The sequence below is a fragment of the Carya illinoinensis genome, chromosome 15 (assembly GCF_018687715.1).
Source record: "Carya illinoinensis cultivar Pawnee chromosome 15, C.illinoinensisPawnee_v1, whole genome shotgun sequence".
NCBI lineage: Eukaryota > Viridiplantae > Streptophyta > Magnoliopsida > Fagales > Juglandaceae > Carya > Carya illinoinensis.
Window position 1 is genome coordinate 42,473,228 of NC_056766.1, and position 288,358 is coordinate 42,761,585.

General features: G+C 35.6%; 14 protein-coding genes, 5 long non-coding RNA genes and 1 other non-coding gene across 37 annotated transcripts; 14 read left to right on the forward strand and 6 right to left on the reverse strand.

The window, feature by feature from the left end:
• Positions 1-3,907: 3,907 nt before the first annotated feature.
• LOC122296474 lies at positions 3,908-4,573 on the forward strand. The gene is made up of 2 exons (XM_043106226.1): positions 3,908-4,163; positions 4,263-4,573. Exons 1-2 carry the CDS (start codon positions 4,031-4,033, stop codon positions 4,499-4,501), a joined length of 372 nt encoding a protein of 123 aa, XP_042962160.1. The 5' UTR covers positions 3,908-4,030; the 3' UTR covers positions 4,502-4,573.
• Positions 4,574-5,259: 686 nt separating this feature from the next.
• LOC122296473 (F-box protein SKIP1-like) lies at positions 5,260-6,964 on the reverse strand. Its single transcript, XM_043106225.1, has 2 exons — positions 6,455-6,964; positions 5,260-6,075 (listed from the first exon to the last, which is right to left on the reverse strand). Exons 1-2 carry the CDS (start codon positions 6,940-6,942, stop codon positions 5,505-5,507), a joined length of 1,059 nt encoding a protein of 352 aa, XP_042962159.1. The 5' UTR covers positions 6,943-6,964; the 3' UTR covers positions 5,260-5,504.
• Positions 6,965-9,028: 2,064 nt separating this feature from the next.
• Positions 9,029-9,920, reverse strand: LOC122296475 (UPF0057 membrane protein At4g30660-like). The gene is made up of 2 exons (XM_043106227.1): positions 9,716-9,920; positions 9,029-9,403 (listed from the first exon to the last, which is right to left on the reverse strand). The coding sequence occupies exons 1-2, from the start codon at positions 9,803-9,805 to the stop codon at positions 9,266-9,268; spliced, it is 228 nt and encodes a 75-aa protein (XP_042962161.1). The 5' UTR covers positions 9,806-9,920; the 3' UTR covers positions 9,029-9,265.
• Positions 9,921-15,987: 6,067 nt separating this feature from the next.
• On the forward strand, positions 15,988-21,858 carry LOC122295699. Of its 2 annotated transcripts, none has more exons than XM_043104786.1 (3): positions 15,988-16,174; positions 16,459-16,820; positions 20,828-21,858. In XM_043104786.1, exons 1-3 carry the CDS (start codon positions 16,081-16,083, stop codon positions 21,587-21,589), a joined length of 1,218 nt encoding a protein of 405 aa, XP_042960720.1. In that variant the 5' UTR covers positions 15,988-16,080; the 3' UTR covers positions 21,590-21,858. The 2 variants fall into 2 exon arrangements, with proteins under 2 accessions (XP_042960720.1, XP_042960719.1); XM_043104785.1 differs by having other exon boundaries at positions 15,989-16,174; positions 16,441-16,820.
• A 1,365-nt stretch (positions 21,859-23,223) lies between these two features.
• On the reverse strand, positions 23,224-26,066 carry LOC122295700. Its single transcript, XM_043104787.1, has 4 exons — positions 25,152-26,066; positions 24,182-24,252; positions 23,699-24,092; positions 23,224-23,601 (listed from the first exon to the last, which is right to left on the reverse strand). The coding sequence occupies exons 1-4, from the start codon at positions 25,266-25,268 to the stop codon at positions 23,410-23,412; spliced, it is 774 nt and encodes a 257-aa protein (XP_042960721.1). The 5' UTR covers positions 25,269-26,066; the 3' UTR covers positions 23,224-23,409.
• A 2,067-nt stretch (positions 26,067-28,133) lies between these two features.
• LOC122296486 (nucleoid-associated protein At4g30620, chloroplastic-like) lies at positions 28,134-33,125 on the forward strand. 3 transcript variants are annotated; one of them, XM_043106245.1, is made up of 7 exons: positions 28,134-28,305; positions 29,453-29,601; positions 30,844-30,944; positions 31,039-31,078; positions 31,715-31,799; positions 32,690-32,746; positions 32,829-33,125. In XM_043106245.1, the coding sequence occupies exons 1-7, from the start codon at positions 28,215-28,217 to the stop codon at positions 32,849-32,851; spliced, it is 546 nt and encodes a 181-aa protein (XP_042962179.1). In that variant the 5' UTR covers positions 28,134-28,214; the 3' UTR covers positions 32,852-33,125. The 3 variants fall into 3 exon arrangements, with proteins under 3 accessions (XP_042962179.1, XP_042962177.1, XP_042962178.1); XM_043106243.1 differs by having other exon boundaries at positions 28,136-28,305; positions 31,728-31,799; XM_043106244.1 differs by lacking the exon at positions 28,134-28,305 and adding an exon at positions 28,326-28,467 and having other exon boundaries at positions 31,728-31,799.
• A 209-nt stretch (positions 33,126-33,334) lies between these two features.
• On the reverse strand, positions 33,335-39,165 carry LOC122296485 (serine carboxypeptidase 24-like). Its single transcript, XM_043106242.1, has 9 exons — positions 38,135-39,165; positions 36,063-36,170; positions 35,859-35,954; positions 35,663-35,755; positions 35,501-35,586; positions 35,017-35,417; positions 34,831-34,926; positions 33,871-33,976; positions 33,335-33,756 (listed from the first exon to the last, which is right to left on the reverse strand). Exons 1-9 carry the CDS (start codon positions 38,397-38,399, stop codon positions 33,610-33,612), a joined length of 1,398 nt encoding a protein of 465 aa, XP_042962176.1. The 5' UTR covers positions 38,400-39,165; the 3' UTR covers positions 33,335-33,609.
• A 15,294-nt stretch (positions 39,166-54,459) lies between these two features.
• LOC122295824 lies at positions 54,460-56,892 on the forward strand. The gene is made up of 2 exons (XR_006238286.1): positions 54,460-56,155; positions 56,434-56,892. It is a non-coding gene; the product is annotated as an uncharacterized LOC122295824 (long non-coding RNA).
• A 10,083-nt stretch (positions 56,893-66,975) lies between these two features.
• On the forward strand, positions 66,976-168,365 carry LOC122296279 (disease resistance protein RUN1-like). 4 transcript variants are annotated; one of them, XM_043105846.1, is made up of 7 exons: positions 67,206-67,347; positions 67,493-67,643; positions 68,175-69,279; positions 69,824-70,108; positions 70,199-71,245; positions 71,334-71,826; positions 72,391-72,962. In XM_043105846.1, exons 2-7 carry the CDS (start codon positions 67,576-67,578, stop codon positions 72,414-72,416), a joined length of 3,024 nt encoding a protein of 1,007 aa, XP_042961780.1. In that variant the 5' UTR covers positions 67,206-67,347; positions 67,493-67,575; the 3' UTR covers positions 72,417-72,962. The 4 variants fall into 4 exon arrangements, 3 of the variants coding, with proteins under 3 accessions (XP_042961778.1, XP_042961777.1, XP_042961780.1); XR_006238451.1 differs by lacking the exons at positions 69,824-70,108; positions 70,199-71,245; positions 71,334-71,826; positions 72,391-72,962 and adding exons at positions 165,127-165,426; positions 165,517-166,482; positions 166,563-167,054; positions 167,619-168,365 and having other exon boundaries at positions 66,976-67,643; XM_043105843.1 differs by having other exon boundaries at positions 66,981-67,643.
• On the forward strand, positions 93,495-97,233 carry LOC122296283 (disease resistance protein RUN1-like). Of its 2 annotated transcripts, XM_043105855.1 has the most exons (5): positions 93,495-94,185; positions 94,431-95,538; positions 95,747-96,025; positions 96,116-97,016; positions 97,096-97,233. In XM_043105855.1, exons 2-4 carry the CDS (start codon positions 94,771-94,773, stop codon positions 96,608-96,610), a joined length of 1,542 nt encoding a protein of 513 aa, XP_042961789.1. In that variant the 5' UTR covers positions 93,495-94,185; positions 94,431-94,770; the 3' UTR covers positions 96,611-97,016; positions 97,096-97,233. The 2 variants fall into 2 exon arrangements, with proteins under 2 accessions (XP_042961789.1, XP_042961790.1); XM_043105856.1 differs by lacking the exon at positions 93,495-94,185 and having other exon boundaries at positions 94,192-95,538.
• On the forward strand, positions 148,666-152,094 carry LOC122296284 (disease resistance protein TAO1-like). The gene is made up of 2 exons (XM_043105857.1): positions 148,666-148,776; positions 148,866-152,094. The coding sequence occupies exons 1-2, from the start codon at positions 148,708-148,710 to the stop codon at positions 149,883-149,885; spliced, it is 1,089 nt and encodes a 362-aa protein (XP_042961791.1). The 5' UTR covers positions 148,666-148,707; the 3' UTR covers positions 149,886-152,094.
• LOC122296289 lies at positions 152,708-170,888 on the reverse strand. Its single transcript, XR_006238455.1, has 2 exons — positions 170,821-170,888; positions 152,708-153,538 (listed from the first exon to the last, which is right to left on the reverse strand). It is a non-coding gene; the product is annotated as an uncharacterized LOC122296289 (long non-coding RNA).
• On the forward strand, positions 154,104-155,136 carry LOC122296286. Its single transcript, XR_006238452.1, has 2 exons — positions 154,104-154,341; positions 154,485-155,136. It is a non-coding gene; the product is annotated as an uncharacterized LOC122296286 (long non-coding RNA).
• LOC122296280 (disease resistance protein RUN1-like) lies at positions 161,932-239,812 on the forward strand. Of its 2 annotated transcripts, none has more exons than XM_043105848.1 (5): positions 161,932-162,508; positions 235,190-236,303; positions 236,930-237,229; positions 237,319-238,245; positions 238,326-239,812. In XM_043105848.1, the coding sequence occupies exons 1-5, from the start codon at positions 161,994-161,996 to the stop codon at positions 238,908-238,910; spliced, it is 3,441 nt and encodes a 1,146-aa protein (XP_042961782.1). In that variant the 5' UTR covers positions 161,932-161,993; the 3' UTR covers positions 238,911-239,812. The 2 variants fall into 2 exon arrangements, with proteins under 2 accessions (XP_042961782.1, XP_042961781.1); XM_043105847.1 differs by lacking the exon at positions 161,932-162,508 and adding an exon at positions 233,945-234,514.
• On the forward strand, positions 175,710-181,828 carry LOC122296287. Its single transcript, XR_006238453.1, has 4 exons — positions 175,710-178,139; positions 178,182-179,273; positions 179,369-180,887; positions 180,989-181,828. It is a non-coding gene; the product is annotated as an uncharacterized LOC122296287 (long non-coding RNA).
• Positions 184,070-199,181, forward strand: LOC122296281 (disease resistance protein RUN1-like). Of its 6 annotated transcripts, none has more exons than XM_043105853.1 (7): positions 184,070-184,825; positions 185,381-186,492; positions 187,052-187,336; positions 187,426-188,419; positions 188,500-188,998; positions 189,148-189,222; positions 198,507-199,181. In XM_043105853.1, the coding sequence occupies exons 2-5, from the start codon at positions 186,181-186,183 to the stop codon at positions 188,508-188,510; spliced, it is 1,602 nt and encodes a 533-aa protein (XP_042961787.1). In that variant the 5' UTR covers positions 184,070-184,825; positions 185,381-186,180; the 3' UTR covers positions 188,511-188,998; positions 189,148-189,222; positions 198,507-199,181. The 6 variants fall into 6 exon arrangements, with proteins under 6 accessions (XP_042961787.1, XP_042961786.1, XP_042961785.1 ...); XM_043105852.1 differs by lacking the exon at positions 198,507-199,181 and adding an exon at positions 189,350-189,806; XM_043105851.1 differs by lacking the exon at positions 198,507-199,181 and adding an exon at positions 189,361-189,806.
• On the forward strand, positions 217,495-218,441 carry LOC122296288. The gene is made up of 2 exons (XR_006238454.1): positions 217,495-217,617; positions 217,696-218,441. It is a non-coding gene; the product is annotated as an uncharacterized LOC122296288 (long non-coding RNA).
• Positions 239,813-241,096: 1,284 nt separating the features above from the next.
• On the forward strand, positions 241,097-241,749 carry LOC122296959 (disease resistance protein Roq1-like). The gene is made up of 2 exons (XM_043106754.1): positions 241,097-241,330; positions 241,603-241,749. The coding sequence occupies exons 1-2, from the start codon at positions 241,097-241,099 to the stop codon at positions 241,747-241,749; spliced, it is 381 nt and encodes a 126-aa protein (XP_042962688.1).
• Positions 241,750-255,846: 14,097 nt separating this feature from the next.
• LOC122298038 lies at positions 255,847-255,985 on the reverse strand. Its single transcript, XR_006239096.1, has one exon. It is a non-coding gene; the product is annotated as a small nucleolar RNA Z247 (small nucleolar RNA).
• Positions 255,986-263,518: 7,533 nt separating this feature from the next.
• On the forward strand, positions 263,519-268,648 carry LOC122295878 (disease resistance protein RPV1-like). 5 transcript variants are annotated; one of them, XR_006238303.1, is made up of 7 exons: positions 263,519-264,113; positions 264,643-265,747; positions 266,306-266,590; positions 266,681-267,682; positions 267,763-268,261; positions 268,408-268,482; positions 268,610-268,648. XR_006238303.1 is itself a non-coding variant. In XM_043105136.1 (6 exons), the coding sequence occupies exons 1-6, from the start codon at positions 263,605-263,607 to the stop codon at positions 268,416-268,418; spliced, it is 3,411 nt and encodes a 1,136-aa protein (XP_042961070.1). In that variant the 5' UTR covers positions 263,519-263,604; the 3' UTR covers positions 268,419-268,648. The 5 variants fall into 5 exon arrangements, 3 of the variants coding, with proteins under 3 accessions (XP_042961070.1, XP_042961071.1, XP_042961068.1); XR_006238304.1 differs by having other exon boundaries at positions 268,621-268,648; XM_043105136.1 differs by having other exon boundaries at positions 268,408-268,648.
• Positions 268,649-288,358: the final 19,710 nt, after the last annotated feature.

The following is a 288,358-nucleotide window of genomic DNA, read 5'->3' on the forward strand; positions in this document are numbered from 1 at the left end:
CCGACCCACGACACTCACCCACCTCGCTGACCCGAACTGCCCAAACTGCTGGCCCGAACTGCTGGCCCACCGAGTTGACCCGAGGTTATGGCCCACGAAGCTGACCCAAACCCAGCCCACGAAGCTGACCCAAACGGCTGACCCAAACGACCCTCGGGCTTGACCCACACAATGCAGACCGGGCCGAACTCAAACCACCCAACCGGATGCCCAACCCAACGACTCCGTACTACACCAACGATTGTATAACTGCAGAACGGCGTGGATCTGGAAGAACCAACAAGCCCGCTTGATCTTCAAGAATGGTTCCTCCTCGCACACGCACATCAAAAGCGGGAACGAAATGGTTTCAATATCATTTCTTCCGCTTTTTCATTCGGCTTTTTTTTTTTTTTTTAAATATTTTAATATTTTATTATTATTTTAATAACGGCCACGTCAGCGACTGCGTGCCGCTTACATTTGCCGTTTGCCTATAGAACTACTCTTTAAAAATACACTAATGCATTGATGGTTATCATTAACATATGATTTCCACGCAAGGACAGAGTTTTGAAACTTCCTCCAACCCATATATAAATCTACCATATATCCTTCTAACACGTGATAGGCACGTGCTTTTTTAACCAAGGACGCGACAAATTTTCAAATTAGACTTAAAAAAACAAAAATGAATAATGTTAGTGTGCTCTATGACTTTGTTAACTCATTTTGAGTATTTATATATTTTAATTTTTTATTATTTTTTATTTAATAGTTAAAAAAGTGAATATTAATATATTGATATATTTTTTAAAATATATTTAAAAAATATGAAAAAAAAAAAAAGAAAAGAAATTTAAAAATGACATTTAGCTTATAGGGCAGACCCAGCAGTGGGCGGTGACTGTTGAACGGCGGAGTAGCACAAGTCAAAAACAAAAATATGTGTTTATCACACATGCTCTCAATGGACATTTACCATTTCTAAAAGTGAACCCACATTGGAGAAAAATTCTTTCTAAATCTAACAAGGCGCGCATCATGCGGATTGAATACCAATTAATATAAGAAAGAAATATGTCGTATGAAGGTCATGAGGATGAGACTAAGCACGTTCTTTTCTGGTCTGTTTCGACAACTTGACTTTGTCACAACCTCAGTTAGCGTACGGACAACGAACGCCATCTTATTCGAACAGCGTGTGAGTATTTTCAAATGCTGTTGTATGTTTAATCCAAATATTATATATATATATATATATATATATATATATATGTCAAGCTATTGTTTGCTTTAGGCCTCTCCCATCTTCCAGTGTCTTTTTCCTTAGCACCAAAGTTCAAGTTCTCCATTGAACATTAGGCATCTTTTGTATACCAGAAACTTTGCTTTTTTTTTGTGTTTTGTTTTTTTCTCATTGAGATGAGAAGGATATTGTGTCTCTCAATAGTTGCCCTTCTCCTGTTCTGTCAAACTTTTCCAAGTTCTTCGGCTGCTCATCAAGAGAAAAGGGCTTTGAATCCCCTGGGCAGAGCTGTTGGGCGGCAGCATCTGCAACAGGAGGAGACACCCTTTACAGACGGTTCGTTTTACAACCGGAAGCTTGGAGTTTACATTAGAGAAAAGGGGTCAGTCGGAACACGTACTCCTCGTGTCAAGGGATCTTCAGCAGTTCGAAACCAGTTATCTTCTTTCCATGTTGCCTCTCTTCTTTGCTTCTCCCTTTGCCTTGGTTTATTCATGTAACAACTAGTTTATATTTCTTCTTCAAACATCTTTTAAGCTCTTTCCTCAAACACAGGAGATCATTGTTTAATTTGATTGCAAGCTATCATTAAAGTGTTCCTTGTTTCTGTTCTTTTTCTTGTCATGTTAATTCTATTTGATACTTTTTTTTGTTGCTTTTTCATAATGTGTGAAGTTGAATTCAGTTTGTAAAGTTTGCTGATGTTGTGTTATAAGATCTAAAGTACTGGGTTCTCTTGCAAGTATTTCCTTTTTACGCATATTTAAAAATTCAGGCCACCTACCAACCTTTCTATCCCCATCTCTAAAGAAAATATCAGAGTACAATTATTTTTATATATTTTTTATGTATTTTATTTATGTGATTAATTAAATTAATTATTTTATATTAAAAATAATAATATAACTAATCACATGAATATAATATGTAAAGAATACCTAAAAATAATTATACATAAAATTTTTTATATTTTCTTCAGAGATGGCATAGATAGAAAGGTTGGTATGTGGCCTGAATTTAAACGCCAAGTTCATGCCTATCCATTAACTCAGAATCTCTACCAATGAAATAACAAAAGCTCTGCTACTTGCACAGGTAATTTTGTGACATAGCAAAGCTTGTTTTTCCTCCTTCAGAAGACGTGGTTTGCTGTCCTTTCTATGAATAATGTATAGAATGCATGAGTCTCACTTACTATATTAAGTTATTGCATAATCTAGTTTACCAATAAATATGTCTTGGAAAAATGAAAGGAAATGAGAGAGAAGTGATACAGTTATAAAGAGATTACATAAAAGTAAATTCATTAGTTAGTAATTTTTATATGATACATAAGCATAAGATCTATTTTATAATAAAAGTAATTTTACAATATAACATATCACATTAAGTCACTCAGTTTGTAGATTTACTTATGAAAAATTTTTTGTAGTTAAAATATTAAAAATTTTATGTGCAATCACTTTTACATACTCTATTAATATTGCCAAGACACTACATCGTTAAACAACGACAAAAATTACAAAGTTCTTTGTCCATTAAGATTGAAGGGTTAAATTCCTTGTCTCACTCTTTTTTAATCAATCTTAGCTGTTATGATATTTTGTACTTAGGGTCCACTCCATTCAAATCCCAATCATCAAGAACAAAAAGAAAAAAGAAGATAAGAAGAGATTAAGTCAAAAGTGATTGATTAAGGTTCAGAAATATGAAAGTGACAAAAGATAAGTAAGACTCAACTACTTAAAAAAAGGATAGAGACTTCTATAAAATGAAAAAAAATTACAAATTTAGACACTTATAATTTGTCTACAACTCGGGGGATCCTCTCTCTCTGGAAGCAAAACATCTTCTTCAACCTCATTTTAGCCCTATTTTTCCATTGCATTGAGGGTTATTAGAGGCCATGAGAGACTATAATCATTAAACATATTGGATTTCGTGCCCAAACGACTCATAGAGGTACCTTTTTATGCAAACTACGTAAATATCTCTTTATTTATTATTTATTTTATAAATGAGCATATGAGTTCCATATCAATACCTGAGTCATCATTGTGAGCCATTCAACCATATTCTTAAGCTCCAACCATGTCGAAAAATTGCATCAACATAATGAATGATATAATTTGACAAAAATTGATATTTAGGGGTAAATGACTCAATTTGGGTTGCATAAGTATTATTTTACCAAATTGCTTGTATATTTAGAGATACAAATACTTTCGAGCATCATTCACTGATATATTTGGGAGTCTAAAAAGGCAGATCCAAACATGAAAGAAAATTGAAGTAAAAAAAATAAAAATAAAAATAAATCACTTTTTATAGCAGAGATTCGAATTGACGCACATGGGTATACAGTGCCATGCAATTGCTTTGGGATTTCTCTACGAATAAAACATATTCGATTACTATTTTTTTTTTTTTTTAAGCCGAAAGAAGATTTTAAATATTCCTTGGAATAAAAACCTCTTTATTCTTTTCTTTTTTTCATACAACCATTTCCTAAAAAGAAGCCCATCAATGGCCACCCAAAAAATGAGAAGAATAGAGAAGAGAAAAAGCGAAGAATCTCAATCTTTTCTTTTTCATCAGAAAATGCTTTCTCGTTCAAGTTAAGGAACCCAAAACCATGTCTTTTGGGACCTTTTTCTCATCAGGCTAGGCCACCCATGAACACTATAAATGATGAGCTTACTGCCTCTTAAGTCCTCATTCATTAGCAGCCTAAACTTCTTCCTCATTCCTTGACAGCCCCAGCACCTAAGATAGAGTTGGCAACAACAAAATCTAGAGCACATGAAGATAGCAGTACTTGTATGGCTTTTCTTCATTGTATCCCTTAAACTTCTTACGTATTCAGCATGCCAAAGCACTTTCACCCCAAAAGCAGAAGATAAGCCGTATTTGAGTCCCAGAAAACAGCTTAACTGTAAGCACTTGATAATCTCTGTTTTTCAGGTTGATCTGTGTAATAAAGTAACCAATGAAGACCAAAATTGGTCAGTAATTATATTGTTTTTCTATGCAGACTTGTATGATAGGAACAGAGAAGCAGGGGATCAAAGAAGAAATGAGGCAGTTCAAGCAGCACGTCCTCTAAGGGTTTCCCAAAAGGCAAAAGCAGTTTATGGTGGTGCCAATGACCTTAAGCACCCTCGTAATTCCCATAGTGGAGCAAACTCCATTTTAGTTCGACCCTGTTTGGGGTTTTCGGTGTTGCTTAGGCATGTTGTACTTGGATTGCTCCTTCTTGTTTTCTTCTTTTGAACTCCACGGATGTGATCATAAAGCTTCACTTGTGCCCTTCTTTTCCCAATGTTAAAGGACCAGCTTTCTCAATTCTTCAGATTATATTACAGTCCAAAAGACCTCTGTTTATCACTAAATTAACTTTAAGGTGATGATCTAATGAACTCAACAATGTCATAAGAAGTTTAGACCTTGAGATCTATAAACATGAAGCACTGCATGGAAAGAAGCCAAACCTAATAATTTCCTAGCTCAACCAAACTATAACTCCCCACCTATTAGCCCCCAATGTCTGCATGATCTAAATTTTGTCAATATGCCAATACCAATCAAATAATGCAGAGCTGATTTACTAAATATTGGCCCCATCAGATCAAAGAATAACAAAATCCAAAATAAAGAACAACTTTTCTCAAGCAGGAAATGAGACATGACACCAAGTAACGATTGTCAAGATTTCAATACACCTTAGCTTCTTGCTCTCTTTCTTCTTATATTACCCTTAGTTCCCTTGCTAAATTAAACACTGGTGGATTCCTTGGTCGGCAGCTTAGGCAAGCCTCCAATTATCCAAAAAAAGGAATATGGAATCCTTCCCCATCCATTTGGTAGCACAAATCCGCTATTATGCATAATTCAAAAGCTGTCACATCTTATGTTAAATGGTCACTAACACGTTTAAAAGAACAAAAGGAGGAGCTCAGATTCTAGATTGCTCTTGGCAGAAGCTAAGCAGCAGTGCTTTGAGAAGATAAATTAGAAGTAGCAAGTCTATGGAAACTTAATAGGCATGTCTTTGGTAAATACCGATTCACCATACAGGAGTAGATGAAAGTATGATCCTTGATACACAAATCCATTACAAATTAAACAGAACAAAACAATCACTACCAAAATCAACCGGGCATGAGTTAAATAGACATAAATGGTAACTTAGACTACAGAATCTTTGTCAAGAGCTCCATAGACCAGCATGGAGAAGCTGCTTTCTGTAAACCGATCAAATCACAATTTTGCCTGATCAAATTCGGAAAACATCTGTTTGAAACCTCTCATCATACAATCTCCAATGACCATACCTCTCTGTGTGAAAGACTGACCTTGGAATATAGAAATTTGGCTTTTTAATCTTCACATCCTTCAGACCCAATGATGCATTAGTGATATCCCGACCAGTCAAGTTCATACAACCAGACAAATCCAAGTACTTGAGGTTTGGACACCCTTCACATATCAAAGTAAGGCCCCTAGCAGACAACTTAGAGAACTGAATTTCAAGATGCTCCAAATGAGGCAAAGATTTTCCAATGGCGGCAGCTTCCGAGTCTCCATCTTGTGGACATGCATTTAGATACTCATTAGGGACAACTCCCATATGTTGGGAAGGATCCAACCAATTCATAAGGTTTCTCTTCAGAACTTTAAGGTTTGGGCAATTCCTTCCAATCAGTACCAACGATTCATGAGAGATCTCGTAGCAGTAGCTGATATCCAGTTCCCTAAGCTTGGTGCAATGGAAAGCTATATTAGCTATTGATCTATCAGTAACGTTCGGACAGCTCTTGATTGAAAGAACCTCAAGGTTTGGGCACCTGAACATGAAATACATGTCGAAATTCAATTTGTTTATTTATATTTTAATTAACCAACAGCAATCCAACAAGAGCAAACTTCTCAACGGAAATAACTATCTATAACTATACTAAGAAGCTACAACAGAAAAACTGATAAATCTGAACTCTGTATGAGAGGACGATGACTTCATTAACAAAAAGAAAAACAGGTGGTTTTTCCCCTGCTCTGTAACTTTCCCATTAAAAAACAACAAAGCCCAAAACTTGGAAAGGACAATTCCATAATTCAAGTACAAATTCAAAACAAAAACCCAACGAATCCATATAACAAGAGAACCAATAAAAGCATATATTCGCGAATGTTTATATATATATATGAGTGCGCTAATGAGTATACCTTTCAGCGACAAATAAGAGAGAAAGATCAGAGCAGTGGCGGGTGCGGATCTCAGAGAGGGATCCATCGCTCCAAACGATGATGGATTGGAGCATGGAATCCATCTTCCTCTCGAAATCGGGGGTCCACCAGCGAGCCGAATCGGCGGCCGAGTCGAAGTGGGGCTCAAGGTCGAAAGACGAGTGGAGACAAGGGTCTTTGCAGGCTTGGAACCAGGACTTGCAGACGAGCATGGTTCCACGCCATCGGTGCTCCAGGGTGAGACGGGAGAGGATGTTGGCGAGGCACTCATGGGTCAATTCCGTCCAGTCAGGACCGGGTCCGGTTCCTGAATCGGTCTCTGCTCCTACGTCCTCGGTGTCCATTTCGAGGGTGGTTGGTTGGTTGGTTCGAAAGTGTCTCGCATAGGTAGTTGCTTGTCTCGTGGATAGAGCATTAGAGCTTTTTAGTAGCCATCTCGCAACACACGTGTCGGCGGTGTCGCCCATTCATATTTCCTGTTAGCTGTTTTTGGCTCTCTCTCTCTCTCTCTCTCTCCCCCCCCCCCCCCCCTTCTCTCTCTCTCTCTCTCTCTCCCCTTCTCCTTGGTTTAAGACACGTGTGAAAAAAATGAAAACAAAGTTTCTTTATTTTATTTTTTTTTGTTTTGATATAGATGTAGGGGAGTTCGAACCTAGTTCGACCAGAGTCCCGACCTTATACCATCCGATCTAAAAGATCTTGATAAATGACAATAAAATTTTACGAGTCAGGAAACATGCTTAAACCTTCTCTAAAGAATAGTTTGTGAACATTTCATGTAGTGATAAATTTAAGACTAATCCTACGCATTATTGCAAGGTGTGTAAATTTCGTAAATTTATTTTAAAAAATGCATAGTTTATTATAAAAATATTGATTTTTTAATGTGAGTTTCACTAACACACTTTAGAATTGTATAAATCATTTCCTAATGATTCTACCTTCAAGTCATTACCCATCCTACGATTATGTCATTTCTGGAGGACATCATTACATGAACACGCTCCATGACAATATCCAGTTAATTGAAACAAGATCGATGAAAATCTCTCACAAATCACTACACCCTTTTCGACAATGCACATTCCATAACATACTCTTCAAGATTTTGTCCATTTCACAACAAAGTCCTTCTGAGCTAACAATGTTGGTTCAAGACCATTAATGTCATTCTCTTTCTCGTAACAACTACCAAGGCCAATACAATTTCCACGATATCAAATCTTGTAATGAAGATAGTATGAACCAGCCTAGGCAACATATTCAAGTACCAGCTCAAAGTATTAGGCAAATCTTATTGCATTTCCATCTCAATCTCTGTTGCTAACTGATTTTGTGTGGTGTCTTCTACTTCAAGATAAATAAAATCTCCCAGGCTCTCAGATTCAATTGCACAATTATGTCTTCTATAAATATAATATATATATATATATATATATATAGAGAGAGAGAGAGAGAGAGAGAGAGAGAGAGAGCAATTTGAATCGATTTAAACAATGTTCCCAAGTGTATCATTTTTCGTAGGTGAACATATGAATTGAAGCTAACAAAAACCTTCGTGTTAAAAAATTATTGCCCTGTTCTTATGAATGAACAATTATGAAGAAAAGCTAATGGGTTGCCATCATTTACATCTTGCAGAGCCACCATACACAAGTTTAACTGTAACCTCAACCAAGAACCACCAAAATGAAACAAATCAAAAATAAATTGGTAACATCTGAATCAAATGCAGATGTGTGCAAACACATGCAGGAGGTATGGTATGTATGCAGAGGCTCTTCTCGGCAAAAAGGTGTGAAACTAAGTAAAAATGGAGAGGCTTACATGTTAAAAGAGTTGAATATCATCAACTTAAAGTGTACACAAGATGAAAGGCGAAGAGATGAAGAGCGACCAGGCATGAGTTGGTGTTGCTTTCATGACAGTAGAGATCATGACGTTAAACAAAATGGTATATAAAGGGCAAATTAGCCCATGAACATAACATAGCAGACACAGATGGAAGCCAATACAGAACTCAATCTGCAAGAAATATAAAATCAAAGGTATTTCTATTCGTTCATTGAAGGTGGAAAAGAAAAGATAAAAAGGAACAAATTTTGGGGCAATAAATTTATTAAGTGAAACTTGAGAACACTTGGATGCTAAACATATAGTTAGGAACACAAAGAAAAGAGAACATAGGAGAGTGCTTTCGCTCTCTTTTCTTCTCCACCATTGTCTCAACCAAATAAAGAACTATTAACAAAAGCCAAGAGAAAATTGGAACGAATTGAGAGAGAGAGAGATATGCTCCTGTACCATGTCTTGGTAAAACCACAAAACATTGAACACTGTATTTAGCAATTTCAAGCAGCAGCAGTAGTTGAGCGTTGGAAATCAAATAATTTTGAATGGCAATTATTTATGAATGGCTTGACAGCAACTTTAATAACGCATGATCAATGGATTTGGGCAAATTTACTCCAAGTACATATACTTGAAATATGAAGAACATCGACCATCTAATTATTTCAAATCTAATCTGCATAAGGCTTAAAACAATATTAATTGCATCAAATCTAGTATTTTCCCTTCTTCATTCAAACCATATTAAACTTAAAAGTGAAATTTAAATCACTCTCTTCAAATACTTCCATCCAAGTGACCAAATAACATCTTCATTTCACTTAACTGAATCTAGTTTAAACAGCACGGGCCCTCAAAATACATAAGGAATGAATTGGATAGAAACGAAATCAACTCATGCATAAAGGCGGCGAAGGGCGAGCATGCGAGCGAGAGGGACTAGGCGGGGGCGTAGAGGGGACGCCTGTACTCGTCAAAGTACTGATCGCGATCCACAAACACGATGGCATAGAGAGCATAGATGATTCCAGGAATGTAACCTAGTATAGTCAGGAGCAAGCAAATGCAGAACTCAACCTGGAAAACCACAAACGGAGAGATTCATACTCTGTTTCATCGCAATGCATACAAGCAAAAACGAACATCAATAATATATTTTTTAATAGGCAAGCAAGAAATTTTATTGATTTCATCGGTGGATCATAGCGCATAGCAAAATTTCTTAAAACTTTTACAAAGATAGTAATCATGGAGCTCAGAAGAGAATAAAAAGAAAAGAATAGCTTCAATTACTCCTGAATTCCAGACAAAAAAAATAAAATTGTATTCAGTTCGTTGTCTTTTTAGTTTCTAAGAAACAGAGAGTGAGCGAGAGAGATAGAAAGATACGCTGCAACAACCGTGGCGGAAACAAACACCCACAGGAGGGAGCAAGATCGCGAGGAGTATCTCGCAGAAGATCTCACAGCGAGTCGGCATTTTCAACTGGTGTCCGTAAATACCAAGAGAAAAACAGAGTTCGTTCGGTTGCGATTTTGAGATATGAGATTAGCGGTGAGGAATCTTAATGGAGAAGGGAACAAAAGGGTCAAATAGGGGAGAGAGAGAGAAAGGGTTCCGGTCTTGTAAGGACTACCGACTTCTCTGCGACTGCGGAAGCAACGGCCAAAAACGGTAGTTGAGGATCATTCATTGACCTATCAAACTTTGACATCTCATCAAAACTTATTAATGAAATTTGGTTCACCAATATCTCTAACTAACAGCTCATACAAAAATAGTACTGCATACAACCAAAAAATAATTATATAAAAATAATTTTATAAATTAATATAATTTTACGTAATCTGTTATATTTATTTTATAATAAAAATAATTTTATCATTTGAATGAACTATATTAAATCACATCAATTTATAAAATTATTTTTATGTAATTCATTTATGACTATAGTATTTTCTTAAAAAATATAAAGAAAAAAATAATAATCTAATTTCAGAATTAACACGTTATTTTGCCATTCATCATAAATTAAATCTTGCGATATCAACAGTTTAAAATTGAATTTTCTATACTTTTTTTTAATAATGGAATAGATTTTATAAAATGTCAGCTTCAGGTTTATACAATTAGAACTTGTATATATTAGGACTGTTCATCTGGACCGGATTTTCGGATTCCGGTTTTACTGGATTCCGATTCCGGGTTTCGGTCCGGATTAAATCCGAGCCGAAACCCGGATTGCAAAACCCGTACCTATGCGGTCCGGACCCGGATATAAAATCCGGATTCCATATCCATAACCCGGTTAACCGGGTTTCTATATAAAGGACCAAAAAAAAAAACCCTAAGTTCCTTCGGTCCTTCCCCTCCCCCCCATTTTACGCTTCCTTCCCTCCCCTCCCCTCATCTGCTCTCTCTCTCTCTCTCTCTCTCTCTCTCTCTAGATATGAAACCGTAGTCACTGCCGCTGTGATGGTCTCAACCCCCCCTCTGTCTGTTCCGCCGTTTCTCCTCTCGGTAAGCCTCTCTCTCTCTCTCTCTCCATCTTTGAGCATTTCGGTAAGCCTAAGTTTTTGAAATTTTGATTTTTTTTTTTTTTTCTGTGCATTGGGTATTAGAGTAGAGTCAGCAATGGGAAATCGTGAGTATGGTTAGATTTGCATGTATATTTTTTTTTTATGGGTTTTTTAGGGTCAAATCTGTGCTAGCCATTTCTGTTCAAGTTCAGATCTGCAATAGATTTTTTTAGGGTTTTTTTTTCGTTGAGTACTTTGTTGATTTGGGTCTATTTTGTTTTCATTTCTTTGTGTTTTATGCCCAAATCTCTTCTGGGTATTTGGTATTTAGTGTTTGTGAATCACTGTCTGGTGTGGGTTTTCTGATTCCGAGGGTTGAAGGGTTTGATTGGTTTGTGGTCTCATTCTCTGTTGCATGTGTTTCTATTTTTGTTGTTGTTGGTTCATGTTGTTTGATTTTTGAAAGGGTTGAGATTGTATTTGCAGCTATGGGTGTAAATATGGAGACTGCACAGTTTTTCAAGCTTGATTTCGAGGAAAATGGCTCGATGGAGAGAGTGACCCTTTTTCTAAATTTGGTATTTTTCACCGTGGGAATAATTTTGTCAAATAGCATCTATCACTGTTGAATTTGCTATTTACTTCTAACTTATAAAATCTTCTCATAGGTAAGATTTAGAAGATTTAGATGGGATTGTTATTTTCTTTTCTTTTTTATTATTTATTTTGGAATGAAATGCAGAACCATATCACTTCTAAATCTCCAGATTACATGGATGGAGGATTGCAATTGTTTTATATCATCCTTAGTGATTTGAAATTAGTCTGTTCCAATCCTCAAAAGGACAAGTTTTCTGTTAAATAGGTTTTTATGGTCCTGAAAGAGTCGTAGTAGTGGTCTTTGCATGTTTTAGCCTTGAATTTTTGTCTAGGACTTGTTCTTGGGGATTTGTTTTTTCTTAACAGTTGTGACAGCGATTAACGTTGTGACGAATATTGTAGGGTACGTTATGTTTTCAGATTAAATAGCCCGAGAATTCTTCTTGTGGTTATACTCTGTTTTTCTAGTCAATTACATGACTTCTGATGATTTTGTAGTGTTACTGGTTCTGGCCTGGCTCATGAATTTAATGCCTCTTGAATGCAGGGTCCTCCAAGAAATCTGTTTATTGGTGGAAGTTTCATCCAAGCAGCTGTCCTATTTAAATTTATTCATTTTTCCCATGTTGTCGTAGGAGGAATGTTCTTACAAAATTTGTTCATGTTTGTTGTTATGTATTGGAGTTTAATTAAAGCAATGTATGTGTTTTGTAATGTTCTAAACAAATTAGTTCAAACAATGTAATATATAGTGGATTTTTTTTTCTTTTTAGGTTAATTAGTTGTTTCTAGCATTAGCTTATATGTATGTGTTAATTATATAATTAGTTGATATTTTTATCATCATGGACAATGATATAAAAACTATAAGCTTTTATGTAACAAAAAAATTTTGCATTTCAACAATATTTCTTGAAAAAATTGCAATAAATATTGGATTTTTGATAAACATATTTTCAACAAAAAAATAATAATAATAACAGAAAGGTTACAGTAATTTAAAAAAAAAAAAAAAAAACCCAGTTTTGATCCGGAACCCGGATTAATCTGGGTTTCGGACCGGGTCATAACCCCTGTATGACTGGGCCAGAACCCTATCCAGATTTTGAATCCGGATTCCGGATCGGGTATACCCGGATACCCAGTCCGAAACCCGGTTGAACACCCCTACTATATATAATTATTCTTATAAGTTAGAGGCCTACTTTTTATTTTAAAATAAGTCTAACTTATTATATTAAATTATATACTTAATTATTCTTTAATATTGTGGTAAATCTACGTATAAAAATTTAGGAGTGCAAGTTTGAGACAAATCTATTTCTCTATATATATATATATATATATTTTATAGAATTTGTTCAGAATTTGCATTAGGGGTGTACAAAAACTCTACACTGGCCGTGACCCACACAGACCGACTACCAAAAGTTGGAACCAGCCAAAATCGACAGGGAATCGATCGGCGAGCGGCGGCATTTTAACAAAATCAATTGGCATTGGTTCGATTGTGGTTTGAGGATGGTTCAAATTTCTGAATCGGCCGATGTCTTATAACATTATTTTTTTAAAAAAATTATATGTTTCTAAAACAATATCATTCTACTTAAGTTTAAGAGGAACAACGTCGTTTATGCCATTAGTTGTGTTTTAAATACAACTGAAACGGTGTCGTTTATCTATTACGTATGAAACAAAAAATAAGTGGAATGACGTTGTTGGATTTAAAATCAAACGACGTTGTTTTCAATTTGTATAGTCTTCTTCAATCTTTCTTCTTTCTTGATTTGTTTTTTGTCTCTCTCTCTCTCTCTCTCTCTCTCTCTCTCTCTCTCTCTCTCTCTCTCTCTCTCTCCTCTGCAACTCTCTCAGACAACCATCATCGCTAGGGGGAATTGAGAACCCACCGTGAACTGGTAGAGTCGATAATGTCGGTTTTTCTCCACCCCCATTGATCAGTTACGGTCGGTTGCTCTACCGTTTTCTCTCTTATTGGTCATTGTCGATTTTGCTCAAAAATCGCACTGAATGGATCGGTTTTCATTCCTAATTTGCATGCTCAGAATTTATTCAAAGACTTGAAGTTTCATTTATAAAAAAGAAAACAACCTAAAAAACTAAGATTCAAAATCCATGAATCTAACAAAATAGGTCTAACTTATTATATTAAATTATATATATAACTATTCTTTAATACATTTTTAGCAACAAAATGAACTTCATGTTTTTCGAGATTTATATTATGAAATCATCATTTGTCTTAAAAACTTAAATTGATAATAAGAGATAAATTTTATTATTTATTTTATATCTTAACATATGCTAAGCATAGAAAATTTTTTTGGCAAGTTATTTCTTATATGCCCAAGTATGTAGTTTTGCTTTTAGTAAATCTACATATAAATCTACGGAGTGCAAGTCAGAGACACGTCTGTTTTTATATATTATTTTTTTAATTAAATTGTCCTTTTTGTTAATAGGACTTTCTTAGAGATTTGATGTTTCACTTGCGAAAAAGAAAACAGCCAAATCAAAATCCATAAACCTTAAAAATTTTGAATTAAATGTTTAGCTTGTCAATTGACAATCACAATTCTCAAGTTCTAAACTACAAAGTTCAAAGCTAATTCTTTAACTTCACAAGTTCTAAAAGTTGAAATACTTTCTTGAGGATTCATTCTCTCATGCAAAACTTGGTAGCAAACCTTCCTATATTTGGAAAAGCATACTTGCATCAAGACATTTAATCGAAGAAGGTACATTGTGGAGAATTAGAAATGGAGAGCATGCTCAGATATGAAAAGACAAGCGGATTCCCCAACCTACTTCTTTTAGGATACAAAGTGCAATATGATTCCTCGATGAAGAAGAAAAATTGCAAACTCTCATTGACTTAGATACTAAACAATGGAGGTATTTACTGAATGAAGAAATTTTCTCAAGTGATGACGCTAAAATCATAAAGAAAATTCCTATTAGTCTTTGCAATAGTCTAGATAAGTTAATACGAAGAGGCAATACTAATGGACAATTCTCAGTGAGGGGTGTTTATCATATGCAAAAAGAAATGCAAGATCGTTCTAAAGGGCAGCCTCCTAGCAGCAACATACATAAAGAAATTTGGTTAAGGATATGGAGCTGAACATACCAAATGTAGACAAAATTTTCTTCTGGAGAGCATGTCTAGAAGCACTTCCTACAAACTTGAATCTCTAACAAAACGTTTGGGGTTAATGTTCAAAGAAAATATAGAAGAGTAGATAACTAAAAAAGCATTTATGTAAATTCTAAAAATTATAAGTGGAATGTTTGAGAATGAGAATATGAAAGAGAGATCAGTATTTGCAAGAAGATTATGACGGAAAAGGAATGATTTTGCCTTCAAAGTATAATTAACCCACCCAAACAGTATGGTGCAGCATTCAAAATAGATTTTGTAGGACTTGAAGGCAATACGTGTTGATAATTCTAGCAACTTAGGAACAACAAGATATCGGATACAGAGATGGGAACCTCCAGAAAGTCTCGAAACATGGTGGGATAAGATTGCTAACGTTTGTGCTCCCAAAAAGTTCAAGGGCCAAGAAAGGACCACTAGAAAAGGAGCAGAGCGGCCAACAACAACTGATGTCCTCATTCCTCCTCAAAAAGAAAACAAAAGAAGACCATATTCCTTGGCTGTGGAAGATAAAATGGAATGCAACAATTGATAGAAATTGGTATTGAGATCGTTACATGTGATTGGGAGGGAAGGGTATTGGTCACAATGAGAATGAATCGAAATTTCTTCCTTGAACCCTTGGTTGCAAAAACTTTTGGTACTCGTCAAGCAACAATAGTTGGTGTTGAATTGAGTTTAAGGAACATCATGCTCAAGGGAGATTCTCTTCAAATAATCCAAGTCATTAAAAAGGTTGAGGATTCTTGGACCAGAATAGGAATGCTTATCAATGATATCAGACATAAACTTTTAGGTTTTGATCATTGGACGTGGTTCATGTTTTAGCAACAAATGTCTTGCATATTTCTTGTGAGATTGTTGATGTGGAGACTAGTCTGTTTTTGTATTCATTCCTAATTATAAATGAGATTATCAATACAAACAATTTTAATTTAAAAAGGAAATTTTAAAATTTGAATTATACGAATCAAATCTTGCCTCTTTTTTTAATTTTTTTTATAGAAAAATTATATTATTTAAGTAATGTAAATGGTATGTTTAACATAGACTCAAAAAAGAATAACTTTTTTTTTTTTAAAATACTTCAATTTACAACACATGGCAACGTGTGGTTGGACTACACAAGCTCACAACTTCACAACCTGCGAACGTACGTACCCACACACAACCTATTTATAATTTATAAATATAATTTTAAAATAATATTATTTTATTAGTAAAAGTTTTCTATCGTTTCTGCTTTTTGTTTTGTAACAACTCTCCGTCCTTCCGAAAGTGGGACCCCAAAATGTTCAGTCCAGACCTTTTACGACTCCTTGACCCACGCGCATGTTTGGCGCGTTTATTTCGCACTTCATCATTATCTCCTACCCAGGCCATCTAGCCATACGGCAAAGGGAAGTGTAAAATCTCACAATAGCTCTCTCTGCGGTAATATTTTTTTGTTCAGTTCCATGGAGTTCAAGTTTCGAGCCGTTGATGGCCGACCTCAATTATATCCTTCCTCTTCTGCCGGCGTCGGACACTTCACCGAACAAGCATTGAGAGGTCCGTTAATATACATCATTTATATATTATATGGTTCTGTTTGGTTACTGAGAAATCAAATAGGCGAAAGGAAAACTTCCGAGTCTAATTTCTTATACTGTTCTGTTCAGCTTAGCTAATTTGGATGAGGTCTAGGTACTAAAAAACTGGGTTTTTTAAGACTGTAGTTCCATTTCGTTTCCCACATTTTCTCGGGATCCAAAAGCTCCGCTCATTCTCTTAAATATCGTTTCTCACTCGTTTTTGCGGTGACCCTTTATTCTCAGCTGGTATTTCAACCGCAGATCCGAATGAAAACCCGGAGCAAGTGCGAAACCCGAGTGACGTTCGAGAAGCAATCCAGCGGGAGCTCGAGAAGGTGCGGATTAGAGAAGAGATAATCATGGCGGAGATCGCTCGGCGCCAGATGCTGGAAGCGGAGGTGAGGAGGGAGCTGATGATGGAGCGAGAAATGGTCATGCGGAGGCTCATGGCCGAGGGCTTGTCAGTTGAACCGAGGCTGCCATCTCTGCTTCCCTTTGAGGGTTTGGCATTTCCTGGTCATAGCGGCGGATTTGATATGTTTACAGTGCAAGCATCTCGGGAAGTTATGGTTCCTGATTTTAAGAATTCGTTGGAGGTTAACAAGGATAAGTTAATCCTACTGGTCAGTTATCAATTATACATCACCTTACTGTTGTTTTTTGAGTGTCATAATTCTCTCTTGACGTTATTTTGCTTTTCATAGATATCTGATTTTTTTTATCCTTTCTGGGTTTGGTTTGGAGCCATATTGGTCTATGACTAAATGTTTAATCATTGTACTGATGATTATGTTTTTTCTACAAGCCTGCCCAAACTCATTAGGCATTGGTCTTATACCAGTTCTGTTACCACCTTCTTCTTATGGGAAACTAGAGCCTGATTCCCTGCATGGATATTATATCAAAGTAATTGAAATTGATGGTCTAATCCATACTGAAAGACACCATTTTGGATTGGTTATGGGGAAATATAGAATTGGAGAGAACTGTTTAATGGGAAGATTGTTGGAGAGATCTCTATCTTTGAGGGACGAGAGGAATTTGAAACCTGGATTCTAATAAAAATAAAAGTGCTGGAGGAGAATGAAAACCTTTATTCAATTTTTATACACCAGCTTGGGTGCTTTGTGTTTTAACCATTATTGAAAAAAGATGAAAACAAAGGCAAAATAAAGAATGCATCTTTGTATAGCTTTTCTCCCACCATTCTGAGGAAACCCCACCCAGATTGTTTTTGCTTGTTTTTTTGGTTGGGGGAAAGGCTATATGTAGGAAGGATGTAGGTATTAATGGTTTCCTTTCACGCATTTGTTATCAAAACACTAGTGGTTGGGAAAACAATCAGGCCTTTTTTCAACATAAACTCACCCATTCCATATTTTCTTTTTACTTTCACTTTCACTTTTGCATTTTGTTTTTGCTTGCTGTGTATGCATCTGGTGGCCATTCTACTTTTGGATCAGCACTTCAAAAGTCAGTCCTAAAGGGGCATCACAGTCATCAATTAGGTAGATTATATCCCTGGATCACTGCAGCTATGGAGGTTTGCTATGGCATTTTGTTACAGAGATGCTGCAGTTATGGAGGAGAAACGTAATTTGCATTGATGACTATGATGGCCCTTGGGTATTGATTTTTCATCTATTGGTTCAATTGGAGAAAGCTGCCTTGTGCATATGCAGCCAGCCGCAGTAGTGGCCTTGCTTTAAGATAAGCTCAACAATGACATTTGCTTGTCATACATAGGTGGTTTTGACTGAGTAATGATGACATTTACATTTACATGTATTTACCATTTAGGCTTGCTATTAGGGGTGAGCACCGACCCAATTGGAGTCGGAATCCCCTAAATCCGACTCCAACTCCAACTTTGTCGAAGTTTGAAGCCAAACTCCGACCCCGACTTGTGTAGGGTCTGGTCCGACTCTTACTTGTTGGAGCAAAGTCGGATTTGGGCTTTTTTAGCTTTTTTTAAGCTTTGTATTTATCCCATTTCGAGACTTTTTTATGGGCTTTCAAATTTCCTATACTAGACTATACTTATTTGCGGGCTTTCAAATTTCTATGCGTATTTATAACTTATTTATATGCTAGACTTATTTCTAGTGTCTAATTACATGTTATTATATTTTAGTAAATTAGTATTATATGTTATTAACTTATTATACTAGACTTATTAATTTATCAAAAAAAAATTATACTAGACTTATTAGTTATTTCTATACTAGTATCTAATTTATTTATATACTAGACTTATACCATAGTGTCTAGTTACATGTTATTATACATTAGTATTACATGTTATTATACTAGTGTCTTAACTTATTCACAACTTAATAATATACTAGACTTTCTAGTGTCTAATTACGAGTTGTTATTTCTTAGTAAATTAGTATTATGTGTTTTTAACTTATTATACTAGACTTATTTCAATACTAGTGCCTAACTTATTTCTATACTTGAGAATGTATGGCAATAATGCCATGATGTTTCTATATACTAAATTATTATTAATCTATTTATATTTTTTTGATAGTTTATTATTAATCTATTTATATTATAGTCTAAGTATATCATTTTATAATAAGTAGATCATACTAGTATATAATTGAATTTAACTATGTAAGTTCTAGTTATATAACTGTACCAGTATATATGATCAATATATAGATAAATACATATTTTTATAAGATATGTACAATATTGAAGTCGGATTCGGAGTTGGAGGGCAAAGTCAGAGTCGGTCAGACGACACCTTCAACTTCGACTGAAACATTAAAAAAAAATCCAACTCTGACTCTCTTTTGTCGGAGTCGGAGCCAGATTTAGAGTCGAATTTTCTGATTTTTGCTCAGCCCTACTTGCTGTGTATGCATCTGGTAGCAATTCTACTTTTGTATCAGCACTTCAAAAGTTAGTCCTAAAGGGGCATCACAGTCATCAATTAGGTAGATTAATTCCCTGGATCACTGCAGCCATGACAGTTTGTTACAAAATTTTGTAACACCCTGTCTCTCTAAGGCTTATAAAGCTAGAGGAACCGGATGTTACTAACCTTAAAGATGCATTTTTTACATCATGCATTAAAGATCGCAAAAATAAAGTCTTCACTAGATATTTTAATAAAAGAAATTTCTCAAAAATAAACATCTTGTTCAATAGCACTTGTTTAAAATATGGTAGTCTAACTTGTGCTAAGCATTGTGGAAACATAAATACCTTCATGTATAAAATCCCTTCATGTTTAAAATCCCTTCACGTTTCCACAATGCTTAGCACAAGTTAGACGACCATATTTTAAACAAGTGCTATTGAACAATTTGTTTATTTTTGTGAGATTTCTTTTATTAAATATCTAGTGAGGACTTTGATTATGGGGTCTTTTATGCTTGGTGCAAAGAATGTCTATTTTAAGGTTAGTAGCATATGGATTTTCTTGCTTTACAAGCCTTAGAGCGACGGGGTGTTACACATTTTGTTACAAAAATGCTGCAGTTATATAGGAGAAACTTAATCTAGATTGATGCCTCTGATGGTCCTTGGGTATGATTTTTCATCTGTTGGTTCAATTGGAGAAAGCTGCCTTGTGTGTAAATAACTCAACTGCTTGAAGGGTAGCCCGATAGAATCAAATGAAGTGATCTTAACTTTCAATCCCCCTCTTGCAGGTCCTCCTCCCCCTCATTCATGGCATAACTAGGGTTTTATTATAGTGATATACAGAATAAAAAAGTGTTCTTCACAAGCCATTTACATATGAATTTAATTAATGCCTAAAATTTAATATAAAGATTCAAATTGTGCATGAAGTAAATAAATGAAATGTAAGAATTTCTTCTGCCAAGGATTATGAATATATATTTTTGATTATTCTGACTAAGTTCAAAGGATCCTTATTGAAAATCTTAAGATTTTGTAAATATGATATTAGAATCATAATTGTTGGAGCCCAATTATCTACGAACTGCTTGAATCTTAGCCAAATTGTTAGAATATTAGTTATGAATAATTTCTGATAGAATTCCGCGATTTTCGCAAAGATCTTTTGATTTATGATTTGAATCCCCAACTCTGCCAAAACTGACAATTTCAAATCTTAAAACTTTTGAAGTGTGGCTTAATCATAGTAATGAACTTTGTTTAACCTTATGCTCATAGTTTTCCATTTTCTTAGTCCTAATATGGGCAAATGTGAATATTAAGCCCCAATTGTCTGCACTGGGACTCTGAATGTACTGTCAAACAAAACCTATATGCATGATCTCCTGATTGAAAACTGGCAATTTGGGCAGTACCCACATGTGACATGCCAATCTGCATGACCTATTAACTATTAAATAGACGAGATATAATAATACCAATTAGAATGAATTTTGTGGTTAAATATGCAAGAAGAATTGATGTAGCCATGGTAAAAACACGTAGTTAGCAATGTTCCCAAACTCTATAATGAAGGAATTCCCTGTATCACATCCATAAATTCTAGCCCTCTTTTTCCACTGTTCAAATCTGATTATGCATACCAGTTATTTTATTTCTTGCAAAGGTGTAGAGTACACGACTTATTATTGTGAGTAGCTATTGATATTGTATATACATGATTATTGGGTTACACACGAGTTCCTTGCAGGCTAAGCCCAACTCAAATCTTTCTGGAGCAAAGCAGAAAGCTGTGACCCCACCAGCAGGGAGCTCTAGTGAGCTCCAACCATATGGTTTGAAGAAAAGACCCAAGGAGGAGTGGAGTTGCGCCCTCTGTAAGGTCAGTGCCACAAACGAGAGAGGTTTCAACGATCACCTTCAAGGAAAGAAGCACAAGGCCAAAGAAACAGGGCTTAGAGCTAAGAGAATAGGCAAGATTGCTAGCTCAATACCACCGCCAAAGGAAACTTCAAAGCCTTCTCAGTTTACAGAGACCACAGATTTTGGAAGCTTGGGACTGGAAGCAAGAGTAGAAGGGGAATCGCTTCAACAGAATGAATTTAAAATCCAGATGACAGAAAATTTGAAGAAAAATGAGCAGGTTCCGGTGCTGAAAAAACGAATTGCAGAAAATTCTAAGAAGAGAAAGGGCACTGCACTAGCGGAGGGAGCTGAGAAAACAACAGAATATAAGAAGCAGAAGCAATTCAAGTTTTGGTGTGCAATGTGTCAAATTGGTGCCTACTCTCAAGTGGTGATGGACGCTCATGAAAAGGGAAAAAAACACAGGGCTCGGCTTCACAATCTTGGTAAAAAAGATGGAGTTGTTGCAACCACAATCTACAAGGCATCATCTGATGATACTCGGAAGGCAGTAGATACAGATCTGGTGGCCAAAGCAGCAAAGAAGTCAAATCCTACTCGAAAGACAGTCGTGATGACCAAAGAAGAAATTGAGAAGACCACATAAACTGTTGATGCAGATGCAGAAAACTCAGCTTCTCTCTCCAATGCAATTTAATTAGTGGAGATGGGGGGATACCAGATTTAGGTTACTATTTCTGTTTAGCTAGTGAACAACGTGACTATTTTCTATGACTAAGTTTAATCAGGTCGAGGACAGGTATCATTTGAAAAACTGGGAAGCTCCACTGATTAAAAGATTGACAGTTTCTCTGTTTACAATTCTGAAAAAGGAAATTGAAGAATCACAAGTAAAGAAAAGAGCTGAAATTATAACCCGAGTTATCACAGGGCCTTGGACGCACTACGAGTTGATTAGAGACATGTTCAACACGAAATTGTCATATAAGCATTCACTTAAAAGATAGATAAGTTTAGCTTTTAATGGTTGTGAAAGGATTGTTCTTCCCTGTCGAAACTTCCGATGAATATGCATTTTTAAATGTGCTCCTGGAAAATCTTGTTCCATGCTTAACATGAGCCCCCTTCGAAGCTGATGTAACTTGAGTTCTGTATGATTGATCATCTTCCCGACTGCTCTGTAACTCGCAAAAGAACTGTAGAAAAACCTATGTCCCCACGTATTATCCCAAAGGATGTGCAAATTAGATGTGGAAAGCACAGACAAACTGCTTAGTGGCCATTGCTTTCTTACCCGAAGGGTCAAAAAAAGATAACGTCAGTTTCATTTCCTGGCATCCACCTTCCACAATCTCCAACCCTTTAACAACAAACTATCCTAAAATCGTTAGCTTCCACGCAAGCTGACAAGCAATATCATTATTTACAAGAAAAAAAGGAAGAAAAACAACGTTGCTACCAACCTTGTTTCTCTACCAAGGAAAACAACAATAACCAGCTTGCTGGCCATTAGCCTTCCCTCCTTCCCAAGTAACATTAAGTACAACAATGACTTCCTTTGCCAGTATTCTCCTAACTTCTCCAATCGTTGGAAGGAATAGCAAACAACTCTATACATGTGCTCATTCTACTGAAGCTAAAAGCCAAACCAAAACCAATAATCAGCCAGTCCGGATTAGATGAAAGGAAATTGCTATTTTTTTAATCAAAAACATTTTATGTGTGATTGACTAATCAAACCATTTAAAATACTCTACATTAATCGGGATTAGTCCAAGTGGTGAAAGCTTTAGTTTTGGGGTATCCCTCATTTCAAAATCAAGATTTTACATCTTATGGGTGTAAGCAATCTTTTGAGGTCACACTCCTGATAAAAAGTCAGCAATTTAACCAATTTCGTGAAATGGCCTTGCCTTGGAGAGGTTCCCGACATTAAAAAATATATATAAATATATCTAAGATGAAAAGTAACATTTTTTTGGGACAAAATTCTAGTCTCTAGATTTTGATCTTGTTTCTTAGGAAGGGTAAGAGGTTATTTTCTGTCAACCATCAAGTGGGAAAGGAAAAATAGAAAAACACAACCACCACTACCCCACCTGCAATTCCATCCCTGCCATGCAGAACATGAGTATCATAATCGATACATGTTGATGAACAAAGGGTGTAAGCCGGCCACGTGCATTCCAAAATTATGGCAACCTTCCAAATTTACTTCCTAGTTTACTTCGCCAAAGCTTTTATATAAACTAAAGAATAGTTATATGTAAACACATATGATTCCTGATCATCAATTCCATTGTTTCATCTATATATTCTATCTATAAAACTATTTTTACTTTACAGTGGAGGAAAGAACCTCAAAACTTGCAAAAGAAATGAAAATTAAGAACATGAAAATGCAGGGCAACCATTTTTACCCCCCACCAATACATAGGATCTTCAATTGCAAATCGAATCATGACCTTAAACTCTTAAAGCCACCTGATCTTGCCATGAAATCTTCCTTTTCCCGGCTCGATTGGACCCATTTCCCATATTCCTACAAATTGATAACTTCGTATCATTGAGCTGCTCATCACTTCCACCCCTAAGTAAACTTTTCTTTGGCTCGTCCATTCCCGATGGCTCAGAATCTGACTGCAATTCCTCGTCTGTCTGCAAACAGGAAAATCAATAAAAAATATTAGCTCATAAAAAGAAAGCAAATGCAAGAACTTAAAGCTCATAGTTGAAATGGGTTATCAGACAATACCAAAATCTGGTTCAAGTCAAAAACTGGAGTAATGTGTCGCTTGGTAGCATCTTTTCCACTGTAGATCCTTTCCTTCTGTTTCATGTCAAATATTGGTGCAGAACCTGGCAAAGCAGCTTCCTTTCCACTGAAAGTTCTAGCCTTCTGGTTTAAGTCAAAGATTGGAGCAGGTTTCCGCAAGGTGGCTTCTGCTCCATTGTAAATCCTTTCCTTTCGGTTTAAAACAGGGGCTGGAACTGGGGGTCGTAATGCAGCTTCCATTTTACCGTTATTCTTTCCTTTTTGAGCACCAGTATGTCGGACATCAAACTTCTGTGGTAGCACAAAATCCTGCTTTGGCTGTGGGTTGGGAAGCTGGTTTGCAGTCAAGTATTTGTATCGTTTCCTCAAAAATCTGCAGTTAAAGATATACAAGATGGCCAAGTTACAAATTGCATCATAATAGATTTGTCCAAATCCATCAACAACTCGAAGATGTTATACCGGACTTCTGCTGAAAGGGTCAACTTTTTTTGTTTCATCATCTGCAATTTCTTCTTCATGGCCTCTGTTTCCTGAAATATACTTTAATATTATGCATACATCTTTGGGCAAATTGAATAAAATCAAAGCCATAAAGAGACTACATTACGGCTAGCCAATAACTCATAAACCAAACAAAGTAAATATAATCAGCAAGAGCGAAACGAAAATAAATGCATCGAAAAGATTTAATAAGGTCAAACTAAACGGAAATTTCCGATGAACTGGGAAGAAAATTAGGAGGTTAAGAGGAAAATTAAGCTTATAAACTTGATAAAATGACTCTGCGAACACACACAGAGACTAGCGAGAAGACAGAAAAAAAGATGATAAAGAGAACTAGTAAAGTTCAATAGACAAAAGTTTCTAGCCAGGGAAAGATACGATTAAACTCATGATTACTCGACACCGATAATATCTCCTCTATATGAATATATCCCCTACCAACCACCCCCCCCCCCCCCCCCCCCCCCCCCAAAACAAAAAAAAAAAACCCTTAATTGTATTAGCCACCGTTGATGGGTATTCATTATATTTGAAACAAAAAGTACCAAAGAAAACATCATATTTAAAATTTAATTTCCATTTCATCCTCTATCAGCTTTTTTCTCAGCAACCAACCACAGGGTAGGGTAAGAAAATTAATAAAATACAATAGAGAAGAAAACGGAGAAATTGAAATCGTTTTGGCTTCGTTTATTCAAGATCTTAGCTTTCCGGAAAACAAAAAGGAGAATATCAAATAAGACCCGAAATACTAATTTCTCTTCCATATAATCAGTTTTCTTAACAACCAAACACCACTGAGAACACAAATCAAGGAAACCAGAAAAATATGAACAAAACCCACCATAAAATCAAACAAAATATCAGATCCCATTAAACCCACAAAGGAAAGTTTAAATCCATGAATTCACACAAATGAAATTACCTTCTGTAGCTCTTCAAAGTCCTGCAAAAGACTCTGGTGCTTGAACCTGGTCCTTGAGTCCTCGTACACAGCATACGGAGAAGGCTTCATAACAACAGCCCCTTTCATTTTCTTCATCAGATCACACGAGCAGATCCCAATAGCCAAGAACCAACAAATACAGAAAGAGAGGAGAGGGGGAGAGAGAAACAGAGAGATGGGCAATAAAAAGAAAGAAAGAGATGGGTTAGAAATAATGAAAGAGTGGAGGCTATAGAGACGGAATGGAGAGAAAGAAAAAGGAAAGACAAATAAGAAAGAGAGATAGAGGGGAAGAGGTAAGAAGGTTCTTGCTTTCCCTGTTTTCTCTGTGAAATTCTGACCGAGACAAGAAGCCCAAAAAAGCCCACATAACTCGGTGAAAAATAATGTTCTTTTGAGAGACAGTGATGAAGATGGGAATTTTTTGGGGGGTTGCAGAAGGGTAATGTTGGCAACATGTTTTTATGAGAGAGAGTCTGTGAGATAGGTTCGGTTGGAGGACATTTGAAAACATCCATCTTCTCTTTCTCTCCTTTCTATTCTTTCTTTCTTTCTTTCTTTTTGGTTTTTCTTCCGCATAAGTTTTGGTCCAGATGGGCCATAAGAGAGAGTTGGGTGGTGTGGACTCTTCTTTGTTTTTTTGATAGGGAGGGAAGTGTTGCATCTGTGCTAGAGAGAGAGAGAGAGAGAGGGAGAGAGATGAGGAGGGTGGGTTGGCTGGGGTGCCGAAAAAAAGCAGTAGCAGCTAAATTGGATACATGGTGCTGTTATATGATCTGATGTGCTGTTGCAGTTTTGTTGTTGGTATTTCCTTAACTTTAGGCTTTGGGATGGGTTGGGTATGTGAAGGTTGTTGTGAATCTGTGATGGTGGTGTTTCTTCTGACCTGGGAAGGTGCCTTTCCTTCATTCTCACATTATTATACCAGGTCAATTGCGTGTGAATTTACTGTTATAACCATTTTGGTCTTTTGTTTTGTTGCTAAAGATGCTGATGCTGATGCTCAGAGATGCTGTTTTGTGCCTGCTGTGTCTCCTTCCTGTTTTCACACCCAATTAACTTTCCAGTCATTTGGCAGATTAAAGTTGGGAACAATACTCAAAACAGAGTTGTCCTTATCCAATTCCGTGAATGGTTTTGGCAGGGTATCTCAAAGACATTAATCTTCCTTCTAAGGGTATATTGGTAAGTTCATGTAACATCATCATCGTCATCCTATTCCCATTGAATATAGAATTCTCATCCAAACCTACCTTCTGGACTTCTTGTGACACCACCTTACCTTCCCCCCCTGCCTTCCTGCCTAGCCACTATTAAAGTTGTCCTTAATGCTTGGGGCCAACCAAGCTGATATTCTGCCACTTCATGAACCTTTGCTTATATTCCTCACAGAAGATTTGAGAGCCAATCAATCTACCAAAAATGGCCCCAGACTGGCCTTAGTGGTACGCACTGTTAAATTGCCGATTCCCACCATAGCAGGAGCTCTCATAAGTGCTGTATTGATACATAATAATAATGCCTTTGAGTAGTGGACACGACTGTGAGAGTAGAAATAAAAAAATGAAACTCAACATGAAAAAATACTACTTTTTGGCTGAACTCTCGGTAGAACCTCTACACAAAGCTGAGATAGAGAGAAACCATTAAATTCTTGCGCACAAATGTCTGAGTTAGCGGTTGGCTGTATTATCATTCTAGAGGAGAGGAAAGCTATAAATGCCTCTTAATATCAGTTGTCCTGCTGCTGAGATAAAAAGAAATATTTATATTGTTAACATTGACATGTGAGTGTAATATAGAAAAGAGGTGGACTTCGTTTTTATCCTTTTTAAGAAGGAATGCAGAGAAGATAACAACAAAAAAATTACTTTCAGATGAATGCTTGATCATACATCTATTTATAATATAAAGTAGTTGTTTGCTAGATCCTCCTAAGTACGTACTTACAGTATTTTATCATATAATAATTCTACTTAACTATCCAAAAGTTACTCTTCAGATGATCTTCTTGACGTGTCACTGTCATGTAATGCCATATGATTTATTAAAAAAAATAATTAAAAACACAAACACAAAAAAAGTAGAGAAATTAGGATTTTAATTTTTATCTTTTTTTTTAATACCTTTTAGTTTGAACATATGTAAATTTCAGATGGCCTAATGAGCACAATAGTAATACTCTCTCATCATATTAGAAGATGTCATAATACAAAACAAGAGTAAATCAAAAGTTGATTTAATCTCAAAGTTTTGAATATTGTTGTGGTGACTATTTCGATTAAGACACTGAAACGAAATATTTCGATATCGATACCATTTTAGGATTATCGATATATAGATAAATTAATTATATATGTATAAATTATATTTTAAAATAATACAAACGCAAGTCTTAAAAAGTTAAACATATATAAGAATTTTCATACGTGAGAATTTGAATAAAAATGACAAAAAAATCAAAATTTTTATATTAATTATAGAAATATCAAAACCAATCATATGGACCGAAATGCACCAAAATAGTTTGTACATTAAAAACTGGCCGGTATTAATTGAAACATATCTAAATGGCTAGTATTTCACCTGATTAAAACATTTACCTCCCTACATTAGTTATTGTTCCAGTACGATAAATTTCGGCCATAGAGTGCAATTGGATATTCAAAACATTGTTTAATCTTCAAAAGGTTCCCCCATCATAAGGAACAAAATTATCTTTGTAGAAGTTAATCAGTGCATACGTAATAACATAATCTACAGTATTAATTGATGTAGCAGTTTAAGCTGGTAGCTCAAACGTAACAAATACGTTCCTTCAAGAGGTCAAAGTCAAACCTGCCAAGTTTTATTCTGAACGAACTCTACGTGTTCATCTATAATTGGCCTGTTCTCTAGGCTATTAAACCATATGTGACAGTCAGTATCAACGTCCACTACAAAGCAAGAAGAAAAGGGCAAAAACCCAAAAAACCTTACATTATCCTCTTGAACAAAAACCCAAAAAAGCTCAAAACTTTCTCACAACGACAACGTTCATCTATGGCGTCGACGATTTCTCTGACCGGTCAGATGCCAAGCCTACGAGGAGTAAATGACAGGAGAAAGCCTTTCACTTCGTCGCACTCCCTCTGTAAATTCTCTCTTTCTCTGGCATCCTTATTGCCCGTTTGGCTGATGAGCGACTTGGGAAATTAGGGAACTATATTTCCAAATGTGAATATGCATATAGATACCAGTATTGGATTGGATTCGCGATTCTCTTCTGCAGTGTGGTCTATCTGGGGAAAATCATGTATTCCTCATCTGAGTTTGTTTTATGTAATTGTTTTTTATATCGCGCGCTTACGAGGTTGATTGCTGCATCGTATCAACTTGAGTCACTGAACTTGTGCATTTTTGCAGTTAATTACTTTTCTTTTTTATTTGATTTTGTATTAGAGTATTGGACAGAAATTCATTGTTTCTTGAAACGTTCTGCTGTCACACTAGTGATGTCTCTACAAAATTGCTTTTTTGACAATAGAAAATTAGAAAATACGATGACCCAAAAACCTTTAAAATGAGAAGACAGAATCTTTTAGCTGTGGAGGTATTTATTTATTTATTTATTTTTGGCGACGGTTTCACTACATATGGAACGCCAAGGAACAATACTGAACTGAATGCCAGAGAAGATGGCTAACTTAATCCTACATGCCTAACATTTACAGTGAATCACCCCCTCCTTTTAAAGAGAAGCCAACAAAGTGAGAACAGAAAAAAGATAAAAAGGAGATGGATTTGACAAATAGAAAACGTGTCTTGCTCATGTTATGGTCAATCGAAAATGTTGTTCATGTTATTGTTCATCTCTATGCTTGGAGGCTAGCTCGCAACGGCTTCAAGTTTCTAGTCTATATGATTTTAAGGATTTTTGCTCATTTTCTCTTCCTTGCTAATTGGGTGTATCCGTTTGTATACTCTGTATGTACTTGAATTGCACCCCTATGCAACTTCAGTAAAATATATGTACTCATGATAAAAACGTTACGTGAAAATATTGGTTCTGTCTTGAGTTTTTACTTCTTGTTTTTATTTTTATTTTCTATAGAATGTGGCTAGAATGCTATGCCAAATGGAATTTTGGTATTCATATTGTCTTTATTGATTCAATCTGTAATTTTGAGGCTTCCAGTTTGTTTTATACTTTTATAAGAACTTGCTTTTCAAACCATGTAATTGTATAATTGATGGTGGTAATAGAGTTGGTAACTTACCCTTGTCCTGCTCATTTACAGGTAACCTGACGTCAAATCCAAATTCAGTGGATCTGCAGATGTTATCTCAGGCTCGTCAAGGTAAATATGGGCATAAAGGTAGATCCTTCCGTGTCTATGGTCTATTTGGAGGGAAAAAGGACGAGAAGAGTGAAGATGCGCCTTCAAAGGTTAATGAACTTTGCTTTTAGGTCAAGAGTCTGTTGGCTGTAAAACATGACCACATTAAGTGAAATCATCATTGCAAAATTGCTGGCTTTCTTTTATGGCCTTGTGAAGTCGTTGAGAAACCTCAAACCAAATTACACGATTGTTCAGTGTAGTAAGAGGTTTTGCCAGTGCATGCCTGTGAAAAATTCAGAAAGGATATAACATTAGCATTTCCCAACCCTCATTTGAAGCTATGGTATGTAGGATGTCAGTCCTTAACAACTGGCATGTTGGGTGCTTGATGAGATGAAGCTTTATTTTCTGAAAGATTTTGGAGAAGCATAACATTATAAAGCTTTTATTTTAAATTTCATCACGATGTTACCATCTAACTTTTATGATGTTACCGTCCAACTTTTGCATGTGCGTATAAACATCCAGACATACATGTATGCATACAAAAGACGAGCTCTTTTTAAAATTTTAATCATGAGCTTATATAGCGGGCCTGAGTTATGATCTTCAGTTTTTTTTGTCCACGGCACTGATTTAAAGTTTCATACCCGAAAAAACTTATGGCAATAATATATGAGATCTGAAACCAAATGAAACAGACTTGTTTGAAGCATAGCTGGTTGGAACCTTATTCTTAGTTTGTGAGTTTTGTGATGGAGAGTTTAAAAATTGGATTTTTTAAGTCACAAGACCATGATGTGCCACAGTCTATTTCATTTTCTTTCTTTAAATATTGGAGCAAGGAGTTTCTTTCAAGCTTGAACTTCTTATACCATGCCATGCATCTTGGACTTTGACAAGAGATGGTTTCTATATCATGGTATTCATTCATAAAGCAATGACTCAGAGGAGTCTCAAGTTCTGTTGGTGATATTTCTTGGAGGGATAAAGTGTTTGATAATATAGTAATACTCAAGTCGAGTTGTATAAACTATTAGATGATGTAGTTTATAAGTGCCTTCGTTTACTTATAAAAAAAAAAGTGCCTCACTTATGAAAAAAAAAAAAAAAAAAATTGCCTTCGCAAAACAAGTTTCGAATGATAACTTGCACGCCATAATTTTTCCCTTGACAGTAAGAGGAATTGGCAAAAATAGGGTGGGAAAAGAAGTTGCTTGCAGCCTTATAATTAAATTTACAAGGACAATTAATTTTATTTGGTGTTGTATATTTTTGTTGTGTGATGATATGGAGCTGGACACACATCTGTGAACTGAGACTGATATTACTTTGGTAGTTGATTGTAGGCAGGAATTCTTGGAAACATGCAGAATCTTTTTGAGACTGTGAAGAAGGCACAAATGGTTGTCCAAGTTGAGGCAGTACGTGTGCAAAAGGAACTTGCTGCGTAGGGCTTATGTCTTACACCTACTGCATCTGAATTTCTACTGCTTCAGCATCTGAATATCACATTTTTTATTTTTTTATCATTTGTTTTGCAGGGCAGAGTTTGATGGTTATTGCGAAGGTGAGCTAATCAAGGTATCTCTCTCTCTCTCAGAGTGTGTTGTGCCGTGTGCATGCTAACACATGAGCACTTGCACATGAATGCTAATGGCTTCACGCCCATCTTATTTCAGTAAGGTCAATATATTGTTTTTCCAAAACCCTACTTGCCAAAAAAAGATCTTGCAAAACAGTACAAGATTGTTTGTGGTATATGGTTTTCAATGAGATTTGAGGACAAATTTCTCTCTTTCATGAGTAGAATCATTACAAAACAAAATCAGGACCATTGTGGAAGATAATAAGATCATGTAGACATTGTAGTTAGCTCCATTTGATATCCTTGTTATGATTCTGTACCTGATATTCCAATGTATTGAAACCAAAGTGTTGTGATTCAAAATTTCTCGTCTACCCTATGGAAGTCTTTGCTTGTCATGGATGTTTGGTTGCCCCTATGTGCTTGCTGCGGTATTTCAATAAAGGACTGCTCTTTCCATCTGAATGATTTTATGAAAATGCCTCAAATTGTTTGATTACCTTGTATATTTTTTTTTGATACATTGGAGGATTTAGGGGAGGGGGATCGAACCCATGACCTCACTTTTTTGATTACCTTGTATATTACCAGCCTTGATTTATTTCTTCAATGAACATCACAATAGTTCTTAGCTTATGTTTATAGGTAACACTCACTGGAAACCAGCAACCTGTTCGCACAGAGATCACCGAGGCTGCAATGGAATTAGGGTCAGAGGCAAGTTATTCAAATCACATTCATCTGATTTAATTTTTCTGTTGATTTTTTTAGGAATGGAAAATTACAAATAGATAAACACAAAATTGGCTCCAGCTTGGGGTTGAACTTGTGACTTCTGTAATTACAAAAAAACTTATAATTATTAACTTACCATTCTTCATTTGTCCCATTTGCTGGTTTGGGCTTGGCTCCTGAACACTAGGTGCTAATAAAAATAAAATTTTGTTTGAAGAAAGTTTTTGTTGGAATCTAGTTGTGTTTTCATTATCCTGTCCTTGTACCATGGGGGGAGGTTGATTGCAGTCATCGATTTCATTGTTCAACTCTTACAAATTTAGCATTTTGAGATTACTGGTGAAAACTTGGGGGTGCATGATGGAAACGTGGTACTTTTTTATTTTCTCCAAACCCGTCCTCCCTCCCTGTGGCTATTCTTGAGAAAGTTGAATTGTTGTCTATGCCCATATATATATCCTTTTTCCTTTAGAAAAACACTCAAGCTTATTTTACTTATCAAAAATTAAATTTGACGAAGATATTGACCCAAAAGTCATGGAGAATATTGTGAAACATGGAAGAAAGAGTTTTTTCCTTTTTATTTTTTTGGGGAGGGGTTTAGCGTTGCAGTAACTAAGAAATAACAGGCTAACCTGTTATTCAGTAATCCATCCATTATAAGTGGGCATTTTGGAAAGATAATTAGAAATGAGGGAAACGATTTAAGTAAATAGTTTTTAAGTCCAACTGGGCATAATCTTTGAAAATGGAGGAAATAGTTTTTAAGTAACCAATTGGTTTGGATTCAGTGATACTTATTACGGCACAGATGATTAATGTGAGGTAGGTATTACCATTTAATGCTTATATACTTCTTGTTTTATGTGCAGAAACTTTCGCTTTTAGTTACCGAGGCATACAAGGATGCCCACCAGAAAAGTGTGCAGGTGAGAATTTCCTATACAGAATCGAGAACCCTCTTCCATCTTAGCCATAGAATTAAAGTCTTAGCCGTTTTGATTTTCTCAGGCCATGAAGGAGAGGATGAGTGATCTTGCTCAGAGCTTGGGAATGCCTCCGGGTGCTGGCGAGGGATTAAAGTGATATTAGTTTCTTATCATACTGGTATTTGAGATGAACTTCAATTTTGGTACACGAACAGAACAGGAATCCTTGTATTAGGACATTCGCACTAACATTGTTCGTTTCAAATTGAAGAGTAGAGAGATATTTTGAAACCTGTGGTGCACCTAATTTTGCAGTAGATGAATTCCTACAAAATGTAAAGGATTCAGCTTTTCTTAATGTGGTTTACCAATTACCATAGATTTACTCTTGAAGTTATCATCCTTGTTTCCAGGAGCTAGCAATGAGATTTTTATGGCATGTAAAACTTTAATTTCTTATTTTGCTTTCAAGTAAGCCTCTGGGCATTAAGGATTGAAATTGGTTGCGAAATTGGCTTCATGGCAGTAGAAAATCATGGTTTAAAAACTGAAGGATCATGATTTTCTAGACCTTTTACGATCATTTCATTGTAGAATTCTTAATATCAATCTCATCTCTTGCTTGCATTAGAGAACTTATTAATGGTTTTGACAATATCAATCCAATTCCTGAACTTAAACAACAACCTGCATCCGTCTACACTCTTGAAATCATCAATACTGATTTGAATGAATGTTTTCTATCCTAGCCACTTTACCACCATTGTGTGGAATATCAAGCAATTTTAAACAATTACATTAATTAGCAGCTTTTCTCAAAGATAACCCAACTATCATTCGTTGTACTTTCCCCAGCAAAGATGTCAAGACGACTTCGGTAGTTCTTTCCCTGCCAAAAATGATCTGAAAAGAATGAATGCTCTCTTGGGTTGAAACAATGGAACTTCATGGCCAGCCCCTCTTACTGTAGCAAAGGTTAGCCCCCTGTAGACCTCTGTCCATCCTGCTACCTATAAAAGATTCATAATTGTCAAGTTATTTTTTCAAATATTTCTTCATGGATATCAATCTCTCTGTTTGAGGAACTTGGCCATTAATTTTGTTATGAAGTTGTTTTTGTTTACCTGACCACCTGAGTACCAAGGGTACCACCTTGATTTGATAGTTAGATTGAGATGGCTAAGAGAGAACCTAGTGGCAGTGACAGGAACCACTGAATCTGTGTCTCCACTGCATAAAAAATAGAAGCAACTTGCTCACATTTCAGATCAAGTTGGTAAAAACAAACATAAATTCTACCTAAAAAACTCTGGCCACAACTTTAAACAAACACCATATCCATATGGATATGAACCCGCGCTTGACTGAAATAACAGGAGTGAACCGACACACAAAAGGTTAAAAACTACAGTGAAAGCAGCACTGACTGTTAACTGCAGAACTACCTTTACCATCACTGCATTGGTAGATCTCATAGGTCAAAAAGAAAATGGAGTCGAGCGTTGATTGATAACTCTAGTCGACAACATTAAAGTCTTATCTATTACAGTCAAACACTCAACCCTTCAACTCAATTTGCTACAGGAGGTGGGTGTTGTTGTCATTATGTGATTAGACATTGTCAAAGGTAAATAGAGATCGTCGGTGTTTTTTATGTTAATCACAGTGGTATTTGTTCTCACGACTTTCGATTTATCAAATCCTCCGAACAAATTATAACCATGATCATTGATCAACATCTTCCAAAGTGAGACATTCAGATCAAAGAGATGACTAATGACCCTCAGCATTGCGTAAATAATTACAGTGTAAGCCTTTTGGACGAAAAAAAAAAACAACCACGCTCTGCTAAAGCGGGTGAAGTTATACGTACGAAAGGTGCAGAAATCCCATTTCAAGTGCACAAAACGTGAGAAAATTCCTTTTTGAGCTTCTACCCTTTAGACTAACTCACATGAGAGCATCGAATTCATCAAATTCATATTCAAAATTGGATAAAAAGTATAAATTTTTCATAAATTTAAAACCTTCGTATTTATAATAAGTGAGAACAACATAATAATTTGTTTACGAAGATATCTTACCTGAAAACCCAGATTCTTAGACCAGCTGCAATCAGTTCCTTGTATGTGGGTAACACAGAAGTTTCCGAGTCCTTCCAGTTTTTTATGAGAACATCACTGGACAAAACAAATTTATACTAAATCCATAGTTTTCTCTTGATTTCTGTAAGAAGTTGCAAAAAAATAGAAGAGGAGTGCATTGAAAACCTGCAAGCAGTCCATTTGTAAGGTATTCCTGTAATATTTGCATGCATTGCCTTCTGCACTTCTGGTCGGTTATAATATTTCTCAGCATAATTTTCAGTACATGGATCGTACCCAGAAACCCGTCGACGTAAAAGGGTATTTCTGAGCCTTAGATGCTTCGTGGTATTCTTAGGCAAAGCTATGCAAGATGGTGTATATATACTATATTGATCAATGTCTCCAAACTCATAATTCATGGCATAATATACTGCATCATCACATTGCTGAGACGCTTTTTCCTCCTTGAAATGGCAATACCTGAGAATCGATTTGTAGCTTGTGTCTGATATCATTGCATGGCTCCACCAAAACGTCACTGTTCCAATGCTGTCATAATAGTTATCTGTTACTGCATTTCCCACCTGCACATATAATTTCATTTAAACTTGGAATCCATTAAGGTTAGATTATTATATAATTTGTGTGAATTGTTTTATATACTTACCATGAAACCTTTAAGGTTGATGATGGGATGCGAGTTTGCTTTATTATAGTCAAAGATCTTCTTTGCCAACTGGGGAACATAATGCCCTATGAAAAGAGTACAGAACATTAGCTTCTAACAACTAATTAGACTTTATAAGAATGCACTCTTATATAAATATACCAGCATAGCTCTCCCCAGCAATGTAGAATTCTCTATATTTGTATTGTGGAAATCTTGACATCCATCTAATTACAAAGACTAGAGCATCCTGAGCTGTGTGACAGACATTGGGGCAACTGATCTTTGCATTCAATAAAGAAATAATTTCATGGTAATAAACAGCATCAATAATAATAATAATCATCATTTCTGGTACCTGTCCTTTTGTCTCCGGAATCTCTAAGGTCGGAGCTTGTATTTGAGTAAGAGAAACCAACACCAGCAGGCGATTCAAGAAACAATAGATTTGCTTCTGCGAGTATAAAAGGTAAACAAACTAATTGTTGTTAGAAAACAAATATATGAAGTGCTATATATGTATGAGGTAGCCATCGTCATTGTAGATAATAGTTCTAATTACCTGTATTCCATGAATACTTGTTGAGATAAAGAGATGAACCGGTTCTGTTAATCCTAAACGGCCCAATTTCCTCCGATGCTCCATATGCTACTGATGAACAACCTGGCCCTGCAGGTTTACACACAGTACATTCTCTGGTCAATCTTTTGAGAATTGAAACAAAGCTACCTGAAAGTTACATTAGTCCCATATTGACAAGTAATCACAAGTGTGGGCCCTAAACCTTTAAATTGTATATATCTGAAGTCTCTTAATTTCTAAGTTTTTATCTTTTCCAATCCTTCTTTCGGCAGTGACTAGAAGATCGAATATGTTTAAAGGATAAGCAAATAGTAGATCGAGGGGTTATTTTATCAAAAAAATTGAGATTGAATGATTTCATACGACACCAACCAAGCATTAATGCTGCCTTTTCTTTTTGGTGCAGATGGTGTTACGAGCTAGAATTATATAAGTTCAAGGTGCTGTGCTCTAAGTTATACAATGATTAATATCCCATCTTTTTCTAAAAAACATTTGCTAGGTGTACGTAAATAGATAACCAACACAACACCAGAAGCTAAACACCAGCAGAAAAAAACAAAAGCATGCATGCAGGTCAATAGCCAAGTTCACGGAAAGATTAGGTATGAATTTGACTGCATATATATATATAGTATCTGTAAAATAATCAACATTAGATAAACCTACCCATTTAATTAAATATGGCTATTGTGTATACTATGTGATATCTGCTCCCATTCTTTATGCACAGTTAATTATAAGTGATCCAGATATATAGTACCCTTTTGCTCTTTCTCTATTCTCGATCTTATGCTTTCGAAACTCATGTGTAACTTTTTGTTCTCTGTTTCTTAGGGTCCCAAAAAAAGAGAAAAGATGCTTAATAACCCCACATCATCATCATCACCGTTCGTGACTTCTGAATGCGCGTGCTTCAAAGATGGAAGTACATGGTGTGTGAATATGCATGAGACAGAGAGAGAGAGAGGCATGCATCTTTTGCTGGGACAATATGGAAAAGGAAAAATCAGAGCACTTTTTAAGTGAAAAAAGTTGGTTCACTTTGTAGTGGAGTTTGGTGTTTTCTTTCCCCACAACCACAAACTATATTCACAGACAAACAAAAGAAAATGAGGGAAAAATAACTGAGGTAAAGGAGCTGCTAGAAAGAGAGAATAAAAGTCTGGTTTTGAAGGAATAAACCCTATATACAGACACAGGGAGATCACGAGGACCCATGTGGGTGCATTTTTCTTTCTGCTCGTACATTGGTACCCTACCCAGCCAGTTGTTCTCACATACATATATGCCCACTTGATAGTGATGCATTGCTGGTGCATATTAGCCTTGTTTAGAGGTTGTTTGCTAATGTGCTCTGGTGGTAGATGGGTGTATTAATATTAGGGCTCCTAGTGAAGACCGCTTAGACTGGTATGTGAATAAGTTGTGGAATGACGGCAGAACACGTGGGGTTGTGACACGTGCAAGATAAGGGGACCTGGGTACATGGGTTAAGATCAACTCTTAATGGTGCATTTAATTATTGGGGGCCGGAAATAGTTACTTTGGTCAATCATTTTGGCATCAAAACGTAAACCAATATAAAATTTACTTTTACTTTTCATGAGTTGATGCTAAAATTATTGATACTCGTTGGAAGAGTTCATTGGTTTACTCAACTAATTTCCTGGGGAACTAATTACTTAACTAATTTCATTGATTCCCATAATAAATGCTACTGTCCTTGCATTCCCTACGATTTTTCCACATTGCATTTATTTTGTAAAAGAGTACTCATAACTGCCTTTAATGAAGGGTTTCCGCAAGCTTCGAATGGAGGGTGTACTGGAGTTCTACCAAATTCCCCAGAAGGCTAAAAAGTGAAAACAAAGACTTAGGACGTTCGTCTGTAATTTTTAGTTTTGACAAGTACTACCTAGGGATATTGTTTTCATTCCTAAGCGAGTGGTAATTCAACCAATTAAGTTCAAGATCAAGGTCAATTACTTGGAGAAGAAGGATTACAAGGTGGAAAAACAATCGGAGATATATAGAAGCTAAAGTTTTACCTCCATTGAGCCAAAGAACAAGGGGTTTCTTCTCAGGACAAGCTGTGGCTTCTGTCAACCAGTAGAAGAGAGCTCGGCCGTGTTGCTCGTTGACGGTAACGTATCCAGAAAATTGAGAAAATGTCACCTGTGGTTGTCCAGGCAGCTCTGAAATTCGATCTAGTTCTTGTTGTTTTGGGACAGCAGCAATGGCCGTGGTTGAGGAGAAGAAGAATAAGGACATGAAAAGAAAGGCTACACTTGGGAATGTGATTGGACCCTCCATAATGTGTGTAGCACTCTCTCTATCTCTCTCTCTTCTTCAAGTGAGATAAGAGAGACAGAGAGTTTCAATATATATCTAACTAGTTCATAGAACTGGCCGGGTGAAGATATTGATGCCTCAATTATAGGTTAGTAGGGTTGGCCTTCCATTCTTATGTTGCTGCATTACTACACAACTGCAAGTTGGGCTGCTCGGTGGACCTTCTCTCTCTCTCGGGATTGTGTGTGTGTGTGTGAGAGAGAGAGAGAGAGAGAGAGAGACTAGCTGGTCCTACAAGCTAGGCATGCAATTGATACCTGGATCAGAGCTTACTTAATAACACAGAAGCAACATCATAAATGCATCACAAGAGATCTCATTTCAGGGTTACAAATACAATGTACAAAGCCATGAGCTTTGACTCATTAAGAGGCGCCTTCTTAATGAGAGAGCTAGGTTCTTTTGTGTCAAAACTTGAATTTTCCCAGATTATTTCTCGAAACAGGGGAAATAAGAACAAAAAAAAACGTATGCCAGTTTGAGCATGACAGTAACTCATTTGAGAGGTTGTGTCAAACTTACCTATCTAGTTGAGTTTGGCTTGGGATTTGGTCAACCAAACTTATTTTCTCTCTCTCTCTCTCTCTCTCTCTCTCTCTCGCGCGTTCCTAAGCATAAAGAGAGAGATCAGAGAAAGGCTAGCTACAATAGGTGAATTTGATGTGGGGTTGCAGCTCTTGGACCTCTTCTCGGGCACTTAACTGTCTTTCCAGCTTTGGATAAAGGAATGAGACACGCGACCTTGGAGGCCCTCATGACCAAAGAGTTCCTATTAATATAGACATGAGTCCCTATCACTCACTTCTCGTGGGGGGTAAAATGCAGCAAGATTCATGAAATATATATATATATATATATATATATCTGGCACAGGCCAAAATCCATAGGGTTTTTTTAAAAGGTTGTTCGATCGGATTTCAACGACCAAGCCAAAGGAGTACTGCTTCAAACTGCTTGACATGGGTTGATCTCCCATGTGGTGGGTTGTTCAAAGAAAAACTTGTCTAAATTAGTGGATAGGGATCTGGTCCAGTAATACTATGGAGTTAAAGGGTTGGTCATCCTTCTACACAGATTGACCAGATTCTTAATGCATGCATGGACTTGCAAACAAAGTGGTTCACCAAATTTTACACTTTTTGACTTTTATTTCACATCAAACAACAACAACATTTTTCTTAATTTCAGTGCAATTATTTCATGATTAATAGTAATAATACTACTGCTTGCATTTCTATCCCTGAAAAAGAAAATCAGAAGAATGATGTGTATGCAAATGTATACACTTCAAAACCTGAGTACAGGGCAGGAACGCCCATATGCATATATGCATGCATGCAGTTTTAGTTTGTCAATGAACTCGAAGAGAATCATGCTTGGCCATAATTTGTTCAGGGGAGAAAAAAAATAAAATAAAAGCAAATATAGGGTTGGAACTGAAGAAGATCGATCTTATTAAGTGCAAAGGAGTTTGCCTAAGAGAAAAAGAGAAGAAAAAAATGATATGTATATGCATTGTTAAAAGGAAAATGATCATAGACATAAAACCATTTTTACAACATTTTATATACACCAGAATGTTCTAAATGAGGGGAATTTTTATAAAGTAACTTATAAAAATAACATAACTTTACGTAAATACACTCATTTTAAAACATGATTCTATAAAGGGTTGAAAAGAAATAGAAGAAGTCTGCCATTTTTGTGAATAAGTAAATGACTAATATTCAGTGGCCTCAAATGGAGGAGAGAAAAAATAGTTAACCTTGAATTAGTACTAAGAAATAATATTTACTTATCCAAACTATATAAATAAGATTTTAAATAAACGTAATTTGATGTGATATATTAAGTTGTAAAACTCGTAAAATATAAATGACATAAGAATTATATAAATTTTAAAATTATTTTTATAGGCTTAGCAAATGTAAAAAAGATAGAAAAAAATTAAAATATAGAATATTATAACTATAGGAAATTAAATATATATATATATATATATATAAACTTTAGTCAACAATTCAAAATTGATAAGATTCTCCCTCATCCCCTATATATATATATATATATATATATATATATATATTATAATGACCTAATGCATGACCTCCCTAGCTCTTCCTTTTTTATTTTTTTGTTGGCACGTTATTACGTTTATATATAGATCAAATTAGAGGTCCCAATTACTTTCTGATTAGGTAGCAAATCAATTAATAATAATATCTCCAAAAAGATCTACTACAAGAAAACTGTTTATTTACGGCTAGTTAATTCCTGCGAAACGACCATTTTCAACTAAAATTAGATGTAAATAGTCTTTTGGTTATAATAAATTGGTCACAAAAATCCGTTTTTCTTGTAATGAGAAAAAATACAAAAAAATTAAAGTGCTCATAATCATATGGTCTCTCATAAAAAAAAAAAAAAAAAAAAAAAAACACATAAAATGTTAGTACATATATATATAATGCTATCTATACTTACAATTTTTACTAACATATCAATATGTGTTAACTTGTCTGTTATTGATATATTGAATATTATTAAATTTAAAATTCAAGATTCAAATTAAAAATAAAATAAAATAAAATTTGTATTTTATTCAATACATTATATAATGTTGTGCATAAAATTATAAATAAATATAGCTAGCACTACTCATATATAAATTTACCATTAATATTAGAAGATAGTACGTACTCTTGCAGCTCTCACCAGCTAATAATTAATTAATTAAACTTTGTTTGTTTTGGTAAAACTCTTATATATTATATATTATAATAAATCAATGAGATCTCTCCCCCATGATTTCCGAAACAATATTATTATTGTATGTATGGATCCTTCATGAGTCCCATTTTTTTAAATTTTGTTTTGTTTTTAATTCCTTATATATATATATATGCGTAGGTAGCTGATCTCGAAGCTCATGCATGCATGCGGATGCAAGCGTGCAGAATCTGATCTAGATCAATATCATCTGTAGCATGATGATGAGGAACATCCCTGTCCTGCAGGACGAAGCTTCTCCTTCTTTCTTTATTATTCTAAACAAAATAAAAAGATGTTAAGTATTTATAATATAGTTTCCTTGATCTCCATGCACCAGTATTACTGAGCATATATGCATGCATTCAAATCATGTTGCCGTCATAGTCAAACTTCTTAATGTACGCAGAAAGAGATCATGCATTAATATAAATATATATTTCTATAATAATAAGTGTCTATCATATTGCTACATGAATGAACAGTAAATTTCTCATTCCATTTTTTTTTTAGTTGTGTAGTCTCTTTTTTAGCTCTCGTGTTGTGCTGCTGTGACCGTGTAAAAGTAGATGTTTTGGTCTTTTACTGCAGCTATGTCAGACAGTCGGCATGAACACGAAAATACTAAGGAAAAATAAGAGAGAAAACTGAACATGGAAATGAGGCCAAAAAACATAGCAAGGTATCACAGACAGATTAGACGAAAAAGAAGAGGAGTTTCGACAATCTCATTTTGCAGATAAAAAAAACACAAAAATAAAAAGAAGAGGAAGAAGAAAAGAAATGGTGCACAAGGAAGTAGAGAGAAAAAGAAATGAAGGAAAAGAAGAGAAGCAGCAGCAGTACACGGATTTGCAGAAAAATAGAAACCAAACAAGAAGATTAAAGTGCAAGGAGTTACCTAACGAAAATGGAGGAAGTAAGCTGCAGCAACACCGATTGCAAAATAAAAGAACACAATAAAAATGAAGAAGAAGAAGGAATGGATGGCGTGTAGGAGAAGAAAAAGAAATAAACAAGAAGAAGAGTAGTGTGTGGCAGGAGAAAGGAGGAGAAGAAAGAAAGTGAAAGAAGCCCTAAGGCAAGGCCGAAATGCACCATTTGGGGGGAGAGGGCTGGGCTAAAAACATAATTTAAAACCCAAGAGCTACACGGCTGAGCCCAAAACAGGATTTAAAACCCACTAAAAACAAGCCCACCTGAAAATAAAAAGGTTCAACAAAGAAAAATAGTACAATAAAAATAGTACAACTCAATATTAATAAAATAAAATATCTAAAGTCTAACAATAAAATAATTTAAAGTAAAGAGTAATTTAAATGTAAAACAATAATTAATATCAAGAAAGCACATTAAAATAAATTTTACAATTTAAAAATTATAAAATAATTCAACGATTAGTACGTTAAATTTAAAACAAGAGAATCATTAATTCTAATAATTTAAACAATCATTTAATAAAAAGTTTTCATTTAAAAAAAAAAAATTATTGTCGATTACTTATCATTCCGTATTCCATTCATCTCCGTTAGGTTTGCACTTAACACAAATAAGATATATTCAATTTCCTCCTAGAAAATACATAGTGTGGGTATTAATCTTACTTTTCTTCATTTCATTATCCGCCCATTTCTTTTCTTTTATTTTTTAATAATTCGTTTTAGTAGGACTGACAGGCCTACACTATTGTTTGTAGTGAATCAGTAGTTCTTCTGTTGGGGGCAATGGCTATTTCTGTGAAAAAAATCTAGTTACAAGTACAACTACGCACTAATATGTACACCAACCTAATGTGATTGGTCAAAAAGTAGATTTGATTGAAAACAGTGTTAATTTAACTTTTGAATATGAAGGAATCAGTAACGATATGCAGATTAGTACGCAACTTTGCTTATACGTAACAAAACTCATTTCAATAAGAGTAATGGCTCTCGTAGTAGCGTGTTGTACCATCGTTTCCTTCATATTTGGAGTTGTTGTTGAAAACAAGAAGGTAAAAAATAAATTATAAAAAAATCTATGTAATAAAAGGATTCACCATTCTATTGCTCTTAATTTGCTCTATTTGTTTTCTTAGATATTAACCGTTTCTGTACGCATAGAAAGTAATATACTTAGAACAATTTAAAATTTTAAGTAGCCCATCTAAAACTTTTATCACAAATGATTTATAGTATTTTTTTTTCCTTTTAAATTAATACTAATTGTTCATAAAATTTTTATGATAAAATAATTTCTGACATGTTAGATTATAGTTTAGATTATAAATTTCATAAATTAAAAAATATATCATGTCTAAATTAAAAAATGTATAATAGTTTTGAATCATAAACGAATCCTACAAATTTAACAAAAATATTTTAAATGTTGACATTTCTATATTCTTGATGATAATACATGACTTAATTTACAAGTCGATCATGCGTAGATAAATATGGATTTGATTGTATTCATGGTTAATCAAACTTGATTTCATATTTTATATTAATATTGACCATTTTAGGCTAATATATATTTCTATATAATAAATGTCACATTGTTTTATATATTCTTCTTCAACATATAAATTTATTCATCTATAACACTAATATTACATTAATGGAATGGAGGTTAATTCATTGGTAGTCATCTATTATTTTTTTTTCCTTATATTAACGGAATTAGTTTTTTCCTTTACATTTTACAGTTCAAGCAGTTAGTTAGGGTATTGTCTTATATCTGTTGTGAGAACATGAAGTTAAATAATTTATTAATTATATTTTTTTGTAAAAAATTTAAACTAGACAAATATCCCTTGCACGTTTGCTCTATTAGTAGTGTGTGTGTATATATATATATATATAAACAATGATCTGTGACAGGTTGAATGGGCCTGGCATTAATGTTGTATAGCTTATGTTATGAAGATGGGCATAACCCTCAGGCATATCAAGCTGCTCATCCTGTCCCAACGTCTACAGTACGGGCCATTGACCCATTTTTTTAAGGCCTTGAAAAAGAAAGCCTAATTTTTCTCAATGTCCACGTTCAAGAAGTATAAAAAGTGGGAAGAAGGGAGAGAATGGTCTCTCTGACCTCATCTTTTCGAAAACATATATATTTATTATAAAAAAGTGGCAAACCAAGAATCAAGTGCACCTAAAATCTTAAATTTTTCCTGTATTTTCCTTTCCTGTTTGGGTTTATATATAATTTTCATTGGACTCAACAAAGTTACAATTAGTGAACACAGTTAGAGCACTAGTAGTGAATTAGGCATTGTTAAATTTTGGCCAAACTTTAGCTAGTTTGCTTAAAAAACATCTACATCAAACTAACTAAATCTACAAGAAATTTGTCCATCATCTTCTTGGCTGGCTAAATATTTAGCCAGTCCAACTTGTTAGCCAAATTATTTTTTGGTCTTAAAATAATCTTTCCGCTTGTAGGAGGCCCAAGGCAATGTGTGCGAAGTTCCTTGTTTGGTGTATATAAGGCTGTGAGTATATATTTATCTAGGGTGGGGCTACTGTGCTGCCTAGCTCTTATCTCTGGGTGTGCCATTCAGTTCTATTTTTTTTTTAATTTTTTTATATTTTTTTAATATATTTAAATATTTTTTAAAAATAAAAAATATACCAATACACTTAAAATCATTTCCTTAGTCATTAAGTTAAAAAAACAATTATCCAACTGTATACTGTAGCAGTACAAGTGGGGCGACAAGCCATCTCTTTTCTATTTATTTATGTTTTGCCTTTAATTTGCTGATAATGGGCTACGGGAATACTATACTACTACTACCGGCAGCTCGGTATATCCAAACTTGGTGGTGTAGAGTGCAATATAGAAAAGGGAAGATAACACCAACAGAAGTAAATATGGGAAGATAACACCAGCAGAAGTAAATATTTACTTCTTTTTGGACTTTTCAAAATAAAACTTCACTTGTTCTTTTAATACAACGAAGGGATGTGTTTATTTTGATGTCATTAACAGTTTGGGAAGGCCACACATATGCTTGAAGTCAAAGTATATATATTATTGACAACAGTTAAAAAAGACTGTTAAAAAATTATATCTGTTGGAATAATATGCATGTTAGAAAATTAATGTGCACTTTTTAAATGAAGAATAAATATTCCAATTATTATTAGAATTAAAATAAATGAAAATGTCAAAATCAATATTTTAATAGACTAATAATAGATTTAGAGAGTTTGTTATTTAGTATTGTTGAAAAGTAGTTAGCTAAATTTGAAAAAGTGAATTTCCTAGTCAAAGACTCAAAATTTGGCCAAAGAATGGCTAGGCCACTACTAATATTCTAATAGGCGACCATTTTGCTAAACAAATAGTAAAATATTTTCTTGAATCCAAATATATTTTTAAAAGTTCCTACGTTTTACAAAAAAAAAAAAAAAAGGAAAAAAAAAGAGAAAAAACAAAACCTCATCTGAAAACTTTTTCTCATTTCATAAACTTTCACTAAAATCTTCTAGCCAAATAAGTATATACACACACATAAAAATAAAAATATAAAGTGGACAATAACCCAATCAACATTCAACTAAATTTTATATGCTTCATAAGAGGGTGCATTGCAAATTTTTTTCTTCATTCAGGACGGGCATGTGAAGACTATCATGGAATGTATATGTATCTTAAAGTATTGAGGAGATCATATAAAGAAAAGGGAAGGAAGGGGAGAGGAAGTGGCAAAGAAGAAATACAAAATAATAAAAAAAAAGATAAGAGATGTTGTGATATATGATGGAATAAGGGGGGAGAAAGGGGTTGGCTGGGAAGAAAAATGAAAATAGTAAAGAAGGGAGGGGAGGGGAGGGGGATGAAAGGAGGAAAGAGAAAGAAAAGACAACAAAATGGAAAGAGAGGGGAAGAGAAAAGAAAAGAGAAAGAAAGGAGGGGAAGGCCGGATAAAGGGTGAAAGATTGACAAAAGAAAAGATGAAAAATAAAGGAGGGGGGGAAGGCTGAGGAAAGATGGAAGAAAAGAGAAAGAAATGAAGGAGAGTAGCGTGAAAGAAGAGGAGAAATGGAGAGAAAGCAATCGAAGAAAAAAGAGAAGAGGAATAGGAAGAAAGAAATGGAAAAAAGAGAGATATGATTAAGTTAGAAAAAGCGACGAGACCTAACATTTAATTTAAGAAAAATTTAGTTCATAAAGTGTTTTCAGAAAATTAAGTTTTCAAATTGATGTATTTTGTTGTGGTATATCATATTGTAATATTATTTCAGATCTAATTTATTATATCTAGCCACATTCTTTTATAAGTTTTACTTTTATAATATGTCTTTATTGGAGATTGAAATTTGGGAATTTGTGAAATTTGAATTTAGGAAAAACATTTCGAATGACAATAATTATGGAATTAAGTGAACAAGTTAAGTAAGTACACTCTTCAAGGATTAGCATTTACGGTATGTTTGGATAATGAGATGAGATGATAAATTTTCAAAATTTCTTACAATTTCCTTCCCAAACAATATCATTTAAACAAAAATACTTTTTAATTTCAAATTTTTAACTTTTTATGTAATCATTACTTAATTGTTATCCACACACAAAAAAATATAACTTTTCCAAACATCAAACAAAATACAAAAATCAATACAACTTCTTCAATATTCAAAATAAAAATAATATTAAAAAACAAGAAAATCTATTTATAAGCCTTATTTTTTACATAACCAGCACACCGCTGATGTTGAAACTTTCTACATCAATTATGCTAAAAAATGATTGGTGTTTTGGTTTTTTAAAGTTATAATAGGCTTCACTATAAGTTAACACACTGTCTTATGTGTAGCAAAACTTTGAAAAAATTCTATTCATTCACTTTTTTTTAATTTTATAATATTTGTATTCAATGTTTTCTCTAACTCAAACCATTTTATTATTATTAATAAATCATTTTATTACTATTCACATAATTTTAAGATAATCTAAAGTGTCCAAACGAGCCATTACTTTCCATGATATTGTGATGTGATTATTTTAGCATCCATGCATAAGTTGATAAAATTGATCAGAGTTCATGGTGGAGTAATGAGTTATATTAGTTAGATAAATTGTTATTAAATATAAACTTTGAGTATGCATGAACTAATAAATTAATTTAATTGAAAGGAAATTTATTGTTAACGAAAAATCTTGATGAGCTCTTTAATATGAAAAAAAGAAAAAAAGAAATGTATATTTTGTAGTGAGTGCAGTCCAGCTAGTAATGAATATGACTCCACAATTAGAAGCTCACAAAAATTAAGAGCTTATTTAGATTCAGAGAGTGTCTCATTTCATCTCATCATTATAATTTTTTTTTTCAAATTTCTATATAAATATAATAAACAATTCAGCTTTTTTAAATCCAAATTCAACTTTATCAAATCCAAAAATGATAATAGTATTAACAAAAATAATATTTTAATAATATTTTATTTATTTTTAACTTTCATCTGAAACCATCTCATCTCATCTCTGAATCCAAGTTGCCACAAGTTTATTTCTCATCTTCTTAGGAAAGAAGTTGCCAACAAATTTCTGGCTTTTTCCTTTTTATTTTTTCAATTAACAGATTAATCCTAATTTACTGGCAAAAGTGGGATTGTAATTTACTTCCTTTTCATTCAAGATCCGATCACTCTCAATCTAATAGAAAGTTCGATCTCGATTTTCTGATATATTTAAAAATAAATTATGAAACAATTAGTGACCCGGTTGGATTGGTTACAAATTAAATTATTTTACATTATTTATAGATCATGGTTATATCTAATTATATGATATTTGTCAAGATATAAAATAAATAATAAAATTTATCTCTTCCTATTAGTTTAAACTTTTGGAGATAACTAATGATTTCACATGATATCAAAACAGAGGTTTTAAGTTTGAACCTTGACCCTATATTCTACCTAATTTAATTAAAGGGATCTGCTAGAGTCACAAAGGGATCCCACTCATCGATGTGGCATACTATCAGTGCCTTTCTTCCTGTGTGTTTCCCCTCCTGCCCTTTCCCTCTCTCTTTCTCCCCCCTTTCCCTGATTGTCAGCTCAGATCCCAACCACCACAAACGGTTAACAGATGACGACTGTTGACCACGCAAGCTCATTGTTAGATCATGGCCGGTGCGAGAAGAGGGCACGAGCGCAGGCATGGTGGGAGAGGGGGGGAAGGGGAGAGACTACAAGCTACTGTGAGCTTCACTCCGACAGTGCCGCTTGGACCATCAGCCTCTTCTGCCCACCATGAGGTGACCCTTGATCACCATGGCCGGTGTGGGGAGAGGGCGTGGGGGAGGGGTAGGCAGAAAAAACAGGGGGGAGATGATGAGCTGCTGTGAGCTCTATGTCAGCAGTGCTGCTTGGACTGTTGGCATCTTTTGCCCATCATGAAGTGATCCTTGACCACCATGGTTGGCGTGGGGAGGGGGCAAGGTGAAAGGGCAGGGGGTAGGCATGGGGGAGGGGGAGAAAAAAAGAGAAAAAAAAATAGAGGGACACGTGGCACACTATTAGTGTGTGGGATCCCTTTATGAGATCTTTTTGTGTATATAATGTTATCCTTAATTAAACATTCCACTTGTTGGGCCACTCATTGAGGGAGAGTTTGGCTCACACGTGATGGAGTATTAAGATATAAAATAAATAATAAATTATATTTCTTTCCATCAGTTTAAACTCTTGTGATAAGTGGTGATTTCAGATAATGATGAGATCATAAAAAGATGATAAATTATAGCTTTTTTTTTTTTTTTTTTTTTTTTTTTTTTTTTTTTATTAACAATCATATATATATATTATATAAATGCAGCTGATAGTTTATAAATCATGCACTAAAAAGAATAGTAATGTGAGAAAGTAAAATATAATTTATTTTTTATTTTTAAAAGAGTGACAATCATAATAAACCAGAGATTTTTTATATGTACCCAACAATTAAATATTTCATCTTTTGCACAAGTGAGTAATGATCTTTAGGTGCTGATCTAATAAATGGTTTTCCAAAGCTATGATATTGAGTAACAAAATTGGTGGGTATATATAAGCCTGCACACCGACCCAGCCGAATCAAATTTGGGTCCGACCCGACCCGACAAGCAGGAAATGGCGCGCCAATCCGATCCAATCTGACCCGTAGATTTTCGGGTCGGGTCGAACCCGTTGCTCTTCTATACTTTAGATCCTTCAGCTTCATTTGCAGACCCAAGGGTTTCAACCAGATTTCTCTTTGATTCCATTTCTCACAACCACCCCGATTCCATCAACCAACCAAACACACCCAGATTTCTCTCTGATTCCATTTCTCACAACCACTCCGATTCCATCAACCAACCCAACACACTCTTGCACCGTCTCGTGTTCGCCAGCAGCACCTTCTTCATGATCTGGCTCACTTTCGCAATCGGCAAGAACCGGTCCTGCTCCCATGGTGACAGCTCATTGGCCGACGCGTTTTCAGCTCTTTCATTGCCTCCTTCAGACTCGTTGTATCAGTAATACGTATGTGGTTTAAATGTGGAACCTCAAGCTACTGTGATGCCCCCAAATCCCCACGCACGGACACGGAAAAATCGAGACGTCCGGATGATGACATCATGGGTCACCACCCGATCGACGTGTGCCAAGTGTGTGTATAAGCAACGAATGTGCACGAGAAATACGCAGCGGATAGCAAAGTCAATAACTAAGTACTATAATTTTTCTTAGTTTAATACAAAGCTGTTTAAAACATACGTAATAAAATATTACAAAACACAAATATAGTTTTAAACCAAACAACAAAACTTCAACTTTAACTTGGAACCCTGGCGGAGCCGCATCCTCGGGCTCAACCTCCTCCTCTTCCTCGAACCTTGCACCAAAATTTACGGAACTAAAAATGGTGCTGCAGGTAAGTAAAATCCAAACGCCACTAGATAAAAACATATTAAACTCAACAATATGCATGAAAGAATGCAATGCACATGCCCTATAAAATCTTTTTTTTTTCCACGCACGCCAAAAACCCATTTGGTCCAAAAACATAACCATTAAAACCATTCCTCGCCATTATCCCAGATAATGGCCCAAAACTGCTACCACCATTTTTCCAAAAAATGGATCAAAAGCCTCAACACATCCTCGCCACCACGGAGTCGACACGACAGCGTTACCGTATCGTGTGATCTGGTCGTCGCTCTGCGACAAACCAGAGGATGTCACTCAGTATTATCCACTCTCGAGTGACCAGAGGAGCTCCACCGAGATAATAACCCATCTCGGCTTGGGCTCGTGAGACTCACACACCCGAAACCATTTACGCTAACAAAACATGATTTTCTCACTTAAAATCAAATGCACATAAAAGCAATATAAATGCAACTTCAAGGCATAAAACAACCAACCAATCCAAATCAACACATCAAGTAACTCCGTCCTCAATCCATCCGACCTCCGAACTCCTCGAACTCAGTCCGGAATCAGCCAACCAACAACAATTATTTATTGAATGAGCAAAATATATTTAAATCTAAAAGTAGGGTTTGGAAAATACTTACAGCTCTATATGGTATTTTTCGAAAGCTCGCGGCGTTGCAAACGGCGGAAGAAAAGTAACATAACAGTGTAATTTACACTATGGCTGTGGGTAATAAATTACCCATTTTCGAACGGGGACAAACCAAAGCTCGGGATTGATAGGGAATGACCTTGAGATATTTATGAAGTTAAGGGAAACGAGTTTTGGCCGTGGGTGTTGGTGGAAATGGCGGTCGAAGGCCAAAAAGGGACTGAACGGAGTTGAGCTCGTGGGAGCTGCTCCGGCAACGGATCGAGGCCGGAAATGTTTGGTTTAGGTCGGAAAGAGGTAGGGAAGAAGCTGTGAAGAGCTGGTGGCCGGAGGTGGTGCGACGGCGCTGGAATCGGTGAAAAACCGTATGGCTTGGAGGAGCTCGTGATGGCTAACGGTGGTTCGAATGGAGGTGAAACTTGGTGGGGATGTTCACTGGTGAGAGGGGAAGAAAACTGGGTGGGTGGTGTAGGCCACGCCGCCAGCGAGCGGCGGTTCTGGGCTGCGAAAGCTACCGATGATGGGGGAGAAAAACAGGCAGGTGCTGTGACTTCCAGGGGCTCGTGGCAGCTAACGGCTGGTCCGATGGCTCTGAAAATTGGTGGGATGATCTCTGGTGGGAGGGGAAGAGAATGGTGGGGGTGGTGTACAACACAGCCTCTGGACGGCGGCGCAATGGGCGGCCGAAGTGGCAGCGACGGTAAGGGGAAAAAGAAGGGGTAGCGCGCGGGAGAGAGGAAATGGGGATGAAAGAAGAAGAAAAAGAAAGAAAAGAAAGAAAAGGAAAAAGGGAAAAAGAAAAGGAGAAATGAAAAGAAATGAGGTCCAATCCTCACTCCGGAAACCAAAAACAGATCCGCCGAAAACGATTTTAAAACCGTAAAACGATTAAAATAAATTAAACACAATATCAAATAAATTAAAAACCAATTAAAATACATTAATTTGAAATAAATAACCAATATATTAATTAAATTAAAAATAAACCTTCAGTGAAAAGACACGTAAAAATGAGTTATCACAGCTACAACCAATGAATCATCATGAAGCCGAGTGGAATGGTCCAAAAATGTGATGTTGAGAAGATCAACATCTTTGACGGTGCACGAAATTACCAAGATAGAAGAAACTGTGGTCGGCGACTGTCTGAGGGAACCTTTCCATTGCCGAATCTTCCTGTTGGAAATTTTCCTTTAAAATCCAGTCCAGGGAACCCTCGCTCGTTCATTTTTTCTGAAATTTTGAAATCATCCAGATGCTCCAACAGCAGCTCTTGATGTCCAGGGGTGTGGCCGGAGTATGAGATTATGGGCTGATTTCTAGAGATGCTAGGGTTTGAGGATGAGGGAGAAATGGGGACGGTTTCGACGGGTTTGTCGGTTTTGATGTGTAATAAACCCATAAAGGGTTTGACCCGCTGAACTCAACTTTAGTCGGTTGGGCCCATATCGAATCTGTCGGATTAATCAGGCCAAGCCTTTTTCTGCACAAGCCTAGGTATATATATGCTAATTCAAAAAAGATTATTATATATATTACGCACCAATTTTTCATCATTTTATTATTTGTAAAAGTATTCTTATTATTTGTATATACCACGCTTTTCATACTATGACTTCTTCCATGACCTTGCAATTAGGGGCCTCTTCCTCTCTCTCTCTTCCTTATTTTCTTTCAACTCTCGATCGGCTTATGATGTGTTCTTGAGTTTTCGAGGTGAAGATGTTTGTCACAATTTTCTTTCTCATCTATATGAGGCTTTACATTGAAAAGGAATCAATACCTACATCGATGACAATCTTGAAAGTAGATAAAAGATTTCATCAGCACTCTTCAAAGCTATTGAGGCATCAAGGATTTCAATAATCATTATTTCTAAAAACTATGCATCATCCACATGATGGCGTTTAAATGAGTTGATAAAGATTCTTGAGTGTACGGAAACAAAATAGCAAATGGTTTTTTCAATGTTTTACATGGAATCCACTTCGTACCCACAACACAACAGGGATTCCTCAACCTTGGCCGTCGATTTCAAATTTGGTGGACGCTCTAGCCTGTTTGGGGCAGGATATTGCAAATAATTTGTTGAGAATAGCCAGTTTGCGGATCAGGCTTTCTTGTTTAGAAACTTATCATCAGCATTTGGTGTTTTTGGTGCAAATGACAGTTGACGTTCCATGTGCGAAGGCGGGGGGGAGACAGAGCCCTTGAATCAACAACGGCTTGGCATCCCAACCCATTTTCCCTGCAATTTTGAGAGTATTGCCTTGTAATGTTTGTCATTATTATTATTTTTTCTCTTGGTTTGACAGTTTACAGTATATGAATCATATCATCCCATTCTGATGTTACAAATTTCTTGTATGTCTTCCCAGTTAGGCAACCATTCATTTGACTAATGAACGAGGTTGTGCAGGGCAACTAAACTATCTAAGGCAGTAAGCACAGTCGTTGCTCAAGGTTTTGACTACTTTTTGCACTCATAGTTGCTCAAGGCTTGCCATGATCGTGGCCATTCCGCCTCATTACTACTCTGTTTTAAAGAAAAACAACAACAACAACAATAATAATAAAAAAAACTGAAGTACATCTGCTTTATTTTGAGTGGTTGTATTACTTGCAATGAAGAAATTGATATGCTGTTGCTGGAACATATTGACTTCAACATTCAACTCTCGTTTCCCTGTACAAGTTGTGGGGAACCACGTCCACAAGAATATGCCTACCACTTTTCAAGCTCAGCTAATTATTTGTATTTTTTTATGACTAGGTTCTATCGGCATCCGCCTCTCTACTTGAGATAGACGTTGAACTTGTTCTCCAATTATTTTCCATAGATGGTAATCAGAACTTCTTCCATGGCCTTCCAAGGAGCCTCTTCCTCTGCTTTCTCACTCAGCCCCCATGGGGTGTACTATGTATTCTTGAGCTTTAGAGGCCGGGAAGATATTCAAAATGGTTTTTCTACTGATCTATGTGACGCTTCGAATTGAAAGGGAATAACTTACCTAGACAATAAGCTTAGAAGGGGAGACGAGATTTCACAGCACTCTTGAAGTCATTAAAAAGTTAAGGATTTAAATTATTTTTCAAAAACTATCCAACATTCACATTTTTTAGTGTAACTAATATGGAGTTTAAGATGTTTCTCATTAAGTGATAAAATGTGGAATGTCTCAAAGGAACAAACAAAATTGAAGGTATATTGGTAGATATGCCTGAACAAGACATATACATATGAGTTTGAAGGTGTTTAAAAAGATGAACTTATCATTTTATTTTATCTCAATTTATTATTCCAACTTCTTCAAATCTCCAGATAAAATAGAATAAACAATTTAAAATTTTTAAATCCCAATATAAAATTAAGATTAAAAAATTATATTATAATAATATTTTATTTATTACTATTTAAAACATTTAAACTAATCTCATCTCACCTCTGTAATCAAACAAGGCAAAAAAGTCTTAGATTGTCTATAGACCATAAGGTGTTCTCGTAGATTTGGACAGTGAAATGAAAATTTTTGATTTTAGAAAAAAGATTTAAATATTATTTTTTAATATTATTATTATTTTAAGATTTGAAAAAGTTGATTTAAAATTTAAAAAATGATATTTATTTATTATATTTTATATATAAATTTAAAAATATTATAATAATGAGATCATCTTACTCCCAAATCTGGCACAAGTTTTATTTTTTTTTAATTTTTCACTCTCTTTTTCCCCCTTCTCCGACAGCTTCCTCTCCCTCTTATTTTCCCCCAACGTTTTCTCCCATTCTCATCTCAGATCTGAACCCCAAGATTTCCTCAACAATTTTCCTATTCCATTACCCACGTCCTCATTTCTCTCATCTCAGATCTGAACCCCAAGAGTCTCAACAGATGCTCTCCCTCATTTTTTCTCTCTCTGTGTTCTCAAATTAGTCTTATTGCTCCTCAAGTTGCCATAGCTAACCGCCACACACCAAGGCAGCAAGCCTTTGCCAGTCCAGCAACAAACTGAGCGCCGTTACCCACAGCTCCCTCAGCCACGATCAGATAGACGTCTTTAGCCACGGCACGGAGAAGTTCAGTAACGTCTCCCGCCACGGTAGCTAGGCTAGTAGCCTTTCCTGTCGTGACCCAAGTCACCACAGTCGCGATGCGAACCACCGTACCTACACCACACACACGACGTCAACTGCCAGAACTTACCACGTGAGACACTGTTCTGTTGGGTCGCTGTTGTGCCATGAACCACCATGAAAACAGGCCAGGCGCACGACCACCTCCACCAATTACCCCACGAAAAACGCACAAACCACCCAACCGACAACCAACAAACCACCACCGCCACCCTTGCTCCTTCACAATAGCCAACCGCCAGGAACCACGTAAAAACGAGCTCCTGTTTTTGCTCCTCTAAACAGAGCAGTGTGCCGTACAGACCACACGGGTCCTCTGGCCGACGCAAGCCTCGCCAGCCACAATACCCAACTCTACGGGCCACCACTCATAGAGCTTCGTCGTTGGAAGAACACGGCCGGTGCTCCACCTATAGCCACGGCCATCACCCCTCGGTTGTTCCCTTTGTAAAATTCTCTCTCTCTACATGGAACACTCTCTCTACCTCTTGGTCGCTCTCACTCTCTCTCTCCCTCTCCTAGTGCTCTGCCGCCGCTCGTTGCTTCTTTCACGGTGAGTCTATGACCCCATATCGCATGGCTTCTCTGGTGTTCCTCGGTTAGTCTCTGAAGTTGGATGGTATTTTTATTGAGCTATTCTATACTCAGTCGTCCAATATAGACGCCGTGCAGTCGGCTATGCCACATCAGCTACTACTTAAAAAAAAAAAAAAAATTGAAAACGGAAACGAAACATAAGCAGAGAAGCCTTCCTTCTCCGGCGTACACCCCTCAGCTTTTCCGTGCTTCTGCAAGATTAAACTCAAGAACTTTCCCACCCAGTACGCAACAATCCCTCTGGTCGCTCTAGAAAGCCAACCCGACTCCCATGATCGCTCCCTGGCCGCTTGCTTCACTCTGATAAGGGGAACAACCCGATCTTGCAGGTTGAGGTCTACGCAGGGCGGAGAGGTATCGCGTGTGGTTTGAATAGTAGGAAGCTGTTGGGGACGGTTGCAGTTGAGGTGGATCTCTACGCAGTAGAGACAAGGGCAAGTAATATTCACCTGGGTTGGGTCAGTATCTAAGGGAACAAAAAGGGCTCGTCGGCAGAGTTGTACTTGAGCGTTATGGCTGAACCCGATCCAAGATTTGTGTTCTAGTTCGATGGAGAGCCAGAGATCCGTCCTCAAGTTTTTCAGGTCCATGGGGATGTTCGGCAGCCTGTGTTTTCTTGCAAGTTCAATTTCAAGAACATGAATGATCGAAGTTTGCAATCTTTGTGAGTGTCGATCGTTATCGACATCATTAATATATATTTCCTTTTAATTTAGTTTTGTTTCCGAAAGAAAATAAAACCATCCATCCTCGATCTAAACCGCAATATTCTTTTTAGCATGGTCATCAAAGGGTGATGCACACTACAAATTAGGACTAAACCCAAAAGCTTTTTATTTCCCTTGCAACCAATGTCAATTGATTTCTTTTAGATCAATAACTCAGGTAGCTCTAGTTGAAATATGTACTAATCTTGCATTAACTGCTCCTAAATATGTGCAGGCCGTCGATCAGCGAAACCATCAGTACTCCAGGAAGTTGCTTAATGGGTTCTCATACTCAAAAGGACCAAACGGGAAGGTCTGGGATGGAGGAGAGGGAAAGTCTTGCAGCGTGAGTCTGTGTGAGCGAGAGGGAAGGTCTGGAATGGAGGAGAGGGAAGGTCTTGCAAACCCTGTGTGAGCGAGAGGGAAGGTCTAGAATGGAGGAGAGGGAAGGTCTTGCAGACCCTGTGTGAGCGAGAGGGAAGGTCTGGAGGAGAGGGAAGGTCTTGCGGCGTGGGTCCATGCGAGCGAGAGGGAAGGAATGGGTCCAATGGGATGGACGGAAGGGTATGCGTAGCGGGACAAATGAAAATTCAAAAACAAACGAAACGTTGCATTTTATTTTGCCAACTCAGCAGCCGTTTGCATGGCGCTTGAGATAGGCGACTGTATTAAACATTTTATATTTTTATTTTTAGTCTCTCTATATTTATTTTTATTTATTTTAATTTTTTATTTAATTTTATTCTTTCTATTGAATTCTTTTTTGACTTATCATCCACACAATATATATTTAATATGAAAAAAATTTAAAATTAAAAAATTACATATGATGTGAAAAATAATGAATAGAAATTCTCTTTTATTTTTTATTTTCCCAAATAGTGTATAAGATTCATGTTTATTACCAGGATACCCTCTAATCGTGGGCTGGACTTTGTTCACGTGGGCTTTGGAATTTAAGTTGATTCTATTCCTAAGTTCAGTAGTGTTTTTAAAATGGGCTTGACTCTTGTGTTGAACTAAATTTTATTATGGGCCTAATCTTCTAACAGAAAACTGTATGTTATTTTAGGTTGGACTGGGCTTAATATTTTAAGTTGAGTTATGCTAACCCAGAAACTTTATTTTTCTTAGAAAAAATAATTAAGGGATTTAAAGTATATTATCTAGTATTAAATTTTTATAGTTAGATTTGAGTAGTAAATAATTAGAGTTTAATATATCAAGACTTTGTATTGTTTTTAGTTAATTATTTTGGAATGGTTGGATTAAAACATTGGGATATATGTGTAATTGAGAATTGGAGCTTATAATATCTATATGGTGAGTTATGATTTCAAGTGACAAGAAGTAATTCTCTGTCTCATTCGAGATTGAGGCGTTACATATTTGGTAGGTTATAATATGGTTCTGGTTTTGTTTTTTAACAGAACTTAATAGTCATGGACTTCTCCAAGTGTAGATAGATATCTGGTGAAAATTTCAGATCTTTCAAATAATATTTAGTGAAATTAACTCTTGATTTTTGTACAAATTAAGTCGAGGTCAGTAAGAAAGTGTTCATTGATGCTCTGACCTTTGGAGTTTTCCAGAAAGGCTCTTGTTGAGATCACTAGAATCTAATACTCTTGAAGGATGCTCAAGCCTTGAGAACTTCTCGAAATCAAGTGTGAAATAAAAGGTTTACGTCACTTAGATCTGAAAGGCACTGGTATAAAAGAACTACCTTCATCCATTGCAACCCAACTATTGAATGTCACTCGCAATGGCACATGTATGGTTTTGGTTTTGGTTTTGCTATGAGTTTTGCACTATTTGTGGAATGTGGCAAAGGCAAGTATCACCCTATAAGACCTCTTTATCATTTTATTTTTTTTTATATTTTTTATTCTTTGTTTTTATACTCTTAAATATTTAAAATAAAAATTCACAACATCATTAAAAAACACTTGCAAGCCAACTAGCACCCATATTCACACGATTTTGAGCCTGTGAATTAAATAAAGTTGTATTCAAAGTTTCTAAGTAAGTTTACTTGCATCCCTTCACACGGTTTCAAATTCAAGTTCTATTGCGTAAAACAAACGTCCCATTAATTTTCTGTATGAACTCAAGACTTTTGAGATTTTCTAATAGTTGTCGAGAAGAAGTTGTCAACACCAAATAAGTTTCTTTGACCAACTGCTGAGATATTTATGGGGGAATTAGATGGAGACGCAGATGAGATATCGGGAAAATTGGGGAAGTCCACCTAGCTAGCCATGTGCATTGGCGTGTCCTATGGGTTAGTACTTCAATATTTGTGTTACATATTAATTTTCTCGATCCTTAATTAAGACCAAATTGATAAAGTTGACCCACTTAAACATCTTTTTGGGCAAGCCAATAATATATATATATATATATATATGTATATATATATATAAGCGAAATAACCACACACTTGTATTGGAAAGGAAAGAGATTATTGGATTTCGACATTGAAATGCGGAATATATTTTCTGATCTGATTGGTGGATACATAAGATTATGAGGATTCTTTTTTATTTGAGAAATTATAGTGCCATCGAAATCTTGTACATATATTTTTTACAGATTTTTTATTTTATTTTATATTTTTACTGAATAGTTAAGAAAGTGTTTTGAATGATTTTGTCATATTTTGTTTTCAAAAATGTTTAAAGCGGTTTAAAACATATATTTTTTTTTAAATTACTATTCTATTTTGGGTACTTCTTTATCAATTTCTGATCATGTGGGAACAACATCTGTTGAGGGAACTTTAGGTGGCATTATATTTTTTGGAAATTGGATTCCAGACTGGTTTAGCCTTTGCAAAGAGACCTTAAACAATATTTCATTTGTAATTGGCATTAATGGAATCTTGTGTTCGAATGAAATTAGAGGAATTGCCATATGTGTGGTTATTGTACCTTGGCCTGCGATCTCCTCATATACAACACCTGATATTGGTAATGGTGTTGAAATCATTGGTGATGCCTGATGGTGTTGTGTTTCAAAGAGTTATTGCTTTAAGAAGCTCAAATCATGATCATGAATACTTAAAATCTATATTCTTTAAAACTTGCAGAATCCATTTGATACACAAGCATGAAGAGAATGCAGAAGATCACCATCAAGATGTGCTCCTTGAAAATGTTAATGTTCATTAACTTCATTTGAATATATGGGATGAAAAAATTAAAAACTCAGTAGAATTACTTTTTAAAAGATAAATCGAATTGATATCCACAACAGAAGAGGCCTAAGTTGAATCACACGTAATCTAAAACCCCTTGGCTTTTCTTCACTAATCACTAATGGTCTCATCATAATGATAGGTAATTTTCTTTTGGTATTATCCATGTTTACAGCATTTGAGCATTACCACCTACTATTGCTCATTATATATAAGATTTGCTTATTTTTGGGGTTTTTATTTGTAGTGAATTTGTAAACGCAAATTAAGTTACAATGGTCTATTCATATATAGGAAAATTATTGGGCAAGCCAATAATGATTTTTAAAGAACATAGAGCCCATAAAACTTCTTATCCCCTGTAATTTTACTGACATGAATTCCAATTCAAAGCAACTTTGTATGTTAAAATTAGTATTTTAGATTATCTGTAAATAATAGTGAAATAATTTATGAATAATTTGTGAATAGAAGTCTACTGTTTGCAACCCTTCACACAATTTTAAATTCAAGTCCTACTGCATAAAACAAATGTCCAAATCTCACACTCATTAATTTTGTGTATGAACTCAAGACTATTGAGATTTTCAAGAAATTGTCGAGATGAAGTTGTCAATACGTATGGATTGAGAAGACTTTTGAACTCATAATAGCTAGCATGTGGCTGTTGTCAAAGAAGTTGTTGAGAAGTATCTCTTCATCTTTCTTTGACCCACTTCTGAGATATTTATGGGGGAATTAAATTGAGACGAAATTCAGATCAAATTGATCAAGTTAATTAAGATCTACTCAAATTAATATTGTTTCAAGAACATAAAACCCGTACAGCTTCTTATCCCCTGTAAAAAATAAATAAGAATTTAGTTTTTGTACGTGTTTATTAGCTAAATAGATTAACAGTACTAGTGGGCGAGGGTCGGCTTATTTTGAATCGAATGGGTGAATTTTATAAATATATATATATATATATAATTCCTTCAAGTGGCCACAGATGTTCATAAAATTAGTCACGTTCTTCGGACAATTATAAGCGAAATAACCACACACTTGTATTGGAAAGGAAAGAGATTCTTGGATTTTGACATTGAACCGCATTATATATTTTCTGATTTGATTGGTGGATACGTAAGATTATGATGATTTTTTTTAATTTGATTCATCTATCTTTTTTTTTTTTTTTTTTTTTTAAACTCCCGTTGCCCAACTCTAGAATAAGGAAAATGATAAAATTACTTCTTATTAACAACTTGTATACAACTATCTAATAAAATTATATTATTTTCAATTTAATTTGACTTTTCTTTTGATTTGATGTGTTCAAATATAATAAAAAAATATTATTATATTTAAAATTATTTATAAATTATGAATGGGTTGTTAGTCGATCACTACCTCTAGAATAAACGGAATAGAATGATTGAGGGATTAAAATGACAAATGGTAAAAGTAGAGGGGCAGAATTGAAAAATAAAAATTTACCCCGGCTAGCCGCTTTTAATATAGAATAGATATTGAAGACGCAACGCCCGCGGTATTGGCCGGATTCATGGGATTCACTATTTGTAAAAATGTTTCCTTCATCTATAAAAAGACACTTCATTTCATTTACTTATATATATATATATATATATATATATATATATATTTATATATATAATTCCTTCAAATGGCCACATATTGTCATAAAATTAGTCACGTTCTTCGGAAAAAACTTACTTAATGATTAAGGAAGTAATTTTAAGTGTATTGATGTATTTTTTTTATTTAATGATTAAAAAATATGAAAAAAATTAAAAAAAAAAAAATTGGACAGTACACCCAGTGGTATGCTCTAGGTGACAGAGTAGCCGCACCCTTGTTCTAATTCACCATTGTATTCAAAATTTATGGGTAAGTCTACTTGCATCCCTTCACACGGTTTCAAATTCAAATCCTATTCCCTAAAACAAATTTTCAGATTTACACTCATTAATTTTTTATATGAATTCAAGACTTTCGAGATTTTTTAAAATTATCGAGACAAAGTTGTTAATACAGATTGCGATACTTTTGAAAAGACTTTTGAAGTCTTCTTTCTCTAATCCACTTATGAGATTTTTACGGGAGAATGAAATTGAGATTGGTAAGGTTCTCTTTTTGCCGACGAAAATTTTTCACTTTTCCTTCGATCGGATGTACCCCAATAGGTGAAGGCCACCTGTCAAGTACAATGAGCTTCAACGTTAAGCCTAAGGAGGAGAGGAAAATTTTGGACATAATATATATTAAGCTCGTATGTATTTTAAGAATAAAAATTTTTATAAAAATAAATTTATAAATTAATGTAATATATTAAATCTATTTTATAATAGATATAATTTTATAATATAACTTTATAATTTATAAATTTAGTTTTATATAAGTTTTTGGTAAGTAAAGCATTTCTTATACTTTCAATCAATCATCTATGTACCGTTCATTTTATTTGAGTATATCCATTTCGAATAATAATAGTCTTATTATGTATTCTCTTACTACATTTTTATTACTCTTTTTTATTTCTTTTATTTTTTTATTTACTTAATAGTTTAGAAAGTGACTATTAATAAAATTTTATATTTTTAAAATTTTTTTAATGATTCAAAATGTTAAAAAAACAATTAAAAAAATAAAAATTTTAAATATGCTAAAATAATAAAGAAATAATAAGAAGGAAGTAAATTATCATCATCCACTTCGAATATCACCCTAAAGGTCAAAAGAATTTAAAAAAAAAAAAAAAAAAAAAAAAAAAAAAAAAAAAAAAAGCTACTACGAACCCAGAGTACATACGGGGCCGGATAACACAAAATGACGAGATCACCCACGGGGATAACACAAAAAACGGTAACTAAAACGAGAAATTAAAGGAGCATTAGTAGTAATTATTTAATAGTTAAGAAAGTATTTTTTAATAATTTTGTGATATTGTTCTTTTTAAAAATATTTAAAATGGTTTAAAATTTTTTTTTTTAAATTACTATTCTACTTTGGTTAATTATTTATCAGTTTTCAGATGTGAAAGAGCATTTGTATTAAAATACAATAAAATCGATTGCTGTGTGACCAAATTGATCATTTTATACAAATGTATGGTTTGATAAGTGATAATTTTGATATGAGAATTTTGAATTTTAAGATGAAATATTAAAATATTATATTTTAATATTATTATTGTTTTAGAATTTGAAAATTTTGAATTATTTATTATATTTTTATATGAGAATTTTAAAAAAATTATAATGATGAGATGAGAATTTTGATTTTGAGATAGAATTCTTGAGGGTCAAACCAAAACTAAAAGTTCTACAGTAATACAGTATGCTGATTAATAATTAGCTGGCATGCTGATTAATAAAATTTTCCTTTTTTTATTTGGTATTTGCAATGAAATTAAGAGGTATCATATGTTTAATGTGTAATGTTAAAATTGTTCATATATGAGCAACTCACTGTATTGATCTCAACTTTTGAGTTTAAGAACGCTTTGTATGCAAATATAATGTTTTAATTTTGGAGGTGATTGAGATAAACTTATTGCGACATTATGTGATTTAAAGATAAAAGGGTAACGTACGTCCAACCTCAGAAGCCATTTTCAGATGGCGATGGAATAAAAAGAATTATTAAAATTATGGATGCAAACTAAACCATAACTTGTGATCTTAGTCACGACTAGGAAATCACCATTCTTTCAAAAATTTTAAGTTGATAAGTAGATTTTATAATTTATATTTATTTAACACTCTCACTCACTTGTAGGCCGTCAAACTCTCTTTTAATGAATGAGTCCAACACGTAAAAATTTAATTAAATAAGTAAAATATAGAGTCAAAATTTAAATTCAAAATCTTTACTCTAATACTATATGAAAGTACCACTAATCTAAAAAATTTTAACTTAACAAAAGTAGTAGATTAATCATTTATATTTGTCTAAAAAATACTTGCATCTTTTTACACGGTTTCAAATTGAAGTTCTATTATGTAAAACAAACGTCCAGATCTCACGCTCATTAATTTTCTGCATAAATTCAAGACTTTTGAAATTTTTTAGCGTGGGAGAATAGAAGTTGTCGAGAAAAAATTGTCAGTAAAGATCATTGCGAAGACTTTTGAACTCATAATAGTTAGCATGGTTGTTGGCAAAGAAGTTGCCAGAGACGAATATGTGATAATGGGAAAATTGGTGAAAGTCCAACTAGCCATGTGCATCGGTGGGTCCTATGGTTTCATAATTCAATTGTGTACGCTCCATATTACACGGTTTCAAATTCAAGTCTTACTGCGTAAACAAAACGTCCAGATCTCACACGTATTAAGATTAATCTAATTAATTTTTTTGTATGAACTCAAGTAGTAAACTGTTTATGAAAAATAATGAATTAATTTGAGATGATTTAAGTAGCCAAACACAGTCTTAGTCTCATATGTCATATATCCATATGAATTTTGATCGACATGCATGCATATAAATCAACCGAGCACGTACTTTTGTTAGGATTTTAAAAAGAGTTTTGCTACATACAAGCACAATCGCCCACTAATCTGTATACTAATACTGATTTATTCATACTTAAGATTTAAATTAATACTGTTTTTAATAAAATCTACTTTTTGATCAATTACATCACATTGGTGCACAGATTAATGCACAATTGTGCTTGCAACTATATTTTTCCTTTTAAAAAACTTGACCTCCAAACGTCAATTACTCTTAGCTAATTACTGACAATTTGAAGGAAGTTGCCAATGATATATATGGTGAATTTGTATAAGCAATTCTAACTACATACATGCATTTCTTACCTCTTCATCATGGCCTTACTATTTCATGAAATGGCCACAGATGTTCTTTGGAAAAGAGATTCTTAGATTTCGAACCACAGAATAGATTTTCTGATCTGATTGGTGGGTACATAATCGATCTTATGAGGATTCTATTCTATTTGAGAAATGATAGAGAGCTACCGAAATTGTGTACACATATTTTGTATGGAATTTTTTTTTTTAATTTTTTTTAGTTAATGATTAAGAAAGTATTTTTTTTAATAATTTTGTGATTTTTTATTTTTAAAAATTTTTAAGAAATATACATATATATTTTAAATTTATACTAGTCGATACCAAATTTACACTCTTTCTATTTGGGGTACTTTTTATCAATTTCCCGACGTGGGAATAGCATCAGTGTTAAAATAGAGTAAAGTCAATTACAGTGGGACCAAATTGATCATTTTATTCAACTTTGAAGGTTGAAAGTTCTGCAATCGTATGCTGGGATGTATGGTCGATGTTGTTGCCAAGAACTTAATTGCAAAGAAGTTTCTACTTAATTTCTTTGACCCGCATGATCTCTATAATTAGTTATGCCTTTGTTTTCACAACTTCTCTTAATTCAATACATTTTATCTTATCTAATTATTATAATTTTTTTAAATTTTCATATAAAATAAAATAAATAATTTAATTTTTTCAAATTTTAAGAATAAAAAATAATATTAAAAAAAATATTCTAATAATATTTTATTTAATTTTCAATTTTAATTTCAATTCAGCTTATCTCTTTTTATTTAAAACAAACAAGTCCTAACAGTAGTAGTGGGCCAATGACGGCTTCTTTATGGGTTTTGAAAGCGTGGCTTCCATTTTCTTTTAATTATTGACCTGCTGGTTAGTGGCTAGCAAGCATGGTTGTTGCCATTTTGAATATAATTTTATAATATAACTTTATAATTTATAAATTTAGTTTTATATAAGTTTTTGGTAAGTAAAGCATTTCTTATACTTTCAATCGATCATCTATGTACGGTACCGTTCATTTTATTTGAGTATATCCAAGATTTTGAATAATAACAGGCTTATTACGTACTCTCTTAGTATTTTTTTTATTATTTTTTTATTTTATTAATAATTAAGAAAGTGACTATTAATGAAATTTTATATTTTTTTATTTTTTCTTAATGATTCAAAATGTTAAAAAATAATTTAAAAAATTAAAAATTTTAAATTTTAAATACACTAAAATAATAAAAAAATAATAAGAAGGAAGTAAATTATCATCATCCACTTCGAATATCACCGTATAATCTAGTTTGGTTAATTATTTATCAATTTTCAGATGTGAAAGAGCATCTGTATCATCCACGTCGTTGCCAATTTTCAGATGTGAAAGAGCATCCGTTGGTTATTTTTTTTTAACTTAATAATTAAAAAAGTGATTTTAAATATATTAATGTCTTTATAATAGAATTAAATTGAGACGAAGATATGACACCGGAAAATTGGTGGAGACCACCTATCCATGTGCATCGGTGTGTCCTATATATGGTTGAGTAATTCAATTGCGTTCCATATTTTCTCCCTCCTTAATTGAGACCAAATTGATCAAGTTAATTAGGACCTACTCAAACATCTTTTTGGGCAAGCCAATAATGATTTTTCAAGAACATAGTGCCCATAAAACTTCTTATACCCTGTAATTTTACTGACATGAATTCCAACTCAAAGCAATTTTGGATGTTAAGATTGGTATTTCAGATTATCTGTAAATAATAATGAAATAGTTTATGAATAGTTTGTGGATAGAAGTTTACTGTTTGCATTCCTTCACACGATTTCAAATTCAAGTCTTACTGCGTAAAACAAACGTCCAGATCTCACACCTATTAATTTTGTGTATGAATTCAAGACTTTTGAGATTTTCAAAAAATTGTCGAGATGAAGTTGTCAATACGGAGTGAGAAGACTTTTGAACTCAATATAGCTAGCATGTGGTTGTTGTCAAAGAAGTTGTCAAGAAGCTTCTCTTCATCTTTCTTTGACCCACTTCTGAGATATTTATAGGGGAATTAAATTGAGACGAAGATGTGTTCCATGTTAATTTTCTTGGTCCTTAATTCAGACCAAATTGATCAAGAAGACCTACTCAAATTAATGTTGTTTTAGGAACATAAAACCCATATAGCTTCTTATCCCCTGTAAAAATAAATAAGAATTTAGTTTTTGTGTTTATTAGCTAAATAGATTAACAGTACTAGTGGGCGAGTGTCGGCTTATTTTGAATCGAATGGGTGAATTTTATAAATATATATATATATATATTTATATATATAATTCCTTCAAATGGCTACAGATATTCATAAAATTAGTCACGTTCTTCGGACAATTGTAAGCGAAATGACCACACACACTTTTATTGGAAAGGAAAGAGATTCTTGGATTTCAACATTGAACCACAGTATATTTTCTGATCTGATTGGTGGATACATAAGATTATGATGATTCTTTTCTATTTGAAAAATGATAGTGCCATCGAAATCTTGTACAAGTTTTGTATCAAATTTTTTTTAAATTTTTTTACTTAATAGTGAAGAAAATATTTTTTTAATAATGTTTAAAAATATTTAAAGCGGTTAAAAAAATATTTGAAAATAAAAAATTTACTATTCGATATCTAATTTTCGGTGAAATTAGCACCACTTTTTCTATTAAAACAGAGTAAAGTCTATTGTTGTGGGACCAAATTGATCATTTTATACAACTTTGAAGGTTGAAAGTTCTGCAGTGGTGTGGTATGTTGATTAATTAGCTGGCATGCATGGTCGATGTTGTTGCTGAGAAGTTTCTCCTCTCTGATCCACCTTATCTCTATATAATTGGACCTCTTGCTAAATTGTAATTGCGCATACGTATTGAGAGCATGACTTCTTCTTCTATGGCCTTTCAATCAGAAGCTTCTTCATCTTCTTCATCTTCTTCATCCTCTTTGTCTTCTTCCACCCATCTATGGAATCACGATGTATTCTTGAGCTTTAGAGGTGAAGATGTTCGCTATGGCTTTATTTCCCATCTACACCAAGGTTTGAATCAAAGGGGAATCAAAACTTACATAGACAGCATTAATCTTGAAAGAGGGGAGGAAATTTCACCGGTACTTTGTAAAGCTATTGAAGAGTCAATAATTTCTATCATTGTACTATCTAAAAATTATGCAGAATCTAGATGGTGTTTAGACGAGCTATTGAAGATTCTTGATTGCAAGGAAACAATTGCTCTACCAATTTTTTACCACGTAGATCCATCGGAAGTACGGCATCAAAAAGGGATTTTCGGAGAATCCTTTGATAAACTTGGAGATAAACTTAAGGATAATGCAAAGATGCTGAAATGGAAGGTAGCTTTGAAAAGAGTAGCTGATTTGTCTGGTTTCACATTAGCGAAGTGCCGGTAAGCTTTGCCTATATGTACTTTCTTATGTGTATGCACATGCTCTATTTAAAATATTTATGAGGAAAATTGAGACAAATATTCCAGGATCTGACATTGGGGCACTAGTGAAGATAAAATACCATACAAAAGGAATTTTTTTTTTGATATTTATGCTTATTTTTTGCATTAAATAATTATATGCAAAACGTAGTTGAATTTTAGAAGTCCTTTGTGATTCTGGGATTTAATATCTACTACCACTACCACATTAGTTTCACATAACATTTAGTTTCAATTTGTTTTTAGATATAAAGACTCAAAAATTCTCTTAAATTATAAGTTTCAGATTAAGTTATTTGTTATGAAACAATGTTCAGATTAAGGAAGGAGCAAGACTTCCCTTTTACATCTTAATCTACAACTGTCACTTTGTCATGGAGAGAAAAAAAATGAAAAACACTATTATTTTAACTTAATTATATTCAATATGTCATCTATTGTGAAAAGTACTCTAACTATTTCGATTTTTCTTATCTTTAATACTTATAGGAAAGAGTCAGAATTTATCCTGGAAATCATTCAATGGGTGGATTTAAAAATGGTAAATCAAACACCTCTAAGTGTTGCCAAGTATCCAATTGGAATAGAGTCTCGTATACAAGATATTTATCAGCATTTAAGTATTGGAAATAAGGATATTATAAGCATTGTAGGGATATTTGGGACTGGTGGAATTGGGAAGACAACTATTTCAAAAGATATCTATAATCGGATTTCTTCTCAATTTGAAGGAAGTTGTTTCTTGGAAGAAGTTAGAGAAACTTCAAAACAATTAGGAGGTCTGATGAAGCTGCAAAATACCCTTCTTTACGATATTTTAGGAACAAGTTTGGATGTTCATGATAAGAACAGAGGCATCAATGTGATTCGGGATAGACTTCATTCTAAAAGGATTCTACTAATTCTTGATGACGTGGATGAGTTGGTCCAACTAGAAAATTTAGTTGGAGATCGTGATTGGTTTGGCTCAGGAAGTAGAATCATTATAACAACAAGAGATCAACACTTATTAGAAGTCTTTGAAGTTGATTTAAAGTACGAGGTGATGATTTTGGATGACAATGAAGCTCTTCAGCTCTTTAGTTTGCATGCTTTCAAGGAAAAAGAACCACTGAAGGATTTTATGGACATATCTAAACAAGTAACAAAATATGCTCAAGGTCTTCCACTAGCTTTAACAGTGCTAGGTTCGGATCTAAAAAGTCAAAGCATAAAACATTGGAAAAGTGCAATGGATAAATATAAAAACATTCCCCACAGTGATATTCAGAAAGTACTCTTAGTGAGTTATGCAGGTCTGCATGATGCTGATAAGGAAATATTCCTTGATATTGCATTTTTCTTCAAGGGAGAATCTTTGGAAAATGTCACGAAAATATTTGATTCTTGTGGTTTTTATCCGAATCATGGAATCGAGAGGCTTAAAGACAAGTGTCTTATTACTATTGAAGGGCAAAATAAACGTGTTGGGATGCATGACTTGCTACAAGCTATGGGACGAGAAATTGTTCGACAAGAATCACCCAAAAAACCTAGCAAACGTAGTAGACTATGGAATCACGAGGATATCCATAAAGTGTTGCAAGACAGTACGGTAAGAGTAAAAAATAATATCTTTAGTTTTACATTTATTTCCTTTTCCAAAAGTGAAACCTAGTGGATTTTTTTCTTTTTGGGTAAAATATAAATCATATGAATTTATACCTAAATGAATATATTTACACAAAAGTAGTACTCATATATAGTAGTACTCATATGGTAGTACTCAAATATATATATACAGCCTTTAAATTATCAATATGAATTTGTATATATATATATATATATAGAATTCTTTTCTTAATAATTACAATGAATCATTAAAAGTACCAAATTTTGTTGTCCTTTTTTCGTTCCAAATATCCTATATTTTCTAATTTCATGTCTACTGTCTCCTCAAGCTAGGTTTGTTTTATTGAAAGTTATAAGAGAGTATGTAAGTTGGTAAAAAGACAAATCTTTTATATTTTAGCATGCGTCTATTTAGTATTGGAGATTTCAGCAATCGATAAATAATACTTATTTTAAAATATCTTAAAGAAAAATAGTGTAATATTAATTGATAAGTAAAGAGTACTAACTTCGTGAACTTATATCAGGGGCTAAACAAAATTGAAGGCATACTATTACATTTACCTGAAGGCGATGAGGTGATAAGCTTGCATTCGGAAGCATTTCGAAATATGAAAAGCCTTAGAGTCTTTATAAATCGTACTGCACATTTTTCTTGTGCACCCAATTATCTCTCCAACAAATTAAGAGTCCTTGATTGGAATAACTATCCTTCACCATATTTGCCACCTAATTTTCAAGGGAAGAATCTCATTATTTTGAGAATGCAGCATAGCCTCATAAAGGAGTTAGGGAATAGATTTAAGCCCAAGGTACGTACACAATTATAATCATCAACAATTTTTTTTTTCTTTGAATAATGTAGTAAAGTCCATTAAACTTTTCCTCTTTTTCTTTTACAGAATTTGACAATTATGAAATTCGAAAATTGTGAATTCTTAGAAAAGATTCCGGATCTTTCAAGCCTCTTAAATTTGAAGGAATTGGCTGTCCAATTTTGTACAAGATTAGTTGAGGTGCATGATTCTGTTGGATCTTTGGAAAATCTTTCTACGTTGGATTTTTTTCATTGCTCTAAACTCCGAATCCTTCCAAGAAGCCTCAATTTGAGATCTTTATGCTACCTTGGTCTTCAGGATTGCACAAGCATTCGTTATCTTCCAGAAATCGACTGTAAAATGGAATCTTTAATTCAATTGAATCTACGTGACACCGCAATAGAAGAGCTACCTTTATCCATCGGCAACCTCATACGACTCGAGTCTTTATATTTAAGAGGCTGCAAAAACCTTATGCATCTCCCAATTGCTTGCATTCGGCTGCAACATTTACGTTGGCTCGAGATTGGTGGTAATTTTCCAAATCTTGTAAAGAAGATGAGGGATGATGGGCTGGGTAATTTTCCAAATCTTGTAAAGAGTATGAGGGATGATGGGCTATCCCTTATGGCTTTTGAGTCTACAAAAATGGAAGCGGAGATGTCATTACGTGAAGAACGACTCCATGAATTGGCGTCCCCAACGACTTCAAGCAATGGGAGCACTGGATTACAATTGTTGAATCTTCAAAATTGTTTCCAATCAGAAACAAATTTCTTTCCAATATCTAGTTTATTTACCATGTTGAACTCCTCTTCCAGTTTGCGTCATTTACATCTATCGTACCCTCATATTGTCTGCCTTCTCACGAGCATCAAAGATATTATGAGCCTCGAATCTCTTTCCTTATGCTATTATTGTAAACTTGAAGAAATACCAGAGCTTCCACCAAATATAAGAGAAATAGATGTTAGAGGATGCGAGACATTAGAAATATTTCGGGAAGTACTAAAAATATTGGAACTCAATGGAAGCCACATCAGATCGCTACGAAGAATTCATTTGAACAGCTGCTACAAAATGCATGAGAATATATGGAATGATAAAGTGCAAAATCCTTTATTGTGGAAGGTATGTATGTATGTATGTATGTGTGATCTCATTTTTAGTAGTATGTATGGCTTAAATTAAATTGATGATGATATTTGACATTTAACAGGGACTCTATGAATATGATGCTACTCTGTTTCCAGAAAATCAGTCTCCAAAGTGGTTGACTTTTTTTCATAACTTCTTAAAAGATAATGGAATAGTGAAGGAGCCAGATAATTATGTCAGACCAAGGGGAGAAGAAGAGTGGGTAATAGATATCGAGGGGCCACACAATTTGGAGGAGATAAACGGAATTTTACTGTATATCATAATATATTTTAAAGATGCTTCAGTGGATGGTACAATTGATCATACTAATGCTAAGATAACCAATAAGAGGTCAGATCATGTATGCCTTATTGAAGGGGTACAATTGGTTAATAAGGGTTCGTACCGCAGGGGAAATAGTACTGGATATGCTATATGGGTGGGGTACTCCAATTTACAATCTTTTAAACTTCCAGTTTTGGAAAATTTGCGAGTTCAATTCGATCTTCGATGTAAAGGGATGGTGCGGTTTTATAAAAGTTGCAGAGCTAAAGTGGTATACAAGAATGAAAGTAAGTCGCCCCTCTTCCTTTGATTTTCAAGTAATATTTTCTGACTCTTTGCCTATTATAATTTCCTCCTCTCTGCGCATTATATTTTTTCCCTTTCACTTTGTACATTTAATTTTGTTTCTGGGATGATGATTTTACTTATAGCCATTAATAGTCGATGCCATGGTGCTTCTTCGAAGCTTCACAATGTGTCGCTACCAAAATAACTTGCATCTCTATTCTATTTTTGAGACATTGCCCTATTTTAGGCCCCAAGAAAAACATAGCTTCATTTGGTATTCTTTTTTGCACTTCAAATTTGGTATTCTTCAAAGCCATATAATAGAAGAGCATGAAGAGAGTGAAAAATCATCTAGGTGTCCTGCGTGAAGATCATTGTTTAGGTGGAATCTTCAATTTTTGTTTTCTATTTCCCTGTTGTCCCAGCAAACAAACTGTGTATGGAGAGAAGCATGTGCATGAGAAGATTGAATCAAAGCAATGAATGTATGAAATGAATGAAGTTGGGATTGTACTTTTGCCTTTTGTCTGGTAATTTTCTTTTGGACTTTTCCCTATTTGCAGCATTGGAGCCTTACCACCCACACTGAGCTCCGTCCAGCATTTGACTGAGAACAAGTTTGTGAAGGACAACCCAACTATTGAATGTCACCTGCAATGCCACATGTATGGTTATGGTTTTGGTTTTGCTTTGAGTTTTGCACTATTTGTGTAATCTTTATGATTATTTTTGCCAATGATATATATGGACAATTTGCATAAGAAATTGTAACTACGTACATGCATTTCTTTCCAAATCATTATCAACTCTAAATGCTACTGTTACCTAAGACTATGAGGATTTTTTCTTTTTTTGGAGAAAGCAAACCAGGTATCGAGAATACGAATTGAGTACTCAAGATACAGAGCCACAATTTGGTATTGTATGTTATTCAAAATAATTTAACATTTTATTTTTGATGGTAAGTATGTAAAACACAAATAATTGTTACTATTGCTGCTACAATGACACTGAGCTCCATCCAGTATTTGACTGAGAACTATTTCAGGCAGTTTCAATAGCTTTAGTACTTTGTGCTAAGTTTGAATGTGACTTGTAATGCTAGTATATGTATGGTTGTGGTCTGAGTTTTGCAGCATTTGTGTAATCTGGCAAAGGCATTTAAATCTTAGATATCATTATTTTTGCTAATGATATGGTCATTTTAGTCTGTGGTAAAGTCCTTTCAATTTTTTTTTCTTTTTTTTGTATTTTTAACCAAATGTGACAACTATAACTTCAAAATTGGTATTCTTCTGAATTTGTGGTTATTGGGGCTATTTTAAGGAATGAAAAATGTGATGTCTTATTTTCTTTGAGTCTGGAAGGAATTTGAGCTGTTTGAAGTACATGATATATAGGCTTTGACTGCTTTGAATTTAGGTTTCTCAAGTTTGCTATTGGAAAGGGATAAAAAGTTACCGATTATCATATTTAATAGGATAATGAATATTTTTGTTCTTTATCAATTTCCAAATGTGGGAATAACATAGAATGATTTTCATGATCATCCTTTTCAACAAGCATCTGTGCTAAAATAGAGTAAAGTCAATTACTGTGGGATCAAATTGATCATTTTAAACAAATTGTCTCCCTAGATTTCCATGAGATTCTTACACAACCTGCTCATGGAAGTCCTATGAGATTGAAGTGAAAGTTCATCCATGTGTGCTCCCTAAGAATGTTGATGTCGAGATTGAAGATTCAGTGGCCTCAATGGATGGTATTCAAGTTTCTAAGAGGCACCGTGATGGTGATGATTATAGAATAGGCCTTCTTTAAGTTTGAGCATCAAGAATTCAGATTTAGGGGATATGCTACTCGATTAATCACAACTAAATGGATCAAAATAACTCCCAGTAGTACTCAAATCTGCTGGGTTAGCTACGAGTCCCCACACTCATGATGCCGCTAGTGGCAGTATAGAATGACACCCAAGACATCTGCTTTTTAGCTATACAAAATGTGCTCATTTTTCGTTTACTAACTAGTGTGACGAAGTTGTTCCACGAGGACTTCTTCAATGGCTTTCCATGGTGGCTCTCTGTTCCTCTTCCCTTACTTCTTTTCTTCTTTATGTCCTCAGTGTACTTAACGATGTATTCTTAAGTTATGTTCACAATTGGGGGATAAAATAATAGTTTTGACAGTCAAACATATTTTTGAAAGGTTCCACTAAAATCTTTGAACAAAACTACATATATATATATGTATATATATAGACATAAAGAGGACATTAATGAGCAAACCAACATTCAACTTAAATTTATATGCTTAAAAAAAAATTGCATTGCAAATTTTTTTTTTTCATTCAAGACGTGTGAAAGCCATCACAGAATGCATATGTATCTTTTAAGTAAGGAGAGAAAAAGTAAAAAGGAAAGAAAGGAAGGAAGAGGCATAGAAGTCAATCTGAAAATCGAAAGAAAGAGGGCCGGAGAAGTTTTGACGCTGGAAAAAGGGAAAGAGAAAAGAAAAGAGAGAAAGAGAGGAGAAGGGAAACTAGGAGAAAAGAGAAAAAGAAAGGAAAGGGGGAAAAAAAGAGAGGAAAGACATAAGAAAAGACTATTTTTCCCATCACTCCCCTTTAAAAGAGAAAGAAATGATTTCCATACGGTTAGTGAAATAATGTTTTACGTGATTAGTAACGGTTCTAATGATATTAATTAACACTTTTATGTTTAATAATGTCGTAATAAGTATAACTGTTAATATTTCTTCTCTTTTGAATTGATAGAAATGAATCTGAATTTATCCATAGAATCATTCAACCGGTGGATTCAAAAATAATAAATCAAACCTACTTTGAGCTTCCCAATCATCCAATTGGAGTGGTGTCTTGTATGCAGCATGTATATTCCCTTTTAAGTATCAGAAAGAATGATATTATACCTATGGTAGGGATCTTCGGAGCTGGTGGAATTGGAAAGACAACTATTACGAAAGTGGGACATAACATAATTTCTTTTAAATTTGAAGGTAGTTGTTTCTTGAAAAACATTAGAGAAACTTCGAAGAGCAAGTGTGGTCTGGTTCAACTGCAAGAGACTCTTCTGAATATTGGGTTTGTAATATTGGCCATGTATGTTGATAGAGGAATCAATGTGATAAAGAATAAACTTCGTTATAAAAGAGTTCTTCTAATTCTTGACGATGTGGATGATTGGAGACAGTTGAAAGCTTTGGCCGAAAATTGTGATTAGTTTGGTTCAGGAAGTAGATTCATTATAACAAGGGATCAAAATTTACTGAGTAATCATAAGGTTGATGCAACATATGAAGTGGAAAAATTGAACCATTATGAAGCTCTAAAGCTATTTGTAAGTGCATATATAAACACGCACGAACATCCGGCCTGGATGGGTATCAAAATGAGTATATATATGATACTGGCTATGCATTGAACTATTATAATTTTAGCAATTACCAAGCTATTATATAGAGAATTTAATGCTTAATTTACTATATTGTCTCACCAGAGAACAGACCAACTTGAAGGCATGCTGATAGATTTACCAAAAGAAAATTTGATATACTTGAGGTCAGAGGCATTGAAAAGATATAAACTCGAGGAAAAATATATTGTATTTACTTGATTAATACATTACAATTCAGCACTGTATATATATACAAGTGCACCCACAATTGGTGGGATTACAAAAGTAATTAAAAATATTGGATTACATTCAGAAAAGGAAACTACAGAAGCTAATTACATTGAAAGGAAAGTATATAAGCTAGTATTAAGGAAAGAAATAAAGCATGACGGTTGACACTTTGTCATCTTGGTCTGTCTTTCCATATCTGTAGTTGGCCTTCACTTGAGCCACTAATTAAGCCTCCATCATCTCCATTTAATCCTCCATTTGATGATGGTAATGAATCTGAATATTCTCTAACATCCACCTTCAAGCTGATGAGTGAGGGAGTCACTCTCAGCTTGTCTCGTAGCAACAAAAATCGTGCTGAAGTAAGCCCTTTTGTGAAAATGTCAGCTATTTGATCAAGAGTAGGAAGGTATTTGATAATGATATCCCTATTCACAACTTTCTTTCAAATGAAGTGATAACAAACTTCTATGTATTTTGTTCTTGCATGAAAAATTGGATTAGTTGCCAATGATAGTGCCCCTAGGTTGTCACACCAGAGAGTAGGAGCTGCATTTAGAGGCACTTGAAGTTATTTTAGAAGCACTCTGAGTCAATAGAACTCAGCTGTTACTGCAAGTGCTCTATACTCTGCCTCTGTGCTGGATTTGGACACTACACTTTGCTTCTTAGCACTCCAGCTAATGAGACATGAGCCAAGGTAGATAGCATAACCAGTAGTTGATCTCCTGCCATCTGGGCGCTCAACCCAATTTGAGTCACTGTATGCATTCAGAGTGAGTGACCCTTTGGTAAACAACAAGCCGTGATTGAGTGATCCCTTTAGGTATCTTAATACCCTTTTGCCTGTTGTCCAGTGAGTAGAGGTTGGAGTGTGCATAAACTGGCACAATTGATTTAGAGTGAAGCTAATGTATGGCCTTGTTAGAGTTAGGTACTGCAAGGCTCCAATAAGTTGTCTGTACTCAGTTGCATTTTCCAAAGGATCACCATTGTTTTGAGAGAGTTGAGAGCCTACTGGTAGTGGTGTCTTGGCTGGTTTTGCTTCAATCATTTTGAATCGAGAGAGCAAATCTATAGTATACTTTGACTGAGAAAGTAGCATACAAGTAGATAAATGTTGAGCATGAATTTCAAGGAAAAAATTTAGAGAGCCGAGATCCTTTATAGCGAAGTGTTGCTTGAGGCAGTGGATCAAATTTGTCAAAGCTGGAACATTATTGCCTGTGATGATGATGTCATCAACATAAACCAATAAAAACATGTGGATGTCAGCATGATGGAAAACAAAGAGTGAGTAGTCCACTTTAGATTCTTGGAAGCCAAATGCAAGTAGAGTTGTGGCCAGTTTGTTAAACCAGGCTTGAGGAGCCTGCTTAAGACCATATAAAGATTTGTGAAGTATGCAAACATGATGAGGATGCTTTTGGTCTTTAAATCCTGGTGGTTGTTCCATATATACTTCTTCTTCGAGTGTCCCATGCAGAAATGCATTGGAGACATCAAGTTGTTTCAAGTTCCAATTGTAGTGAACTGCAAGAGCCAAAACAGTTCGAATTGTAGAGGTCTTGACTACTGGACTAAAGGTTTCAGTGTAATCTATTCCATCTTCTTGCTCATATCCCTTGGCTACAAGTCTAGCCTTAAATCTGTCCAATGAACCATCTGCCTTTTGTTTGATTTTGAAGACCCATTTGTTGTGAATAACATTCTGGTTGGCAGGTCTTGGGCACAGAGTCCAGGTATGATTGGATACAAGAGCCTTGAACTCCTCTTCCATGGCTTGAGTCCAATGAGGTGGCTTGATGGCCTATGAGAAGAGGTATGGTGTTGGTGGTAGTGTAGTGGTGGAATTGGAGACATGCAGTGCCATAAGAGGATGTTTTGTGGCTTTGTAGACTTTGTAATCTGAAAATGTTTTGGCCTTCTTGGACCCATCCATTGATCTGGTGACCATGGGATGAGAAGGGACAGTAGGAACAGCAATGGGTTCTAAAATAGGTGCTGCAGGTGTTGTTGATCCTTCTACCTGAGGTGAATCAGGTAGAGTGGATGCAATGGAAATGACTGGTTCTTCAGCTTGAGTGTGGTGTTGAGGTGGAGATATTCCATCTTCTTCAAAGAGTGTCTCGGTTTGTGGTAAACCAGTGAGTGTATTTTCAAAGCCTTGTGTGGATGTAGTGTGATTTAAGGACAACATGACATCATTTAAAGGTAATGGACTTACTTGTAGAGAAGGCTCTTATACAGTGGACTTTGATAGAGATGGCTTCTAGTCTAGAGTAGGGAAGGAATGCTCATCAAAGACAACATTCCTGCTTATGAAAATTTTGCCAGTCATAGGATCAAGACATCTGTATCCTCTATAGTTTGAGCAGTAACCAATGAAGATGCACTTTTTGGACCTGTATATGAGTTTGTGAGTGTTGTATTGTTTGAGGAATGGATAACAAGTGCACCCAAAGACTTTGAGAAGAGAGTAGTTAGGGGCTTTATTGAGGAGCTTGCTGTAAGGACAAGCATTGTTGAGCACAGGAGTAGGCAGTCTGTTTATAAGAAAGACAGAGCTATTAAAAGCATCCACCCAATAAGTATTTGGGAGTTTGGACTGTGCTAGGAGAGCAAGGCCCATTTCAACTATGTGCCTATGTTTTCTTTCAGCAAGTCCATTTTGCTGAGCAGTATATGGACAAGAAATACGATGGTTTATTCCATTGGTGAGAATAAATTCTTTGAACTTGGTGGAGAGAAATTCACCTCCACCATCAGATTGAAAAGCCTTGATTTTCTTGTTGAACAGATTTTCTACCAGCCACTTTTTTTTTTTTTAAGAGGACGGTACCCCAATTTTATTAATTGCCCTTACTTTTGGCGGAGAAAAACCGTGGTTACAACCCGACACCTAGGGGTTACAAATACACAATAAGACCAAAACCCAGGCATCAAAAAACTAAAACAACCAAAAAATAAATAAACAATACAAGACAGACCAAAACACTACCCAAAGAGAGTCAAGAGCAAGTACCTGCAAGAAAGAGCACAAAAATCCAAAGGATAAATCAATTAGAGCTAAATAAGATATACCTGGGATAGCACTACATAGTTCGCAGATAAGGAAGACTAAGTCTATCCATGCGAAGAAGGCCCCGAAACTTGTTGGGCAAAAGATCATGAGCATCAAACCAATCCGCGTTAGAACCCCCAGCTCCCTGCTTGGCAAGAAAATCAGCCACAACATTGCCTGCTCAGAAAACATGTTTCATCGTATACTCCATACAAGAAAGATAGCCATGAAGTTCATCCCAGAAATCTTCTAAATACCAAATATTACATTTCCCTTTAGTGATCCAGTTGACAAGAAGTTGAGAATCAGACTCAATCTCTATGCAATAAAATCCAAGATGATGACAATGAAAAATCCCTTCCAACAAACTTCTCATCTCCATAAAATTATTGGAACCCTGACCAAGAAACACAGAATAAGCCCCAAGTAATTTACCATCTTTATCACGAATGACTCCTCCTACTCCAGCTGGGCCAGGATTATCCAAACTACTTCCGTCAATATTAAGCTTGACCCACCCTTGTTGAGGGTGAAACCACCTCACCACATGAACCTTTTTAGGACTAGGAGGTAAGATATGAATATCCAAACGATTTAAAATAGCCACATCCTTATTGGAAATCTTGGAAAATTTTAAAAACAAAGTCATAATCTTGCGGAGCCAAAGTTTAATAACATGCCAAATCGAATCAACTGTGTCATCCTTGGCCTCAAATCTAGCTTTGCAATGCCAATTCCAAAGTTTCCAAGAGATAATAGAAGGAAGAATGCCAAAATAGTTCTCAATTGGGAAGATTTACCAGCACGCCGGAACCAAGAATTGATTTGCTCTTTCCAAGTTTGAAAGGCACCCATATGCACACCTAGATTGATGGCAGCTAGATGCCAAATTTGTCTAGCAATATCACCAGAGCAAAGAACATGATTAAGGTCCTTTGTATGACCCTGAGAACAACAATTACATCTAGAAACCATTGGGATCCCAACTCTTTTGATCTGATCATCAACACTCAAACAGTTATAATACGCCTTCCACATCATAATAGAAATCTTCTTAGGAATATTAGTATGCCAAATCCAATGGGCTCAAGGTAGAGGAGGTGCGTGAACCCTAACACAATCCCGAGCACTTTTCCGAGCACTTTTAGTAGTAAACTTCCCAGCATCATCCTTCAATCAGATTAAGACATCCTCACCCTCTTTTCTTCTAGCCAAGAACTTATACAGTTCATTGGCTTTTTGTTGACCCACTAGCCGATCCAAGAGAGAATTATCACACTCATTATCATGACGACATTCTTTAATTTTCAATAAAGGGTTATCAATCACCGAATAAAGACTACAAAGGGGATCTCTCTCTGCCCACTTATCATACTAAAAAGAAATATTACCATCTCTAACACTCCATTTAGAATGATTTAAAACCTCTTGAATATTACTAGCCACAGATTTCCAGAAATGAGTCCCCTTTGTAGGCGCCACAAGGGATAAATGGGTGCCCCTAGCATACTTACCTTTGAAAAAATCAGCTCACAAAGATTGGCCCTTAATGAGGCGCCAAGCCAACTTCCAGTGTAAAGCCTTTTGAATATCCCCAAAATCCCTAATACCCAAACCCCCTTCTTCCGTAGGTTTACAAATATGATTCCAAGAGATCCATTTTCTTTTACCTTTACCATGAGATTCTCCCCAAAAGAAAGAACTCAAGAGCTTGTTTAAAGCCTTAAGAACAGTCTTAGGAAGCTGTAACACAACCAGAAGGTGAGTGGCCATACTCGAAAGGACGTGAAGAAGAAGAAGGTTCTACACTTGAATCTTACAAAACACTCAAATGTTTCAGATTTTGTCTTAAGAGGATAAATCCAAGTGAACCTAGAGAAATCTTCAATGAAGACAACATAGTACTTAAAGCCATTAGTAGAAAGAATAGGAGAGGTCCATAAATGAGAGTGTATTATTTCCAAAGGTTCATTGGTTACATTAACAGAAGCTGAAAAAGGAAGAATTTTTGCCTTAGCTAACTGACATGCCTCACATATTGTTGCATGTTTAGTAGTTTTAAGTACAAGAAGATGAGCATATTTTCTGATTCTGTCTAATGTAGAAGGTGCTGGATGTTCTAATCTATGATGCCAAACAATTACAATAGCAGAGAATCCAAGGAAGCTGGTAAATGTCTTGACAGGATTTGACTTGGAAAGTTTCATTGGATATGGACTATCTCTACTTTGTCCCTGCATAAGTCATGTCCTCCCTGTTAGGTTGTCCTTCACAAAGAAATGAGTGTCAACTAGTTTAAACCAACAACTGTTATCAACACAAAATCTTTGAATGGAAAGCAAGTTTGCAGCAACATTGGGACAATGAAGAACATTTTTAAATTTAAAGGAATTTTGAGAGTGAAATAAGGTTGAGGAGCCTATGTTTAGAATAGGTAAACCTGCACCATTTCCCACAGCCACTTCTTCATCTCCCTTGAAAGGTTCTTGAATGGTAAGGTTGTTCAGGTCTGCATTGATGTGGTTGTTTGCTCCATTGTCAACAAACCAAGGTTGTTCTTCAGATTCAGCAGAATTCATTCGAGCAGCCATTGCTGCTAGTTGTGTAGAAGGATGCCTCCCTTGATAGGAGTAGTTCATCCTATTGTAACAGTCCAGGGCTTGGTGTCCCATCTTTCCACATATTTGACAAGGAACTCTTTGGTTATTTTCATTTTCGGGTTTGAACCCTTCTGGTTTTCTTGACTGAAAATTCTGCCTTGGTGGTCCTGAGTTTCTTCCTTTGTAATTCGAGGATTAGGACTTGTGAGTGTAATGAGCAAAATTTCCAGAATCATTGCTCTGTTGAGTGTGTTGATTTCCAAGAAGAATTTCATAATTTAACAGTTCAGCTTGAAAGTCTTCAAAGGACATAAGTGACTCTCGGGTAGCAAAATTGAAGGAGGTTATAAAAGCTGTATAGTTGGGATTGAGTCCTCCCAAAACATAAGAAATTAGATCATCATTATCTATAGCCTTTCCTGCTGCAGTGAGTTGGTCAGCTAGAAGTTTAACTTGACTCAAGTATTGAATGCAGGTTTGTGAACCTTGACTCAAAGATTGAAGTTGCCTCTTTAGATAGGCAATTTTGGATCTAGATTGAGAGGCAAACCTAGGGGCCAATGAGTTCCACACTTGCCTAGAAGTGTGTAGGCCATAGACAGATTATAATACATTGTCAGATAAAGTGGTATTAAACCAACTAAGAAGATATTGATCCTTCTTCTGCATCAACAAAAATTTGGGATTGATCTCACTTCGTAAATTTCCTGAGTCATCAGAGAGAAATTTAGGTGGACATGCCTTAGTGCCATCAACTATCCCCATGAGATCATGGCTGCGTAGCACAGGTAGAAACTGTGAAACCTAGTTAAGATAGTTGTTGCTGTCAAGTTTGATAGAAATGAAGTGAGTGATACTTTGAAGGGATAGAGTGGAGGAGGAGGAAGATGAGGTAGAAAATTGACCAGAGTTGGAGATAGTGACATGAAGAAATGGATCGAGAAAAACAAGGTGTTAGCCCTCTAGGGGCTCTGATACCATGAAAAGATATAAACTTGAGGAAAAATATATTGTATTTACTTTATTAATACATAACAATTCAGCACTGTATATACATACAAGTGCACCCACAATTGGTGGGATTACAAAAGTAATTAAAAAGATTGGATTATATTCAGAAAAGGAAACTACAGAAGCTAATTACATTAAAAGGAAAGTATACATGCTAGTATCAAGGAAAGAAATAAAGCAGGATAGTTGACACTTTGTCATCTTGGTCTGTCTTTCCATATCTGTAGTTGGCCTTCACTTGAGCCACTAATTAAGCCTCCATCATCTCCATTTAATCCTCCATTTGATGATGGTAATGAATCTGAATATTCTCTAATAGCATTCACGGAGATGAAAAACCTAAGATATTTCATAAATCATTGCAAACATATTTGAAGTTAACTACATCTCCAATTTTGCTTTACAGAATTTCCAATTTTTGTGAATTTCCAATTTTTGAAGTTAAATTGTGATTGTCACAAATTAGTTGAGGTGGATCCCTTAATAAGCTTGAGCATCTCTCATTTATCCGTTGCACTAAGCTCACCAGTTCGCCAAGAAGCCTCAAGTTTAGACATCTAAAATGTCTTTCCACTGAAGGCTGCTTTAGACTTCAAAAGTTTCTTGAAATCGAGTTTGAAATGGAATGTTTAAGAAAGCTTAGCTTAGCATACACCGACATAAAAGAATTTCCTTTATCCATTGGGCAGCTCACTGGGCTTGGAGTATTAGATCTAATAGGCTGAAAAAATCTTGTGCATCTCCCGACTGGCATTCTTCGATTTGAACATTTGAAGACTCTTGTTCTCACTGGTTGTTCAAAACTTGTTTTTACTCCAAATATCTTGAAGGATGATTGTTGCTCAATAGACCTTCCAGCACTGAAAATCTTGTGTGTTGAGAATTGTCACCTGCATTAATGAATTGCAAGAAACTTCAAGAAATTCCTGCAGTACTGCCACCAAAAATACAAATCGTAGATGCAACTGGATGCATGTCATTGGAAAGTTTTCCAGACCTCTACTCAGCAGAACCTTCTAAGAGACATCGTGGTGATGATGATTTCGACTTGGAATTGGATTGTTATACACAACAGTAGAGACCTCAGTTGATTCACGACTATCAAAAAACCCCTGGCTTTTTCTTTTTGGTTTATCGCTGGTTGCAGCATTTGAGCCTTACCACCCACTATTGATGAATGCTATATCCAGCATTTGACAAAGAACAATCCAACTATTTCAGGCAATTTTAGTAGCTTTAGTACTTGTGACCCCTGCAATGCTACTATATGCATGGTTTTGGTTTTGGTTTTGTTCTGAGATTTGTAGTATTTGTGTAATCTGGCAAAGGCAAGGAAATATTTGCTGTATTTTAACTACATGCATTTCTTTCCAAATCATTAACAACTTTACTTACCTGCTTATATTTAAGCATCATACTATGACATTAATGCAAGCATCCTAGTCATGTAATTTTGGAACCATTTCCATTAATGCTGTTTTGTTCCAAATTATATAACTAGCTATAGCTAGTAATCTTCCAGCAAAAACGAAAATCAACAACAATCACAATATCGGACATGAAAGCATGTATGATCTAGAAACCAATTACAGTGACGATCTAAAAAAACTTATGGAGCTGAGTACATGGTACATGATGGTCCTCCCAATACAGTAGAGAAAATTATGTGTTGTAGTACTCCATTATTTGTTTCTCCACCTCTATGTTAATGTTCCATAATAATTTGACACTCCAGGATTTTCTGGAAATGAACATTCTATAGAAATTGAGAAAAGAAACTTTGAAGTTTAAATCATTTAGTCAAATAGATTAAACAAGTAAAAAATGACCATAATCATTATTATCTTTAAGCATATAATCTCCACTTTAATCTTTAGAAGATAGTCACAAATGGAGGTAAAATGGCTGTTAACAATCTTGTAATCACCATCTGTTTGATGACAGGCACTGCATCAAGTTCTTCGGTCATAAAGTGGCTTGTTGCACCGATCGATTTCACCCATGCATCAAAAGCCTGCCAACATAATCTAGCTAGTTAAACATTAATCAACAATTATGAAGGAAGCACAAATGATTGCAAACACTACATACTGCTGCAAATGCCTCTGTTTGGCCACAGCGAAGGGCCATATCATGAGTAAGAGGGTTCACATATGAACTGTTCATTTTCTTTGCCCTCATTGACTCACATAGTCCTTGCGCGTCTGTTAAGTTGCCACATTAATCTCCATTAATTTCAAAAGATACCAATACACCAAGAGAAACAAGTGCAGTTGTTGTGTTGGTAGCCATATGCTTACTGTCATTATTGAAACCGTTCCATGCTCTGAAAAACTAATAAGGTCATGATTGGTTCTAAAAAATGCAGAGAATATTTGAGAATTTTGAATTTAAAGAATAAAAAATAAAAAAATGCATAGAATATTTAAAAGGAAAAACATTTAAAATTCTCCAACTAAACATGGCCTTAGATTTGCCTAACAAAGTAATTAATAACATATGCAGAGCTAATATGTTCCCTTGGATATGGAAGTAGGCATCCATATTGGTTTTCTCCTTCGTTCGGCATCTGAAAACTAAAACATCCAATAAAATTTTTTATAAATTCTTTATTGTCACCACCTATCAGCACATTGCCGGCACATTTAATAAATTAAACACGTTTATCTAAATGCCACCACTAGAACATATTTGGCACATTATATAAAATTAACCTGCATTGACATAACCTGCATATATAAAATTAACTCATTAATAAGTTAACTCAATAGATTGCTTGAGAGAGAGAGAGAGAGAGAGAGAGAGAGAGAGAGAGAGAGAGAGAGAGAGAGACTCAATAGATTGTTCCAATAGTATAGAAGGTTCTCATCTTGAGTTTTTCATCTCCAATAAATGATTTTAAGCTCTGGACAGAGAAGAAAAAATAGCCATATCAAGTTGAAGATATAGTGTTGTGTGTTTTTTTTTTTTTTCAATCTCTTCCACTTTCCCCTGAGACTAATCTTGACTTGAAACTTGTCTTCAGGCGTACAAGCTGTGTCATCAGATTCATCTTGTGCATCATCTTCAGTGTTCTCATTAAAATTAAGTTCCATGTCAGTTTTCTCAATTTTAACTTCTGAATCATTTACAGAGCTATTAGTCAAGGGCCAGCTTCTATAGTTTTCCTTCTCATTCTCCCTATGTAAGTTTGACTTTGCTATTCTTGAAAGTCTTAAAAGATTCTATTAAACTCTCTTCTTTCCACTGAATGTCATCCATTGCATTAGAAAAATATCAAGTTGAAGATATAGTGTTGTGTTTTTTTTTTTTCAATCTCTTCCACTTTCCCCTGAGACTGATCTTGACTTGAAACTTGTCTTCAGGCGTACAAGCTGTGTCATCAGATTCATCTTGTGCATCATCTTCAGTGTTCTCATTAAAATTAAGTTCCATGTCAGTTTTCTCAATTTTAACTTCTGAATCATTCACAGAGCTATTAGTCAAGGGCCAGCTTCTATAGTTTTCCTTCTCATTCTCCCTATGTAAGTTTGACTTTGCTATTCTTGAAAGTCTTAAAAGATTCTATTAAACTCTCTTCTTTCCACTGAATGTCATCCATTGCATTAGAAAAATAATATCCGTCTCTGTACAAGACTCAAAGTCTCCTATTTATACATTTTATATTTCACTAAGGTACTGTATACAAAAGAATAAAATAAACATACACTACATGTGTAAAGAATGTAAATAAGTAATATTACAATCTAATACTCCCCCTCAAGATGGACTATATATATTTAATAGTCCCATCTTGCCAATGAGATGGTTAAACTGATTCAAGCCTAGAGACTTTGTCAAGACATCAGAAATTTGACAACCTGTTTTGACATGAAATAGCTTGATCACGCCAGCTTGCATCTGCTCCCTCACAAGATGACAATCTATCTCAATATGTTTTGTTCTTTCATGGTATAGCGGATTAGAAGCTATGTGAATAGCAGCTTGTGAATCACAGTACATTAAAGCTGGCTGTGAGCGTGAAATCCCAAAATCTGCTAACAAATTTTTCAGCCAAAGTATTTCACAAACCCCAGCTACCATTTCCCTATATTCTGACTCAGTCGAAGATCTGGAAATTGTTTGTTGCTTCTTTGACTTCCAACTAACCAAATTATCCGCCAAAAACACAGTGTAACCAGTGACAGATTTCCTGGTATCGGGGCATGCTGCCCAATCTGAATCTGTGTACACTTTGAGCTGGAAATCAGTGGAAGCGGATGAGAAAAATAATCCTAAGCCAACTGTGGCTTTGACATATTGAACCACCCTATTTGCTGCTGCCATATGTGGTACCCGAGGCTTATGCATGAACTGGCTTAATCTTTGCACTGAAAAAGCAATATCGGGTCTTGTAATGGTTAGGTAAATCAACCTACCAATTAATCTCCTAAATTGAGAAGGATCTTCTAACTCATCCCCACTTTCAGCATTCAAAATCAAATTTTGTTCCATGGGTGAAGATGCTGGTTTACAACCAGTCAAGCCACAATCTTCAATAATTTCCAAAGAATACTTTCTCTGACACGGATGAATTCCCTTAGCAGATCTGGCTGCTTCAAGGCCTAAGAAATATTTCAAAGGACCTAGGTCTTTCATCTTAAAATGACTATTCAGATATGACTTCAAGGCTTCTACAGCAGCAGTATCATTACTTGAGACTAAAATGTCATCTACATACACAAGAAGAAAGATAACTGAAGTACCCTCTTGCTTGCTGAAAAAAGAGTAGTCTGATCTTGATTGAGTAAACCCATTAAGCAACAAAGTCGATGAGAATTTTGCAAACCATTGCCTTGATGCTTGTTTCAAGCCGTACAAGGATTTCTTAAGTTTGCATACAAGTGTTGACTCCCCCGCAAACCATTGCCTTGATGCTTGTTTCAAGCCGTACAAGGATTTCTTAAGTTTGCATACAAGTGTTGACTCCCCCTTACTGTCAAAACCAGATGGCAATGACATGGAAACCTCTTCTTGAAGCTCACCATTCAAGAAGGCATTGTTTACATCCAGCTGGAAAATTGGCCACTGTTTGGCAGCAATGATTGAAAGAAAAATTCTCACAGTAGTGAGTTTGGCTACTGGACTAAAAGTCTCATAGTAGTCATGTCCTTCTAGCTGGGTGTAACCCTTGGCTACTAACCTAGCCTTATATCTTTCTACACTCCCGTCAGACTTCAGCTTCAACTTGTACACCCATTTACATCCAACTGGGTGTTTACCAAGGGGTAAAGGGACTAAATCCCAAGTGCCATTCTGCTCTAAAGCTGAAATTTCAGCTTGCATAGCTTTCCTCCATTCAGGATATTTGATAGCTTGAGAATAAGATTTAGGCTCAACAAGAATAAACGTAGAGAGAACAAAGGATTTATGAGATGGAGAAAGTTTATCATATGTCAAATACCTGCTGATTAGGTGAGAAATGTGGGAGGAAGGAAGACCAGCAACCTTGTGATCAGTGGGAGAAGGTGAATGCAAAGCAGCAACCTGTTGACAGTGATAGGAATGAAGGTATGAAGGAGGATGTCGAGTTCTAGATGACTTTCTAAGAGAAATTAATGAAGAATTTGAATTAATATTACTGATCTCAGTTTGTGAAGGAGCAGTAATATTAAAATCAGAATTAGGAGCAGGATTGGGTAGAGGACCAAGAGAAAAATCTGTAGCACAGGATGGTTTTGATGAAGAAGATTCGAAAGGAAATACTTCTTCATGGAATACTACATCTCTAGAGACATAGCAAGTCTGAGTTTCTAAGTTTAACAACTTGTAACCCTTAACACCAAAAAAATAACCTAGAAAAACAGACTTTATAGCTCTAGGAGAGAATTTAGAGCGAGCATGAGAGAGTGTTGAGCCAAAACATAAACATCCAAACACCCTAAGATGAGTATAAGATGGTGATTTGTGATACAAAAGCTCAAAATGAGTCTTATTCAAAAGAATAGGACTCGAAATTCTGTTAATCAAATAAACAGAAGTAAGGATGCTATCTCCCCAATAACAAAGAGGAAGTTTAGCATGAAAAAGAAGGGATCTTGCCACATTAAGAATATGTTGGTGTTTACGCTCCACAACAGAATTTTGTTGTGGAGTTGCAACAAAACTCAGTTGGTGAAACACTCCCTTGGAAGCAAAAAAAGATTTTAAAGCAAATTCAGGACCATTATCAGACCTAAGTGCTTTGATTTTGAGATTGAATTGTGTTTCAACATGAAGAAAGAAAGACTGTAGTAAAGATGCAACTTCAGACTTAGATTTCATTAGATATACCCACGTAGCCCAAGAAAATCATCTACTATGGTGAGAAAATATCTAAAACTATCATAAGTAGAAGAGGCCATTGGTCCCCAAATACCACAATGTATCAAATCAAATGATGCATTACATTTATGATGACCAATAGGAAAAGATAAACGTTTCTGTTTTGCAATTGGACAAGTGGTACAAGTATCAAATTTAGAATGCAAAACAGGAATAAACTGCCGTAAAGATTGCAATCTAGAAGAAGATGGATGACCTAATCTAAAGTGCCACAAGGCTACATTAGATTGAATGGAAAAAAAAAAAGATGTAGGAGTAGAAGATTCCCTGGAAATGATAGATGACTGAGGAAAAGTCAATCTATAGAGGCCATCTTGCATTTCACCCATCCCAATCATCTTCAAGGTTACTAGGTCCTGCAAGAAACAATGATGAGATTTAAGGATCAAACAACATTGTGATGTTTGAGTAATTTTACTGATTGACAGAAGATTGAACGTAAAACTAGGTACACATAAAACATTGGTGAGAATAAGAGAGGAACTTAAGGCAACATCACCAATATGCGTGACCTGAGCAAATGTACTATTAGGTAAGTTGACAGAATGAGAGACAATAACAGGCTTGCTGGTATAGAAACAAGGAGAATGAATCATGTGGTCTGATGCACCACAGTCAATTATCCAAGAATTCGAGTGAAATGAATCAACAGAGGCACAAACATAATTAGATTTACCTGAAAAATTAGGAATTAAAGCCATGTTTACTAAAGAAGGTGGAGAGGAAGCAGCTGGTTTGACTAGGGCTAGTAATTATTGACACTGATCCGCAGTAAGCGACAAGGAAGTCAAATCAGTGTTCTGAACAACATTGGTAGTGGCATTAACACCTTTAGTCTTATCTCAAAATTTATAGTTAGGAGGATATCCATGGATTTTGTAGCACCGGTCAACTGTATGGCCAGAAATGCCACAGTGACTACAGGTGACCTTGCTACATGTAGGCAGTTTAAAATTCCTAACTACAGTGTCTGGCTTAGTAGCTAAAGCAACAGACTCAACAGATACAGAAGGAGTATGCCTCTAACTAAGAAGCCTTTGGCATTCTTCTTGTATAACAAGACTAACAACTTTGTTAATAGATGGCAGAGGTTCCATCATTAAAATCTGACCTCTCACGGCATCAAATACATCAGTAAGCCCCATGAGAAATGTCATCACATAACTCTGGTGATGATATGCAGCAAAGGTCTTGGATGAATTACATGTACAACCTCGACAGATGCACATTGGTAGAGGTTGATAATTCAACAGTTCATCCCAAAGCACTTTCAATTCAGTGAAGTAAGTACTTACATCGCTTTGCTTCTGTCGTAGGGCAGAGATGGCAGTCTGCAACTCAAATACACGAGGTCCGTTCCCTTGAGAAAAACGCTCCTTCAATTTGAGCCACATCGCACGAGAAGTATCAATATAAATGACACTTTGAGCAATTTTAGGAGACAAGGAATTTAGGAGCCAGGAGAGGACAATAGTGTCACATTTGCTCCACGAAGAAAACAATGAATCAGTTTGAGCAGGAGGATGAAGAGATCCATCAATAAAACCTAACTTGTTTCTCACTTTCAAGGAAAGAAACGTAGATCGGCTCCAGGAATGGTAATTGCTTGTGTGAAGTTTCTCACTGACGAGAAGCACACTAGGATGATCCGCAATCGTTAGATAGAAAGGATTGCGAGGATCAGCTTCTACGTTGAGAACAGGAGGGGAAGAAGAGGATGAATCGGTCTCAGGCATGATTCTAGGGTTTATGATTGAGGAAAAAAAATCAAAATCAAGGAAATGAAATTGAAATCTAATTCACACAACAACAAGATCAGGAGCCAAACAAAAATAATCGAATGAAATCAAGAGATGAAATCTCATAGGAAGGACGTGAGAAACAGAGAAAATCGCGAAAGAAAAGAAAGACTGGAAACACGAAAGGGAAAGTAAGGGTAATTGCGGAAAAAATTCTACTGATACCATATTAAACTCTCTTCTTTCCACTGAATGTCATCCATTGCATTAGAAAAATAATATCCGTCTCTGTACAAGACTCAAAGTCTCCTATTTATACATTTTATATTTCACTAAGGTACTGTATACAAAAGAATAAAATAAACATACACTACACGTGTAAAGAATGTAAATAAGTAATATTACAGTCTAATAGATTCACACCTCTGGTAGCACCAGGACGATCTTTCTGCTTCTCATCAACCACTCTGCCATGAGCCTTGGTTTGAGCTCTGTGACCACTTGGCGTATCCTTAATCGATGTCTCACAGCCTCTTGATCCTAAAATAGAATTCTCATCATGCTTCAGAGCCCTTAATCAGTTTCTCACAGCCTCTTGATCCCAAAATAGAATTCTCCGTGCTCAGCCCTATGACCAACTTGTAAAATTATTCTTATTATTTGTATATACTGCTTACCTTCTATATAATAATTGGAGTTTGATCTTCAACAAATAGTACAAACCTCAATTAACAAATATCTAAAAACTCATCTGAAAAATGTTTCTCATTCCTAAACTTTCACTAAAATCTTCTAACCAAATATTTATACTCATAAATATTAAGAGGATAATTTTGATCAACCAACTTGAATTTAAATTTTATATCCTTCAAAAGAGATTGCATTGCATTTGTTTTCATTTAGGACGTGTGAAAATCATCATAGAATACATATGTATGATCTTAAAGTCAGGAGAGAACAAGAAAAGGTAAAGAAGGGGGAGGGAAAGACAAAGAAGAAAAAGAGAGGAAAAATAGTACAAAAGTTGTGAGGGTGGAAGAGAGGAAGAAAACATAAAAGAGAAAGAAATGAGGGGAAGGGCCAGGAAGAAAGTAGGAAAAAGAAAATACAAAAGACGAAGGAGGGGGAAAGAGAGAGAAAGAGAAAAGAAAAGAGAAAGAAATTAGGAGGGGAGGGGGAAAGAGAAAAGAAAAAACAAAAAATAAAGGAGGGGGAGTGGGATTGGGAGTGGGAGAAAGGAGGAAAAATAGAAGAATAGAGAGAAATGAATGAGAGTAATGTGGAAAAAGAGGAGAAATGGAAGGGGGGGGGGGGGGGAAATAGAGGAAAGAAAAAGAAAAGAGTAGGAAGTAAGAATGAGAAAAATGAAAGATATGATTAAGTTAGAAAAAGGGGATGAGATCTATAGTAGTGAATGTGCATGTTCGTACATCCATAGTAGTGAATAAAAAATAGATACAAAAAATAAAGATAGAGATGTAGACATACAAATTTAAGTGGTTCAGCACAGAATCTACGTCCAAGATTCGTTTGAAAGACAAATCCACTATAACATGAGTATTTTACATCACGATTTCTCATTTCTCTTTGTATAATGGAAGTTGGAGATCTTTTTCTGGAGAAAAATAGCCTAGAGCTCTTATTCTCAAGTTGAAGATGACCTTTTTGTATTCTTATCCTCCCCCTTGGTCTTTTGGAAGTACCATTTTTATTAAGCCCCTATTAGTGGTTGGTGGGGAATTCATCTTTATGTCACTTTACATGCATCGTGTGTTTGACTCGCTTTCTCCACCTTATCTCTTCTTTATCTCTCATTCTATTTTCTTTTCCTAGCTTTCTCCCTTTTTCTCTTCTCCCCTTTAGCTTCCCGACAATGATTTGGGCTTAGTGAGTCTTTGGGATGGGCCTAGAATATTTGCCCCCAACATAAATAAAATCGTATAATAGTGTTTATATATAGACACACACACGTGTGTGTGTGTGTGTGTTTTTTTTTTTTATATCTAATTAAGCATTGAAAATAAATATAGCATATTATCTCTCTTCATCTAAATTTTGGGATTAGCTTAAAGTTTGGATGTGGTAATGCAAGGAGTTGTAATATTATTGGACTCTTGTAAAGTCAATTAATAGTACGAATTAGATATAAAAAGGAAATAATTAAATATCAAACTTTCAATTGGATTTTAACACAATACCTACTCATTTCAATTGCAGCATCAATCCACTCAGGCCCTATGCCAATAATATTGATGGATCGAGGATGGATTGGCTTAATTAATAAGAGAATATATATAGTAATTAAATAATAAAGTTGCATGGAATTAGTTTATTTCCCATCTACACGGTTTTGAACCTTAATTAATTTCCACCGATTAGGATTATTTTAATTAAATTCTAGTTTGAACTTAAAGACTTTTTGAGTTTTTCTGACGTGGGAGCATTGAAAATTCATTCCATTAACTACGCCTGCTCCAACATCTTTCATTCTCCTCACGGCAATAATGACGAATCGTGGATGGATTATTAGCTTAAGAAGCGAATATATATATATATAGTAATTAAATAAAAGTTGCATGGAATTAGTTGGTTCAGTAAGTCCTAACAGGCCGAGCAGAAACTCAAGGAGTTGATCCGCAGGAAGTTACCAAGAAGTTTCTCATGTCATCTTTCTTTGAATACTTCTTCTAATGCAAGCTAGCTGGGGCGGCCCATCTTTCTATCATTTTCCAAGGAATGTGATCAACCAAATCATATTCTTATCATACTTTTATATCACTATATAAGATGTAGTATATTTATCATCATTAAATGATAAATAATCATAAGATAAGAGATCATCTTAGAGTAATAAATTGATGCAGAACACAGCACCAGCCAACGTGGCAACCAAATGAAGCCTTTCTCTGGACGAGTTTGAAGAAGTAGATTTTCGAATAAACACTAATAAGGCAGCAGATTTTAGCAGATCTTTTTCCATTTATATGCTTACTTTTCTTTGCCAGCAAATTAGTAAATTCTTTCTTGTTTTTTTTTTTACTTTCCATTTGAGAAGTTATTTCCTTAGAAGACTAGAAGTCTCCAGCTTTATGATGAGACAAGCACTGTAATGGGAAATATGATATATTTGATAATTCTCTGTTTTGAAGTCAAAGATTCCTCTGTTTTTTTTTTTTTTGCTTCCGCTACATCATAAATGTTCCAAATTTTATATAGTACTAAGATGAAAATAAGATGATAATATCGTGCGTAGAATTTTCTCCATATACTCGAAGCTAAAGAAGTTTCTCATTTTATATTAATGCATGGGGCCGGACCCGTCTTTCTATCTTTTTCTAACGAAATGTGACCAACTTGTAGAAGTATTCTTATTATTTGTATATGCCACTCATGAGCAGCTTTTCATACTATGCACTTCTTCCATGGCCTTGCAATTAGGATCAGCCTCTAATTCCTCTCTCTCTTCCTCTTTTTCTTTCAACTCTCGATCAGCTTATGATGTGTTCTTGAGTTTTTGAGGCGAAGATGTTCGTCACAATTTTCTTTCTCATCTATATGATGCGTTATGTCAAAAGGGAATATATACCTATATCGACAACTATCTTGAAAGAGGAGAGCAGATTTCATTGGCACTCTTCAAAGCTATCGAGGCGTCAAGGATTTCAATCATCATTCTTTCTGAACACTATGCATCATCCACATGGTGTTTAAATGAGTTAATCAAGATTCTCAAGTGTAAGAAAACAAAACAGCAAATGGTTCTTCCAGTGTTTTACAAAGTGGATCCATCAATAGTAAGGAAACAAAAGGAGAGTTACGGAGAAGCATTGGCCAACTATGAACACAAGTTCAATGATGACATGAGGGTGGAGAGGTGGAAGGCAGCACTAAAAGAAGTGGCAAATTTGTCTGGGCTCCATTTAGGGAAGGATGGGTACGTACTATTTCTACCACTCTTCGGCCTTTCAATTAAGATTTTCTAACGATTAACTTACATCCTCAAACACCTAATTCATAGATGCATATGCGTATGCATATATTTAGAACCACTTAGAATTATTAATGGTTAAGAGTTTAAACGTTTTGGTTGGAGGGTGAATATTAAATCACGCTTGTATGTTTACTAATATAAGAAGTACTATAACTACCATTAATAATTCTTCTCTTTTGAATTGATAGGAATGAAGCTGAATTCATCAAGAAAATCATTCAATGGGTGGACTCAATAATAATAAATCGTACAACCTTAGAAGTTGCCAAATACCCAATTGGAATAGAGTCTCGTGTACAATATATATCTTCCCTTTTATGTATGGAAAAGAAAGATATTGTACATAAGGTAGGAATCTTCGGAGTTGGTGGTATTGGAAAGACAACAATTGCGAAAGTAGTTTATAACAAGATTTCTTCTAAATTTGAAGGCAGTTGTTTCTAAAAAAATATCAGAGAAACTTCACAAAGAGAGGATGGTTTGGTCCAACTGCAAAAGAAACTTCTTTCTGACATCTTTGGAGCATATATGGGTTGTAATATTGACTTTGTTGACAGAGGAACCAATGTGATAAAGGAGAGGCTTCGCTCTAAAAGGATTCTTCTAATTCTTGATGATGTGGACGAGTGGGAACAGTTAAAAGTTTTGGCAGGAGATTGTGATTGGTTTGGTTTAGGAAGTAGAATCGTCATAACAACACGAGATCAACATTTATTGACTAATCATGAAGTTGAAGCAAGATATGAGTTGGAGAGACTCAATCACAATGAAGCTTTTAAGCTCTTTAGTTTGTGTGCCTTCAAAAAAGAGGAACCACCTAAAAATTATGTGGAACTGACAAAACGTATAATAGGTTATGCGGGGGGCCTTCCACTAGCTTTGGAACTGCTCGGTTCGGATCTACAGGGTAGAAGTATACAAGAATGGGAAAGTGCTTTAGATGAATACAAAAGAAGTCCTCACAAAAAGATTCAAAAAATACTTAGAATCAGTTTTGATAGTTTGCGTGAAAGTGAGAAGAATATTTTTCTTGACATTGCATGTGTCTTTAAGGGATATCACAAAGATCGTGTAATTAAAATATTAGATAGTCGTGGCTTTTGTCCAAATATTGGTGTAAAAAAGCTCATGGATAAGTGTCTTATAACCATTGATTATTGTGCCTGTTTTGAGATGCATGACTTGCTCCAAGATATGGGTAGAGAAATTGTTCGAGAAGAATCACCAAGAGAGCCTGGCAAACGTAGCAGATTATATTCTCATGAAGATATTCGTCATGTACTTGAAGAAGATATGGTAAGAATTACTTTGAAAATTGATTTTAGTTTACATATGTTTCTTCTACAAGAAATTCTAATTACTGCATTTATTTTTATTCCTTTCTTCTTTACAATTGAAATATATTCTTATTCATAAAAGACTATTAATATAATTCTACCAATTACCGAACTATGGAGAACTTAAGGCTTGAATTTTGTTGGCACATGCATCATCATCTAAACAGGGAACGAACCGAATTGAAGGAATGCTGATAGATTTACCTAAAGAAGATCAGTTGATATGCTTGAGTTCTGAGGTATTCAGGAGGATGACAAATCTGAAATATTTCATAAATTGTAATGCACGCTTCTCTGGGGGTCCTAATTATCTTTCTAACGAGTTAAAAGTGCTTGATTGGATGGGATATCCTTCACAATCATTGCCTGAGAATTTTCATGGACATAAACTGGTTGATCTTAGAATAAGTAATAGCCTCGTCAAGGATTTGGCACTGCGATTGAAGGTACAACCACTATTATAAATATTTCTTTCTCCTTTTAATTATGTTGTAAACATATTTGAAGTTAACTTGATCTCCAATTTTGCTTTACAGAATTTCCATAACTTGACCAGAATGGACTTCTCTTTTTGTGAATATCTGACAAAAATCCCCGATGTTTCAAGGATTCCAAATTTGGAGTGGTTGGATGTTGCTGATTGTCACAATTTAGTTGAGGTGCATGCTTCTGTTGGATCCCTTAATAAGCTTGAGCATCTCTCATTTGTCTTTTGCACCAAGCTCACCAGTTTGCCAAGAAGCCTCAAGTTTAGATATCTAAAATGTCTTTCCGCTCGAGATTGCTCAAGACTTCAAAATTTCCCTGAAATCGAGTTTGAAAGGGAATGTTTAAGGAATCTTAATTTAGCACGCACCGATATAAAAGAATTGCCTTTATCCATTGGGAACCTCACTGGTCTTGAAGAATTAGATCTAAGTGGCTGCAAAAATCTTCATCTCCCGACTGGCATTCTACGATTTCGACATCTGAAGACTCTGTCTCACTGGTTGTTCAAAACTTGTTTTTATTCCAAATATCTTGAAGGATGATTGTTGCTCAATAGACCTTTCGGAGCTGGGATTTTTACATCTTGAAGAGTGTCACCTGCCAGACTCAGATATCCTGATGAGCCTCAATCGGTATTTTACTCTGCAGCATTTAAATCTATCAGGGAGTGATATTATTAGGCTTCCAGAAAGCATTACCAAGTTTGTTGACTTGAGGATCCTTGAGTTAATGGATTGCAAGAAACTTGAAGAAATTCCTGCACTGCCACATAAAATAGAAATTGTAGATGCAAAAGGATGCATATCACTGGAAAGATTTCCAGATGGATTGAAAATACCGCACTTCTTTAGAAGTCCACAAAAAGACCGACTATGGATTAACTTGTCCGGATGCCACAAAATTCCTACGAATATAGAGAGGTTTTGGGAAAATACCTTACGGAGTGAGGTATCTATCTTGATCATTCGTCTCTTTCACTAATATTGGTTTTTTCGTTGAAATTTACTGAATTATTTTCGTTTTACAGGATCTCAGAAACCTTTCAGGCAGCATTATATTTCAGGGGAATAGGATTCCAGACTGGTTTAGCCATACGAAGCAAAATTCCAAAAATTGGACCCCATACCCATTAAGCCATCTTGAGGCGTCTTCATCAGAAAAGAGGAGTCAAGATTGGTTCAACGGTTTTAAGTGGAGTGCACATTGTAGTTCCTGTCGAATAACAATAAATGGGCTGAGATTTTTGGAAAATATAAGAGGATTTGCTATATGTGTCGTTCTCGAAAATCCATTCTGGATATTTATCCCGAAGGTCCTAATATTTGTTTCAAGATCGAAAGTGATGGTGTACAAGAGGAAATTGCAGAGACACGTCATGTTAATTTCATGGGTTCAGGTGAATATGTATGGCTGCATTACGCCATTTCAGAGAAAGGGGGATGGATTGATGCAGCCACATATGCTCGTCTGAAACCATTAAATCTACAAGTTAAAGTTTCTAGCGTACCTAGATCATTGTTCATCAAAAGCTCCGGAGTCCATCTGATATTCAAGAATGAAAAGGAAGGAAAAGATCATTCAGGTTTTCTGCCATTAATGGATGGTATTGGAGTTTCGAAGAGCCGGCGTGTCTATGATGACCGCTACTTGGCATCCACTTCGTACCAACAACCGAACAGCGGTTCCTCAACCTTGGCCATCAATTTTGAATTTCAAGAACACACTAGCGAGTTTGGAAGTGCAACTTACGAAGAATTTGCATCATGTTTTCTAGTTTAGGAACTGATCATCGCAACTTGGTGTTTTTGGGCGAATGACAGACGACGTTCCATGTGCGAAGGCTCGAATCTACAGCGGCGCCTTGGCATTCCAACCCATTTTCCCGACAGTTTTGTGCAGGGCAAGACAACCACCTATTTTAGATATGATCATCAGGTCGAGTTATTTGAGGAGAGTGTCTCTCTCTCTCTCTCTCTCTCTCTCTCTCTCTCTCTCTCTCTCTCTCATTAGCACCTTTGGGCAGATAAGCTGAAGTACAGATTTATAGAGTCGTCTGAAACAGGTGAAGTGCAAAATGGGGAGAATTTACGGCCAGTTTCAGCTTGAACGTAATTCCAATTTCAGTGAACCGGACATCTAAACCAATCAAATCACTTCCATCACTAAAAACACACTGGCTTTCCTGCAGTAAAGTAGTGCCTTGCAATGTTTTTTTAAATTTCTTTTGGTTTGATTGTTTGCAGTATATGAATCTTATCACCTCATTCTGATGTTACTAATTTCTTGTATGTCTTCCTAGTTATGCAACCATGCACACAGAGCTTTTTCAGCATTTGGCTAATGAAGGAGGTTGTGTAGGGCCACCAAACTATCTGAGGCACGGTCCCTAGCATGAGTTATCCCAAGTGCAAGTTTTTGAGAAGTTGCTTTTGTCTTTAGGGTCTTTTCGTATAGATTTTGTAAAGGCAAAAATTGGCTAGGATTAGATGACTAAATGATAAAGTTTATCTTATCATTATTTGATTAAATTTAGATGAATGATAAGGTTCATCTTATCATTATTTGATTAAATTTGGATGAATGTAAAATAAGTATTGATTTGTATCTAAACAATATTGAGTCTATCTAGAAGTCTTAGGTGTTGTTTAGATAAGTCTTTGAGGTTAAAATCGAGTTCTGGAAGATTGGTTTTTATCAAGAAGAAAGCTGAACAGAGTTTAAGTCAAAACAGAAGATATTATCGCGAAATGTTAGCAGTCCGTCGGGAACACGTCTTCGTGTCTGTTGCTAACCGTCAGCAGAGTCCTACTACGACTAGAACTCTTTTGAACAGAGTTTAGTCAATAACAGAAGATATTATCGCGAAATGTTAGCAGTCCGTCGGAACACGTTTTCGCGTCTGTTGCTAACCGTCAGCAGAGTCCTACTGCGACTAGAACTCTTTCCAGACTTTCTATTTAAAGGGATTCAGTTTTGTATCTTTTCAAGGACTTCAAGCCACGAATTCTACAGAGGATATTCTGTGTGTTTATGAGAGAAAATTCACTTGAGAATTTTCATGGGATTTTTCATATCTTCTTGAGTGTGATCATGCTTTGAGTGCGAAGCAACATCGATTGGATTTCAGCCTCTGGAGTTCCAGAAGGGAGGTCAACATTTGAAGATCGCCAGATGTTCTGGCTGCTACTGCGGTAGAAGACAAACGGGTCGTTTGTCTAGGCAAGTAAGAGAGTCGAATTGCAAAGGTTTTGTAATTGATTATTGCTTGTAATTGTTCTTCAAATAATAAGATTGACTTTCCTGGGTTTGGCTGCCCCGTAGGGTTTTACCTTTAAAGAGTTCTTTAAAGGGTTTCCCTTCGTAACCAATCGTTGTGTTTTGCAAGTTTGATTATTTATTTTAAAGTATTTAATTCGTTTCATAATCTTGACAATTGAGATCTAACCTATTTGTTCAAGAAAATTGGTAGACAATTTTGTGGTTTTACAGGGGTACGTTGGGAATTTCAATTGGCATCAGAGCGTGGTTCACTCATTCGAGTGTGATCCGTGCCCTTGTAGGTCATGTCGACGTCATTACACGTTCCACCATACTTCGATGGGGAAAACTATGCTTATTGGAAAGTTCGTATGAGGGCTTTTCTCAAGTCTTTAGATGAACGTGTATGGCATTTGGTTGAACGAGGATGGACTAAACCCGAGACATCTATAGATGCTTGGACAAAAGATGAAATTAGCAATTGCAATTTGAATAGCAAAGGACTTAACGCTATTTTCATGGCGGTATCCTCCGAAGAATTTTAAAGAATCTCCATGTGTGAGATTGCTAAAGAAGATTGGGATATTTTGGAGGTTACACATGAAGGCACAAGAATAGTAAAAAATTCGAAATTGCAAATGCTAACCTCAAAATTTGAAGAGATTAAAATGTTGGAAGACGAAAATTTTAATGATTTTTATGCTAAACTGAATGATATTGTGAATTCCAGGTTTAATCTCGGCGAGAAGGTGGAGGATTCAAGGATCGTGAGGAAGATTCTAAGATCTTTACCTGAAAGATTTCGACCCAAAGTTACCGCTATTGAAGAAAGTAAAGATCTTGATGCAATAAAGGTAGAAGAATTGGTGGGTTCTTTACAAACGTATGAATCTTCGCTTCCTCAAGCAAGAAAAGGTAAGTCTATTGCCTTAAAAACTATAGAAGAAAATCAAGATGATTTTTCTGATGAAGAAAATCTTAACAATAAGGATATAGATCTCATAGTAAGAAAGTTCAGAAAATTCATGTTTAATAAAAAGTATAGTGGAAAGGAAAAAAGAGGTAGAGAATTTTCTGCAAAGAAAAATTATTTTGAAAAATGGAATAAAGAAAAATCTGATAAAATAAAGTGTCATGAATGTTCTGGTTATGGTCATATAAGAATTGAATGTCCAAATTTCAAGAAAAGTAAAGGAAAAGCATTGAATGTCACACTTAGTGATAGTCCAGAATCTGAAACTTCAAGTTCATCATCTGATTATGACAATACTTTTGTGGCTTTTTCTACTGTTGTTAATGATTTTTCTGATATTGAGCTAACAAAATCTGAAAGTGATGATGGCAATAGTGATTCGGAGGTTGCTCTAGTTGTGGATGATCATGAGTTGAGTTTACAAGAAGCTTACAATGATGTGTGTGAAGAAGTGATCAAATTAAAGAAACTCAACAAGAAGCTGTACAAGAAATTCACTAATATGGAGAGTGAGAAAAATAACTTGTTTGAGGCATTCAAAATTTCTGATATTGAAATAGCAAGATTAAGGGATCAAAAAATTGCATTAGAAAAAGAGTTGGAAAAGGTTCAAGAAAAAACAGCAACACAAAAATTAGAAGAGATGTTGAGTATTCAAAAATCTAGTTGTGATCGCACGGGTTTGGGGTATATGACTTCTCAAGGTATGGAACTTAAAGACTCATCATCCGCTGCCACCTCATCAAAAGATATCATTTTTGTTAAAGGAAGTCAAGATGAGGAAACTCCAAAGAAGGCCGTGTCTACAACTCATGTTCCAAGAGCCTCACATGATAGATCAATGACAAAGAAGCCCAAACAAGGTAAGTCCAAAGGTAAGTTTATTCCTATTTGTCATTATTGTGGTGTTGTTGGTCATATAAGACCAAATTGCTTTAACTTGAATAAAGTGAAGAAAAATGGATGTGAAAGAAATCCAAAAAGGAAAGGAAATAGTTTAGAGAATCAAGTTTGTGATATGAGTCAACAAATCAATTTTCTAAATCTCAAAATTGGTGAAATAGCAGATTTTTGCTTTCAAAATAAAGAAAAGATCATACAAAGTGATGTTGATAAAAAGAATAGGCCAAAATTTAAAGCAAAATGGGTGGTCAAAGAGGATGCCATGTCTCGTTAATGGATAGGATTACTTGCATGTTCTTGCATCCGTTATATTATTGCATTAGCCTAGGACATGCATTTTATTTTTCTGTTTTGTTTTATATTTCTATTTTTCAGTTTTAAATAAGAAAAATATAATATAAAAAAAAAATTCTGGTTTGGTTCAAAACTTTTCCTTAAGGAAAGTGCATGCTTGATATGTCAAAGTTTGAGCATTTGTGTTCTCACTTAATAAATTCCTGAACCTATGCATCTCTCTACTTTGTGCAATTCACTTTGTGCATACTAACCCTATGGATTATCTTGGCAAAGTTCATTTTCAATGCACAGTGAGAAACTTATATGTATGTTTTTTTATAATTAAAGTTCACATCATTTAATGAGATGCTCATCAAAGAGAGAGTTCATACCTTGAATTGACTAATACTAGTTGAACCTAGTACATCAATAAAGAGCTCTCTTCTTGCCAAACACAAAGAGTGATCCATATAGAAAAAGTCGGTGTTAATTCATTGTGGAAAAAGACAAACACCCTACACGGATCTATCTCCTTAAGTCCTTATAGAAAGAATCGTTGCTCTAATCATTGTGGAAAAAGATGAGCAACAAAAATGGACTTAAAAAAGGGGATTGTGCAAACTAGTGTTTGGAGGAGATGCTCATGTATCTAGGCCCTAGCATAAAGTTTGACTTTTAAGGTGAAGCAACAAACTCTTGTGAGCATCTATAAGAAGCAATCTTTCATGAATAAAGGTATTCAAAATATATATATATACATTGAAGAAAGGAGTTCATAAAAATGCTATGTTATAAGTATACTCACTCACACACTCACATGAACTTTGACATTGATGATCTTATGAGGAGTGAATATCCATAGTGATTGTTGCAAATAAAAGGGTGTACTTTATTGAATTTGTTTTGTGAGTTACACTATGTTTGAACTAAGATGCATTTAGGCATGTTACTTGCCCTATTGCTTTTTATAAAATAAAAAATTAAAAATAAAATTTTTTTTGTTGTTTTCATTTTTACTAATCTCTATTTATTCTGGTTTCTATAAAATAAATACAGAAATAAAAATATGAAGTTTTTTTTTTTTGGTTTGTTTGAGATATGAGCCTAAATCTGTGTTTTTTGGTCACTTATGCTAGTGTTGCAATAGTCCCAGTGGGACTCTTTTTCCTCGGGCACGTGCCTAGGCACACGGCACTTATGTGCCTTATGTTTTTCCTCCTTGTGTCTCATACATGCGCCGATCTCCCACCCCCTTTCTCTCTTATTTTGCACGGCGCCCAGCTCTCTCACACATTTCTTCCTCTTTTGAGACCCAACCGAATCCTTCATTCACTCATATCACTAGTTAGACTTTTGAAATCCTGAAGATCATCCAGTTCTACTCATCTTTGCATCCTAATCAAGGTAAGGCTTATGTGTTTTTCGGTCTTCTGAAATTTCTAGGGTTGATATGTTTTTCAGCCGATTTATGAGGGGCTTTTCATTATATGTGATTGGGTTGCGTTGAAATCACTATGGTTGCTCAGTTGAGCATTTTGTTTGCATGTATTGAGGACGGTTTTTGAGTGGGTCCTTAGCCTTTGTCATTCGGTTTTCATGGAATGCCCACCAAGTGTTTGTTTTTTTGTCTCAACCAAGTTGTCTCAATCATTTGCTCATTGTTTAAACATGCATTCATGCTCACACATCATGTGCATTTAATCCATGAAAAATTGAGACACATGTGAGTTATTCATCATGTCTTTCTTAGTATCTTCATATTGACTCACATAAGATATTTATTCTATTTTGTGTCTTGTCAGATTAGTGACAAAAAGGGGGAGATAAACAAATTGGAATATCTTGATATTGTGAAATTTAGGGGGAGTTTGAGTAAGTGGGAGTTTAATGAATTTGCTGAAAATAAAAAGGGGAGCAGCAGAATATTGAGGGGGAGAACTAAGTATTGAACATGGTTATTGATGATGACTTTGCTGAAAATAAAAATGGGGAGCAGCAGAATATTGAGGGGGAGAACTAAGTATTGAACATGGTTATTGATGATGACTAGAACACTTTCTTTTTGTCGGTTTACATTACATCTAACCTTTGATTATTCTTGGGACTAGTTTCAAGGAATGTTCTATGTCATTTCTTATCATAACTGTATTAAGATATTTTTCACGAGATCTTGGTCTGCTGGTTGTGTTTGTCTTAGGTACACACTACATTCATCAAGTTGGTTTTGTGACCGATCCACCAAAGGGAAGATTGTATATGCAAGACATTCATCAAGTTGGTTTTGTCACCAATCCGCCAAAGGGGGAGATTGTAAAGGCAAAAATTGGCTAGGATTAGATGACTAAATGATAAAGTTTATCTTATCATTATTTGATTAAATTTAGATGAATGATAAGGTTCATCTTATCATTATTTGATTAAATTTGGATGAATGTAAAATAAGTATTGATTTGTATCTAAACAATATTGAGTCTATCTAGAAGTCTTAGGTGTTGTTTAGATAAGTCTTTGAGGTTAAAATCGAGTTCTGGAAGATTGGTTTTTATCAAGAAGAAAGCTGAACAGAGTTTAAGTCAAAACAGAAGATATTATCGCGAAATGTTAGCAGTCCGTCGGGAACACGTCTTCGTGTCTGTTGCTAACCGTCAGCAGAGTCCTACTACGACTAGAACTCTTTTGAATAGAGTTTAGTCAATAACAGAAGATATTATCGCGAAATGTTAGCAGTCCGTCGGAACACGTTTTCGCGTCTGTTGCTAACCGTCAGCAGAGTCCTACTGCGACTAGAACTCTTTCCAGACTTTCTATTTAAAGGGATTCAGTTTTGTATCTTTTCAAGGACTTCAAGCCACGAATTTTACAGAGGATATTCTGTGTGTTTATGAGAGAAAATTCACTTGAGAATTTTCATGGGATTTTTCATATCTTCTTGAGTGTGATCATGCTTTGAGTGCGAAGCAACATCGATTGGATTTCAGCCTCTGGAGTTCCAGAAGGGAGGTCAACATTTGAAGATCGCCAGATGTTCTGGCTGCTACTGCGGTAGAAGACAAACGAGTCGTTTGTCTAGGCAAGTAAGAGAGTCGAATTGCAAAGGTTTTGTAATTGATTATTGCTTGTAATTGTTCTTCAAATAATAAGATTGACTTTCCTGGGTTTGGCTGCCCCGTAGGGTTTTACCTTTAAAGAGTTCTTTAAAGGGTTTCCCTTCGTAACCAATCGTTGTGTTTTGCAAGTTTGATTATTTATTTTAAAGTATTTAATTCGTTTCATAATCTTGACAATTGAGATCTAACCTATTTGTTCAAGAAAATTGGTAGACAATTTTGTGGTTTTACAGGGGTACGTTGGGAATTTCAGATTTATTGCAGCCTTTTGCAGTAGTTTTGTAATCTGGAAAATCAACCTGTTACAACTTCCAATTTCATTTCTATCCAAAGATTTAGCGATTTGCTACTTTTTCCACTCTCAGTTGCACAAGGCTTGTTATGATCGTGGCCATTCCGCCTCAGTAGTACTCTGTTTTAAACTAAAATAATAATAATAATAAAAACTAAAGTACCACTGCTTTATTTTGGGTGGTTGTGTCACTTGCAATAAAGAAATTGACATGCTGTTGCTGGAAGATATTGACTTCAACATTCAACTCTCGTTTCCCCGTAGAAGTTGTTGGGAACCACGTCCTCAAGAATATGCCCACCACTTTTCTAGCTCAGCTAATTATTTGTATTTTTTTGTGATTAAGTTCTATCGGCATCCACCTCCCTACTTGATATAGACGTTGTTCTCCAATTTTTTCCCATAGATGGTAATCAGAACTTCTTCCATTGGCCTTCCAAGGAGCCTCTTCCTCTTCTTTCTCAGCCCCACCATGGGCGTACCATGTATTCTTAAGCTTTAGAGGCTGTGAAGATATTCAAAATGGTTTTACTGCTAATCTATATGGCGCTTTGAATTGAAAGGAAATAACTTACATAGACAACAAGCTTAGAAGGGGAGATGAGATTTCACCTGAACCTCTTGAAGTCATTGAAAATTCAAGGACTTCAATCATTGTATTGTCCAAAAACTATGCAACATTCACCTTGTTTAGTATAACTGATATGGAGTTTAAGATGTTTCTCATTGAGTAAGTGATAAAACTTGGAATGTCTCTGTTGAAGAATAATCCTATATTGCCTGTAGACAAAGTTTTGGGTATATTTATAAGGAATGAGCTATCTCTCGTGTAGAACCGGTTTAATGAGATGAGTTAGGCCCATGAATTTCTACATAGTATTAGAGCCTGCCATAGAATGAATAGGAGCCCACACTACTTACCTCGTGACAAGGACCAGGAAAAATACTAACCTGCACATGAGGAATGGTGCTGAAGAATAATCCTACATTGCCTGTGGAAAAGATCTTAGACTTGTTTATAAGGAATGAACAATCATCTCCTGTAGAATAGGTTTAATGAGATGAATTGGGCCCATAAATTTCTTCAGTCTCAACATAAAAAACAAAATTGAAGGTATATTGGGCTTGAACAAGACTTGATACATATATAAATGGGTTTATTTTCTCTTTTCCCTCTCTTTTTCCCGCCCTCCCCAACGGTTTCCTCTCCCTCTTCTTTTCCCCCAACGTTTTCTCCCATTCTCACACCATCTCAAATCTATACCCCAAAGATTTCCTCAACAATTTTCTTATTCTGTTACCCACGTTCTTATTTTTTGAGAGAAATGATATTTGCAGCCATAAAGTGCGCAAGCATAGTACAATCTCTTTGAAAAAAATGAGTAAATATGAGACTATTGAAGATGTGTCAAGTTTTTTTTTTTCTAAAGAGTGAATGGGTGTATATGAAGATGCCATTTATGGAGCCCAACATTGTCGTTTTCATTATATTTGTATTTCAGCAATGGCACTTTTGTAAATATTTGATTAATGACAAACTTCTAAATATGTATTTGTATGTAAGGCAAGTGTGCCTTTGTGAATCAATGAGTACAAGTCACTTTACCAAATTGAAGCCGCGATCTTGGAAAGAAACGGAAGGGGTTTTCAAACCCTAGTCTTACCAAGATCAAATTGGAGCTTGAGGAGATGATCAAATGTGTTTTATGGTGTGGTTTCGTTAGAGGATAATACGAGGAAGCCAATCCATATTTTGTGCAGTGATCAACAGTTGTAAGTGATTGTAAACTCAATTTTTGATGCATTCTTCAATAATAAAGACTTCTAGACTGTTCCTACCGTGGATGTAGACCATTAGAGTCGAACCACGTAATTTATTGTGCTGATTTCGCATTTCTTTTATTATTCTTGCTTTTATTTTGATCTTGCATGAGTATATACTATGATTTCGGGTTTCTTACTTGTTTAAAATAGAAAACTAAACCGATCATATTAATCATATATTTTCTTAGTGTTTTGGTTGTCTATTGTTCAATATTAATTGCATATTACAACCAGTTACGTTAATTTGGTTTTTTCAGTATTTGTCTGTGAGAGGTCTGAAATTATAATAAGTGGTATTAGAGCCAAGTTCGATGGGGACTACGAGGTTCGACATCGAAAATTTTGATGGAAAAAATGACTTTGGGCTATGGAGGATCAAGATGAAAGCCCTCATCACTCAACAGGGTCTCCAATAAGCTCTACTTGGAGAAAAGAAAACGGAATCTGTTGAAGAGAATGATAAGAAAGCAATCTTGAGGACGGCTCACAGCGCACTCATTCTTTCTCTTGGAGACAAATTTCTGAGGGAGGTATCCAACAAAGACTCCGCTGCTAGAATCTGGCTGAAATTAAAAAGCGTCTACATGACAAAATCTCTGGCCAACCGACTACACAAGAAAACAAAGCTCTACACATTCAAGATGTTCGCAGGTATATCGATTTCTGACCATCTCAATGTTTTTAATAAAATTATTTTAGATTTGGCTAATATTGATATTAAAATTGATGATGAAGATTAAGCAATTTTATTGTTGAGTTCTCTGGATAATTCTTATGCTAGTTTGAAAGAGTCCATAATGTATGGGAGGGAAACACTGACCTTAGATGAGGTTCAGGCCGTATTACACTCCAGAGAATTACAAGCCATGTCTGAAATAAAATCTGAAGCTTGGGAGGGCTTGACTATGAGGGGGAGAGTTGAAAAAAAAAAGGTCAAAAGGGAAAGAACTTTTAAGAGGGGTAGGTCTAAGTCTGAAGGGAAGCAATTAAAATGCTTCCTTTGTCTCAAAAGGGGCATTTCAAAAGAGATTTCCCTAATAAGAGATCTAACACAGGAAATGGGTCTAAGGAGGAGGGGGATGCCTCGATTGTGAGTGATTGTATGAGAGTGCTGAGGTTCTAAATATGTCCGAGGATGATTCAAGAAAAGAATGGATCCTTTATTCAGGATGTTCTTTTCACATGTGTCCTAATAAAACATGATTTGAAACTTTCACCAGTTTAGATGGGGGTTTGTGATCCTTGGCAACAATAAGTCTTGTAAAATCCAAGGAATAGGGTTGGTGAGACTAAGGTTGCATCATGGTATTGAAAGACTCTTAACTGAGGTTAGATATATACCTGAATTAAAAAGGAACCTAATCTCACTAGGTGTGTTAGACTAATCTGGGTACACTTTTAAATCTGAATTTGGATCTTTGAGGGTTGCTAAGGGTTCACTTATCGTGATGAAAGGAGTTATTAAAAATGGCTTGTATATCCTCATTGGGAAAACTGTTATAGGTGAGGTTTCTTCTATCCTAGAGAAGGGTGAGGATAGGGTTATTCTATGGCACAAAAGGTTAGGTCACGTGAGTCACAAAGCACTTTTAGAACTCCATAAACAGGGGTTGCTAGGTGAAAAAAAAAATTGAAAAATTTACCTTTTTGTGAGGATTGCATCCTTGGGAAAGCAATTAAGGTAAGCTTTAAAACAGCCACTCACACTACAAAACAAACCCTGGACTATGTGCACTCGAACCTTTGGGGTCCAACTCGGGTCAACTCACATGAAGGGTGAAGTTATTTCCTCTCTATAATTGATGACTATTCCAGAAAAGTGTGGTTATACATTCTTAAAAATAAGAGTGACACTTTTGAAAAATTCAAGGAATGGAAGAAATTGATAGAAACTCAAGTAGAAATGAAGGTTAAGAAATTAAGAACTGACAATGGGCTTGAGTATCTCTCAAGTGAATTCAATCAGTTCTGTCAGAAGGAGGGAATGGCTAGGCATAAAATAGTAAACCCTCAACAGAATGGTCTAGCCAAAAGGATGAATATGACCATATTGGAGAGGGTTAGATGCTTACTATCAAACTCGGGACTTCCTAAGTCTTTTTGGGATAAAGCTGCCACAACTGCAACCTATTTAATTAATAGGAATCCTTCTTCAGCCATAGAGTTTAAGACTCCTCAAGAAATGTGGACTGAAAAACCTTCTAGCTATGACCACTTGAGGGTGTTTGGGTGTGTTGTGTATGCTCACACCCAAACTGACAAACTAGAACCAAGGGCTATGAAATGTATCTTTGTAGGATATCCTGTGGGAGTAAAAGGGTACAAGTTATGGATTGATGAGCCAAGGATACAAAAATGTATCATTAGTAGAGAGACAGACGTGGGTTGCCGAATGAACTTCCATCCACATTTAACTTATATAGCTCCTAGTTTTTGGCCTAGTCTAACACACCTATTTTAAGACCAACTGCCTTGATCTTTTAATTGGCAACTACAAGCACAACATGACCTCTTCATCATGTTGCGATAGAGTTTTTGAGTCCATGAGTCTAAGCCCCACCCATGAAACCCAATGTTTAATAGAGCACCACAATGAGTTCTCCGATTCTAGCACCCCTTCCATCCTTGCCTTGCACCATCTCCACCAAAGCGTCCAAGTGATCATCGAAGGAAGTATGCCAATTAGCTGGCCACTTTGAGACAAACATCTAGCATGACAGTGCCAACATTCTACCCGATCTTTATAAATCGTAATGCAAGTTTTACTTGTGCACCCAATTATCTCTCCGACAAGTTAAATGTCCTTGATTAGTCTAAATATTTTTCACTGTCTTTGCTACGTGATTTTCAAGGGAAGAATCTCATTGTATTTAGGATGCGTGATAGCATCATAAAGGAGTTAGGGGACAGATTCAAGCTTAAGGTACGTACACTGATGATCATCAACAATGTTTTTTCTTTCAATTATGTAGTACACTCCATTCATTTTTTTTCCTTTTCTTTTACAGAATTTGACAGCTATGACTTTATATGATTGTAAATTCTTAAAAAAGATTCCAGATCTTTCAAGCATCTCAAATTTGAAGGCATTGATTGTCATTTATTGTACAAGACTAGTTGAGGTGCATGATTCCATTGGATGTTTGAAAAATCTTTCTAAGTTGAATTTTTGTAGATGCTATAAACTCCAAATCCTTCCAAGAAGCCTCAATTCGAGATCTTTAAGCTGTCTTGATTTTAGTGATTGCTTTAGCCTTCATTATCTTCCTGAAATCAAGTGTAAAATGGAATCTTTAATTGCATTGGATCTACATGGCACCACAATAGAAGAACTGCCTTTATCCATCGGGAACCTCGTTAGACTTGAGGATTCACATCTAAGGGATTGCAAAAACCTTATGCGTCTCCCAATTGCTTGCATTCGGTTGCAACATTTATGGCAACTTGACATTGGTGGTTGTCCAAAACTTGTAAAGAAGAAGAGGGATGATGGGCTATCCCTTCTGGCTATTGAGTCTACAAAAATGGAAGAGGAGATATCATTACGTGAAGAACGACTCTATGAATTGGCGCCTACAACGAATTCAAGCAATGGGAGCACTGCATTACAATTGTTAAATCCTCAAAGTTGTTTTCGATCATAAACAAATTTCTTTCCAATATCTAGTTTCTTTACCATGTTTAACTCATCCGCCAGTTTGAATCATTTAGATCTATCGAAGACAGAAATTGTTAGCCTTCCCACAAACACCAAAGAATTCATTACACTAGCTTGTCTTTTCTTGTGCGATTGTGAGAAAGTTGAAGAAATATTAGAGCTTTCCCCAAATATATGGTACGTAAATGTTAAGGGACGCAAGTCATTAGAAATATTTGGAGAAGTATTGGAATTCAATGGAAGCCACATCAGCTAAAATTGATTCAAATGGATGGCTGGGAAAAAATGCATGTGAATATATGGAATGATAAAGTGCAAAACCCTTTAATGTGGAAGGTATGTATCTATGTGTGATCTTATTTTTAATAGTATGCATGTATATATTGCTTAAATTAAATTGATAATGATGATGATGATATTGGTTTAACTGGGACTCTATGAAAATAATGCTACTTTGTTTTCAGAAAATTAGATTCCAAATTGGTTAAGTTATGTTCATGAGTTTTTAAAAAATAATGAAATGGTAAAGGGGCCTGATGATGATGTCCGACCAAGGAAAAAAAAGAGTGGATAATAGATATTGATGGGTCGCACTATTTGGAGGAGATAAACAAAATTGTATTATATCTCGTAATATTTTGTAAAGATGCTTCAGGCTGGCATAGAAATATTGGTGATGCTAAGATAACCAGTAACAGCTTAAATCATGTATGTTGTATTCAAGAAGGGGTACAATTGGTTAATATGGGTTGGTACAGATCAGAGGAAAATACGATTGGTTATGCTGTCTAGGTTTTGAACTTAAAGTTTTGGACAATTTGCGAGTTCAATTTGATCTGCATTATGCTTATCTTGGGAATGAAGTGTTTTATAAAAGTTACAGAGCCAAAGTGGTATACAAGAATGAAAGGAAAGCAAATAAAGAAAGAAAAATGGATGAAGTAAGTAAGTCGCCCCTGTTCCTTTGATTTTCAAGTAATATTTAATTTTCTCCTCTTTACGTATTATATTTTTTTCCCTTTCTTTCTAAATACCAAACAAACTATGTATGGAGAGACGCATGCACATGAGGAGATTGAATCAGAGCAATAAATGTATGGAATGAAGTTGGGACTATACTTTTGCCTTTTGACTGGTAATATTCTTTTGGGCTTTTTCCTGTTTGCAGCATTGGAGCCTTACCACCCACTATTGATGTTACAATAACACTGAGCTCCTCTAGCTTTTGGCTTTGGTTTTGCTCTGCGTTTTGCACTATTTGTGTAATCTTGCAAAGGCAAGTATTACCCTTAAAATCTCTTTATCATTATTTTTGCCAACGATATATATGGGCAATTTGTATAAGAAATTCTAACTACATACATGCATTTCTTTTCAAATCATTACCAACTCTACATGCAACTGTTACCTAAGACTATGATGATTCTTTCTATTTTCCAAGAAAGCAAACCAAGTATCGAGAATACGAATGTACTCAATTTGTATTAAAAGCTCTCACTTATGAAGGAGGAATACCGTGGTAACAAACTGAAAGCCAATGCCAACAACCATAAAGAAAACCATTCTAAACATGCCTATAACCAAAACCAAATGAGAAAGAAACTCAAGTCAACAACGTAAGTAAGGTAAGCCCAGCTTATCTAATTTGATGATAGCCCTCAAATGCCTAGGCATAGAAACTTCCCCCTCTAAACTACATGTAAATCCTTCCTCATCTCGACACGCCAAAAAATCAGCAGCTTGGTTTGCTTCTTGAAACTAATGTTGAATCAAGTAATTAATACCTTGTAATGCCTCCAAAACGTCCTACCAAAAATCCCAAAGATACCAGACAGAACAACTCCCAACAAGAACCCAATCCACCACTACTTGCGAATCACACTTGATTTCCAGAAAACGAAATCCCATAGCTTTACAAAGCACTACCCCCTCTCTAAGGGCTCTAAGTTCAGCCTCATTATTTGTTCCATTACCAAAATAGGCAGAAAAACCCTCCCAAAACAGAGCCACCACTATCCCAAATCACCGCTCCTCCACCACAAGTCCCCAGATTCCCTCGACAACTTCCGTCAACATTGAGCTTCAAATAACCAGATGATGGTTTGCACCATGAGACACACCTCACCCGTCAACCTTGGATGGGCAGCACGGGTAGGCCTAAATTTTGTAACAGCCTCTCATCCGAACATGAAAGAGAGTGCACTTTCATATAGTCCCTTGACAGAATGCCCAGCCATGTCTTGAGTGAGACCCAGGGGCCTTCAATAGACTCCACACCACCCTCCATCCTAGCTTTGCAATGTCTCTGCCAAAGCTTCCAAGTGATAAGACAAGGCAAAACACCAATGAGCATACCAAGTTGAGATTTCTTCTTAGCAAGAGCAAACCATTGAGACACACATCCCCACCAAGTTCGCATCGACAAAACCATAATGCCAAACTCTCTAGCTGCCCTTTGCCATAACTGAGTCGCACACTCTCCTAACCATAAAACATGATCAAGGGTCTCTACCTCTTTAGAAACACAACAATCACAGCTTGATGCCATGGAAATACCACAAGATTACACCCGAGAGTCCATTGGTAAGCACTGAAAATGTGCCTTTCATATACACAGGGAGATTTTCTTCGGCAACATTTTATGCCAGAACCACTGCAATTCCACATCCGCTCGAGCTCACTGTCGAGCTAACATCGAGCGTTCGAATCTGTCTGACTTCGCTTGAGCGGCCAATGCCTCTGCTCGAGTGGTGTGGACCAAACTCTATAGTACTCAACAATTCTCCCACTTGGAGACTGGTACACTCGTTGTATCGCCGTCCTCAAACATAATATCCTCCACCTCTACAACTCACTGCCCCTGTCTTCATGCTAGAAGACCAACTGAAGTTGCGCACAACTTCAGTTTCTCAAGTGTAACACCCTTTGTCAACATATCAGCAGGGTTCTTGCTTCCACAAATCTTCTCAAGTAACAACTATCCGTCATCTAACAATGATCGTATGAAGTGATACCTAATCTGAATGTGCTTGATCCTGTAATGAAATGCTGGATTCTTGGCAAGGAATATGGCACACTAACTATCACTATAGAGAGTGCCTTTCTGATTCTTTTTACCCAATTCCTCCAAGAAGCCCTGTAGCCATATCATCTCCTTTGCAGTCTCTGACATTGCAATATACTCAGCTTCTATAGTAGACAAAGAAACTGTTTTCTGTAGATTAGAACCCCATGACACTGCAGTACCACCAAGTGTATAAACAAAACCCGTGGTACTCTTTTTGCTATCAATATCTCTAGCTAGATCAGCATCAACATAGCCCTGCACCTCCAAGCTCTCTCCAGAGAAACACAAACAGGTTTCTGAGGAGCCCTTTATGTACCTCAAAATCCATTTCACTGCTTCCCAATGTTGCTTTCCTAGGTTACTCATGTATCTACTCACAACTCCCACTGCATGAGCAATATCCGGTCTTGTGCAAACCATAACATACATAAGTGAACCAATAGCTAAGGCATAAGGAACCTTACTCATGTAATCTTGTTCCTCCTCTGACTCAGGTGACTGATTCTTGCTGAGTCTGAAGTGACTGCCCAAAGGTGTGCCAACTGGTTTGGCCTTGTCCATATTGAACCTGCTGAGTACCTTTTTCACATACCCAGCCTGTGAGAGTCTCAACGTACCTCTAACTCTATCTATGACAATTCCCATGCCAAGGATTTGCTTTGCAACTCCCAAATCCTTCATTGCAAAGTGCTTTGACATCTGCTTCTTCAGATTATTGATCTCATCAATACTAGCCCCTGCAATAAGCATGTCATCCACATACAATAGCAAAATAATATAAGAATTGTCAAATTGCCTGACATAGCAACAGTGATCTGCCGAACATCTAATGTACCCTGCACTGTGCATGAAGTTATCAAATTTCTTGTACCACTGTCTAGGAGCTTGCTTCAGGCCATACAAGCTCTTCTTCAATCTGCAAACTGAACCTTCCTTTCCCTGTACCACAAACCCCTCAGGCCGGTGCATGTAGAAAAGCTGTCTTCACATCTAACTGCTCAAGAAATAAATCTTCAGTAGCAACCATAGCCAGTACCATCCTGATGGTTGTGATCTTCACCACAGGAGAAAAGATCTTAGAGTAATCAATACCCTGCTTCTACTGAAAGCCTTTTACAATAAGTCTGGCCTTGTACCTCTTACTGCCATCATGCTCAGTTTTCACCCGGTACACTCACTTATTGTGTAATGCCTTCTTCCCTGATAGAAGTTCTGTCAACTCCCATATCTGATTCCCTAACAGGGAATCCATCTCATCTTTCATGGCCAGCTCCCACTTGCTAGAATTTTCATCTTGCAAGGTTTCTTCGTAACTCTGTGGTTCTCCACCATCTGTCAACAGAATGTAATTCAAAGTAGGTGAGAAATGTTGTGGAGGACGTATAGTCCTAACTGACCTGCAAACTGTGACTGTAGGAGTGGACGGTTCTGAAACTGCCTGCGGAATAATAGGAATGGGTGCACTGGACCCACTCTCCCTGTCACTCACATCTCTACACTGCACTGTAACCTCTAGTAGGTCATCCAATCTTACAAACTCGGACTCCTGAGGAGCTACTACAGAAGGTGTACTAGACTTATCCTTGTACATAATTTTCTCATTGAAAATCATATTTCTACTTCTTATGATCTTCAGACCCTGATCATCCCATAAACGATAGCCAAATGCCTCGTCTCCATAGCCAATGAAATAACATTTATTTGACTTAGCCTCAAGTTTACTACGAGCATCAGAATCAATAAGCATATAAGAAAGACAACCAAAAGTTTTAAGGTGAGAAAATTTGACCTCTTTCCCGCTCCAAACCTCCTCAGGCAATCCACAATCTAGTGGAACTGATGGCCCTTTGTTTATCAAGTAAATGGCAGTGCTGACTGCATCTCCCCAGAAAGTGGGTGGTAGTCCAGCCTGCAACCTCATGCTTCTAGCATGCTCATTAATGGTTCTGTTCATACGCTCAGTAACTCCATTTTGCTGTGGTGTCCCAGGAATGGTCTTCTCCATTCTGATACCCAGAGCTGCACAATACTCCTTGAACCCACCATGAACATACTCACCACCATTGTCAGACCTCAAACATTTCAGTTTCAAGCCTGTCTCTGTCTCAACCATGGCTTTCCAAATTTTGAATACATTAAATACATCAGATTTATGCTTCAAAAAATAAACCCATACCTTCCTACTATGGTCATCAATGAACGTGACATAGTAGCAAGAACCTCCAAGAGATGCCACTGGGGAAGGACCCCACACATCTGTGTGCACAAGATCCAGTCTTCCTGTCTTAGGCGTCCTGCCACTTTTCAAGAAGCTGACATTCTTTTGTTTCCCCATAACACAACTCTCACACATACTGAGATCAATTGACTTCAGTTCTGGTAGCTTGCCTCTAGACAGAAGTTCTTTCATACCCTTCTGACTCATATGGCCAATGCCACAAATCTGCTGTGCTCTCTGCAACGGTAGTAGCAATAGTGTCAATCAAAATAGTAGTCATATATAGTGTACCAATTTTCTTACCTCGAGCCAGTACCAATGCCCCTTTTGTGACCTTCTAGGTGCTATCTGAGAATACCACTGAATGACCACACTCATCTAGTTGCCCAACAGAAATGAGGTTCTTCTTCAACTCAGGAATGTGCCTGACCTTTTGCAAGGTCCATTTGTTCTTGCCAGAGAGTGCAATATCAATGTCTCCCATCCCCACTACGTTCAAAGCCTCTCCATCAGCCAAATACACCTTCCCAAAATCACCTGCAACATAGTTCCGCATTAGCTCCCGGTGGGAAGATGTATGGAAGGAAGCTCCTGAATCCAGTATCCAGTCATCAACTGGACTATGAACTACAAGCAATAGTGCATCCTGTACTTCTTCAGTTACCACATTAGCACTACCATTCTCGGTCTTCTTAGGGTTTTTGCAGTTCTTCTTTATGTGGCCAGCTTTGCCACTATTCCAGCAAGTTGCCTGCTGACTAGGCCTCGACTTGCTCTTGCCCCTGTACTTTGATTTTGATCTTCCTCTATTTGAGTTCATGTCGTATGATCTCCTTTGAGAATCAACATTTAGAGCTGAACTCAAACCCGAGGTCTCGCCTGAATCTTTCATGCGCACCTCCTCAACCAAAATCAAATCACGAATATCATCATATTTCAATTTAGATTTACCAGCAGACTTACTTACAGTCATTCTCATGGCTTCCCAACTATTTGGCAGTGAAGCCAATAGTATCAATGCACGTATCTCATCATCAAATTCAATTTCAACAAACGACAATTGATTTGTGATAGTATTAAAATCATTCAGATGTTGTGCAACAGACGTGCCATCTGCTATCTTCAAATTGAATAACTTTTTCATCAAATGTACCTTGTTATTTGCTGACGACTTTTCATGCATACTTGAAAAAGCCGCCATGAGATCCGCAGTCGTCTTCTCCTTGATGACGTTGTGTGCAATGGATCTCGACAGGGTTAATTGAATAACCCCCAGAACCTGTCGATCTAACAGGTTCCAATTTGCATCATCCATCTTTTCCGGTTGTTGTCCCAATAGTGGAAGATGAAGTTTCTTCCCATAGAGGTAGTCCTCTATCTGCATCTTCCAGTATCCAAAATCCGTGCCATCAAACTTCTCGATCCCCGAAGCCTTCAATTCATCTTCAGCCATCGTTTTTTCTCAGACCCGAACCTTGGCTCTTGATACCAATTGTTGTGAAAAATGATTACAATAAATTGAAAAGAATATGGAACGAGAAAAACAATCACACACGACACAAGATTTACATGGTTCGGCAAATTGCCTACGTCCACGGGAGCTGCATAGGATTTTATTATTGAGGAATATCACACTACAATGATGGATCAATCACTGTACGTCCACAGTGTCTCTACGGTATGGCCATATGATATAATAATCATATATATAGTCAAACGGCGAAAAAACCCTAAAAATGCATGTTCGCTCGAGCGGCGTGTCGAGCGCGCGTTGAGCGAACTTCCTTCCCGCATCCACTCAAGCTCACTGTCGAGCTAACATCGAGCGTTCGAATCTGTCTGACTTCGCTCGAGCGGCCAATGCCTCTGCTCGAGCGGTGTGGACCAGACTCCACTGTACTCAACAAGTAGAATGTGACTAATTTTGGAACCAAACAGTGAGTGACCCAGATGGGTTGGACAAGGTACTAAAAGCAAGAATCTAATTAAACCCAAATGGGTTGATGAAGATTCTCAAGTCCAGAGAAATGAAACAACAAATAGTTCTACCAGTGTTTTACAAAATGGATCCATCGATAGTGCGGAAACAAAAGGAAAATTATGGAGAGGCATTGGCCAACTACAAAAGCATTTAATTTGCATTCTCATTTAATTATTAACCTTGCTGCATGGCTAGCATATGCTTGCAGGTTGTTGCCAAGAAGTCGCCGACAAGTTTCTCTTCTTTTTCTAACCCACTTCAAAGACATTTGTCGGGAAATTAAATCAAGAGAAAGATCTAACATCCGGAAGATTGGTGACAAAGACCTAATTAGATGCCACTTTAAGGAAGTTGCCGATTAAGAAATTTTGTTCTATCTTTTCCTTTAACACATTTGGTTTATATACCAAAAATATATCCAAGTCATGCATGTCATCAACATATTTATAAACAATTATGATTTTAGTTCTTAGGAGATATTTTATAAAAACTTCATGTTAAGTATATTTACGTTATGATGAGTTTTTTACTGAGTCTTCTACTCATTTTAGTTTATTTTATATTTTTAAATCATCTCAGGTTAAAATATTTATGAAGGTTGAGCTGCAGGACATGACTTGGTTTAGGGAGGCGTGATAGTGAACTAAATCATGTACAGAGATTTTAAGTTATTATTTTTATAGCATAGATTTTGAGAAATGTTAATAAATGATTTTGTGCACTCTCTTATAATCTCAATATTTTTAAATAAAGAACACTTTTATAGGATCTTTGCATCTGGTGCTTCTTTAAGAAAGAGTCATTATTGGCACATGGTGACGATTCAGGCCTTAATCGGTATGGTTTGGAGTCCTCGATGGCAGTCTGGAGCGGTGGTGCGATGCTCGTCCATATTTGTATAGATAGAGACAGAGATAGACATATTTGTATAGATAGAGACAGAGATAGACATAGCAGTGAATATAAAATAAATATAACAAATATAGATAGAGGCAGAGATAGACATATTTGTATGGTTCGGCACAGTACTTATTTCCAATGGTCGTTTGGAGGGAAATCCACTATATAATATGAGTATTTTATATTCTCTTCTCATTTCTTTTAGTATAATGGAGGTCGGAGACCTCTTATCTAGAGAAAATATCCTAAAGCTCTTATTCTCAGATTGAAAATGACCTCTCTATGTTCTTGTCCTCCCCCTTGGTCGTCTAGAAGTGCCCTTTTCATTAAACCCTTGTCAGTGGTTGGTGAGGAACTCAACTTTATGTTGCTTCACCTACCCTGTGTGTTTGACTCGCTTTCTCCCCTTTTTTCCTTTTTTTCTCTTTCCTGTCATCTTCTTTTTTTCCCTCTAACACTTGTTTTCCCTTTTCTCTTCTTCCTATCTCCTTCTATTATCTTTTCCTAGCCTTCTCCCTTTTCTATTCTCCCCCTTAGCTTCCTAATGATATTTGGCCTTAGTGAGTCTTGGGATGGGTCTAGAATATTTACCCCCGACGTAAATGAACTCGTATAATCGTGTGTATACACACACACACACACACACACACACACACACACACACACACACATATATATATATATATATCAAACGATGCAGAATCAAGTGAAGATAGAGAGAAAATGAGCGCAAAGATAAATGACAACAATTAAACATGAACAGAGTATCTTTGGAGTCTCAGACTTCCAATGCATGAAATGCGAAATATGAAATAAGAAAATATTGAATCAAATATTATTAATTGAAAGTAAATATTTAAAGCAAAGACTTACAAGGTTGAAATAAAGAAAAAAGAAGAGAAGGAAGGTGAATTTGGGCTTGCAAGTAAGTAGGAAGCAGTTCTTGTTGAAGGTGAGTTCGACTAGAAAGTTTTGCATTCCCCTGAAAATGAAGCGTCCTTTTATAGATGAAGGAAGCGCTTTTACAAACAGTGAATCCCATAAATCACATAAGTGCTTTTACTATTCACTTGTCATAAGCATGCATCCGTCGAAAGTAGTTTTGTCTTCTTCCGCCGAAAGTGAAATATTCTTTCTGCACCCAAAGCACCGAAAGTAACTCTGTCTTTTTGTGCTTTCTTCTTGTGCCGCAAGTAAATTATAATGAGTAAACCATATTTCTGTCCCCAAAAAGTTGATACTCCGAGGTTGAGAAGAGGACAAATGGTCAGGCATGATTCAATTATTTCTCAGTCGAGGGGGATAGTCTTTTGAGTCATGACCGAAAATCATGTAAGGATTAGAGGCTGCTGAGTCTGCTGACGAGGCTTCTGATTCCTTATCCGAACCATCACTGTTGGAGTTGTCTTCCATGGACTTCTTCAATAGTTCAAGTAAATCTTTCTTCTTCAATCTGTCAAAGGGAGACTTTTGCTTTGAAGAAGAGGCTGAATCTTGAGAAGCTGTAGAATTCTTCTTCTTGGCTGAAGACGACTCTTTCTTCTGCTTTGATGAAGAACTCCTTGATTCCGAACCTGAAGCTTGATCACTTGATCCTGGGATGGTTGGATATGTAATCAAAGCCTGCTTTGGGGTAGGGGAAGGAAATTCTTGTTTATCCTTAAGGTCAGGAACAACAAGAGGAAAATCAGTTGAAATTATTGAAATAATGTCATTTGTGTGGGGAAATTTATCCCACCATTTGACAAAATATTGGCGAAGTAAGATGTCTTCTTTTTTGGTATACTGCCATCTACAAATCCAGGGGGTTTTGTATTTGGCACAGAAATGAAGTAAGGCAAGGAGTTTGGTCTCTCTTCCTTTCATCTTAGGTATACAAGAAATGGTAAAATGTTTGATAGCTTGCTGAAGACTATCAGGAAATAATTTAGTAATAGGGCCAAAGAAATGCCACCATTTCTGAAACTATAGAGGAAATGAATGCTTGCACTTCTTGTCGAAGTTGAAGAACCAAGAGTGCTACATGTTGGGGGTTTGAACTAAAGGAAACTTTAACCAGGCTTCAATATAATCGTAATAATTATATTGAGTTTCAGTTCTCTTAATGGTTTTGAAAGTAGAAGGGTGGGTTTCCCATTCTTCTTCGGTCATAACAGAAATAATGAAACAATTATGAAAAATGATCTTTGAGGGATCAATTTTACAATGAATTGGTTTAATAAAGATGGAACCGGTGTTAACCAAGATTCTGAGATAAAATGAGAGGTTCTTTTTCAGATCATCTGGGATCCGATGAAAACCTCAAGGGAAATAATCTTGAGCAATTTGGAAGGGATCTATGTTTACCGATTTCTCAATGTAAAACAAATTCTCAAACCAAGCTTTTTTGAAATATTCTGCCTTATTGGCAGAGGGAAATCTGGGTGTTGTCGAAGCCAAAGGGTTTGCATACGGATCATATGGCATGGCTAGGGTGGAAGCAAATGAACTAGGGGAAATAGGTCTAGGAACTTGTCCTAGACTGGTAAATCTGTTGGCTATCTCCAGTAGGGAAGAAGCCAAAGTAGATGCAAATCCCGGAGGCATAAGCATTGGATAAACAGATGTTGGTGATGGTGAAGTAACCGGTAGGACAGGTTTCTTCTTCTTACTCATGTTTTCTGCAAGAATTCACGGGTAAGAAAATCAGGAATAGAATTATCAGATCCTTTGATAAATTCAATATCATAATCAAAAACACCTAAAATAGCTTGCCATCATGCGAAAATCTGTTTTGATGCAATGTTTTTTAACATCTTGTTCTAAAACAGTTTTAGCAGTTTTGTAATCAATGCGTAAAAGAAAGTGTTGGTTAAGTAAATCACTTTGAAATTTTGAAATACATAGTACTACAGATAAAATATCTTTTTTAATAGTATTATAGTTATGCTGTGCATGATTCTAGGTTCCAGAGTGGAAGCGAACAATCTGTTCAGAAGAACCCGGTGAAACCACTTGTTTCAGGATGCCGCCATAGCCTATGTCTGAGGCGTCAGTTTCGACAATCTTGAAGCTGTTTGAAGTAGGAATGCCAAGACACGGAAGAGTTTTGACATGTGTCTTGATTTGTTTGACAACATTGGTGTGAACATCTGTCCATGGGGAAGGATTAGAACGCAATCTCGCAAAAAGAGGGCGACATTGTTTTCTCATATCCTTGTAGAAATCTGAAATATAATTCAAAGAACCAAGAAATCTTTGAAGTTGATTTTTGTCAAGGATGACATCAGGAAATTTGTCAGCAAATTCAATGGCTCTCTGGATGGGCCTGATTTTGCCTTCAAAGATGTCATAACCAAGGAATCTGATCTTGGTTTGAAATAGTTTAATCTTTTTTGCAGAAACAACTAGTCCATTTCTTTTGACGATCTCAAGAAACGTTTTAAGATGTTTCCAGTGCTCATCAATAGATTTGGAGAATACAAGAACATCATCTATGTAGACGATGGTGAAATCAGTGAATGATAGAAAGATACCATTCATAATATTTTGAAATTCACTAGGAGCGTTCTTCAGTCCAAATGGCATGACGTTCTACTCATAGTGACCGAATGGAGTAGTGAAAGCAGTCTTGTATCTGTCTGACTCCCTAATTTGGATCTGCCAAAATCCAGACTTAAGGTCAAACTTGGAGAAAATAACTACATCACTTAACCTATGAACCAAGTCATTCTTGTTAGGGATGGGATACCTAATCCACTCTATCACCTTGTTCAATGGTTTGTAATTAATAACTAAACGGGGTGTAACTCGCTCAATCTCAGCATTTTTCTGGACATAAAAAGCAGCACATGACCAGGGTGACTTACTATGCCTGATGATATTCTTAGCAAGAAGATCCTAGATTTCATTTTTACAAAACTCCAGAGTTTCTCTATTCATTTGAATAGGTCTTGCTTTGGTTGGAATCAAATTTTCTGAGAAATCTTTGATATAAGGTAAAGAAACAACATGTTTCTTCCTATGCCAGAAAGCATTAGGAAGTTCCGAGCAGACTTCATAAATCAAAGTTTTTTGAAAATCTTCAATTTTTGATCTAAGCAAGGAATCATGCAAATTATCAGAAACACGTTTGAACTTGATTTCTTGTTTAAGAAAATCTAAATGTTTTCTTTTTGTGGAAAGCCAAAACACAGATCTTCTAGCAGTATCGCGTTCAAACTTAGAAGCAAACTTAAACTTAACTTTCTATGCAAAGGGGTCGGTAGTGATCCCATCGGCCTTAGAAAGGAATGGATAAATCATGTTAAGAAAAGGCATACCAAGAATAACATCATGGGTCAAATTCTTAACAAGCACAGAAGGAATTTTAAAACAAACATTGTCCTGGCAGACATGAGCTGTGTTTAACTCATAACGAATCTTCATTTTAGATCAGTTTGCCGAGAATAAATTCTCTTCGGACTTTTCGAAATAGGAGGTAGGAACTAGGCCTTCTCGGATACAATTAAGATCCGCTCCTGAATCGATTAATGCAATAGCAGAGAATTTGTATTCATGATTGACAATAATCTATACCAAACAAAACCATTTTTGCATAATAGAACGGTGAATCAAGCAAATATCCTTAGTCAGACTGGAGGGTTCAACATGGTCTTACTGGTTTGATTCTTCACCAGAAGGACTGTCATGATCAAATTCTTTATCCAACTTTAAATATGCTAAATCCTGTTTAAAAGAAGCATTCTCAGATTTGAGAGTCTTGATCTCTTCTCTGAGTTCAGTAATCTCTTTTTTAACAAGAGTTACCTCATGCTGCAAACCCTTTAATGAAATATCTTTGGGTTTTTGTTTTTGAAAGCGTCCCAAAGTTTCTTCAAAAGAAATCTTGCCCTTAGAGAACGATGGCTCTTTACGAGTCATTGTCTCTTTAAGCTTCTTGAGATATTTCTCTTTTAGCTCAGGGTCTTGAATCTGTGAGATGATAGAGAGGAGCATGTTTTCATGTTCCTGCTCTTTACTCAAAACAGGTTCTTGTTCTCTTCTACCGTCTAAAACATTGATTGTTTTGACTTTAGAAATACAACAAGAATCATTACAACCAAGCTTAATATTTGGTGAGTTAGAATGATCAGAGTCCGAGTGGTAATCTGAGCCACTAGAACTAAATTCATCCTCATCCGAAGATGTAGGAGATCTATGTTCAAGTAATTGAAACAGATCTTCTTGATCAACGGCATTGATATTTAACTCATTAAGCTTTTTCTTAAAACTTTGTGGCTTCTTTGTACACTTATTCGCATAGTGTCCAGGTTGGCCACAATTAAAACACGTTCCCTTTGCAAGGGCTTTTAAAACCTTTTTCTGAAATGGTTTCTTTCTTGAAACCGGTTTTGAAACAGGTTTTTTATAAAACTCCTCATGAGATCTGTTATAGTTCTTGCGAGATTTTGAAAACTTTTTAGAACTCTTTCTATGCTGCACGGATGGAGCAATAGGAGGAAGGCCAAATTGTTCGCAAAAGTTTCCCATCTCGTATTTGGCTTTCTTTCTATCCTTCATCTGTTGAGCAATCATCCTTTGATCATTGCACATACTAATACCAAGTTTCTGAATAATACTTACAATGTCACCATAAGTATAATTATCATAATTCAGATAACCCGTAATATCAGTAAGTGAGTCCTTTACCTTAATGGCGAATAAACGAGGCAATCCATCAATGAACTTCTCTTTCCAGTAAGGTTTTTGGGAATCATCCCTAAGCATAACACGAGACATAAAAACATCTTTATACCAACGATAATCAGACATTTTATTGCATCGTAAATTATTCAAATAATTAGAAATTCTATTTGTGATGTTGGAAGGGGTTCCAACAAAATGTTTAACTATGGTATAAATCAGGGTATTGACACTATCAGGGGTTCCTTGGGTCCCTTCCCTTTGGTTCCCTTCAGTATCTATAACGGGTAAACCATCTTCATCCTTTTTTATGGCTGAATGAATGGTTTCCCTTACTTCAGCAGTGAGATGTTTATCCCACCAAACACGAAGCATCCCTGAAAATCCACTGGTCAGGATATCAACAATCTCAGTCTGGCTAAGTTTGTTGTTATAATAAGCAACGGCAACCATAGACATACGATTCAGAGTATTGAGGATTTCTTGCTCAGAGAATCCATCAATATTCCATTCATACATTTGGTCAGCAGATACGGAAAATTGAGATTGAAAACCTCTTTCTTCGTACTGTAAATCAGGAGTGGGTCTAGAATACCAGTTTTTCGTGAGACCTATTGGTTTTATGTCTCTCGAATATATCCTGGCAAGGTTTTTCAACTTGAAGACCCTGAAATTTATTTTCAAGTAAATCAATTTTCTAAACTAAGGAATTATCAAACAAAGAAACATCATCATCAGAATCATTCCTAGTATGCACAGAAAAGGAATCATTGAAATTAACCCCTGGGTTGTTTCTGTCTATAGTTGAAACAAAGGGTTTTTCTTGCTTAACTATAGCAAGCATTTGATCAATTTTAGCCAAAGTACTGGTCTCTCCAAAATGGATCTTTGACCTGTCTTCTGGCAGAATAATTAAAGGTTTTTCAACCATTTTCAAACTTGTTGAAGTAGGTTTTTCAAAAACAAGTTTTTCAACTTTATCCTCTATACGGTCGAGTTGTTGACCTATTATATGGAGGGTCTGGTTGACGAAGTTGTTTTGTTCTATGATCTTTTTTGTTTCAGCTAAAACATTTTCATTCAGACCTGGATCCGAGATTTTAAAAGGTGAAGCTTTTACTTTTTTCCCTTTGACTGAAACAAGGATGATTTCTAAAGGAGAGTGGCTGGTTTTCACAACTTTCCTGCCTTCTTCTTTAGTAAAGCTTGATTTTAAAACATTTAAATACTGTTTTGAATTATCCTTCTTTGAAACATAATGATTTTCAAGAAAATTAAAGAATAAGATGTGCTTGTTATCCTTATACATCTTTTCTTCCATTCTTTTCGAATATTCTGTTTCTAAGAAATTGAGTAAATCCTATGATAAGTTTTTCACTTATCATGGTTTTCTTTAGACATAAAATCAGCATGTAAATTAATCATATCAATAATGAGTAAATCAGAATCTAAATCATCAAGTGCTTTATCCAATACCATTAAACTGGAATGGATAGGAGCAACCATATCCGAAGCTGTAGGAGATGTTGACTCGGCATCATCTTCTACTTGTACTTCTTCCTTTACGGATTTACCATTGGATTTAAGATCATCTCTGGTTGAATAATAAGCAGAAGTAATCTGGGACTTAGTTGAAATTCCTTCCAACTTTATGTCTTGGTCTGAGGGTCCTCCTTTTGAGTGAAGTTCCCTGATCATAATTGGACGAGCAGGATTATCACGATCCTTCAAGTATCTTTCGAGATTTTTATCTCGTAGATCTTGGTCCGAGCTAAATGACGACCTAGATCCAGCAAAAGAATTTCTTCTTTCTTTGATCGAAGGTTGGTCAAAAGCAATCTTTACAGTACCATCAAGATACTGTTGGATATACTTAAGGTTTCAGTTTTGGGCTGGTACTTCCATGAAAGGAAGTTCCTGCTTGAGTACCCATTCATCCGGAAGACTTACATCTTTCCAGAATAGCATCTTGGGTGTCATGATGTTGGAGTTCATTGTTGAACTATACATCAAAAGAGTTTCATTTTTTGGAGACTTAATCTTAGCCTTTGGCTCAAGGCTAGTGCTTAAGACTCTGTAATAGATGCGGTAAACTAAGGACATTGGTCTGCTACCTTCAACCATATCAAAACCAGATGTTTGGACATTTAAAGTTAAAATAGACAAAACATTTTTATCAAATAAATCAACAGTTAAATCTGGATAGCAGTTAAAATGAACAGGTCCATCAATCAGAGAAGTTTGAACTACTACTAGAACACTATCATTGAATTGCTTAAATCTGCCATCACGTAAACATAAAAGAACACAAGCATCAATACCTTTTCTTACTAAAGGTACAATGGCTACTTGAACAGAAGCAATATGCATAAATTTAAAACCTTTCTCTTGAAAAGATTTTATCATTTTCTTTTGAAAGAGAACACATTGTTCATATTTTAAGTCCAAATTAGGTCCAAATTACTAAAGATTTTACCCCACACATGGTTCATAGGTTAAGTGATGCAGTTATTTTCTCCAAGTTTGACCTTAAGTCCAGATTTTGGCAGATCCAAATTAGGGAGTCAGACAGATACAAGACTGTTGTCACTACTCCATTCGGTCACTATGAGTGGAACGTCATGCCATTTGGACTGAAGAACGCTCCTAGTGAATTTCAAAATATTATGAATGATATCTTTCTATCATTCACTGATTTCACCATCGTCTACATAGATGATGTTCTTGTATTCTCCAAATCTATTGATGAGCACTGGAAACATCTTAAAACGTTTCTTGAGATCATCAAAAGAAATGGACTAGTTGTTTCTGCAAAAAAGATTAAACTATTTCAAACCAAGATCAGATTCCTTGGTTATGACATCTTTGAAGGCAAAATCAAGCCCATCCAGAGAGCCATTGAATTTGCTGACAAATTTCCTGATGTCATCCTTGACAAAAATCTACTTCAAATATTTCTTGGTTCTTTGAATTATATTTCAGATTTCTACAAGGATATGAGAAAACAATGTCGCCCTCTTTTTGCGAGATTGCGCTCTAATCCTTCCCCGTGGACAGATGTTCACACCAATGTTGTCAAACAAATCAAGACACATGTCAAAACTCTTCCGTGTCTTGGCATTCCTACTTCAAACAACTTCAAGATTGTTGAAACTGACGCCTCAGACACAGGCTATGGCGGCATCCTGAAACAAGTCGTTTCACCGAGTTCTTCTGAACAGATTGTTCGCTTCCACTCCGGAACCTGGAATCATGCACAGCATAACTATAGTACTATTAAAAAAGATATTTTATCTGTAGTACTATGTATTTCAAAATTTCAAAGTAATTTACTTAACCAACACTTTCTTTTACGCATTGATTGCAAAACTGCTAAAACTGTTTTAGAACAAGATGTTAAAAAACATTGCATCAAAACAGATTTTCGCACGATGGCAAGCTATTTTAGGTGTTTTTGATTATGATATTGAATTTATCAAAGGATCTGATAATTCTATTCCTGATTTTCTTACCCATGAATTCTTGCAGAAAACATGAGTAAGAAGAAGAAACCTGTCCTACCGGTTACTTCACCATCACCAACATCTGTTTATCCAATGCTTATGCCTCCGGCATCTGCATCTACTTTGGCTTCTTCCCCACTGGAGATAGCCAACAGATTTACCATTCTAGGACAAGTTCCTAGACCTATTCCCCCCAGTTCATTTGCTTCCACCCTAGCCATGCCATGCGATCCGTATGCAAACCCTTTGGCTTCGGCAGCACCCAGATTTCCCTCTGCCAATAAGACAGAATATTTCAAAAAAGCTTGGTTCGAGAATTTGTTTTACATTGAGAAATCGGTAAAAACAGATCCCTTCCAAATTGCTCAAGATTATTTCCCTCGAGGTTTTCATTGGATCCCAGATGATCTGAAAAAGAACCTCTCATTTTATCTCGGAATCTTGGTTAACACGAGTTCCATCTTTATTAAACCAATTCATTGTAAAATCGATCCCTCAAAGCTCATTTTTTATAATTGTTTCATTATTTCTGTTATGACCGAAGAAGAATGGGAAACCCACCCTTCTACTTTAAAAACCATTAAGGGAACTGAAACTCAATATAATTATTACGATTATATTGAAGCCTGGTTAAAGTTTCCTTTAGTTCGAACCCCCAACATGCAGCACTCTTGGTTCTTCAACTTCGACAAGAAGTGCAAGCATTCATTTCCTCTGTGGTTTCAGAATTGGTGGCATTTCTTTGGCCCCATTACTGAATTATTTCCTGATAGTCTTCAGCAAGCTATCAAACATTTTATCATTTCCAGTATACCTAAGATGAAAGGAAGAGAGACCAAACTCCCTCCCTTACTTCATTTTTGTGCCAAATACAAAACCCCCTGGATTTTTAGATGGCAGTATACCAAAAAAGAAGACATCTTACTTCGCCAATATTTTTGTCAAATGGTGGGATAAATTTCCCCACACAAATGACATTATTTCAAGAATTTCAACTGATTTTCCTCTTGTTGTTCCTCACCTTAAGGATAAACAAGAATTTCCTTCCCCTACCCCAAAGCAGGCTTTGATTACATATCCAACCATTCCAGGATCAAGTGATCAAGCTTCAGGTTCGGAATCAAGGAGTTCTTCATCAAAGCAGAAGAAAGAGTCATCTTCAGCCAAGAAGAAGAATTCTACAGCTTCTCAAGATTCAGCCTCTTCTTCAAAGCAAAAGTCTCCCTTTGACAGATTGAAGAAGAAAGATTTACTTGAACTGTTGAAGAAGTCCATGGAAGACAACTCCAACAGTGATTGTTCGGATAAGGAATCAGAAGCCTCGTCAGCAGACTCAGTAGCCTCTGATCCTTACATGATTTTCGGTCATGACTCCGAAGACTATCCCCCTCGACTGAGAAATAATTGAATCATGCCCGACCATTTGTCCTCTTCTCAACCTCGGAGTATCAACTTTTTGGGGACGAAAAGATGGTTTACTCATTATAATTTACTTTCGGCACAAGAAGACAGCACAAAAAGACAGAGTTACTTTCGGTGCTTTGGGTGCAGAAAGAATATTTCACTTTCGGCGGAAGAAGACAAAACCACTTTCACTGTTCATCCCGTGATTTATGGGATTCATTGTTTGTAAAAGTGCTTCCTTCATCTATAAAAGGACGCTTCATTTTCAGGGGAAGGTAGAACTTTCTAGCCGAACTCACCTTCTGCAAGAACTGCTTTCTACTTACTTGCAAGCCCAAATTCACCTTCCTTCTCTTCTTTTTTCTTTATTTCAACCTTGTAAGTCTTTGCTTTAAATATTTACTTTCAATTAATAATATTTGAAAGTTTTGATTCAATATTTTCTTATTTCATATTTCGCATTTCATGCATTGGAAGTCTGAGACTCCAAAGATACTCTGTTTATGTTCTATTGTTGTCATTTATCTTTGCGCACATTTTCTCTCTATCTTCACTTGATTCCGCATTATATATGTGTGTACACACACATAAATGAACTCTTTTAAATTCAATTAATAGTACTAAGAATTAGATATAAAAAGGAAATAATTAAATATCAAACTTTCAATTGGATTTGACACAATACCCACTCATTTCAATTGCATCAATCCACTCAGGCCCCACGCCAATAATATTGATGGATCGAGGATGGATTGGCTTAATAAGAGAATATATATATATATATATAGTAATTAAATAATAAAGTTGCATGGAATTAGTTTATGTCCAAAGTAAAATGCACCCATCTACACGGTTTTGAACTTTAATTAAATTCTAGTATCAACTTTAGACTTTTGAGTTTTTCTGACGTGGGAGCATTGAAAATTCATTCCATTAACTACGCCTGCTCCAACATCTTTCGTTCTCCTCACAGCAATAATGACGAATCGAGGATGGATTATTAGCTTAAGAAGCGAATATATAGTAATTAAATAAATTTGCATGGAATTAGTTGGTTTAGTAAGTCAATTGCTGTGGCACCAATTAATTGATCATTTTAAACAATTTTGAAAGTTTTAAAGTTGTATCTTTATGGGATATTCTTCTGTCCTTTTACAACAAAGTCATCATCTAATGAAAATCAATGGACCAATTTGAACATCTTTTTTTTTTTTTTTTTTTTTTGAAAAAGTATCAACTTGCTTTGAGACCAAATTGATCACTTTAAGGATAGTAATGGGCCAACTAAATCAATCTTTCAATTGGATTTGATACAATATTCCCATTTCAAGCAGGTAAGCTGCATCAATCCAGGCCCAGGGAATAATTAATGCTCCCATTGTATTTACAATACCTCTTTTCCATGACCTGCTGTCTCACTAGATTTCCATGACATTTCATACTCAACCTTAGATTTCCATGACATTTCATACACAACCTGCTCACACTACAACAGATTGGCCTTTTCCCGGCGTTGTAACATCGCCGGCAAATAGACATAAATCCCCGCTATAGTTATATTCCAGCGATTACCTAATCGCCGCCTATTCGCCGGTATTATTCTTCCACTTTACATATAGCACGGCGAATAAAGAAAATCGCCGTGAAAAAATGAATATTTAGCAGCGATTTTGTATCGCTGGCATATACTTTCAATACCGTCAAATTCTATTCCAGCGATTCGTAAATCGCTGCAAAATTAATTAGCAGCGCTTCCATAGTCGCTGCCATATACTGTCCATGGTTACAAAACATATGGCAGCGATACATACATCGCTGGAAATTGGGTTTGCAGCGCTTTTGTAATCGCTGCCAAATACGTAACCATTTCCAAAATCATATGGCAGCGATAGAAAAATCGCTGCCAAAGAGTAAGGCAGCGGTTTTTTAATCGCTGCTATATAGTTTTCCTGTTTCAAAAATATATGGCAGCGATTATAAAATGGATGCCATATGATTTTGCAGCGCTGACGTAATCGCTGCCATATGCGTTTCAATTTCCAAAATCATATGGCAGCGATAGGAAAATCGCTGCCAAATTATATAGCAGCGGTTCTTTAATCGCTGTTATATACATTGCCTGGTTCAAAACTATATCCCAGCGATCCCAAAATCGCTGCTATATGATATGACAGCGCTGTCTTAATCGCTGCTAAATCCATTTTTACTTTTCAAATTATATGGCAGCGATAAAAAATTCGCTGCTATATGATATGGCAACGGTTTGTTAATCACTGCTATATAGTTTTCTATTTCAATAGCATATGGCAGCGAGATAAAACTCGCTGCCATATGATTTGCCAGCGACTAAAAATCACTGCAATAGGATTTTCTGAAATGGGAATCTATCGTATTAAATGGTTTTTTAAAATTATTGACGGCGATTAAAAAATCGCTGGAGAAACCTGAAAATTGAATTTTATATAACCTAGTAACCCAATATTCTTAATGGGTTACTAGGTCTCATTTATACTTTCTCCATTCATCCAATAGCACCTGATATACATGATCATTTAATTTTCCATACTTAAACAAAAATTTCGCTAACCATTTCTATTCAATTCAAAATTTACTCATATGCATCAAATGAATTGACCAACAATCATATAATATCTTGTTACATTGGGTGGTGCATTATACGAGTCATATCAATTACAAACTGAGCTACTAATTACTCAAAAGATAAATATCACTAGTATAAGTTATTTCTAGATGACTCTACTCTCACTAAAACCAACAACTACCAGTAAAACATCTCATATTAGTTCAGGACTTTTCACCAACAGTCCCATCCAATTTTCACAATATGACTTTTACAAAGAAAGGTGGTGAACACCAAGATAACGCCGCTCCCACAGCTGTCAGCCCATAAAGGTGGTTGGCCATATCACCTGAAAATAACATGAGATATCCACAAGGGTTCAGAAATTGACAACAGTCCCATCAGAAATTGAGATAGTTTAAGAAAATATAAATGCAGTGGATTTAGTATTAATCATAGAGGCACAAGGTAAACTAACTAATTATGGCATGCTGTTGAAAGTGTATTAATTCTTGTATTTAATGAGATTTATTTGTTGTTAATGGTGAGACTAATAACTTACTAACATTTGTACATATAAATCTTACTGTCGTGGCGATTCAAGACTTGGACAGAAAGTGGCAAAAAAGTCAGAAGCCATAGAGTGCCCTTCATCTCATCCTATAATAAGCGGTTTGAGGAAGAATCTCGGCCAAATAAGAAAATGATCCTAGCATTTGGATGACCAAGAAAAACCCTATTTTCATGTTGTTCTTTCCGATAGCTCGCTGCAGCATGCAATTACTAATTGATATGGGGGTTTCTATTGTATGCTAATATATATATTTACTCGGTTGTAATGTCGTAATTGCATGTACACTACAAGTTTCTCTAGTTTTTGTTTTGGATCACATTAAGGAAAAAGCAAAAATCCTTAAATCATGTACCTTAGCCAACTATTTTTTCCAAAACTTTTTATTCCCATCAATTCACCATCTTGCATGTGCCAGGTACAAAATGGGCGCAGCCGTACCACGAGTTGCTTAATATTCAAGCAGCCATGGATGGATGGATCTATGGTGCATGTGCAATATGCTCGAAGAAGCATGAGAATTTTAGCTACAACTACGTCCTGGGGACTCAATTTATACAATCTCGACCAAAAAATGATGAAACAAGACTCAATTTAAACAATCTCGGCCAAAAATCTGATGAAACAAGACTCAATTTAAATAAGCAAAATGTGTATTTATTTTGTTAACTCACTCAAGGGCAGAATCGTTGAAGAAAGGCATGAGCATGGAGATAGCAATGGTTGTCAAAATAACCCTGATTGTGTCCTGCTTAGGCAAACCATTTCCGTAAATTATTCCATACATGATGAATTAATTGAGTGAGTTAAATGACCAATCAGTTTGAAATCTGAACCAAATATTTAAGCAAAACTGTGGGCAAAGTTCAGGCCTTATATCTAACCTAGAGTATCTGCCAACCTTGATGGGTCGATTCCCAACATCCCATGACAATCTGGAAAATCACAATCCAGCTATTTTAGATTGGTTCTTAGAATAAATTAACCATTTTATGGAGGAGTCTCATATTGTGTATCAAGTAAAGCTTCAATATGCATGCAGCAGTTATACTAACTTTGGCTGGGGGGGAAAAACATTCGCAAGATGACTCACATACCAATATGTTAAGTCAGCAGCAAAATCAGCACTCAGCAATTAAGTTGAGATATTGGCATGACCATCTTTTTGTCCCATTCCATTATGACAGGTGCACCACAACCAAAACTTAAGTTATACTACTGTAGTGAGGGTACTGTAACAGAACTTATTCACTTCTTGTATGCAATCAGTGTTAATGAAGCTTACCATCATTATTTGGGACATGTCGAAGAGCTTCATCATTCAGTCCCAATGCCCAGACTTTAAAACTGTAAAACACCAACAAAGTAAGTATTCATTGCCTAAATAGTTGATACATGAGACTCATCCAACGATCATTATCTGAAAGAACTAAACACTTGGCACGATACAACCTACAGCACACGCTTGAAACCTAAGGAAAAGTGTATAACCTGCTATGATTATAAATCTGATTCCACGGGGCTTCCTTAAATACTCTGCCACATTCTCATATTCTAGATAAGCATTAACTGTACTTAAATATAAACACACGTTTTTTGCAGCCACATATTTAAAAAAGTTGTTCCAAGGCAACCTCTTGCCCCTATTTTGAATGAAGCCATTCAGATCCATAAACATGTTTTAGTAGTAAAACATACAATGATAAATAACAATAAAAGCGACATTAGAATTGGTTATAATGATTACCTTCACTCCATTCCCCATGTGCATAATGCATGGTAATTCAAACCAAATAAACAAGTTAGTCTAGTATCTAAAATATAGGGCGCTCATAACTAATTTTCAGGTCTGGTTTCTGTTAATATGTGGATATGTCCGAAGGAGACGGGATTAAGTTGACAAGTGACTTTAATGAGTACCATCTTAGCGATGGTGCTAGTAAATCTCTAACTGTCGTGGAATAGGTTTATTTTACTTTAAATAAACCTACAGCACTTGTTGGGTTTCTTCAGTCCTAAGATGGAGAAAGAAGCAAGATATTTGTGAAATAATAGAGGGGAAAAGACCTAAAACCTCTCTAATGCACAAATGGTTGATCTCTGTTGAATATCATTAACAGAGAGTATGGGAAAACCAGTGGCAACCTCAAGACATATAAATGCATACTTCCCTTCTTGTACATAATTTTGAATTTCAATTCTCTTTCATCTTGCAATGCCTTGTTGTTGCAAATGAAACATCCTCCTTTTGACCAAAACCCTATGGAAGCTACTAGTTCTGTTATTTAAGATAATATCTAATATAACTTACATTTATATATAACTGTATGATATACTTGAAGACAATAAATGAGATCTAGAAACATAATAGTATCAGCTGGGAGCTAAAAATGCAAATACAGAAATACCATTCCAGCTTATCTGATTCATTTGGAACTCTCTCCTCCAAACTCTGTTCAGTTTTGATTAAGTCTGAAATGGAAGATTGTACGCGTCCTCCTTGCTTCTCATCTCAACCTCTACGTGAATAGAACTGGGTCTCATTACAAAACAGGTAGAGATCAATGAACAACTCCAAAATGCACATAAACTTTATGGTAACAAGCCCAACGAACTTAGAAAAAGTAACTTTTCGTTTTCCCCCATTTACATGAAGAAACATACAACCAAACCCACTTACCATGCAGCATTTCCAACAGCTTCCCTCACACTTTCAAGCTTTTACAAAAGTGTTACTCCCTTTTTTTCATCATTTTGTTGGAACCATATGATGCAAGGTGTCAGCCTCGTAAAAAACAGATCTAATTTGTTCCAATTTCCCCTGCGAAATGTAGCAATAAAACACCACCACTTCAAACCTCAAAAGTTGAAACCCACAAACTGCACTAAGCAAAAATTAGGTGTTAAAAATTCAGAGGACAGAAATCATACCTCCATAACTCAAACTGTCAATTCCTTTCAGGTTATATTTATATAGATATAGTAATATCTATATATATTGAGATGGATATATTTATATAGATATATATATATATCTATATATATATATATATATGTATTGCCCAGTTGTGATATTGTCTAACAAAAAACCACCCAATCCAGTACAAAAAACCAAGGAGCATGTCACCCCCCTTATGGGTCAGGGGAATCGTTACACTGAGTCTGTCGATACGACTCAGTGAATGAAGGATGATCCTTAAAGAACTCCTGAAGCAATCTATCAGTCTGCATCTGATGCGCCCTAAGAGCCCGCATCTCTGATCTCATTTCATCCAGCTGACTCTTATACGCTTCAGCATCTTTCTTATGTTGTTCAGAGTCTTTCTTGTGTCTTTCAATCTCAGACAGGTAGCATTGCATCTTAAGTTGGTCACGTTGTCTACTTGACTCGGGAATGACCATCTCCCCGAGTCCTCGCGCATATCCAGGTCGATGGCCAAGGACCTCCCTGAAGACAGTCGCAGCTGCCTCATCATTACGTTGCTCTGGTTCTAGGCCATCCAACCTACCTGTCATCTCCTTCTGCACATGCACAGAACAACGATTATTAACATAAGTTCTTCCTAACATATTACTCATTTATTATTGTCAAAAATAAACATTGTAGGGAGATGGACTGTATGTAATCTACTCACGTATGTTTCTTCTGTAGCATCTGTCACAAACTTGTTCTTCTTCTTCGACCAGCACGTCTCTTTATAGAAGTCAACCAAATTTCCATTCTCAGCGCGCTACAGAAGATGAGCAACACGTATAAGAAGTTTTTCGAGGTAGAAACATAAGTTTATTGTTTAACAATGTGCATGGAATTACAAATAGCACATCGTGTTAATCAACCAGTACCCAACTTTGTGGTAATTATATCACAAAAATGCAAAGGAAAATGGATTCACATGTAGAGGAACGTTTTTATAGAAAATATGGGTTTGGAATGCGATCAAGATTATTAAAATGAACATGGTCAGTTGGGAGGCATTCTCATACCTTTTGCTCAAGGATTCGGACGAATGATTTACGTCCTGATGTGTGATTAATTGCCTGCTTCTTCCTGTTCTCCCGATTTTGAGATGAAATTTTCTGCAATGCACACGTTTTTTGGTTAGCTATGTTGAACAGCCACTATATTTGCCTCTTTAGACATACTAATGGAAGGATTTATTACAGAAATTTGAGTTGGTTAATATATACCTTAAATGCATCACTGCCCCACCTTCCACACAACTTGACCCATACAAGAGGGTCCACCAAGCTTGTCCCACTAGCTAACACCTCTTCATGGCTTTCAAATGATTGGTAAATCTTGTGCAAATCGTGATGGAAGGAGTTGAAGCGCTTACGAAGTGCCTTTGTCACCGTCAATCTGTGGTTTTCCCGTTCCCAGTCGAGCACGAAGTCAGACTACAATTCAGAGCAAACTAGTATTAATATTACGATTATGAGACATATAAACCACTTCAAACTCATCATATGATATCGAATTGATATCACTTACCCGAACACGATCAATGAGCTCCTCTTTCATGGCTTCTGGGACATCGGTCCAGCGCGCATAACTCATGTCACAATATTGTTTAACAATCCAGGATACTCGTGTCGTGAACATAGAAGCATGCTCACACCACGGGGCAGTCTCACCATCATTTATCTTTAAAAGTATTTTCCCGTACTTTCTCACCTTCTCAAACTTGATGCATCTAGCGGGCCCGCGAAATCGTTTTCTTTGTTGCTGCGTTACTTCAGGTTCTGTGGGGGCATCCGCAACTGTATTGAAAAACTCACTAGATTAGTATATGTAATGTCAAAGAAACATAATTATAACAATCACCTGCTATTTTGTCAATGCATTCAATATATATCGAAAAAGTCAATATACCAGTTTGTGGTATACTGGCGTCCTCCAATCTCGCGTCTTCTCTAGGAGGTGATTGTTCGCGCACTGGTGAGGCTTCCCGAGTAGGCGCTGGTGTGGGAATTGGGTTGGTAGATGGTGGGGGACTTGGGGGCTGTGTGGAGTCATCCGACGAGGATTGATTACACTCCTCCTGGCTGTGATATGAGGCAATTTTCGTTCCCCTTGGTCGGTTGTGGCGAGCCGAGTACGGTACATGGCGCCTAGCCCGAATACCTCGCAGCCTCCCTCCGCCTCTAGAACTGGGTCCGGCTCGGTCACCTGCGTGTGTATTATTACAAAATAATTTTAACAAACGTTAGGTCCATTCCGTGAAAAAATCTGAAAGTAATACGAGAGTGGTTCGAAATAAGATCAATTATCTACACTAACCCTTGCGTTAGTGTAGATAATTGATCTGAAAGTAATCAAGTATGTTAGTAGACTAACCCTTGCGTTATGATACACATATAATTACAAAGGCCATGAAGAGAAAGGTATAAATTATATACCTTGATAATTAATAGCGCTCCTCATGCCGCCAGCTTGAAGATGGGATTGCATGATAAATTGGTCTAGTAGGAGAAAGCAATTCCGACCAAAACTTGTCTGTGCAGTGGTTTTCCCTTAATGCAACGTAGTATTATTTTCCCCTCACCTGAATAAGCATAATCATAGAAACACACATCATAAGTCAAACAATTTTAGAGCAAATAAGAATATAAAAACATCGAAGTGATATTCTACATATTAGTTCAGTCAAAGAAATCAAAAAGTATACTTAATGTGGATAAAAAAAAACGACTAATCACAAAAGGTATTGAATACTTAATGTCACAGAATCTGTGGTACCAACCTTAATGCAAAGAAGTTCCTGGCATATTTTATTAATCTGACCCAACATCATCGTCTGTGGATAGGTCCTCCTCATCTGAATATTCCCCCTCACTACACGCATCTTCAGAGCCAGAATTCATCATGTCATCATTAATAAAGTCTGATGAATCTATGCATTTACCATCCACATGCATGACTTCCCGTGCATCAATATGGCTAGGTGGTATATCAAGCCGATCCAGTGGAGTTGACACTGGATCAGAGTTATCACACTGCACTGGTTCATAATAATATGATGACTCATTTTCTTGATCGGCCTCATGGGTACTTGATTCGCCATCATTAATATCTGTGTTACTCCTCGACATGGACGGAATGTTGTATACATTCCTATTTGTATAGTTCTGCACAACACCCCAATTCCCTTTCACCCTTAAATCTCTTATGTAGAAACATTGATCAGCCTGACTTGCCAACACGAACGGTTCATCCTTATACCAAATTCTGCTCAAGTTGACACTAATCATATGGTCGTCCACCCGTACCCCTCGTTTTCGATCACCAACGTCATACCAATCACATTCAAATAGGTACACCTGACGCACTCCATGTAGCGTAACTCTATGATATTTTTAAGACAACCGTAAAAGTCTGCATTATTTGTGGCCTCGTCCCCAGTTACCAAAACCCCAGAATTTTGTGTACGCCGGCGAAGTTCACGACCCTTCGTATGAAACCGCTTTCCATTTATTATGCATGCATCATATGATGCAACCCAACGGTCAGGCCCCGCAAGCCAACGCATACAGATCAGCTGACACATCAAGTGGGTTCTTGGTACGATGTTCCTGGATCTATAGCAATATTGTTGAAGATTTACAAGTTTTTATTATTTTTCATAATTCCAAAACATGTCAAATAAATTTATGATGTCAACATAGATAAGTATGGAGGAGAACTTACACAGTGCTTGAACCAAGTTGCAAACTTGGTTTGATGCGTGCTCACGATGCTGTTTGGGTGTTGCACCCTACATTTCTCATAGTGTTCCCTGAATTTGGAGCACATAATCGCAACACAGTTTCAACAAGCGTTATGGGCATGCATATATAAAAACTTGTTAAGTTTGAGATGGAAGTAGATTTTGATCTAAAAGAGATTGATGCTTACTGTATATAGGGTCCAATCTCCGGACAATTGTTGAGCACATACCATATGGCTGCCTTAAAGAGTTTATCTTCTAATTGCACATTGGAAGCTATACCCAAAGGACGAACTTTCTTGTTAAAAACTCGGAATCCATCTATAGTTTCCTCTTCATCAGCATCAATGTTGCGGTCTGCTCGATTGAACTTCGTCTCAACATCTTGGAGGTATATGGAGCAAAATGTCAGGCATTCAGTGTGAATGTAGGCCTCGGCTATTGAACCTTCTGGTCGGGCCTTATTCTTAACATACCGCTTGAATTTGCCTAGATATCTCTCAAATGGGTACATCCACCTATATTGTACTGGACCTCCAAGTATAGCCTCATGGGGCAAATGGACAGCTAGATGGACCATGACATCGAAAAAGGAGGGAGGGAATATCATCTCCAGTTTGCATAAAATGGTGACTATATCAGTTTGGAGCTGGGATAGGCGATTCACATCCAGTGTGCGAGCGCACAACTCTTTGAAGAAAGTGCTAAGTTCAGTCAAAGTCAAGGCAATGTCACTTCTTAAAAACCCCCCTGCAGCAATTGGGAGTAGTCTTTGAAGGAAAACATGACAGTCGTGGCTTTTCAACCCAGTGATTTTGCTATCACGTGTAGAAACACAGTTCGAGATATTGGAAGAGAACCCGTCTGGAAATTTGATATCGCGTAGCCACTCACATAACTTCTTCCTTTCATCTCCATGTAATGTGTACAGTGCATGCGGCATTGTTACATGATCACCTTCACGCCTCAAATGTAATTCTTTTCTATAGCCCAATAACTCCAGGTCACGCCTTGAATTGATATTATCCTTAGTTTTTCCTGAACTGTTCATTAAAGTGAAAAAGACATTCTCGGCAATATTCTTCTCAATATGCATAACATCTAAATTATGCCGAAGTCGAAGTGTTGACCAGTAAGGTAACGTGTAGAATATGCTGCACTTTGTCCAATTCAGCTCTTCGGCAGTACGTTTTCTCTTCCTAAGAGATTTGCCAAACGTCACGTCCCCAATCATCTGCAATTGAGTTAGAATATCGTATCCTCCCAAATCCCTTAGTGGCATGCGATGATCTTCTTTACTGTTGAACAACCCTTTCCTCCTTCTCCACATGTGATCTGGCTGTAAGAAACGTCGGTGTCCCATATAACAATGTTTTCGGCCATATTTCAACCAATTGGAGTCCGTGTCAGCATTACAAGATGGACAAGCTAATTTTCCCTTTGTTGACCAGCCAGAGAGATTCCCGTAGGCAGGAAAGTCATTGATTGTCCACAACAATGCAGCATGCAGCGTAAACGTCTCCTTACTTGAGGCATCATATGTGGGTACCCCATATTCCCAGAGTTCAAGCAACTCATCCAGCAACGGTTGCAAGTAAACATCGATCTCATTCCCTGGTGACCTTGGCCCTGGAATAATCAGAGATGTTATAAAGAATTGGTCTTTCATGCATGACCATGGCGGCAAGTTATACGGGACAAGGATCACAGGCCAAATGCTATGAGGTTTAGCCAAGTTGTTGAAGGGAGTGAAGCCGTCACTTGCTAGTCCGAGCCTAACATTACGAGGATCCGCAGCGAACCAACTATGATGTTCATCAAATTTCTTCCAAGACTCAGAGTCAGCCGGATGTCTCATACTACTATCTTCTATTGCCCGATGCTCTTTATGCCATCTCATATCACCTGCTATCTTCGCAGACATAAAAAGACGCTGCAATCTCGGTTTCAACGGAAAATGGCGCAACACTTTTTGAGGTATGACGCGTGATCCGTGTGTATTTGGCATCCACCTCGAAGCCTTACATACAGGGCATTCATTAAGCATGGCATAATCCTTCTAGAATAAGATGCAGTCGTTGGGGCACGCATGGATTTTATGGTAATTGAAACCCAACCCGCGCTCCAAAGACTTTGACTCCTCATATGATTGTGGTAAGAGCGTATCAGGAAAGGAAGACCGCAACAGATCAAGGAGCATGTCAAATGATCTAATTGACCATCCACCGATTGATTTGATGTGTAATAACTTCACAATGAAAGACAACTTTGTAAATGTTGTACACCCGTCGAAAAGAGGACGTCGGGCATCCTCCAGTAGCTTGTCAAAAGACGTTGCTGGTGAATCTTCAGGAATTGGTGGCCTATTTGATGATCCAGTGTTCTCTTGTGGCACATCAACAAAGGTGCCTGCACGCATGTCATCCAACATCTGCTGCATGTCATCAATGTAATCATCTTCGGGTATATCCTCATTCGAGATATCGTCGTCACTGACGTATTGTGTTGTATCCTCCTCCCCATGAAATATCCATTGTGTGTAATTTGGATTGATCCCTTTCATGAACAAATGGGTTTCCACCTCAAATATAGGAAGCCACAGATTGTTAAGGCATGTACGGCAAGGACACCGAATGCGATCCCGTCCACTTGCATGAATTTGGGCTTGTGTCAGGAAATTTTTAACCTCTTCGGCGTATGCAGGTGATAATAGTCTATCGGGCTCATTCATCCAACTTTTGTCCATCTAAAAAAAGTGGGTGAGGAATAGAGTTAGACAAACAGAGCCCATGATTACCAGGTAGTTGATGAAGTCACGTTTGACAAACATGGAAAAATGAAGGCAAAATATATGACCTTTGGGAACATCATGCAATTGCATGACGGGTATAGTACATGAAATTTGTGAATGAAGAAATGTAGAATTCATCCTTCATATGTCTAGTTTGTGGTATCTGTTGAAAGCCTTGCTCATATGAGAAAGGTGTGTATGTTACAAGTATCATAGAGTCCACAGTTGAGTTAGTGGAATGAGTGAGGAAATTTGAGTTGTACATTAGACATCAAGTAATAAGAGAAGCCTCTGATCACATGGTATCACAATCTTGATTGAGTGATTATATTTAGTTACCAATTGGATCCCTAAACGAACAGCATTTCCAAATCCCTATATCTATTCACATCAGTTCACTCAAGGTCTTAAGTAATTACTGCCACTAATGCTGCAACTTTCCTTCTGTTTTTAATGGAAATTAATTAATGAATGATCAAGTTGACAACCCTTTAATTAATTTCATCTAAAATTAATTTAAAGTGGATTATTATTAGAACCAAAATGATTATAAAAATAAATTTATAATCATATTAATATATGTTAAATGTCACAAATTATTTTTAAGACCACAAATTTATAGCAATTTGTAAATTTATTTATTTAGAATTATAACATTTTTATAATTATATGCTCAAATTATAGTTGACGTTTTAACAAAAAAAAAAAAAAACCCCCAATCTGGTCAACCCTTTAATTTCTTCTTGAGTTAGCTGGTCAATAACTCTTCCTTAAATGCAAATGTCAAACTGCTCATGTGGCCCTTGGCCTGCCTCTCTTATCGGCACTAAAGGAAGGCTAGAGCCTAATGGTAGAGGCAAAACCCAAAGATTTGAAGTATTGGCAGAGAGAGATCCAGAGGCCTGTACAAAAAGGGACATGACTCTTGCTTAAGGGTGACCTTCCTTAAAATCTAGATTTGTTGGGTTTCTCGTATAGGGTCGGTGGCCATCGATCCTTAAATCATCAATTTATTTATTTTTCTAATTCAGTTTAACTAATCTATTTCATATAGATAAACAAAAGTATATTGAGTCTTTTGTTTATTAATATAAATAAATAAAATAAAATCTATATTTCCATTCAATTAAATTTTTATAACAAAAGACTCAATTTTGTTATCTGAGATCCCAAAACGAGTAAAAAGATAAATTAACTTTAAACAATCTAAAATACTAGGATATGATGTTCTATTCTTTTAATTTTTAAAAGTAAATTTGAATAATTCTATATAAAACACACACTAGTTATAACATATATATAACTAATATGTGATATTATAATCAACATATAAATAATCAGATCCCACATTGTACAAAGAATTCATAGGAGAAAAACAAGCTGTTTTAAACAGGCCATATATATAAGTGTAAACATAGAATTGGTCGTTAATGTTTTAGCTCTATATGTAAGAGTCAAAATACTGTTTTAAACATGGAAGACAAACAATACAAAAATAGTATTGAAATTTTGGATTATTCGCTTTATACATGGTAGTCTTTAAAACCAAAAAGTCCATACCAAGTCCACTGGTTTATGCATCTAGGAATTCAGCGATCTAAGTTCTTGTACTTTTCTGCCACTCACAGCAAATCAAGACAGAAAGTAGGCCAAAAATACAAAATCATAGTTACCTATTTAGCAACAACAGTCGCGGCAGGATGTGCGTGATGTTAGACAGGCTATTGCTGCACAATGGCAATCTGCTGCAAATTCAAACCAAATGCAAATTGAAACACACAATTATTTCCAAGAAAGAGACAGGGCCTAAGCAACCAATTATTAAAACAATATTAGTAGTAAAACATATTATACTGCAGGTGTTTCGCAGTTGTTAAAAGTTAAGAAGTGTTATGACAGGTGATCCCTAATCTCAGAAAAAACTGATGTGGGAAGTTTTACATTAAGTTCATTGCCTGCTTAATATTCTCAAAGAATTAAAAACAGATGATTATATAAGTACAAAAGAAATCAGGACAGAATTTATGGTCACCACACCCCCCCCCCCAGAAAAAAAAAAAAAAAAAAAAAAAAAAAAAAGGAAACCATAAAAATAACATGCTTGTACTCACTGTTTGTAAATTAGCAATCTTTTTGACAAATCTTTTTTTTTTTTTTTTTTTGATAAGAGGAAACATATTAAGGATCTGAAAGAATCTTTTTGTGACCTTCAAAGACATATCATCCTTCCTATGGCAACAAAACTAGTTTTCTTGACTAGTTTGCAGGCAATGGTTGCTCATGGAGACCTTGGAGCGGAACTGCCAATCGAGGAAGTTCCTTTATTACAGGTGAATTGATGTTAGCGATATGCATCACATCTTTTTTCTCTAAACTTATTCATAAAGTTGCTCGACATAAATAGCTTTGATGTATGATCTATTTTTTTGGTGTGGGTATAAAATGTTTGGGAAGAATAGATTTAACAATCATATGCATGTTCAATTAAACAAGTTAAAGGAAGAACCCCCATACATCTTGATCCAAAAATGGAGTTGTCAGATTTGCACTTTTACTTTAGTTTATAATAAGTATATAAGAGAATAAAAATTAACTTTTTTTTATACTTTATTTAATACATATTTAATACATGTGCACTAAATTTTAGCAAAGAGATTTACTTTAGCCCGGTAGTTTTTTACTCAAAACTCGTGAAATGTTGATACTGTAACTATTTACAGTATTACAAACTGCCATAGAGTACTTAAAGCAAGCGATATCTGCAAGTAATAAATGTGTAACCTACTCTTAACAAAAAAACACAAAAAATGCTATGCCATATTCGCCTATTTGATAAAAACTAAACTGTGGCTTCTAAATGCATGATGCAAAAGTGAGTACTCTTTTGCTGATCTAAGTTCTTATAAATGATTCAAAGACTCTTCTACATCATATTAGTGATCATGAACATAGAGCAATCAAAAGGGTAATTTGTCATCCGTTTTCCAAAACTCATATGGCATCCAAAAATGTCTAGCTGGAAAAAACTCTGTTGAACATTTTCTAGCTAACTAACACATAGGTCTTTTATGTTTTTTGATAGATATTATGGATTTTATTCATAGTAAATAGGCATAGCCCAAGTACACGGGTAGTATACAAGAGAATAAACCTAAGTACAATCTAAAGCAGAAACAGAACTAAAGAAAAACATTACAAATGTTGATATCCCTTAAAAGATAACTCGCCCAAAAGTTTAAAGTGTTGAGGGAAGAGATAACCCTGATTTGTATGGAATATGCACACTAAAATCATGTAGAGGAGTTCTCTTATACTATCTCTTTTATACTTCAAAAATTAAAATCACATACCTATTTAAGTGAAAAAAAGAATACTTAACACAATACAAATTAAAAACTGTCTGAAGGCTAGGGAAAATGATCACCACAAACCAACAACATCAAACCAGCCCCACAGGGTACTATAACAGAAACAAACCAATAAAACACAAATCATCCATGCAACAAATAAAGTATAAACCATACAAAGGAACAGATGAGAACTCAGAAATGTCAGGGACCGAAAAGTAAGAAACTGGAGAAGCACAGATTTCAAATAAAAACCCTAAGCAACTCGCTGCATAGGCCAAAAACTAAGAAACAGTTCAATTTAGTAATTTTCCATAGTGATAAAATCAGATAAACTAAATACCAGAGAACAGCCCAGCAGCATTTAATTTAAAATCACTAAAGCCAGTTATATCTATCTTGGCAGGTCGGCTACCATTTGCATCATTATTGAACTGCAATTGGGGGTTTCAGAATGGAATATTGTTTCCATTTTACATTCAAGTCCAAATTTTAAAACTATAGTTCAATTAGGAAGCAAAAAATCAGTTGTCTAATACCGAACGAAAAGGATGGGGCTAAAAAATTATAACTTGAAGACAACGTGGGTGTGTGGTGAGAAGCAGAGAAGGAGAAGGTGCTTACCAGTGGTCGGCAACTCAGAACTCCAACAACTTCACAAGCCGTGCAGCACCAACTTTCCCATTCAATCTTCGGTGGAGATAGAGAAGGGGAAACAACTGAATGCCCTAGGATTACAAAATCAGAGGGTTTTCACGAGTGAGAGAGAGAGAGATAGTGTGTGAGACAGAGAGAGAGAGAGAGAGAGAGAGAGACGAAGAATGGAACCTGAAGCTTTCAGCCGTATGGACTCTGGTTCAACCTCCGTGGGAAGAAAATGGCGTGGGGGTGGTGTGGCTAAATCGCTGGAGATTTCCTTCGGCTGAAATAGGTAAGCATATGGCGTCGGTGGTCTTTTGGAGAAGGACAGAACGTATAGAGGCTGTGGAGAACGAAGGAGCAGGCCGTAGGGAATCGGGGGGTGGGTTTTGGTGGTTGCAGGGGGGGACGCGGGATGAGGATGAAAAATAAGACTTCGTGCCCAAAGATAAAGGTAAAGTGACGTAGTTTAGGCGATGGGAAAAGTATATTGTAATATAGCAGCGATTTTATAATCGTTGCAATAGTTATTATAAGCCCCGGCTAGTAAATGGTTTTATTAGATCATGAATTTCGCGGGGATTTTTAACTCGCCGGCAAAACATACTTTTGCCAACGAAATATTTTTCAGCGATTATTAAATCGCCGGAATATCCCCGATTTCTTGTAGTGTCATGGAAATCCTGTGAGATTGAATTGAAAGTTCATCCATGTGTGCTCCCTAAGAATGTTGATGTCGAGATTGAAGATTCAATAGCCTCAATAAATGCGATTCAAGTTTCTAAGAGACACCGTGATGGTGATGATTACGTACAGCTTGGAATCCAATTCGAACCCACAACAAAAGAGGCCTTCTTCAACTTGCTTTGAGACCAAATAGATCACTTTAATTAAGGATATCAATGGGCCAACTAAATCAAATAGATCACTTTAATTAAGGATATCAATGGGCCAACTAAATCAATCTTTCAATTGGATTTGACACAATGTTACCTACTCGTTGCAATTAATTGAGTACTGACACTCATGACCTTTCCTTCGTTCTTTTTAATCACATCGATGACCGTGACTACAACCACTCAACTTTGGTCGGTATTGGATATGGGAAATGTATTGGAAAGGAAAGAGATTCATGGATTTTGACATTGAACCGCATTATATATTTTCTGATTTGATTGGTGGATTCATAAGATTATGATAATTCTTTTCTATTTGAGAAATGATAATTCCATCAAAATCTTGTACACCTTTTTATTGAATTTTTTAAAAAAAATTGTACTTAATAGTTAAGAAAATATTTTTTTAATAATGTTTAAAAATATTTAAAGTGGTTTATAAAATATTTGAAAATAAAAAATTTACTATTCAATATCAAATTTTCTATGAAATTAGCACCACTCTTTCTATTAAAACATAATAAAGTCGATTGCGGTGGAACCAAATTGATCATTTTATACAACTTTGAAGGTTGAAAGTTCTGCAGTGGTGCGGTATGATGATTAATTAGCTGGCATGCTTAGTTGACGTTGTTGCTGAGAAGTTTCTCCTTTCTTTGACCCACCGTATCTCTATATAATTGGACCTCTTGTTAAATTGTAATCGTGCATACGTACTGAGAGCGTGACTTCTTCTTCTATGGCCTTTCAATCAGGAGCTTCTTACTTTTCTTCATCCTCTTTGTCTTCTTCCTCCTGTCTATGGAATCACGATGTATTCTTGAGCTTTAGAGGTGAAGATGTTCGCTATGGCTTTGTTTCTCATCTACACCAAGCTTTGGATCAAAGGGGAATCAATACTTGCATCGACAACAGTCTTGAAAGGGGAGAGGAAATCTCGCCAGCACTTTTTAAAGCTATTGAAGGGTCAATGATATCTATCATTGTACTCTCTAAAAACTATGGTGAATCCTTGATATTGCATTTTTCTTCAAGGGAGAATCTTTGGAAAATGTCATGAAATTATTTGATTCTGGTGGTTTTTATCCAAATCATGGAATCGAGAGGCTTAAAGACAAGTGTCTTATTACTATTGAAGGGCATAATAAAGGTGTTGGGATGCATGATTTGCTACAAGCTATGTGATAAGAAATTGTTCGATGAGAATCACCCAAAAAACCTAGCAACCGTAGTAGACTATGGAATCACGAGGATCTCCGTAAAGTGTTGCAACACAATACGGTGAGAGTAAAAGATAATATCTTTAGTTTTACATTTATTTCCTTTTCCAAAAGTGAAACCTAGTGGATTTTTTTCTTTTTGGATAAAATATAAATCGTATGAATTTATACCTAAATGAATATATATACACAAAAGTAGTCATACAAACTGACATAATTTAATATGGTTCATCAAATGGATATGGTAGTACTCATATACATATATATATATAGCCTTTAAATTATCAATATGAATTTGTATATATATATATATGTAGAATTCTTTTCTTAATAATTACAATGAATCATTAAAAGTACCAAATTTTGTTGTCCTTTTTGTGTTCCAAATTTCTTATATTTTCTAATTTCATGTCTACTGTCTCCTCAAGCTAGTTTGTTTTATTGAAAGTTATAAGAGAGTATGTAAGTTGGTAAAAAGACAAATCTTTTATATTTTAGCATGCGTCTATTTAGTATTGGAGATTTCAGCAATCGATAAATAATACTTATTTTTAAAATATCTTAAAGAAAAATAGTGTAATATTAATTGATAAGTAAAGAGTACTAACTTCGTGCACTTATATCAGGGGCTAAACAAAATTGAAGGCATACTATTAGATTTACCTGAAGGCGATAAATCTAAGGCATACTATGAGGTGATAAGCTTGCATTCGGTAGCATTTCAAAATATGGAAAGCCTTAGAGTCTTTATAAATCGTACTGCACGTTTTTCTTGTGCACCCAATTATCTCTCCACAAATTAAGAGTCCTTGATTGGAATAACGATCCTTCACCATACTTACCACCTAATTTTCAAGGGATGAATCTCATTATTTTGAGAATGCGGCATAGCCTCATAAAGGAGTTAGGGGATAGATTCAAGCCCAAGGTACGTACACAATTATAATCATCAACAACTTTTTTTTCTTTGAATTATGTAGTAAAGTCTGTTAAAATTTTCCTCTTTTTCTTTTACAGAATTTGACAATTATGAAATTGGAAAATTGTGAATTCTTAGAAAAGATTCCGGATCTTTCAAGCCTCTCAAATTTGAAGGAATTGGCTGTCCTATTTTGTACAAGATTAGTTGAGGTGCATGATTCCGTTGGATGTTTGGAAAATCTTTCTATGTTGGATTTTTTTCATTGCTCTAAACTCCGAATCTTTCCAAGAAGCCTCAATTTGAGATCTTTATGCTATCTTGGTCTTCAGGATTGCCCAAGCATTCGTTATCTTCCTGAAATCGAGTGTAAAATGGAATCTTTAATTGAATTGAATCTATGTGACACCGCAATAGAAGAGCTACTTTTATCCATCAGGAACCTCATACGACTCGAGTCTTTATATTTAAGAGGCTGCAAAAACCTTATGCATCTCCCAATTGCTTGCATTGGGCTGCAACATTTACGTTGGCTAGAGATTGGTGGTAATTGTCCAGATTTTGTACAGAAGATGATAGATGATGGGCTATCCCTTGTGGCTATTGAGTATACAAAAATGGAAGAGGAGATATCATTACTTGAAGAACGACTCCATAAATTGGTGTCTCCAACAAATTCAAGCAATGGGAGCACTGGATTACAATTGTTGAATCTTCAAAATTGTTTCCAATTAGAAACAAATTTCTTTCCAATATCTAGTTTATTTACCATATTTAACTCCTCCGCCAGTTTGCGTCATTTATATCTATCTTCCACTTATCTTGTTTGCCGTCTCACGAGCATCAAAGATATTATGAGCCTCGAATCTCTTTCCTTGAGCTATTGTTGTAAACTTGAAGAAATACCAGAGCTTCCACCAAATATAAGAGAAGTATATGTTAGGGGATGCAAGTTATTAGAAATATTTTGGGAAGTATTAAAAATATTGGAACTCAATGGAAGCCACATCAAATCGCTACGAAGAACTGATTTGGACCGCTGCTACAAAATGCTTGAAAATATATGGAATGATAGAGTGCAAATTCCTTTATTGTGGAAGGTATGTATGTATGTGTGATCTCATTTTTTAGTAGTATGTATGGCTTAAATTAAATTGATGATGATATTTGAGATTTAACAGGGAGTCTATGAATATGATGTTACTTTGTCTCCGAAAAATCAAATTCAAGAGTGGTTGAGTAATATTAACGAGTTTTTAAAAGATAATGGAATGGTGAAGGGGCCAAATGATTATGTTAGACCAAGGGGAGAAGAAGAGTGGGTAATAGATATCGAGGGGCTACACAATTTGGGGGAGATAAACGGAATTATACTATATATCGTAATACTTTTTAAAGATGCTTCAGTGGATGGTACAATTGATCATACTAATGCTAAGATAACCAGTAAGAGGTCAGATCATGTATGCTGTATTGAAGGGGTACAATTGGTTGATAAAGGTTGGTACCACAAGGGAAATAGGATTGGATATGCTGTATGGGTGGGGTACTCCAATTTACAATCTTTTAAACTACCGATTTTGAAAAATTTGCTAGTTCAATTTGATCTTCGGTGTAAAGGGATGGTGCGGTTTTATAAAAGTTGCAAAGCCAAAGTGGTATACAAGAATGAAAGTAAGTCGCCCTTTTTCCTTTGATTTTCAAGTAATATTTTTTGACTCTCTACCTATTATAATTTCCTCCTCTCTATGTATTATATTTTTTTCCCTTTCACTTTGTACATTTAATTTTGTTTCTGGGATGATGATTTTGTTTCACTTACAGGCATTTCATAGTCGATGCCATGGTGCTTCTTCGAAGATTCACAATGTATTGCTACGAAAAACATAGCTTCATTTGGTATGTACATTTAATTTTACTTGAATCTCTGTGTTGTTTTTGAGACATTGCCCTGTTTTAGGCCCCAATAAAAACATAGCTTCACTTGGTATTCTTTTTTGCACTTCAAATTTGGTATTCTTCAAAGCCAGATAATAGAAGAGCATGAAGAGAGAGTGAAAAATCATCCACGTGTGCTGCATGAAGATGGATGTTTCGGTGGAATCTTCAAATTTTGTTTTCTATTCCCTAGTTTTATCAACAACCAAACTGTGGATGGGGAGACGGATGAACATGAGGAGATTGAATTAGAGCAATGAATGCATTGGATGAATAAAGTTAGAACTATACGTTTGCCTTTTGTTCCAAAGGTTGAACTGTACTAGTTTTTAGGTAAATATTGCTATGCTATCATGGTCTTGTTCCATTTTATAGTTTTTCTGCGTTTTAGCATTCTAGGCACAAATTCATCACCAATGATAAATGATTTTGATGTTCGAAGTTCGTAGTAGGCATATTCCAAGGTTTCATTTTGTCTTTGGATTGTGTATTTTGTAGACTTTGTGTGATTTGGAAATTCAAAAGGCTGCAACTTCCACTTTGAACACCATTGAGTTTCAAGGTTTATAGGGAATTTGAAATTAATGGGATCCTGTGTTAGAGTGACATTAGAAGAATTGCCATATGTGTGGTTAGTCATGTTCTTTGGAAAAAATAACCACACTGGTACTGGAAAGAAAAGAGATTCATGGATTTCAACATTGAACAACATAAACTTGCACGGTTTTGGAATACAAAGTTACCGATTATCATATTTAACAGGACGACGAATATTTTTGTTCTTTTTAATTAAATAAACTTGCATCGTATTGGAATTTTAGACTTTGGGTACTTCTTTATCAATTTCCAGACATGGGAAGAGCATAGAATGATTTTCATAATCATCTGTTTCAACAAGCATGTGTGCTAAAACAGAGTAAAGTCAATTGTTGTGGATCAAATTGATCATTTTAAACAAATTGTCTAACTGGATTTCTAGGAGATTTCTTACACAACCTGCTCATGGAAATCCTGTGAGATTGAAAGTTCCCTAAGAATGTTGATGTTGAGATTGACGATTCAGTGGCCTCAATCGATGGTATTCAAGTTTCTAAGAGGCACCGTGACGGTGATGATTACAACTTGGAATCCAATTGGTACCCACAAAAGAGGAGGCCTTTTCCAAGTTTGAGCATCAAGAATTCAGATTTAGATGATACACTACTCGATTAATCACAACTAAATGGATCAAAATCACTCCCAGTACTAAAATCTGCTGGGTTAGCTACGAGTACTCAAATCTCTCAGCACCAAGAATGACACACTGATTTTGTGATAGAATTGCTGGTGCTGCGTGTGATTTTATTCCATTTAGTTTTCTTTGGAAGGAAGTTGCTCATTTTTCGTTTACTAGCTAGTGTGACCAAGTTGTTCCACGAGGACTTCTTCAATGGCTTTCCATGGTGGCTCTCTCTCTTTTTCTTCCCCTACTTCTGTTCTTTAGGTCCTTAGTGGACTTAACGATGTATTCTTAAGTTATGTTCACAATTGGGGGATAAAATAACAGTTTTGACAGTCCAAAACTACATATATATGTATAACATGCATCAGATTGTAAAAAAATAAAAATAAAATAAATTTAATACAACGTACACTGTTCTATGTGGACAGTCTAGTTATGACTTCGAGTACTGCATGTGCAACATGTTATACGGCCATAATATATTTTCAACTGTAAGGTTGGGGTACAAAATGGTACTGAGTGAAGATAACCTGATGCAAGGCTAGCAATATTTATTGCTTGACTAATAATGGAGAAGATCTCGTCATAGATAAGCTGTGATCACATAGCTCCATCTGAACTTCCATCATAACTATGAATCTTCTTTGTTCCAAACAATCATGATTTATCTTCTTCGAATTCGTTACTTTTAAAAATAAAAGCTTTGAAGTTTACATGTTCATTTTTAAATTTTTCTACATGTCATTACAAATACAAAATTGTGGCCCAGAAAACAAAATATAAAACTGTGAGAAGCTATGTTGTTTGAATGAAATGAAAAACAGAATATACATACAATTTGTACACATTACAAAGGGATATAGGCCTAAATTCAGACACTTTTGAGGGGGATTTTTTTTTTGGAATGAGGGAAATAAGAGTATTATTAATTTCAGCAAGGTCACCCTTGGAATTAAGCACAAACAAAACAAATTTGCAAACTTGTGATCCAACTGTTGACCAGTGTGTTTGGTAGAAGGCAGCAGGGTAACCATCTGGTCCAGGTGAGCTTAAGCCTTTCATCTGAAAAAGGGCCTTCTCCACCTCCTTATATGTATAAGGTTTGGTCAGCATAGAATTCATTTCACCAGTAACACGAGGAGCCAAATCAACAAGACAGGCCTCAATGTTTGATGGCTGAGAGCATGTAAAAGCTGCTTGAAGTATGTTTGGAAGAGAGAGCTAATGCCTTCCCTCGAATCCACCTCCTGGTTCTGATCATCCAGCAGTCTTTTGATAGTGTTGGTGTTTTAACTTTGATTTTCACATTGGTGAAAGAATTTTGTGTTCCTATCCCCTTCTTTGAACCACATTTGTTTAGTTCTTTGCTGCCATTTCAGATTCTCTGCTTCCAAAAGTCCATCCAACTCTCTTTCCAATTGCTTAATGTTCTCAGTCAAGAGGCCTATGTTTCTAGTTTGCAATGCATCTAGGTGAGACAACTTGGCATTAATCTCTCTTTTAGAGATCCCCATCTTCCTTCTGCTCCATTGTATTAGCTTTTCCTTGCAATGCTTCAGTCCTTCTGTAGTAAGATTGTTTGTTGCTAGCCAACCTAGGCTTATTCCATACCTCCTCCACAATCTAATTTACTGGCAAAAGCAGGATTGTAATTTGTATATATTTAAAGAAAAGTATAAAAGAGTTGACATAGGAGCATTCAATCATATCTACTGATATATGTTTTATAGGGTAAAAGACAGGAAAGATATAGCAGTAGACGTATCTTCTCAGTCATATTCTTCAAAAAGCATCTAAATTAGTGGTCCATAATCATGTTCCTTTTGCAAAAAATAAAAAATAAAATTAATACAAAGTACACTGCTCTATGTGGACAGTCTAGTTATGACTTCAGGTACTGCATGTGCAACATGTTATATGGCCATAATATATTTTCAACTGTAAGGTTGGCGTACAAAATGGTACTGAGAGAAGATAACCTGAATATATAGCTCCATTTGAATATATAGAGTTGCTCATTTTGAAACCAAGAAGTATCCAACTATATATATTTTCATGAGACCCTACAAAGGTAAGATGGTGAAACTAATTATGAATCTTCCATCATAATTTAGTAACATGTGTACAATTGTAGAAAAACAAAGTGAAAAATAAAGAAAATAAAAGACATGTAGAAAAACTGAAACAGAGAAAGCCAAAAGACTGTTCTGAATCTGATGCAAGACGATGTCGTTTGGTGCAAACCATTTTAACCCTTAGTATGCAACGCGGCAGCAACAACATATTGGACTGCACCGTTTCAATTGAAGTGGATTGAAGCACAACGTTTTTACTTTTTTCTTCTAGAATTATTGTTATTCACATTAGGGGTTTTATAAGTGAAGGGGAGGGAAGAGAATAGCATCTGGAAAATGGTAAGCCTTTGAATATTGTTCTTTTGGGAGGTCTGGGTTCCTCGAATACCCAGTTTATCTGTAGCAATCGCTGAATGAATGAAGTTATTTCCATTTTCATTTCATAGATCTGCTCTTACCATTTTCATTATCATGTATTACAGGTTCCATTTACAAAAGGGAATCTAACAAAGACAGAGCTTGAAACAAAGCGGTGGAACAGAGGTCTGGAAACTTGGAGCCAGCAGTCGGCACAATGTAACGCGGCATGACACAACGACAGAGACAAGGAGTTTTCAAGCTTGAGAGTTGAGGGTGGCTCCAGGTTGGAGAGAAGAAGAGAGAAATAGAGCAGGACATCGAACAGTATTGGGGGCTAGATCTCATGGCGGATCTTCCTGTGTTGGTGACGCCAGCACTATTTGCAGTAATCTGAAGTGGAATTGGAAACTGGATCTGTTGTAGACGGTGGTTGGTAGCTTGATGTATGAACCCAATCAACTTGGACCGGACTTGAGACGCCTCAAGCTAAATTGTTTTCTCTTTTTCTATTGAGTCATTAAGTTGTCCTAGTGGGCCAGGCTTCTTTTGTTGGTTATAAAAACTGGCCATGGCCTTCTTTTGTTGTTGGCATGTTGTTAGTCTCTATTCTAGACTGAGTAATATATGTATGGGGAGGAGGGTCTGGAAGTGATTATCTAAAGGCTTATTAAGAATTCACTTGTATTCTTGGAGGTTAAGTCTCTTAGAAATGCCCTGTTATCCTTTTACAGTAATTGAATTAAAATCAATTTATACATTTCTGTTACACTTTCTGAATCCACAAGGGTTACTTCTCCATTCATCATTAGAACCATAATAAGTGGTATCTAGAGCCACCGATTTTTATGACTGAGTTGAGTAATGCAGAACTAGAAATTTGTTTCAAGAATTATTATCAAGCACTCTATGATCAAACATTTAGAGAGCCTGGAGAACTCTTCTAGTAGTGAAGTCTATGTATGGTAAAAACTTAAAGATCTTGGTGGAACCCTCCTACACCATTTACTACAAGAAGCTAAATATTGAATACGCATATCGAAGAAATATATATCCATTGGAGCAACAAAAATTGAGGCACGGAGAGGTTACCTTGACATAGATGAAGATAATTGAAGATGGGTATCTCTTTCTTGATACGAGGAGTGAAGAGTTCGGCTCAAAAAAATTAAACGAAGAGGAGGAAGTAGCTACGGATTCAATAGAAGAAACAAGCGAAATTCCATAACCTCTTCTTCAAACTACATAGGACTTCAATGAAATTTTCAACAAAAATGAAGTGGAGGATGTAAAAATGCAATCGAGGTGGAAGAGATTGTTTTGATACCCATAGGATTTTACCCCAACAAAATTTCCCTTTTTCCTCCCCATGCCAAATCCCTAATTCCTAACCCTAGAATAATCCTTCCCAAGAGTAAGAAACATACCTGCCACAATCACATTCACAAACCTCATCAAATCCTCAAATCCCATATTTATAATCATTTTCTCCTTTATCACAAAATAAGTCACAAAGATTTGATCCCATTCATCCCATTATATGCACCATTTTCTCTCGCTGAGAACCTCCTTGGTCACCAAGCCCTCATCTTGCTCAACGACCTCACACTCGCTCTGGGTCAAATCAGTTATTGGGTGGTGGATTTTTTACCCAAGCATTCGCACTCCTTCTCAAACCCGCAGAGCATGGAATGACGTAGCGGAAGCCTCCTCTCACTCTCTACTCAAGGTTGATTGAAGAGCTTTTATTGTGTGAAATTTGCCACCTTGGATGTATGGTGTGTGGCACTAGCCGAGGCTTGAGAGTTTGCTTTCTTAGCATCAAGACACCTGTGTTGTGGTGTTCTTAGAGACAATAAGGATTAAGGACACTACAATAAGTGGCCATTCGATAATCCATATATGTCTATCCTTCTATGCGACTCTCCCAGATCTGGAAGATCTACATTTTCATTCTGCTTTTTGTTTCAGGAAGTTTCTATAGATCTATCGATCATGGATTTCATGAAGGTTTTTTATCAAACTATTCAAGAAACAAAGAGAGAGGTTAACTTGAAGGAATTCAAGGTTCCTAAGATGGAACAAAAGGTACTAGATGCGACGGATAATGAACCTTGGGGTCCTCGTGGCACCGTGTTAGTAGAGATAGCACAAGCTACAAAGAAATTTATTGAATTTTATATGGTTATGTGTATTTTGCGAACAAGATTGGCCGAGTCTGGCAAGGATTGGCACCATGTGTAGAAGGCATTGGTTGTCATAGAGTATTTGGTAGCACATGGATCTGATCGTGCAGTTGATGACATTATAAAGCATACTTTCCAAATCTAATCACTCTCAAGTTTTGAATATGTTGAGCCAAACGGGAAGGATATGGGAATAAATGTGAGGAAGAAGGTGGAAAACGTTGTGGCCCTTTTGAATAATAAGGAAAAAAATACAAGAAGTTAGAAATAAAGCCGCTACAAACTGTGATAAGTACTTTGGACTCTCTTCCATTGGAATTACATATAAGTCAAGTTCAGCCACATCTAGTAGTGGCGGCTGTGGAAGTGCTGCCAAAGATAGTGATAGGGGGACGCCATTCAAGTTCACTCTCGGACAAGGAAAATTTATTAAAGATAGGGGAACCATAGCAGACTGCATGACGACTACGGCAAAATCAAGAAAGAGCTGATGTTGGTTGAAGAAGGACAAAAATGAAAAATGAGAAAGTAAAATATAAATTATTATTTTTTTTAAAAAAAAAAGAGACAATCATCAAACCAAAATAAACCAGAGGCCTTTAGGTTCTCCAATCGATGGATTTCTGGCCAAAGCTTTGATACTGAGTAGCAAAGTTGGTGGGTAGGAATTTACCAAGAAGATTCTCATCATCGTGTTTTGAATCCTTTTTATAATGCTAGGGGCCAGTCTTTCTATCCTTTTCTAGAAAATTTGACCAATTGGGGGTCGAGTAAAAATTTGAAAATCTGACTTGGAATCAGGCTCCGCTTCAACTGTGCTCTGGCTTCCCTTCAACTTTGACAAAATGGAGTCGGAGTTGGATTTCTTCTTTAATTTTTTTAGTCAGGGTCGGAGTCAGAGCTGTCGCTGGACCGACTCCGACTTTATGCCCTGCACCATACATAATTAAGTATAGGAATAAGTTAGATACTAGTATTTAAACAAGTATAGTATAATAAGTTTATAAAAAATAAACTTATTAATGTAATATATTAAATCTATTTTATAATAGATATAATTTTATAATATAACTTTATAATTTATAAATTTAGTTTTATATAAGTTTTTGGTAAGTAAAGCATTTCTTATACTTTCAATCAATCATCTATGTACCGTTCATTTTATTTGTGTATATCCATTTCCAATAATAATAGTCTTATTGTGTATTCTCTTACTACATTTTTATTACTTTTTTTTAATATATTTTTTTATATTTTTATTTACTTAATAGTTTAGGAAGTGACTATTAATAAAATTTTATATATTTTTTAGTTTTTTTAATGATTCAAAATGTTAAAAAAATAATTAAAAAAATAAAAATTTTAAATATACTAAAATAATAAAAAAATAATAAGAAGGAAGTAAATTATCATCATCCGCTTCGAATATCACCGTAAAGGTCAAAAGAATTAAAAAAAAAAAAACGAATATAATTGGATGGTTAAAAATATTTTTTAATAATTTTGTGATATTGTTATTTTTAAAAATATTTAAAACGGTTTACAAAATATTTTTTTTTTTAAAATTACTATTCTACTTTGGTTAATTATTTATCAATTTTCAGATGTGAAAGAGCATCTGTATTAAAATACAATAAAATCGATTACTGTGTGACCAAATTGATCATTTTATACAAATGTATGGTTTGGTAAGTGAGAATTTTGAGATGAGAATTTTGAGTTTTAAGATGAAATATTAAAATATTATATTTTAATATTATTATTTTTTAGGATTTGAAAAAGTTGAATTATTTATTATATTTTTGTATGAGAATTTAAAAAAATAATAATGATGAGATGAGGATTTTGAGTTTGAGATAGAATTCTTGAGGGCCAAACCGAAAAAAGTTCTACAGTGATACGGTATGCTGATTAATAATTAGCTGGCATGCTAATTAATAAAATTTTCCTTCTTTTATTTGGTATTTGCAATGAAATTAAGAGGTATCATATGTTTAATGTGTAATGTTAAAATTGTTCATATATGAGCAACTCACTGTATTCATCTCAACTTTTGAGTTTAAGAACGCTTTGTATGCAAATATAATGTTTTAATTTTGGAGGTGATTGAGATAAACTTATTCCGACATTCTGTGATTTAAAGATAAAGGGTAACGTACGTCCAACCCCAGAAGCCATTTTCAGATGGCGATGGAATAAAAAGAATTATTAAAATTATGGATGCAAACTAAACCATAACTTGTGATCTTAGTCACGACTACGAAGTCACCATTCGTTCAAAAATTTTAAGTTGATAAGTAGATTTTATAATTTATATTTATTTAACACTCTTACTCACTTGTAGGCTGTCAAACTCTGTCTCAATGAATGAGTCTAACACGAAAAAATTTAATTAAATAGGTAAAATGTAAAGTCAGAATTTAAACTCAAAATCTTTACTCTGATACCATATGAAAGTACCACTAGTCTAAAAAATTTTAACTTAACAAAAGTGGTAGATTAATCATTTATATTTGTCTGAAAAATACTTGCATCTTTTTACACGGTTTCAAATTCAAGTCTTATTGTGTAAAACAAACGTCCAAATCTCACACCTATTATTTTTCTGTATGAACTCAAGACTTTTGAGATTTTTTTAGCGTGGGAGAATAGAAGTTGTCAAGAAAAAATTATCAGTAAAGATCATTGAGAAGACTTTTGAACTCATAATAGTTAGCATGGTTGTTGGCAAAGAAGTTGCCAGAGACGAATATGTGATAATGGGAAAATTGGTGAAAGTCCAACCAATTTATACTGGTTGGTCCTATGGTTTCATAATTCAATTGTGTACGCTCCATATTACACGGTTTCAAATTCAAGTCTTACTGCGTAAACAAAATGTCCAGATCTCACACGTATTAGGATTAATCTAATTAATTTTTTTTGTATGAACTCAAGTAGTAAACTGTTTATGAAAAATAGTGAATTAATTTGAGATGATTTAAGTAGCCAAACACAGTTTTAATCTCAAATGTCATATATCCATATGAATATTGATCGACATGCATGCATATAAATCAACCGAGCAGCTACTTTTTTTTAAATTTATACTAGTCGATACCGAATTTACACTCTTTCTATTTGGGGTACTTTTCATCAATTTCCCGACGTGGGAATAGCATCAGTGTTAAAATAGAGTAAAGTCAATTTCTGTGAGACCAAATTGATCATTTTATTCAACTTTGAAGGTTGAAAGTTCTGCAATAGTATGCTGGGATGTATGGTCGATGTTGTTGCCAAGAACTTAATTGCAAAGAAGTTTCTACTTAATTTCTATCTTTGACCTGCATGATCTCTATAATTAGTTAGGCCCTTTGTTTTCACAACTTCTCTTAATTCAATGCATTTTATCTTATCTAATCATTATAATTTTTTAAAATTTTTATACAAAATAAAATAAACAATTTAATTTTTTCAAATTTTAAAATAAAAATAATATTAAAAAATATTCTAATAATCTTTTATTCAATTTTTAATTTTAATTTCAATTCAACTCATCTCATCTCATTTAAAACAAACGAGTCCTAACAGTAATAGTGGGCTAATGACGGCTTCTTTATGGGTTTTGATAGCGTGGCTTCCATTTTCTTTTAATTATTGACCTGCTGGCTAGTGGCTAGCAACCATGGTTGTTGCCATTTTGAATATAATTTTATAATATAACTTTAAATTTAGTTTTATATAAGTTTTTGGTAAGTAAAGCATTTCTTATACTTTCAATCGATCATCTATGTAATGTACCGTTCATTTTATTTGAGTATATCCATGATTTTGAATAATAACAGGCTTATTACGTACTCTCTTAGTACTTTTTTAATATTTTTTTATTTTTTTATTTATTTAATAGTTAAGAAATTGATTATTAATGAAATTTTATATTTTTTTATTTTTTCTTAATGATTCAAAATGTTAAAAAATAATTTAAAAAATTAAAAATTAAAAATTTTAAATACACTAAAATAATAAAAAAATAATAAGAAGGAAGTAAATTGTCATCATCCACTTCGAATATCACCGTATAATCTAGTTTGGTTAATTATTTATCAATTTTCAGATGTGAAAGAGCATCTGTATCATCCACGTTGTTGCCAATTTTCAGATGTGAAAGAGCATCCGTTGGTTATTTTTTTTTAACTTAATAATTAAAAAAGTGATTTTAAATATATTAATGTCTTTATAATAGAATTAAATTGAGACGAAGATATGACACCCGAAAATTGGTGGAGACCACTTATCCATGTGCATCGGTGTGTCCTATATATGGTTGAGTAATTCAATTGCGTTCCATATTTTCTCCCTCCTTAATTGAGACCAAATTGATCAAGTTAATTAGGACCTACTCAAACATCTTTTTGGGCAAGCCAATAATGATTTTTCAAGAACATAGTGCCCATAAAACTTCTTATACCCTGTAATTTTACTGACATGAATTCCAACTCAAAGCAATTTTGGATGTTAAGATTGGTATTTCAGATTATCTGTAAATAATAATGAAATAGTTTATGAATAGTTTGTGGATAGAAGTCTACTGTTTGCATTCCTTCACACGATTTCAAATTCAAGTCTTACTGCGTAAAACAAACGTCCAGATCTCACACCTATTAATTTTGTGTATGAATTCAAGACTTTTGAGATTTTCAAAAAATTGTCGAGATGAAGTTGTCAATACGGAGTGAGAAGACTTTTGAACTCAATATAGCTAGCATGTGGTTGTTGTCAAAGAAGTTGTCAAGAAGCTTCTCTTCATCTTTCTTTGACCCACTTCTGAGATATTTATAGGGGAATTAAATTGAGACGAAGATGTGTTCCATGTTAATTTTCTTGGTCCTTAATTCAGACCAAATTGATCAAGTTAATTAAGACCTACTCAAATTAATGTTGTTTCAAGAACATAAACCCACAGCTTCTTATCCCTTGTAAAAATAAATAAGAATTTAGTTTTTTGTGTTTATTAGCTAAATAGATTAAAAGTACTAGTGGGCGAGTGTCGGCTTATTTTGAATCGAATGGGTGAATTTTATAAATATATATATTTATATATAATTCCTTCAAATGGCCATAGATGTTCATAAAATTAGTCACGTTCTTCGAGCAATTATAAGCGAAATAACCACACACACTTGTATTGGAAAGGAAAGAGATTCTTGGATTTTGACATTGAACCGCATAATTTAGCACTACTCTTTCTATTAAAAAAGAGTAAAGTCAATTACTATGGGACCAAATTGATCATTTTATAAACTTTGAAGGTTGAAAATTCTGCAGTCGTATGTTGATTAATTAGCCGGCATGCAGGGTCCACGTTGTTGCCAAGAAGTAGTTGCCAACAATTAAGTTCCTCCTTTCTCTTACCCAATCTCTATAATTGGATCTCTTGCTAAACTGTAATCGCGCATACGTACTGAGAGCATGACTTCTTCTATGGCCTTTCAATTAGGAGCTTCTTCCTCTTCTTCATTCTCTTCGTCTTCTTCCAACCGTCCATGGAATCATGATGTATTTTTGAGCTTTAGAGGTGAAGATGTTCGCTGTGGCTTTATTTCCCATCTAAATCATGCTTTGCGTCAAGATGGAATCAATACTTATATGGACAACACTGATCTTGAAATGGGAGAGGAAATTTCACCAGCACTTTTCAAAGCTATTGAAGGGTCAATGATTTCTGTCATTGTACTATCTAAAAACTATACAGAATCTAGATGGTGCTTAGACGAGCTATTGAAGATTCTTGATTGCAAGGAAATAATTGTTCTACCAATTTTTTACTACGTAGATCCATCGGAAGTACGACATCAAAAAGGGATTTTTGGAGAATCCTTTGATAAACTTGGAGATAAGCTCAAGGATAAAGCAAAGATGTTAAAATGGAAGGTAGCTTTGAAAAAAGTAGCCGATTTATCTGGTTTCTCATTAGCGAACTTCAGGTAAGCTTTGCCTATATGTACTTTCTCATCATGTGTATGCGTATATGATGCTATATATATTTGAGATATTTACGGGAAAAATTGAGACACCCAGGATCTGACATGGCGGTGAAGATAAATTAAAATACAATAAGAAAAGTATTTTATATTTGTGATTATTTTTAGCATTGAATAAATATATGCAAAACATGGTCAAATTTTAGAAATCATTTCTATTTTGGGATTTATTATCTACTACCAGTACTACCACATGATTAGTTTCACATAAGGTTATTGGAGAAAAAGAAGAGCAAGAAATAAATAAAAATACATCTTTTTTTATTTCTTTTTGCCGTTTGTGTCTTTTGATGAATATATGAAATAAATATATAGAGGAAAATATGAAATTTCATCCATCAAATAACTGATGAATGATAGTTGGAAAAAAAAAATAATCAAGAAAAAGGGTGGGAATTGTTTATTATTTGGGTTATATAAAGAATAAGATTTGGCAATCCTTTAAATAAGTAGTGGTTTTTAGTTTCAATTTGTTTCTAGATATAAAGACTCATAAATACTCTTTAAGTAATTATAAGTTCCAGATTCAAGAATGGAAAAAGAAAAAAAAAAAAAAAGAGTTAACAGTTTGTTAATACATACAAAAGAATGAAAATGTAAGTCTAAAATGACAGAAGGGCACGGTAAATTAATTCACAATCTAATATTGAAACATTTAGATTTAAGGAAGGAGAATGGCTACTCTTTGACATCGATCGTAACCTACTGCATGCTATCACTCTGTCATGCAGAAAAAAAGGAAAAAGAATATATACTTTAACTCAATCATATTCATGAGATGTCATTTACCTGTGCAAAATCTAAATTTTTCTTCTATTTTTTATTGATAGGGATTAGTTAGAATTGATCCAAAATATCATTCAGTGGGTGAACAAAAGAAAAGTACTAAACCAAACAACTTCAAGCGTTGCTGTGTATCCAATTGGGATAGAGTCTCGTATACGAGACATTGATCAACATTTACGTATCGAAATGAATGATATTATACTCATGGTAGGGATATTTGGAACCGGTGGAATTGGTAAGACAACTATTGCAAACGATATTTATAACAAGATTCGTTTTGAATTTGAAGGAAGTTGTTTTTTGAGAAATATTAGAGAAACTTCAAAACAAGTGGGAGGTCGGGTTCAGCTGCAAAATGAACTTCTTTTCGAGATGTTAGGAACAAAATCAAATATTAATGATGTTGAGAAAGGAGTCGAAGTGATTCGGGATAGACTTCACTCTAAAAAGGTTCTATTAGTTCTTGATGATGTGGATGAGTTGGTCCAACTAAAAAAACTAGCTGGAGATCGTGCTTGGTTTGGTTCGGGAAGTAGAATTCTCATAACAAAAAGAGATCAAAACTTATTAGAAATCTTTGAAGTTGATTCAAAGTACGAGGTGATGATTTTGGATGATAATGAAGCTCTTCAGCTCTTTAGCTTGCATGCTTTCAAGGGAAAAGAACCACCAGAGGATTTTATGGACATATCTAAACAAGTAACAAAATATGCTCAAGGTCTTCCACTAGCTTTAACAGTGCTAGGTTCGGATCTAAAAAGTCAAAGTATACATCAATGCGAGAGTGCATTGAATAAATATAAAAACATTCCCCACGGTGATATTCAAAAAGTACTCTTAGTGAGTTATGAAGGTCTGCATGATACTGATAAGGAAATATTCCTTGATATTGCATTTTTCTTCAAAGGAGAATCTTTGGAAAATATCACGAAAATATTTGAGTCTTGTGGTTTCTACCCGGATCATGGAATCAAGAGGCTTAAAGACAAGTGTCTTATTACTACTACTATTGAATGGGGTAATGAACGTGTTGGGATGCATGACTTGCTGCAAGATATGGGACGAGAAATTATTCGACTAGAATCACCCAAAGAACCTAGCAAACGTAGCAGACTGTGGTTTCACAAGGATATCCGTGAAGTGTTGGAGGACAGTACGGTAAGAGTAAAAAAGAATATCTTGGGTTTTACATTTATTTCCTTTTCCAAAAGTGAAACCTAGTGGATTTTTTTTTTCTTTTTGGGTAAAATGTAAATTGTATGAATTTATACCTAAAGGAATATATATACACAAAAGTAATCCCACAAATTAACATAGATTAATCTGGTTTATCAAATGGATATAGTTGTACTCATATATATATATATATATATATATTTATATCCTTTAAATTATCAGTATGAATTTGTAGATATATATATAGAATTCGTTTATTAATAATTAAAATGTTTCAATAAAAGTACCAAATATAGAAGTCCTTCTTTCATTCCAAATATCTTATATTTTCTAATTTCATGTCTATTTTCTCCTCAAGCTAGCGTTTGTTTTATTGAAAGTTAAGGAGAGTAGGTAAAATTTAAATTGGTAAAAAGACAAATCTTTTATATTTTAGCACGTGTCTATTTAGTATTTGAGATTTTAGCAATCGATAGATACTACTTATTTTTAAAATATCTTAAAGAAAAAAAGTGTGTACTATTAATTGATATGTATATACTATTTTTCATAAAATATCTTTAAGCAACTTCATGCACTTGTATCTACACTTATATCAGGGGCCAAACAAAATTGAAGGCATAGTGTTAGATTTACCTAAAGATGAGGAGGAGATAAGGTTGCATCCGAAAGCATTTCTACACATGAAAAGACTTAGAGTCTTTATAAATCGTAATGCACGTTTTTCTTGTGGATCCAATTATCTCTCTGACAATTATCTCTCCGAAGAGTTAAGAGTCCTTGATTGGAATAACTATCCTTCACCATATTTGCCACGTAATTTCCAAGGGAAGAAACTCATTGTCTTTAGGATGCAGCATAGCCTCATCAAAAAGTTAGGGGATGGATTCAAGCCCAAGGTACACAAACAATTATAATCCTCAATGATGTTTTTTTTCTTTGAACTATTTAGTAAAGTCCATTAAACTTTTCCTCTTTTTCTTTTACAGAATTTGACGAGTATAACTTTCGAAGATTGTAAATTCTTAAAAAAGATTCCGGATCTTTCAATCCTCTCAAATTTGAAGGAATTGGCCATCCAATTTTATACAAGATTAGTTGAGGTGCATGATTCCATTGGATCTTTGGAAAATCTTTCTATGTTGGAGTTTTTTCATTGCTCTAAACTCCAAATCCTTCCAAGAAGCCTCAACTTGAGATCTTTATGCTATCTTGGTCTTCAGGATTGCCCAAGCATTCGTTATCTTCCTGAAATCGAGTGTAAAATGGAATCTTTAATTGAATTGAATCTACGTGACACCGCAATAGAAGAGCTACCTTTATCCATCGGGAACCTCGTACGACTTGAGTCTTTATATTTAAGAGGCTGCAAAAACCTTATGCGTCTCCCAATTGCTTGCATTCAGCTACAACATTTACGTTGGCTCGAGATTGATGGTAATTTTCCAAATCTTGTAAAGAAGATGAGGGATGATGGGCTATCCCTTATGACTATTGAGTCTACAAAAATGGAAGAAGAGATGTCATTACGTGAAGAACGACTCCATGAATTGGCGTCTCCAACGAATTCAAGCAATGGGAGCACTGCATTACAATTGTTGAATCTTCAAAATTGTTTCCAATCAGAAACACATTTCTATCCAATATCTAGTTTATTTACCATGTTTAACTCCTCTGCCAGTTTGTGTCAATTATATCCATTGCCGACTGATATTGTTTGCGTTCTCACGAGCATCAAAGATATTATGAGCCTTGAATCTCTTTCCTTGAGCTATTGTTGTAAACTTGAAGAAATACCAGAGCTTCCACCAAATATAAGAGAAGTAGATGTTAGGGGATGCAAGTCAATTGAAATGTTTCGGGAAGAATTAAAAATATTGGAACTCAATGGAAGCTGCTACAAATTGCATGAGAATAGATGGAATGATAAAGTGCAAGATCCTTTATTGTGGAAGGTATGTATGTATGTGTGATCTCATTTTTAGTAGTATGTATGGCTTAAATTAAATTGATGATGATATTTGACGTTTAACAGGGAGTCTATGAATATGATGCTACTTTGTTTCTGGAAAATCAGATTCCAAAGTGGTTGAGTTATACTCATGAGTTTTTAAAAGGTAATGGAATGGTGAAGGGGCCAGATAATTATGTCAAACCAAGGGGAGAAGAAGATTGGGTGATAAATATTAAGGGGCCGCACAATTTGGAGGAGATAAATGGAATTGTACTGTATATCACAATATTTTTAAAGATGCTTCAGTGGATGGTACAATTGATCATACTAATGCTAAGATAACCAGTAAGAGGTTAGATCATGTATGCTGTATTGAAGGGGTACAATTGGTTAATAAGGGTTGGTACCGCAAGGGAAATAGGACTGGACTAGCTGTATGGATGGGGTACTCCAATTTAAAATCTTTTAAACTACCGGTTTTGAAAAATTTGCAAGTTCAATTTGATCTTCGTTGTAAAGGGATGGTGTGGTTTTTTAAAAATTGCACAGCCAGAGTGGTATACAAGAATGAAAGTAAGTCGCCCCTCTTCCTTTGATTTTCAAGTATTATTTTCTGACTCTGCCTATTATAATTTCCTCCTCTCTGCGTATTATATTTTTTCCATTTCACTTTGTACATTTAATTTTGTTTCTGGAATGATGATTTTACTTATAGCCATGTCATAGTCGATGCCATGGTGCTTCTTTGAAGCTTCACAATGTGTCGCTTCCAAAATAACTTGCATCTCTGTGCTGTTTTTGAGACATTGCCCTGTTTTGGGCCCCAATAAAAACTTAGCTTCATTTGGTATTCTTTTTTGCACTTCAATTTTGGTATTCTTCAAAGCCATATAATAGAAGAGCATGAAGAGAGTGAAAAATCATCCAGGTGTCCTGCGTGAAGATGGTTGTTTAGGCGGAATCTTCCATTTTTTTTTTTCTATTTCCCTGTTGTCTCAGCAAACAAACTGTGTATGGAGAGAAGCATGCGCATGAGGAGATTGAATCAAAGCAATGAATGTACGAAATGAATGAAGTTGAGACTATACTTTTGCCTTTTGTCTAGTAATTTTCTTTTGGGCTTTTCCCTGTTTGCAGCATTGGAGCCTATTGATACAAAAGCATGAAGAGAGAGTGGAAAATCATCCATGTGTGCTGCATGAAGATGGATGTTTCCATGGAATCTTCAAATTTTGTTTTCTATTCCCCTGTTTTATCAGCAACCAAACTGTGGATGGGGAGACGGATGGGCATGAGGAGATTGAATAGGAGCAATGAATGTATTGGATGAATAAAGTTAGAATTGTACTTTTGCCTTTTGTTCCAAAGGTTGAACTGTACTAGTTTTTAGGTAAATAGTGCTCTGCTATCAGGGTCTTGTTCCATTTTATAGTTTTTCTGCGTTTTAGCATTCTAGGCACAAATTCGTCATCAATGATAAATGATGTTGAGGTTGGAAGTTCGTAGTAGGCATATTCCAAGGTTTCATTGTCTTTGGATTGTGTATTTTGTAGAATTTGTGTGATTTGGAAATTTCGAAGGCTGCAAGTTCCACTTTGAACACCATTGAGTTTCAAGGTTTATAGGGAATTTGAAATTAATGGGATCCTGCGTTGGAGTGAGATTAGAAGAATCGCCATATGTAAGGTTAGTCATGTTCTTTGGAAAAAATAACCACACTGGTACTGGAAAGGAAAGAGATTCATGGATTTCAATATTGAACAACATAAACTTGCACGGTATTGGAATACAAAGTTACCGATTATCATATTTAAGAGGATGATGAATATTTTTGTTCTTTTTTAATTAAATAAACTTGTATCGTATTGGAATTTTAGACTTTGGGTACTTCTTTATCAATTTCCAGACGTGGGAAGAGCATAGAATGATTTTCATGATCATCTTTTTCAACAAGCATGTGTGCTAAAACAGAGTAAAGTCAATTGCTGTGGGATCAAATTGGTCATTTTAAACAAATTGTCTAACTGGATTTCCATGAGATTTCTTACACAACCTGTTCATGGAAATCTTGTGAGATTGAAAGTTCCCTAAGAATGTTGATGTCGATATTGAAGATTTAGTGGCCTCAATGGATGGTATTCAAGTTTCTAAGAGGCACCGTGATGGTGATGATTACAACTTGGAATCCAATTGGTACCCACAATAAAAGAGGCCTTTTTCAAGTTTGTGTTGGGAATTTGGACCTCACAAATTTACCCCCTAGGATCTATCCTTTGCAAGAATAACAACAAAAATAGAGAAAAATAACAACACAAGAAATTTACGTGGAAGCTCCAAAACAGGAGAAAAAACTACCAGACCCAAAGAAGAAAATTTGCTATGTGAAAAGTTGTTACAATCACACAATTTTTCTTCTCATCCCAAACACACCCACAAAGTTACCCCACTAGCAAAACTTTAACTTAACACCTCTTTCCCTTTTACAAAAGGGACAACAGAGAAATTTAACTAAAGTCAAAAGTTACTAGATAAGCTTTCAATTGGTGCACTTAAACTAAAAGGCTAAGCCTCTTATTTATAACTTGGCCTAATGCTTCTTTATTTACATCACATCGGTGTGGGACTAAAAAGGAGCAATAAGTCAACAGTTTGAGCATCAAGAATTCAGATTTAGATGATATACTACTCGATTAATCACAACTAAATGGATCAAAATCACTCCCAGTACTAAAATCTGCTGGGTTAGCTACGAGTACTCAAATCTCTCAGCACCAAGAATGACACACTGATTTTGTCATAGAATTGCTGGTGCTGCGTGTGATTTTATTCCATTTAGTTTTCTTTGGACGGAAATTGCTCATTTTTCGTTTTCTAACTAGTGTGACCAAGTTGTTCCACGAGGACTTCTTCAATGGCTTTCCATGGTGGCTCTCTCTCTCTCTCTCTCTCTCTTCCCCTACTTCTTTTGTTCTTTAGGTCCTCAGTGGACTTAACGGTGTATTCTTAAGTTATGTTCACAATTGGGGGATAAAATAACAGTTTTGACAGTCCAAAACTACATATATATATATATATATATATGTATAACATGCATCAGATTGTAAAAAAATAAAAATAAAATAAAATTAATACAACGTACATTGTTCTATGTGGACAGTCTAGTTAAGACTTCAGGTACTGCATGTGCAACATGTTATATGGCCATAATATATTTTCAACTGTATGGTTGGCGTACAAAATGGTACTGAGAGAAGACAACCTGATGCAAGGCTAGCAATACTTATTGCTCGATTAATAATGGAGAAGATCTCGTCATAGATAAGCTATGATCACATAGCTCCATCTGAAGTTCCATCATAACCATGAATCTTCTTTGTTCCAAATACTCATGATTTATCTTCTTCGAATTCATGTTACTTTTAAAAATAAAAGCTTTGAAGTTTACAAGTTCATTGTTTAATTTTTCTACATGTCATTACAAATACAAAACTGTGGCCCAGAAAACCAAATATAAAATTGTGAGAAACTATGTTGTTTAAATGAAATGAAAAACAGAATATACATACAGTTTGTACACATTACAAAGGGATATAGGCCTAAATTCAGACACTTTTGACGGGGATTTCTTTTTTGGAATGAGGGAAATAAAAGTATTATTAATTTCAGTGAGGTCACCCTTGGAATTAAGCACAAACAAAATAGATTTGCAAACCTGTGATCCAACTGTTGACTAGTGTGTTTGGTAGAAGGCAGCAGGGTAACCATCTGGTCCAGGTGAGCTTAAGCCATTCATCTAAAAAGGGGCCTCCTCCACCTCCTTATAGGTATAAGGTTTGGCCAGCATAGAATTCATTTCACCAGTAACACGAGGAGCCAAATCAACAAGACAGGCCTCAATGTTTAATGGCTGAGAGCATGTAAAAAGCGGCTTGAAATGTTTGGAAGAGAGAGTTAATGCCTTCCCTCGAATCCACCTCCTGGTTCTGATCATCCAACAGTCTTTTGAGTGTTGGTCTTTTTCCTTTGGTTTGCACATTGGTGAAAGAATTTTGTGTTCCTATCCCCTTCTTTTAACCACCTTTGTTTAGCTCTTTGCTGCCATTTCAGATTCTTTGCTTCCAAAAGTCCATCCAACTCTCTTTTCAATTGCTTAATGTTCTCAGTCAAGAGGCCTGCGTTTCTAGTTTGCAATGCATCTAGCTGTGACAACTTGTCATTAATCTCTCTTTTAGAGTTCCCCATCTTCCTTCTACTCCATTGTAGTAGCTTTTCCTTGCAATGCTTCAGTCCTTCTGTAGTAAGATTGTTTGTTACTAGCCAACCTAGGCTTATTCCATACCTCCTCCACAATCTTATGACAGTCTTCATCGAGAGACCAACTGGCCTCAAATCTGAAAGGCTTATTAGTCCTAGGCATGTTCTTGATCTGTTCCTCCATAGAAACAAGTATAGGACAATGGTCTAAGCTCAGTGCTGTGTGTTGAGAGCCACCCAAGTGGTCTAATTTGCACATGCACCGTAAGGTGCTTTGGCTTATTAGGCCACCCATTTTCCCTTGACAATGTTAGGCACCTCCCACAGACAACTCATCCCATAATTTTAGCAGCAATTTGCTGCACCGAATTTGGCAACCGTTTGAGGAGAACTCCTCCTATAAATAGGAGAGAGTTCAGTTGCAGAAAGATCATCCTCACTGCGGTGAGAGATCAAGGGCAGTGGGTGAGGAAAGGAAGAGGGACGTGAGAGAGAGAAATAGAATTTTGTAGATTTTCTGAAAATCTTGTACAAATTCTATAAAAGAGGCTCCAGTGGACGTAAGCAATTTGCTGAACCACTTTAAAATTGTTTTGTGTGATTTTCGGACAGGTTAAAGGCTCAACAATTGGTATCAGAGCTCTGGTTCGATCTGTCCAAAAATTCAAGTTGCTCAAAATCAATTTTTGATCACACCACAATGTTCCTCTCATCAAGACGGATCCGTAGCCGCAAACGGCGTCGAAAACGGATGTCGGAGGAGCCCGTACGCGCCCCTGGAAGTCGGAGAGTGCGATGCATGCGCCTCAATCGCACTGGAGGAAGAAGACGAAGTGGGATACACGCGCCACGCGCCCCCACGCGCGGCTGGAGGAAGAAGACGCGTGGAACACACGTCCTCACGCGCCCCCACGCGCCCTACAGAGGCTCGGCGCGTGAACGCCACGCGCCTCACGCGCTCCCCACGTGCAGAAGCTACTGTGGCGCGTGTTGCACACGCGCCAGACGCGCCTCAGACGCCCTACTGCGGCGCGTGTGGTACACGCGCCAGAGAGATCTGGACCGTCCAATTTTCAGATCTTTGTTGGGCTAGATCTAAGCCATCCGGAGTCCGATTTCAACGATCAAATAGTATTTTCCAACTATTTGGATTATTCCGGACTCATCCGTATGGTTAGAATATTGAGATTCGCTATCGGTACTGTCGATCTGAACTATCGAAGTGTTGCAGATCATTTTGGGCTAGATCTACGCCAGTTGGAGTTCCATCGCGATGATCAAATAGTGGTGGCAAACTATTTGGATCATTCCGGACTCATCTGTACGGTGGGAATGTTGAGATTCGCCATCGGTACAGTCAATCTGAACTGTCGAGGTGTTGCAGATCATTTTGGGTTTGATCATAGCCAGTTGGAGTTCTATCGCGATGATCAAATAGTGGTGGTAAACTATTTGGATCATTCCGGACTCATCGGTACGGTGGGAATGTTGAGATTCGCCATCAGTACATTTGATCTGAACCGTCCACGTGTTGCAGATCAGTTGTGGGCTTGATCGTAGCCAGTTGGAGTCATGATGGACTCATTGGTTTTGGGCTTAATTTAAGCCAATTGGGATCGTGAAATTTGATGGAGCAAATTTTAGATCATTGGACAATGCTGATTAACTTGTTATATCAGCAGGTTTTGGCAGTCATACAACTCATGGAGCATATTGTTATTAAGAGGAGAACCGAATCGGATCTTGTTGTGGCTTTCTTTGAAAAGCCAGTTGCAAATAACAAAGTGCAGATGAAGCTTTGGTGTGGTAGTGTGGATACGTACAGTCTAAGGAGGTTCTGTCTAGGAGATTGGAAATTTTAAGTGTGTCCATTGTGACCCTCCAATCTTTCCTGGGAACTGACTTAGTGAGGTACTATTCATTTCTACGGTAAATTCATTAAAGCAATGTCAGGAAGTAAGGTTTCAAATCTTGTCAGATTTGAGGTGGAGAAACGGTTCAATTTCAGATAAGGCAGAAGGTACTATTGTTGCCCAATAGCATTTGGCGTTGTGGTCAAAAGGTTGGGAGGTCATGAGAATGGCTATGAGTAATTCTGCAAAGAAGTCAAAGTTGAAGTTTCTCAATGTAAGAGATCTTATCCTGGATGAGGAAGTGCGCAGAAGAGATTCTGGCAAGATTTCGAGTTGTTGGTCCTGAATGTTGATTGTAAGGACAGAGGCAAGTCAAGATCTAGACAACAGATGACTCGCTAGAAACTGTGGCAAGACAGGCCACAAGAGACTGCTAAAATCAGGAGAAAATTGAGAATGATGCTGTGAATATGGTGACTGAAGAAATACATGGCGTTGCATTTCTTGCAGTGCACAATGCTGTTAAAGACAGCCTGAAGACAGCAGTCATTCAGTAGTGTTTTCTCAAAGGCGTTGAAGGGCAAATCAATCCCTGAAGTCAACAGTGATACTAGCGACTGGTGAAACGGCTAGTACAAGGAGCAGTTTCGGCAAGTGGCTCCAAGTCAGTAAATGGAGATACTGGTATTGATGCTAATGTTGTGTCTCTCTCCATGAAAAAAAGAGACATGTATATCCTCATGGCATGAGTTGCCATGATAGAGGATGTGTTAATGTTAGCAGGTCCACAAGTTTACACACAGGCATTGGTTTGGCATTAATGCAGGGTGTGTGGTGGAAATTCATGTCGATGGCTGATGAACTTCCAGGAGAGCCAAACGTGGAAGTTACACCATAGTTTTCAGCAAGGTTATTTTCGACATGGGCCGAAGTGAAATGCTTGGAATTAGTTTATTCTGAGTGGATATGCTTTTATGGTGAAGCATGATAGCGGGAGCTATGAAGATCTTCATTGAGGTGGAGCTTGGCTATGGGACCAGTCAAAGTCACAAGGTGGAGATTGTTGCTATTGTTGCTAATAGCATTTGGTGTTGGAAGGTCACGAATGATTAATTGGTCTTGGCTCGTGGTAATTGTCGTGTGAATTAGATGAGAAAGTAAAAGGAATCCAGTTTTACTTTTCTAAAGAAATCTCCCTAGACCACGACATGAAGTACATGTGTGAGAGATGGGAACAAAACGTCAGATGTTCTAGGGATATCTACACCTAAAAGAACTGCCAAGACGATCAGACCTCCATGGTGGTTACTACCTTAAAATGTATCCTGCTGAATGAAGGTAGTGAACTACGGTATGAAGAAAAATCTTGCAAGAAGGGAGATTATGCAAGTCGGAGACTGCACACAAGATGGGCACATGCGACTGAAGATAGAAGCAGGATGAAGGGTTAGTCACCCAGATCAGAGATGAGACCTCAGCAACAAGTTCTCTGATATGTGTCAAGGTCTGTGCGAGACCATTGATTCCCAGTGCAGTGGGAGATGTGTTGCCCTATGTAGATGTGTTGATTAAGGGCATTGTACGTGATGAACTAAAGTTATGCATCACTTTAGTTAGTCTTCTAAGTTGAAGACATGAGCTGTAAAATTGTATAAGGGATCATGCTGGAGATAGAGCTCGGCATGTTGAGAACCAGTCTCCAAGTTGGAGATTGGTGTGATTGTAGGATTATGGAGCCTGGTTTGAAAGCTGTAAAGGCACCAAGCAGATTATTCACTCGGATGTGGCTAGAGCGAAGCAGATTATTCGCTCGGATGAGCCTAGAGCGAAGCTCAGTTTGCTCAAGGTGTACATGAGTGCGGACTCATGGACTCGAGCAAAAGAAGAATCCTAGAGAGTTGAGATTGTGCAATTGAGCACTGGTAAATCTCCTCTGAAGAAAATCCCTTGCAAGCTCCGTGGATGTAGACGATGCTGATGCATGTGAAGATGCATTTGGAAAAGCATTTGGACATCCATTTGAAGACGTACCTGCAGATGCATTGGAGCGTATTCGATAGCAGAAGTCTCTCATGTCAAAGAAAAAGGTGTATTCATTTGAAGAATGAATCAGTTTGCAAGCAGCCTGGTATGGTACACTTGGGTGGAGGGGGTGATTGTTGAGAGCCACCCAAGTGGTCTAATTTGCACATGCACCGTAAGGTGCTTTGGCTTATTAGGCCACCCATTTTCCCTTGACAATGTTAGGCGCCTCCCACAGACAACTCATCCCATAATTTTAGCAGCAATTTGCTGCACCGAATTTGGCAACCGTTTGAGGAGAACTCCTCCTATAAATAGGAGAGAGTTCAGTTGCAGAAAGATCATCCTCACTGCGGTGAGAGATCAAGGGCAGTGGGTGAGGAAAGGAAGAGGGACGTGATAGAGAGAAATAGAATTTTGTAGATTTTCTGAAAATCTTGTACAAATTCTATAAAAGAGGCTCCAGTGGACGTAAGCAATTTGCTGAACCACTTTAAAATTGTTTTGTGTGATTTTCGGACAGGTTAGAGGCTCAACACTGTGAGGGTATGGACTTGGTGTTTTGGGAACAGATTCAGCCAAGTGGTGTTACGAAAAGCACAGTCCAGCCTCTCCTTTGTAAAACCTGCTCCATGTCTGCCATTGGACCATGTATACCTATTACCAACAAAACCATGATTCTAATATGACTCCACGTTAACATGAGCTCACAAGAATTAAGTTGCCAAGTAAGTTTCTCATCCAAGGAAGGATCACCAACAAGTTTCTAACTTTTTCCTTGTTTTACCAGTCATTAACCCTAATTTACTGGCGAAAGCAAGATTGTAATTTGTATATATTTAAAGAAAAGTATAAAAGAGTTGACATAGGAGCATTCAATCATATCTACTGATATATGTTTTATAGGGTAAAAGACAGGAAAGATATAGATATATCAGTAGACGTATCTTTTCAGTCATATTCTTCAAAAAGCATTCTAGATTAGTGGTCCAATATTTATGACTTAGGTACTGCATGTGCAATATGTTATATGGCCATAATATATTTTCAACTGTAAGGTTGGCGTACAAAATGGTACTGAGAGAAGATAACCTGAATAGTGAATATATAGCTCCATCTGAATATATAGAGTTGCTCATTTTGAAACCAAGAAGTATCCAACTAATTATGAATCTTCCGTCATAACTATGAATCTTCTTTGTTCCAGATACTCATGTTTTATCTTCCCATCAAAACAGGACAGTCTTATGTATAACTTATGGAGCTGAGTACATGGTACATGATCGTCCTCCCAATACTGTAGAGGAAATTGAGAAAAGAACCTTTGAATTTTAAATCATTTAGTCAAATATCTTAAACAAGTAAATAATGACCACAATCATTACTAGCTTTAAGCATATAATCACCACTTAAAGCTTTAGCTAGAATATAGTCACGTATGGAGGTAAAATGGCTGTTAACAATCTTGCAATCACCATCTGTTCAATGACAGGCCCTGCATCAAAAGCCTGCCAACATAATCTAGCTAGTTAAACATTAATCAACAATTATGAAGGAAGCACAAATGATTGCAAACACTACATACTGATGCAAATGCCTCTGTTTGGCCACAGCAAAGGGCCATATCATGAGTAAGAGGGTTCACATCTGAACCATTCATTTTCTTTGCCCTCATTGACTCACATAGTCCTTGCGCGTCCATTACGTTGCCACATTAATCTCCATTAATTTCAAAAGATACCAATACACCAAGACAAACAAGTGCAGTTTTTGTCATTATTGAAACCCTTCCATGCTCTGAAAAACTAATTATAAGGTCATGTACGTGTTTGGTTCTAAAAAATGCAGAGAATATTTGAGAATTTTGAATTTAAAAAATAAAAACTCATAGAATATTTAAAAGGAAAAACATTTAAAATTCTCCAACCAAACACGGCCTTAGATTGGCCTAATTAACAAAGTAATTAATATGATGATGAATAGATTTTTTTATTTCAATATCTCCAAAATTGCAATCTTAAGCCTATATTCCCTAAGCGGCTGCATTGGCATAACCTGCATATATAAAATTAACTCATTAATAAGTTAACTCAATAGATTCATTATATTGCTTACCAACCCAAAAATAGCCATATCAAGTTGAAGATACAGTGTTGTGTTTTATTTTCAATCTCTTCCACTTTCCCCTGAGGCTTATCTTGACTTGAAAACTTGTCTTCAGGCGCACAAGATGAATCTGATTAAGCTGTGTCATCAGATTCATCTTGTGCATCATCTTCAGTGTTCTCATCATTAAAAACAAGTTCCATGTCAGTGTTCTCAATTTTAACTTCTGAATCATTATTAGAGCTATTAGGCAAGGGCCTTCTATAGTTTTCCTTCCCATTCTCCCTATGTAAGTTTGACTTTGCTATTCTTGAAGAAAGTCTCAAAAGATTCAGTACACCTCTGGTAGCACTAGGACGATCTTTCTGCTTCTCATCAACCACCATGCCATGAGCCTTGGTTTGAGCTCTGCGGCCACTTGGCGTACCCTTAATCGGTGTCTCACAGCCTGTTGATCCTAAAATGGAATTCTTCGTGCTCGCCCCTGTGACCAACTTGTAAAATTATTCTTATTATTTGTATATACTTCTTATCATCTATATAATAATTGGAGTTTGATCTTCAAAAAATCATACAAACCTCGATAAAAAAATATCTAAAACCTCATCTGAAAAATGTTTCTCATTCCTAGGGGTGTAACCAGTTCGGGTAGAGAAATCGGGGTCTCACAGCCTTAGATTGGTGATGCATGACTCGATACAAGAAATGGGTAGAGAAATTGTTTGTCAAGAATCTCCCAAAGAGCCCGGCAGACGTAGTAGGTTATGGTTTCATGAAAATGTTCGCTATGTACTAGAAGAAAATGCAATAAGAGTTAGATAATAACTCTTTTCTTAAAAAAAGAAAAAAATAAGTTTAATTTTGTTTCCTTTCCACAAGAGAAGCTTACTAGAAAAATCTACTTCTTGTGTATATATCTATATACATTCATTCTTGTATATATATACTGACATTTTGTAAGTAGTCTTACTCTAGTACCTGCCAATAATAAAAACAATATTCCCTTTGTGAAAATAGGAAAAGGAAAAGAAAAAAAAAAAAATACAAACCATTTAACTTTATGTATCTGAAAATAAAAAAAACAATAGTTCTAGCACATGATGGAAGGATGGAGAACTTAAATGTTTTTATTTTGTTAGCTTTTATTTTGTCTTACTAGGGAACAAACAAAATTGAAGGCATATAGGTGAAGTTGCCTAAACGAGACTTGATACACTGAGTTCCAAAGCCTTCACGAAGTTGAAAAGACTCCGGATCTTTATAAATCGTAATGCATGTTTTTCTGGAGGGCCTAATTATCTCTGTAACGAGTTAAGATAGCTTGATTGGCCTGAATATCCCTTGCAAGCTTTGCCGTCTAATTTTCATGGAAAGAGACTCTGTTTTTAGGATCAGTAATAGCCTTTTCAAAGAATTGAAGGAGGTATTACTTATCAAAAAAAAAAAAAAAAAGGAATTGAAGGAGGTATTCAAGGTACAAGTAATCTTATTATCAACGTTCTAATCCTCTTAATTTTGATGTAAACCACTTTGAAGATAATTTATTCCCCTTTCTATTTACAGAATTTCCAAAACATGAAGATCATGGAATTATCTGACTGTAAGTTCCTAACAAAAATTCCTGATATTTCAAGGATCCCAAGTCTTGAGAAATTAACTCTTTCTCGTTGTGAAAGTTTAGTTGAGGTTCATGATTCTGTTGGCTAACTGAATAAGCTTACCCATTTGTCATTTTCCAAGTGCTCTAACCTAATCACTTTACCAAGAAGCATCAAGTTGAGATCTCTAGAATGGCTTGACATTAGAGATTGCTTAAGCCTTCAGAACTTTCCTGAAATTGAGTGTGAAATGGATTGTTTGAGTTCCATTTCATTAGCCTACACTGCTATAAAAGAATTGCCTTCATCCATTGGATACATCACTGGCCTTGAAGATTTATGTCTAGATGGGTGCAAAAATCTTTTGAATCTACCAAGTTCCCATCTTCAGTAGCAAAATCTAAGGTCTCTTTCTTTCAAGGATCTTTTCCCAGTGAAGGTGGGGAATAAAAGACAATCCATACCCTCTTTTGTGTCCACAGAGGATTCAGAAATTTTATCAGGTGTAGAACTACTCTCTTTGCAAACTCCAAAGAATTCAAGCGTTTATAATGATAATTGTTGCTCAACAGTGTTTCCGTCATTGCAATTTTTGAATCTTGGGAAGTGTGTCCTATCAGAATCGAATTTGTTTAAGCTATTTAACTGCTCTTCCACATTACAAGTTTTAGATTTCTCGGGAACTGATATTGTGAGCCTTCCTGCAAGCATAAAAAGATTTATTGCATTGAAGCGCCTTATATTGCAAGATTGCAAGCAACTTCAAGAAATTGTAGAACTTCCACCATTTATCAAGGAGGTATATGCTAGTGGGTGCATGTCATTGGAAAATTTTCCTGATGCATCAAAGAAATTTCAATTCAATGCATGCAACTTAAAAGCACTTGAATGGATTGACTTGTGTGGATGCCATAAAATGCTTGTAAACATAGGGAATCATGTGGCAGATCCTTTATTGGGTAAATATGTCTCTCTCTTTCTCTCTCTCTCTCAAACATTTTCATGTGCCCCTTGGTGTGTAGGTTGTACTGCTGAAGTTGATATTTTTTAACAGGGTCAATTAAAGGAACTTTTAGGCGGCATTATACTTCCAGGAAATAAGATCCCGGACTGGTTCAGCCAACGTAAATTGACTTCAAATATTAATTCGTGTGAAATGGATATTAATGGACTTTGGTACATGGATGAGGTCGTGGGAATTGTTCTATGTGCAATTATTGGACCCAATATTTTGATTGGCCGGGAAAAGCCCCTTCATCTTATTGGTGTTAAGATCAATGATAATGAAGTCGAAGAAAGAGCGGTTGATTTAATGGGATCAGATCATTTATGGCTAGAGTATGTCATTTTAGAATCTTTTAAGCCAAAGGAGGACAATATGCAAGTAAATTTCTATAGTTATTTAGATGAACCGGTGTTCTTCAAAAGTTGTGGAGTCCATCTAGTGCACAAACATGAAGAGAATGTGAAAGATCATGATCCAGCTCTACTCCATGAGAATGTTGATGTGCATTTGGATGTACCCAATGAAGAGATTGAAAATTCTGAGTCGGTGTCAGTCGATGGTATTCAACTTTCTAAGAGGCGTCGGGAGGATTGAGATGATAGCATCAGGGAGTCCATTCTGTACCCTCAACACGAGAGAGAGAAGAGAAGGAAGAGGGGGGGATGGGGGGTTTTTCTTCTTCTTCTTCTTCTTCTTTATTTTTTTATTTTTTTAACAGGGTTCTCAAAACTTAACAGTTATGGAATTCGATAATTGTAAATCCCAGATCTTTCCAGGAATCCAAATTTAAATGAACTGACTCTTTGTGGTTGTCAAAATTTAGTGGAGGTTCATAATTCTTTTGGATTCCTTAATAAGCTTAATTGTTTGCGTTTGGATGGATGTTGTAGCCTTAAGATCAGTTTTCCAAGAAGCCTCAATTTGAAATCTCTCGAATGGCTTGACCCTGAAGGATGCTCAAGCCTATAAAACTTTCCCGAAGTTGAATGTGAAATGGAAATATTACATGAATTATATCCAAAAGACACTGCCATAAAGATCTAAAAGACCTCAGTGGGCTTCGCATTTTGAATTTAGTAGGCTGTAAAGATCTGATGCATTTACCAAGCAGCATGTTTCAGTTGAAGCACCTAAGGGAACTTTATGCCTATGGTTGTTCAAATCTTCCTCCATCTTCCTCAATAGTTTTTCCAGCATTGGAAGTTTTCTATCTTAAAAACTCTGCCATTTCTCTATGACACTTAAGTGTAATTCCACATTGCAAGAATTATATCTTTTAGGGACTGATATTGTTAGCCTTCCAACAAGCGTAAGAACATTTGATGCTTTGAATATCCTGATCTTGGAGGATTGCAAGAAACTTAAAGGAATCCTAGAATTCCCACCAAATATAAAAAAGGTATATACTAGTGGATGCATATCATTGGAGATTTTTCCAGAAGTGTCGAAAAGACTTGTATTCAATACAAGCAACTTGTGAGATCTGTGTTGGATTGACTTGTCAGGATGTCACAAAATGCTTGTGAATGTAGCAGAGAATTCTGTGCCAAGTTCTTCATTTGTTGATGTAAAGACTTTGATATATCTCTCTCTCTCTGTGTCTCTCTGATCTCTCTCTCCATTGTATAAATTTGCTCATGTCGAAAATTTGTTATATTTATTTGGCAGGGACATCTTAAGAACTGTGGCATTATATTTTCGGGAAATAGGATTCCAGACTGGTTCAGCCATAGTAAGATCAGACTTCAAATAGTAAATAATGTAAAATAGATGTTAGTTTTGATGGGATCGGTACTAGAATTGCTTTATGTGCTGTTATTGGGCAAAATCCGACTATCTCTCGGGAAAGATCCCTTCATCATGATCATGTCGAAAGTGATTTCCATGTTGTGTTCCGCACTCTTAGTTCACTGCATGGAATCCAAAAGTGTTGCAGAGAGAGAATGGTTCAAGAAAGAATAGTTTCTTCAATGTGTCATGTATGGTTAGAGTACTACGATAGAGAATATGTTGGGATGAAGATGGATGATTTGATAGTACTCGAGTATCCTCCTGCTGTAGATTCAGTGATCCTTAAAAGTTATGGAGTTCATCTGGTACATGACAAGCATGATGAGAGAATTCAACATCATCCAAGTGTGCTCCATGAGGAAGATGATGATGATGTCAATTTGAATGTATATACCTGATCATGAGAAATTGGAAATTCAAGAGATTTGATTGATGCTATTCGACTTTCGAAGAGGCCCTGTTGTTACTTTCGAAGAGGCCCCGTTGTGATGAGGATGACGACGACGACGACAATGATGATTACAACTTTAAATATACCTGGAATTCACAACAAAAGAGGTGTTCTTCAACCTCGGGTGTCAAAGAAACAAAGGAAGATTTGGATTTAGAGCTTCGACTTGGGTGGCTTAATTAGGGGTACTCATCAATGGTTAGTTGGATGACTACTCATGGATCATGGATGGTGGTGCTGGTGGTTGTGATTTTCACTCTTGCTTGTTCGGCACTGTGGATTACTGTCTATATATGATTGTATGGGACTTTGGAAAAAAAATTGTAGTATGAAATAGATGTAATCCAAACTTTGGGCACTCATTTTTAGCTCTCTATTACACGGTTTGACAGAGAGAATGAGATGTTCAAGAAAGAGACCCAGCTAGAGGAAGAAACCATTGCCTCTATCTTTGCCTTCCTTTTCTTGTCTTTTCTACCCCATTTTTGCTCCCTTCCCCTTGCGTTGGTGGCTCTGTTCCCTATCCTATCAGAGTACTTTTTGCAAACATCTAATAAGTCAGGTTCTTTGCCTTCAACATCTTGGATTATAATGTTTTGCTTTTTGCATTTTAATGTAACAATTAGAGTTCAATTCTAAAATTAGTATATGAGTTTTCACATTATAATAATTTTAGGTCTCAATTTCTATAAAATTGATATTTAGATTTTCAAAAACTCATAATTTTTTGTTTTTTTTTTTTTTTGGAAACAAGACAAATGCCATTTCATTGATCAGTTAGAATGGCTTTCGGCCAATACAAAGTGACTAATACACTGAGCTATAGAATCAACATCTAGTAACTCAGAAGGTTGGTACAGAGCTTCTCTAGCAAGTGGATGTGCCACTCGATTTGCTGCCCTTTTAACATGCTGTAACCTCCATGAAAAACTCCCAAGTACCCTTCGAGCCATCAGTTTGTGTCTGGTGTAGAACAGCATTAACCACATTCAAAGAGTCCCCTTCCCAGATGACATTCTGCAAATTAAGGTCCTTACAAAGGGTAGCAGCTTCTAGCTGACCCCGTTTTTTATCAGAAATAACTTCAGCACTCAAACAAAACTCTCCTCTCCTTAAAGAGATCACGTATCGACCATTGATGTGAAGATCTTCAGTTTCCTCGTCAGTAAAGGAAATACAATTATCATCCATTATGGACCTTGTCCCACCCAAACTCAACTTCCTCTCGCGGTAGCCGGGAAGAAGACTTCAACTTTCTTTGTTACTATGTTTTTTAACTGCAAAACATTGCGTGCTAATTACAAATGTTGTCAAAGAAAAGAAAAAGAAAGGTAGTAATCGGTTCACTCCGGTCGGTACATAGGGGAATTTTTGGACTAGACCGAAAATTTCGGCCCACCTTTTTCTTGGCCGAGATTAGACTGATTATCCCTTAGACTAGACTAGACCGTTTGTTATTCCTCTAGTTGGTCCATTCAGTCTAATTTTGTTTTATTAGCTAAATAGATTAACACTAGTGGGCAAGGGGCGACTTCTTTTTGGCTGTTTAATTGACAGTGTGGCTTCCATTCACCGGCGAATATGACAAATTGGATATAATGGGTGAGTTTTATAATATATATATATATATATATAGTTTCCTTCCATTCATCTCTTTGAATTAATTAGTCCCCATATATAATCCTTAATTCATCTCATTTTGGTTAGTTTGTTTTCACAACTCTTCTTAATTCATCATATTTCATTTTATCTAATCATTACAATTTTTCTAAATTTCTATACAAAATCAAATAAGCAATTTAACTTTTTCAAATTTTAAAATAAAAATAATATTAAAAAAATATATTCTAATAATCTTTTATTCAATTTTTAATTTTTATTTCAACGTACTTCATCTCATCTGATCTATAAAAACAAATAATGCCTAACAGTACTAGTGGGCCAATGATGGCTTCTTTATGGGTTTTGATAGAGTGGCTTCCATTTTCTTTTAATTATTGACCTGCTGGCTAATGGCTAGCAAGCATGATTGTTGCCAAGAAGTTGCCGAGAAGTTTCTCTTCTCTTTGACCCACTTCGGATATATTTATGTATGGAAAAATTAAATTGAGACGAAGTTACGAGATATATAGCAATGTGCATCAGTGTGTCCTATGAATTTTGATCGACATGCACGTAATTACCGAGAAGTTTTTACATAATTTCATGATGTTTTTTCTTCCTTCTATTCTAATTAATCTCCCAAATAATTTTTAGAAACTACCATACGTGCACTTTCTGGAAGTATTTTAGAAATAACGATATATTATATATTTATTATTAATAATATTTTGGTATTTTACACCTTCTAAAACAGAAAATTCCAAACTCCCAAGTATAATGATATTGAATAGAAACAATGTGAACTTGTTTATGTAAAGTAGGGGAAGGGGAGCTCAGCATGTGGGGACTCGAACCCACATTATACGTCGTATGATTGACCTGCTGGCTGGCAAGCATGCTTGTTGCCAGGAAGTTGCCGAGAAGTGACCCACTTTTGAGATATTTATTTATGGGGAAATTAAAGTGAGATGAAGATCTGACGTCGTCGCGAAAATTGGTGAAGCCCACCTAGCCATGTGCTTCGGTGTGTCCTATGAATTCTGATCGACATGCACAGAATTGCCGAGAAGGTTTTACATAATTTCATGATGCTATGTAGACTTTGGCCGATTCCTCCTTACTGATTTCCTGAAGTGAAGATTTAACACGTTTCCATCTCTCCTTTCTTTACCCACATCTCTATGATTGCACTTCTGTTGTGATCATTTATCACACATGAGGAGAAGACCATGACTTCTTCCATGGCCTTACAAGGAGCTTTTTTCCCGCTCTCTTCTGCTTCAACTTCTTCCATCCATATGCAGAATCAACACTTACATAGATGATGAGCTTGAAAGAGGACATGAAATTTTGCAAGCACTTTTCCAAGCTATCGAAGGATCAATGATTTCTATGGTTGTACTCTCTAAAAACTATGCAAAATCAAGATGGTGTTTGAATGAATTGTTGAAGATCCTTGAGTGTAGGGGTACAATAAAACAAATTGTTCTACCACTATTTTATGAAGTAGATCCATCAGATGTAAGACATCAAAAAAATAGTTTTGGAAAAGCATTCGCAAAACTTAAAAACAGGTCCAAGGACAAGGTAGAAGTCCAGAAGTGGGAGGCAGCATTAGAAGAACTAGCCAATATGTCGGGGTTGGAATTAAAGAATTACAGGTATTTCTGATTTCTTTTACTATATATGTATGTATGTACGTATGTGTGTGTGCGTGTGTGTTTGTCTATATGATGTTAAAGCAAATTTTATGAAGAAAACTAAGATAATTACGGCGTTGATAAACATATAACCATATTAATTTCACCTAAAATTTATTGGAGAAACCATGAAAAATTCAAATCTAAATCTACGAATAGAGGAATATATGGAGTTTCTTCCATAAAATAACTGAATGATAGTTAGAAAAAAAAATAATTAAGAAAAAGTACTATGAGAATCCTTTATTATTTTGATTCTATATATATATATATAAAGACTCACAAATTCTCTTAGATTATAAGTTTTAGATTAAGTTTGCTATGAAATAATATTCAGATTAAGGAAGTAGCAAGACTACTCTTGTACATTGTAATCTATAGCTATCACTTTGTCATGGAGACAAAAAAAAAAAAAATGAAAAACACTATATATTTTAATTTAATTATATTCATATGTCATCTATTGTGAACAGTACTCTTAACTATTTCTATTTGTCTTCACTTTAATATTGATAGGAAAGAGTCAGAATTTATCCAGGAAATCACTCAATGGGTGGACTTAAGAATGGTAAGTCAAACACCTCTAAGTGTTGCCAAGTATCTAATTGGGATAGAATCTCGAATACGACATATTTATCGGCATTTAAGTATTGGAAAAAATGATATTATAAGCATTTTAGGGATATTAGGGACGGGTGGAATTGGGAAGACAACTATTTCAAAAGATATCTATAACCGAATTTCTTCTCAATTTGAAGGAAGTTGTTTCTTGGAAGAAGTTAGAGAAACTTCAAAACAATCAGGAGGTCTAATTAAGCTGCAAAATACCATTCTTTACGATATCTTAAGAACAAGTTTGGATGTTCATGATAAGAACAGAGGCATCAATGTGATTCGGGATAGACTTCGTTCTAAAAGGATTCTACTAATTCTTGATGATGTGGATGACTTGGTCCAACTAGAAAATTTAGTTGGAGATCGTGATTGGTTTGGCTCAGGAAGTAGAATCATTATAACGACAAGAGATCAACACTTATTAGAAGTCTTTGAAGTTGATTCAAAGTGCGAGGTGATGATTTTGGATGACAATGAAGCTCTTCAGCTCTTTAGTTTGCATGCTTTCAAGGAAAAAGAACCATAGAAGGATTTTGTGGACATATCTAAACAAGTAACAAAATGTGCTCAAGGTCTTCCACTAGCTTTAACAGTGCTAGGTTCGGATCTAAAAAGTCAAAGTATACAACAATGGAAAAGTGCAATGGATAAATATAAAAACATTCCCCACAGCGATATTTAAAAAGTACTCTTAGTGAGTTATGCAGGTCTGCATGATGCATGATGCTGATAAGGAAATATTCCTTGATATTGCATTTTTCGTCAAAGGAGAATCTTTGGAAAATGTCACGAAAATATTTGATTTTTGTGGTTTTTATCCGAATCATGGAATCGAGAGGCTTAAAGACAAGTGTCTTATTACTATTGAAGGGCATAATAAACGTGTTGGGATGCATGACTTGCTACAATCTATGGGACGAGAAATTGTTCGACAAGAATCACCCAAAAAACCTAGCAAACGTAGTAGACTATGGAATCACGAGGATATCCATAAAGTGTTGCAAGACAGTACGGTAAGAGTAAAAAATAATATCTTTAGTCTTACATTTATTTCATTTTCCTAAAGTGAAACCTAGTGGATTTTTTTCTTTTTGGGTAAAATATAAATCGTATGAATATATACCTAAATGAATATATATACACAAAAATAGTCTCACAAACTGATGTAGTTTAATCTGTTTCATCAAATGGATATAGTAGTACTCATATATATATATATATATCCTTTAAATTATCAATATGAATTTGTATATATATATAGAATTCTTTTATTAATAATTACAATGAGTCATTAAAAGTACCAAATTTTGTTGTCCTTTTTTCATTCCAAATATCCTATATTTTCTAATTTAATGTCTAAAGTCTCCTCAAGCTAGCGTTTGTTTTATTGAAAGTTATAAGAGAGTACGTAAGTAGGTAAAAAGACCAATCTTTTATATTTTAGCATGCGTCTATTTATTGTTGGGGATTTCAACAATCGATAAATAATACTTATTTTTAAAATATCTTAAAGAAAAATAGTGTAATATTAATTGATAAGTAAAGAGTACTAACATTGTGCACTTATATCAGGGGCCAAACAAAATTGAAGGCATACTATTAGATTTACTCAAAGGTGATGAGGTGATCAGCTTGCATTCGGAAGCATTTCGAAATATGGAAAGCCTTAGAGTCTTTGTAAATCATAATGCACATTTTTCTTGTGCACCCAATTATTTCTCTAAGAAATTAAGTGTCCTTGATTGGAATAACTATCCTTCACCATATTTGCCACCTAATTTTCAAGGGAAGAATCTCATTATTTTGAGAATGCGGCATAGCCTCATAAAGGAGTTAGGGGATGGATTCAAGCCCAAGGTATGTACACAATTATAATCATCAACATATTTTTTTTCTTTGAATTATGTAGTAAAGTCCATTAAACTTTTCCTCTTTTTCTTTTACAGAATTTGACGATTATGAAATTCGAAAATTGTGAATTCTTAGAAAAGATTCCAGATGTTTCAAGCCTCTCAAATTTGAAGGAATTGCCTGTCCAATTTTGTACAAGATTAGTTGAGGTGCATGATTCCGTTGGATCTTTGGAAAATCTTTCTATGTTGGATTTTTTTCATTGCTCTACACTCCGAATCCTTCCAAGTAGCCTCAATTTGAGATCTTTATGCTATCTTGGTCTTCAGGATTGCCCAAGCATTCGTTATCTTCCTGAAATCGAGTGTAAAATGGAATCTTTAATTGAATTGAATCTACATGACACCGCAATAGAAGAGCTACCTTTATCCATCGAGAACCTCATACGACTCGAATCTTTATATTTAAGAGGCTGCAAAAACCTTATGCGTCTCCCAATTGCTTGCATTCGGCTGCAACATTTACGTTGGCTCGAGATTGGTGGTAATTGTCCAAATTTTGAACAGAAGATGATGGATGATGGGCTATCCCTTCTGGCTATTGAGTCTACAAAAATGGAAGAGGAGATGTCATTACGTGAAGAACGACTCCATGAATTGGAGTCTCCAACGAATTCAAGCAATGGGAGCACTGGATTACAATTGTTGAATCTTCAAAATTGTTTCCAATCAGAAACAAATTTCTTTCCAATATCTAGTTTATTTACCATGTTTAACTCCTTTGCCAGTTTGCGTCATTTATATCTATCGTCCACGTATATTGTTTGCCTTCTCACGAGCATCAAAGATATTATGAGCCTCGAATCTCTTTCCTTGAGCTATTGTTGTAAACTTGAAGAAATACTAGAGCTTCTACCAAATATAACAGAAGTAGATGTTAGGGGATGCAAGTCAGTAGAAATATTTTGGGAAGTATTAAAAATATTAGAACTCAATGGAAGCCATGTCAGATCGCTACGAAGAACTGATTTGGACAAAATGCATGAGAATATATGGAATGATAGAGTGCAAAATCCTTTTATTGTGGAAGGTATGTATGTATGTGTGATCTCATTTTTAATAGTATGTATGGCTTAAATTAAATTGATGATGATATTTGACGTTTAACAGGGAGTCTATGAATATGAAGATGATGCTACTTTGTTTCTGGAAAATCAGATTCCAGAGTGGTTCAGTAATATTCACGAGTTTTTAAAAGATAATGGAATTGTGAAGGGGCTAGATAATTATGTCAGACCAAGGGGAGAAGAAGAGTGGGTAATGGATATCGAGGGGCCACACAATTTGGAGGAGATAAACGGAATTGTACTGTATATCATAATACTTTTTAAAGATGTTTCAATGGATGGGACAATTGATCATGGTAATGCTAAGATAACCAGTAAGAGGTCAGATCATGTATGCCGTATTGAAGGGGTACAATTGGTTAATAAGGATTGGTACCGCAAGGGAAATAGGACTGGACACGCTGTATGGGTGGGGTACTCCTATTTAAAATCTTTTAAACTACCAGTTTTGGACAATTTGCGAGTTCAATTTAATTTTCGTTGTAAAGGGATGGTGCGGTTTTATAAAAGTTGTAGAGCCAAAGTGGTATACAAGAATGAAAGTAAGTCACCCCTCTTCCTTTGATTTTCAAGGAATATTTTCTGACTCTCTGCCAATTATAATTTCCTCTTCTCTGCGTATTATATTTTTTCCCTTTCACTTTGTACATTTAATTTTGTTTCTGGGATGATGATTTTGTTTCACTTATAGCCATTTCATAGTCGATGCCATGGTGCTTCTTCGAAGCTTCACAATGTATTGCCACCAAAAACATAGCTTCATTTGGTATGTACATTTAATTTTACTTGCATCTCTATGCTGTTTTTGGGACATTGCCCTGTTTTAGGCCCCAATAAAAACATAGCTTAATTTGGTATTATTTTTGGCACTTCAAATTTGGTATTCTTCAAAGCCATATAATAGAAAAGCATGAAGAGAGAGTGAAAAATCATCCACGTGTGCTGCATGAAGATGGATGTTTCGGTGGAATCTTCAAATTTTGTTTTCTGTTCCCCTGTTTTATCAACAACCAAACTGTAGATGGGGAGATGGATAAACATGAGGAGATTGAATCGGAGCAATGAATGCATTGGCTGAATAAAGTTAGAACTGTACTTTTGTCTTTTGTTCCAAAGGTTGAAGTGTACTAGTTTTTAGGTAAATATTGCTCTGCTATCATGGTCTTGCTCCATTTTATAGTTTTTCTGCGTTTTAGCATTCTAGGCACAAATTCATTACCAATGATAAATGATGTTGATGTTGGAAGTTCGTAGTAGGCATATTCCAAGGTTTCATTTTGTCTTTAGATTGTGTATTTTGTAGACTTTGTGTGATTTGGAAATTCAGAAGGCTGCAACTTCCACTTTGAATACCATTGAGTTTCAACGTTTATAGGGAATTTGAAATTAATGGGATCCTGTGTTAGAGTGAGATTAGAATAATTGCCATATGTGTGGTTAGTCATGTTCTTTGGAAAAAATAACCACACTGGTACTGGAAAGGAAAGAGATTCATGGATTTCAACATTGAACAACATAAACTTGCACGGTTTTGGAATACAAAGTTACCGATTATCATATTTAATTAAATAAACTTGCATCGTATTGGAATTTTAGACTTTGGGTACTTTATCAATTTCCAGACGTGGGAAGAGCATAGAATGATTTTCATGATCATCTTTTTCAACAAGCATGTGTGCTAAAACAGAAGTCCATTGCTGTGGGATCAAATTGGTCATTTTAAACAAATTGATTTCTTACACAACCTGCTCATGGAAATCTTGTGAGATAGAAAGTTCCCTAAGAATGTTGATGTCGATATTGAAGATTCAGTGGCCTCAATGGATGGTATTCAAGTTTCTAAGAGGCACCGTGATGGTGATGATTACAACTTAGAATCCAATTGGTACCCACAACAGAAGAGGCCTTTTACAAGTTTGAGCATCAAGAATTCAGATTTAGATGAATTCAGAATTCAGATTCACAACTAAATGGATCAAAATCACTTCCAGTAGTAAAATTTGCTAGGTTAGCTACGAGTACTCTGTTGCCTAGATGACTAACACAAGAGGGGGGTGAATTGAGTTGTATTAAAAAAAATAACAATTATAAATCAAATATATAATATAAAATATAAACAAAATATTAAATAGCAATAAATATAAAGAGTAAGGGCAAGAGAGAAGCAAACTCAGTATGTTAACGAGGTTCGGCCCCACCGCCTACGTCCTCGCCTCAAGCTACCCCTTGAGGATTCCCGAATTCACTATTCAATCTCCTTCAGGTGGAGATAGAAACCTATTACACCTTTGAACAACACCGCTACAAAGGATCCGTGTAGAACACCCTCTACACTTGCAATCACCTTACACGTAGTGATTCAACTATTCCCCGTGTAGAATACTTTCTACACGCACAAGGGTTATACACATCATTTTTCTGATACAAGAGCTGATAGTGGGTAGGTTATCAGAAAACACTCCTCAATGAGTGAAATAAGAACAATACAGCGCAAACTATATCTCTCAAAATGAACAAGGATTAATGCTCAATGCTTAGAGAAGAGAGAATGAAAACTTTGAATGAATGTTGTATGCTCTTGGTGTTGTAAATGTGAAGCTCTCAAATGATCTATTTATAGGCATATGAGACTTCATATTCAAATTTAAAAAGATTCACATGTCAAAAATAACATCATTCACTTTTTCAAAAAATTCAAATAGAAGGTTCTTCTTTTTCAATTGTCAAAGACAACATCATTCACTTTTTCAAAAAATTCAAATAAAAGGTTCTTTTTTTTCAATTGTCAAAGACAACATCATTCACATTTTCAAAAAAAAATCAAACCTAATATTTTACTTTTGGCATATGACAAAATGAGCACATTTTCCTTTTCAAAAAATTCAAACCTAATCTTTTACTTTTTGCATATGACAAAATGAGCACACTTTACTTTTCAAATTTTTCAAACAAAATCATCTACCTTTTGTATAAGTCTAAAAAAGCATCAATCACTTTTGAAAATATTCAAATAAAACATGCACATGTGAAAGATGACAATCAATCATCTTTAATATTTTCAAAGTTCAACCCTTTAATCAAGGCATGCACATGCAAAAGATGACAATCAATCATCTTTCAAAATTTTCAAATTTAATTTTCAAAAATATTCATGCACATGTGGAAAATGTATTTTAATGCTTTATGATAAAATATTAATTTTGAGCATTAATCCTAATTTCAAATTTTGAAGAGATTTACAACATTACTCTATAACTTTAATGTGAACTTGTTCCCTTCTTGCTCATGCTTGTTTCCTTGATGTGCTTGACTCCATTGTGTAGACAACTTGAGCTTGAGACTTCTTTATTCTTTGAATTCATTTGTTATCATCAAAATTCATGTGTAGATATATAATTACACAAAACTTGAAACCTTAGATTCAACAATCTCCCCCTTTTTGATGATGACAAATACTTGATAGAACCTGAAGTCTGTATTGATACTTAAGCTCCCCCTGAGAATGTGCGTTAGTTTTTCAAGCAAAAGTATAAATATAATTCCAAGCATATATAACAAGTTTAGCAATTCAAACAATATTAATGTTCTAGTCTAACACTTCTCCCCCTTTTGGCATCATTAAAAAGGATCCGCAACAAATAAATGGACCTGAAGAAAACGGTGCGTTAGTAGACACTGTAGATAGTTAAAAAATAAAAATAAATTTCATCCGTCCGTGACCCGACAAGTGCGGCTGGAAATTTGAAAAAATCGCCTGATGCTGTTGACAAACGAGATTGAAGGCTCCGAGTTTCTAAAAAAATGTCATTTTCACCGATCGGGAAAAAATACATTGCTCTTTGACTTGGATGATAGCTTGTCTTATTCTTTATGCTATCTCTATAAAATCAGTCCTGAAGTTCATCCAATCTGCATCAAGTTTTCTTTTCATCTCTATAACTCATCTGCATTCCTTCAACATTCTCGTTTTAAGCCTTCTATTCTTTTCTTAATGGCTCATTCTTCTAACATTTCCCTAGATCCATCCATGAGGCATTCTGCATCTCAACCTCCTGTCCTTTCTACAGCTGCCATTGGTGCCATGTTGTAGCAGGAAAATAATAATCTGACTAATAAGTCAGATTCTGATGCTATTTATGACTTGGTGAGTCTTGGGACTCGCTACTGTTCCTCTATTGTTGCTTTTTCTCAGCGGCTACAAGCTAAAAATCATGAAGTTGAAAAGCTCAAAGAACAAATTGTTGTACTTCAACGAATTGTTCAAGAGTCTCACACAAGGGAAGGAATCATTCGACAGAAGAATAAACAGTTGAAATCTTTATTAGATTCTTCATTCCGCTTGCCGGTTCCCATGGATAAGAATGACATGATATTGTATGAAGAGAATGAGCATCTTAAACATGAGGCTAAGAATCTCAAGTTTATGTAAAAGTATTTAAAAAATCTATCTCTATTTTTATTGACTCTAGTCTATCTTTTAAGAGATATTCATAGCATGCATCATACCTATTTCTCTTCTGATCATACATAATCTATCTTCTGGTAAAGGCTTTGTGAAAATATCTGCTAACTGATCGTGTGTGTTTGTGAATTCTAGTACTATATCGCCTTTCTGCACATGATCTCGAAGAAAATGATATCTTATTTCAATATGCTTAGTTCTAGAATGTTGTATTGGGTTCTTTGAAAGATTTATAGCACTTGTATTATCACATTTGATTGGAATGTGATTATACATGAGTTTAAAATCTTCAAGTTGTTGCTTCATGTAGAGAACTTGAGCACAACAACTACCCGCAGTAACATATTCTGCCTCAGCAGTAGATAGTGCAACAAAATTTTGTTTTTTACTAAACCAGGAAACTAGTGCATGACCTAAGAAATGACATGCTCCACTAGTACTTTTTCGATCTATTTTACAGCCAGCATAATCTGCATCTGTGTAACTGATTAGATCGAAAGATGTGTGCTTAGGGTACCATAACCCTAGGTTAATTGTATCACTAAGATATCTAAGAATGCGCTTAACTGCAATTAAATGTGATTCTTTTGGAGATGATTGAAAGCGTGCACATAAGCACACACTAAACATAATATCTGGTCTACTGGCTATTAAATATAATAAGCTACCAATCATACCTCGATATATTTTCGAGTCAAATGACTTACCGGATTCATCTTTATCAAGTTTAGTTGATGGGCTCATTGGTGTTCCAATTTCCTTAGCATTTTCCATCCCAAACTTCTTCAGTAATTCCTTAATATATTTTGATTGATTGATGAATGTCCCATTTTTTGCTTGCTTAATTTGCAATCCGAGAAAGAATGTAAGTTCTCCCATCATGCTCATCTCAAATTCTTCCTGCATAGTCTTAGCAAAAACTTGACACATATTTTCATTAGTAGCACCGAATATTATATCATCAACATAAATCTGAATCAAAAGAATATCATCATTTTCATATTTAATGAAAAGAGTTGTGTCGATTTTTCCTTTTGAAAAACCTTTTTCAATCAAGAAACCACTGAGTCTCTCGTACCAAGCTCTAGGAGCTTGTTTAAGTCCATATAGTGCTTTTGTGAGTTTGAAAACATGATTTGGGGAAATATGATTTTCAAAACATAGAGGTTGCTCAACATATACCTCTTCATTTATAAAACCATTTAAGAAAGCACTTTTAACATCCATTTGAAAAAGTTTGAAATCTTTATAACAAGCATATGCAAGTAGCATTCGAATAGCTTCTAATCTTGCGACAGGTGCATATGTCTCATCATAATCGATTCCTTCTTCTTGATTAAAACCTTGGGCTACAAGTCGAGCCTTATTTCTAGTAATGACTCCGGACTCATCTTTCTTGTTTCTAAAAACCCATTTTGTTCCAATAATAGTATGATTTTTGGGTCTAGGAACAAGTGTCCAAACATCATTCCTTTGAAATTGATTCAACTCTTCTTGCATAGCTAGAATCCAAGATTCATCAAGAAGTGCATCATCAATATTTTTGGGTTCAATTTGAGATAGAAAAGCAGTATGATTGCAAATATTTCTAAGAGATGATCGAGTACTTACACCTTGTGAAGGTTCTCCAAAAATTTGTTCCACTGGATGATCTTTCACAAATTTCCACTGTTTGGTTGCATCTTGTATTAAATTTTGATGATCTTTCCTGATGGCTCCATGTTGAACTTCCTCTAGTGTTTTCTCTTTGTTGAGATTGAGACTTTCTGTGTTATTTATACCTTCTGTTTCTTCATCAATAGATTTCTTGGAGAGTGGAGAATTAGATTCATCAAATACTACATGCATAGATTCTTGTACAGTCAAAGTCTTTTTATTGAATACTCTATAAGCTTTACTATTAGTAGAATACCCGAGAAAGATACATTCATCAGATTTTGCATCAAACTTGCCTAAATTATCCCTGTCATTCAAAATAAAACATTTGCATCCAAATACATGAAAGTAACCAATGTTGGGCCTTTTCTCATTCCAAAACTCATAGGGGGTTTTATCTAACTTAGACCTTAACATAACTCTATTTATAACATAAAATGCAGTACTTACCGCTTCGGCCCAAAAATAACTAGGCAAATTGTTCTCATTGAGTATTGTTCTTGCCATCTCTTGAAGAGATCTATTTTTCCTCTCTACTACCTCATTTTGTTGAGGAGTTCGAGGAGCAGAACAATTATGCACAAAACCGTTTTCATCACAAAATGTTTCAATATTTTTATTAACAAACTCTTTTCCCCTATCACTTCGGATACTTGAAATAGTATATCCCTTTTTCATTTTGAATTCTCTTGCATAACTTGGTAAAGGCATTATATGCCTCATCTTTATGAGCAAGAAAGATGACCCAAGTATATCTAGAGAAATCATCAACAATAACAAATGCATAATATTTTCCTCCTAGACTTGCAACTCTATTTGGTCCAAAAAGATCCATGTGTATCAGTTGCAATGGTCTAGTAGTGGAAATATATTTCTTAGTTTTAAAAGAAGTTTTTGTTTGTTTACCAAATTGACATGCATCACAAATTTTGTCTTTAAGAAAATTTGTTTTTGGTAAACCTCTCACAAGATCATTTTTTGAAAATTTGGAGATAAGTTCCATATTGGCATGACCTAATCTTCTATGCCATAGCCAACTAGTTTTATTTTGAACTGAAAAGCAAATAGCATCTTGTGAGGTAATTTCTTCAAAATCGATTGTATAAACATTATTGTTTCTAAAAGCAATAAAACAAATATTACAATCATGATCATTCAAAATAATGCATTTATCCATTTTGAAAGTAACTGTAAATCCTTTATCACATAATTGACTTATACTCAAAAGATTATGTTTTAAACCTTCAACAAGTAGAACATCTTCAATTATGAGAGAAGATTCATTACCAATTTTACCTATTCCCACGATCTTCCCTTTCGAGTTGTCTCCAAATGTCACGTGTCCTTCTTCTTTAGATTTAAGATCAAAAAACTTAGTCTTGTCTCCCGTCATGTGTCTTGAACATCCACTATCTAAAAACCACTTATTTTTACTTGTGGATGACTTCATGCATACCTATAAAAACAATTAAAATGATTTTTCTTGGTACCCAAGTTCTTTGGGTCCTTTATTTATTAGTATTAGAAGAAATAAGATTTTTAGGTACCCATATGGCCCTAATAGTCATTGTATGATTTCTTCTAATATGACAAGTATGATAATTATGACCATTTCTATTACAAAAATTACAAATAGCATGTGACATATATGAAAAACTTGAATGATCATAATAATATCCTTTTTTGACAAAATTATTTTTATGAAAAGAATTTTGAATATTAGTCTTTGATGTAGAATGATTATCAAAGAAATTTTTATAAGGTTTGTATTTTTGTTTTGGCATATATCCTAAACCTGCCTTGTCAAAAACACATCTTTGACTACCAAGAAGTTTTTCAAAATTTCTTTTTCCATTCGTAAACTTTTCAACAATATTTTCTAAATCGGTTTTCTTCTTATTCAATTCAAGATTTTCATCTTTCAAAATGATACTTTCTTTTCTTAAAATTTCAATTTCGTTTGTTAAAGAAGAATTTTTCTTTTTCAAAGTAGTATACTTGATACCCAATTTTTCAAATTCCTCATAAATCTCTTCTAAAACATTTTGCAATTCTTCATATGAAGGATTTTCAATATTATCAAGATTTGTTACCTCAATGTCATCTTTAGCCATAAGACAAAGATTTGCTGATTCTTCATTGCTTGCTTCACTATCTGAGCTACTTGAATCATCATCCCATGTAGCTTTCATTGCTTTCTTGCCCTTGTTTCGATCCTTCTTTAGCAGAGGATAATCTGGCTTGATATGACCAGGTTTATTGCATTTATAACAAATTAAAGTGTCATTTTTACCTGAATCTTTCTTGGAAAACTTTTTGAAGGATTTCCTCGGAGGAGTTCTATTTTTCTTCAAAAACCTCTGAATTCTTCTTGTTATCATCACAACTTCTTCATCTTTATCGTCATTTTCCTCATCTTCATCACTTTCACTTTCATGAGGAACAACTTTAAGTGCTAAGCTCTTCTTTGGCTTTCCTTCTTCTTCTCCTCTTTTCAATGTGTACTCATGGGTGATAAGTGACCCGATGAGTTCATTGACTTCGAGCTTCTTGAGGTCTCTAGCTTCAAGAATCGCTGTAACTTTTGATTCCCAACGTTTTGGTAAAGAGTTAAAAATTTTTCTTACTATCTCCACCTTGAAATAAACTTTGCCAAGAGCTGTCAAACTGTTTATGATGTTAGTAAACGAGTGTGCATACTAGAAATAGATTCATCATCATTCATCTTAAACATTTCATATTCATGAGTAAGAATATAAATTTTTGATTCCTTGACTTGCGAAGTTCCTTCATAAGTTACTTCCAAGTTATCCTAAATTTCCTTTACCGTAGCGCAATTCATTATTCTATTAAACTCATTTCCATTAAGAGCATTATATAATAAATTCATAGCAGTTAAATTCAAAGTGTAAAGTCTATCGTCTTCATGATCAAACTCTTCTTCTTCCTTTTTGACCTTTACTCCATCAACCACTTTTGTTGGAATATAAGGTCCATTTATAATACATTTCCAGATTTCTCTACCTTGAGTTTGAAGAAATATTCTCATTCTAACTTTCCAGAATGAGTAATTATCTCCACAAAAGAGTGGAGGTCGACTACTAGATTGACCTTCACCAAATGAAGCTGCAATGTTAGCCATAAGATCTTAACTCAAAAGATAGTTAATCTTATAATAGAGCTCTTAGCTCTGATACCATACTCAAATCTCTCAGCACCAAGAATGGCACATTGATTTTGTCATAGAATTGTTGGTGCTGCGTGTGATTTTATTCCATTTAGTTTTCTTTGGAAGGAAGTTGCTTTTTTTTCATTTACTAACTAGTGTGACCAAGTTGTTCCATGAGGACTTCTTCAATGGGTTTCCATGGTGGCTCTCTCTTTCTCTTGGATTTGGCATTTGAAAACTCAAAAATCCAATAAAAATTTCTATAAATTCCTTCCTGTCACCACCTTTTAGAAATTTAGTAACATGGGTACAATTGTAGAAAAACAAAGTGAAAATTAAAGAAAATATGACATGTAGAAAAATCGAAACACAGAAACCCAAAAGACTGTTAGTATGCAATGCCGCAGCAACAGAATATTGGACTGCACCTTTTCAATTGCAGTGGATTGAAGCACAAGGTTTTACTTTTCTTCTAGAATTATTGTTATTTGTTTTATTTCCTTTATTGCAATTATGTTATTTCAGGACACGTCAGTGTCTACTAGAGCATTAGTTTGTTATTCACATTAGGGGAAGGGGGTATATAAATGAAGGGGAGGGAAGAGAATAGCATTTGGAAAATTGTAAGCCTTTGAATATTGTTCTTTTGGGTGGTCTGGGTTCCTTGAATACCCAGTTTATCTGTAGCAATCACTGAATGAATGAAGTTATTTCCATTTTCATTTCATAGATCTGATCTTACCATTTTCATTATATATTACAGGCTCCATTTACAAAAGGGAATCTAACAAAGACACAGCTTGAAACAAAGTGGTGGAACAGAGGTCTGGAACCTTAGAGCCAGCAGTCGGCACAATGTAACGCAGAATGACACAACAGCAGAGACAAGGAGTTTTCAAGCTTGAGAGTTTAGGGTGGCTCCAGGTTGGAGAGAAGAAGAGGGAAATAGAGCAGGACATCGAAGAGTAGTGGGGGCCTCACGGCAGATCTTGCTGTGTTGGTGATGTCAGCACTATCTGCAGTAATCTGAGGTGTAATTGGAAACTGGATCTGTTGTAGACGGTGGTTGGCAGCTCGATGTATGAACCAATCAACTTGGACCGGACTTGAGACGCCTCAAGCTAAATTAGTTTCTTTTTTTCTATCGAGTCATTAAGTTGTCCTAGTGGGCCATGGGCTTATTTTGTTGATTGTAAAATCTTGCCCATAGCCTTCTTTTGTTGTTGGCATGTTGTTAGTCTCTGTTCTAGATTGAGTAGCATATGTATGGGGAGGAGGGTCTGGAAGTGATTATCTGAAGGCTTATTAAGAATTCTCTTGTATTCTCGGAGGTTAAGGCCTCGTTTGTTTTCAGAGATGAGATGAGATAAGTTGAGATAAGTTAAATAAAATATTATTAGAATAGATTATTTTTGTATTGAGATTTGAAAAAGTTGTATTGGGATTTGAAAAAGTTGAATTATTTATTTTAATTCGTATGAGGATTTGAAAAAGTTGTAATGATTATAATGAGATGAGATGAGATGTGAGTTTTGTGAAAGTGAACAAGGCCTAAGTCTCCTCGAAATGCCCTGTTATCCTTTTACAGTAATTGAATTAAAATCAGTTTATCTATTTCTGTTACACTTTCTGAATCCACAATGGTTACTTCTCCATTCATTATTAGAAGCATAATAAGTGGTATCTAGAGCCACTGATTCTTATGGCTGAGTTGAGTAATGCATAACTACAATTTTGTTTCAAGAATTATTATCAAGCACTCTATGATCAAACATTTAGAGAGCCTGGAGAACGGGTTCTAGTAGTAAAGTCTGTATATGGTAGAAACTTAAAGATCTTGGTGGAACCCTCCTACACCATTTACTATATGAAGCTAAACATTGAATACGCATATGGAAGAAACATATATCCATTGGAGCAACAAAACTTAAGGCACGGAGAGGTTACATTGACATAGACGAAGATAATTGAAGATGTGTATCTCTTTCTTGATATGAGGAGTGAAGAGTTCAGCGAAAAAAAATTAAACGAAGAGGACGAAGTAGCTAGGGATTCAATAGAAGAAACAAGCGAAATTCCATAACCTCATCTTGAAACTGCATAGGACTTCAATGAAATTTTCAACAAAAATGAAGTGGAGGACATAAAAATGCAATCGAGGTGGAAGAGATTGTTAGGATGGCCACAGGATTTTACCTCAACAAAATTCCCCTTTTTCCTCTCCATGCCAAATCCCTAATTCCTAACCCTAGAATAATCCTTCCCAAGAGTAAGAAACATACCTGCCACATTCACATTCACAAACCTCATCAAATCCTCAAATCCTATATTTATAATCATTTTCTTCTTCATCACAAAACTAGTCACAAAGATTTGATCCCATTCATCCCATTATATGCACCCTCTTCTCTCCCGAGAACCTCCCTAGTCACCGAGCCCTCGTCTTGCTCAACGACCTCACACTTGCTCTTGATCGAATTAGTAATTGGGTGGTGGATTTTTTACCCAGGCATTTGCACTTCTTCTCAAATCCGCAGAGCATGGAATGACATAGGGGAAGCCTCCTCTCACTCTCTGCTCAAGGTTGATTTGAGAGCTTTTAATGTATGAAATTTGCAGCCTTGGATGTTTGGTGTGTGGCACTAGTCGAGGCTTGAGATTTTGCTTGCTTGGCATCAAGACACCTGTGTTGTGGTGTTCTTAGAGATAATCAGGATTAAGGACACCACAAATAAGTGGCCATTCGATAATCCATATACGTTTATCCTTCTGTGCGACTCTCCCAGATCTAGAAGATCTACATTTTCATTCTGCTTTTTGTTTCAGGAAGTTTTTGTAGATCTGTCGATCACGGATTTCACAAAGGGTTTTTATCAAACTATTCAAGAAACAAAGAGGTAGGTGAACTTGAAGGTCTTGAAGGTTCCTAAGATGCAATGGATAATGAACCTTGGGGTCCTCATGGCACCATGTTAATAGAGATAGCATAGGCTACAAAGAAATTTACTGAATTTTATATGGTTATGTCTGTTTTGTGGACAAGATTGGCTGAGTCTGGCAAGGACTAGCACCATCTGTAGAAGGCATTGGTTGTCATAGAGTATTTGGTAGCACATGGATCTGAACGTGCAATTGATGACATTATAAAACATATTTTCCAAATCTCTTCACTCTCAAGTTTTGAATATGTTGAGCCAAATGAGAAGGATATGGGAATAAATGTGAGGAAGAACGTGGAAAACATTGTGGCCCTTTCCATAATAAGGAAAAAATACAAGAAGTTAGAAATAAAGCTGCTGCAAACTGTGATAAGTACTTTGGACTTTCTTCCATAATAAGTAAAAAATACAAGAAGTTAGAAATAAAGCCGCTGCAAACTGTGATAAGTACTTTGGACTTTCTTCCCTTGGAATTATATACAAGTTAGGTTCAGCCACATCTAGCAGTGGTGGCTATGGAAGTGCCACCAAAGATGGCGATAGGGGGACGCCGTTCAAGTTCACTCTCGGACAAGGAGAAGTTATTAAAGAATGGGATCAAGGTATCAAAACCATGAAGAAAGGTGAAAATGCCATTTTCACAATTCCTCCCAAGCTAGCTTATGGTGAGTATGGTTCTTCTCCCACCATTCCTCCTAATGCAACCTTGCTTTTGGATGTTGAATTGCTGTCTTAAACTAGTGTCAAGGGCATATGTAAGGACGGTGGGATATTTAAGAAAATTTTGAAGGAATTAGAGGGGTATGATCATCCAAATGATGGAGCTGTTATTAAAGTGAAATTGATTGGTGAATTGCAAGATGGTACAGTATCTTTTATGAAAGGCAATGATGATGGAAAAGAGTTGTTTGGGTTCAAGATAGATGATGAGCAAGTTATTGAATGGCTTGATAGAGCTGTGATGACAATGATGAAGGGTGACACGGAGCTATTTATAATTTCTAGATGCGAACTTAGCGAGAGCGAGAGCGATAAAACCATCTTCTAGGGTTTGGGCTGAGAGGTGCGGCAGCTGCCGATGGCCATGGTAGGCGGCCATCCAGGAGCTTCTGGGAGTGGAGGCGGAACCTCTGAACCCCTCAGGGAGCTCGTTTTTGCGGTGGGCGGAGGTAGAGAGGGAGGAGATAGAGCTAAGACGAGTCACACAGGGGGTGGGCGGTCCTTTGCTCAAGCTCTTCAAAGACCGATTCCGGCTGTTAAATTCAAGATCCCGATGAGGAAACCAGAATTGATCAATGGTGAGCTGGGTTTTGTGTTTTCGGATGTGGAAATGACACGGGTTGCTGAAGAGCTAAAATTTGCTCTGGTTCTTAAATTCTTTTCGAAGAGACCTTCCATAGATGTGCTGAGATTACAAATCATAAAAATGTGGGGCTTTTCCGAAGTTCCGATGATAAGTTTCATGGATGAACTCCATGTGCTGTTACACCTAGCCAATGAAAAAGATTACCTACATGCCTGGGCGAGGGAGGGAAGATTTGTGGCGGGATGCACCTTCAGATTATTCAACTGGACAACTGATTTCGACGTAAATAAGGAACCTTCCATAGCTCCTCAATGGATCTACCTTCCAGGTCTGCCTCGACATCTTTATAGAATGGATATTTTGTAGATTATGGCCTCTCGTTTTGGCAGGTTTCTGGGAACGGATAATTTGACTTTATATAGGACGAGGGCGACAGGGGCAAGAATGTGTGTTGAAGTGGACCTACAAGAAGAACCAGTGACTGGATTTCTGCTAGTAACTAGTAAAACACAGAAATGGCAGCGTGTAGTATATGAGAAAAAGGATACTACTGTAAAAAATGCTTTAGACAGGGGCACACAAAAGTGGTTTGTAGAACTGGAGAGCCTATTAACAAAACCATGGGCAGAAGGGAAGGAAAGAAAGTTTCGGAAAAGGAAGGAGAGGAGATGGCCTGGAAGGAGGTGGGACAGAAACAAAGAAATGTAGTGTTGGGGGAAGAGGTAACGGTGGAACCCATGCCAAACTCACAACAGGGTGGGGCTGAAGGAGAGGGACTTGTAAGGCTGTTAGTGGAAGGGGGAGAGGGACATGAGACTAGAGGTATACAGGAAGGTGGAGAGGGGTACGAAAATGATGGAGTGCAGGATACTGACAACAACATGACAATTGTGGAAGTGGAGGGAGAGGACAACTCCTTAGAAGAATACATGAAATTAGTGGAACAAGTGGAAGAAGGGGAAGGTCAAAAGATGGGAAACAACTTTGATCTAAATACCGAAACAGTGGTGGTGGAGGACTTCGAAAGTGATAAGGAAGAGGATGTAGTGATCTACAGAAATAGCTTTGCAATTTTGTCAGAAGATGAAATAGAAATTTTAAAGGAAACTCAAAAGGACTATCGCTCAGACCCAGGGACAATGCAACAAAGCGAACAGGGTATACAAAACTCAGAAGACATGCTTGTGAGGAAATCTAGAAGGGCTAAAGCCCAACCAAAAAAACTAAACTTATGATTGAGAAAATTATAGTGTGGAACATTAGGGGGTTAGGCACATCGAAAAGAAGACTAAGGAAGATGGTAAGGAAATATGAGGTATCGGTCTTAGTTGTATCGGAGCCTTTCCAGGAGGACTCAAAGCTTCAAAAATGGGCGGTAAGTCTGCAGTTCCCAATTTCTGCTCTAATGCAGAAGCAGGAGGAAAGATGTGGGTTTGCTGGAAGGATGGAATAAATTTAGAAATACTGGATGTACACAAGCAGTCAATAACGGCAGTAACTTCAGAACCGGGGAGTAATTTATTGACTACTTTTGTTTATGCAAAATGCTCCCAAGCTGAACGTAGAGAATTATGGGACCATCTGAAAGGTTTGTCGAATAACACCGAAGCCTAGGTGGTGTTGGGGGATTTTAATATAAATCGTTATGACACGGAAAGAGTTGGGGGTAGGCCTAGACCCCCTTCGGCTATGGATGAGTTTAACGAGTGTATCAACTGCTGCAGTCTAATGGATCTGCCATTAGTTGGGAGACAACTATCTTGGTGCAATGGGCAATAAGGATTATCAAGAAGTTGGGCAAAGCTTGACCGCATACTAATAAATGCTAATTTTGGCCATTTGCATGGGCAAGCCTCTGCAAGATTACTAAGCAGAAGAACCTCAGACCATTCACCGATCTTATTAAATCTTTTGTCGGAGGATGGAAGGTATGGACCGGCGCCTTTCCGTTTTCAGAATATGTGGATTTCACATTATGGATTCCTAGAGATGGTACATAATTCTTGGAATGAACCGATGAGGTGGGAGTTAGGTTTACTCAAACTAGCTGGGAAGTTAAAAAGGCTAAAACAAAAATTGAGGCATTGGAATAGAGAGGTTTTTGGCCGAGTAGATGCAATAATCAAAGAACTAGAAGAGAGGGAAGAAACCTATGAGGAGGCACTAAAGATAAAATACTCGGAGGAAATTGAGCAAGAGTTTCTTATCACTAAGGCGGAATTGGAACTTTGGTATAAAAGGGAAGACACAAGACTAGCCCAACAAGCAAAAAGAATTTGGTTAGAGAAAGGCGATAAGAACACAAAGTATTTTCATGCAATAATGGCTCAACGTAAAAGGAATGCATGTGTCAAAAGCATGAACTTGCCAGATGGGTCAGTCTTGGGAACAATGGAATTAGTTCATGAGGGGGCAGTCAAGCACTTTGAGGATTTCCTTTCAAAAGAAGAAGACATAGAACTACCCTGCCTGAATGATTTGATCCAACCTGCTGTGTTAGAAAGCATGATACAAAAACTGAGAATAGAACCAACAGAGAAGGATTTATTTGAAGCCTTTGCAACCATAAGTGCTGATAGCAGCCCAGGACCTGATGGTTTCGGATCCGCCTTCTACGTATCTTGTTGGAACATTATCAAGGAAGACATAAAGGATGCTGTGAAAGAATTCTACTCAGGTCAGACCTTCCCAAGTTCTTATTCCGCATCTTTTTTAGTTCTTATCCCAAAAATTAAAAATCCCCAGAGTTATGATAGCTTCCGTCCCATAAGCTTGTGTAACGTGATTTACAAAGTGTTCTCCAAAATTTTAGTGGATAAACTGTCCTTAGCACTCAGTGAAGAAATATTGCCGGAACAAGGGGCTTTTGTGAAAGGAAGAAACATCTTGGAAAACATCACACTCACGCAGGAGATGGTAAAACTACTACACCGAAAGGCTAGAGGAGGAAATATTTTGATGAAAATAGACATGAGTAAGGCGTATGATAGGGTGGATTGGAGATTCTTGGATCACACTCTAAGATCATTTGGCTTACCGGATTTCTTTTGTAGGCTGGTTAAAAATTGCGTGACATCGCCGTCGTTCTCTATCATGATGAACGGAACTTACAAAGGTTATTTCAAGGCAAAAAGGGGGTTACGTCAGGGGGACCCCCTATCCCCGTTTTTGTTTATCATCATGGAAGAGGTATTTTCAAGAGTGCTCAAGAGAAGGTGATGGAGAAGAAGATCTTGACTTTCTCCCAGCCTAGCGGAACTCCTCCAATGACACACTTACTATTCGCTGATGACATTATGGTATATGCAAATGCGAGCAAGGGATCCACACACGCCTTAATGGAGGTGATCAAGACTTATGAAAATTGGTCTGGACAGAGGGTTAATCATGAAAAATCAGCAATCTACTTCTCTAAGCAACTGAAAAGAAGAAGGAGGGGAGAGATCTTGGTAGAAATAGGTTTCAAGGAGGGACATTTCCCTTTCCAATATTTGGGGGTACCAATTGTCGAGGGTAAATTGAAGACCAGACATTTTGACTCAATGATTTTGAATATTGAGAAGAAACTTTCAGGCTGGAAAAGTAGACTGCTATCACAAGGGGGAAGATTAATTCTTATGAGACATGTTCTTTCCAGCATGCCCCTTTATTTACTCTCAGCACTACATATGCCAAAATTAGCAATTCGAAAGGTGCATAGCCTCTTTGCAAATTTTTTCTGGGGAGAACATGAGGGTAAGAGTAAAAGAAAATGGAGGGCATGGAGGAAGCTTTGTGGCCTAGAGGATGAGGGTGGTATAGGTATGATAGATGTCGAGGATGTGCAAAAATCTTTATTCATGAAATTTGGATGGAATATTCTAACCCAACAGTCACTATGGGCTAGTTTTTTTTTTTTTTTTTTTGGTTTCATTTGAACATAAATTGTAATAGTTGCCTTTTACGTAAAAACGCTGCTCTGCTAGGGTTTCATCGCCTTCCGTAACGCCTTCACATACGCTGCATGGCGGCCGTTGATGGCCCGCCCCCCATGGCAGGTCCTCTTCGGTCGTTCGCCGATCTTGTCTCGACAGTGCCACAACCACTGCCTGAGATGGTTGTCCCTTTCCGGCAACCGAAATATGTGGATGGAGAAGTGTTTTTCACTTTCTCATCCGAGGAACTTGGCAAAACTGCAGAACCTTTTAGGTTCTCTATGGTAGTGAAATTCTTACGCCAAAGACCCTCTCTCGATACCATCCGGGCTTTCATTAGGAGCCGTTGGGGTCTGTCTTCCATGCTGGTCGTCTCGGCCATGCAACGTCCCAGGAATATCTTCATACGCATGACCAATGAAGCCGATTTTCACAAAGCCTTGTCGAGGGAGTCGTGTGACATTGAGGGGGTCCCTTATCGTCCCTTTGCTTGGTCTCCAGAATTTGATGAGGATTGTGAGCCACCGTCTGTTCCAGTGTGGATTTTTTTGCTGGGCCTTCTGCCCAACTTCTATCATGCTTCTCTCTTGAATATTCTCACGGCACCGATAGGGAAGTACATCCGGCGTGATAATCCCACGACCTGTGCTACTCGTACAGATGGGGCTCAGGTTTGCTTAGAAATTGATGCTTCACATGAGCCCTTGTCCCACTTTTGGATTGGTATTCCTGGGATGCAAAAAAGCCATAGGCAGGAGATCATCTATGAGACTTTTCCGGCATATTGTTCGACGTGTCGATGCCAAGGCCACAACCAACGGACTTGCAGGTATGCCAATGAGCAAAAACAAAAAGTGAAAGGGGGGAAGATATGGGTGAAGAAACTGGACAAACCGATTGATAAGGGGGAGAACGTGGCTGGAAGCTTACCGCTTGAACCTTTAGTGCATAAGTCTGATAACCCCGAAACGAATTTGGAACCTTTTGTTGGTGTAGTCATAACTGAAAAGGGAGAATCAAGCAAAGAAACATCTCGGGAGGAGACAGTTCAGCCGGTTGTTTCTGATGGTAACATCTTGCTGGAAGTGGTTAACTATGAAAGCCTCCATGGCTCAGGGGGTTATGGTCAGGTGCAAGTGTCTCTTGAGAAGGAGTCTGGGTTTGAGGTTGGTGCTAATTTGATTGGAGAATCCTTGTCTATAGCCATTCAAGAGGCTGCACCGATTGTTGTTATATCTGATGAAATACCGTCGGAAAGGATTGAAGAGGTAGGTGTTGCAAGCCAAGGGCCTATGTGCAGGTCCACGCTCGGGTTGAATGAAGAAGTTAAGGTCATTGGGTCTAGCGTGAATCCACTTCATCCGAGTGCTGAATTGAACATGGGTTGTTCCAAAGTTTTGTTTTCCATGGGCGATAAACTTGTGGCTTCTTTAATGGGCCCTGCGTCTGGGCTTAATAATAAGTTAACATTGGAACCGATTGTTATTGAAGAGATTGAAGATGCAAGTGAAGAAGAAATAATCCATGAGGAGTGCATAAGAGTTGATGAGCAAGATATGAGCATTGCCACTCATTCAGATTGTGAAAGTGAGCGGGATAAGCTGAAAGGAGACATGAACAAAGATTATTGCTCGGACTCGGAAGGCCCTAATAATATGGATGGTAAGTTTTCAAAAAGATGCTCTACTAGGGTGGTCACTCGCCCTTCTAAATTGAATTTATGAATAGTCCAATTATTTTTTGGAATATTAGAGGTCTTGGCACATCTATCATGCATTTGAAGAAACTTATTAAAAAATTTAGGCCTAATATTCTTGCTTTGGCTGAACCTTTTGTGATGGCAGATGAGATTCCTAAGTTGTTGGGGCGTGTTAAATATGAGTCTTTCCTCACTAATGAAGCACAACATGGGAAAATTTGGTTACTTTGGAAGTCTGCAGTTTCTGTCCAGTGTTTGGCTGTGTCAAATCAATTTGTGTCAGTTAAAGTAGAAGAGAATGGGCACATTTATGTTCTTACCATTGTGTATGCTAAGTGCACTCAAGTAGAGCGGAAGATGTTATGGGAGGACCTGGAAGTCTTTGGGTGTGGTAATCTTCCTTGGCTCATATGTGGAGATTTCAACATTATCAAAAATGACTCGGAAAGAAGAGGCGGTCATCCTCGTCCTTTTGCAGCTATGGAAGATTTCAACTTGTGCATTCATAACAACGGTTGGTTGGACATGCGCTCTAAAGGCCCAAGCATGACTTGGTGTAATGGTCGCGGCGGTTTGGCTCGTAGTTGGGCAAGGTTAGATAGATGTTTCATTGATTCTAATTTTCTTCATTATTTTCCTAATGTGTTTTTTCAGGTCTTGGCTCGTACTACTTCCGATCACTCTCCGTTGGTAATTCAAATGGGTGAGGATCCTTTTAGGTATGGTCCTAGTCCTTTTCGGTTTCAGTTTATGTGGATTGATCATAGTGATTTTTTAGCCTTGTGGAGAGAGTGTGGAGATCAGAGGGGTATGGTCATGGCCTTGTGAATCTTTCTATTAAATTGAAAAGGGTCAAGATTGCTCTAAGGGAATGGAACAGGAATGTGTTTGGAAGGACTGAGGTTATCATTAACCAATTAGAGCACCGTATTGAAAATTTGAAAGTTCAGCTTCAAACTTGTTTTAATCAAGAGGATGAAAATGCTCTTTTGAGAACTAAAATGGATCTGTCTATTTGGCTTGATAGAGAAGATACTCGTCTTGCTCATTTAGCTAAAAAAAGTTGGTTGAAAGACGGGGATCAAAATTCTAAATTTTACCATGCTTATCTAAATGCTAAAAATCATACGAGGATTAAGGAGATGCGTTTGGTTGATGGTACTTGTTTAAATTCCCCTTCTGACATTCATAAAGCTATTGTGGATTATTTTAATAATTTCTTAGGGATGGGGCCTCCTCGTGATATGCCCAATCTTAGTGAGTTATTTGATCCTATGATTACTATTGATGAGAATAGGGTTCTTTGTAGAGCTCCTTCCCTCCAAGAAATTAAGGACGCTCTCTTCAGTATTCCTATTGACAGTAGTCCAGGTCCAGATGGTTTTGGCTCGGGTTTTTATAGAGTTTGCTGGGACTTGGTTAAAGATGATCTGTTGGGTGCTATCTCTGATTTTTTCACTGTAAGTCTCTTCCCAGATTCTATACTGCATCTTTCATTGTGTTAATTCCTAAGGTGGATAAACCTTCTGGGTTCGATAAATTCCGGCCTATTAGTCTATGCTCCGTGATCTATAAGATTTATGCTAAAATTATTGTAAGCCGTCTTACGGATTTACTTAATAAGATGATCTCTCAGGAGCAAGGGGCGTTCATCCCTGGGCGTAGTATTTTTGAGAACATTAGTCTTACACAAGAGATGGTTCATTCTATTCATAGAAATGCTAATGGAGGGAATGTTTTGATTAAACTTGATATGTCTAAGGCTTACGACCGTGTTGATTGGAATTTTATTTTACATGTCTTGGATGCCTTTGGTTTCTCTTCTGAGTTTTGTATGTTGATTAAGGCTTGCATTACCACTCCTTGGTATTCTGTTATGATGAATGGCACTTCCTTGGGCTTCTTTAAAGGGGAGCGTGGCTTGAGACAAGGTGACCCGCTATCTCCCTATTTATTTCTCATTATGCAAGAGGTATTATCTCGCCTTCTTAAGGCTTCTTTTGGGAATGGTAAAATTGGGCATTTTAGTCAGGCTCGTGGTACCCCCCTTATTTGTCATCTTATGTATGCGGATGACATTGTCATTTTTAGTAATGGTGGTAAGAATTCCATGAGGAGTTTGATGGAGGTTTTGCATATTTATGAATCTTGGTCGGGGCAAGTCCTTAGTAGAGAAAAAAGTAATATTTTTTTCTCTAAAAGAATCTCTCTTAATAGAAAATCTTCTGTTCTTCATATTACTGGTTTTTCTGAAGGCTCTTTTCCTTTCAAATATTTGGGGGTTCCAGTTGTGGATGGTAGGCTGAAAGTTAGTGATTTTGGTGATTTGCTTGGTAAGATAAAAAGGAAGATTGCGGGTTGGAAGATGAAAATGCTTTCTGTAGGTGGTCGTACTATTTTGCTTCGACATGTTTTATCGAGTATGGCTACCCATCTTTTAGCTGTTTTACATGTTCCTAAAACTGTGATTAATGTTTTGAACAGGCTCCTGAGTTCTTTCTTTTGGGGTGATTCTGATGGCAAAGGTAAAAGAAAATGGATTGCTTGGCATAATATTTGTAGACCTATTGAGGAAAGTGGCTTGGGGATACGGGATTTTGGTGATATTCAAAAAGCCTTACATATGAAACTGGCCTGGCGACTGGTTACAGGACAATCCTTATGGGCGGATTTCTTTAGAGGCAAGTATGTTAGAGGTAATCATCTCTCTCTTTTGGAGCCTAATAAGGGTACCCGGCTTTGGAAATCTATTGTTAGAAGTATTCCTGCTGTTTTAAACAACTCTAAATGGCTTGTTAGGGACGGTAATATTTCTTTTTGGCATGATAATTGGGTTGAAGGTGGCCCTCTCAGCAATCTTTATCCAGTTATTGAACAGCCCTTGTTGAAAATTAAGGATTGTCGCCTTGACAATGGCTGGGATGTTCCTCTCATGGAGCAGCTTGTGGGTTCACAAAAAGCTGCTGACTTGTGTAATTTTTTGGCTAGGAGGAAAGAGGGTCAGGATGTTCTAATCTGGTTAAATGACAAGGCCGGTAATTTTACTACAAAAGTGCTTGGGATTGTATCCGTGTTAAGGCGTCTCCTTTAGATTGGGCTGATTGGATTTGGCATAAAAATATACCAAAGAAAGTTTCTATTATGATGTGGAAGGCCCATCACAATTGTTTGAGCGTTGATGCGAAGATTAAGAATGTCGGCGTTCCTTTAGCGTCGAAATGTCATTGTTGCTCTAGGGGTCGTATTGAGGATTTGAATCATGTTCTTTGTACTGGTGAGGTTGCTCGACAGGTTTGGCGTATGGCCGCGATTCAGTTAGGTGTGCACATGGGTGTTTTTTAGACCTGGCATGAACAAGTTAATTTTTGGTTCCGTCGTGCGAATAAGTCTTCTCAAGTTAGAATCATTTTTGGGATCCTCCCTTCCATTGTTTCGTGGAAACTTTGGGAATGGCGTTGTAAAGCCCGGTATGATGGTAAAGTTTCTAATGTTGAGGCGGTTTGGCAAGCTATTACATTTTGGCTTCGCAGGATTATGCATTTGTTTATGAGAGTTTCTAAAATCTCGACGCATGATATTGCTATATTAAACAGACTTGAGATTCCGATCTTAGCCCCTAAACCTAAGCAAGTGCGTGTGGTGAGTTGGTCTCGGCCTCTTTATGATTGGGTTAAGCTTAATACGGATGGTAGTAGCTTAGGTAACCCGGGGTTGGCTGGTGCTGGAGGTGTTATTCGTGATCATTGTGGCAAGCTTTGTATGGCTTATTCTATTTCTTTAGGCCAAGGTTCTAATAACTTTGCTGAGCTGCATGGGGTGTTGGAAGGCATTCGTAGGTGCTATCATCTTGGGTATTTACGTGTTGAGATTGAGACGGATTCTCAATTGATTGTAAATTGGATTACTAATGGGAATTGTAATGTTTGGTATTTAGAGGATTTTTGGGAGGAATTACAAGAGCATCTTAGGGGCATGGATTTTTGCATTCGCCATATCTTTCGGGAAGGAAATGTTGCCGCGGATTTTCTTGCTAAGAGAGGAGCTAGGTGTTTAAATAGAAACTGGATTGAAGATAGAGATATGCCTGATCAACTCAGAAGGCTTCTTCGGATGGACAGACTCGGGCTTCCCTATCTTCGCATTTCGTAGGCTTGGCTTTGTTTTTTTGGGAGGTTTTGTGGGGTCTCTTGGGCGGTATGGAGTTTTGCATGCAACATGTTTCTCGTGAAGAATTGGTCTCCCCTACTTGCGCATTTCGTAGTCCTGGTACGTCTTCTTTGTTTTGTTCTTGCAAATTTTATGTTGAATTCTCGTTTTGCAGGTGCTTTGGCTTGGGTCTTGTTTTTTTCTGTTGTTTACGTTTAGTTGGCTAGTTTTTAGGCCTGTTAGAGTTGGTCTCTTTGTTGTTTTGTCTTTTGGATTGGTTTGTTTGGACACTTGGTTTTGGGTCTTTCTCCTAGCGTTTATCTTGTAAGCCCCCAAGTGTCATGATGTTACCACGGTATTCCTCCGCCATAAGTGAGGGCTCATTAATAAATTTGGGACGGGGCTGCTATGTGGGTGGCTGCCGGCTCTTTTTATTTTTTTAAAATTAAAAAAAAAAGAAAAAAAAAAGAAGGAAGTCTAGAGCACAAGCTAGTATCGATGTTCTGGAGGAAAGTAAAGGAGGGACTTAAAGATATTCTGGGTAAAACAAGGTGGAAGGTACGGGAAGGTAATATCTCACTTTGGTTTGATAACGTCCTATCTGGGGGACCTCTTTCTGAAACGGTGGCACAAATAGAAGAGCCAAACACGAGACTGAAAGACATTCTAGATAAGAACAGATGGGAAGATGAGAGAGTAGAAATATTGTTGGGTAGTCAGACAACAAATGAAGTATTAGAGCTAGTTCGAAAATTAAAAAATGGCAAGGATATTCTAGTGTGGTTACTGGAGAAAAGTGGAACTTTTTCCACAAAATCAGCCTGGAATGAAGTGAGACAAAAGAGGCCGAAGTTCGAATGGGCTAAATGGGTTTGGCACAAACTACTCCCTAAAAAGATAGCTATATGTGTTTGGAGGGCAGCCTTTAATTGCCTAAGTGTAGATGAACAAATACATAATATTGGAATACCAATTGCCTCGCTTGCAACTGCTGCAAGGAACGAAAGATTGAAGACTTAGAACACTTACTCGGCAAAGGAGAATTAGCAATAAGCATCTGGAAAAAGGCATCAGTTGAGATGGGAGTCACATTCCATACACAACAGAGTTGGAAAGAAAGAGTACAAATTTGGTTTAACAGGGCATCACGCAAAACCCAGCTTGGCTTTTTACTGGGATTAACTCCTTCCTTAGTAATCTGGAAGCTATGGAATTGGCGCTGTGCAGCTAGGATGGAGGGGAAAACTGAAAGCATCTTGGAGGTATGGGACTCAATTAAATACTAGATAGGGTCGATAGCCAATAGAATCAACAATGTCCAAAAATTGACCAACTGGGATGCCAACTTGATAAGAAATATAGGGATGCGAACACTAGCAGTAAAGAAGAAAAAGGTGATGGTTATTAGATGGAGGAAGCCGAAACCTGGTAGACTAAAGCTAAACGTGGATGAAAGCAACCTCGGCAACCCAGGACCTGCTGGTGGGGGTGGAATCCTGAGGGACAATGGGGGAAAATTACTTTTTGGTTTCTCAAAACACTTTGGGACCGTTTCAAGCATGGAAGCTGAGCTAAGGGGTGTTCTGGAAGGGGTTGAACAATGTCATCAAATGGGATACACAGCAGTAGACATTGAATGTGATTCTTTAGTAGTCGTAAATTGGTTCCGAAACAACAAATGTACAGCTTGGTACCTCTGGACTACTGGGAACATCTGCAGTCTCTATTACAGAACTTTGATTTTACAATTTCACACCAATACAGAGAAGGTAATCAAGTGGCAGATTCTTTGGCTAGAAGGGGTGCTATGGGTGAGTCCAGCTTATTCTCTGAATGGTCGCAGCTCCCAAGGATGACAAGAGGACTGGTGAGATTAGATACTATAGGGACAGCATACATTACATGCAAATGATAGCGTATATGTTTTTTTGGGATAGCCTTTGGTAGGTCTGTTAGTTTTCTTTTTTGTGTAAAGGTTTCCCTCCGCCACAAGTGAGGGTGTCAATATAGTTCTTGGAGGTGCCGCCCTCCTTTTATTTAAAAAAAAAAATGATGAAGGGTGACACTCAAGTACAATTTCACTCTAATCAAATCCATTTGTTGGTAGTCCATTAGACACAATAAGTTTTATATGATAGAGATAACTCCAAGATGGAACACATCTAGTAGTGGGTCCCACAAGACATGCTTCCAACACCCATTTCTTCTACTGCATACTCATGCAATAGCCAACTGGTTTTTGCCACACTTACTGCTACTATGGTTCATGTTCTGCTATTCGGTGGAAGTGATTTATAGGAGCACGATAAAAGGCCTTGAAGGGAGTAAAAAGTAAGATTTACATACCAAGCTTAGGAAGAATTGCAAATCAATTCCTACGTGGTGGTTTATTGTCATATTTATGTTGAACATTGTTCTTATAATGTATGCTTGCATGCATTACAATGATTCACCTCAATTGCCTTGGTAGGTTGTCCTACTAGCTTGTGGCACTGCCAATTTCTTCACTCTCCCAATTGGTATCATTGTTGCCACCATAAACGAGATGCCAAGGTTGAATATTATAACAGAGTATATTATTGGGAACTATTGGGAACATATACACAAAGTGTTCCGTTGCTAACGTGTGCTTCAAGGTGTATGAATACATCAGCATGACTCAAGCTCTAACCCTTCTAGCAGTCTTTAAACTTGGACATTACATGAAGATTCCACCAAGATCGATGTTCATGACCCATGTGAAAGGAACTTTACTAGCAGTAATTGTATACACAGGAAACTTGGTTAACCAAGAGTGAATCACTACTCAAAACCTTGAGGACAAGGTTTTTTTTTTTTTTTTTTTTTTTTTTGAGGAGTGAACAATGTTATGAACCCAATCAACTTGGACTAAGCTAGAAGGGCCTCAAGCTAAATTATTTTCTTTTGTAATATTAAGTTACTAAGTTCTCCTAGTGGTCCATGGCCTTCTTTTGTTGTTTGTAGAAACTGGCCCATGATCTTCTTTTGTCGTTGGCCTTGTTATCCTTATACAATAATTCAATTACAATCAATTCATCCATTTCTATTACATTTTTTGAATCCAAAAGGATTACTTCTCCATTCACTATTAGAACCATAACAGACTGCAAGACGACTACGAAAAAATAAAGAAAGAGCTGCAGTTGGTTGAAGAAGGACAAAAATGAAAAATGAAAAAGTAAAATAAAAATTATTTAAAAAAAAGAGAGACAATCATCAAACCAAAATAAACCAGAGACTTTTAGGCTCTCCAATCGATGGTTTTCTGGCCGAAGCTCTGATATTGAGTAGCAAAGTTGGCAGGTAGGAAGTTACCAAGAAGATTCTCATCATTGTTTTTTGAATCCTTTTTATAATGCTAGGGACCCGTCTTTCTATATTTTTCTAGGGAATTTGACCAATTAGGGTTCTATATTGAACTTATATAGTTAAATTCAATAATATACTAGTATAAACTAATTATTATAAAATAATATACTTATACTATAATATAAATAAACTAATGATAGTTTAGTATACCTATATATCATAGTATTATTACCATACATAATTAAGTATAGGAATAAGTTAGACACTAGTATTTATATAAGTCTAGTATACTAAGTTAATAACACATATACTAATTTAAGAAAGTATAATAATATGTAATTAGACACTATACTATAAGTCTTGTATAGAAATAAATTAGACACTAGTATAGAGATAATTAATAAGTCTAGTATAATAAGCTAATAACACATAATACCGATTTACTAAAATCTAATATCTTGAGGTTGCATTGCATTTTTTTTTTCCCATTTAGGACGTGTGAAAGTCATCATAGAATACATATATATCTTAATGTAAGGTGAGAATAATCAAAGGGAAAGAAGGGGGAGGAAGAGGCAAAGAAGAAAAAGAGAGAAAAAATAGCAGATAAGTTGTGAGGGTGGAAGAAAGGGAGAAGAAAACATAAAAGAGAGAGAATGGAGGGGAAGAGCTAGGAAAAAAGAGGAAAATGAAAATACAAAAGACGAAGGAGGGGAAAGAGAGAGAGAGAAATGAGGGAAAGGGGAAAGAAAGTGGGAAAGAGAAGAAAAGATAAAAAAATAAAGGAGAATGAGAAAGGAGGAAAAATTGAAGACATGAGAAAGAAATGAAGGTGAGTAACTTAAATGAGAAATGAAGGGGAAAAATAATGGAGGAAAGAAAAATAGAAGAATAGGAATTAATAATGGGAAAAAAGAGAGGGAACTAGGATTAAGTTAAAAAAAAAAAAGGGATGGGATCTACAACATTGAAGGTATTTGTTTGTATATCCATAATAGTAAATAGAAAATTTATGTAATTCGGCATAGAACTTATATGAATAGAAAATATCGTCCATTGTTATTTTTAATTTTTTTTCCTTCATCACTATGGATCATGACTAATTCAATTTGCAAGAAAAATATTTTATTCTAAAAGAAACACTAGTATGCCGGCTGGAGCATATCGTTCCATGTGACCGTTGCCCTTTTTTTTAATACTTAATGATTAATTAAATGATTTTAAATGTATTAATATATATTTTTTAATTTAATAATTTAAAAATTAATTAAAAAATGTAAAACAAATTAAAAAAAACATCGTCCAGTGGTATGCTCAAGGCAGAATAGTAGCCGCACCTTGTTCTAATTCATAAGCTAGGGAGGCTAGTATCGTAAAGACTTTTGAACTCATAACAGTATCCAGAAGTTTCTCTTATTTCTCTTACCCACTTCTGATATATTAATTATGGAAAAGTATAGTTGCAAGCATAATTGTGTACTAATCTGTGTACTAATATAATGTGATTGGTCAAAAAGTAAATTTTATTAAAAACAGTGTTAATTTAAATTTTAAGTATGAATAAATCAGTATTGGTACATAGATTAGTGTGCGACCGTGTTTGTATGTAGTAAAACTCATTAATTATTGCAGTGTCCACAGACTTCTAAAATTATTGCTTCCCTATCAAGTGGATTGGTAAGGTTCTCTCTTTGCCGACGAAATTTTTTGACTTTTCCTTCAATCGGATGTCCCCCAATAGGTGAAGGCCACCTGTCAAGTACAATGAGCTTAAACGTTCAACTTATGGAGGAGAGGAAAATTTTGGACATAATAATCCTTTAATTTTAATGTCACGTATTCATTTTTAAAAAATTAAGTAAATATAAAATATATATTAAGCTCCTATGTATTTTAAGAATAAAAAATTTTATTAAAATAAATTTATAAATTAATATAATATATTAAATCTATTTTAAATAATAGATATAATTTTATAATATAACTTTATAATTTATAAATTTAGTTTTATATTAGTTTTTGATCGAGTATATCCATTTCGAATAATAATAGGCTTATTATGTATTCTCTTAATTAGTATTTTTTTTTTATTTTCTTTATTTTTTTAATTTTTTTATTTACTTAATAGTTAAAAAAGTGACTATTAATGAAATTTTATATCTTTTTTTTATTTTTTTTAATGATTCAAAATGTTAAAAAAAATAATTATAAAAAATTATAAAAATAAAAATTTTAAATACACTAAAACAATAAAGAAATAATAAGAAGGAAGTAAGTTATCATCATCCACTTCGAATATCACCGTATCATCTAGTTCACCGTAAAGGTAAAAAGAAAAATTAAAAAAAAAAAACGAATATAATTGGATGGTTAATATTTTTCCAAACGAATATAATTGGATTGATTACAATTCGGCTAAGTTGTAATTTTTGTTTAGGCGGAATCTTCAATTTTTGTTTTCTATTTCCCTGTTGTCTCAGCAAACAAACTGTGTATGGAGAGAAGCATGCGCATGAGGAGATTGAATCAAAGCAATGAAAGTATGAAATGAACGAAGTTGGGACTATACTTTTGCCTATTGTCTGGTAATTTTCTTTTGGGTTTTTCCCTATTTCCAGCATTGAAGCCTATTGATACAAAAGCATGAAGAGAGAGTGAAAAATCATTCAGGTGTGCTCCATGAAGATGGATGTTTTAGTGGAATCTTCAAATTTTGTTTCTGTTCCCATGTTTTATCAGCAACCAAACTGTGGATGGGGAGACGGATGAGCATGAGGAGATTGAATCAGAGCAATGAATGTATTGGATGAATAAAGAAAGAACTGTACTTTTGCCTTTTGTTCCAAAGGTTGAACTGTACTAGTTTTTAGGTAAACAGTGCTCTGCTATCAGGGTCTTGTTCCATTTTATAATTTTTCTGCATTTTAGCATTCTAGGCACAAATTCATCATAAGTTATAGATGATGTTGAGGTTGGAAGTTCGTGGTAGGCATATTCCTAGGTTTCATTGTCTTTGGATTGTGTATTTTGTAGAATTTGTGTGATTTGGAAATTCCAAAGGCTGCAACCTCCACTTTGAACAGCATTGAGTTTCAACGTTTATAGGGAATTTGAAATTAATGGGATCCTGTGTTAGAGTGAGATTAGAAGAATCGCTATATGTGTGGTTAGTCATGTTCTTTGGAAAAAATTACCACACTGGTACTGGAAAGGAAAGAGATTCATGGATTTCAACATTGAACAACATAAACTTGCACGGTATTGGTATACAAAGTTAGTGATTATCATATTTAAGAGGATGATGAATATTTTTGTTCTTTTTTAATTAAATAAACTTGCACCGTATTGGAATTTTAGACTTTGGGTACTTTATCAATTTCCAGACGTGGGAAGAGCATAGAATGATTTTCATGATCATCTTTTTCAACAAGCATGTGTGCTAAAACAGAGTAAAGTCAATTGCTGTGGGATCAAATTGGTCATTTTAAACAAATTGTCTCACTGGATTTCCATGAGATTTCTTGCACAACCTGCTCATGGAAATCCTGTGAGATTGAAGTGAAAGTTCATCCATGTGTGCTCCCTAAGAATGTTGATGTCGAGATTGAAGATTCAGTGGCCTCAATGGATGGTATTCAAGTTTCTAAGAGGCACTGTGATGGTGATGATTACAACTTGGAATCCAATTGGTACCCATAACAGAAGAGGCCTTGTTCAAGTTTGAGCATCAAGAATTCAAATTTAGAGGATATGCTACTCGATTAATCACAACTAAATGGATCAAAATCACTCCCAGCAGTACTAAAATTTGCTGGGTTAGCTACGAGTCCCCCCACTCATGATGTCGCTCATGACAGTAAAGAATGACACTGATTTTGTCATAGAATTGCTGGTTGTTTTAAGGTTCTGTGGGTGACGTATTCCAAGACATCTGCTTTTTTGCTTTGCAAAAGGTGCTGCGTGTGATTTATTCCAATTAGTTTTCATTGGAAGGAAGTTGCTTATTTTTCCCATCGCTCCCCCTCAAAAGAGAAAGAAATGATTTCTATACGGTTAGTGAAGTAATGGTTCTAATGATATTAATTAACGTTTTTATGTTTAATAATGTCGTAATAGGTATAACCGTTAATAATTCTATTCAAAAATAATAAATCAAACATACTTTGAGGTTGCCAATCATCCAATTGGAGTGGTGTCTCGTATGCAGCATATTGCCTTTTAAGCATCCAAAAGAATGATAGTATTGGTGGAAGTGGAAAGACAACTATTACGAAAGCAGTACATAACATAAAGACTCTTCTTTCTGATATCCTAGGAGCATCTTGGGTTTGTAATATTAGCCATGTCGACAGAGGATCAATGTGTTAAAGAATAAACTTGGTTATAAAAGAATTTTTCTAATTCTTGATGATGTGGATGATTGGGACAGTTGAAAGCTTTGGCCGGAAATTGTGATTGGTTTGGTTCAGGAAGTAGATTCATTATAACAAGGGATCAAAATTTACTGAGTAATCATAAGGTTGATGCAACATATGAAGTGAAGAAATTGAGCCATTATGAAGCTTTGAAGCTATTTGTAAGTGCATATATTTGAATTTTTGTAAGTACAGAATTTTCAATTTTTGTGAATTTCTGACAAAAATCCCCAATCTTTCTACAATTCCAAATTTAGAGCGGTTGGATGTTGCTGATTGTCACAAATTAGATGAGGTCCATGCTTCTGTTGGATCCCTTAATAAGCTTGAGCATCACTCATTTTGAAGCTTGAGCATCCTGTAACGGCTCAAATCATGGCTGTGGTATGCCGATGTAGCATCTTTTGGGCTAAAGGTTTTGGACAATTTGCGAGTTCAATTTTATCACCCATTATAATCCAGGGAGGGGTACCGTTTTATGAATGGAGACCACAATGGCCATTGAATACCTTCTGCAAAACCCACAAAACCATGCGTAATTTAGGTAACCACTTATTGTGGCACATCGTGATAACCAGACCTGGTGAATAGAAGGGATTAATTACACCCTCCAAAAGTATGTTGACACCTCTGCATCCCAAGTAAAGAAAAATCATCTAGGCGTCCTGCGTGAAGATGGTTGTTTAGGCAGAATCTTCAATTTTTATTTTCTATTCTCCTGTTGTCTCAGCAAACAAACCGTGTATGGAGAGACTTATGCGCATGAGAAGATTGAATCAGAGCAATGAATGTATGGAATGAAGGAAGTTGGGACTGTATTTTGCCTTTTGTCTGGTAATTTTCTTTTGGGCTTTTCCCTGTTTGCTGAGACAACAGGGAAAAGTTTGTGCAGGGCAACCCAACTATTGAATGTCAATGTCACCTGCAATGCCACATGTATGGTTTTGGTTTTGGTTTTGGTCTGAGTTTAGCACTATTTGTGTAATTTTACGAAGGCAAGTATTACCCTTTAGATATCTTTATCATTATTTTTGCCAATGATATATATTTCATAAATCATAATGAACGCTTCTCTAGGGCTCCTAATTATCTTTCTAATGAGTTAAGAGTATTTAATTGGATGAAATGTTCTTCACAATTATAATCATTGCAGGCACAACAATTTTTTCAAATATATTTGAAGTTAACTTTACGATCTCCAATTTTGCATTACAGAATTTCCAGAAATTGACCAGAATGGACTTCTCTGATTGTACAAACTTAGTTGAGGCTCATGTTTCTGTTGGGTCCCTCAATAAGCTTGAGCATCTCTCATTTCTCCGTTGCACTAAGCTCATTAGTTTGCCAAGAAGCCTCAAGTTTTCCTAAAATTTTGAAATGGAATGTTTAAGGAAGCTTAGTTTAGCATACACCGATATAAAAGAATTCCCTTCATCCATTGGGCACCTCTATGGGCTTGAAGAATTAGATCTAAGTGGCTGCAAAAATCTTGTGCATCTCGCGACTGGCATTCTTCAAATTTGACATCTGAAGACTTTTCTTCTCACTGGTTGTTCAAAACTTGTTTTTATTCCAAATATCTTGAAGGATGATTGTTGCTCAATAGACCTTCCGGCACAGAAAAACTTGTGTCTTCAAAATCTTCAGCTGCCAGACCCAGATATCCGGATGAGACTCAATCGCTATTTTACTCTGCAGCGTTTAAATCTATCGAGGAGTGATATTATTTGGTTTCCTGAAAGCATGAACAAGTTTGATTAGTTGAGGACCCTTGAGTTAAAGAATTGCAAGAAACTTCAAGAAATTCCTGCACTTTCACCAAAAATACAAATCGTAGATGCAACTGGATCCATGTCATTTGAGTGTGTTAAGGCCAACTTCCATTTGTAATCCTTTCTTCTGCAGGGTGTTAAGGCCAAGTTCTTCCAATTGCTTTTCTATCCAAAGATTTAGAAAGTTGCTACTTTTTCAACTCATAGACTGAAAATGGACGCTGGTCTACTCTGTTTGTTTTGAATCAGGCGCCTTCAATAACATCATTATTTTTAAATTTTTTTAATATCAAAACTGAAGTAAAACTGTTTTCACAGAAATCAAGAAACAAGTGACATGTTACGAAGGCTCCAAATCATTTCCACTTCACTCACTTAAAGTGATAGTATTCATTTAGTGTAACACATTGGGTGTTTTCAACATTTCTCTAACCAATTTAATACATCTTAAAAACAAAATGATCAAAATACATAAGATTTCATAATAAATGAATGAGAACCATCTATTTTAAGTACAATGAAGATGATCCTGATTGCATCATTTGGATTATAGTGCTTGTATGTGTTCCTGTTCATCCCATTCTTGTATGTCTTGACAGTTACGCAACCACGTACACAGAGCACGTTCAGCATTACAGTAATGAAGGAGGTTGTGGAGGGCAACCAAGCCATCTGACGCACAATCACTAGCATGAGTTGTCCCAATTTCGTATAGATTAAATGCAGCCTTCTGCAGTAGTTTTGTAATCTGGAAAGGCAACTTCCACTTGTAATCCTTTCTTCTGCAGAGTGTTAAGGCCAAGTTCTTCCAATTGCATTTCTATCGAAAGATTTAGCAAGTTGCTACTTTTTCCACTCATAGACTCAGTTGCTCAAAGGCTTGTCATGGTCGTGGCCATGCCGGCTCAGTAGTACTCCAGGGCCACTGAAAATGGACGCTGGTCTACTCTGTTTGTTTTGAATTAGGTGATAAGAGAAGGTGTAGTCTGCTTTATTTTAAACAATAATAATAATCAACTTAAAAGCAGGTTTTACAAGTACTGACATGTTATGGAGGCTCCAAATCATTTCCACTTCACTTACTTAAAGTGATGGTATTCATTTTAGTGTAACACATTGGGTATTTTGAACATTTCTCTAGCCGATTTAATCCATATTAAAAACAAAATTATCAAAATACATAAGGTTTCACAATATATAAAATGAATGAGAACCATCTATTTTAAGTACAATGAAGATGATCCTGATTGCATCGTTTGGATTAATAGTGGTTGTGTTCCTGTTCAGGCCATCATCTCTAAGACACCGTAATTTCCTATATGGGATAAGACACCGTAAAGAAGTACTTGACAAATCCAACTTTCATGCGCCTAAGATGTTGCTGGAACGCATATTGACTTCAATTAATATTCAATTAATCATCTTAGTGATGTGATATAAATCTTCTCAATTCCGTTAATTAAGAAACAAAAGCCCAATTTATTTGCTCAATGATTTTCTTGTAATGTTTTTTCCACAAATTTTAGGTAATTAGATAAGTTGATGGAAAATTTTTTATTGCTCATTATATATAAGATTTGCTTATTTTTGGGGTTTTTATCTATAGTGAATTAGTAAACGCAAATTTACAATGGTCTATTTGTATATGACTATAATTTTATAAGTACATCACATCACATCATTATGGAGTGAATGGTTTTTTAAAAAAAAATAAATAAATTATAATTTGTTTTTATACTCTTAAATATTTTAAAAACAAAATTTAAAAACACTTCCTTCATCACTAAATAAAGAAAAAAAAAATCAATCGGTAGCCACATCAGCGACTTTTGTCGATAGATAAAGTATTATCCTATTACAAATAATATAAGATTTTATTTTGTTTTATTTATTTATTTATTTTTTTTCGATAGAAGAGAAGAGAGAAATGAGGGAGGGTAGTGTGGAAGAAGGGGAGAAATGGAGAGGAAGAATAATGGGGGAAAAAAGAGAGATAGGATTAATTAGAGAAAGCGATGAGATTTAACATTTAATTTAAGAACAATTTAGTTCATAAAGAGTTTTCATAAAATTAAGTTGCCAAACAGATGTATTTTATTGTAAAATATCAGATTATAATATTATTTCAGATTTAATTTATTATATCTAGCCACATTCTTTTATAAGTTTTACTTTTATAACAAGTCTTTATAATATTTCACAAACTGACGTGGAGCCTTGGAGGTTGAAATTTGGAAATTTGTGAAATTTGAATTTAAGAAAAACATTTCTAATGAGAATAATTAAGGAATTAAGTGAACAAGTTAAGTAAGTACACTATGCAAGGATTAACATTTACAACGTATTTGAGTAATGAGATGAGATGAAAAATTATCAAGATTTCTCACAATTTCGTTTGCAAACATCATTCAAACAAAAAACACTTTTCGTTTTCAAGTTTTTAACTTTTTTATCTAATCATTCCTTAATTATTATCCACTCAAAAAAATACAACTTTTCCAAACATCAAACAAAACATAAAAATCAATACAATTTCTTCAGCTTTCAAAACAAAAGTAATATTAAAAAACAAGAAAATCTATTTATAAGCCTTATTTTTTACACACCCACCACACAACTGATGTTGAAACTTTCTACATCAACTATACTGAAAAATTATTGTTGTTTTGGTTTTTTAAAGTTATAATAAGTTTCACTATAAGTAGTAAGTTAACAAAAAAATTTATTTTAAATTTTATAATATTTGTATACATAAGTTCTCTAACTCAAACCATTTTATTACTATTCATAAATCATTTTATTATCATTCACATGATTCTGAGATAATCTAAAGTGTCATTACTTTCCATGATGTTGTGATGTGATTAGTTTAATTAGCATCCATGCATAAGTTGATAAAATTGATCAGAGTGCATGGTAGAGTATTGAGTTATATTAGTTTGATAAATTGGTATTAAATATAAATTAACTTTGATTATGCATGAACTAATAAATTAATTTAATTAAAAGGAAATTTATGGTTAACGGAAAATCTTGATGAGCTCTTTAATATGAAAAAAAAAGAAAAAAGAGAAAGAAACATATTTTTGTAATGAGTGCAGTCCAGCTAGTAATGATCATCTATGACTCTACAATTAGAAGCTCACAAGAATTAAGTTGCCAACAAGTTTATTTGTGATCATCTTTCTGAGGAAGGAAGTTGCCTACAAGTTTCTTAATTACTTTTTCCTCTCTCTCTTTATTTTTTAACAGATTAACCCTAATTTACTGACAAACGCAGGATTGTAATTTACTTCCTTTTCATTCAACATCTTATCACTCTCAATCTAAGAGAAAGTTCGATCTCGATTTTATGATATATTTGAAAATACAATTAGTGACCCTGCTGGATTCGTTACAAATTAAATTATTTTAAATTAACTATAAAACATGGTTATATCTAATTACATGATATTTATTAAAATATAAAATAAATAATAAAACTACCTCTTCTTATCAATTTAAAATGATTTTAAATGAGTGGGGGCATTAACAGGCTCTTGAAGTGCTTTCAGTGATAATGGACGCTGCACTTATGAGTGCAGCACTAGCTTTTTGACCACAAGGTCACATGGCCACATGCTAGCTTTCACAAGACAAGACCACATGGCCACACATGGGTATGGACCCATCACTAACAGGCCGCGCAGAAAGTCAAGGAGTCGATCCACAGGAAGTTACCAAGAAGTTTCTCATGTCGTCTTTCTTTGAATCCTCAAGCTAGCTGGGGCCCCGTCTTTCTATCATTTTCCAAGGAATGTGATCAATGCTATAAGTTATAATCTTATTATACTTTTATCTCACTAAGATGTCTTACATTTATCATATTTAAATAATAAATAATCATCAGATAAAAGATCATCTAATTATAATAAATGTTTCATATTTTATATAGTATTAAGATGAAAATAAGATGATAACATCGTGTATATGATTTTTTCCATATACCTGAAGTTACCAAGAAGTTTCTCATTTTATAATAATGCATGGAGCCGGACCCATCTTTCTATCTTTTTCTAACGAAATGTGACCAACTTGTAAAACTATTCTTATTATTTGTATATGCTACTCATGAGCAGCTTTTCGTGCTATGTACTTCTTCCATGGCCTTGCAATTAGGATCAGCCTCTAATTCCTGTCTCTCTTCCTCTGTTTCTTTCACCTTCCGATGGGCATACCATGTGTTCTTGAGTTTTCGAGGTGAAGATGTTCGTCACAAGTTTCTTTCTCATCTATATAATGCATTGCTCAAGTAAGACTGATCTTGTATAGTCTTGGAGTTCTATATAAATGTGGCATAGGGTGCCTATGCCATATGCAATCTTGTGAACATGTCTCACTCTCTTATGACTCTTGTGAATAAGTCTAACAAATTTAAAAATTAATAACATAATTTTTAATGTTATGAATAGTTTGAAACATCCCTCTGATATTCTGATAACACGTTTTTGAGATCTGCATATTGAAACTGAAATGTTTTATATTTGCATTCTGAACTCTTTGAAAAGGCTCATGTTTACATACTGGTATATGTTCTTTAGTTACTGAGTTGTTCATAAGTCACTCCTTATCTCCATAATATTTTTCAGATAATTTTGATGATTCAGACCAGAATCAAGATTAAGAAGCATGGACGAGATTATTTAAATATAGTGGATTAAGTACAAAATGATGCTGTGGTTATAGGAGAATGTTATTGAGTAAATTTGTCGTGCTCTAACCACGTGGTATGTTGAGAGGTTGACATTTATATTAAGAATTTGTATTGTTTTTAGTTAATTATTTTGGAATGGTTGGATTAAAACATTGGGATATATGTGTAATTGAGGAATGGAGCTTATAATATCTATATGGTGATTTGTGATTTTAAGTGATAAGAAGTAATTCTCTGTCTCATTTGAGATTGAGGCATTACATATTTGGTAGGTTATAATATGGTTCTGGTTTTGTTTTTTAACAGAACTTAATAGTCATGGACTTCTCCAAGTGTAGATAGATACCTGGTGAAAATTTCGGATCTTTCAAATAATATTTAGTAAAATTAACTCTAGATTTTTGTACAAATTAAGTCAAGGTCAGTCAGAGAGTGTTCATTGATGCTCTAACCTCTGGAGTTTTCCAGAAAGGCTCTTGTTGATATCACTAGAATCTAATACTCTTAAAGGATGCTCAAGCCTTGTGAACTTCTCGAAATCAAGTGTGAAATAAAAGGTTTACGTCACTTAGATCTGAAAGGCACTGGTATAAAAGAACTACCTTCAACCATTGCAACCCAACTACTGAATGTCACTCGCAAAGGCACATGTATGGTTTTGGTTTTGCTAAGAGTTTTGCACTATTTGTGGAATGTGGCAAAGGCAAGTATCACCCTGTAAGACCTCTTTATCATTTCAATTTTTAAAATTTTTTTTATTCATTGTTTTTATACTCTTAAATATTTAAAATAAAAATTCATAACATCATTAAAAAAACACTTGCAAGCCAACTAGCACCCATATTCACACGATTTTGAGCCTGTGAATTAATTAAAGTTGTATAACTTGTATTCAAAGTTTCTAAGTAAGTCTACTTGCATCCCTTCACACGGTTTCAAATTCAAGTTCTATTGCGTAAAACAAATGTCCCATTAATTTTCTGTATGAACTCAAGACTTTTGAGATTTTCTAATAGTTGTCGAGAAGAAGTTGTCAACACCAAATAAGTTTCTTTGACCAACTGCTGAGATATTTATGGGGGAATTAGATGGAGACGCAGATGAGATATCGGGAAAACTGGGGAAGTCCACCTAGCTAGCCATGTGCATTGGCGTGTCCTATGGGTTAGTACTTCAATATTTGTGTTACATATTAATTTTCTCGGTCCTTAATTAAGACCAAATTGATAAAGTTGACCCACTCAAACATCTTTTTGGGCAAGCCAATAATATATATATATATATGTATATATATAAGCGAAATAACCACACACTTGTATTGGAAAGGAAAGAGATTCTTGGATTTCGACATTGAAACGCGGAATATATTTTCTGATCTGATTGGTGGATACATAAGATTATGAGGATTCTTTTTTATTTGAGAAATTATAGTGCCATCGAAATCTTGTACATATATTTTTTACAGATTTTTTATTTTATTTTATATTTTTACTGAATAGTTAAGAAAGTGTTTTGAATGATTTTGTCATATTTTGTTTTCAAAAATGTTTAAAGCGGTTTAAAACATATATTTTTTTTTAAATTACTATTCTATTTTGGGTACTTCTTTATCAATTTCTGATCATGTGGGAACAACATCTGTTGAGGGAACTTTAGGTGGCATTATATTTTTTGGAAATTGGATTCCAGACTGGTTTAGCCTTTGCAAAGAGACCTTAAACAATATTTCATTTGTAATTGGCATTAATGGAATCTTGTGTTCGAATGAAATTAGAGGAATTGCCATATGTGTGGTTATTGTACCTTGGCCTGCGATCTCCTCATATACAACACCTGATATTGGTAATGGTGTTGAAATCATTGGTGATGCCTGATGGTGTTGTGTTTCAAAGAGTTATTGCTTTAAGAAGCTCAAATCATGATCATGAATACTTAAAATCTATATTCTTTAAAACTTGCAGAATCCATTTGATACACAAGCATGAAGAGAATGCAGAAGATCACCATCAAGATGTGCTCCTTGAAAATGTTAATGTTCATTAACTTCATTTGAATATATGGGATGAAAAAATTAAAAACTCAGTAGAATTACTTTTTAAAAGATAAATCGAATTGATATCCACAACAGAAGAGGCCTAAGTTGAATCACACGTAATCTAAAACCCCTTGGCTTTTCTTCACTAATCACTAATGGTCTCATCATAATGATAGGTAATTTTCTTTTGGTATTATCCATGTTTACAGCATTTGAGCATTACCACCTACTATTGCTCATTATATATAAGATTTGCTTATTTTTGGGGTTTTTATTTGTAGTGAATTTGTAAACGCAAATTAAGTTACAATGGTCTATTCATATATAGGAAAATTATTGGGCAAGCCAATAATGATTTTTAAAGAACATAGAGCCCATAAAACTTCTTATCCCCTGTAATTTTACTGACATGAATTCCAATTCAAAGCAACTTTGTATGTTAAAATTAGTATTTTAGATTATCTGTAAATAATAGTGAAATAATTTATGAATAATTTGTGAATAGAAGTCTACTGTTTGCAACCCTTCACACAATTTTAAATTCAAGTCCTACTGCATAAAACAAATGTCCAAATCTCACACTCATTAATTTTGTGTATGAACTCAAGACTTTTGAGATTTTCAAGAAATTGTCGAGATGAAGTTGTCAATACGTATGGATTGAGGAGACTTTTGAACTCATAATAGCTAGCATGTGGCTGTTGTCAAAGAAGTTGTTGAGAAGTTTCTCTTCATCTTTCTTTGACCCACTTCTCAGATATTTATGGGGGAATTAAATTGAGACGAAATTCAGACCAAATTGATCAAGTTAATTAAGATCTACTCAAATTAATATTGTTTCAAGAACATAAAACCCGTACAGCTTCTTATCCCCTGTAAAAAATAAATAAGAATTTAGTTTTTGTACATGTTTATTAGCTAAATAGATTAACAGTACTAGTGGGCGAGTGTCGGCTTATTTTGAATCGAATGGGTGAATTTTATAAATATATATATATATATATATATATATATATAATTCCTTCAAGTGGCCACAGATGTTCATAAAATTAGTCACGTTCTTCGGACAATTATAAGCGAAATAACCACACACTTGTATCGGAAAGGAAAGAGATTCTTGGATTTTGACATTGAACCACATTATATATTTTCTGATTTGATTGGTGGATACGTAAGATTATGATGATTCTTTTTAATTTGATTCATCTATCTTTTTTTTTTTTTTTTGTTTTTTAAACTCCCGTTGCCCAACTCTAGAATAAGGAAAATGATAAAATTACTTCTTATTAAGTATACAACTATCTAATAAAATTATATTATTTTCAATTTAATTTGACTTTTCTTTTGATTTGATGTGTTCAAATATAATAAAAAAATATTATTATATTTAAAATTATTTATAAATTATGAATGGGTTGTTAGTCTATCACTATCTCTAGAATAAACGGAATAGAATGATTGAGGGATTAAAATGACAAATGGTAAAAGTAGAGGGGCAGAATTGAAAAATAAAAATTTACCCCGGCTAGCCGCTTTTAATATAGAATAGATATTGAAGAGGCAACGCCCGCGGTATTGGCCGGATTCATGGGATTCACTATTTGTAAAAACGTTTCCTTCATCTATAAAAAGACACTTCATTTCATTTACTTATATATATATATATATATATATATATTTATATATATAATTCCTTCAAATGGCCACATATTGTCATAAAATTAGTTACGTTCTTCGGAAAAAACTTACTTAATGATTAAGGAAGTAATTTTAAGTGTATTGATGTATTTTTTTATTTAATGATTAAAAAATATGAAAAAAAATTAAAAAAAAAAAATTGGACAGTACACCCAGTGATATGCTCTAGGTGACAGAGTAGCCGCACCCTTATTCTAATTCACCCTTGTATTCAAAATTTATGGGTAAGTCTACTTGCATCCCTTCACACGGTTTTAAATTCAAGTCCTATCCCTAAAACAAATATAGGTGAAGGCTACCTGTCAAGTACAATGAGCTTCAACGTTAAGCCTAAGGAGGAGAGGAAAATTTTGGACATAATATATATTAAGCTCGTATGTATTTTAAGAATAAAAATTTTTATAAAAATAAATTTATAAATTAATGTAATATATTAAATCTATTTTATAATAGATATAATTTTATAATATAACTTTATAATTTATAAATTTAGTTTTATATAAGTTTTTGGTAAGTAAAGCATTTCTTATACTTTCAATCAATCATCTATGTACCGTTCATTTTATTTGAGTATATCCATTTCGAATAATAATAGTCTTATTGTGTATTCTCTTACTACATTTTTATTACTTTTTTTTTCTATATTTTTTATATTTTTATTTACTTAATAGTTTAGGAAGTGACTATTAATAAAATTTTATATTTTTTTTAGTTTTTTTAATGATTCAAAATGTTAAAAAAATAATTAAAAAAATAAAAATTTTAAATATACTAAAATAATAAAGAAATAATAAGAAGGAAGTAAATTATCATCATCCACTTCGAATATCACCCTATCATCTAGTTCACCGTAAAGGTCAAAAGAATTTAAAAAAAAAAATATATATATATATATATATAATTGGATGGTTAAAAATATTTTTTAATAATTTTGTGATATTGTTATTTTTTAAAATATTTAAAACGGTTTAAAAATTATTTTTTTAAAAAAATTACTATTCTACTTTGGTTAATTATTTATCAATTTTCAGATGTGAAAGAGCATCTGTATTAAAATACAGTAAAATCGATTGTTGTGTGACCAAATTAATTATTTTATACAAATGTATGGTTTGGTAAGTGAGAATTTTGAGTTTTAAGATGAAATATATTTTAATATTATTATGTTTTTGGGATTTGAAAAAGTTAAGCAAAATTTAAATTATTTATTATATTTTATATGAGAATTTAAAAAAATTATAATGATGAGATGAGAATTTTGAGTTTGAGATAAAATTCTTGAGGGCCAAACCAAAACTAAAAGTTCTACAGTGATACGGTATGCTGATTAATAATTAGCTGGCATACTGATTAATAAAATTTTCCTTTTTTTATTTGGTATTTGCAATGAAATTAAGAGGTATCATATGTTTAATGTGTAATGTTAAAATTGTTCATATATGAGCAACTCACTATATTCATCTCAACTTTTGAGTTTAAGTACGCTTTGTATGCAAATATAATGTTTTAATTTTGGAGGTGATTGAGATAAACTTATTCCGACATTCTGTGATTTAAAGATAAAGGGTAACGTACGTCCAACCTCAGAAGCCATTTTCAGATGGCGATGGAATAAAAAGAATTATTAAAATTATGGATGCAAACTAAACCATAACTTGTGATCTTAGTCACGACTACGAAATCACCATTCGTTCAAAAATTTTAAGTTGACAAGTAGATTTTATAATTTATATTTATTTAGACTCTCACTCACTTGTAGGCCGTCAAACTCTTTTTTAATAAATGAGTCTAACACGTAAAAATTTAATTAAATAGGTAAAATATAAAGTCAGAATTTAAACTCAAAATCTTTACTCTAATACCATATAAAAGTACCACTAATCTAAAAAATATTTGCATCCTTTTACACGGTTTTAAATTCAAGTCTTATTGTATAAAACAAACGTCCAGATCTCACGTTCATTAATTTTCTGCATAAATTCAAGACTTTTGAAATTTTTTGGCATGAAAGAATAGAAGTTGTCGAGAAAAAGTTGTCAGTAAAGATCATTGAGAAGACTTTTGAACTCATAATAGCTAGCATGGTTGTTGGCAAAGAAGTTGTCAGAGAAGTTTCTCTTGATCCCACCTCTGAGACATTTATGTGTCGGGGGAATTAAATTGAGACGAATATGTGATAATGGGAAAATTGATGAGAGTCCAACTAGCCATGTGCATCAGTGGGTCCTATGGTTTCATAATTCAATTGTGTACGCTCCATATTACACGGTTTCAAATTCAAGTCTTACTGCGTAAACAAAACGTCCAGATCTCACACGTATTAGGATTAATCTAATTAATTATTTTTGTATGAACTCAAGTAGTAAACTGTTTATGAAAAATAGTGAATTAATTTGAGATGATTTAAGTAGCCAAACACAGTTTTAATCTCAAATGTCATATATCCATATGAATATTGATCGACATGCATGCATATAAATCAACCGAGCAGCTACTTTTTTTTTAAATTTATACTAGTCGATACCGAATTTACACTCTTTCTATTTGGGGTACTTTTTATCAATTTCCCGACGTGGGAATAGCATCAGTGTTAAAATAGAGTAAAGTCAATTTCTGTGGGACCAAATTGATCATTTTATTCAACTTTAAAGGTTGAAAGTTCTGCAATAGTATGCTGGGATGTATGGTCGATGTTGTTGCCAAGAACTTGCAGAGAAGTTTCTCCTTAATTTCTTTGACCCGCATGATCTCTATAATTAGTTAGGCCCTTTGTTTTTTCAACTTCTCTTAATTCAATGCATTTTATCTTATCTAATCATTATAATTTTTCTAAATTTTCATACAAAATAAAATAAATAATTTAATTTTTTTAAATTTTAAAATAAAAATAATATTAAAAAAATATTCTAATAATCTTTTATTCAATTTTTAATTTTAATTTCTATTCAACTCATCTCATCTTATTTAAAACAAACGAGTCCTAACAGTAGTAGTGGGCCAATGACGGCTTCTTTATGGGTTTTGATAGCGTGGCTTCCATTTTCTTTTAATTATTGACCTGCTGGCTAGTGGCTAGCAAGCATGGTTGTTGCCAATTTTGAATATAATTTTGTAATATAACTTTATAATTTATAAATTTAGTTTTATATAAGTTTTTGGTAAGCAAAGCATTTCTTATACTTTCAATCGATCATCTATGTAATGTACCGTTCATTTTATTTGAGTATATCCATTTTGAATAATAACAGGCTTATTACGTAACTTTTTTTATTATTTTTTTTTAATTTTTTTTATTTATTTAATAGTTAAGAAAGTGACTATTAATAAAATTTTATATTTTTTTTTATTTTTCTTAATGATTCAAAATGTTAAAAAAATAATTTAAAAATTAAAAATTTTAAATTTTAAATACACTAAAATAATAAAATAAGAATTGAGATATTTATGGGGGAATTAAATTGAGACGAATATGTGTTCCATGTTAATTTTCTTGGTCCTTAATTCAGACCAAATTGATCAAGTTAATTAAGACCTACTCAGATTAATGTTGTTTCAAGAACATAAACCCTTGTAAAAATAAATAAGAATTTAGTTTTTTGTGTTTATTAGCTAAATAGATTAAAAGTACTAGTGGGCAAGTGTCGGCTTATTTTGAATCGAATGGGTGAATTTTATAAATATATATTTATATATAATTCCTTCAAATGGCCACAAATGTTCATAAAATTGGTCACGTTCTTCGGACAATTATAAGCGAAATAACCACACACACTTGTATTGGAAAGGAAAGAGATTCTTAGATTTCGACATTGAACCGCATAATATATTTTCTGATCTGATTGGTGGATACATAAGATTATGATGATTCTTTTCTATTTGAGAAATGATAGTGTCATCGAAATCTTTTACACATATTTTGCATCGATTTTTTTTTTAATTTTTTTACTTAATAGTTAAGAAAATATTTTTTAATAATTTTGTGATATTTTTATTTTTAAAAATGTTTAAAGTGGTTTAAAAAATATTTGAAGAAAAAAACTTACTATTCGATACCAAATTTTCGATGAAATTAGCACTACTCTTTCTATTAAAAAGAGTAAAGTCAATTTCTGTGACCAAATTGATCATTTTATACAACTTTGAAGATTGAAAGTTCTACAGTCGTATGTTGATTAATTAGCTGGCATGCATGGTCCACGGTGTTGCCAAGAAGTAGTTGCCAACAATTAAATTCCTCCTTTCTCTTACCCACTTTATCTCTATAATTGGATCTCTTGCTAAATTGTAATCGCACATACGTACAGAGAACATGACTTCTTCTATGGCTTTTCAATCAAGAGCTTCTTCCTCTTCTTCATTCTCTTCGTCTTCTTTCAACTGTCCATGGAATCATGATGTATTCTTGAGCTTTAGAGGTGAGGATGTTCGCCGTGGCTTTATTTCCCATCTAAATCATGCTTTGCGTCAAAATGGAATCAATATTTACATGGACAACACTAATCTTGAAAGGGGAGAGGAAATTTCACCAGCACTTTTCAAAGCTATTGAAGGGTCAATGATTTCTATCATTATACTATCTAAAAACTATACAGAATCTAGATGGTGCTTAGACGAGCTATTGAAGATTCTTGATTGCAAAGAAACAATTGTTCTACCAATTTTTTACTACGTAGATCCATCGGAAGTACGGCATCAAAAAGGGATTTTTGGAGAATCCTTTGATAAACTTGGAGATAAGCTCAAGGATAAAGCAAATATGCTAAAATGGAAGGTAGCTTTGAAAAAAGTAGCCGATTTGTCTGGCTTCTCATTAGCGAACTTCAGGTAATTAGCTTTGCCCATATATACTTTCTCATCATGTGTATGCGTATATGATGCTATATATATTTGAGATATTTACGGGGTGAAGATAAATTAAAATACAAAAAGAAAAGTATTTTATATTTGTGATTATTTTTGGCATTGAATAAATATATAGAAGAATATATGAAATTTCATCCATCAAATAACTAACTGATGAACGATAGTTGGAAAAAAATAATTAAGAAAAAGGCCGAGGTGGGAATTGTTTATTATTTGGGTTATATAAAGAATAAGATTTGGGAATCGCTTAAATAAGTAGTGGTTTTTTAATTTCAATTTATTTCTAGATATAAAGACTCACAAATACTCTTATATAATTATAAGTTTCAAATTCAAGAATGGAACCAAAAAAAAAAAAAAGTTAAAAAGTTTGTTAATACATACAAAAGATTAATGAAAATGTAAGTCTAAATATGGCAGAAGGGCATGATAAATTAATGCACAATCTAATATTGAAACATTTAGATTTAAGGAAGGATAAAGGCCACTCTTTGACATCGATCGTAACCTACTGCATGCTGTCACTTTGTCATGTAGAAAAAAAGGAAAAAGAATATATACTTTAACTCAATCATATTCATGAGATGTCATTTACCTGTGCAAAATCTAAATTTTTCTTCTATTTTTTATTTATAGGGATGAGTCAGAATTGATCCAAAATATCATTCAGTGGGTGGACTCGAGAAAAGTACTAAACCAAACACCTTCAAGCATTGCCGTGTATCCAATTGGGATAAAGTCTCGTATACGAGACATTGATCAACATTTACGTATCGGAATGAATGATATTATACTCATGGTAGGGATATTCGGAACCGGTGGAATTGGTAAGACAACTATTGCAAACGATATTTATAACAAGATTCGTTTTCAATTTGAAGGAAGTTGTTTCTTGAGAAATATTAGAGAAATTTCAAAACAAGTGGGAGGTCTGATTCAGCTGCAAAATGAACTTCTTTTCGAGATTTTAGGAACAACATCGAATATTAATGATGTTGAGAAAGGAGTCGAAGTGATTCGGGATAGACTTCGCTCTAAAAAGGTTCTACTAGTTCTTGATGACGTGGATGAGTTGGCCCAACTAAAAAAACTAGCTAGAGATCGTGCTTGGTTTGGTTCGGGAAGTAGAATTCTCATAACAACAAGAGATCAACACTTATTAGAAGCCTTTGAAGTTGATTCAAAGTACGAGGTGATGATTTTGGATGACAATGAAGCTCTTCAGCTCTTTAGCTTGCATGCTTTCAAGGAAAAAGAACCGCCGGAGGATTTTATGGACATATCTAAACAAGTAACAAAATATGCTCAAGGTCTTCCACTAGCTTTAACAGTGCTAGGTTCAGATCTAAAAAGTCAAAGTATACGTCAATGGGAAAGTGCATTGGATAAATATAAAAACATTCCCCATGGTGATATTCAGAAAGTACTCTTAGTTGGTTATGAAGGTCTGCATGATACTGATAAGGAAATATTCCTTGATATTGCATTTTTCTTCAAAGGAGAATCTTTGGAAAATGTCACGAAAATATTTGATTCTTGTGGTTTTTACCCGGATCATGGAATCAAGAGGCTTAAAGACAAGTGTCTTATTACTACTACTATTGAATGGGGTAATGAACGTGTTGGGATGCATGATTTGCTGCAAGATATGGGACGAGAAATTGTTCGACTAGAATCATCCAAAGAACCTAGCAAACGTAGCAGACTGTGGATTCACAAGGATATCCGTGAAGTGTTGGAGGACAGTACGGTAAGAGTAAAATAGAATATCTTGGTTTTACATTTATGTCCTTTTCCAGAAGTGAAACCTAGTGCATTTTTTTTTTTTTTCTTTTTGGGTAAAATATAAATTGTATGAATTTATACCTAAATGAATATATATACAAAAAAGTAATCACACAAATTAACATAGTTTAATCTGGTTTATCAAATGGATATAGTTGTACTCATATATATATATATATATATATATATATATTTATATCCTTTAAATTATTAATATGGATTTGTAGATATATATATAGAATTCATTTATTAATAATTAAAATGAGTCAATAAAAGTACCAAATATAGAAGTCCTTTTTTCATTCCAAATATCTTATATTTTCTAATTTCATGTCTATTTTCTCCTCAAGCTAGCGTTTGTTTTATTGAAAGTCATAGGAGAGTACGTAAAATTTAAATTGGTAAAAAGACAAATCTTTTATATTTTAGCACGTGTCTATTTAGTATTTGAGATTTTAGCAATCAATAAATACTACTTATTTTTAAAATATCGTAAAGAAAAATAGTACTATTAATTGATAAGTACATAGTACTATTTTTCATAAAATATCTTTAAGCAACTTCATGCACTTATATCTGCACTTATATCAGGGGCCAAACAAAATTGAAGGCATGGTATTAGATTTACCTAAAGACGAGGAGGAGATAAGGTTGCATCCGAAAGCATTTCTACACATGAAAAGACTTAGAGTCTTTATAAATCGTAATGCACGTTTTTCTTGTGAATCCAATTATCTCTCCGACAATTATCTCTCCGAAGAGTTAAGAGTCCTTGATTGGAGTAACTATCATTTACCATATTTGCCACGTAATTTCCAAGGGAAGAAACTCATTGTCTTTAGGATGCAGCATAGCCTCATCAAAGAGTTAGGGAATGGATTCAAGCCCAAGGTACGCAAACAATTATAATCATCAATGACTTTTTTTTCTTTGAACTATGTTGTAAAGTCCATTAAACTTTTCCTCTTTTTCTTTTACAGAATTTGACGATTATAACTTTCGAAGATTGTAAATTCTTAAAAAAGATTCCGGATCTTTCAAGCCTCTCAAATTTGAAGGAATTGGCTGTCCAATTTTGTACAAGATTAGTTGAGGTGCATGATTCCGTTGGATCTTTGGACAATCTTTCCATGTTGGATTTTTTTTGTTGCTCTAAACTCCAAATCCTTCCAAGAAGCCTCAATTTAAGATCTTTATGCTATCTTGGTCTTCGGGATTGCCCAAGCATTCGTTATCTTCCTGAAATCGAGTGTAAAATGGAATCTTTAATTGAATTGAATCTACGTGACACCGCAATAGAAGAGCTACCTTTATCCATCAGGAACCTCATACGACTCGAGTCTTTATATTTAAAAGGCTGCAAAAACCTTATGCGTCTCCCAATTGCTTGCATTCGGCTGCAACATTTACGTTGGCTCGAGATTGGTGGTAATTTTCCAAATCTTGTAAAGAAGATGAGGGATGATGGGCTATCCCTTCTAGCTATTGAGTCTACAAAAATGGAAGAGGAGATGTCATTACGTGAAGAACGACTCCATGAATTGGCATCTCCAACGAATTCAAGCAATGGGAGCACTGGATTACAATTGTTGGATCTTCAAAATTGTTTCCAATCAGAAACAAATTTCTTTCCAATATCTAGTTTATTTACCATGTTTAACTCCTCTGCCAGTTTGTGTCATTTATATCTATCTTCCACTGATATTGTTTGCCTTCTCACGAGCATCAAAGATATTATGAGCCTCGAATCTCTTTCCTTGAGCTATTGTTGTAAACTTGAAGAAATACCAGAGCTTCCACCAAATATAAGAGCAGTAGATGTTAGGGGATTCAAGTCATTAGAAATATTTCAGAAAATGCATGAGAATAGATGGAATGATAAAGTGCAAAATCCTTATTTGTGCAAGGTATGTTTGTATGTGTGATCTCATTTTTAGTAGTATGTATGGCTTAAATTAAATTGTTGATGATGTTTGATGTTTAACAGGGAGTCTATGAATATGAATATGATGCTACTTTGTTTCCGGAAAATCAATTTTTAGAGTGGTTGAGTTATATTCATGAGTTTATAGAGGATAGTGGAATGGTGAAGGGGCCAGATAATTATGTTAGACCAAGGGGAGAAGAAGAGTGGGTAATAGATATCGAGGGGCCGCACAATTTGGAGGAGATAAAAGGAATTGTACTGTATATCATAATACTTTATAAAGATGCTTCAGTGGATTGTACAATTGATCATACTAATGCTAAGATAACCAGTAAGAGGTCAGATCATGTATGTCGTGTTGAAGGGGTACAATTGGTTAATAAGGGTTCGTACCGCATGGGAAATAGTACTGGATATGCTATTTGGGTGGGGTACTCCAATTTACAATCTTTTAAGCTACCAGTTTTGGAAAATTTCCAAGTTCAATTTGATCTTCGATGTAAAGGGATGGTGTGGTTTTATAAAACTTGCAGAGCCAAAGTTGTATACAAGAATGAAAGTAAGTCCCCTCTTTTAATTTCCTCCTCTCTGCGAATTATATTTTTTCCCTTTCACTTTGTACATTTAATTTTGTTTCTGGGATGATGATTTTACTTATAGCCATTCATAGTCGATGCCATGGTGCTTCTTTGAAGCTTCACAATGTGTAGCTACCAAAATAACTTGCATCTCTGTTTTGTTTTTGAGACATTGCCCTGTTTTAGGCCCCAATAAAAACATAGCTTCATTTGGTATTCTTTTTTGTACTTCAAATTTGGTATTCTTCAAAACCATATAATAGAAGAGCATGAAGACAGTGAAAAATCATCCAGGTGTCCAATGTGAAGATGGTTGTTTAGGTGGAATCTTCAATTTTTATTTTCTATTTCCCTATTGTCTCATCAAACAAACTGTGTATGGAAAGAAGCATGCGCATGAGGAGATTGAATCAAAGCAATGAATGTATGAAATGAATGAAGTTGGGACTGTACTTTTACCTTTTGTCTGGTAATTTTCTTTTGGGCTTTTCCCTGTTTGCAGCATTGGAGCCTATTGATACAAAAGCATGAAGAGAGTGTGAAAAATCATCCACGTGTGCTGCATGAAGATGGAAGTTTCAGTGGAATCTTCAAATTTTGTTTTTTGTTCCCCTGTTTTATCAGCAACCAAACTGTGGATGGGGAGACGGATGAGCATGAGGAGATTGAATCAAAGCAATGAATGTATTGGATGAATAAAGTTAGAACTGTACTCTTGCCTTCTATTCCAAAGGTTGAACTGTACTATTTTTTAGGTAAATAGTGCTATGCTATCAGGGCCTTGTTCCATTTTTAGTTTTTCTGCATTTTAGCATTCTAGGCACAAATTCATCATCAATGATAAATGATGTTGAGGTTGGAAGTTTGTAGTAGGCATATTCCAAGGTTTCATTGTCTTTGGATTGTGTATTTTGTAGAATTTGTGTGATTTGGAAATTCTGAAGGCTGCAACTTCCACTTTAAACACCATTGAGTTTCAAGGTTTATAGGGAATTTGAAATTAATGGGATCCTGTATCCTGTGTTAGAGTGAGATTAGAAGAATCACCATATGTATGGTTAGTCATGTTCTCTGGAAAAAATAATCACACTGTTACTGGAAAGGAAAGAGATTCATGGATTTCAACATTGAACAACATAAACTTGCACGGTATTGGAATTTTAGACTTTGGGTACTTCTTTATCAATTTCCGGACGTGGGAAGAGCATAGAATGATTTTCATGATCATCTTTTTCAACAAGCATGTTTGCTAAAATAGAGTAAAGTCAATTGCTGTGGGATCAAATTGGTCATTTTAAACAAATTGTCTCACTGGATTTCCATGAGATTTCTTGCACAACCTGCTCATGGAAATCTTGTGAAATTGAAGTGAAAGTTCATCCAAGTGTGCTCCCTAAGAATGTTAATGTGGAGATTGAAGATTCAGTGGCCTCAATGGATGGTATTCAAGTTTCTAAGAGGCACCGTGATGGTGATGATTACAGCTTGGAATCCAATTGGTACCCACAACAGAAGAGGCCTTGTTCAAGTTTGAGCATCCATAATTCAAATTTAGAGGATATGCTACTCAATTGATCACAACTAAATGGATCAAAATCACTCCCAACAGTACTAAAATCCGCTGGGTTAGCTATGAGTCCCCCCACTCATGATGCCATTAATGGCAGTATAGAATGACACTGATTTTGTCATAGAATAGCTGGTTGTTTTAAGGTTCTGTGGGTGATGTATTCCAAGACATCTGCTTTTTTGCTTTGCAAAAGGTGCTGCGTGTGATTTATTCCAATTAGTTTTCTTTGGAAGGAAGTTGCTCATTTTTCCCATCGCTCCCCCTCAAAAGAGAAAGAAATGATTTCTATACGGTTAGTGAAATAATGTTTTACGTGATTAGTAATGGTTCTAATGATATTAATTAACCCTTTTATGTTTAATAATGTTTTAATAGGTATAACCGTTAATAATTCTTCTCTATTGAATTGATAGGAATGAATCTGAATTTATCCTAGAATCATTCAACTGGTGGATTCAAAAATAATAAATCAAACATACTTTGAGGTTGCCAATAATCCAATTGGAGTGGTGTCTCGTATGCAGCATATTTCCTTTGAAGCATCCAAATGAATGATACTATGCCTATGGTAGGGATCTTCGGAGTTGGTGGAAGTGGAAAGACAACTATTACGAAAGCGGTACATAACATAAAGACTCTTCTTTCTGATATCCTAGGAGCATCTTGGGTTTGTAATATTGGCCATGTCGACAGGGATCAATGTGATAAAGAATAAACTTCGTTATAAAAGAGTTCTTCTAATTCTTGATGATGTGGATGATTGGGGACAGTTGAAAGCTTTGGCCGGAAATTGTGATTGGTTTGGTTCAGGAAGTAGATTCATTATAACAAGGGATCAAAATTTACTAAGTAATCATAAGGTTGATGCAACATATGAAGTGGAGAAATTGAGCCATTATGAAGCTTTGAAGCTATTTGTAAGTGCATATATTTGAATTTTTGTAAGTACAAACTTTCCAATTTTTGTGAATTTCTAACAAAAATCCCCAATCTTTCTACATTTCCAAATTTAGAGCGGTTGGATGTTGATGATTGTCACAAATTAGTTGAGGTCCATGCTTCTATTGGATCCTTTAATAAGCTTGAGCATCACTCATTTTGAAGTTTGCCAAGAAGCCTCAAGTTTTGACATCTAAAATGTCTTTACGCTAAAGGCTGCTTTTGACTTCAAAAGTTTCTTGAAATCAAGATTGAAATGGAACGTTTAAGGAAGCTTAGCTTAGCATATACCGATATAAAAGAATTGCCTTTATCCATTGGGCAGCTCATTGGGCTTGAAGTATTAGATCTAATAGGCTGCAAAAATCTTGTGCATCTCCCGACTGGCATTCTTTGATTTGGACATCTGAAGACTCTCATTCTCACTGGTTGTTCAAAACTTGTTTTTACTCCAAATATCTTGAAGGATGATTGTTGCTTAATAGACCTTCCGGCACTGAAAATCTTGTGTGTTGAAAATTGTCACCTAAGTTAATGAATTGCAAGAAACTCCAAGAAATTCCTGCAGTACTGCCACCAAAAATACAAATCGTAGACGCAACTGGATGCATGTCATTGAAAAGTTTTCCAGACCTCTACTCAGCAGAACATTCTAATAGACGTCATGGTGATGATGATTTCGACTTGGAATTGGATTGGCCTCAGTTGATTCATGACTATAAAAAAAACCCCTGGCTTTTTCTTTTCGGTCTATTGCTGGTTGCAGCATTTGAGCCTTACCACCCACTATTGATGCATGCTATATCCAGCATTTGACAGAGAACAACCCAACTATTTCAGGCAATTTCAGTAGATTTAGTACTTGTGACCCCTGCAATGCTACTATATGCATGGTTTTGGTCTGAGATTTGCAGTATTTGAGTAATCTGGCGAAGGCAAGTAAATATTTGTTGTATTTTAACTACATGCATTTCTTTCCAAATCATTAGCAACTTTACTTGCCTGCTAATATCATTTAAGCATCATACTATGACATTTAATGCAAGCATCCTAGTCATGTAATTTTGGAACCATTAACATTAATGCTGTTTTGTTCCAAATTATATAACTAGCTTTAGCTAGTAATCTTCCAGCGAAAAGGAAAATCAACAACAATCACAATATCAGACATGAAAGCATGTATGATCAAGAAACCAATTACAGTAACGATCTAAAAAAACATATGGAGCTGAGTACATGGTGCATGATGGTCCTCCCAATACAGTAGAGGAAATTATGTGGAAATGAACATTCTATAGAAATTGGGAAAAGAACCTTTGAATTTTAAATCATTTTTAGTCAAATAGCTTAAACAAGTAAATAATGACCATAATCATTATTATCTTTAAGCATATAATCACCACTTTAAGCTTTAGAAGATAGTCACAAATGGAGGTAAAATGGCTGTTAGCAATCTTGCAATCATCATATGTTCAATAACAGGCACTGCATCAAGTTCTTCGGTCATAAAGTGGCTAGTTGCACCGATCGATTTCACCCCGGCATCAAAAGCCTGCCAACATAATCTAGCTAGTTAAACATTAATCAACAATTATGAAGGAAGCACCAGATGAAATTAAGGAGCTAACCTGCAAACACTACGTACGTACTGCTGCAAACGCCTCTGTTTGGCCACAGCAAATGGCCATATCATGAGTAAGAGGGTTCACATTTGAACCATTCATTTTCTTTGCCATCATTGCCAAGTGGTCACATTATATTCATATAGTCCTTGCGCGTCACTTACGTTGCCACATTAATCTCCATTAATTTCAAAAGATACCAATACACCAAGAGAAACAAGTGCAGTTGTTGTGTTGGTAGCCATATGCTTACTGTGATTATTGAAACTGTTCCATGCTCTGAAAAACTAATAAGGTCATGATTGGTTCTAAAAAATGCAGAGAATATTTGAGAATTTTGAATTTAAAGAATAAAAAATAAAAAGAATGCATAGAATATTTAAAAGGAAAAACATTTAAAATTCTCCAACCAAACATGGCCTTAGATTTGCCTAACAAAGTAATTAATAACATAAGCAGAGCTAATATGTTCCCTTGGATATGGGAGTAGGCATCCATATTGGTTTTCTCCTTCGTTCGGCATCTGAAAACTAAAACATCCAATAAATTTTTTTATAAATTATTTATTGTCACCACCTATTAGCACATTGCCGGCACATTTAATAAATTAAACACGTTTATCTAAATGCCACCACTAGTACATATTTGGCACATTATATAAAATTAACCTGCATTGACATAACCTGCATATATAAAATTAATTCATTAATCAGTTAATAGATTGCTTGAGAGAGAGAGAGAGAGAGAGAGAGAGAGAGAGAGAGAGAGAGAGAGAGAGAGAAGAAAAAATAGCCATATCAAGTTGAAGATATAGTGTTGTGTTCTTTTTTTTTTTTTTTTTTTTTTTTTTTTTTTTTTTTTTTCCGTCTCTTCCACTTTCCCCTAAGACTGATCTTGACTTGAAACTTGTCTTCATGCGTACAAGCTGTGTCATCAGATTCATCTTATGCATCATCTTCAGTGTTCTCATTCAAATTAAGTTCCATGTCAGTTTTCTCAATTTTAACTTCTAAATCATTCACAGAGCTATTAGTCAAGGGCCAGCTTCTATAGTTTTCCTTCTCATTCTCCCTATGTAAGTTTGACTTTGCTATTCTTAAAAGTCTTAAAAGATTCACACCTCTGGTAGCACTAGGACGATCTTTCTGCTTCTCATCAACCACTTTGCCATGAGCCTTGGTTTGAGCTCTGTGGCCACTTGGCGTACCCTTAATCGATGTCTCACAGCCTCTTGATCCTAAAATAGAATTCTCATCATGCTTCAGAGCCCTTAATCGGTTTCTTACAGCCTCTTGATCCTAAAATAGAATTCTCCGTGCTCAGCCCTTTGACCAACTTGTAAAATTATTCTTATTATTTGTATATACTGCTTACCTTCTATATAATAATTGGAGTTTGATCTTCAACAAATAGTACAAACTAGGTTTGTTCATACAGGCCGGATAAAATCCGGCCTGGATTCAGGTTCCGGGTTCCGGCCCGGATTTGGGCTGAAACCCGGATTTCAAAACCCGGACCTATGCAGTCCGGGTACGGATTTAAAATTCGATACCCAGTTTCCGTTATCCACCCCTCCCTTTTAATCTCACTGCTCTCTCTCTCTCTCTCTCTCTCTCTCTCTCTCTCTCTCTCTCTCTCTCTCTCTCTCATTCATCTTACCTGCTCAGGCCTTAGGAAGACAGCGTTTCCCAAGATGATTACGGTTCCGGACTCATCGAGCATCTTGGCCAAGGCAAGACTTTGATCAGGATCGGAGCAGACTTCTATACAGACCCGATTGAAGTCCGAATAAGGTATCCAGTTTTTATGGATCTCTCTCAGCCTCTCCTTCACCTTTTCCAGCTGCGCCACCCTCAGCAACTTCCTCGCATCTTCAACCGTCAGGCCTTCCGTCGCTTCCGAAGTACTCTCCGCCAGAGGCATCAGGCCGTCAAGTTGGATCCGGTTATGGGCAACGCCTATGGACTTTAGCTTCGACATCAGGTTCTCCCCGAGAGGAAGCAGTCGTAGCTCCAGCTGGAAGGACGCTCTCTTGTGAAGGAAATGCCGGAAAATGTTGTGCATGTCTTCTAGGTACAATCGTGGTGGGTAAGCGTGGGGGAGTCGGTTCATATATTTAATATTAAAAAATAGAAATAGACGAAAAAAATATATCAAAGGCAAAGAGTACAGATTTCGAATTCGTGTGAAACTCTTCTTCGGTTGGGACTGGGTCTTTGTCTCCATGGTCTTCGTCTTCAATGGTCTTCTCGAGCTTGCCTTCATCTTTGTCCTCCCAGTCACCTGGGTTTTCGGTTGTGTGTTCGTGTTAGTCTTCATTATCCTGCTCATTTGATCTGGGGAGAAATAAGAAAGAAATAAAAGAGACTAAAACAGAGCTCGACATCGTCTAGATCTTCGTCTTCTCACTCGTCTGGTTTTCTGTAAAATATACCGGTACAAGGCCAACAAAATTGATATTTTTAAAACACCCGTGGAAAGCCACCGCAGGTCCATCAAATAGCTCTTCTCTCCACTGCTTAGCCGTGTTTTACACCACTTCTAGTAGCAACCACAGGGCAACTCAGCCATGCCATCTATCGTTGCCTTTTTACCAATCCTTAGCAACCGTGAACCACCATCATCGCAGCTCGTGCTTCCTCAAAACAAACCACCAAGCACCATAGTTTCCCCGTGAACCACTGTCTGCCTTATGATGTCGTTTGCATTTGCTCAGCCAGCAAGATGCCATCGTAACCCCTGTAGAAGGACGTCGCAACACCATGTCTGTTTCTGGTATCCAAAACAGAGCACTCTCAATCATTGTCCAACTCCTTTACACGTCTTCTCCTTAACTTCAGGGTGGGACCCTCCAGACCACAGAGGACAAATACAGCAGAGAGAAAAAAAAAAAGCGGTTTCAATCCGGAACCCGGAATCCGGGTTTTACAAAACCCGGGTTCATCCGGGTTCCGGCCCGGATTTCAAATCCGGGTTCCGGGTTGGGTATACCCGGATTTCCGGGTCGGAACCCAGATGAACAGCCCTAGTACAAACCTCAATAAACAAATATCTAAAAACTCATCTGAAAAATGTTTCTCATTCCTAGACTTTCACTAAAATCTTCTAACCAAATATTTATACACATAAATATAAAGAGGACAATTTTGATCAACCAACTTGAATTTAAATTTTATTTCCTTCAAAAGAGATTGCATTGCATTTGTTTTCATTTAGGACATGTGAAAATCATCATATTATACATATGTATGATCTTAAAGTCAGGAGAGAACAAGAAAAGGGAGAGAAGGGGGAGGAAGAGACAAAGAAGAAAAAGAGAGGAAAAATAGTAGAGAAGTTGTGAGGGTGGAAGAAAGGAGGAAGAAAACAGAAAAGAGAAAGAAATGAGGGGAAGGGCTAGGAAGAAAGGAGGAAAGAGAAAATACAAAAGACGAAGGAGAAGGAAAGAGAGAGAAAGAGAAAGAAAGGAGGGGAGGGGGAAAGAGAAAAGGAAAAAAACAAAAAATAAAGGAGGGGAGGGGGAGAAAGGAGGAAAAATTGAAGAATTGAGAGAAATGAATGAGAGTAACGTGGAAAAAGAGGAGAAATGGTGGGGGGAATAGAGGAAAGAAAAACAAAAGAGTAGGAAGTAAGAACGGGAAAAAGGAGAGATATGATTAAGTTAGAAAAAGGGAATGAGATCTATAGTAGTGAATGTGCCTGTTCACACATCCATAGTAGTGAAAAAAAAATAGATACAAAAAATAAAGATAGAGATGTAGACATACAAATTTAAGTGGTTTAGCACAGAATCTACGTCTAAGAGTCGTTTGAAAGACAAATCTACTATAATATGAGTATTTTACATCACGATTTCTCATTTCTCTTATTTTACATCACGATTTCTCATTTCTCTTTGTATAATGGAAGTCAGAGATCTTTTTTCTAGAGAATAAGAGCTCAGAAAAATAGCCTAGAGCTCTTATTCTCAAGTTGAAGATGACCTCTTTTTGTTCTTGTCCTCCCCCTTGGTCATTTGGAAGTACCCTTTTTATTAAGCCCCTATTAGTGGTTGGTGAGGAATTCATTTTTATGTCACTTTACCTACATTGTGTGTTTGACTCGCTTTCTCCCCCTTGTCTCTTCTTTCTCTCTACTTCTATTATCTTTTCCTAGCTTTCTCCCTTTTTCTCTTCTCTCCCTTAGCTTCCCGACAATGAGTTGGGCTTAGTGAGTCTTGGGATGGGCCTAGAATATTTGCCCCCAACATAAATTACCTCGTATAATGGTGTTTATATATAGACACACACACGTGTATGTGTGTTTTTATTTTTTATTTTTTATTTTTTATATTTAATTAAGCATTGCAAATAAATATAACATATTATCTCTCTTCATTTAAATTTTGGGATTAGCTTAAAGTTTGTAATAAAGTATTGACAGTACTGCAAATATTGTAATCTCCCTCAATATCGAGTGGAGGAATTGTATTCATGTATATATAGAATTACAAGAGTTGACTATATAGCTGTAGTTTAAGGTGTATACAAGGAAATGAATAACAGAGAAATGATGTATACAAGGAAAGGGATAACAGAGAGATATTGAGCAACAATCACGGGAGCTGGTCTGGTGCAAGATCCATAGTAGTAGCCGAATCCATAGTTGCCTTATTATGCGCCCGCAAGCTGAGCGGGAGGGATCAGACGCACAACTTGGCACGAAGAGCTTGAAATCGCGCAGTAGGTAAAGGCTTCGTCAGTGCATCCGCAAGTTGGGACTCGCTAGGTAGGAACTGAACATCGAGAGCCCGTTTCTGAACTTGTTCTTGGACAAAATGATAATCGATCTCCACATGCTTGGTACGTGCATGGAGAACTGGATTAGCCGACAAAAATGTTGCCCCAAGATTATCACACCAGTGGCGTGGACATTTAGGAGAAGAAATGCCCAGCGCCTAGCTCATGTAAAAAAGATTTAATCCATAGTAATTCTGATGTTGCATTCGCAAGTTCCTTATACTCAGACTCAGTACTCGACCGCGCCACGGTTGGTTATTTCTTTGAACTCCAAGAAATTAAGGACTGACCAAAGAAGACACAATACCCCCCTGTGGATTTTCTGTCATCGGGACTCCCGGCCCAATCGGCATCAGAGAAAACCGAGAGTTAGAATGAGGAACTTGGGCGTAGCAATAAGCCAAAATTAGTAGTCTCCCGAAGATAATGCAAGATGCGTTTTACAGCAGCCCAATGTTTATCCGTGAGTTTGTGCATGAATTGGCACACTTTGTTGACCGAGAATGCAATGTCGAGACGTGTAAGAGAGAGGTATTGAAGGGCACCAACCACACTCCTATAAAGACTAGGATCAGAAAAATTTGCACCATCAAACAAAAAGAGGTGGGAGCTGGTCGACATAGGAGATGGCATAGCCTTAGCATTTGACATATTGGTTCAAGATAATAAATCAAGAACATAGCGTTTTTGACTCAACAAAAGGCCATCAGATGTGGGTACAACGTCAATACCAAGGAAGAAGTGAATGGGGCCGAGATACTTGACAGCAAACTCAACATTGAGAAAGTGAATTAGAGAAGTAACTGCAGCTTGAAAGGATCCTGTGATAAGTATGTCATCCACATACACAAGAACAAATAGCCGTATGCCACGAGAATTAAAAATAAATAGTGAAGTATCTGATTTTGAGTTAAGAAACCCATAATCAAGCAACTTGGAACTTAAGCGGGCATACCATGCGCGAGGCACTTGTTTTAAACCATATAGTGCCTTTTTGAGACGACAAACATGACGAGGGAATTGTTTATCCACATAGCCAGTTGGCTGAGTCATAAAAACCTTCTCATGTAAGAAGCCATGTAGGAACGCATTTGAGATATCAATCTGTTTGATGGGCCATTGCTGAGAAATAGCAAATGTAAGAACCAATCGAATGGTGGTTGGCTTGATCACCGAACTGGACGTATCCCCATAGTCAATTTCCGGTTGTTGATGATAGCCCTTAGCCACAAGCCGTGCCTTGTGATGAATCGGGTTGCCACTGGAATCTCTTTTAACACACTAGACCCACTTGTTGCCAACTAAATTCATACCCTCTTGATAAGGTACAAGTTGCCAAGTATCATTATGTAGAAGTGTCGAATACTCAGCATCCATGGCCTTCCTCCAAGGTTCATGAATAACAGCCCGTGAATAACAGCCAGGATCATTCGGAACTGGACTCAAGTTGGCCATGAAGGACTGCGGTGTAGGGGAGTCATCAAAAATTTTTTTTGGTTTGACAATATTTTTCTGGCTGCGTGTACGCATAGGATGAATGCGGGTAAGAGGAGCACCTGCCGCGGGAGGGTGATCTGTTGATGGACTAGCAGGTTGAGAGGGCTCGGGATGATCAAATGAAGTAGAGGTGTCAAAGCTAGAGATGACAGGGGACGTTTGTATGGGTGTATTGGAGGAAGCAGGTAATGCCGAAATTGTAGGAGTGGATAGAGAGGGAGAATATTGAGCTGAATTAATGGGAGAAGATGCCGAGGATGAGGATGAGGAATTTGCATGAGACAGAGTGATACAAGGATTTGAAGGCAATAGAGACATGGGGGCCAAAGTGGGCACCGACTGAGGAGATATGGAAGGTGAGGGAGAGATAGTTGGTTGCCTATGAGGAGGGCAGCGTGCATGAGGGAGAACTGAATGAGAGTGATCAACATGAAGAGTCGAAAAAGGGAAGTGTTTTTCATCAAAAACAACATGCCGTGAGACATATTTTACCAGTAGACACGTCCAAGCACTGGTAACCATTGTGATTTTTTAACACCAAGAAAAATACATTTTTTGGAGCGGAAGTCGATTTTATGGTGGTTATATGGACAGAGATACGGCCAACATGCACAGCCGAATACACGTAAAAGAGAGTAGTCAGGTTTTTGTTTGAACAATTTTTCAAAAGGTGACATGTTATGCAATGGTGAGTTGGGGAGACGATTGAGAATAAATGTTGCCATGAAGAACGCATCATCCCAATATGAGATAGGAACGGAAGAATGAGATAAGAGGGAAAGACCACTCTCAACTATATGTCGATGCTTACGTTCAACCGTCCCATTTTGTTGGGAAGTATGGGGGCAAGAGATGCGATGGGTGATGCCGTGTTGGCCAAAGAAGGTGTGGAGTGTGTGAAATTCACCACCCCAATCGGTTTGGACACATTTGATTTGGCGATTTAATAAGTGTTCAATGTGTTTTTGGAAAGAGATAAAAATCGAAAACACGGATGATTTTGTAGGAATTGGAAAAATCCACGTATATTTGCTGAAATGATCAACAAAGGAAACATAGTATTTATTACCACTTTGAGACATTATAGAAGAAGGACCCCATACGTCCGAAAAAATTAAATCTAGAGGACCATTGGACACATGACTCGAATGCGAAAAAGGAAGACGATGACTCTTGCCCTGTTGGCAAGAGTTGCAAACACCTGGAATTTTATTTGAAGAAACTGGAAGGGACGCGTTGGAAGTGAGTACCTTGACAGTCTTAGATGAAGCATGGCCAAGACGAGAGTGCCACACTTCTTGTTGAATCAACCCAAGTATGAAGGGCTGCACATGTGCACCGTTTCTTCCTTTGTTGTATTAGGCACCGTATTCTGCAGCAAATATTGACAAAAGTTCATCTGCACTGAAAGAAGACTTGAAGTTGCATGCTTCTTGTCCCCCATGGTTCTCCTATAAAAGGAGATGAATTCTTAAGAGAAAACCATCCTCACTGCGGTGAGAGATCAAGGGCAGTGGGTGAGGAAAGGAAGAGGGACGTGAGAGAGAGAAATAGAATTTTGTAGATTTTCTGAAAATCTTGTACAAATTCTATAAAAGAGGCTCCAGTGGACGTAAGCAATTTGCTGAACCACTTTAAAATTGTTTTGTGTGATTTTCGGACAGGTTAGAGGCTCAACAATTGGTATCAGAGCTCTGGTTCGATCTGTCTGAAAATTCAAGTTGCTCAAAATCAATTTTTGATCACACCACAATGTTCCTCTCATCAAGACGAATCCGTAGCCGCAAACGGCGTCGAAAACGGATGTCGGAGGAGCCCGTACGCGCCCCTGGAAGTCGGAGAGTGCGATGCACGCGCCTCAGTTGCACTGGAGGAAGAAGACGAAGTGGGATACACGCGCCACGCGCCCCCACGTGCGGCTGGAGGAAGAAGACGCGTGGAACACACGGCCTCACGCGCCCCCACGCGCGGCAGATGATGAAGACGCGTGAAAGACACGGCCTCACGCGCCCCCACGCGCGGCTGGGGTTCAAGACGCGTGCAGTGCACGCGCTCACGCGCCCCCACGCGCACTCGGAGTACTCTGGCGCGTGTTGGACACGCGCCAGACGCACCTCAGACGCCCTACTGCGGCGCGTGTGGTACACGCGCCAGAGAGATCTAGACCGTCCGATTTTCAGATCTTTGTTGGGCTAGATCTAAGCCATTCGGAGTCCGATTTCAACGATCAAATAGTGGTTTCTAACTATTTGGATCATTCCGGACTCATCCGTATGGTGGGAATGTCGAGATTCGCCATCGGTACTGTTGATCTAAACTGTCGATGTGTTGCAGATCATTTTGGGCTAGATCTACGCCGGTTGGAGTTCAATTGTGATGATCAAATAGTGTTGACAAACCATTTGGATCATTCTGAACTCATCTATACGGTGGGAATGTGGAGATTCGCCATCGGTACTGTCGATCTGAACTGTCGAGGTGTTGCAGATCGTGTTGGGCTTGATCATAGCCAGTTGGAGTTCCATCGCGATGATCAAATAGTGGTGTCAAACTATTTGGATCATTCCGGACTCATCGGTACAGTGGGAATGTTGAGATTCGCCATCGGTACTGTCGATCTGAACCGTCCACGTGTTGCAGATCAGTTGTGGGCTTGATCGTAGCCAGTTGGAGTTCCATCGCGATGATCAAATAGTGGTGGCAAACTATTTGGATCATTCCGGACTCATCGGTACGGTGGGAATGTTGAGATTCGCCATCGGTACATTCGATCTGAACCGTCCACGTGTTGCAGATCAGTTGTGGGCTTGATCGTAGCCAGTTGGAGTCATGATGGACTCATTGGTTTTGGGCTTAATTTAAGCCAGTTGGGATCGTGAAATTTGATGGAGCAAATTTCAGATCATTGGACAATGCTGATTAACTTGTTATATCAGCAGGTTTTGGCAGTCATACAACTCATGGAGCATATTGTTATTAAGAGGAGAACCGCATCGGATCTCGTTGTGGCTTTCTTTGAAAAGCCAGTTGCAAATAACAAAGTGCAGATGAAGCTTTGGTGTGGTAGTGTGGATACGTACAGTCTAAGGAGGTTCTGTCTAGGAGATTGGAAATTTTAAGTGTGTCCATTGTGACCCTCCAATCTTTCCTGGGAACTGACTTAGTGAGGTACTATTCATTTCTACAGTAAATTCATTAAAGCAATGTCAGGAAGTAAGGTTTCAAATCTTGTCAGATTTGAGGTGGAGAAACGGTTCAATTTCAGATAAGGCAGAAGGTACTATTGTTGCCCAATAGCATTTGGCGTTGTGGTCAAAAGGTTGGGAGGTCATGAGAATGGCTATGAGTAATTCTGCAAAGAAGTCAAAGTTGAAGTTTCTCAATGTAAGAGATCTTATCCTGGATGAGGAAGTGCGCAGAAGAGATTCTGGCAAGATTTCGAGTTGTTGGTCCTGAATGTTGATTGTAAGGACAGAGGCAAGTCAAGATCTGGACAACAGATGACTCGCTAGAAATTGTGGTAAGACAGGCCACAAGAGACTGCTAAAATCAGGAGAAAATTGAGAATGATGCTGTAAATATGGTGACTGAAGAAATACATGGCGTTGCATTTTTTGCAGTGCACAATGCTGTTAAAGACAGCTTGAAGACAGCAGTCATTCAGTAGTGTTTTCTCAAAGGCGTTGAAGGGCAAATCAATCCCTGAAGTCAACAGTGATACTAGCGACTGGTGAAACGGCTAGTACAAGGAGCAGTTTCGGCAAGTGGCTCCAAGTCAGTAAATGGAGATACTGGTATTGATGCTAATGTTGTGTCTCTCTCCATGAAAAAAGAGACATGTATATCCTCATGGCATGAGTTGCCATGATAGAGGATGTGTTAATGTTAGCAGGTCCACAAGTTTACACACAAGCATTGGTTTGGCATTAATGCAGGGTGTGTGGTGGAAATTTATGTCGATGGCTGATGAACTTCCAGGAGAGCCAAACGTTGAAGTTACACCATAGTTTTTCAGCAAGGTTATTTTCGACATGGGCCGAAGTGAAATGCTTGGAATTAGTTTATTCTGAGTGGATATGCTTTTATGGTGAAGCATGATAGCGGGAGCTATGAAGATCTTCATTGAGGTGGAGCTTGGCTGTGGGACCAGTCAAAGTCACAAGGTGGAGATTGTTGCTATTGTTGCCAATAGCATTTGGTGTTGGAAGGTCACGAATGATTAATTGGTCTTGGCTCGTGGTAATTGTCGTGTGAATTAGATGAGAAAGTAAAAGGAACCCAGTTTTACTTTTCTAAAGAAATCTCCCTAGACCATGACATGAAGTATAGGTGTGAGAGATGGAAACAAAACGTCAGATGTTCCAGGGATATCTACACCTAAAGAACTGCCAAGACGATCAGACCTCCATGGTGGTTACTACCTTAAAATGTATCCTGCCGAATGAAGGTAATGAACTACGGTATGAAGAAAAATCTTGCAAGAAGGGAGATTATGCAAGTTGGAGACTGCACACAAGATGGGCACATGCGACTGAAGATAGAAGCAGGATGAAGGATCAGTCACCCAGATCAGAGATGAGACCTCAGCAACAGGTTCTCTGATATGTGTCAAGGTCTGTGCGAAACCATTGATTCCCAGTGTAGTGGGAGATGTGTTGCCCTATGTAGATGTGTTGATTAAGGGCATTGTACGTGATGAACTAAAGTTATGCATCACTTTAGTTAGTCTTCTAAGTTGAAGACATGAGCTGTAAAATTGTATAAGGGATCATGCTGGAGATAGAGCTCGGCATGTTGAGAACCAGTCTCCAAGTTGGAGATTGGTGTGATTGTAGGATTATGGAACCTGGTTTGAAAGCTGTAAAGGCACCAAGCAAATTGTTCGCTCGGATGTGGCTAGAGCGAAGCAGATTGTTCACTCGGATGAGCCTAGAGCGAAGCTCAGTTTGCTCAAGGTGTTCGCTCGGATGTGGCTAGAGCGAAGCAGATTGTTCGCTCGGATGAGCCTAGAGCGAAGCTCAGTTTGCTCAAGGTGTTCGCTCGGATGTGGCTAGAGCGAAGCAGATTGTTCGCTCGGATGAGCCTAGAGCGAAGCTCAGTTTACTCAGATTGTTCGCTCGGATGTGGCTAGAGCGAAGCAGATTGTTCGCTCTGATGAGCCCAGAGCGAAGCTCAGTTTGCTTAAGGTGTACATGAGTGCGGACTCATGAACTCGAGCAAAAGAAGAATCCTAGAGAGTTGAGATTGTGCAATTGAGCACTGGTAAATCTCCTCTGAAGAAAATCCCTTGCAAGCTCCGTGGATGTAGACGATGCTGATGCATTTGAAGATGCATTTGGAGAGGCATCTGGATATCCATTTGAAGACGTACCTGAAGATGCATGTGATAGCGGATCTCTCATGGCTGACAAGCATTCAAAGAAAGAGGTGAATTCATTTGAAGAATGAATCAGTTTACAAGCAGCCTGGTATGGCATACTTGGGTGGAGGGGGTGATTGTTGAATCAACCCAAGTATGAAGGGCTGCACATGTGCACCGTTTCTTCCTTTGTTGTATTAGGCACCGTATTCTGCAGCAAATATTGACAAAAGTTCATCTGCACTGAAAGAAGACTTGAAGTTGCATGCTTCTTGTCCCCCATGGTTCTCCTATAAAAGGAGATGAATTCTTAAGAGAAAACCATCCTCACTGCGGTGAGAGATCAAGGGCAGTGGGTGAGGAAAGGAAGAGGGACGTGAGAGAGAGAAATAGAATTTTGTAGATTTTCTGAAAATCTTGTACAAATTCTATAAAAGAGGCTCCAGTGGACGTAAGCAATTTGCTGAACCACTTTAAAATTGTTTTGTGTGATTTTCGGACAGGTTAGAGGCTCAACACTTCTAACGGAACACGCTGACAAGAAAAAGCTTGTGGTTTACAAGGAGGAAAGAACGGATAGAGACCACCCTCAGTTTTGCCGTAGAACAGGAGCTTCTTGGTGCATTCGTCCTTCATAGAAAAATACCCAGCATGAAATTCAATAAATACATGATTATTTGCCGTAAACTGACTCAGAGACACGAGATTCTTTTTAATGTGAGGCACATGCAAAATGGACTTCAACTTAAAAGTAGAGTTGTCAAGAGAAAGTTGAGAGGAACCAGTATGAGTAATAGGAAAACCTGCACCATCCCCAACTTGGATGGTATCTGTTCGTTGGAATGGTTCAGCACCAAGATTTAAATTTTGAAAATCATTGGTTAGGTGATACGTGGCGCCAGTGTCGGTGTACCAGTTTGGATCATTGGATGTTTGTGGATGAGCCACAAATGCTTGCATAGGAGGCGGGGTACCCTGATAAGATAAGTCCAGCCGATGATGACATTGCACTGCATTATGTCCATTTTTTCCACACAGTTGACAAACAAGGCGTGATCCTCCTCCAGAAAAATTCCCTTGTGATCCGCGTCCTCGGCCACGGTTGTGCCTTCCTCGACTATTTTGAAAAGAACGTTGAGAGGTCCTTCCACCACGGCCACGTGAATAATCATTCCATGTGGCTAAATTTGCTGAGCCAATGGCTATATCAAGAGCAGAATTTTGCTGCTCAAGTCTGAGTTCAAAGCTTAACAGATGAGCATATGCATCTTCAAGAGAAAATTGATCAACTCTAGTAGAAATAGAAGTGACAATGGAGTTATAGGATGAGTCAAGGCCAGCAAGGATATATGTGAGGAATTCAGAATCATGAAGGGGTTCACCAACTGCTGCCAATGTATCAGCAGAGGTCTTAACTCGCTGGTAAAATTCGGACATGGACATATTGCCCTTCTTGAGAGTGGATAATTCAAGGCGTATGCCGACCACTCATGCTCATGCATGATTAGAAAACATGCGCTCAAGAGCACACCAAACATCCTTAGATGTTTCAAGACCCACCATGTGGGTGATAATGGATTCCGAAAGAGAAGACATGAGGGCACCAAGGATTACCTGATCCTGGTTGTAACATTTAGAAAATTCTGGATTGGGAGTAGTTTGGATTGTGTCATCATCTTTGGAAGTAAGAATTGTGGGTGGATGACATGGAAGTGTTCCATCAACATAGCCAATCAATTGTTGGCCTCTGAGATATGGCAGAATCTGTGCTCGCCATAGAAGGAAGTTATCCTTATGGTGACAAGGTTTTGTAGGCTAAGTGGGGCAAAAAGAGACATTGTCTGGGAAAGAGAAAAATAAATAAATAAATAAATAGAGAATTTCAAGTGAGGGACTTAGCCGAAATGGTAGTGGAGGCCGTGGGAGCAGGATCTTCTTAGACGGTGGTCTTTTGGCTCTGTGATACCATAATAAAGTATTGACAGTACTGCAAATATTGTAATCTCCCTCAATATCGAGTGGAGGAATTGTATTAATGTATATATAGAATTACAAGAGTTGACTATACAACTGTAGCTTAAGGTGTATACAAGGAAATGAATAACAGAGAGATATTGAGCAGCAATCACGGGAGCTGGTCTGGTGCAAGATCCATAGCAGTAGCCGAATCCATAGTTGCCTTATTAGTTTGGATGTGGTGATGCAAGGAGTTGTAATATTATTGGACTCTCATAAAGTCAATTAATAGTACGAATTAGATATAAAAAGGAAATAATTCAATTACAGCATCAATCCACTCAGGCCCTATGCCAATAATATTGATGGATCGAGGATGGATTGGCTTGATAAGAGAATAATATAGTAATTAAATAATAAAGTTGGATGGAATTAGTTTATTTCCCATCTACACGGTTTTTTTAATTAATTTCCACCGATTAGGATTATTTTAATTAAATTATAGTATCAACTTTAGACTCTTGAATTTTTCTGACGTGGGAGCATTGAAAAATCATTCCATTAACAACGCCTGCTCCAACATCTTTCATTCTCCTCACGGCAATAATGACGGATCTAGGATGGATTATTGGCTTAAGAAGCGAATATATATATATATATATATATATATATATTTATATATATATATATTTATAGTAAATAAATAAAGTTGCATGGAATTAGTTGGTTTAGTAATTCCAACTACATGGTTTGGATTAAGGAAAATGCTACCCACAATTCTTACTTGTTATTGTTTTTTTTTTCTTAATGATTAAGAAAATGTCTTTTAATTAATTTTTTATTTTTATTTATTTTTAAACCTTTAAGGGGTTTAAAAAAATATTTTTAAAAATATGATTTGAAATAAAAAATAAAAATAAAAAAAAGTGGCTACTTCTTTTTGGCTTTTGGCAGTGTGCATGGCTTCCATTGATCACTAGCAAATACGACAAAATGGATGGAATGGGTGAGTTTTATAATATATAGTTTCCTTCCATTCATCTCTTCGAATTAATTAATCCCCATATATAATCCTTAATTTGAATGGAGGAAAACAATAGGTGAGATTACTTTAGAAATAAGGATGCGATCTTAGTTTTAGTTTAAAAGAAACGTTTGTTTCACACAGAGATTGATTTGTGAACTTTATTTTAATTTGTGTACATCACATTTGTCAAAAAAAAAAAAAGAAATTGATTAAAAAAATAGAATATAGAGCATTCTCATCTCATTCCCTATAAAATTCCTTATAATTTAATTAAAAATCACATTCCCTAATATCTTTCCCTAAATTTTATTTACCTTTCAAAAACCTTATATTTCTCATTCCCTATCATTTTTCTATTCTATTAAAATAATATTTCTCTATTATTTCTTTATTACTCTTTTCTCTCACTTTCATGTACAAATTTAACTACTCAATATTTTTTCTTATGTTTGGAACTATTACTCTAGTGAATATTTTGAAACAAAATTTTAATTTTTTTTGCAGATATGATAATATTTTTAATTTTTTTTTTATATTTTATGTAATTATTTTAAATTATTTTTAAAATTATTATTTAAAACTATAATAAATATGAGTATGAGAGAAATTGTAGATGATTGGAAAAAGAATTTATTTTATTTATTAGAATAAAATATTGATAAAAAATGATTGAGGAGATGGGTAGTGATTCTCTATGTTTAAGGAATCACTGTCCATCCCCTAAATTGTTAAGAGAAAATGAGTTGATTGTCATATTCTTGTGAAAACTTATGTAAAATAGTTTTGTAACAAGTGTTGAAGCGATGTAACATGAAAATGATTGAAGTGTGCTCATCATGGGTCAAGCATAGCTCAAAATAGAGAGTTCGCTTGACTAGTGCTCGAGCGAGACCCATCCAGAGTGGGTCGCTCGACTGGCGCTCGACATGGTGCTCGAGTGAGGCCCATCTAGAGTGGGTCGCTCGATGTGCGCTCGATATGGCGCTCGAGCGACTTCTAAAAGACAGCGTGTGCTTGACTCTCACTCGAGCCAATTTTCCAGACCACTTAAAATTTAGGGTTTTGAGCGCCTCTTTCACTTGGGACTATAAATAAAACATGTCACTTATGTTCTTTGGTGGGGTGAATCAGAGCAAAAACCCTAAGGACTTCCAAGAACTTTTCAAAGTAACCTCTCACCCACTTGGTTGATTCTCTCTTGGATAAACACATCTACATCACACCACACTCAAAATCAAATTTTTTATGAGTCCATTGAAGTGGACATGTTCATTGGCTGGAAGAGTCCAGAGCTGCTGTTGATATAGAGATCGAGAGTTTCTCGTGGGAAGTTATAGAAAGGTCGAAGTTCGACACTACATGCATGTAGAAATCAAGTGGGTCACTTGTAGTGTTGCAAGCCAAGTTTAGCTACTACAAAGGTTTTGTAAGTGTCTCTAAATTGGGTATAACAAACTAAAATTTCTGTAGTGGATTTGAGGTGGTGTCTTACACCTAGAGTGGTTTTAGATTTTGAAGATGTTCTTCAAATGAGTTTTCACTTCGTGATCAAATTCACTGTCTTGATTATTTGTGCTATTTGATTCTTTTATTAACTGTTTGTTTGACTAATTTTGAAAATACCATCAAAATTGGATTACACGTATTCACCCCCTTTAGGTGTAGTAATTAGTAGAACTACTGCTTTTCAAAACCTTTTATCTTTTTATCTAAAGTAGATATTCGGATGTAGAGGGATTTTTACCAAAATCATAAAATGAACCTCAAATTATAGAGAAAATAGTGTTATGAGGCATGGGATGAGAATGCTCTGAGGCAAGTTTTTGTAGAGATATTTGGAATGAGGATAATTAATTAAATATAAACCTTTAGTATGCATGAACTAATGAATCGATTTGATTAAAATGATATTAATGATGAGCTTTTTCATACAAAAAATGTTAGAGAAGTGTTTTAATTATAAAAAGATTTCATAAAATTAAACTCACAATTAATTAACGTAACTTGTTGCTGTAAGTTAGATTGTATATTAATACCAACTCATTTCGATTGCATCAATCCACTTAGCCCCACGCCAATAATATTGATGAATCAAGGATGGATTGACTTAATTAATAAGAGGTTTTTCTGACGTGCGAGCATTGAAAATTCATTCCATTAACTACGCCTGCTCCAACATCTTTCGTTCTCCTCACGGCAATAATGACAAATCGAGGATGGATTATTAGCTTTAAGAAGCGAATATATATAGTAATTAAATAAAGTTGCATGCAATTAGTTGGTTTAGTAAGTCAATTGCTGTGGCACCAATTAATTGATTATTTTAAACAACTTTTGAAAGTTTTAAAGTTATATCTTTGTAGGATATTCTTATGTCTTTTTACAACAAAGTCATCATCTAATAAAAATCCACTGACCAACTTGAACATCTTTTTTTCTTTTTCTTTTTTTTTTTTTTTTTTTTTTAAGTCAAAAAGTATCAACTTGCTTTGAGACCAAATAGATCACTTTAATTAAGGATAGCAATGGGCCAACTAAATCAATCTTTCAATTGGATTTGACACAATATTCCCTACTCATTTATAGGAATTATTGCGTACTGACACTCATGACCAGCTTGTATTCTTTCGTTTTTTTAATCACATCGACGACCGTGACTACAACTATCCAATTTTGGTCGGTACTGGATATGGGAACTGTCTGGGCCACAGAGAGATCGATCGTCTCAGATATTTTTCTCAATACTGTTTTTAATTTTTTATTTGGTATTTGGTACTGAAATTAAAGAGATGCCATATATGTTTCATATATAATGTTAAAATTGCTCATATATGTTGGCTGGTTTGGATTATGGGCAACTCACTCTATTGATCTCAACTTTTAAATTTAGGAACACTATATATGCAAATATAATCATCCAACTGAATTAAGAAAGAAGAGCCCAATTTATTTGCTCAATAATTTTAGCTTGTAAGCTTTTCACTTTTTTCGTTTACTTGTAGCCATTGGTTTGTTTCTTGGATTATGAATTAATTTTAAGTGTTGTGCTAAACAATAGGGGCAAGTATCCTAATAAATTGAAGTGTTTTTTATTAGTCTTTTTTCACCCCACTTTTGCCATATATACTTCATAAGTGGACAGTTGTATATATATGGTATTGTACACTTTGTTTGGAACATGGTTTATATATATATAGTAGTGTGGCAATGTAGAATTTACTTCTTCTTTTTCTGTAAAATGTTTTAATTTTGGAGGTGATTGAGATAAACTTATTGCGGCATCCTATGATTTAAAGATGAAGGGCAACGTCCGAGTCCAACCTCAAAAGCCATTTTCAGATGGCCATAGAATAAACAGAATTATTAAAATTATGGATGCAAACTAAACCATAACTTATGATCCTAATCACGACTACGAAATTATTGTTTATCCAAAAATTTTAAATTGATAAGAATAAATATTATTTATTATTTATATTTATTTAACATTTTCACTCATGTGTAGACTGTCAAACTCTTCTTTAATGAATGAATTTAATATGTAAAAAGTTTTATTAAATAGATAAAAAAAATTATATTTATTTGCATCCCTCACACGGTTTCAAATTCAAGTCCTACTCCTTAAAATAAATGTTCAGATCTGACACCCATTAATTTTATCTATGAACTCAAGATTTTTGAAAATTTTTAAAAGATATTGAGAAGAAGCTATTAGTAAAGATTGAGAATACTTTTGAGAAGACTTTTGTACTCATAATAGGCTTGGTTGTTGGGAAAGTTGTCCAGAAGTTTCATTTCTTTCTCTTACCCACTTCTGAGATATTTATGGGGGAATTAAATTGAGACCAAGATATGACATGGGGGAAATTGGTGAAGCCCACCTAGCTAGCCATGTGCATTGGCGTGTCCTATGGATTAGTACTAAAGACACTATGAATCACGTGAATCATTAAACGCTAGGACGAAAGGAGTACCATTGTTATTAATAGTAATATTATATATAGTTATAGAATGTATAAATATTACGTAATTAATTTCTTTAAACAAGATTAACCATTGGAGGACTATATATATAAATTCAATTTTGCATGTTTTCTATGTTTTTATCTTATTAACAGTATCTCATTCACCTATCTTTTTAAAAAAATAATTTCTTTAAACAAAATCAACAATTGAAGGACTATATATATAAATTTTATTTTGCATATTTTTTTTTATCTTTTTTTTATTTTATTCACAACCCACCTCTATAATTTACAAAATTTTCACAAGTAAGTATATTATTTTTAATTAAAATTATTTGATTTGATTCAGCCATCTTTTTCAAAAATTAATTTTTTTAAACAAAATCAACCATTGAATGACCATATGTATAAATTTGGTTTTCCATGTTTTCTACGTTTTTATTTTATTAACAACCCACCTCTGTAATTTATAAAATTTTTAACAGTAGAAATATTATTTTTTATTAAAAATTTTTAATTTGATTCATCTCTCTATTTTTTTTTTTTAAACTCCCGTTGCCCACCTCTAGAATAAGGAAAATGATAAAATTACTTCATATTAACAACTTGTATACAACTATCTAATAAAATTATATTATTTTCAATTTAATTTGACTTTTCTTTTGATTTGATGTGTTCAAATATAATAAAAAAATATTATTATATTTAAAATTATTTATAAATTATGAATGGGTTGTTAGTCTATCATTACCTCTAGAATAAACGGAATAGAATGATTGAGGGATTAAAATGACAAATGGTAAAAGTAGAGGGGCAGAATTGAAAATAAAAATTTACCCCGGCTAGCCGCTTTTAATATAGAATAGATATTGAAGACGCACCGCCCGCGGTATTGGCCGGATTAATACACTTTCTTGGTCATGCCAACAACTTTCTTATTTTATTTATTTATTTTGTTGTAAAAGGAGCAGAAAGTCAAAAAGTCTATCCAGGAAGTTACTAAGAAGTTTCTCATTTTCTTTGAATCCTTTTTATAATGCAAGGTGTAGCCCGTGAATCCAATGGATGAATTTTATAGATATATATATATATATATATTCGGTTGGGAGATGATTGAGTAATGTCCCATATTCCGCATCTTTTCAATCCTAAAGGCTCAACTTTTTAGGAGTGGAAAGCTGGTTTAAATTATTATATTTGGCTTTCGGCACAAGAAGACAAAGTTACTTTGGTGTAGAAAGAATATTTCACTTCGGGTGAAAGAAGACAAAACTACTTTCGGCGAGAGACAGGCTTCTGAGAGTTGAATAGTAAAAAGTCACTATTCACTTTCATTATTCATCCGTGAGTCATGGGATTCACTATTTATAAAAGTGTTTCCTTCATCGATAAAATGACCTTCATTTCATTTACTTAATTATATATATTATATTTATATATATAATTCATTTAAATGGCCATAGATGTTTATAAAATTAGTCACCTTCTTCGGAAAATTATAAGTGAAATAACCACACACACTTGTATTGGAAAGGAAAGAGATTCTTGGATTTCGACATTGAACCGCATACTATATTTTCTGATTTGATTGGTGGATACATAAGATTATGATGATTCTTTTCTATTTGAGAAATGATAGTGCCATCGAAATCTTATACACGTTTTGTATCGAATTTTTTTAAAATTTTTTTACTTAATAGTGAAGAAAATATTTTTTTAATAATGTTTGGAAATATTTAAAGCGGTTAAAAAAATATTTGAAAATAAAAAATTTACTATTTGATATCAAATTTTCGGTGAAATTAGCACCACTTTTTCTATTAAAACAGAGTAAAGTCAATTGATGTAGGACCAAATTGATCATTTTATACAACTTTGAAGGTTGAAAGTTCTGCAGTGGTGCAGTATGCTGATTAATTAGCTGGCATGCTTGGTCGACGTTGCTGCCAAGAAGTAGTTGCTGAGAAGTTTCTCCTTTCTTTGACCCACCTTATCTCTATGTAATTGGACCTCTTGTTAAATTGTAATTGCGCATACGTACTGAGAGCATGACTTCTTCTTCTATGGCCTTTCAATCAGGAGCTTCTTCATCCTCTTTGTTTTCTTCCACCCATCTATGGAATCACGATGTATTCTTGAGCTTTAGAGGTGAAGATGTTCGCTATGGCTTTATTTCCCATCTACACCAAGCTTTGAATCAAAGGGGAATCAAAACTTACATAGACAGTATTAATCTTGAAAGAGGGGAGGAAATTTCACCAGTTCTTTGCAAAGCTATTGAAGAGTCAATAATTTCTATCATTGTACTATCTAAAAATTATGCAGAATCTAGATGGTGTTTAGACGAGCTATTGAAGATTCTTGATTGCAACAAAACAATTGTTCTACCAATTTTTTACCACGTAGATCCATCGGAAGTACGGCATCAAAAAGGTATTTTTGGAAAATCCTTTGATAAACTTGGAGATAAACTCAAGGATAATGCAAAGATGCTAAAATGGAAGGAAGCTTTGAAAAGAGTAGCCGATTTGTCTGGTTTCACCTTAGCAAAGTGCCGGTAAGCTTTCCCTATATGTACTTTCTTATGTGTATGCACATGCGCTATTTAAAATATTTATGAGGAAAATTCAGACAAATATTCCAGGATCTGACATTGGGGCATTGGTGAAGATAAAATACCATACAAAAGAAAAAAAAAATGATATTTATGCTTATTTTTTGCATTAAATAATTATATGCAAAACGTAGTGGAATTTTAGAAGTCCTTTGTGATTCTGGGATTTAATATCTACTACCACTACCACATTAGTTTCACATAACATTTAGTTTCAATTTGTTTCTAGACATAAGGACTCACAAATTCTCTTAAATTATAAGTTTTAGATTAAGTTATTTGTTATGAAACAATGTTTAGATTAAAGAAGGAGCAAGACTTCTTTTTTACATCGTAATCTACAGCTATCACTCTGTCATGGAGAGAAAAAAAATGAAAAACACTATATATTTTAACTTAGTTATATTCATATCTCATCTATTGTGAAAAGTACTCTAACTATTTCGATTTGTCTTCTCTTCAATATTTATAGGAAAGAGTCAGAATTTATCCTGGAAATCATTCAATGGGTGGATTTAAAAATGATAAATCAAACACCTCTAAGCGTTGCCAAGTATCCAATTGGAATAGAGTCTCGTATACAGGATATTTATCAGCATTTAAGTATTGGGAATAATGATATTACTAGCATTGTAGGGATATTTGGAACTGGTGGAATTGGAAAAACAACTATTTCAAAAGATATCTATAACCAGATTTCTTCTCAATTTGAAGGAAGTTGTTTCTTGGAAGAAGTTAGAGAAACTTCAAAACAATCAGGAGGTCTAATTAAGCTGCAAAATACCCTTCTTTATGATATTTTAGGAACAAGTTTGGATGTTCATGATAAGAACAGAGGCATCAATGTGATTCGGGATAGACTTCATTCTAAAAGGATTTTACTAATTCTTGATGATGTGGATGAGTTGGTCCAACTAGAAAATTTAGTTGGAGATCGTGATTGGTTTGGCTCAGGAAGTAGAATCATTATAACAACAAGAGATCAACACTTATTAGAAGTCTTTGAAGTTGATTCAAAGTACGAGGTGATGATTTTGGATGACAATGAAGCTCTTCAGCTCTTTAGTTTGCATGCTTTCAAGGAAAAAGAACCACAGAAGGATTTTATGGACATATCTAAACAAATAACAAAATATGCTCAAGGTCTTCCACTAGCTTTAACAGTGCTAGGTTCGGATCTAAAAAGTCAAAGTATACAGCAATGGAAAAGTGCAATGGATAAATATAAAAACATTCCTCACGGCGATATTCAGAAAGTACTCTTAGTGAGTTTTGCAAGTCTGCATGATGCTGATAAGGAAATATTCCTTGATATTGCATTTTTCTTCAAGGGAGAATCTTTGAAAAATGTCACAAAAATATTTGATTCTTGTGGCTTTTATCCGAATCATGGAATCGAGAGGCTTAAAGACAAGTGTCTTATTACTATTGAAGGGCATAATAAACGTGTTGGGATGCATGACTTGCTACAAGCTATGGGACGAGAAATTGTTCGACGAGAATCACCCAAAAAGCCTAGCAAACGTAGTAGACTATGGAATCATGAGGATATCCGTAAAGTGTTGCAAGACAGTATGGTAAGAGTAAAAAATAATATCTTTAGTTTTACATTTATTTCCTTTTCCAAAAGTGAAACTTAGTGGATTTTTTTCTTTTTGGGTAAAATATAAATAGTATAAATTTATATCTAAATGAATATATATACACAAAAGTAGTCTTACAAATTGACGTAATTTAATCTAGTTCATCAAATGGATATAGTAGTACTCATATATACATATAGCCTTTAAATTATCAATATGAATTTGTATATATATATATATATAATTCTTTTCTTAATAATTACAATGAGTCATTAAAAGTACCAAAATTTGTTGTCCTTTTTTCATTCCAAATATCCTATATTTTCTAATTTCATGTCTACTGTCTCCTCAAGCTATGTTTGTTTTATTGAAAGTTATAAGAGAGTATGTAAGTTGGTAAAAAGACAAATCTTTTATATTTTAGCATGCGTCTATTTAGTATTGGAGATTTCAGCAATAGATAAATAATACTTATTTTAAAAATATCTTAAAGAAAAATAGTGTAATATTAATTGATAAATAAAGAGTGCTAACTTCGTGCACTTATTTCAGGGGCTAAACAAAATTGAAGGCATACTATTAGATTTACCCGAAGGCGATGAGGTGATAAGCTTGCATTCGGAAGCATTTCGAAATATGGAAAATCTTAGAGTCTTTATAAATCGTAATGCACGTTTTTCTTGTGCACCCAATTATCTCTCCAACAAATTAAGAGTCCTTGATTGGAATAACTATCCTTCACCATATTTGCCACCTAATTTTCAAGGGAAGAATCTCATTATTTTGAGAATGCGGCATAGCCTTATAAAGGAGTTAGGGGATAGATTCAAGCCCAAGGTACGTACACAATTATAATCATCAACAATTTTTTTTTTCTTTGAATTATGTAGTAAACTCCATTAAACTTTTCCTGTTTTTCTTTTACAGAATTTGACAATTATGAAATTTGAAAATTGTGAATTCTTAGAAAAGATTCCGGATCTTTCAAGCCTCTCAAATTTGAAGGAATTGGCTGTCCAATTTTGTACAAGATTAGTTGAGGTGCATGATACCGTTGGATCTTTGGAAAATCTTTCTATGTTGGATTTTTTTCATTGCTCTAAACTCCGAATCCTTCCAAGAAGCCTCAATTTGAGATCTTTATGCTATCTTGGTCTTCAGGATTGCCCAAGCATTCGTTATCTTCCTGAAATCGAGTGTAAAATAGAATCTTTAATTGAATTGAATCTACGTGACACCGCAATAGAAGAGCTACCTTTATCCATCGGGAACCTTGTAGGGCTCGAGTCTTTATATTTAAGAGGCTGCAAAAACCTTATGCGTCTCCCAATTGCTTGCATTCGGCTGCAACATTTACGTTGGCTCGAGATTGGTGGTAATTGTCCAGATTTTGTACAGACGATGATGGATGATGGGCTATCCCTTATGGCTATTGAGTCTACAAAAATGGAAGAGGAGATATCATTACGTGAAGAACGACTCCATGAATTTGCATCTCCAACGAATTCAAGCAATGGGAGCATTGGACTACAATTGTTGAATCTTCAAAATTGTTTCCTATCAGAAACAAATTTCTTTCCAATATCTAGTTTATTTACCATGTTTAACTCCTCTGCTAGTTTGTGTCATTTATATCTATCGTCCACGTATATTGTTTGCCTTCTCACGAGCATCAAAGATATTATGAGCCTCGAATCTCTTTCCTTGAGCTATTGTTGTAAACTTGAAGAAATACCAGAGCTTCTACGAAATATAACAGAAGTAGATGTTAGGGGATGCAAGTCAGTAGAAATATTTCGGGAAGTATTTAAAATATTACAACTCAATGGAAGCCACATCAGATCGCTACGAAGAACTGATTTGGACCGCTGCTACAAAATGCTTGAGAATATATGGAATGATAGAGTGCAAAATCCTTTATTGTGGAAGGTATGTATGTATGTGTGATCTCATTTTTAATAGTATGTATGGCTTAAATTAAATTGATGATGATATTTGACGTTTAACAGGGAGTCTATGAATATGAATATGATGCTACTTTGTGTCTGGAAAATCAGATTCCAGAGTGGTTGAGTAATATTCATGAGTTTTTAAAAGATAATAGAATGGTGAAGGGGCCAGATGATTATGTCAGACCAAGGGGAGAAGAAGAGTGGGTAATAGATATCGAGGGGCCGTACAATTTGGAGGAGATAAACGGAATTCTACTGTATATTGCAATACTTTTTAAAGATGTTTCAGTGGATGGTACAATTGATCATGCTAATGCTAAGATAACCAGTAAGAGGTCAGATCATGTATGCCGTATTGAAGGGGTACAATTGGTTAATAAGGGTTGGTACCGCAAGGGAAATAGGACTGGACAAGCTGTATGGGTGGGGTACTCCAATTTAAAATCTTTTAAACTACCGGTTTTGGATAATTTGCGAGTTCAATTTGATCTTCGTTGTAAAGGGATGGTGCGGTTTTATAAAAGTTGCAGAGCCAAAGTGGTATACAAGAATGAAAGTAAGTCGCCCCTCTTCCGTTGATTTTCAAATAATATTTTCTGACTCTGCCTATTATAATTTCCTCCTCTCTGCGTATTAAAGTTTTTCCCTTTCACTTTGTACATTTAATTTTGTTTCTGGGATGATATTTTGTTTCACTTATAGCCATTTCATAGTTGATGCCATGGTGCTTCTTTGAAGCTTCACAATGTATCGCTACCCAAAACATAGCTTCATTTGGTATGTACATTTAATTTTACTTGCATCTCTGTGCTGTTTTTGAGACATTGCCTTGTTTAAGGCCCCAATAAAAACATAGCTTAATTTGGTATTCTGTTTTGTACTTCAAATTTGGTATTCTTCAAAGCCATATAATAGAAGAGCATGAAGAGAGAGTGAAAAATCATCCACGGGTGCTGCATGAAGATGGATGTTTCGGTGGAATCTTCAAATTTTGTTTTCTGTTCCCCTGTTTTATCAACAACCAAACTGTGAATGGGGAGACGTATGAACATGAGGAGATTGAATCAGAGCAATGAATGCATTTAGGACTGTTCATCTGGGTTTCGAACCGAGTATACTCGGCCTGGAACCCAGATTCCAAATCTAGACCGGATATACCCGGGTTATGACCGGAGCCGAAACCCAGATGAATCCAGATTTTTTATAATCCAGAAATCCGGGTTCCGGCCTGTACCCGGATTTTATTTCATTTTATTATTTTTTTAACATTGCAAGGGCTATATATCATGAATTTTCTTTTCCAGAAAAAGATGTTCTTGTAAAGCATTTTTGTTTTAATCTAAAGCCTATATTCTATTACATTTGAAAAACATTTTTTTTATATAGAAAACTAATTATCTTTTTAACTAAATGCATCTAAAAATAGAAATTCAATATTTATAACCCACTTCATATTACATTATTTGGTATTTAATTATATTACAAAATACAAAATTACAAGCCATTGTATCATCATCAGTTCAATCAGAAGAGCTTCTACAATACTCTGCCAGATCCAGATATCATTCTTCACTGGTCCATTTGGATCTTCTGCGATGGGTTTATTTTCACCATCCCCATTAACACTTATATGCATACTCCACTTGTAACAGCCCGTTAGAAATTTAATTTTAGAATTTCTATTGGCTTTAGGAACCTCGTGCAGACCGCATAAGTTTTCACGAATATATTAATCATATAGGTTTTAATCTAACCACATAGTTAGTGTTATCACTCACTATGGTATCAAAAGTATGTTTTTAATTATTAGAGATAGTTAGAAGTGTCAGAATGTATTATGGTTTGTTCTATTAGACTCGGTGGATTATTTAAGGTCTTATGGTGCAATAACTCTTTTTCATATTTTCAGACGAAACGCCTATTCGAAACTGTGACTTTATTTTTAGGGTCACTTTGTGGCTGATTATTGATAAACGATTGTCACTGTAGTTTCAAAATCACAGTGTGGAATGTCAAAATTAAGTTAGAAAAGTTTTAATTGGACACATAGAAAGATCTTAGCCACCTCACTCTTCCAAGTCTACACTCCACCTTTAGAAAATATCTTGAGCTGATTTTTGTGGATATTATTGGGTGAAAATATCTTGAGCTGATTTTTGTAGATATTATTGGGTGAAAATATCTTGAGCTGATTTTTGTGGATATTATTGGGTAAAAATACCTTGAGCTGATTTTTGTGGATATTATTGGGTGAAAATATCTTGAGCTGATTTTTGTGGATATTATTGGGTAAAAATACCTTGAGCTAATTTTTGTGGATATTATTGGGTAAGAAAAGCCAACACTCAACCTTCACTTCAGCCTCATCCTCTTCCATATCTTGTGCATAAATATCTCCAGCCCACTCAACACGAAATCATCTTCCTTTACACCTTTCATTGAAAGAACACCAAACACTCTCAAATAGCTTTTAGGTGTTCTTTTGTACTCCCATTTCGAAGCTTTTGTAGGTGTTTTATCATAAAATTTCCTTCATACAAGTTTTCTTTTTTAGTCTAGTTTACGTGGATAGCTTATTTATTCCATTTGAAGGTTATTTGATCAGTAAAATATTGTTTAAACTCTAGAAAGGTTATTCTGGGAGATAAACTGGAGAATATGTTGTATTTTGGAGTTTTTGACCAAGTTAATGGATAGATCTTGGTCCGAAATTGTTATGAAGTATTGTTAACCTGTGTATATGATTATTTTTTGAGGATTTGTTGCATGATTAAAGATTTTGACGAAAGATTTTCTTAGATCTAGAAACTTAGAAACTGGAAGAGGAAAAACAGTTTCTGTTTTGAGAAAATTTAAATCTTTGGTGGTTTAAACCTATTCCAATGGCTTTGATAATTTTATTGGAAGATCCTAAGCCTCTTATATACATGTTAGAATATTATTTTGAAGATATTTGATGTTAGTTTCAAAGATATGAAATATTATCCAAAGAGATGTTTGGATAGGCCAAAGTGTGGATGTTCTTGGCTCAATTTATGTTTTGGTTAATGTTTAACCATGTGATCTTAAATTAGAAGCTTATAAATGTTTTAGGACATCTTTTTAAATCATTTGATGGTTTGGTTTGAACCTTACATCTTTATAAGTCATAGACCAAAAGATTAATCAAAACAAGTTAGAAACAAAAAATCAATGGAAATAGAATATGGGAATTTCGGCCCTATGGAATTTTAATAGTTGTGATTAGTTTTAAATTTTTTCAAATTGATATTTGAGTTTAGGATAAAATTTACATGAGGCTTGTAAATTTTGGTGACTTTTGGAGTTAGCATGCAAAACCCTTAAGTTAGGGGTAAAATGGTCATTTTCTTACATGTAGAGGGTAAAATGAAAATTTTACTCTTAAGTTAGTATTTTTTCATATTTCAAATTACTAGTGATTTAGTTCTAACTTTTAGAATTACTAATTACAGTTCCTCGTGATCGCGCTTGAGCTTTCATAAGAAACGCGGAAATCGAGGTAAGTTAGCTTTTAACTTACTAGCAGTTTACTGTGTATGTGTGCTAAGTAAAGGAACTACAATGTATGTATGTGTGTTATCATATATGCCATGCCATGCCAAGTTATCACATATTTTTCTGTTACACAGAATTTATTCTGTCATGAGTTTTCATCTGTTACACAAGATATTCTGTCACTTATTACTATACATTGCAAGTACATCATGTTAAATATGCCATCTATTACATGTATGTCATGTCATGTTTACTATTACAAGTATGTCATGTTAAGTGTGTTTTCCATTATATGTGATACCAGGTTATGAAATATTGTGTGTTACATTTTATGTCATGTTACGAAATATTTTTATCTCAAGTACGTCATGTCTTTCGAGTTACGTTCAAGTTTGTTATGTCTAGGATAGTCGTGATGAAATCATTATGATTGTCCGAGCATCTCCTTTTATAATTCAAGCGAGGTACTTTTGGCGAAATCATTTTGATTGTCAGAATTCAGTTCAAGTTCAGTTATGCGGATACTCCTGGCGTAATCATTCTGATTGTTAGGATATCTTATTTAAAATACTCGTGATGGAATCATTCTAATTGTCTGAGTATCTCTAATGGAATATGTTGGGCAGAATCATTCTAATTGTTCACTATTCCTGACGAAACGATTGGCGGAATCATTTTGATTGTCAAAATTCAAGTCCAAGTTCATGTTAAGTAAATAAGTTAGATCAAGTTTATGATAAGTTAAGTTTCAATTCAAGTTCAAGTTCATATCAAGAAGTTGAGTTACATTCAGTTTCTTGGGGTGCACAACAATTGTGGCACATGAAATATGGGGTCACAGCAATTGTGACGCATACACTATGTGAGACACATCAATTGTGACACGTAGAATACATTGGGCCACAACAACTGTGGAGTATGTATTTAAGCAGTTAAAGAATAAGTTTCAGATCACGTTCATGTTAAGTTAAGTTTCAGATCAAGTTTATGATATGTTATGTTCATGTTCATGTTAAGTTTTAAGTTCATGTTCATATCATGCTATGTTCACGTTTATGTTATATTCAAGTTCACGTTCATGTCATGTTATGTTCACGTACATATTATGTTCATGTTCATGTTCAAGTTTATGTTATGTCAAGTTTCAGAGCAAGTTTATGTTAAGTCAAGTTTCAAATCAAATTCATGTCAAGTCAAGTTCAGTACACGTTTCAATTTAAGTTATATAAGTTATGCTATGTTATATCTCAAGTTATGCTATGATCGCTTATGAATTTGATTATACATTCATGATTTTACTGCCATGCATGCATCATTAGCCTGTGTGGAAGTTTTTTGTTAACTTGCTGAGATTTGTAATCAAATCTCACTGTGGTAGTCCAAACTACCATTCTCCCCGAATGGTAGATATTGTTACAGGACCTGAAGGAGAATTGAGAGTTGACCAACTAGACACAATCGACTGAGTGATGGTGCGACGTCAATGTTAATATAGTAGTTAATTTAAATTACTACTTGCACTATGGAGTTGCATCTCCAATACTTTTTTGGATCATAGCCATTTTGAACTAGTGTTGTGATCTTAGTTGTTCAATGGGTCTTTATGTATGAAGTATGTTTTAAGCATTTGGGATATTTCAGTTTGGTGCATAGTATTGCTAAAGAAAAAAATTTATCCACTGCGAATATTGTATAATGTTAGATGCATGTTAAGAAGATTGTATCTTATATGTCATGAACGGGGGCAAGTAACCTTGGGTTGCATGTCTCGACGCTTCAAATGTCCGTTCGATCACAAACGGAATTTGGGGGCATCACACCACTACTTAAACATGAAAAGACATATAACCATCACTTTCGGTCTCCAAGTCCAATTTGTTGACTACAGTATATGCTCCAACTTCCCCACCCATATGGACTGGACTTATCTAAAAGTTAAAAGTTCCAGACAAAAATATTAGTAATAATACTAACAACAACAACAATAATAAGAATAGTTAAGATAAAGAAAGTGTCCAGGCCAAAAATGGAATGACATGTCCTACAAGAACAAAAGATAACGACATTACAAGTAAAAAAAAATATAAGAAACAACAGTGATATAAAACTTAAGCCATTGAACAAGAAGATTGACTAGATTTAAGCCAAAACATGAGCCATATACCAACCAGGTCCAATCCATTTTCCCTGCCAAAGTTATGACAAACACAAGCCCAAACACACGCACGCAGCATTCTAAGAATATTAGTTGGGAGACTGATCTTGAGAATCACCAAGTCTTTTCACTCTGTTTCTCATTTTGGTTGTTTTTCTCTCTGGGTTTGAGCTGCAAATTAAGTTAAAAGTTACTTTTTGATAGTTACTATTGCCTTTTGGTTGAAAAAAAAGACTACTAAATTTATGTGCCACTTAACAAACAAATGGCATTTGGTGCAAGTTTCATATGTAAAAGGTTGAATCCAAAAATTGTATTAATTCGATTGTATTAAGATTGTATTAATTTGAACTGCGGGTACGTACCAAGAGGTTGCCTTGAGTTAGTTACCCAAAAAGCCAAAATATAAGGGCTGTCTTCAGTCATGGAAAGGGTACGAGTTATATATAGCAAAAGAAAAGTTCAGATAATATATGATCAGACAAAAACATACAAAAGCATTGAAGTGGGAGGCAAGATTCTCCGAAAGGATGCCAAAAGCAGGAATAATCTGTTATCTGTTTGCATCCTCTCCACCATTAAACAAAAGCAATTAAAGCAAATTAGTTTTTGCATGCACATTACCTTTTGTCATTCTCAGCCTCCAAGCTTGAGACCAAATAAATTTTGGGGTAAAACCTAGCATTGGACTCCTTTATGAGCTAATCTTTAGTCTTTCCTCTTGAAGAAGCTTGCAGTGTTCATGACTTCATAAACAGAAAAACATAAAAGGAAAGAAGATAAAGCATTAGAAGTAATGTCATCAATTTTTTCATTAGCATGACCAGCAAAAAGTCCAAGGATAGGCCAACAAAGGACGGTTATGCCATTTGGAATGGGCAATGAATGGCATGAACACCTTTTGACTCTAAAGGTAGGTCTAGAGTCGCCACCATCCAGCACTTCAAACAAAAAAAGAGAACCAATAATCTTATCCTGCCAACAGGATCTATAACCCACAGGCCAGATCTGGTTAACTGATAAGATGGCCTAGCATCAACTTCTCCCAGAGAGAGAACAAAGAAATCTTCAAACTGCATGGGAAGCTATTCAAAGAGATGGTAGCCTAACAGCTACATTATTACTACTCTTACATATTCCTAAAGGGAAACCCAAATTTACCTCCTCCAATCTTCTAGTCATACACTGCATCATTGAAGCTTTTTGGATTATGACAATTTGTATTTCAGTAGATTATAAAATAAGAAAAAACTCACTTATCAATAAACAGCATGACAGCTAAAGCCTATAAGCTATTAAATACTTCATCTACCACAAGAATGAGTTCCCCTAAGCCTGGTTACCAATTTGTTTCCATGGTGCATCTTAGTAGATACTATCCTCGACAGCAACCAGACATTTAGACTAATTCCTTAAAAGGGGCTCTTTTTATTTATTTATTTATTTATATACTGCAGTATTTTTATTTTCTCATTTATAAAATTATGTTTAACAATGTTAATAATCTCTAGTTCAAATTTAACGCTAGAATGGGTCTCCATTCAAAAAAGAACTATGGGTTCTTTCTTTATTTCTTTTTTTTTTTTTTTAATAAAGCAGTGTGGCTTTTCTTTTAGAATGGGTCTCTGTAATATATGATGACACACTATCAATTGTTAGTTTGGAATAGATTGAAATATAAAAATAAAACACATTAATGTAGTCATATTAGATGTTTAATATACCTTGGTTTTAACTGCTTGTGTTTGAAGAATTCGGTTTCTCTCTTTTCATGAGGAGCTTTGAAAGGATATTCCCTTTCAAGAAAACTCTAGCTAAATTCCTTGTGCTTGAATATTCAGATAGCTACAATTCTGAAAGATTGATGCATAACTGCAGAAGATCCTGAATCTATAAAAAAAGCTCACATAAAGATGCAAAGATAACTGGAAATGAAGCGCATATGGTTGGCCATATGCAAAATCTTTTCCAGGTCTCACATAACTTTTGAAAGAGGCTTAAGGAGGAAGTCAAACATACAAAGTTGAATGCTATCACTTACTTGCTTTAGGAACACTAACCAAAATACTGAATGATTCACATACATTCACTTAGAGAATCAAAGAAAACCTCATTAGTGCGCGAATCTCGCAACAATCCAAACCCATCTTCATTGCCGACTCTCCGTATATTCTTCTAATTTAACAAATTAAAAATATAACCTTATGAGTGGAAATTTAAACCCAAAAAAAGAGAGCCAAATGAAAATCCCAAAAAAAATTACATTTTTCACACAACAAGGCTCTAAAGTTTCTCTCACAAAAATTGTGATACCCCGTTTTTACGTGTATTTGTATAGAAAGATTATTTTCTTTATTATGGTTTATGACTCTTTTGTTTTAAATTTAATGTGTTATTCGTTGGGTTCTTTTTATGATTTTAAGTTGTGTACATTATTTTAATGTGCTTTCTTGTTATTAGTTATTATTTCACATTTAGATTACTCTATGCTTTAAATATTCTTTTGTTGGGCTTTAAATATTTTACTTTATTAATATTGAGTTGTAGTGTTTTTACTTGACTTTTAATTATTTTTATTGTACCTTTTTTATTTCTTGGTTCTTTGTTTTTGGATTGGACTCTTTTATTTCTCATTTTCCTGTATTTTTGGATCCAAACCCAATCATTTCCGGGCCCAGCCCGTGACCCATAAGCCCAACCCCTCGACTTACCCAAAACGGCGTCCTTTTAGTGCTTTAGGGCTTCTTTTCCTTCTCCAGCGCCATCCATCTCTTTCTTTTCTTCCTCTTCATTTCCGTTCAGCTGCTGCTGCTTCTTCTTCCTTCTTCTCTTCATTTCTTTCGGTTTTATCTTCTTATCTTCCCTTCTTGTTGGACCGGTTGATCTTCTTCTTCCCTGGGAAATTTTCTGCATCTTCTTCAACCTTGGAGCCAAATCCTTCCTCCATTTTCGTTCAGGTGAATCCGTGAGCCAATGCTCTGTTTTTTGCCACACTTCCATGCTTAGTTTCTTTCTTTTTCTTAGGTTTTTTCGTGTGCAAGATTTGTGGGTAAACCTTGTGATTTTCGGGTGTTCTCCTCTCCAACCAATGCTCTATTTTGTACCAAATTTATACTCTATTTTTGGCTTCAATTTCTTGCTCGTTTTTTCCTCTTTTTCCTCTAGTAATTTCGGGTCCTAGTTGTGTTTGAAAGCCTCATTTTCGTGCCCTGTTCTTGAGCAAGCCGTGCGTGTATTCTTGGCATTTGTTTTCCCTTGCCATGTAACTATATCTCTAGCCATCATCTTCAAGTGTTGTTTTAGAAAAAAAATCAGCCTTTAAATCCGAAAATCCCACCTTTAAATCCCTTTGTTTTCAAAACCCTTTTTAATGCAAAAATTGTATTTTGGGTAGTGTATTTTCAAGTTAGCTTTTGGGAGTTAAAGTTAGTGTTTGATCTTCCAGGAATTTGCCTTTAAAGTGCTGTAAGTATTTTCCAAACTTCATTTTAGATTTAAATATATTATTACTTTAACAATAAATTTGTGACTGGTTGGTTATTCCGGACTGAGTCTGAGAAGTCGGGGGTCGAATGGATTTGAGGACGGAGTTGTTTGGTTATTGTTGATGCTGAGTTTTGTTGGATAAATTGTGTCTTGAGATGTGCATTGCATGGTGCATACATGTGCATGTGTTAAATTGAGAAAAACTGGTTTTATCTGTGTAAATAGATTTTCGGGTGCGTGTGTATCACGACCTCAAGCTGGGATGAGGTATTATCTCGGTTGAGCTGCTCTGGTCACTTGGGAGTGGTTAATACTAAGTGACATCCCCTGGATTATCGCTGGGTGACGATCGGATTGCAAGATATGGTAACACTGTCGTGTCGACTCCGTGGTCCCTAGGCTGACGGGGACTAGAGGATGGCCTGGTCTAGGTACGAGCTGGGCGTGAGACTGGGTATCGCTCGTTTAGGTGTCACATGCGTAGTCGTTACTTGCAATGTAGTACAGGAGCCAGAGTGTGCGGATGATCCTTAGGGGAGATCATGGTGCATGCATTAATTGGAACTAGTTTTGGATACTGAATATGGGTCATTTTCTGAAAAATTGGCGAGGTTTTATTTGAGGTTATTGTGATCCATTTTCTGGGAAAATTGTGGTTTTCTTGGTTTGGGCCATTATCTGGGATAATGGCAAGCACTTATTTTAAATGATAAGTTTTGAGCCAAAAATGTGGATTTATGGGACATGTGCATTTGGCATTCTTTCATGCATATTGTTGAGTTTAATATATTTTTATCTTGTAGCGTTTGGATTATTACTTACCTGCAGCACTGTTTTGGTGTCGTAGATTTTGATGTAGATGTTGAGGAGGAGGAGGCTGAGCCCGAGGAGGTGGCTCTGCCAGAGTTTTGATTTGGAGTCTTTTACGTAAAAAAAAAAAAAAAAAAAAAAAAAAAAAAAAAAAAAATTATCTCTACTAGTTTTTATGTCTTGTAATTTGGATTTGAAACAATATTTGAGACTTGTAATATTTTATTATGTGTGATTTAAACGAGTTTGTATTTAAACAAAAAATTCTGGTACTTTGTTATAAGACTTTTATTATTCGCTGCGTGATTTTATTGTACAAGTGTTACATGTACACACACTCGACACTTGGCGATGGGATGCGTGACCCGTGTTGTCATCATCCGAACGCCTCGATTTCCACGTGTCCATACATGGAAGTTGGGGGCATCACAAAAATCAAACATGAGCTTCAAAATATTAAAAAGAAGAACAATAGAAACCAAAGGTTTTAGTGATCTGGGCGAGATATGGGTGAATGGGAGAGAAGAGGGGCAAGGGATCTCGACAAAAGGTATATTTCTCTGTTTCTCTTCCTCACAGACAGCACAAATGCTATAGAACCAAGAAAGAAAAACAACCCATACTTAAACAAAGAGCAGATCGAGCAAAATTTTTATTTTTATTTTTTCATAATTGTCAAAAGTTTTATTTTTTGTTTCTCTTCTGCATACAACCATCACTACAGCAAACTCAGATTTCCAAAAACATATAGTTACAGATATAGCACATCACTACAGATTTTCGATGACGGAGCAAAAATATAACCCTTGGGTTGTAGAAGTCGACGGCGGAGCAAAAAAAGTAGAAAACGATGACCGCGAGGTCTTTGATCTGTAGAGGATGAGTGACAGTCTTCCATCATCTATAAAATAAAACTTTGCAGAGCAAAGCACAGAGAGAGAGAGAGAGAGGAGGGGGAAGTCTGGGGGAGAAATCTCCACAGAGGAGGGGAGGAGCGGCTACATGCGAAACCCTACAGTGTCAACTGGTCATTTTTCTAATCCGGTACCCGGTCCAGATTCATCCAATTTTCTAAATCCGGGTTCCAGACCGGAGTTGACTTGGGCCGAAAACAGGAACCGGAAACCCGGTTATCCGGATTCTAGGCCGGGATAAAATCCCGCCTGTATGAACAGTCCTACATGCATTGGATGAATAAAGTTAGAATTGTACTTTTGCCTTTTGTTCCAAAGGTTGAACTGTACTAGTTTTTAGGTAAATATTGCTCTGCTATCATGGTCTTGTTCCATTTTATAGTTTTTCTATGTTTTAGCATTCTAGGCACAAATTCATCACCAATGATAAATGATGTTGACGTTGGAAGTTCGTAGTAGACATATTCCAAGATTTCATTTTGTCTTTGGATTGTGTATTTTGTAGACTTTGTGTGATTTCAAAATTCAGAAGGCTGCAACTTCCACTTTTAACACCATTGAGTTTCAAGGTTTATAGGGAATTTGAAATTAATGGGATCCTGTGTTAGAGTTAGATTAGAAGAATCCCCATATTTGTGGTTAGTCATGTTCTTTGGAAAAAATAACCACACTGATACTGGAAAGGAAAGAGATTCATGGATTTCAACATTGCACAACATAAACTTGCACGATTTTGGAATACAAAGTTACCGATTATCATATTTAACAAGATGATGAATATTTTTGTTCTTTTTTAATTAAATAAACTTGCATCATATTGAAATTTTAGACTTTGGGTTCTTCTTTATCAATTTCCAGACGTGGGAAGAGCATATAATGATTTTCATGATCATCGTTTCCAACAAGCATGCGTGCTAAAACAGAGTAAAGTCAATTGTTGTGGGATCAAATTGATCATTTTAAACAAATTGTCTAACTGGATTTCCATGAGATTTCTTACACGACCTGCTCATCGAAATCCTGTGAGATTGAAAGTTCCTAAGAATGTTGATGTCAAGATTGAAGATTCAATGACCTCAATGGATGGTATTCAAGTTTCTAAGAGGCACTGTGATGGTGATGATTACAACTTGGAATCCAATTGGTACCCACAACAGAAGAGGCCTTTTAAAGTTTAAGCATCAAGAATTCAGATTTAGATGATATACTACTCGATTAATCACAACTAAATGGATCAAAATCACTCCCAGTACTAAAATCTACTGGGTTAGCTACAAATACTCAAATCTCTCAGCACCAAGAATGACACACTGATTTTGTCTTAGAATTGCTGGTGCTACGTATGATTTTATTCCATTTAGTTTTCTTTGGAAGGAAGTTGCTCATTTTTCGTTTACTAACTAGTGTGACCAAGTTGTTCCATGAGGACTTCTTCAAAGGCTTTCCATGGTGGCTCTTTCTCTCTCTCTCTTCCCCTACTTCTTTTGTTCTTTAGGTCCTAAGTGGACTTAACGATGTATTCTTAAGTTATGTTCACAATTGGGGGATAAAATAACAGTTTTGACAATCCAAAACTACATATATCTATATATGTATAACATGCATCAAATTGTAAAAGAATAAAAATAATACAACGTACACTGTTATATGTGGACAGTCTAGTTATGACTTCAGGTATTGCATGTGCAACATGTTATATGGCCATAATATATTTTCAACTGTAAGGTTGGCGTACAAAATGGTACTGAGAGAAGATAACCTGATGCAAGGCTAGCAATACTTATTGCTCGATTAATAATGGAGAAGATCTCGTCATAGATAAGCTGCGATCACATAGCTCCATCTGAACTTCCATCATGACCATGAATCTTCTTTGTTCCAAACACTCATGATTTATCTTCTTCGAATTCATGTTACTTTTAAAAATAAAAGCTTTGAAGTTTACATATTCATTTTTTAATTTTTCTACATGTCATTACAAATACAAAACTATGTTCCAAAAAACAAAATATAAAACTATGAGAAACTATGTTGTTTAAATGAAATGAAAAATAGAATACATACAATTTGTACATATTACAAAGGGATATAAGCCTAAATTCAGACACTTTTGAGGGGGATTTCTTTTTTGGAATGAGGGAAATAAGAGTATTATTAATTTCAGCAAGGTCACCCTTGGCATTAAGCACAAACAAAACAGATTTGCAAACTTGTGATCCAACCGTTGACCAGTGTGTTTGGTAGAAGGTTGCAAGGTAACCATCTGGTCCAGGTGAGCTTAAGCCATTCATCTGAAAAAGGGCCTCCTCCATCTCCTTATAGGATAAGATTTGGTCAGCATAGAATTCATTTCACCAGTAACACGAGGAGCCAAATCAACAAGACAGGCCTCAATGTTTGATGGCTAAGAGCATGTAAAAGCTGCTTGAAGTATGTTTGGAAGAGAGAGCTAATGCCTTCCCTCGAATCCACCTCCTGGTTCTGATCATCTAGCAGTCTTTTGATAGTGTTGGTCTTTTAACTTTGGTTTTCACATTAGTGAAAGAATTTTGTGTTTCTATCCCCTTCTTTTAACCACATTTGTTTAGCTCTTTGCTGCCATTTAAGATTCTCTACTTCCAAAAGTCCATCCAACTCTCTTTTCAATTACTTAATGTTCTCAGTCAAGAGGCCTGTATTTCTAGTTTGCAATGCATCTAACTGAGACAACTTGGCATTAATCTCTCTTTTAGAGTTCCCCATCTTCCTTCTGCTTCATTGTAGTAGCTTTTCCTTGCAATGATTATGTCCTTCTGTAGTAAGATTGTTTGTTCCTAGCCAACCTAGGCTTATTCCATACCTCCTCCACAATCTTATGACAATCTTCATGGAGAGACCAATTGGCCTCAAATCTGAAAGGCTTATCAGTCCTAGGCATGTTCTTGATCTGTTCCTCCATAGAAACAAGTATAGGACAATGGTCTGTGCTCAATGCTGTGAGGGTATGGACTTGGTGGTTTGGGAACATATTCAGCCAAGTGGTGTTACCAAAAGCACGGTCCAGCATCTCCTTTGTAAAAACCTGCTCCATGTCTGCCATTGGACCATGTATACATGTTACCAACAAAACCATGATTCTAATATGACTCCACGTTAACATGAGCTCACAAGAATTAAGTTGCCAAGTAAGTTTCTCATCTTTCCAAGGAAGGAAGTCGCCAACAAGTTTCTAACTTTTTCCTTGTTTTTCCGGTCATTAACCCTAATTTACTGGCAAAAGCAGGATTGTAATTTCTATATATTTAAAGAAAAGTATAAAAGAGTTGACATAGGAGCATTCAATCATATCTCCTGATATATGTTTTATAGGGTAAAAGACAGGAAAGATATAGCAGTAGACGTATCTTCTCAATCATATTCTTCAAAAAGCATTTTAGATTAGTGGTCCATAACCATGTTCATTTTGCAAAAAATAAAAAATAAAATTAATACAACGTACACTGTTCTATGTGGACAGTCTATTTATGACTAAGAGAAGATAGCCTGAATAGTGAATATATAGCTCCATCTGAATATATAGAGTTGCTCATTTTGAAACCACGAAGTATCCAACTATATATATTTTCATGAGACCCTACAAAGGCAAGATGGTGAAACTAATTCTTAATCTTCGATCATAACGATGATTCTTCTTCGTTCCAGATACTCATGTTTTATCTTCCCATCAAAACAAGATAGTCTTATGTATAACTTATGGAGCTGAGTACATGGTACATGATGGTCCTCCCAATACTGTAGAGGAAATTGAGAAAAGAACCTTTGAATTTTAAATCATTTAGTCAAATAGCTTAAACAAGTAAATAATGACCACAATCATTTTTATCTTTAAGCATATAATCACCACTTAAAGCTTTAGCTTGAATGTAGTCACGAATGGAGGTAAAATGGCTGTTAACAATCTTGCAATCACCATCTGTTCAATGACAGGCCCTGCATCAAAAGCCTACCAACATAATCTAGCTAGTTAAACATTAATCAACAATTATGAAGGAAGCACAAATGATTGCAAACACTACATACTACTGCAAATGCCTCTGTTCGGCCACAGCAAAGGGCCATATCATGAGTAAGAGGGTTCACATCTGAACCATTGATTTTCTTTGCCCTCATTGACTCACATCGTCCTTGCGCGTCCGTTACGTTGCCACATTAATCTCCATTAATTTCAAAAGATACCAATACACCAAGAGAAACAAGTGCAGTTTTTGTCATTATTGAAACCCTTCCATGCTCTGAAAAACTAATTATAAGGTCATGTTTGGTTCTAAAAGATGCAGAGAATATTTAAAAGGAAAAACATTTAAAATTCTCCAACCAAACACGGCCTTAGATTGGCCTAACAAAGTAATTAATAAGCAGAGCTAATATGTTCCCTTGGATTTGGGAGTAGGCATCCATATTGATTTTCTGCTTCGTTCGGCATTTGAAAACTCAAAAATCCAATAAAAATTTCTATAAATTCCTTTTAGAAATTTAGTAACGTGGGTACAATTGTAGAAAACCAAAGCAAAAAATAAAGAAAATAAGCTCACTACAAAAAAATCGTGATATGCTGGCAGATGACACTCTAATTATGTGTGAAGCTGAGCAAGACCAGATGCAAGTTTTGAAGGCCCTACTTTTATGTTTCGAGGCAGTATCTGGTCTAAAGGTTAATCTGGAAAAATCTGAATTTGTGCCAATTGGGGTAGTTCCCAGTATTTGTCAGTTAGCTAGAACGCTGGGTTGTAAGATCACCGCCTTCCCTTTGACTTACTTGGGACTCCCATTGGGGAGTGTCTCGAGGGCCCTTTCGGTTTGGGATACAGTGATTGAGAAGTTCGAGCAGCGTTTGGCGGGGTGGAAGCGTATGTATTTGTCAAATGGTGGAAGAATCACGTTGATAAAGAGTACACTCTCTAATTTACCCACTTATTTTTTATCTCAGTTTCCCTTACCAGCGAGTGTGGCAGCCCGCATTGAGAAGCTTCAACGAGATTTTTTGTGGGGGGGTTTGGGGGATGAGTTCAAGTTTCACCTGGTTAAGTGGGAGCAAGTTTGCCGTCCTATCTCGGGGGGAGGTTTGGGAGTCAGACAACTAAGGGTCTTCAATCGTGCTTTGCTAGGAAAATGGCTATGGAGATATTCCAGGGAACCAGATTCTTTGTGGAAACTATTGATTGAGAAGAAGTATGGGGGTCTATGGGGGGATTGGTGTACCAGAGAAGCAAGAGGGGCCTATGGCGTCGGGTTATGGAAACACATAAGAAGAGGGTGGGAGGCGTTCAGCTGCTTCACAAAGCTCCATTTGGGAACGGGTTCTAGAGTAAAATTCTGGAGCAATGTCTGGTGTGGTGACAGGGCTTTGAAAGATTTGTTCCCTTTGCTCTTCCAGTTGGCAAGTACCAAGGATGTTTCAGTTGCGGAAGTCATGGAGGTAGCGGAGGGTCAACTTCTTTGGAATGTCAATTTTAGTAGGAGGGCGCAAGAATGGGAAATGAGCAGTTTTGAAGATTTTTACAGCCTTATCTACTCCATTAGACCAAACAGACAACAAGAGGATGCTTTATGGTGGACCTCCGCAGGTAAAGGTATTTTTACTTTGCGATCTTTTTATAAGGCCCTCACTCAAGAGCCTAATATTTAGTTTCCTTGGAGAAAGATATGGCGTCACAAGGCCCCTACCAAAGTGTCATTTTTTGTCTGGACGGCCTCCATAGTTAAGATACTCACCACCAACAATTTGAGGAAAAGGAGGATTATTATCGCAGACTGGTGTTGTATGTGCAAAAGAGCCGGAGAGTCGGTGGATCACCTCCTTTTGCATTGTGATATAGCTAGGAGTCTCTGGAATGAAGTCTTTGGTAGACTGGATATGGCTTGGGTTATGCCAAAAACTATGGAGGCAGCTTTGGCTTGTTGGGCAAACCTAAGAGGTCGGCAACCTATTTAAGCTATTTGGAAGATGATCCCTAACTACATTATGTGGGTTTTGTGGCAAGAGCGCAACGAAAGGACTTTCGAAGTTCAGGCGAGATCGTTAGAGGAGCTTAAAGTTTTTTTTTTTTTTTAATACTCTTTGTAGTTGGGCTATTGCCGTTGACTTCAATGGCATGGCTCTTCGAGAGTTCCTTGTCTCTATTCTGCCTACTTAGTTAGGCATCTTGCCTCTTTGTAATACTGGCTTTTGCCATCCGTTTTTGATTAATAAAACTTGTTTATTCATCAAAAAAAAATTATCTAAATACCACCACTATTACATTGTCGGCGCATTGTATAAATTTACGATATTTATCTAAACACTGCTATTAGCACGTTCCATGTCAGTGTTCTCAATTTTAACTTCTTTATTAGAGCTATTAGGCAAGGGCCTTCTATAGTTTTCCTTCCCATTCTCCCTATGTAAGTTTGACTTTGCTATTCTTGAAGAAACTCTTAAAAGATTCAGTACACCTCTACTAGCACTAGGACAATCTTTCTGCTTCTCATCAACCACTATGCCATGAGCCTTGGTTTGAGCTCTGCGGCCACTTGGTGTACCCTTAATTGGTGTCTCACAGCCTCTTGATCCTAAAATGGAATTCTCTGTGCTCACCCCTGTGACCAACTTGTAAAATTATTCTTATTATTTGTATATACTTCTTATAATCTATATAATAATTGGAGTTTGATCTTCAACAAATCATACAAACCTCGATAAACAAATATCTAAAACCTCATCTGAAAAATGTTTCTCATTCCTATGGGTGTAACCAGTTCGGGTAGAGAAATCGGTGTCTCACAGCCTTAGATTCGTGATGCATGACTTGATACAAGAAATGGGTAGAGAAATTGTTTGTCAAGAATCTCCCAAAGAACCCGGCAAACGTAGTAGGTTATGGTTTCATGAAGATGTTCACTCTGTACTAGAAGAAAATGCAGTAAGAGTTAGATAATAACTCTTTTCTCAAAAAAAAAAAAAAGTTTAATATTGTACACAAGAGAAGCTTACTAGAAAAATCTACTTCTTGTGTATATATCTATATACATTCATTCTTGTATATATATACTGACATTTTGTAAGTAGTCTTACTCTAGTACCTGCCAATAATTAAAACAATATTCTCTTCGTGAAAATAGGAAAAGGAAAAGAAAAAAAAAATACAAACCATTTAACTTTATGTATCTGAATATAAAAAAAAAAAAAAAAAAAACAATAGTTCTAGCACATGATGGAAGGATGGAGAACTTAAATGTTTTGATTTTGTTAGCTTTTATTTTGTCTTACTAGGGAACAAACAAAATTGAAGGCATATTGGTGAAGTTGCCTAAACGAGACTTGATACACTGAGTTCCAAAGCCTTCACGAGGTTGAAAAGGCTCAGGATCTTTATAAATCGTAATGCATGTTTTTCTGGAGGGCCTAATTATCTCTGTAACGAGTTAAGATAGCTTGATTGGCCTGAATATCCCTTACAAGCTTTGCCGTCTAATTTTCATGGAAAGAAACTCTCTGTTTTTAGGATCAGTAATAGCCTTTTCAAAGAATTGAAGGAGGTATTCAAGGTACAATTAATCTTATTATCAATGTTCTAATCCTCTTAATTTTCATGTAAACCACTTTGAAGATAATTTATTCCCCTTTTTATTTACAGAATTTCCAAAACATGAAGATCATGGAATTATCTGACTGTAAGTTCCTAACAAAAATCCTTGATATTTCAAGGATCCCAAGTCTTGAGAAATTAACTCTTTCTTGTTGTGAAAATTTAGTTGAGGTTCATGATTCTGTTGGTACGTGAATAAGCTTGCCCATTTGTCATTTTCCAAGTGCTCTAACCTACTCACTTTACCAAGAAGCCTCAAGTTGAGATCTCTAGAATGGCTTGACATTAGAGATCGCTTAAGCCTTCAGAACTTTCTTGAATTGAGTTTGAAATGGATTGTTTGAGTTCCATTTCATTAGCCTACACTGCTATAAAAGAATTGCCTTCATCCATTGGATACATCATTGGCCTTGAAGATTTATGTCTAGATGGGTGCAACAATCTTTTGAATCTACCAAGTTCCATTCTTCAGTTGCAAAATCTAAGGTCTCTTTCTTTCAAGGATCGTTTCCCAGTGAAGGTGGGGAATAAAAGACAAGGGTAATGATACACCACCAACTCATTTACAACTTATAAACAATTTTAAATATAATAATATTTTTTTATTATATTTAAACACATCAAATCATCATTTTTTTTTTTTTTAAGAAGAGTTAGGGCCACATGTCAGAGTGACCCCTTCCCAAATTTATTAACAAAAGCCCTCACTTCCGGCGGAGGAATACCAAAAATACATAAAGACCAAACGAGAAAGCCAAAACAATACATGCCTAAAATAAATCTCCCAACCCACAAAGACATACCTATAAACAAAAAACCAACTTCAAGACTTCTAAACAACATAACTCCCTCTAATAAAATAAAATTTAAAATAATATTATTCTATTACTAAGTTGTGTACAAGTTGTTAATAAAAAGTAAGTTTATCATTTTCCAAAAGACAATCCATACCCTCTGATTACGCCAAAAGAATAACGCGGTAGTTGTAGCACAGCTTTGGGGTGTCGATTCCACAGGGAGACAAATTAAAAGAATAGCAAGAGGAACAAAGAAACTAAAGAAAAATATTAAATAAGTAATAGAGAGTAAAGATTAACTTTAAATGTAAATTAAAGTGAAGCAATGTGATTAACGGAAAAAGTACTCAAATTTGACGAACAGTAGAGCGTCGGGAATCCCTTGCACAAATCTGGTATTTTAATTATTCTTAATTCATTGGATAACTCAATTAGGAACTCAATTCTCAAAATTCCCAATCGGAAGGTATAGATTTATAAACCAGACTTAAATCAAATGTAACCCTTTGAAAAAGCATTCACCACTTTAAAAAAAAAAACGTAAATTACTAACCCTATTGAGAAAATCCAATGACGACAATATACTCAGGAAGGGATATTGCAGCAAAAAACTAAATCAATATGGATAAATAATTGATCCAAACATAATCAAAGAACGAATCCATTCAATAGAAAAAGCATGACTGAATCCATAAACACAATAAATTCTATGATTATTCGGAGAAGAAAACATCAACGATGAATTGAGAATGATAAAACAAAAGAGTTTTAGAAATTGAAAATCAAATACATGAATTAACAATAAATTAGAAATATCATCTAATGTGCAAGTTCATCCCTAACCCTACTTGAGAATTTAGTTACCCATAAATATAATGGACAACAAAAATCTCCAGAGAAAACTGAAGCGAACGGTGGCCATGGAAGTGATTTTCTCCACTCTTCAGATCTGCCTCTTGTGCCTCTTCCTCCCCTCCATTTCATGCTAATGATATGCTTATATAGGGTAAGAAAGAAACCCTAATGTCCTCTTGATTTCCGCATAAAAAATCGCCTAAATTTTAGGACTTATCTTGGCAGCCACGTACAGCCTTCAGGAGTTCGAATTTGGAAATCCTTATTAGAGACAAAGTTATAGCCCTTTAAGATAGCTTTCCAATGCATCAATAATCGCATCACTCCGATATATGAGTAAAAAGATACAGTCAAAAGACTAAAGTATGTCCAGACTGTCTCCTAGCGAATTTCGGACTTGGACTTCTTGTGGTTTCATTTTGTGATTTTTTTCTTTTTCTTTTCTTCCAAATTGCTCTCAAACCCCATGAATGTCCTCCTTTGAATTTGGCTGGGCTTGACTTGCTCTTTTATAAA

What these genes read in the sequence shown, in the direction of transcription:
- LOC122296474 (XM_043106226.1), top strand. Translation starts at nt 4,031, where the DNA reads ATGAAGATAGCAGTACTTGTATGGCTTTTCTTCATTGTATCCCTTAAA. An exon ending in TCCCAGAAAACAGCTTAACT is followed by an intron (nt 4,164 to 4,262) that starts GTAAGCACTTGA and finishes TTTTCTATGCAG; the next exon opens with ACTTGTATGATAGGAACAGA.
- LOC122296473 (XM_043106225.1), bottom strand. Translation starts at nt 6,942, where the DNA reads ATGGGCGACACCGCCGACACGTGTGTTGCGAGATGGCTACTAAAAAGC. An exon ending in CTCTTATTTGTCGCTGAAAG is followed by an intron (nt 6,076 to 6,454) that starts GTATACTCATTA and finishes TTTCATGTTCAG; the next exon opens with GTGCCCAAACCTTGAGGTTC.
- LOC122296475 (XM_043106227.1), bottom strand. Translation starts at nt 9,805, where the DNA reads ATGCCGACTCGCTGTGAGATCTTCTGCGAGATACTCCTCGCGATCTTG. An exon ending in TCCGCCACGGTTGTTGCAGC is followed by an intron (nt 9,404 to 9,715) that starts GTATCTTTCTAT and finishes GTGGTTTTCCAG; the next exon opens with GTTGAGTTCTGCATTTGCTT.
- LOC122295699 (XM_043104785.1), top strand. Translation starts at nt 16,081, where the DNA reads ATGGAGTTCAAGTTTCGAGCCGTTGATGGCCGACCTCAATTATATCCT. An exon ending in CACCGAACAAGCATTGAGAG is followed by an intron (nt 16,175 to 16,440) that starts GTCCGTTAATAT and finishes CTTTATTCTCAG; the next exon opens with CTGGTATTTCAACCGCAGAT. An exon ending in AGGATAAGTTAATCCTACTG is followed by an intron (nt 16,821 to 20,827) that starts GTCAGTTATCAA and finishes AGTTCCTTGCAG; the next exon opens with GCTAAGCCCAACTCAAATCT.
- LOC122295700 (XM_043104787.1), bottom strand. Translation starts at nt 25,268, where the DNA reads ATGAAGAAAATGAAAGGGGCTGTTGTTATGAAGCCTTCTCCGTATGCT. An exon ending in ACTTTGAAGAGCTACAGAAG is followed by an intron (nt 24,253 to 25,151) that starts GTAATTTCATTT and finishes AGTATATTTCAG; the next exon opens with GAAACAGAGGCCATGAAGAA. An exon ending in ACCCTTTCAGCAGAAGTCCG is followed by an intron (nt 24,093 to 24,181) that starts GTATAACATCTT and finishes CTTTAACTGCAG; the next exon opens with ATTTTTGAGGAAACGATACA.
- LOC122296486 (XM_043106243.1), top strand. Translation starts at nt 28,215, where the DNA reads ATGGCGTCGACGATTTCTCTGACCGGTCAGATGCCAAGCCTACGAGGA. An exon ending in CACTTCGTCGCACTCCCTCT is followed by an intron (nt 28,306 to 29,452) that starts GTAAATTCTCTC and finishes GCTCATTTACAG; the next exon opens with GTAACCTGACGTCAAATCCA. An exon ending in GCGAAGGTGAGCTAATCAAG is followed by an intron (nt 31,079 to 31,727) that starts GTATCTCTCTCT and finishes TTATGTTTATAG; the next exon opens with GTAACACTCACTGGAAACCA.
- LOC122296485 (XM_043106242.1), bottom strand. Translation starts at nt 38,399, where the DNA reads ATGGAGGGTCCAATCACATTCCCAAGTGTAGCCTTTCTTTTCATGTCC. An exon ending in CAAGTATTCATGGAATACAG is followed by an intron (nt 35,955 to 36,062) that starts GTAATTAGAACT and finishes TTATACTCGCAG; the next exon opens with AAGCAAATCTATTGTTTCTT. An exon ending in TGCTGGGGAGAGCTATGCTG is followed by an intron (nt 35,587 to 35,662) that starts GTATATTTATAT and finishes CTCTTTTCATAG; the next exon opens with GGCATTATGTTCCCCAGTTG.
- LOC122296279 (XM_043105843.1), top strand. Translation starts at nt 67,117, where the DNA reads ATGACTTCTTCTTCTATGGCCTTTCAATCAGAAGCTTCTTCATCTTCT. An exon ending in AAGTGTTGCAAGACAGTACG is followed by an intron (nt 69,280 to 69,823) that starts GTAAGAGTAAAA and finishes AACTTATATCAG; the next exon opens with GGGCTAAACAAAATTGAAGG. An exon ending in AAAATCCTTTATTGTGGAAG is followed by an intron (nt 71,246 to 71,333) that starts GTATGTATGTAT and finishes GACATTTAACAG; the next exon opens with GGACTCTATGAATATGATGC.
- LOC122296283 (XM_043105855.1), top strand. Translation starts at nt 94,771, where the DNA reads ATGGGTTGTAATATTGACTTTGTTGACAGAGGAACCAATGTGATAAAG. An exon ending in ATGTACTTGAAGAAGATATG is followed by an intron (nt 95,539 to 95,746) that starts GTAAGAATTACT and finishes TCATCTAAACAG; the next exon opens with GGAACGAACCGAATTGAAGG. An exon ending in ATTTGGCACTGCGATTGAAG is followed by an intron (nt 96,026 to 96,115) that starts GTACAACCACTA and finishes TTTGCTTTACAG; the next exon opens with AATTTCCATAACTTGACCAG.
- LOC122296284 (XM_043105857.1), top strand. Translation starts at nt 148,708, where the DNA reads ATGAATCTCATTATTTTGAGAATGCGGCATAGCCTCATAAAGGAGTTA. An exon ending in GGGATAGATTCAAGCCCAAG is followed by an intron (nt 148,777 to 148,865) that starts GTACGTACACAA and finishes TTTCTTTTACAG; the next exon opens with AATTTGACAATTATGAAATT.
- LOC122296280 (XM_043105848.1), top strand. Translation starts at nt 161,994, where the DNA reads ATGACTTCTTCTATGGCCTTTCAATTAGGAGCTTCTTCCTCTTCTTCA. An exon ending in AAGTGTTGGAGGACAGTACG is followed by an intron (nt 236,304 to 236,929) that starts GTAAGAGTAAAA and finishes CACTTATATCAG; the next exon opens with GGGCCAAACAAAATTGAAGG. An exon ending in AAAATCCTTATTTGTGCAAG is followed by an intron (nt 238,246 to 238,325) that starts GTATGTTTGTAT and finishes GATGTTTAACAG; the next exon opens with GGAGTCTATGAATATGAATA.
- LOC122296281 (XM_043105849.1), top strand. Translation starts at nt 186,181, where the DNA reads ATGCAGGTCTGCATGATGCATGATGCTGATAAGGAAATATTCCTTGAT. An exon ending in AAGTGTTGCAAGACAGTACG is followed by an intron (nt 186,493 to 187,051) that starts GTAAGAGTAAAA and finishes CACTTATATCAG; the next exon opens with GGGCCAAACAAAATTGAAGG. An exon ending in GGGATGGATTCAAGCCCAAG is followed by an intron (nt 187,337 to 187,425) that starts GTATGTACACAA and finishes TTTCTTTTACAG; the next exon opens with AATTTGACGATTATGAAATT.
- LOC122296959 (XM_043106754.1), top strand. Translation starts at nt 241,097, where the DNA reads ATGTCGACAGGGATCAATGTGATAAAGAATAAACTTCGTTATAAAAGA. An exon ending in ATGAAGCTTTGAAGCTATTT is followed by an intron (nt 241,331 to 241,602) that starts GTAAGTGCATAT and finishes CTTGAAATCAAG; the next exon opens with ATTGAAATGGAACGTTTAAG.
- LOC122295878 (XM_043105134.1), top strand. Translation starts at nt 263,605, where the DNA reads ATGACTTCTTCTTCTATGGCCTTTCAATCAGGAGCTTCTTCATCCTCT. An exon ending in AAGTGTTGCAAGACAGTATG is followed by an intron (nt 265,748 to 266,305) that starts GTAAGAGTAAAA and finishes CACTTATTTCAG; the next exon opens with GGGCTAAACAAAATTGAAGG. An exon ending in AAAATCCTTTATTGTGGAAG is followed by an intron (nt 267,683 to 267,762) that starts GTATGTATGTAT and finishes GACGTTTAACAG; the next exon opens with GGAGTCTATGAATATGAATA.